The sequence below is a fragment of the Plecotus auritus genome (genome assembly GCF_963455305.1).
Source record: "Plecotus auritus genome assembly, chromosome: X".
Lineage (NCBI taxonomy): Eukaryota > Metazoa > Chordata > Mammalia > Chiroptera > Vespertilionidae > Plecotus > Plecotus auritus.
The window spans coordinates 2704528-2948320 of NC_137784.1; the positions used below are offsets into that span (position 1 = coordinate 2704528).

The window sequence follows — 243793 nt, forward strand, 5'->3', positions numbered from 1 at the left end:
AGGACTTCCACGGTCCTTCTGTTCTTTTCTTTTTCTCCCTCGTGGATGCCGTGTTCTTTGGATGTGGGTGTAGACCAAGTGAATGGCCTTTGGGGCTTCTTCCATGTGAATAGGAGTTCACTTTTTTTTAATGTTTTTTTAAAAATATATATTTTATTGCTTTTTTTACAGAGAGGAAGGGAGAGGGATAGAGAGTTAGAAACATCGATGAGACAGAAACATCGATCAGCTGCCTCCTGCACACCTCCCATTGGGGATGTGCCCGCAACCAAGGCACATGTCCTTGACCGGAATCGAACCTGGGACCCTTCAGTCTACAGGCCGACGCGCTATCCACTGAGCCAAACCAGCCAGGGCTCAACTTATTTTTAAATGGTGTGGGTGGGGGGGAGGGGGAGAGACAATAAGTATATAACAATTATTATCTATATATATGAAGGCCAAGTGACTGGAACAACTGGAATGACTGGTCGCTATGACATGCACTGCGGCTGGCCAACAGGCCCATTCGGGGGCGGGGCCAGCTGGTCAACCTCCCGTGGCCCCTTCCCTGGCCGGCCCGGTCCCGATTGGCCCCCTCCCACCCCGATCGGGGCAGGCTGCCCGAACCCCACCTGTGCATGAATTCATGCACCGGGCCTCTAGTATAATGTAATCTATCCTAATAAAAGGGTAATATGCTAATTAGACCGAGAGACCTTCTGGACGTCCTTCCGGACAAAGCCATGGTGGTGGGGCCGAGGCAGAGGCAGTTAGGGGCGATCAGGCCAGGAGGGGAGGGCAGTTGGGGGTGATCAGGTCGGTGGGGGGGGGGGCGCAGTTGGGGGCGAGCAGGTCAGCAGGCAGAGTGGTTAGGGGTGATCAGGCAGGCAGACAGGTGAGCGGTTAGGAGTCAGTGGTCCCGGATTGCGAGAGGGATGTCCAACAGCCGGTTTAGGCCTGATCCCCAGGAATCGGGCCTAAACCGAGGGGTCCCAGATTGGAGAGGGTGCAGGCTGGGCTGAGGGACACCCCGCCCCCCCATGCACGAATTTCATGCACCGGGCCACTAGTATATAATAATTATTATGTATAAGCATATATAATATATAACATATGCTTATGATTGTTTTTATGGTTCTATTGTTAATATATTATTGTTTTAATATCAACATACTTAATGTACTGTTATTACATCAGTTATATATAATTAAATAGACGTATCACTTTGTACTCTTCTCATAACTTTTCCAAAGTGTTGCAAACCAAGGTCAAAACTTAAAATGCATCGTCACGTCATCTCAAAGTGACGGAAAACTTTAGCGACCGCGCATTTCTCCAGCGGGCTTCCTGACGAAGCGACGCTGGGCGTGTGTGTGCGGGCAGAGGCGGTGGACGCTGACCGAGTGGCCGTCGATGAGAAGGAACGATGGAGGGGCAAGCGCTTTGGAGGGGCGTCCCCACAAGCAGCTGAGCCCGCCTCGTGCAGGCTTCGTGACGCTGCGTCCAAGCGTCCTGTGAGTGAGTGGGTCAAGCACCGCTTGGGAGCCCCCTGGTCCAGGGCCAGGCAATTTTGGGGGCCCCCCCAGTCTGGCGCCAGGCAGTCCTGGGAATCCCCGGTCAGTCCTGGGACCCCCCAGTATGAGGCCAAGCCGTCTAGAGGGTCAGGCAGTCCTGAGGGCCAGGCAATCCCGGGGGCCCCCAATCTGGGGCCAGTCAGTCGGCCATCTGGAGGTCCCAGGTCACCTTCCCCTGGCTGAGTGATGCCCCCAGTTCTCAGGATATAACACAGGAACTACGCTCACCCAGCCAGGGGTGCCATAAGCCTCCAGCCACGCCCCTCCCTGCTTTGCACCCCATAAACCCTCTTCCAACATCAAAGCAAAGCCCTTCCCACCATGAAGAGAGGAAATGAGTCTCCCCTCCCTCCTCTGCAGGGAGATGGGGCTCCCTCCCTCCTTCCTCTGCAGGGAGATGGGCCTCCCTCCCTCCTTCCTCTGCAGGGAGATGGGCCTCCCTCCCTCCTTCCTCTGCAGGGAGATGGGCCTCCCTCCCTCCTCTGCAGGGAGATGGGCCTCCCTCCCTCCTTCCTCTGCAGGGAGATGGGCCTCCCTCCCTCCTTCCTCTGCAGGGAGATGGGCCTCCCTCCCTCCTTCCTCTGCAGGGAGATGGGCCTCCCTCCCTCCTTCCTCTGCAGGGAGATGGCCCTCCTTCCTTCCTCTGCAGGGAGATGGGCCTCCCTCCCTCCTTCCTCTGCAGGGAGATGGGCCTCCCTCCCTCCTTCCTCTGCAGGGAGAAGGGCCTCCCTCCCTCCTTCCTCTGCAGGGAGATGGCCCTCCCTCCCTCCTTCCTCTGCAGGGAGATGGGCCTCCCTCCCTCCTTCCTCTGCAGGGAGATGGCCCTCCCTCCCTCCTTCCTCTGCAGGGAGATGGCCCTCCCTCCCTCCTTCCTCTGCAGGGAGATGGGCCTCCCTCCCTCCTTCCTCTGCAGGGAGATGGGCCTCCCTCCCTCCCTCCTCTGCAGGGAGATGGCCCTCCCTCCCTCCTTCCTCTGCAGGGAGATGGGCCTCCCTCCCTCCTTCCTCTGCAGGGAGATGGGCCTCCCTCCCTCCTTCCTCTGCAGGGAGATGGGCCTCCCTCCCTCCTTCCTCTGCAGGGAGATGGGCCTCCCTCCCTCCTTCCTCTGCAGAGAGATGGGCCTCCCTCCCTCCTTCCTCTGCAGGGAGATGGGCCTCCCTCCCTCCTTCCTCTGCAGGGAGATGGGCCTCCCTCCCTCCTTCCTCTGCAGGGAGATGGGCCTCCCTCCTTCCTCTGCAGAGAGATGGGCCTCCCTCCCTCCTTCCTCTGCAGGGAGATGGGCCTCCCTCCCTCCTTCCTCTGCAGGGAGATGGGCCTCCCTCCCTCCTTCCTCTGCAGGGAGATGGGCCTCCCTCCTTCCTCTGCAGGGAGAAGGGCCTCCCTCCCTCCTTCCTCTGCAGGGAGATGGCCCTCCCTCCTTCGTCTACATTTACAAACCAGTGGGTAGCACGCCCTGGGGAATGATTAGCTGAGGTGGTGTCTGCAGGCTCTGCCTCCCCTCACACATGAACGCTGGTTCCCAGCCCCGGGGGTGGGGGTGGGGGGTGGGAGGGAGTGGAGGGTGTCGCTGGCCCTGGCCGGGGAGGAGAGCAGTCAGAGGGGCGGTGCCCGCCCTCCAGGAGGAGGCTTAGAGCCTAACAGGAACATCTGCCTACAGACACGTAAGGACCGGCCAGTGTGGCTCAGTGGTTGAGCATTGACCTGTGAACCAGGAGGTCACGGTTCTATTCCCGGTCAAGCACATGCCTGGGTTGCGGGCCTGATCCCCCGTAGGAGCTCCCTCTCCCTCTCCCTCTCCCTCTCCCTCTCCCTCTCCCTCTCCCTCTCCCTCTCCCTTCCCTTCTGAAATCCATAAAAGTATATTAAAAGGAGGAAGAGGAGGAGGAGAAAGAGGAGGAGGATGAGGAGGAGGGAGAGGAGGAGGAGGAGGCGGAGGGAACAGGTGGGCACGCGCTGCCGACTCCTTGTCTCCGGAAATTAAAGGCATGAGTGTGGTTCCGCGGGCGCCGAGGCGGATCCCAGCCCGTGGGCGTGGGGACACGGATCCGACAGGCCCCAGGGAGGCCCTGAGCGCTGGGCAGGCCGGAGCTGGGAGCCGAGGCCTTGTGCTGCCCGCCAGCCCCGCGGGCCCACAGAGCGGCTGGGAACACATTCGTGCACCCCGACCGACCCCATTGGGCCGGGCCTGTGGGGCCGCTCTGCTTGAGGGCACGGGGCACCTCTCCACGGCTCCCCAGAAACTGAGCGGGGCAGGGGGTGGCGGGGACGTGTGCGCGATGGATGGGACCCTGCTCAGGGGCGACACTGAGCTGCGGGTGGGCAGGGCCATCCCAGGATCGGCCACTGGCCGCTGGGGCTGGGTGGGGACCAGGAATTCCTTTTTTCTTTTTTAATGTATTTTATTGATTTTTTACAGAGAGGAAGGGAGAGGGATAGAGAGTTAGAAACATCGATGAGAGAGAAACATCGATCAGCTGCCTCCTGCACGCCCCCTACTGGGGATGTGCCCGCAACCCAGGTACCTGCCCTTGACCGGAATCGAACCTGGGACCCTTCCGTCTTCAGGCCGACGCTCTACCCACTGAGCCACACCGGCCAGGGCTGACTCAGCAAGATCGCCTCTGAGCGCAGGGGTGTTCAAGGCCCCGGGAACAGCTGCAGGAGCGGGTCCGAGACAGCGGGAACTGCCCCCCCCCCCCCGGGTGCTCCTTAAATGGGAAAGGGAGCCGCTCCCGTGTACAGGAGGCCACGCGTGTTCGCAGACTCCACGCGTGACCCACGGGCGAGGCCGTCCGTGAAGGGCGAGCTTCTCCGTGCGTCTCTTCCAGGCGGCGCTGTTTCTTAAGGAGCAAACCCAGCGGCCCCTCCGGGCCCAGAGCACTGCCCAGGCCCCTCGCCTGCATCCCCACCACAAGTCCTGGGGCGGTTACAAGGGAAGGGGGGTCCCAGAGCCCCTGAGTCCCCCACGGAGGGGCTTCATGAACGCTTTGCTACCTCTCTTGTGGGCTCTGTGCCCTCCAAGCCCCCCATTCCCGCAGGGCTCAGCCCCACGCCCCCAGGGCTCAGCACCCCTCCCCAGGGCTAAGCCCCCAACCCAGGGCTCAGCACCCCTCCCCAGGGCTCAGCCCCCCTCCCCAGGGCTCAGCCCCCCTCCCCAGGGCTCAGCACCCCTCCCCAGGGCTCAGCCCCCCCTCCCCAGGGCTCAGCCCCCCTCCCCAGGGCTCAGCCCCCCCTCCCCAGGGCTCAGCACTCCTCTCCAGGGCTCAGCACCCCTCCCCAGGGCTCAGCCCCACGCCCCCAGGGCTCAGCACCCCTCCTCAGGGCTCAGCACCCCTCCCCAGGGCTCAGCCCCACGCCCCCAGGGCTCAGCCCCCCTCCCCAGGGCTCAGCCCCCCTCCCCAGGGCTCAGCACTCCTCCCCAGGCTCAGCCCCCCTCCCCAGGGCTCAGCCCCCCCCTCCCCAGGGCTCAGCACTCCTCCTCAGGGCTCAGCACCCCTCCCCAGGGCTCAGCCCCCCTCCCCAGGGCTCAGCCCCCCTCCCCAGGGCTCAGCCCCCCCTCCCCAGGGTTCAGCATCCCTCCCCAGGGTTCAGCATCCCCTCCCCAGGGCTCAGCCCCCCTCCCCAGGGCTCAGCACCCCTCCCCAGGGCTCAGCACCCCTCCCCAGGGCTCAGCCCCCCTCCCCAGGGCTCAGCCCCCCTCCCCAGGGTTCAGCATCCCTCCCCAGGGTTCAGCATCCCTCCCCAGGGCTCAGCCCCCCTCCCCAGGGCTCAGCCCCCCTCCCCAGGGCTCAGCCCCCCTCCCCAGGGCTCAGCCCCCCCTCCCCAGGGCTCAGCACTCCTCCCCAGGGCTCAGCACCCCTCCCCAGGGCTCAGCCCCCCTCCCCAGGGCTCAGCCCCCCCTCCCCAGGGTTCAGCCCTCCCTCCCCAGGGTTCAGCATCCCCTCCCCAGGGCTCAGCCCCCCTCCCCAGGGCTCAGCCCCCCCTCCCCAGGGCTCAGCCCCCCTCCCCAGGGCTCAGCCCCCCTCCCCAGGGCTCAGCCCCCCTCCCCAGGGCTCAGCCCCCACCCCAGGGCTCAGCCCCCCTCCCCAGGGCTCAGCCCCCCCTCCCCAGGGTTCAGCATCCCTCCCCAGGGCTCAGCATCCCCTCCCCAGGGCTCAGCCCCCCTCCCCAGGGCTCAGCCCCCCTCCCCAGGGCTCAGCCCCCCTCCCCAGGGCTCAGCCCCCCTCCCCAGGGTTCAGCATCCCTCCCCAGGGTTCAGCATCCCCTCCCCAGGGCTCAGCCCCCCTCCCCAGGGCTCAGCCCCCCTCCCCAGGGCTCAGCCCCCCCTCCCCAGGGCTCAGCACTCCTCTCCAGGGCTCAGCACCCCTCCCCAGGGCTCAGCACCCCTCCCCAGGGCTCAGCCCCCCCTCCCCAGGGTTCAGCATCCCTCCCCAGGGTTCAGCATCCCCTCCCCAGGGCTCAGCCCCCCTCCCCAGGGCTCAGCCCCCCTCCCCAGGGCTCAGCCCCCCCTCCCCAGGGCTCAGCCCCCCTCCCCAGGGCTCAGCCCCCCTCCCCAGGGCTCAGCCCCCCTCCCCAGGGCTCAGCCCCCCCTCCCCAGGGTTCAGCATCCCTCCCCAGGGTTCAGCATCCCCTCCCCAGGGCTCAGCATCCCCTCCCCAGGGCTCAGCCCCCCTCCCCAGGGCTCAGCCCCCCTCCCCAGGGCTCAGCCCCCCTCCCCAGGGCTCAGCCCCCCTCCCCAGGGCTCAGCCCCCCTCCCCAGGGTTCAGCATCCCTCCCCAGGGCTCAGCCCCCCTCCCCAGGGCTCAGCCCCCCCTCCCCAGGGTTCAGCCCTCCCTCCCCAGGGTTCAGCATCCCCTCCCCAGGGCTCAGCCCCCCTCCCCAGGGCTCAGCCCCCCCTCCCCAGGGCTCAGCCCCCCTCCCCAGGGCTCAGCCCCCCTCCCCAGGGCTCAGCCCCCACCCCAGGGCTCAGCCCCCCTCCCCAGGGCTCAGCCCCCCCTCCCCAGGGTTCAGCATCCCTCCCCAGGGCTCAGCATCCCCTCCCCAGGGCTCAGCCCCCCTCCCCAGGGCTCAGCCCCCCTCCCCAGGGCTCAGCCCCCCTCCCCAGGGCTCAGCCCCCCTCCCCAGGGCTCAGCCCCCCTCCCCAGGGTTCAGCATCCCTCCCCAGGGTTCAGCATCCCCTCCCCAGGGCTCAGCCCCCCTCCCCAGGGCTCAGCCCCCCTCCCCAGGGCTCAGCCCCCCCTCCCCAGGGCTCAGCACTCCTCTCCAGGGCTCAGCACCCCTCCCCAGGGCTCAGCACCCCTCCCCAGGGCTCAGCCCCCCCTCCCCAGGGTTCAGCATCCCTCCCCAGGGTTCAGCATCCCCTCCCCAGGGCTCAGCCCCCCTCCCCAGGGCTCAGCCCCCCTCCCCAGGGCTCAGCCCCCCCTCCCCAGGGCTCAGCACCCCCTCCCCAGGGCTCAGCCCCCCTCCCCAGGGCTCAGCCCCCCTCCCCAGGGCTCAGCCCCCCCCTCCCCAGGGCTCAGCACCACCCCCCCAGGGCTCAGCACCCCTCCCCAGGGCTCAGCCCCCCCTCCCCAGGGTTCAGCATCCCTCCCCAGGGTTCAGCATCCCCTCCCCAGGGCTCAGCCCCCCTCCCCAGGGCTCAGCCCCCCTCCCCAGGGCTCAGCCCCCCCTCCCCAGGGCTCAGCACCACCCCCCCAGGGCTCAGCCCCCCACCCACCCTGGCGGGGCCTCTGACTGCGATTTCACGCTGTGATGAAAGGCAGGCTGTTGTTCCCTGGGGACCTGAAAGCCGGCTTTTGTCAGCAGGTGGAGGGCTGGGGCGGCATCTGTCTGTCTCCCGCCCAGGTCTCCTCACTGGAGGGAGGAGGGGAGGGGACACAGAGGGGGCCTGTTCCAGCCAGGGCCCTCCCAGGCGCGTCCCTCCCTGCCCTCCCCGCCCTCCAGGGCTGCCCCCGCCCTGTGCCCACCCATCAGTTCCCCAGAGCCCAGCTGCCCCTTCCTGCTGGCTTTGCCTCACTTGTTGCTCAGCCAACAACATAGAAAAAAGAACAGGTTTAATCAGCAGGTGCCGGACCGACCGGACCGACCGGGAATCCAACTGGCGACCTATGACCCTCAAATCAACGGAGCCACCCAGCTGCGGAGTCAGCGTCAGTTTGTTTTTTAATATTTTTTTATTGATTTCAGAGAGGAAGGGGGGGAGAGGGATAGAGAGCTAGAAACATCGATGAGAGAGAAACATCGATCAGCTGCCTCCTGCACACCTCCTACTGGGGATGTGCCCGCAACCAAGGTACATGCCCTTGACCGGAATCGAACCCGGGACCTTCAGTCCGCAGGCCGACGCTCTATCCACTGAGCCACACCGGCCAGGGCCAGCTCATCATTCTTACCAGATTCCCGTGGGCAAGGCCATGGGGCTCGCCTTTGGCAAACCAGCCCTCTTCCCTACAACGCCATCCCCCCTCCGCCGTCACTTTGCCCCCTCCCCCCCCCCCCCCCCCCCGCTCTCCTCGCCCGCGACCACATTGCCATTTGCTTCTTGTGATTCTTGTGCGCACCCCCACCCCCCACCCCCCGTCACACAGCTCCGTGACCGTGTCCACTTATCCTCCGGGCCTCACCCGAATCCGGCACAGTCCTGGGCACAGAGTAGGCGCTCAAACAAACGTGCAGGGCGTGAGGGAAGGAGGGGCCGTGGCCGCGGCTCTGGATCCAGGGAAGTTACCGGGAGCACCAGGCCGGGGAAATCCCTTGGCCTTGGCCATGAAGGGAAGGAACTGGGTGGCCGTGGGCCTCGGCTTCAGCCTCAGACCCTGCCCGGCTGCACTGGCCCGCACAGCCCCAGGGCCGGAGCTGACCTGACCCCTTGGCCTGCAGCAGGAGGTCAGGTATCAGCCAATGCTATTTAAATCCAGGGAGCACGCCGTCCATCCGGTCCAAAGCCTCCCCCACGCCGAGGAGCCGTGCCTGCGCTAGGAGATAGGCCGCCAGGGAATCACGGTGCTCGCCAAAGGCCGGCCCCCACCCCACCCGTTCACAGACAGGTGCACCGGCACCAGAAAATCGTTCTGATCTCCCGAAACCTCGCCACGCTGGGGACGGAATCCGTGTCCTTCTCCAGCAAGCGAACGGGACTGAGGTTCCTTGCTTCCTGCTTTATCGGCACTGATCCACCCCCGGCCTGGACACCAGAACCCTGCCCAGGGCAACACCCCCCCCACTCACACACGCCCCCTAGGCAGCCGCTGGAAAGTGACCAGGACACCAAGGGGGGAACTGGGCCCTCTGGGGGGGGGGAACTGGGCCTTCTAGGGGGGGGGACTGGGCCCTCTGCGGGGGGACTGGGCCCTCTGGGGGGGACTGGGCCCTCTGGGGGGGAACTGGGCCCTCTGGGGGGGAACTGGGCCTTCTGGGGGGGAACTGGGCCCTCTGGGGGGGACTGGGCCCTCTGGGGGGGAACTGGGCCCTCTGGGGGGGACTGGGCCCTCTGGGGGGGAACTGGGCCCTCTGGGGGGGAACTGGGCCTTCTGGGGGGGAACTGGGCCCTCTGGGGGGGACTGGGCCCTCTGGGGGGGAACTGGGCCCTCTGGGGGGGGAACTGGGCCCTCTGGGGGGGGGGACTGGGCCCTCTGGGGGGGGAAACTGGGCCCTCTGGGGGTGGTACTGGGCCCTCTGGGGGGGAACTGGGCCCTCTGGGGGGGGGGACTGGGCCCTCTGGGAGGGAACTGGGCCCTCTGGGGGGGAACTGGGCCCTCTGGGGGGGGAACTGGGCCCTCTGGGGTGGGACTGGGCCCTCGGGGGGGGGACTGGGCCCTCGGGGGGGGGACTGGGCCCTCTGGGGGGGGGACTGGGCCCTCTGAGGGGGAACTGGGCCCTCTGGGGGTGGTACTGGGCCCTCTGAGGGGGAACTGGGCCCTCTGGGGGTGGTACTGGGCCCTCTGGGGGGGACTGGACCCTCTGGCTTCCAGACCAGGGCTGGGCAGCTCTGTCCTGCACAGAAGGCCAGAAGGTGCAGGTGGCCTGTCCGTGGGGAGCCCTCCCCCACAGCCTCAGGGTGAGGCAGGAGTCACACTCTCACACTCTCACACTCTCACACACTCCATACACTCCATACACTCACACTCTCACACACACTCATACACTCACTCTCACACACACACACTCACTCATACACTCACACACACGCACACACACACACACACTCACACTCATACACTGACACACACTCACACACACTCATACACTCACACACACACACTCACACACACTCCATACACTCACACTCACACACACACTCACACACTCCATACACTCACACTCACACACACTCATACACACACACACTCACACTCACACACTCACACACACACTCACACTCACACACTCACACTCTCACACACACACACTCATACACTCACACACACACACTCACACTCACTCACACACACTCACACACTCCATACACTCACACTCACACACACACTCACACTCACACACACACACTCCATACACTCACACTCACACACACACTCACACTCACACACTCATACACTCACACACACACTCATACACTCACACTCACACACACACTCACACTCACACTCATACACTCACACACACACTCACACACACTCACACACACTCCATACACTCACACTCACACTCACACACTCACACTCACACACACACACTCACACACTCCATACACTCACACTCACACACACACACACACTCACACTCTCACACACACTCACACACACACTCACACTCACACACTCCATACACTCACACTCACACACACACACACACTCACACACACACACACACTCCCCAGCCCTGTTCCTGCCCGGACATGAGGAGAACTGACGTGTGAGCCAGCTCGCCCGCCGCTGAGCCCACGAGCTCCCTTTTGTACCCGCCGTGTCCGTGCTCACACTCGCAACAGGGAGCCCGCTGGCCGCTTTCCTGGGCGCCCTGCTGCTCAGCCCCTCTGTGGGGACACCCCTCCCTGTGCCGCCCGTGGGTGCTTGCTCAGGCCGAGCCGGACATGGGAAGTCGCCCACACCACCAGCTCCCTTGGGAGGCACCAGGTCAGCGTGGCCATCTCTGTGCAGGGGTCCCCTTGTTCCCCCAGGGGGGGAGGGGGGGGATTCGCGGGCAGGGCTGGCAGCTGCTGGGGGTGGAGCCAGGAGGGGCCCAGGGCTTGTCTCCTGGCCCCGACGGTGCACCACCGAGGGCAGCCTCCCCCTCAGCCCGACCCACCAGGTGAGGCCCCCCGGGTCTGCACCCGAACCCCCCACCTCCTGCCTGTGAGAGAGGGGGTGGTCCCTGAGAGGCGGAGCCACGGGGCAGAGGGCAGGGCTCACAGGCTCCTTCTGGGGGAAGAAGACAGGAAGGCGTTAAAGGACTTGTTGCTGTTCATCCTCCCCCCAGGGTATTTCCCATTGATTTGGGGACAGGAAGAGAGACAGAGACACATCGTCGTGAGAGACACACATCGATGGTGGCCTCCTGCACGCGCCCCGACCAGGGCCCGGGCGGGGAGGAGCCTGCAACCCAGGTCCGTGCCCTTGACCGGAATCGAACCCGGGGCCCTTCGGTCCCCAGGCCGACGCTCTATCCACTGAGCCACACCGGCCAGAGGAAAGGCCATTTTCTTTAAGGAAAACAAAGGCAGGTGGGAGAAGGGGAGGAATGGAAACCTGACCGAGTGGCACATCGTTAAACAGACGCACTATCCCTGCGTGTGCAACCTCCCACACTCACCCTCGGGCGTGACGCTCAACGGCAGCCACAGACGGACACCCCCTCTTCACCCTCCCACACTCACTCTCGGGCAGGAAGCAGACAGACACCCCCTCTTCACCCTCCACACTCACCCTCGGGCATGAAGCAGACAGACACCCCCTCTTCACCCTCCCACACTCACCCTCGGGCAGGAAGCAGACAGACACCCCCTCTTCACCCTCCCACACTCACCCTCGGGCATGAAGCAGACAGACACCCCCTCTTCACCCTCCCACACTCACCCTCGGGCAGGAAGCAGACAGACACCCCCTCTTCACCCTCCCACACTCACCCTCGGGCATGAAGCAGACAGACACCCCCTCTTCACCCTCCCACACTCACCCTCGGGCATGAAGCAGACAGACACCCCCTCTTCACCCTCCCACACTCACCCTCGGGCGTGACGCTCAACGGCAGCCACAGACAGACACCCCCTCTTCACCCTCCCACACTCACCCTCGGGCAGGAAGCAGACAGACACCCCCTCTTCACCCTCCCACACTCACCCTCGGGCATGAAGCAGACAGACACCCCCTCTTCACCCTCCCACACTCACCCTCGGGCAGGAAGCAGACAGACACCCCCTCTTCACCCTCCCACACTCACCCTCGGGCATGAAGCAGACAGACACCCACTCTTGACACTGAGACCGATGGTGTGCTACTGTACTTGCCATTAGCAGCGGGGTGATGGTGATGCAACGTGACTGTGAGGGGAGCCCGTATTCTAACGTTGACACCGGGCACCTTTCAGCATGAGCTTGGTAATCGCTCCTCAGTGCACCTGCAGGGCCCCTCCCACTTACCGGGTGTTGCTGATTCTTTTGTTTTTTGATATATTTTATTGATCTCAGAGAGGAAGGGAGAGGGACAGAGACAGAAACATCCATGAGGAGAGAGGATCATGGATCGGCTGCCTCCCGCACGCCCCCTGCTGGGGACGGAGCCCACTACCCGGGCGTGTGCCCTGACCAGGAATCGAACCCTGACCTCCTGTGTCCACGCTCGACCCCTGAGCCACACCGGCCGGGCACACGGGGTCTTCTGATCCTGTCCGTGTTTCCAGCGACGGGGCGGCCGGCCTCTGGGTGAGGGACGGGTCCGAGGCGGCCCTGCCCCGCGGTGGAGGGCCGAGGTTTCCAGCTCATGGACGAGGGAGGCCGCACACGGACGGGGCTGCCTCCCCCCAAAGGGCCTGGGAAGGCTGCTCGGTGCCCCCGCGGCGCCGGAGAGAGGCCGGGCCCGCGAACCCCGGACGCAGGACACTGTGCTCACTGAGGCGGATAAACGTGTGAAAGGCGCGTTTAGTTCCCAGGATGCGGCCCCGTGACATCTCTGTGGGGAGGGACCCCCCTCAGAGGTGAGGGTTACCCCGGGTGCAGGCTTTCTTCGCTCACACGGTGTGGGACAATGTGCTGCCGTGGGATGCAAAACGCCAGCACCCATGCGGGCCCCCCCCCCCCACGGCCAGGAGATGGTGCACCACCGTCCCCCGTCTCCCCCCCTCCTCCCCCCCCTCCTCCCCCCCCCACCCCCCCGCAGCGCGGGGCCTGGATCCCCCGGCGTCCTGGCCCCATCTTTTGTGCATTTCCTTTCTCCTGGGAAACAGCTCAGGCCGAGGCAGCCACCCAAGTTCAATCAACGTCCCAGCGGGAGACGCAGCGGCGCCAAGGCCCAGCTCAGCTCTGTGCAGGCCTTGGGGGGCCACACGGGCAGCCCCGGCCGCAGCCCCTCCCCCGGACCATGCCGTGCAGGCCTGCGAGGGGCTGACCGGCCTTGTCTGCAGGTGCCGCCTCCCGGCCCGGCTCAGCTGCCGGCCACACGCTCCCCGCGGGGGACCCGACCCGGACCCGGGCCTGCTGTGGCCTGCGTGAAACCCGTGCTGGTCCATGAGGCCACGGGGGCCCCCGCATTCCCGACACCAGCCGAGAACTCGTGCACACCCCGCCGGTGCCCGGCGTCCTGCAAACGTGAGGCTGAGCCCCGGGGAGGGGAGGTCTGGGGGTCACGGAAATCACCCCGTCACTGCCCCCGAGGCGCTGGCCTGGGCGGTGAGGGCCGGGGAGCCGGGCTCCCACACCTGGCTTTGTCTGGATGCCCCGCACCTGAGGCCAATCTGGATGCCCCGCACCTGAGGCCAATCTGGATGCCCCGCACCTGAGGCCAATGGGAAGGGCCTTCGCAGAAATCAGGGTCAACGTTTACTGCCAGTAACGATGATGATGATGAGACAGAGAGAGACAGAGAGAGAGACAGAGAGAGAGAGACAGAGAGACAGAGAGACAGAGGACAGAGAGAGACACACAGAGAGAGACAGAGAGACAGACACAGAGAGACAGAGAGACAGACACAGAGAGACAGAGAGAGACAGAGACAGAGGACAGAGAGAGACAGACAGACAGAGACAGAGAGAGACAGAGAGACAGAGGACAGAGAGAGACAGAGAGAGAGACGGAGAGAGACAGAGTCAGAGAGACAGACTCAGAGAGAGACAGAGAGAGACAGAGGACAGAGAGAGACAGACACAGAGAGACAAAGAGACAGAGAGAGACAGAGACAGAGAGACAGAGAGAGCGAAGGTGGTGGTCTTTACACGCTGGACCCCATCAGCGTTCCCTCGTGCACACGTGGGAAATGAACTCGCCCGCCCGCAGCCCCGCTCTGAACTCTGAAAAGCGCCTGTGGAGAGCAGCCCCCATTGTCTGCCATGAAAGCCCGGCCTCGATCGGCTCTCTGGGGCTGAAGGGCTGCGAAGACCGGCCGACCCGGCTCCCCGCGCTGCACACGGACAAAAGCCATTCGCCCTGTGCCCGGACCGTCTCATCCCCAAATCCGCACCACAGCCCCGTCCAAATAGCATTTCCTGCCTCTGGGCCCAGTCACAGCCTAAGTGACGGGTCCCCCAGGCGCCCTGCAGTGAGGGGTGAGGTGAGGGTCCCCCAAGCCCCCTGCAGTGATGGTGATGTGAGGGTCCCCCAGGCCCCCTGCAGTGAGGGGTGATGTGAGGGTGCCCCAGGCCCCTGCAGTGATGGTGATGTGAGGGTCCCCCAGGCCCCCTGCAGTGATGGGTGATGTGAGGGTCCCCCAGCCCCCTGCAGTGATGGGTGATGTGAGGGTCCCCCAGGCTCCCTGCAGTGATGGGTGATGTGAGGGTCCCCCAGGCCCCCTGCAGTGAGGGGTGATGTGAGGGTCCCCCAGGCTCCCTGCAGTGATGGTGATGTGAGGGTCCCCCAGGCGCCCTGCAGTGATGGGTGATGTGAGGGTCCCCCAGGCCCCTGCAGTGAGGGGTGATGTGAGGGTCCCCCAGGCGCCCTGCAGTGAGGGGTGATGTGAGGGTCCCCCAGGCCCCTGCAGTGAGGGGTGAGGTGAGGGTCCCCCAGGCCCCCTGCAGTGAGGGGTGATGTGAGGGTCCCCCAGGCTCCCTGCAGTGATGGTGATGTGAGGGTGCCCCAGGCCCCCTGCAGTGAGGGGTGATGTGAGGGTGCCCCAGGCTCCCTGCAGTGATGGTGATGTGAGGGTCCCCCAGGCCCCCTGCAGTGAGGGGTGATGTGAGGGTCCCCCAGGCCCCCTGCAGTGAGGGGTGATGTGAGGGTGCCCCAGGCCCCTGCAGTGAGGGGTGAGGTGAGGGTGCCCCAGGCCCCCTGCAGTGATGGTGATGTGAGGGTCCCCCAGGCCCCCTGCAGTGAGGGGTGATGTGAGGGTCCCCCAGGCTCCCTGCAGTGATGGTGATGTGAGGGTGCCCCAGGCTCCCTGCAGTGATGGTGATGTGAGGGTGCCCCAGGCCCCCTGCAGTGATGGTGATGTGAGGGTCCCCCAGGCCCCCTGCAGTGAGGGGTGATGTGAGGGTGCCCCAGGCCCCTGCAGTGAGGGGTGAGGTGAGGGTGCCCCAGGCCCCCTGCAGTGAGGGGTGATGTGAGGGTCCCCCAGGCTCCCTGCAGTGATGGTGATGTGAGGGTCCCCCAGGCCCCCTGCAGTGATGGTGATGTGAGGGTCCCCCAGGCCCCTGCAGTGATGGGTGATGTGAGGGTGCCCCAGGCCCCTGCAGTGAGGGGTGATGTGAGGGTGCCCCAGGCCCCTTGTAGTGATGGTGATGTGAGGGTCCCCCAGGCTCCCTGCAGTGAGGGGTGATGTGAGGGTCCCCCAGGCCCCCTGCAGTGAGGGGTGATGTGAGGGTCCCCCAGGCCCCCTGCAGTGAGGGGTGATGTGAGGGTCCCCCAGGCTCCCTGCAGTGAGGGGTGATGCCCGTGGGGGGTTGCTTTCTGGTCCAAGTGGGTTCCGAAATCCAGGGAATTGATTAACTGCCCCATTCGATGGGTTTCCCACGAGAGGTTCTCTCCCCGGCCCCCCAACCTAAACAGCTCCGGACAATCACTGCCAGTGAGGGCTCTGCCTATGAGGTCATTGGTGACGTGCAAACGGAACCAATGTGGTGGACAGAGCCTGGCCGGCGAGGCTCAGGGGTTGAGCACCAAGCTATGAACCAGGAGGTCAGGGTTCGATTACCGGTCAAGTGCACGTGCCCGGGTTGCGGGCTCGATTCCCAATAGGGGGCTTGCAGGAGGCAGCCGATCAGTGAATCTCTCTCATCATTGATGTGTGTGTCTCTCTCTCTCCCTCTGCCTTCCTCACTGAAATCAACGAAAACATTTTTAAAAATAAGGTGGGCAAGAGGTGCTAATAAACATCAACTCTCCTTGCAGTTGGTCATAGAGTCTGTGAGAACTGTATAAATATGAGTCAGCATTCTGTGCCTTAAAACATGGAACACACCTGTGATTCTGATCGGCGGTTTCCTGGAATCGCAGAGAGGACGCGCACCCACCACGGTGCATTTCTGGGGGTGCATTTCCCGGGGTGCGTTTCCGGGGGTACATTTCTGGGGTGCATTTCCGGGGGTGCATTTTGGGGGGTGCATTTCTGGGGGTGCATTTTCGGGGGTGCATTTTTGGGGGTGCATTTCTGGGGGTGCATTTTTGGGTGCATTTTGGGGGGTGCATTTCTGGGGGTGCATTTCCCGGGGTGCGTTTCCGGGGGTGCATTTCTGGGGGTGCTTTTTGGGGGGTGCATTTTGGGCGGTGCATTTTTGGGGGTGCATTTCCGGGGTGCCCGGTTTTCACGCTCCCTCCTTTCCCGAGACGTGGTGTCGCTGGGCCCTGTCTGTGGATTCCCAGCACTGCACATGCGTCAGCGAGTATCTCACAGCAAACAAAGACCCTGAGCAGCCACACTGGGTGTCTCTCCGAGGCCTGACCCTCCTCCCTGAATGTCCAGAGGTCCCAGGAGGCCGCCCAGATGTCCACACCAGCAAAACCCGTCCTCCCCGCCGCTCCATCAGGCTCCGAGCCGCCTGGGGCATGGTGAGGCGTTTGGCGCTATGGCCGCGTAGAACCAACTCCCGCTGAGAAAGCAACAGGCCAGGCACCAGCCCGGCCTAGACCCCTGCTTTTCCACACGTCCCCCCCAACCAAAGGGGAAGCAACGTCAAGGGAGTGAGTTACGAACCCCGAGAGGAGAAGGAGGAAAGGCGTGCTCCCTGCAGGCCGAGGCCGTCACCCCGACAACCACCGTCAGTGCCAGGTCTGCAGGGAACAGCACCTTAAAGACTAATCCCCGCCCGGCCGGGGTGGCCCAGGGGCTGAGCGTCAACCTGTGAACCAGGAGGTCAGGGTTCGATTCCCGGTCAGGACACATGCCCGGGGTGTGGGGCATGCAGGAAGCAGCTGATCAGTGATTCTCTCTCATCATGGATGTTTCTCTCTCTCTGTCTCTGAAATCAATCCTATCTAATAAAGAGGGAATATGCTAATTGACCCTCACGCCGTCGCAAAGATGGCAGCGCCCACAGCCAATAAGGAGGGAATATGCTAATTGACCCTCACGTCGTTGCAAAGATGGTGGCGCCCACAGCCAATAAGGAGGGAATATGCTAACTAACTGCCCCGCCCTCAGAGATGGTGGCATCCACAGCCAATAAGGAGGGAATATGCTAACTGACTGCCCCGCCCTCAGAGATGGTGGCGCCCACAGTCACAAGATGGCGGCACCCAGTCCCCCCAGCCCCCCAGCTGCCCAGGGACGGCCTGAAATGCAGGCAAGCCTCAGATGGCGGCTGCCCAGCTGCCCAGGGCCGCCCGAGGCTCAGGTAACCAGGGCCGGCCAAGGCTTGCGCTGCCGGCAGTGGCAGCAGCAGAGGTGTGATGGGGTGTCACCTTCCCCTGATCCCCGGGTCGCCTCCCACCCCTGAAGGCTCCCGGATGCGAGAGGGGGTGGGCCGGGCTGAGGGACCCCCTCCGGTGCATGAATTTTCATGCACCGGGCCTCTAGTAAAAGTATATCTTTTAAAAAGCATGGAATAAAGAGAGAAATAAGGCCGTCGATACAAATGTTGACACATGGATCTTGATTTCAGTGGTGGCTACACTAATTGAAACTGCACGTGTGATAAACCCCGTAGACGCATGTGTGTGCGTGTGTGTGTGTACACACTGCACCCGTGTCAATTTTCTGCTTTCACCAGGTTCTACAAAAGCATCAAGTGTAACCGCTGGTGGGCTCCGGCGAAGAGGGCCTGCGATTTCTCTCTGCCACCGCCGCAAGTTCCCGGGACCCCGTAATTATTGCAAAATTAGCCGCTTTTTACAGGAACGTACCTTGGAACACTGCTTGTGGTTCTGGCACCAGTCCAGGGAGCCGTTGTTCTGCAAAGACAGAAAGACATGTGGACAAGTTACAGGAGCGTCTGACTCATCCATCGGCCGCCTCCTGCACGCCTCCTACGGGAATCAAACTGTGACCTCCTGGCTCGTAAGTCGACGCTGAACCACTGAGCCACGCCGGCCTGGCTGCATTATTATTATTTTTAATATTTTCATTGATTTCAGAGAGGAAGGGAGAGGGAGAGAGAGAGAGAGAAACATCCATGATGAGAGAGACTCATCCATCAGCTGCCGGCTGCACGCCCCCCACTGGGGATCGAGGCTGCAACCTGGGCATGTGCCCTGACCAAGAATCGAACTGTGACCTCCTGGTTCATAGGTTGATGCTCAACCACTGAGCCACGCCGGCCTGGCTGCATTATTATTTTTATATTTTTCATTGATTTCAGAGAGGAAGGGGGGCAGAGAGAGAGAGAGAGAGAGAGAGAGAGAGGGAGAGACATCCATGATGAGAGAGAATCACCAACATCCATTGGCTGCCTCCTGCACGCCCCCCACTGGGGACGGAGCCCGCAACCTGGGCATGTGCCCTGACCAGGAATCGAACATGACTTCTTGGTTCGTAGGTCAACGCTCAACCCCTGAGCCACGCCGGCCGGCTCGTCTGTCTTTTGAACTTATTCAAGGAGCTTTTCCATGCAGAAATTTTCTACACACGCGCACACACACACACACACACACACACACTCGCACACACACCCCGAATGTGTCTGCTTCCTCTTCGTGCTGGGGGCTTCCTGTTTTCTCAAATCAGCCCCTCCCCCGTCAGCTCCTGCAGCCAGCCATGCCTGCTCCTCCATCACTCAGCGGCCTCCTGCTATTTGCCGCCACAAAGGACTTCTAAGGGGCCTGCCTGCCGCCCTCAGGGATGTGGGTGAGCCCGGATGAACGGGCCACCGTGGGGAGGCCAGGTGCGCTCCTGGGGCTGGGCCAGGTGGGAATGAAATACACCAGGACCCAATGCATTGCAACCTCCCGCCCCGGGGAGGGGGAGGGGAAGGGGAAGGGGAAGGGGGGGGGCGGCGTTCCTAGGCGCAAAACCATCCCTTCACCAGGTAAGCCGCCCGACAACAGACAAAAAGCACAGCATTTGTGGTAAAGGCTGGCTCTGGCCCAAAGCCAGCGCAGCCCCATCAAGGGGCCGAGCGCATCAGGCGGGGGAGCCGCTGGCTTAGGAGGATCATCCCGGGCCCCCGGGGCGATCAGACAGCCGGGCTGGTCTCTCATCGGTGTCACCAGATCAAACGTGGGTGCTGCCCACCGCCTTCAAAGAGCTGACCCGGCGCCGCCATCGCCTGCCCCCACGCCTTAGCACAGCACGTTCCCAGTTTCCCCGTTCCCGGCCTTTTGATTTTTCTCCCCTGAAAGCAAAAATAATTCTTCAAAAAGCTCGAGTGAGGAACACCGTTCAGCCCTGGCTGGTGTGGCTCATGGGTAGAGCGTCGGCCTGTGGCCTGAAGGGTCCCGGGTTCGATTCCCGGTCAAGGGCACAGGCCCGGGTTGTGGGCTCGATCCCCAGTAGGGGGCGTGCAGGAGGCAGCCGATCCATGATTCTCTCTCATCATGGATGTTTCTCTCTCTCCCTCTCCCTTCCTCTCTGAAATCAATAAAAAATATTTTAAAAATTCATTATACACTGAGTGGCCAGATTATTATGATCTCTGAACGCATAATAATCTGGCCACTCAGTGTACGTGTATATATATATATATATTAGAGGCCCGGTGCATGAATTCGTGCATGGGTGGGGTCCAGCCAGCCTGGCCAGGGGGAGGGGACATGGGCGGTTGGCCCGCCTGCCTGCTGGTCGAACTCCTGGTCGAGGGAACAATTTGCATATTAGCCTTTTATTATTATATAGGATAGACACGGAGTGGCCAGATGAGTATGCGTTCAGAGATCATAATAATCTGGCCACTCAGTGCATATTAAAAAAAAATAATAGTGGCCCTAACTGGTTTAGCTCAGTGGGTAGAATGTCAGCCTGTGGACTGAAGGGTCCCGAGTTCGATTCCCGGTCAGGGCACATGCCCGGGTTGTGGGCTCGATCCCCAGTAGGGGGCGTGCAGGAGGCAGCCGATCCATGATTCTCTCTCATCGTGGATGTTTCTCTCTCTCCCTCTCCCTTCCTCTCTGAAATCAATAAAAATATTTTAAAAATTCATTATATATTAAAAAAATAATAGTGTGGCCCTAACTGGTTTAGCTCAGTGAGTAGAGCGTTAGCCTGCAGATTGAAGGGTCCGGGGTTCAATTCTGGTCAGGGCACATGCCTGGGTTGTGGGCTCGATCCCCAGTAGGGGGCGTGCAGGAGGCAGCCGATCCATGATTCTCTCTCGCTGTGGATGTTTCTCTCTCTCTCCCTCTCCCTTCCTCTCTGAAATCAATAAAAAATATTTTTAAAAATGTGCATGACCAGGAGACAATGGCAGTCAATCACGCTCGCTCCGCAAAATGCCGTGAACGCCTGGAAGCCTTCGAGACAGGAGAAATGGGTTTTGCTGAAAGACACCTCCCCGCCCCCCAGTAGGTGTGGAGCGTTAAGTGTGATGGCTAACCTTTCCCACAGGACTCAGGTTACACTGGGGAGGAAGCACGGGCCGTAGGGCGGCTGCGATGAGCCGAACCGCCGAGGCCTGGTTCCGGGACCTAATAAACGAAGACGCGTCCAGGAGCAAGTGCAGCCGCTCGTGGACGCTCTGGGCAGGCTCACCCCTCACCGGAAACTCTCCACCCCCCTTGTGAGGTGGGTGTGGATGCTCACAATGCCGGGGACCTCTCCCCGTCGCCCCATCTGCTCGTGTAAGGAAAGCAATGCTGAGGAGCGAAGTGACGGCCCGTCCAACGTGGCTCAGGGGTTCAGCGTCGACCTAGGAACCAGGAGGTCACGGTTCGATTCCCAGTCAGGGCACACGCCCGGGTTGCAGGCTCGATCCCCAGTGTAAGGCGTGCAGGAGGCGGCCGGTCCATGATTCTCTCTCCTCATTGATGTTTCTTTTTTCTCTCTTTTTTTTTAAATTTAAATTCTTTATGGTTTCCAGGGGTCCTCAAACTATGGCCCGCGGGCCACATGCGGCCCGCCGAGGACATTTATCCGGCCCGCCGGGTGCCGCTGCCTGTCCTGCTTAGCAGCCGACGCGTCCCGGGCCCGCAGTGCGCATAGGAATTTGTCCATAGTTTTTTTTTTAAACTACAGTCCGGCCCTCCAACGGTCTAAGGGACAGTGAACTGGCCCCCTGTTTAAAAAGTTTGAGGACCCCTGGAAACTATTACGTATGTCTATTTCCCCCATTGACCTCTCCCCGGCCACTCCCACCCCCCAGCACATGCCCTCACCCCCCTATCGTCCATGTCCATGGGTCATGCTCATATGCATGCACACAGATCCTTTGGATGATCTCTTACCCCCTCCTCTAAAGCCCCTCTCCCCCTTCCCTCTGAGGATGGACAGTCTGTTCGATGTTTCTCTGTCTCCAGCTCTATTTTTGTTCATCAGTTTATGTTGTTCATTAGAATCCACAAATGATCATGTGATATTTATCTTTCTCCGACTGGCTGATTTCGCTCAGCATCATGCTCTCCAGGACCCTCCACGCTGTTGCAAATGTAAGAGTCCTTCCTTTTTCACAGCTGCGTAGTATTCCATTGTGTAGATGCACCACAGTTTTCTGATCCACTCATCTGCTGATGGGCACAGGGGCTGTGTCCAAATCTTAGCGATGGTGAATGGTGCTGCTCTGAACATAGGGGTGCATATATCCTTTCTGATGGGTGTATCTGATTTCTTGGGATATATTCCTAGAAGTGGGATCACTGGGTCCAAGGGGAGTTCCATTTTTAGTTTTTTGAGGGAACGCCATACTGTTCTCCACAGTGGCTGCACCAGTCTGCATTCCCACCAGCAGTGCACGAGGGTTCCTTTTCTCCGCATCCTCGCCAGCACTTGTCATTTGTTGATTTGTTGATCTTTTTTCTCTTTTTTTTAATATATTTTATTTATTCTTTTTTACAGAGAGGAAGGGAGAGGGATAGAGTTAGAAACATCGATGAGAAAGAAACATCGATCAGCTGCCTCCTGCACACCCCCTACTGTGGATGTGCCCGCAACCAAGGTACATGCCCTTGACCGGAATCGAACCCGGGACCCTCCAGTCCACAGGCCGATGCTCTATCCACTGAGCCAAACCGGTCAGGGCTTTTTTCTCTTTTTTAATATGTTTTTATTGATTTCAGGGAGGAAGGGAGAGGGAGAGAGAGAAACATCCATGATGAGAGAATCATGGATCGGCTGCCTCCCGCAAGCCCCCTACTGGGGATCGAGCCCGAAACCCAGGCATGTGCCCTGACCGGGAATCGAACCGTGACCTCCTGGTTCCTAGGTCGATGCTCAATCACTGAGCCACGCCGGCCGGGCCCAGCAGGCCCTTTCCCCAGGGGCCGAGGTGGTTTGGGATGCATTGCAACGTGCCTTGAGGTTGATACATTTTCCCTGAAAATAAGAACCGTTTCTCCCGGGGACATCCACCAAAGAACACGTTATCTCCGTGTTCCCTCCTGCGTCTGGGCCATGTTCTCCTCCTGGCTTTTAAAAGCAGCTTTAGCCCTGGCCCGTGTGGCTCCGAGGATAGCGCGTCAGCCCGCAGACTGAAGGGTCCCGGGTTCGATTCCCGTCAAGGGCATGTACCTTGGTTGCGGGCACATCCCCAGGAGGGGGCGTGCAGGAGGCAGCTGATGGATGTTTCTCTCTCATCGATGTTTCTGACTCTCTATCCCTCCCCCTTCCTCTCTGTAAAAAATTGATGAAATATATTTAAAAAATAAAACAAAAGCAGCTTTAGCCCTAGCCGGTGTGGCTCCGTGGATAGAGCGTCGGCCTGCGGACTGAAGGGTCCCGGGTTCGATTACGGTCAAGGGCACATGCCCGGGTTGCAGGCTCAATCCCCAGTAGGGGGGCGTGCAGGAGGCAGCCGATCCATGATTCCCTCTCATCGTGGATGTTTCTGTCTCTCTCTCCCTCTCCCTTCCTCTCTGACATCAATAAAAATATAATTTTAAAAAATAAAATAGATACATAAAAGCAGTTTTAGTAGGAAGCTGTGCACCCAACCAACAAGTGGAGTGTTTTGTGTAAAAAAAACCAGGTCAGCACCATTGCAGTCCCACGAGGAACCAAAACGGTGATGGAAGCAGAGAAAAATGCATGAGCGACGCGGAAAACCACGTGGAGACGTAACGGACACGGGTCTTAATGGCCCCCCTGGGCTGTCATCGCCGGGAAAGATACAATGTAGCAAATTCGCATCCCGCCACTGTTTACTGTAACCCTGAGTGAGGAGGGGTGTTTAGGAGTCGCCTCAGATGTTTCCTTTCCCTCATTGTTGCCGTTGGTACTTGCTCTCCGCGGATGGGTGTTTTATAAACGAACAAAATGGAGAAGGAACCGGGAGAAATGTTAGCAGAAAACGAAGGTAGACCGCCAGCCGGTGCGGCAGCGTTCAGGAGGTCGCTTAGGTCACTGTCCGGCCTGGGAAGGCTGACGACGGAGAGCTGTTCTTATGCGTAAGCCATCAGCATGAGCAATTAAAAACGGTTTCTTTAATCCTCACTCGAGGACATTTTTTCCATTGATCTTTTTTTTTTTAATATGTTTTTATTTATTTCCGAGAGGAAGGGAGAAGGAGAGATAGAAACATCCATGATGAGAGGGAATCGTGGACCGCCTGCCTCCTGCACGCCCCCGACTGGGGATCGAGCCCGCGTCCCGGGCATGTGCCCTTGACAGGGAATCGAACCGTGACATCCTGGTTCCTAGGTCGATGCTCAATCCCTGGCCGGGTGTGAGCTCTTGGGATTCTGACTTCCTCCCAGTGACTCACAGGACCGCCCGGGACCCGGAGCCCTGAGACCCTCCTGCAAAGGACCAACAGCCGCCTCTACGCCAACTGCTTTTGGGGCCGGATACCTCTGTCGCCCCGCATGTGACGGCGTAAGGTATCCCAGCAGGGCCAGGCCCGTTCTCCCCGATCAGAACGCGATCCCAAATCTCTCGGGGGATGTTTGTAAACCGTGGCATTCTGACTCGATGACACCATGTAATTACCGTTCAGAGAAGAGCGCTGAGGGCCATGTAATCCACCTCCCTGCCGAAAACAAGACGCGCATAACACACTAATAACATGTCATTGTCTTCTAACACAAGGGGCTTCCCCAGGAAAGGGGGGTAGAGTGTCCCCGGGGCATGGTACCCGGCCGTGCTGGCTTCTCTCCACCCCTGAGTTCCTAGCAAACCTCTCAAATCCAGTGAGGAACAAAGGGGCCCCACTGGTGTGGCTCCGTGGTGGAGCATCGACCTAGGAACCAGGAGGTCAGGGTTCGATTCCCATCAAGGGCACATGCCCGGGTTGCGGGCTCCATCCCCAGTGGGGGCGTGCAGGAGGCACCAGATCCAGGATTCTCTCTCCTCATCGATATTTCTCTCTCTCCCCCTCTCTCTTCCTCTCTGAAATCAATAAAAATAAATAAATCTATATATATAAAAGCCTAATATGCAAATTGTCCCCTTGAGTGGGAGTTTGACCGACTGGAAGCTTGACTGATTGCTATGACGTGCACTGACCACCAGGGGGCAGCGTGGAACGAAGGAAGGCCCTGGCCAGCGGCCGGCAGCCGGCATCCAGCAGCCGCTAGGGACCCTGCCTGTGCACAAATTTCGTGCACTGGGCCTCTAGTAAACAAATAAATAGCAAAGGGGACTTTCTGCCTGCCGACACTTTATGCTTATTCCCTAACTCCTCTAATAATTCTCTCCAAAATAACAGCCATTCCTTAGAGAAAGGTCGACACCAAACGAGAAACACACACAGTCCACCTGTTGGGAGGGTCAGAAGGAAGGTCAGATATTACTCGATTTCATAATATGCAACAGCAGGACACTGAGCCCCCGGGTGACATTCCTGCCCTGACCAGGAATCGAACCCTGACCTCCTGGTTCATAGGTCGGCGCTCAACCACTGAGCCACGCTGGTCAGGCTCAGAGTATATTTTAAAAATATATTTTTATTGATTTCAGAGAGGAAGAGAGAGAAACATCAATGATGAGAGATAATCACGGATTGGCTGCCTCCTGCACGCCCCACCCTGGGGATGGAGCCCCCAACCCGGGCATGTGCCCGACCGGGAATTGATCCCTGACCTCCTGGTTCATAGGTCGTGGTTCAACCCCTGAGTCACGCTGGTCAGACACTACTGAAGGTTTTAGTAACGCCTTTCTGGGACACACTCCATAAACGCTTTGCTGACATTAGAGCGAAATCTACCACCTTGTTAGATCCATCGAGGCTGCAGAGTCAAGGTTTAGACGAGTTGCGTTTCATTTCCATTCGGGGGGGGGGGGTGGGGAGGATCTAAGCAGGTGAAAGAATGACTAGAAATACCCGATTTTCCCATTTTTGTGGATCCGACTGAGCGAGGATTTCCGTCACGCTGCTTCCCGGCGACGCGTGCTTTCTCCTGGCGCTGATTTATGCGATGTCCGTTGGAGAGTGCGGAACGATCAATCACACCCACGGAGGGCCTGGGAGTGCGTTCTGCCGGGCCGCGGCGGGGTCCGGCCCGTTCATCATGGCTCTGCGTTACTTTCATATGGACTTCAAGAGGGAGCGTGTTTTAATGAGCCGTCGCTGGAGGACACGTGATGAATGGAAGGTGACGGGGGAGAGAGAGCAGTCCCCCCGGCCGGGGACAGACTGCGCCGCACAAAGACTTCAGCTCCAAGGACAACGTGTTCCCTGCAGAGCCGTGAGCAGACGGCGGCGTGCGGGAGGCCAGGTGTGGGACACAGCCAAATAGGCCATTAGGATCTGGCGGTTTGGCCTCCTTCCTTACCTGCACGCGATCCAGGGCTTCAAGCTTCGACCAGACATCCTGCTTCCTCAGAGACGTCCTAAGAGGTGAGGATTTCAGGACTGTCCACCAAGTAAATAAAAGCCAAACACAAACCAAACCCCAGCCAACATTTAGAGGAAAAGAGGCAGCATGAAGAATTCTACCTTCGTCCGCTCAGGGAGAAAAACCCAGTGTTTCTGTAAGATGACGACAGCACAGATGCCCCCCTGACGTGCCTTCAGAGTCGGCTGCAGGCAGAGAGGCGGGCCCGGCCGGCGGGGCTCAGCGGCTGAGCGTCGACCTCTGAACCAGGAGGTCACGGTTTGATTCCTGGTCAGGGCACATGCCTGGGTTGTGGGCTTGATCCCCAGTAGGGGGCGTGCAAGAGGCAGCCGGTCCATGATTCTCTCTCCTCATGGATGTTTCTCTCTCTCTCCCTATCCCTTCTTTTCTGATTGGTGGGTATACTGGAGTTTATTCTTTCAAAGAAGAAATCTGACTATGTAATAAGAGTCATAGGTAAGTAGATAGATAGATAGATAGATAGATAGATAGATAGATAGATAGATATGGTGTTTAGATGGGTGTATATATATCTAAATACTAGAGGCCCGGTGCACAGATTTGTGCATGGGTGGGGTACCTCAGCCTGGCCGGCGATCGGGGCTGATAGGGGCCAAGGGAGGTTGGCCGGGGAGAGGGCCCACGGGAGGTTGGCTGTGGGGGCGCACTGACCACCAGGGGGCAGCTCCTGCATTGAGCGTCTGCCCCCTGGTGGCCACTGCACATCATAGCGACCGGTCGACCGGTCATTCAGTCGCTTAGGCTTTTATATATCTACTAGAGGCCCGGTGCACGAAACTCGTGCACGGGAGGGGGTTGTCCCTCAGCCCAGCTTGCACCCTCTCCAATCTGGGACCCCTTGAGGGATGTCCGACCGCCCGGTTAGGCCTGATCCTGGGCCTAAACGGGCAGTCAGACATCCCTCTCACAATCCAGGACTGCTGGCTCCCAACCGCTCTCCTGCCTCTGTCTGATTGCCCCTAACTGCTTCTGCCTGCCAGTCTGGTCACCCCTAACTGCCCTCCCCTGCAGGCCTGGCCCCCGCAACTGCCCTCCCCTGCAGTCCTGTTCCCCCCTTAACTGCCCTCCCTTGCTGGCCTGGTCTCCCCCAACTGCCCTCCTCTGCCAGCCTGGTCACCCCGAACTGCCCAATACTGCCCTCCCCTGCCAGCCATCTTGTGGCAGCCATCTTGTGTCTTGGAGTGACAGTCAATTTGCATATTACTCTTTTATTAGCTAGGACTAGTGGCTCAGTGCACGAAATTCGTGCACGGGGGTGGGGGGTGTACCTCAGCCCGGCCTGCACCCTCTCCAATCTGGGATCCCTCTCACAATCTGGGACTTCTGGCTCCTAACCGCTCACCTGCCTGCCGGCCTGCTCACCCCCAACTGCCCCCCCTCTGGCCTTCTCACCATCAACTGCCCCCCTTGCTGGCCTGATCGCCCCCAAGTGCCCCCCCTGCTAACCTGCTCACATCCAACTGCCCCCCCCCGCCGGCCTGCTCACCCCCAACTTCCCCCCCCTGCCGGTCTGATCACCCCCAACTGCTCCCCCGCCTGATCGCCCCCAAGTGCCCCCAACTGCCAGCTTGCTCACCTCCAACTCCCCCCGCACCAGCCTGATCACCCCCAACTGCCCCACCCCCACCAGCCTGATCACCACTAACTGCCTCTGCCTCGGCCCCGCCACCATGGCTTTGTCTGGAAGGACGTCCGGAAGGTCTCCCGGTCTAATTAGCATATTACCCTTTTATTAGTATAGATATCTACATGGTGCTCAGATGGAGGTATACGTATCTAAATACCAACACTGAACTCGAGACAGCTCGGTCGAGAGAGAGATGTAAAGTAGAACGAGAGAGAAGCAGGCCAGGGTTCCCGACAGGGGCTATTTGGCCCCATGGCACACACTACCCTGTCTGAGGGGAAATGTGTTTCATTCCTGGGGGTGGCAGGGATGCTCTTGGCATCCAGAGGGTGGAGACCAGAGATGCTGCTACGCACCCCACAGGGCACAGGACGGCCCCCAGCAAAGAATCTGGCCCCAAATGTCAGCAGAGCCAAGATTGAGTAACCCAACCCACACACACAGGCATAACACATACAGGGGCATTTACAGGGAATAAAAGTTTAGTGCTCACTGCCTATGAGAGAACCCACCCCCACTACCCCCCAAAATTGTGGAGTAATACACCGTACTGAGGTACGTAAGTCTTGCCCTAATGAAAATGGGTTAAGTATATCACACAAGCCTGATCAGTGTGGCTCCATTGAGCGTCAACCTATGAACCAGGAGGTCACAGTTTGATTCCCAGTCAGGGCACATGCCCGGGTTGCAGGCTCGATCACCAGTCGGGGGCGTGCGGGAGGCAGCCGATCCATGAATCTCTGGAGATGTTTCCATCTCTCCCTCTCCCTTCCTCTCTGAAATGAATAAAAACATATATACATCTACACTAATAAAAGAGAAATATGCAAATTGACCGTACATCCGTGGCACCCCTCAACCAATCAGGAGTGAGTATGCAAATTAACCCAACAAATATGGCCGGTTAATTTGCATACGCAGGCACAGAGCGGCCGGGCAGGGCAGGATGCCTACTATGAGGGGGCAGGTGGGGGGTGGAGGGAGCTACAGGAGCAGCGCTCCGGCTGGGAGTGAGGACTTGCAGGCTCCCGGGCGGCCGGGAGCGAAGCCAGGGGAAGGAAGGCCTATTCTTGCACGAATCTAGTATATGTATATTACACAAGCTCACGCCTCCTGAACAACAGGAAGACGAACCTGCAGACAGATGTGTGTTCCCGTGCAGTCCCCCCTCTAACCACGCTTGTCCGTGGTCCAGGTGGTGCTTGGCCGTGAAACCATTCTGCCCGGCGCTCTCCCTCCTTCCCTGCAGCTGCGCGGACATCGTCTCCTGATTCCGGATACAGAAACGCGGAAGCCACCGCGGAGGAGACGTTCCCTACTTTCTCTCGGATTCCGGCCCGGTGGGAGAAGGACTTCCCCGACGTGTGGGCCCTTTCTGGAGTCATCAGCCCGTGAGGTTGGCCTTCGAAATGACACAGTCAAGAGTGAAAAGAGGGGAGAGGAAGGGAGGGCTGGGGAGGGGGGAGGGGGAAGGGAGACAGGGGCGAGACACGGGGACAGAGGATGCATTTGTATTCGCGGATGTGTGGGCCCGTCCTCCCAGCATCTGCTGAGGTCTACCCATGCCTCAGGAGTGAGAAAGGACCTTTGGGGTCGACAGTTGAGATCTTAGAGGCCAAGTTCTCATTCTAAAGGGCCGAAACAGCCCAAAACGCGGGGGAGAGAATGGGAAGCAAACAATGACGGTTTTAATGGGGGCATCGCGGCCCTTCCTGGCTGCTGGAGAAACTGAAAGGAATTGTGGTTGCCACCACGTTGTCAGGGCAACCGCCTCTGACTTCCTTCCCCCCCTTTCTGATGGCAACCAGTCCTCGCCTCGGCATAAACTTGGCCTTCTCCTCTCAGTTCAGCTCCGGAAGGCAGCCCCTCACGGATGGCCGGACACAGTCTGGGACTCTGTCTCCATGGGAGCCGTCCGTCCGTGGGGCAGGACGCCGGAGCAGGAGTGGGTCGACCAGATGTCCATACGGCTGGTGGTCGTCGGCTCCTCGCTGCATGGCAGGACCTCCGTGCACGGTGCACAGAACGCTGGTCGTGGGGGACACGGCCGTCCAGGGGCAGGTGAGACACGAGGAAGCTGGACAGAGACGAGTAGGTGCCAGGAGAGAAGGCGTGGGCCTCCGAGGAGCTGGGCAGGTGTTGTTGGTGGAGGTTTCTCAGGAGACGTGTCCACGTTTCCAAGTGTGGAGATGATGCTGTGATGATGACGATGGGGACGGTCGTCTTATTATCATTCCGCCCCCCACTCTGCAGGGAGATGGCCAGGTGGGTGGCCTGGTGCCCTACACACCCCAACGGGGCAGGGAGCCCACCGCCCACACGCTGTGCATGAGGGAACCGAGACAAGGAGAACCTCGACCGTCTGGGAAGCAAGCTCCCGGCCCTGAGACGTGGGGCTCCGGGCAGGCGGACGGGAATCTGTCTGGGGCACAGGGGCACGTGTCAGTGGGAGGCGGATCTGAGAAACGATACCCAGTTTTTTAGGTTTGCACGTCTTTCCGGGCCGGAGTATGACCCACCATATAAAAAGCGTGCGACAGCCCAGCCGGTGTGGCTCAGTGGTTGAGCATCCACTTATGAACCAGGAGGTCATGGTTTGATTCCCGGTCCGGGGGACATGCCCCGGTTGCAGGGGCTCAAACCCTAAGGGTCACGGGTTTGATTCCTAGTCAAGCAGGGTTGACTAGGCTCGATCCCAAGCCCTGGTTGGGGGGGGGTGGAAGGAGGAAGAGGAGAAGAACAAGAAGGAGGGGGAAAAGGAGGAGGAGGAGGAGGAAGAAGATGAGAAGAAGGAGGAGGAGGAAGGGGAAGGAAGAGGAGGAGAAGGAGGAGGAAGAAGAGGGAAGAAGGAGAAGGAAAAGAAAGGAGAAGGATGAAGAGGAAGAAGAAGGAGCAGGAAGAGCAGATGGAAGAAGAGGAAGAGGAGGAGAAGGAGGAGAATAAGGAGAAGGAAGAGGAGATGAAGGAGGAAGGAGTAGGGGGCATGCAGGAGGCCGACGGAAGAGTCTCTCACATCATAGATGTTTCTATCTCCCTCCCCATCTCCCTTCCTCTCTGAAATCAATACAAATACATTTTTTTTAAAGTGTTGGTGGAGGTTTCTGTGCTAGAGGCTCGCAGAGGCAGGAGGGAGTTGAGAACTGTGCTTAAGTCCAGGAAGGGCGGTCTCTCTCAATTATAACACACTAGAGGCCCGTTGCACGAAGATTCGTGCAAGAATAGGCCTTCCTGCCCTGGCCGGCTTGGCTTGGTGGATGGAACAATGGCCTGTGGACTGAGGGGTCCCAGGTTCGATTCCGGCCAAGGGCACATGCCTGGGTTGCGGGCTCGATCTCCGGTGGGGGTCGTGCAGGAGGCAGCCGATCAGTGATTCTCTGCCATCATTGATGTTTCTCTCTCTCCCTCATTCTCCCTTCCACTCTGAAATCAATAAAGAAAAATAAAAATAAATAAATAAATAAAAAGAATAGGCCTTCCTCCCCCTGGCTTCACTCCGGCCGCCTGGGAGCCTGCAGGTCCTCGCTCCCGGCAGAGCACCGCTCCTGTAGCTCCCTCCGCCCCCCGTCCTTCCCCTCATAGCAGGCATCCTGCCCTGCCCGGCCGCTCCGCACCTGCATATGCAAATTAACCTACCATCTTTGTTGGGTTAATTTGCATACTCACTCCTGATTGGCTGGTGGGCATCGCAGAGGTACAGTCAACTTGCATATTTCTCTTTTTATTAGTGTAGATTAGCCATGGGATTTAAAATGGTAGCAGGGATTGATCGCTGGGTACGACAGGGAGGAGAAACTTGCATTTTTTTTTAATTTTCCTATTGCAGCCCTGACCGGTTTGGCTCAGTGGATAGAGCGTCAGCCTGCGGACTCAAGGGTCCCAGGTTCTATTCCAGTCAAGGGCATGTACCTTGATTGCAGGCACATCCCCAGTAGGGAGTGTGCAGGAGGCAGCTGATCGATGTTTCTAACTCTCTATCCCTCTCCCTTCCTCTCTGTAAAAAATCAATAGAATATATTTTAAAAATAAAAATAAATAACATTTTCCTATTGCAGTTTATGGTCAACATTGTTCTGTGTTGACTTCAGGTGTGCAGCCAAGTTGATAGAAAATCATGTACTTTGCACAGTGGGGCCCCCACTGCCCCAAGCCCCTCACCTGGCCCCCACGTCCCCTCACCGTGTGCACGCCAATTCGGAAAGGGCACGTCCCTAAAGTAAAGGTTGCGATCCCCAGATGTTGTGTGACTTTTATATTTTATTTTATTTTTTTTAATATATTTTATTGATATTTTACAGAGAGGAAGGGAGAGGGATAGAGAGTTAGAAACATCGATGAGAGAGAAACATCTATCAGCTGCCTCCTGCACACCTCCTACTGGGGATGTGCCCGCAACCAAGGTACGTGCCCTTGACCGGAATCGAACCTGGGACCCCTCAGTCCGCAGGCTGACGCTCTATCCACTGAGCCAAACCGGTTTCGGCTTATTTTATTTTTTAACTAGAGGCCCAATGCATGAAGATTCGTGCAAGAATGGGCCTTCCTTCCCCTGGCTGCCGGCACCGCCTTCGCTCTGGCCGGAGCCGCCTTTTCGCTCTGGCCTGGAACCGGCTTTCTGCCTTCCCACACTGCCCAGAGGCCCGGAGTGGCTGGGGCAGTGCGGAACACCTGCATCATCACCATGGCTGCTCGGTGCCTGGTCATGCAAATTAACCCACCATCTTTGTTGGGTTGATTTGCATACTCACTCCTGATTGGCTGGTGGGTGTCGCGAAGGTATGGTCAATTTGCATCTTACTCTTTTATTAGTGTAGATGTGTTTTTATTGATTTCAGAGAGAGGAAGGGAAAGGGAGAGGGAGAGAGAGATAGAAACATCCACGATGAGAGAGAATCATGGATCGGCTGCCTCCTGCACGCCCCCTACTGGGGATTGAGCCTGCAACCCAGGCGTGTGCCCTGACTGGGAACTGAACCCTGACCTCCTGGTTCATGGGTTGACGCTCAACCACGGAGCCACACTGGCCAGCTGTGTGCCTTTTTTAGTGGTGACAGTGTATGCGCCTTAGCTTTCCAAGAAAAAAAGGTGATAGGAAAAATTACTTTTTCTCTAGGCCACTGTAACGGAATATTATTTCCTCAAGTTGGCAGCGTGGTAATAACTTGGAGGGCAAACGAAGGCTATTAAATGACCAAAGCTACAACAGGAAACAAAAGGATAAGCAGAATGTGAATTAAGAGCGGTCATTAGCTTTTCTTTCCATCTCGGCGGGGTATCGTTTCTCAGATCCGCCGGAGGGTAGATGTTAGCCCTTGAGGGATTAAGGATCCCCAATTCCTCTCTCCGAGTACAGCCTTGAGAACTGTCTAAACCAGCCATGGGCAAACTACGGCCGGATCCGACTGTTCTATCCGGTTCTCTTGCTCTCCCCTCCACTCCTTTACTTTGAATTTATATTAGTTCACACAAACACTCCATCCATGCTTTTGTTCCGGCCCTCTGGTCCAGTTTAAGAACCCATTGTGGCCCTCGAGTCAAAAAGTTTGCCCACCCCTGGTCTAAACTCTCCTTTTCTCAGAATCACCCAACTTTTCCATCTTTCAGAGACGCCAGAGGAATCATGAAATGTAAACACACATTCACACACATGCGCACGGGCACGCACACACACACACATACACTCCCAAACCCAAACACAAAGGAAGGAAACTGCCTGGGTTCTTGTTCCAGCATTACAAAGGGTTCAGCGATCTGGAGAAAGGCTGTGCGTAGATTAAATAAGTCCAAAGACGAAAGATAGTTTTGAAAGGCATTGGGGGTCAGAGGAGCTTCAGCTAAAGGAGCTGAAAGTTCCTCCTTGTCTCGGGACCCTTGGTTTTTATTAACACCATTTGTCCTAAGGCAAGGTGGAGATAATCCACTTCAAAGGGTAGGGTTTACAGAGTCATTGTCAGATTGGGGAATAGCCTACGGCTGTTCAGGTGTTTGGCCAACAGGAGGCAATAACATGTACATTGAGATGCCCTGAGCTGTCTGGCAGCAAACAATCATCCTATTCGGGTTTGGGGGAAGTGCCTTTTCAGCCATTCCAACAGGTGATTACATATGTGACTCAGCCCTTGTTGAGCCCCCAAGTTTCATCAGCCTTTTGACGAAACTCTTGTAATTATGACATGTTGGAACTGGCTTCCAGCAGAAACGTACAAGCATGGGGAGTTCTTGGGACGCTGCTGTCCCACGCACACACGCCACTGTCAGCGGCCACGGGAGCCAAGGAGGAGGTCAAGGTTCAAGGACTGTCGTTCCCAGGGGACACCCTGGTCCCCTCTGGCGTCCAGGAGGCCAGCCTTCCCGGTTATTCCTGCAAGGGCCACAGTAAGGCTCGCCCACTCTGTGAGGCACGCGGAAAGGTTGGGAGCCTGCACCCCATCAGTTCGTGAAGGACAGAAAGTGCTCACCAGGAACTCACGCCACTGAGTTAAGGGAACATACACATTTAAAGGAAGAGTCATCCTAGCAGGTGTCGGTCTGTGGGTAGAGTGTCTGCCTATGGACCAAAGGGTCGCCGGTTTGATTCCTAGTCAAGGGCATGTACCTGGGTTGCAGGCTCGATCCCAAGTCCTGGTTGGGGTGTGTGTGGGAGGAGGAGGAGAAGAACAAGGAGAGGGAGGAGGAGGAGGAAGAAGAAGAGGTAGAGGAGAAGAAGAAGAAGGAGAATGAGGAGGAAGAAGAGGAAAGAAGAAGGAGGAGGAAAAGAAAGGAGGAGGAGGATGAAGAGGAAGAGGAAGAAGAAGGAGCAGGAAGAGCAGATGGAAGAAGAGGAGGAGGAAGAGGAGGAGGAGAACAAGGAGAAGGAAGAGGAGATGAAGGAGGAGGAAGAAGAAGGAGGAGGAGATGAAAGAGAGGGAGGAGGAGGAGAAAATGAAAGAGGAGGAGGAGGAGGAGGAAGGAGGAGCAGGAGGAGGAGGAAGAAGGCGGAGGGATAGGGGGAGGACGAGGAGGAGGAAGAAGAAGGAGGAGGAGGAAGAAGGAAGAGGAGGAGGGGGGAGGAGGCGATGAGGGAGAAGAAGAAGAATGAGGTGGAGGAAGAAGAAGGAGGACGAGGTGGAGGAGGAAGAAGGAGGAGAAGGAGTAGGAGGGAGAGGAAGAAGAAGGAGGAGGACGAGGAGGAGGAAGGAGGAGGACGAGGCGAGGGAGTTGATGATTTTGTGTGGCCCGAGAACGCTGTAATAAATATCAAATGGCCCTTGGCGGGGGGGAAAAGGCCCCGCCCTGCTTTGGGACGGTGTAAAGTTTGTGTGCACGCCGGGGATTTTGTTTGAAGGGTCGGTGAGGGAAGCCGCGCTGAGGGTGGGAGCCGGGGGTGTGAGTCCTGCTGGTCTCTGCATGTGCCCAAGCGAGCCGGCTCTGCAGCAGCAGCTGTCTGACCGCAAGCACACACGCGTGAACCCCATCAGGTGCCTCTGAAGGCGGGAGGCCGGTGCGTTTCCCCACCGTGGCCGGAAGGGCCTCTGCGTGTGATGTAACGGGTGCAGCTGGGGAGGGAGGGGAAGGCAGGAGAGGAGGCGGGGAGCTGAGAGGGGTGTGCCTCAGCCACAGCCCTGCCTCAGCCGGTCCCAAGCAATGGTCAGGGGCGTGGAGGCCCTTCTTCCCCCCGCCCTGAGCTGACCAGCGAGCTGGCCTCCCTCTGCCCTCAGCAGCAAACCCTGCCCCTGACCGGCCCTCACCCAGGGCGCGACGCATCCCATTCCTGCAAGATGCACCGGGGCCAAAGCTCCGTCCGTCCGAGGGAGAGGCAGCATCTGCGAGCCATTAGCAGCCATGTGGGAGCCGGGCCGCGGGCCAGGGCCAGAGGTCACCACACCCAGCTGCAGGGGTGTGCCTGCATCCGTCTCCACTATCTCAGCCCATCCACAGGGAACCCCGCTTCTTCCTAAGACCACGGTGCAGAGAACGGAAATGCCAAGAATCCTCGTCGCGTCACTTCACTCCGATGACGCGGCGGCCGCACACGGGCCGGGCTGGGGAGACCGATGGAGATATTTGACGGACACAAAGAGGAAGCCAGGTCCCGCTTAGCAAGAGCCACATGCTGACAGAGAACACGCTTTCAAACTGCAGGGTCCCGGGGACACGCACCAGGCACGCACCCTGAGGATGCTGGGGGACTGTGAGCTCGGAGACGCACCCCAAGTCTGGGCCAGGCAATCACAGCACGAGGCAGAGCAAGGGGGCATTTGCCACTTCCCTGGCCCCATTTTCCTCGCTCAGAAGTCTTTGATCCCGGCTGGTGTGGCTCAGCGGTTGAGTGTTGACCTAGGAACCAGGAGGTGAGGGTTCGATTCCCGGTCAGGGCACATGCCCGGGTTGCGGGCTCGATCCCCAGTAGGGGGCCTGCAGGAAGCAGCCGATCCATGATTCTCTCTCATCATTGATGTTTCTCTCTCCCTCTCCCTCTCCCTTGCTCTCTGAAATCAATACAAATATATATTTTTTTATTTACTAGTGGCCTGGTGCACAAAATTCGTGCACGGGCTGCGGGGTGTCCCTCAGCCCAGCCTGCACCCTCTCCAATCTGGGACTCCACAGGGATCGGGCCTAAACCGGTAGTTGGACATCCCTTTCGCAATCCGGGACTGATGGCTCCTAACTGCTCACCTGCCTGCCGGCCTGATTGCCCCTAACCACTCTGCCTGCCGGCCTGCTCACCCCCAACTGCCCGCCCCCCCCCGCCCCGCTGGCCTTCTTGCCCCCAACTGCCCTCCCTGCTGGCCTGCTCACCCCCAACTGCCTCCCACTGCTGGCCTGCTTGCCCACAACTGCCCCCCCTGCTCACCTGCTCTCCACCAACTGCCACCCCCCACCACCTGATCACCCCAACTGCCCTCCCCTCCTGGCCTGATCACCCCTAACCACCTCTGCCTCAGCCCTGCCACCATGGCTTTGTCCGGAAGGTCTCCCAGTCTAATTAGCATATGACCCTTTTATTAGTATAGATTTTTTGTTAATACTCACTTGAGGATATTTTTTCCATGGATTTTTAGGGAAAGTGGGAGAGAGAGGGAGCGACAGAGAGAAACATTGACGTGACAGAAACACATCGACGGGCTGCCTCCTGCACGGGCCCCGACGAGGCCTGGGCCAGGGAGGAGCCTGCCACCGAGGTCCGTGTCCTTGACCGGAATCGAACCCGGGACCCTTCGGTCTGCAGGCTGATGCTCTACCCACTGAGCCACACCAGCCAGGGCTAAGGGTATATATCTTTTAAAGACTTGGATAACAGGGACATGCTTCACCCATCGTCATTCCAAGCCCCGCCCACAAAACCATGTAAGAGTCAGATTTCGGGAAAGCAACGCCAATTGCAAGAGGGGACACCCCCATTTCTAAGTCAATCCCCGCCATGCCCATGAACACGTCACTACCGGTAAGTTTCTCTCCCCAACCCTCCCGTCGGCGCACACGCACGGACACACACATGCACACGCACACGCACAGACAGATACACACGCACGGACACGCACACGCACACGCACGGACACGCACACGGGGAGCTTAGGCAGTGAACTCTAGTGCGTCCATTCCAGAGGAATATTAACCACCGGCGCGCTCATGACGAAGCTTTAAGGCGTGAGCACGTGCACCAATAGCGTTAACGTTTTCATTCCGGCCTCCAAACACGCACACGTTTTAAAATATATAAACTGTACAAATCCGCGCAGTATTTCTCCCCTAACGGGATGGTGCAAAATGGAGATGAACAAGGCCATCGTGTTTTCCAATGTGTTTATAAAGCGTTCTACAGTAAGACTGACTTTTTAAGATCTGTACTAATAAAAGGGTGATATGCTAATTAGACTGGGAGACCTTCGGGACATCCTTCCCTTCCGGACAAAGCCATGGTGGCGGGGCCGAGGCAGAGGCGGTTAGGGGCGATCAGGCCAGGAGGGCAGGACAGTTGGGGGTGATCAGGCCAGCGGGGGGACCAGTTGGGGCAAGCAGGCTGGTGGGGGGGGCAAGTTGGGGGCGAGCAGGCCGTTAGGGGGGGCCAGTTGGGGGCGAGCAGGACGGCAGTGGGGGGCAGTTGAGGGTGAGCAGGCTGGCAGGGGGGGACAGTTGGGGGCAAGAAGGCCGGTAGGCTGAGTGGTTAGGAGCGATCAGGCAGGCAGGCAGGTGAGTGATTAGGAGCCAGTGGTCCCGGATTGCGAGAGGGATGTCCAACTGCCAGTAGTCCGACATCCCCTGAGGGGTACCAGATTGGAGAAGGTGCAGGCGGGCTGAGGGACACCCCCCAGCCTGTGCACAAATTTCATGCACCAGGCCTCTAGTATACATATGTGTGTGTGTGTGTGTGTGTGTGTGTGTGTGTGTGTGTTTATTGATTTCTGAGAGGAAGGAAGAAGGAGAGTGAGAGAGAAAAACACCAATGATGAGAATCATTGATCGGCTGCCTCCTGTACCCGCCCTAATGGGGATCAAGCCTGCAATCCGGGCATGTGCCCTGACCAGGAATCGAACCCTGACCTCCTGGTTCATAGGTCGATGCTCAACCACTGAGCAACGCCGGCCGGGCACAATAAGATTGACTTTAAATCATGTTCAAGGAGAAGCACTGTGTTAAAAACACAAAAACTGGCCATGAGTGGCCTCGTGTGTAGTTTGGGTCAAATTTTGGGAGTTTTTACGAACACGAACAGGAACACGTCCGGGGATGCCGAGGCCCCAGGCGCGAATGCAAAGTGCACACCCTCCGCACGCCCCTCCCCGGGGCTCCCCAAACACCTGGCCGCCCGCAGACACCTTCACAGGCGAGGCCGCACCCTGGCTGAGAGCACTCCCCACAAACCACTCCTGCAGACTGAGCCTGGCTCGGCTGGGCCTCCCCCCCCCTCAAAGGGCCTCCACATCTTAATTGTTTGTTTGCTTTTCCCTGGAGGACCGGCTGCTGCTCCTCCGAGTACAAGGAGCTAATCACCCGCTTAGCTCCCTTTTGCCAAAACAAACAGCTCCCAGTTACCGCGGGGAGCTGCCTCCCTCTCTACCCAGAGACCCGGAAGCCCAGGGACACCACACCCAACAACTTTCTAGGGCCCTGGGGCAACCCAGGCTGCCAGCACCTGCCCGTAGCCCCGCAGGGTCCCACCTGCCTCTCCCACTGCTCTCCGTCCCGGAAGAGAAACGGCGCAATCTCCCTTCCATGAGCGGCCAGATTATTAAGAACACCCCGTCAGTACTTCGTTGGGCCACCTTTTGCCTTCAATACGGCGGCGATTCTTCTTGGCGTGGACTCCACGAGATGCTGAAAGGTGATGCGAGGGATCTGACACCATGCCTGAGGAATAGCACTGTCCGGTTCCGTGAGATTTGATGGTGGTGGAACCAGCTGCCTGATGGCTCTTTTAACTTCGTCCCACACATGCTCCATTGGATTGAGATCTGGTGATTGTGGGGGCCACCTAAGCAAGGTAAAGTCTCCCTCATGTTCTTGAAACCACTCCTGCACAATACGAGCACCGTGGCATGGCGCCTTGTCTTGTTGGAAGAAGCCATCTCCATTGGGATACGCCATCAACATGATAGGATGAACTTGATCAGCAACGATACGTAGGTATGTTGTGCTATTCAGACGTTGTTCCACACGAATTAAAGGGCCCACATCATGCCAGGAAAACATGCCCCAAACCGTAACACTGCCCCACCAGCTTGAAGGGTGGTCCTCATGCATGTGGGGCACATGCTTTCATGCTGTTTCCGCGAAATTCTCACTCTGCCAACTGCATGATGTAACGGGAAAGTGATTCATCGGACCACGTGACTTTTTTCCAATGCTCGACTGTCCAATCCTCGTGTTCCTGTGCGAATTGGAGACGTTGTACCTTGGTAACTGCAGACACCAAAGGGGTTCGAACAGGCCTTCGGCTTCCATATCCCATACCAGGGGTCCTGAAACTTTTTAAACAGGGGGCCAGTTCACTGTCCCTCAGACGGTTGGAGGGCCGGACTATAGTTTTAAAAAAATATATGAACAAATTCCTATGCGCACTGCGGGCCCGGGACGCGTCGGCTGCTAAGCAGGACAGGCAGCGGCACCCGGCGGGCCGGATCAATGTCCTCGGCGGGCCGCATGTGGCCCGCGGGCCGTAGTTTGAGGGTGCCTGTCCCATACGATGCAGGGTGCGGCTACTTTGCCTACAAACGTCAGGTGGTCCTAATAACCTGGCCACTCAGTGTATGCCCCCCTTTTCCCCCCATTGAGGCTCCCAATGGCTTCCCCTCTGAGTCTGGTATGTGAGGTCTGGTGGATGCTGGAGCCTCGGATCTCAGGATGCCCACCTGCCTTCCCAGGCAGGGTTCCCGGCTCCCCGCTCCCTGGCACCCCGGCACCCCAGTCCTCGCCCAACCTCTCCCTGCTCACGCCTCGCCCAAATCTCTGTCACCTTCTGCCCGCAGAAGGGACCTGGGCGCGGGTGCACGGAGGGCCCGGGCGGAGAATGCCGCCCTGAAGGTTCCCAGAATGTAGCGGTGGCTGTCCTCACCCCCACACCCCCCGCTGCTAGCACCCTGCTGTGCTTGGCGGGTGGCCAGTCGGCGTGCAAGGGTCCACGGGAACTGGCCTATCGCCCATCCTCATGCCCGCAGCCAGCTGCACCCAGGGAGGGACTGCCGGGCCCCTGGGCGCCTGATGCTCTGGGTGGCGAAGCAGGGGGGCAGGCCCTGGTGTGAGAAATAGGGGGGGCAGGCCCTGGTGCGAGAAATAGGGGGGGCAGGCCCTGGTGCACGTCCTGAGGCTCCGTCTAGAACAGAATCCATGCTTGGCCAGCAGCGGGCGGGTGAGGGCGCGGGGCAAGAGTCGTGCCTGAGCCTGGCCCTGGTGGCTCAGTGGTTGAGCGTCGACCTAGGAACCAGGAGGTCACAGTTCGATTCCCAGTCAAGGGCACATGCCCGGGTTGCGGGCTCCATCCCCAGTAGGGGGCGTGCAGGAGGCAGCCGGTCCATGATCCTCTCTCCTCATGGATGTTTCTCTCTTCCTCTCCCTTCCTCTCTGCAATCTATAAAACTGGTTTTTTTATATATTTTATTGATTTTTTACAGAGAGGAATAGAGAGTTAGAAACATCGATAAGAGAGAAACATGGATCAGCTGCCTCCTGCACGCCCCTACTGGGGATGAGCCTGCAACCAAGGTACATGCCCCTGACTGGAATCGAACCCGGGACCCTTCAGTCTGCAGGCCGACGCTCTATCCACTGAGCCACACCGGCTGGGGCGGAGCTGTCTCTTTAAAAGGGAAGCAGGAAAGCTTGAGGAGGTGTGAGCGGCGCGTGCGGTGCCTCCCCACATCTGAGCCTGAGCGAAGCCTTCTCCCCGCGGCGTGGGTCAGTGGGCCGGGTCACAGGTGCGGGGACCTCCCAGCGCGCCTTTGCGGGGACGGAGCCCCTCCCTCCGCCCCCCGCCCCCCGCCGGGCTGCGCGGCCAATTAAAAGGGGATCAGGATTCCCCGGCGAGGGGCGCGCTGTCAGCAGTTTTTCTTCCGCAGGAAGCCCGGCCAGCACCCCACAAGGGGAGCCTTTCACGCGCCGCCCTGGTTTCCCCGGCGGCTCCGGCGCTGAGACTGGAGAACAAACGCGCTGCAGCCAATGGCGGCTCCGCACAAAGGGACGGGGAGAAAGAAAGGGAGGCTGTTGCTGCTGCCCGGGAGCGGGCGGCCCTGTTTTGTGGCGTTTTCTGTTGTTGAAACAGCGGCGTGGCGTCCTCTCGGGAGGGTGACCCTCCGGGCGGCCGGGGTAGAGGGCCGCCTCCTCCAGGAAGTCCGCCCGGAATGCCACCATGCCACCGAGGTAGAGGGGCCCTGGGTCTTCCCTCCCCGACATCCAGGGGGCCCGCAGGGATGCCCAGGTCTCGGAAACCGCTACATGTTGCGTCTTTGAAAAGAAACGGAACGGCGCACACACGCAAACTTGGCGAGCTGGCTGGATGGATCTCCTAAAAATCCTCCCATCGCCTCCCCTCCCGGCTTCATTCCCAGGCCCCTTGGGAGCCCCCTTGCCCCATCCAGTGGATTTCCTTCTTCCTTTTTTATTTTATTGTTGATTTTTAGAGCGAGTGGGAGGGAGGGGGAAAGACAGAGAGAGAAACACTGATGTGAGAGAGACACATTAATCCATTGCCTCCCGCAGGCGCCCCGACCAGGGCTGGGGATCGAGCTGCAACCCGGAGCAAGGGCCCTTGACCGGAATCGAACCCGGACCCTCCAGTCCGCAGGCCCGCGCTGAGCCACACTGGCCTGGGCCAGCCTGTTTCTTTAAGGGCAGAGGCTCATCTGAAACCCCCAGGGACGGTCCCCCCACCCCCGCCACCCCCCGTCTCCTTCTGGCCTCCGCAGGGTTCCCTGGGGCGAGAAGCTGGACCCGCAACAGGTGGGAAGGGAAGGGTGGGCGAGGCCAGGAGAGAACGCGGCAGATGGAAGCAACGGGCGCTGCAGAGAAGGGTTTCCCAGAGCGCACGCTCGGGGGGCCCTGGGGAAGGCAAGCTGCGCGATGCGCCCCCGCCCAGCCCCTAGCGGCCGCCGTGCGCCCCCGCACCCTGCACCCGGGTCCCCACTGAGGTCCCGCCGCTGTGCCAAGCGCGCTTTCCCCTGAACCTGCACCCCACACACTCACACACGCGCCCCACCCTCGGGGGTGGGCTGACAATGATGGACCCCCGGATCTCCTGGGAGCATCCAAACACGGCCCCTCTCTGGCCCCGCGTCCCCTCCATCTCTCCCCTATTCATTGGCAAGACCTCGAAGCGTTGGGGCTCCGACCTGGGGCGCGCGCCTCACCACGCCCGGCCCCACGCGCACTCCGGACACCCGACTCGGCCCGGGTGCCAGCCCTGAGCCTCGAAGGCTGGGCCGCCAGCTCGGGCCCGCCGAGTGCGACGGCTTCAAGCTTGGGCCCGCCGGCACCTGCGGGGCCGGGCACGTCGCGCGGGTCCCGGGCGCGCCTCCCGCCTCGCTCGCTGTGCCCACGGCGCCGAGGCCCCCCGGAGCACCCGGCCCCGCCTCGCACCAGCGCCGGGTCCGCGCGCCGCAGTCCCGGGAACCTACCGACCCTACACACCCACCATCGGAATCTAAGAGGCTGCGCTCCCTCCACCAAGACAGCGCCCGCGGTTGGCCGCCGGGGCAGGGAGCGGGGGAGGCAGGCTGCAGCCCGGCTTCTCTCTGCCGCGGCGGGAGGCGGCTGGAAAGAGGGTCCGAGCCCCCGGGCTGCAAGTCCAAGCGGAGGGACCGCGGACCTGCCGGCCGCGCTGGCGAGAAGTTGGGCGCCGAGGCCGAGGCGCGCGCCCCCGTGCGCCCCCGCGCGCCCGCAGCGGCGGAGGCCCGGCGCGACTCCGTACCTGGAAGAGCTGGAAGAAGGCGGAGAGGCGTGTGAGCTGCAGGCTGAGGCACCGGGAGGCGCAGCGGGCGCGCGGAACGCTGCCGGCCGACAACGACTCGTCCAGCCGCCGCGCCGCCGCCCCCGGGCCGGCCGCCAGGCTGCGCCCGCAGGCCGCCAGCCAGAGGTAGAGGGTCAGCGCCGCGCCGGGAGCCCGGGGCACCATGGCTGCGGTGGGGCGCGGGCCGAGGCTCCCAGCTCCGCCGGGGACTGGCTCCGCACCGCCCAGGACCGCGCGGCGCTGCGACTCGGCTGCAAAGTTCAATCATTCAACTCCAGCCCCGGCGCTCCCCGCCGGCCAGGTCCCGCCCCGCGCGGCCTCGGGGGCGGGGAGAAGGTGACAGACGCCGCGCCATTGGCTGGGAGGAGAGTGAGTGACAGGGGGGCCGGGGGTGGGCGGGTCTAAGGGCTGCTAGCCTCGGCGCGCCAAGGGAGGGCGAGGGAGGGTGACGGGTCCCCACCGCGCACTCGTCTCCGGGGGGCTCGGCCTCCCACGCAGGCTCCCCAACCCGCCGCACTCGCTCCTTCCTGCCGCGCCATCCAGGTCACCGTCAGGTGTGGACACGCCCGGGTCTGGGCAGGAGCGGCGCCTTGGGAAGAGGGTTTATGGGGCCCCCCTGCGTCCATCCTTGGCGCGTCTGACTTCCCTTTCCAGGGAGTGGGCACCGGCTGGGCCAGCGCGGGAAAGGGTCCAGGTGCGCACGTTTGAGGTTTTCTTCCTTCCTTCCTCCCTCCCCACCCTTTCTTCTCCCCTCCCTTCATTCCTCCCTCCTGCGTCCTTCTCCCCCCCCCCACCCCCGCTTGCTCCCCCCTTCCTCCCTCCCTTCCTGCCTTCGTCCTCCCTTCCTCCCTTGCGATTACCTGGAAAAGGGCCTGCGTACATAGCCCGTGGCCTGTGCTAAGCGGGCCCACACCTGCTTCCCCACGTGTGGTTTCTGGAAGCGCTGCACGCCCACGGGAGCGAGTCCTTCACACCAGGATCCTGTCCTCCACCCCCTCTTGCCCAGGCACCTGCCCCGCGCCCCTCCATTCTGCCTTTTAGCAGCGAACCGGCCGCCGTCATGGGCTGGGATCTTCTCCAAAGCTTGTGCACCACGCATGTTCCCCCTGCCAGACAGGGCCACGCCGTCTCCCCTCCACCGAGCTCCCTGGCAGGCCAGGCGCAGGCCCACGGGGAGGAGGAGGGGACCCTGCGGGCCGGACCTGGGCCTGGGGTGTTTAGGCAGCACAATGGAGCCAAGACAGATGCCCCCCCCCATGTTCCATGTGGAACAACTGACCCGAGTCTCCCCATTCCCAACCAGAGGGCTTCCAGGTTCCAAGCCCAGGGCCTCCGTGGGCACCTGGCGGGCACCCAGCCTCCTGGGGGACACACCTCCCAGGGCCTCTGTGAGCACCTGAGCACCTGGCAGACACCCAGCCTCCTGGGGGACACACCTCCCAGGGCCTCCGTGGGCACCCGGCAGACACCCAGCCTCCTGGGGACACACATCCCAGGGCCTCTGTGGGCACCCGGCAGACACCCAGCCTCCTGGGGACACACCTCCCAGGGCCTCTGTGGGCACCCGGCGGGCACCCAGCCTCCTGGGGACACACCTCCCAGGGCCTCCGTGGGCACCCGGCAGACACCCAGCCTCCTGGGGGACACACCTCCCAGGGCCTCCGTGGGCCAGCCAGGGCCCCGGGCACCCAGCCTCACGGGGGACACACCTCCCAGGGCCTCTGTGGGCCAGCCAGGGCCCTGGGCACCCAGCCTGCTCATGGACACGGCACCGAGCTTGGGCCTCTTTGCGCAGTCCGTGGGGTTTGTTTGCAATTTGCAATGTGCATCCCTTTCCTGTTTGCCGCCTGGCACTGTGGCTCGGAGGCCCTCCTGCTAAATGACATGCCGCCGCGGCAGCTACTGCATTACCCCGAGAGTCTGCTGCCAGCACGTCAGCTTCCTGTCCGCCTTCAAGTGTCCAGGCAGCGAGTGTGTGACCCGCGCAGCTGCACGAGCGCGTCTTGGAAGTGGCCGCGTGTAGGTCGCTGTTCCTCAGCCACCGTCTCGACATTAACTTCTACGAAGGTCCGAGTGATGTGACCGCTCAGTCAGCAGGACAAGGTCCCTCCCGCTGCAGCCAGGAACATGAGGATGTTGGTGTGAGCTCACCTGAGCTCAAGTTTGTTTAAAAAGGTGCTCAGGTCTGGCCGGCGTGGGCAGGGGTTGAGCGTTGATTCCCATCAGGGCGTGGGCAAGGGTTGAGCGTTGATTCCCATCAGGGCACATGCCCGGGTTGTGGGCTCCATCCCCAGTAGGGGGCGTGCAGGAGGCAGCCGATCCATGATTCTCTCTCATCATGGATGTTTCTATCGCTCTCCCTCCCTCTCCCTTCCTCTCTGAAATCCATAAAAATGTAACTTTTAAGGAAAAAAAAAAACGATGCTCAGAATTGCAAACAGCAGTCTTTCAGAAGTACCTTCAGCGTACTTAATGTTCTATATAATAAAAGGCTACTATGCAAATTGACCAAACAGCCAAACGATCAGTTGCTATGGCGCGCACTGACCACAGGGGGAAGACGCTCAACACGGGGGGAATGCCGCTCAGCCAGAAGTCAGGCTCACGGCTGGCCAGCACAGCGGCCGCAGCATACAGGATGTCCGACTGCGGGACAATCGGACACCCCTGAGGGCTCCCGGGCTGCGAGAGGGCGCAGGCCAGGCTGAGGGACCCCCACCCCAAATGCACAAATTTCATGCACCGGGGCTCCAGCTGACTAAGAGCAAAGAACCCGGCCGTGGTGACCCCACGTGGGAAGGGTGCAAAGCCCTATGTTCATGCAGGGGGCCTGCGGCCTGAACATAGGGACGGGCTCCTGTCATCACTCTCCCTGGGGAATTCACAGAAACAGTCGCCAAGGCCGCGGTGGGTCCTCCAGGGTGTGTGTTTGAATAGGCAAGGTAAGCAGACACCCGCCCGGTGCCGCGGGGGGAGAGGGTGCGTGCCTGCCGCTTCGCACGGTGCCTTTGATTTATAGCGCTGCCTGTAGCATCATGCAGTGTATGTTCTGGAGAGCGGAGTCTTAAAGACGTTTAAAAACAGCCCTTCTGTGTTCAAAGGGATCCCTGTATTTTTTTTTTTAAAGCAATGTGTGTGCTACTTACACGGGCCCCGCAGCATATTCCCTCCCATGCATGAGTACGTTTTATAATCGACCGCAAACACACACACACACACACACACAGCCTCTGTGCCGCACAGAACAGTGGGAGGGAGCACGGAGGGCCGCCTCAGTCCGCAGGTGTTCAAAGGGATGCCTGTGGTTGTATCGCCCTCTTCTGATAGAATTACCACTGCCATCACTAGGATTACGCCGGCCCTTTTCAAGGGTTTGTTTGTTTTTCAGAATATATATATATTTTAATATATTTTATTGATTTTTTACAGAGAGGAAGGGAGAGGGATAGAGAGCTAGAAACATCGATGAGAGAGAAACATCCATCAGCTGCCTCCTGCACACCTCCCACTGGGGATGTGCCTGCCACCAAGGTACATGCCCTTGACTGGAATCGAACCCGGGACCCTTCAGTCCGCAGGCCGACGCTCTATCCACTGAGCCACATCGGTCAGGGCTTCAGAATATATTTTATTGATTTCAGAGAGGAAGGGAGAAGGAGGTGGAAACATCCATGAGGAGAGAGAATCATGGATCGGCTGCCTCCTGCACGCCCCACACTGGGAATCAAGCCCGCAACCCGGGCATGTGTCCTGACCGGGAATCAAACCCTGACCTCCTGGTTCCTAGGTCGACGCTCAGCCACTGGGCCACGCCGGCCGGGCCTGAAGTGATTTACTTTCATTGCCATTCCAGGTAACTTTAAAAGCACATGCCGGTAGGCTGAGAATAACAGTGGGATGTAGTCTTCTGTTCTGCTCCGACATGCTGGCTGTCTTAGGCAGTGTGTCCGCGACGGGGCAGGGGACGCTGTAACTTCGGACAGGAAGGCGAGTCCCTGAGGCCCGAGCACACGGGAGGACAGTGTGTGTGTGGGAGAGGGAAGGGGGAATGCACAGGCCTCCCCATGTGCCTTAGGGAGACAGCTTGAGCGTCGACCTAGGAACCAGGAGGTCATGGTTCGATTCCAGGTCAGGGCACGTGCCCGGGTTGTGGGCTTGAACCCCAGTAGGGGGGTGCAGGAGGTGGCCGATCCGTGATTCTCTCTCATTGTGGATGTTTCTACCTCTCCCTCCCTCTCCCTTCCTCTCTGAAGTGAATAAAAGATGTATTTTTTTAAAAAGAAACCACAGATGGAAAAGCGTGGTGCATCTTGGTGATGTTACAGAAGCACACGAAACGATGCTCTCGTGCATCGCTTGCTTCTTCGTTCGTTTGTTTATCTGTTCGCTTTAGCAGAGAGTACGAACCCCTGGGAAGCTCGCTGAAGGCACACTCCCGGAACCCTTGCTTCCCGAGATCCGGGGTCGCACGTCTGGGGCAGGACGCTGGAATCTCCACTTTTAGGTAACGCCGCACGGGGTTCTAGAGCAAATGAGCCGGGGACGAGGCTGAGAGAAAACTGATGTAGTAAACACACATCCCACTACACGGGGCAGAAGCCTTGATTTCAACGGCACCTGGGGCCTCACTGTGTCGAAAGCCCCTTTTCTAGGTGTGGGTGTTGATATGGATTGGATTCTCCAACCTGTTTTTCTGTGTGTGTGCATGTGCATGTGTGTTTGAGAGAGAGAGAGAGAAACACTGATGTGAGAAACATTGATCAGCCACCTCCCACACGTGCCCAACTGGGGATCGAACCCACAACCTCCCAGTGCACAGGACGATGCTCCCAGCACCTGAGCCACCTGGCCAGGGCCCAAGCTACTACATACACTAATAAAAGAGAAATATGCAAATTGACCGTGCCTCTGTGACGCCCATCAGCCAATCTGGAGTGAGTATGCAAATTAACCCAACAAAGATGGTGGGTTAATTTGCATACACAGGCACGGAGCCGCTGGGCAGGGTGGGATGCCTGCTATGAGGGTAAGGGCGGGGGCGGAGGGAACTACAGGAGCAGCACTCTGGCCGAAGCGGAGAAGACTGAAGGCTCCGGCCAGAGTGAAGGCCTGGGTCCCGGGTGCCAGAGGAAAACGGGTGCCAGCAGCCAGGGGAAGGAATGCCTATGCACGAATCTTTGTGCAGCGGGCCTCTAGTCTATATATATAAACGCCTAAGCGACCGAACAACCTGTCAACAGGTCGCTATGACGCACACTGACCACCAGGGGGCAGACGCTCAATGCAGGAGCTGCCCCCTCGTGGTCAGTGTGTTCCCACAGCCAACCTCCCATGGACGGCCAACCTCCTGTGGCCCCTCCCCGCAGCCGGCCCCGATCAGGACTGGGCGAGACAGCCCTAATGGGCACCGGTCACCCGCCAGGCCGAGGGACCCCACACGTGCACAAATTCGTGCATGGGGCCTCTAGTTTCTCAATCGTCACATTGACGTAGTTTACCAACACATACACCGAGACGCTCTTAGACGCATCTTACCGGACTGGCGACTTGTCCTTTTAAAGGCCTCCGGCTACACTGGTAAGGATCTAACAGGAAGGAAGGAAGGAAGCCAGAGCTTTCTACGGCAGGCCCCTCTCGGAAAAGCAAATGGAGGACTCGCTCTACAACTGGAGGACTATTCCTCTTACCTTCGGCATTCGTGCATCTCTAACCGGGGCGGTCCCACATCCCGGGGCAACAATGACCTTCCAGAGAAGACCCTCTGAGGAAGCAAAGAGGGCCCCTGGGGGCAGCCAGCCCCTCCCAGCGCCCTCGCTAACCGTGCTTCCTCCTGCACGCTGCAGGCCTCCCGCGGCTTTGCGTCCATGACCAGGAAATACTGGAGAGCTGTTGAGAGAGAAAGAGAAACGGTGAAATGGGAATGAGGCATGCAGTTAGCTGAACGGGTGGATATCAGATTTGCATCTTTTTTTAAAAAATATATATTTTTTATTGATTTTTTTACAGAGAGGAAGGGAGAGGGATAGAGAGTCAGAAACATCGATGAGAGAGAAACATCGATCAGCTGCCTCCTGCACACCTCCCACCAGGGATGTGCCCACAACCAAGGTACGTGCCCCCGACCGGAATCGAACCTGGGACCTTTCAGTCCGCAGGCCGATGCTCTATCCACTGAGCCAAACCGGTTTCGGCTGATTTGCATCTTTTTTGTGTGTGTTTTTTTTTAATGTATTTTTATTGATTTCCAAGAAAAAGGAAGAGGGAGAGAGAGAGAGAAACATCCATGATGAGAGAGAATCATGGATTGGCTGCCTCTTGCACGCCCCGTACTGGGGATCAAGTTCACAACCCGGGCCTGTGCCCTGACTAGGAATCAAACCGTGACCTCCTGGTTTCTAGGGCGACGCTCAACCCTGGAGCCACGCCAGCCGGGCCAGAGTTGCATGGTTTGTAATATGATTACCATTTCACAAGTGAAAATTGAGCTTTATGCATAGGAGCACTGAATAGACACATTTTTTTTTTTTTAAGAAAAAAAAAACACCCACATCCGTTTTCAATCATCTGCTGCCTTTTATTCTCTTGCAACGTAGATATTCTGCTTGGGGCTGACGTCGGCACACAGCACCCTTCACTCTCTAGCGCGATTATAAAAACGCAGGTGCAGTGTCTGCAGCTCTAAAAGTGTTATTTTTACGAGTCACTTTGATGTGTGTGAGATTTTACAAAGGCGTGTTGAATATATGTTCGCTATGACGTTTGTGCACCGAAGGATATTTTCAGGAAATTTTAAAATTTATTTTTTTTTTCCAAAATATGCACAGAATTGTCAAGCGACACCATTTCAAGCTATTTCTTTTCAAGGTCGTGTCCCCCAGCCCCTTCCCCTCCGCACCCCCAAGGTCACCTTCAGTCCATGCATTTGTGTTCCATGTGTGCCGAGAGCCTGTTCTACATTAGTCACCGCCAAGGTTTCGCTCTGTCACTGCAGTCGTTACTAGAATCAGAATGATCGCTGCCCTGCCCAATCTGGTTCAGAGGATAGAGCGTCGGCCTGCGGACTGAAGGGACCCGGGTTCGATTCCGGCCAAGGGCACGTACCACGGTTGCAGGATCCTCCCTGGCCCGGGCCCTAGTCGGGACACGTGCAGGAGGCAACCCATCGATGTGTGTCTCTCACATCGATGTTTCCTTCTGTCTCTCCCTCTCTCTTCCACTCTCTCTAAAAATCAATGGAAAAATATCCTCGGGTGAGGATTAAAAACAATCCTATATAATAAAAGCCTAGGTGGCGTCGCGTGCGACATCATCACAAGATGGCTGCCACAAGATGGCCGCCACAAGATGGCTGGCAGAGGAGGGCAGTTGTGGGCGATCAAGCCAGCAGGGGAGGGCAGTTGGGGGTGACCAGGACTGCAGGGGAGGGCAGTTAGGGGCAAGGGAGGGCAGTTAGGGGTGATCAGGCCAGCAGGGGAGCAGTTAAGGGGCGATCAGGCTGGCAGGCAGAAGTGGTTAGGAGCCAGCAGTCCTGGATTGTGAGAGGGTGCGGGCCAGGCTGAGGGACACCCCCCACCCCCGTGCACGAATTTTGTGCACCGGGCCTCCAGTAAAATAATAAAGCCCATTGTTGCAAAGGATGTTCGATGCCACTAAAAGGGGGCACTTAGTCGCAGGGACGAGGCGACAGACTTTGCCTGAATTCCAGTGCTAGCCGGACCTCCAGCATCAGGAGCCAGGGTCCTCACGTCCGATTGCCCGTGTGAGCTGTCGGTTTTGAAAAACATACAAGTAACCATCAAAAAATCTTACTTAGTAGCCAAACGGCAAGAGACTATTTAAACTACACTGAGTGGCCAGATGATGATGATCTCTGCACGCATCATCATCTGGCCACTCAGTGTAAATCCTATAGAATAAAAGGCTAATATGCAAATGGTCCCCTCCACCAGGAGTTCGACCAGCAGGCAGGCCGGCCAACCGCCTATGTCCCCTCCCCCTGGCCAGGCTGGCCGGACCCCACCCATGCATGAATTCATGCACCGGGCCTCTAATATATATATATATATATATATATATATATATATATATATATATATACACACACACACACACTGAGTGGCCAGGTTATTATGCGTTCAGAGATCATCATCATCTGGTCACTCCGTGCACGTAATAAGTCGCTTGTGTGTTTCTGGTTCTTGAACATGGCCCAAATAGGATGGGTTTGTCACCAAGCACATGTTTGGAGAAGCATAAGCAAATTGAATTTTAATTGTATCCTTTTAACCAAATCGTACACGATAGAACGTTAAAAACCTTATTTTTCACCCGGCCAGTGTTGCTCAGTGGTTCAGCATCGACCTAGGAACCCGGAGGTCATGGTTCGATTCCCAGTCGAGGGCACTTGCCCGGGTTTCGGGCTCAACCCCAAGTAGGGGGCGTGCAGGAGGCAGCCGATCTGTGATTCTCTCTCATCATGGATGTCTCTCTCTCTCTCTCTCTCCCTCTCCCTTCCTCTCTGAAATCTATAACAAACATTTTTTGACTTAAGAAAACAAACACCTTACTTTTCACTTGTGAGTGGCCTGCTTTTCCTGTGAGACGAATGAGTTTTTTGGGAGAATGTATATTTACTTTTGTGTAAAATGAAACTAGCCAAGGTGTTTTGAAAGGAAGCGGGATGAAAGAACCGTGGTTTTATTCTGATTTTCATTCCTAAACATAAAAAGCTGCAGGTGCCCCTCAGAAATATTAGAACTCTGCTCTGTTAAAAGGTGGGGTTGTCTTTGATGTTTTCCAGCCCGGTGTTTGCACGGAGCCCCATAAATACCCCAGACTTGGAGCGAAGCCTCGAAATGAAAAAAAAAAAGGGCAGCGTTTGATGGGAGACAGCGCCACACGCTGGCCATCCGGGTGAAGTGCAAAAAAGACTGAATTCTCCCTCTGTGATCACCTGTTTTGGGGGCTCAGTGGTCAACCTGAGTGAGATGACCGTGCAGGAGTCTCCGTTCCCACCGACGGGGTTAAACTCTGTGAAGTTAAGTCCCGGACGCCTTCCCTGGGTGACTCTGAACGACACAGGAGAGGCGAGCCTGCAGGTGCGTTTCCATCTACATTGCCCTTTGCACGTAGAGAATGGTTCCAACAGTGCTGACGGCAGAGCTGCGGCCTCGGCCCAGCGACTGATTCCAGCACCCGCTGTTCACCTGGTGCCGTGCCGGGGTACTTGCTCCGGCATTAAGCAGGGTTCAGCAATCTGGAGAAAGGCTGTTGTGTAACTTAAGTAAGCGTCCAGAGACGAAAGATGATTTTGAAAGGCATATTGGGGGAGGCAGAGGAGCCTGGCTGAAGAAACCAAGTTCTCCTTGTCTCAGGACCCCTTGCTTTTTATTAACACAATTTGTCCTAAGGCAAGGTGGAGATAATACGCTTCAAGGGGTAGGGTTTACAGCAGGGGTCCTCAAACTTTTTAAACAGGGGGCCAGTTCACTGTCCCTCAGGCCGTTGGAGGGCCAGACTATAGTTTAAAAAAAAACTATGAACAAATTCCTATGCGCACTGCGGGCCCGGGACGCGTCGGCTGCTGAGCAGGACAGGCAGCGGCATCCGGCGGGCCGGATAAATGTCCTCAGCGGGCCGCATGTGGCCCGCGGGCTGTAGTTTGAGGACACCTGGCTTACAGAGTCATTGTCAGATTGGGGAATAGCCTACGTCTATTCAGGTGTTTGGCCAACAGGAGGCAATAACATGTAGATTGAGATGCCCTGAGCTGTCTGGCAGCAAACAATCAATTTCATGCATCCTTTTCAGGTTTGGGGACATGCCTTTAGCCATTCCAGCAGGCGATAACATATGTGACTCGGCCCTTGTTGAGTCCCAAGTTCCATCAACCTTTTGATGAAACTCTTGCAGTTATGACGTGCTGGAAATGGAAGCCCCCATCACAGTCTGATGACCACACCAATCTGGAACAGAATGTGCCCTGAGTTCCTCCATCACTCTTCCACACTGGGAGATCATGTTTAGGTAACGGCTCCTGGGTCCCGTCTTCCTGCGGAGTTGATCTCATTAAGTCAGGAAATGAACGTGGTGGTGTCTTCCGGTCTTGGGGAAAAGGTGACCTTCTGCGAGTCTGGGAAGGGCAGCTTGTAGGGGGGGAAAGGGAGTCCCTGATGACTCTTAGCTTGTGTGGCCTGTGCTAGCCGGTTATGCCTGGTGACTCTTTTTTTTTTTTAATGTATTTTATTGACTTTTTACAGAGAGGAGGGGAGAGGGAGAGAGAGTTAGAAACATCGATGAGAGAGAAGCATCGATCAGCTGCCTCCTGCACACCTCCTACTGGGGATGTGCCTGCAACCGAGGTATATGCCCTTGACCGGGATCGAACCTGGAACCCTTGAGTCCGCAGACCAATGCTCTATCCACTGAGCCAACCGGTCAGGGCGATGCCTGGTGACTCTTGTGTCCAAACCCAATGCTCTGTCCGGTGAACTGGCGGGTCGCACAACCTCCTGGACATCCAGCAAGTGTTCCGAGGGCGTCTCTGTCCCCTTTCTGTGCTGCTGTTGTTGACACGATTGCCTTTGATGGTCTCAGATGCCGGAAGCTAATTCCAGCATGTCAGAAATGCAGGAGTTTCATCAAAAGGTTGATGGAACTTGGGGACTCAGCAAGGGCTGAATCACATATGTTATTGCCTGTTGGAAATGGCTGAGGGCATTTTCCCAAACCTGAAAAGGATGCATACATGATTGCTTGCTGCCAGACAGCTGAGGGCATCTTAGTCTACATGTTATTGCCTCCTGCTGGCCAAACACCTGAACAGCCGGAGGCAGTTCCCCCAATCTGACAACGGATTCTGTAAACCAAAACTTACCCTTTGATATGTACACTGAGTTGCCAGATTATTATGATCTCTGAACACATAATAATCTGGCCACTCAGTGTGTATATATATTAGAGGCCCGGTGCATGAATTCGTGCATGGGTGGGGTCCAGCCAGCCTGGCCAGGGGGAGGGGACATGGGCGGTTGGCCGGCCTGCCTGCTGGTCGAACTCCTGGTCGAGGGGACCATTTGCATATGAGCCTTTTATTCTATAGGATAGACACTGAGTGGCCAGATTATTATGATCTCTGAACGCATAATAATCTGGCCACTCAGTGTATATCTACCTTGCCTTAGGACAATTTGTGTGAATAAAGAGCAAGGGGTCCGGAGATTCGGGAGAACTTGGTTTCTTTAGCTAAGTTTTCTCTGGCTCCCCAAAATGCCTTCCAAAATTATGGTTCGTCTCTGAACTCTTGATTAATCTGCACACAGCGCCTTCTCCAGATTCCTGAAGCCTAGATGCTGGATTAAGACCCCGGCTTTACTCAGAGACAGCAAATGCCACCTTTGGGGTTTTTATGGCTTTTGCTAAAAAGGGACAAGACTTTTATCTCCCACGTCCTCGGTGCCACCACAGCCCTCAGTAACAACCAACTCCTAACAAGAAATAAACAACGGCTTCTCTTTGAGTTACCTGGACGCTTTGGTCTAAGTCGATCCTGATACTGAAGGCGCTGCAAACGATTTTTGTAATATCTGACGGGACAGTTACAAACAGCGGCAACGGTAGTATCCTTGATCCTTGCTTAGCCGTCATCTCCAGCTCAGACAGCCACCGGCTTAGACAGATCCGTTTAGTGCCATCAGTAAAACGACCTCTAGAATGGAGCCTTTTTATGAAAATAAGTGGGAAAACAGCCTTTGTTTAACTTGTGTGTGTTTGGCTCCCAGGAGGCATGTGACTTGGAGGCGGGGTTTAATTTTAACTGGGTGCCTAGACATCCAGGAAGTCTGACTGGGAAATGGGCGGATGACCTGGCTGCCATTGGCATGGTTTTATAGACGGCGCTTAGTTCATTATTCCCGAAGCCTAACACCGGCACCCATACCTATTAATCAACAAAATTATCCCATATAATAAAAGCCTAAGGTGCTAAGTGTCCAGTCATTCATCGGCCGTTCAACCAATCAAAGCGTAATATGATAATGATATGCTAAGGCCACTCAACCGCTCGCTATGACGTGCACTGACCACCAGGGGGCAGTCGACCGGTTGGTTAGCTTGCTGCTGGGGTCCGGCCGATCGGGACTGAGTGAGATGGGCCGGACACGTCCTGGAGCCCTCCCGCGGTCCCTCCCCGGCTGGCCAACCTCCCTCATCCCTCCCCGGCCCCGATCGTGCACTGGTGGGGTCCCTCGGCCTGGCCTGAGACCTCTTGCAATCCAGGACCCCTCGGAGGATGTCAGAGAGCCGGTTTCAGCCCAATGGCGGAACGACCGGTCACTATGACTCACACTGACCTCCAGGGGGCAGATGCTCAATGCAGGAGCTGCCCCCTGGTGGTCAGTGTGCTCCCACTAGGGGGAGCGCCGCTCAGCCAGAAGCCAGGATCACAGCTGGCGAGCGGCTGTGCTAAGGATGTCTGACTGATGGCTTAGACCCACTCCCCCAGGGAGCGAGCCTAAGCCATCCGTCAGAGAATTCCTGAGGGCCCCCAGACTGCGAAAGGGCACAGGCCAGGCTGAGGGACCCCCCCACCCCCACTGAGTGCCCCTCATGACCTCGTCATGCCCCAAAGGGCCTCCCCCAAATTCATATGCTGAAATGTCACCCCCGAGCTTGGCCGGCATGGCCCAGTGGCTGAGCGTCAACCTATGAACCAGGAGGTCAGGGTTCGATTCCTGGTCAAGGAAACATGCCCGGGTTGTGGGCTCCATCCCCAGTAGGGGGCGTGCAGGAGGCAGCCGATCCATGATTCTCTCTCATCATGGATGTTTCTATTTCTCTCTCTCTCCCTCCCTTCCTCTCCGAAATCAATAAAAGTATATTTAAAAAAACAAGCAAAAAAAAAAAACACACAAAACATTCCCACTAAAGAGGTTTTTCTGGATTTTAAGAGAATTATGCAGGTAATGAGGTCACACTGGACGTGTTTTAGAGAATGATGTCAGAGTTTTGTGCGTACACATCTATATTTACAATATGGTGGGAATCTCATCTTTTCTGTCTCATGAGAATGATGATATGCCCTAACCAGTTTGGCTCAGTGGACAGAGCGTCGGCCTGCGGACTGAAAGGTCCCAGGTTCCATTCCGGTCAAGGGCATGTACCTTGGTTGCGGGCACATCCCCAGTAGGGGGTGTGCAGGAGGTACTGATCGATGTTTCTCTCTCATCGATGTTTCTAACTCTCTCTCCCTCTCCCTTCCTCTCTGTAAAAAATCAATAAAATATATATTTAAAAAAATAAAATAAAATAAAATGATGATGTAAAGTCCCTAAAACCCCAGGGGACTCCTCACAGACGGGCGGAGAACTCCCCTCCCCTCCAGTCCTCGCCCTTTTCTGCTCCTGTGACTGTGCTGATAGCCCCAAACCATGTGAACGGCCACCTTTCAGATGCAGATACGCGGGTGATTCTGTGGGAGCCTTTACGTGCTATTTCCTGAGTACAGGGGTAACTCAATCATGTTCCGATGCAACGAGATTGAGGCAGAAAAATTCTGTGCTGCCGGACTTGAATGGTGCCCCATCCTATCTAATAAAGAGGGAATATGCAAATTGACCATCACACCATCACAAATATGGCGGCGCCCAGTCCCCTCAGCCCCGCCAGAGTCCCCCAATCCTTTCAGCCCAGCCAGGTGGGGCAGCAGGCACACGGTAAACCCGAACCCACCCTGAGACCCCCAGCCACCCAGGGCCACCCGAGGCTCAGGTAACCGGGGCCGGCCGAGGCTTGCGCTGCTGGCAGTGACAGCAGCGGAGATGTGATGGGGGCATCGCCTTCCCCTGATCGCCAGGTCGCCTCCCACCCCTGAGGGCTCCGAACTGTGAGAGGGGGCGGGCCGGGCTGAGGGACCCCCCTCCAGTGCATGAATTTTCATGCATCGGGCCTCTGGTCCTCTGCACAGAGAGAAATGATCACGCAGATGCGCTGGAGATGTTTCCTGTAAATATTCATCGTGTGGATTTAAAATACGCTTATAACCCCCCGCCCCCCCCCCCCCGGGGAGGAAAAGGAGACACTCGTGTGAGACTCAGCGATGTCCCTGCTTTGCGACACCCAAGGCTGGAACTCCGAGGATGGGTCCCCTCTCTCTCCAGGGCAGTCGAGTCACTTTTAGAAATCACCACAAGGGGGCAGTGTTCCCAGCCTCTGAAGCAGGTAGGGCTGCAGCTTCTATATCATTACAGAGGGAGGCGGACTTTATTATTATTTTTTTTAAATATATTTTATTGATTTTTTACAGAGAGGAAGGAAGAAGGATAGATAGTCAGAAACATCGATGAGAGAGAAACATCGATCAGCTGCCTCTTGCACACCTCCTAGTGGGGATGTGCCCGCAACCAAGTTACATGCCCTTGACTGGAATCGAACTCGGGACCTTTCAGTCCGCAGGCCGACGCTCTATCCACTGAGCCAAACCGGCTAGGGCGGACTTTATTATTTTTTAAAATATGTTTTTATTGATTTCACAGAGGAAAGCAGAGGAAGAGAGAGAGAAACGTCCATGATGAGAGAGAATCATGGACCGGCTGCCTCCTGCACACCCTCTATTGGGGATGGAGCCCACAACCCAGGCATCTGCCCTGACCGGGAATCGAACCTGGGACCCTTCCGTCTGCAGGCCGACGCTCTATCCACTGAGCCACACCAGCCAGGGCGGGAGCGGGGAGTTTAAAGTCAGCATTTGCAATAGGCACCGATGTTGACATTGCAGGTTCTCTCCACACGTCAGCCAGCCGTGACTCGCTGTCCCCAGTCGGTCCATTTAAAAGCGGCTCACAATGATTTTTTTCTTATTGACCAAAGCAGCATCTGCGTAAAGGTAGACAGCCTACAGCAATAGTTGCGGAGGGGGACGGGAAGATACGGGGGAAATGAGGTAAAATTGCCACACTGCCTTACAATATCGGCACATTGCGGGGAATCCGAAGTGTTTCTTCGTCCCCTTTAAATAACAAACAGTGTGACTTGACCTGAGCCTCCTATACTTACAGACATGAACAGTACGCCGGTGACCGTTTACAGTCATCTATACATGTCATAAAAATTACACGTGCATTTGCCTGGCCCAGTGGTCGGCAAACCGCGGCTCGCGAGCCACCTGCGGCTCTTTGGCCCCTAGAGCGCGGCTCTTCCACAAAACACCGCGTGCGGGCGCGCACGTGCAGTGCGATTGAAACTTCGTGGCCCATGCGCAGAAGTCGGTTTTTGGCCGGGGCGAGTCTATTTTGAAGAAGTGGCGTTGGAACACTCAAGGGGCCAAAGAGCCGCAGGTGGCTTGCGAGCCGCGGTTTGCCGACCACTGGCCTAGCCAGTGTGGCTCAGTGGTTGAGCATCGACCCATGAACCAGGAGGTCAGGGTTCGATTCCCCATCAGGGCACATGCCTGGGGTTGCAGGCTCCATCCCCAGTAGGGGGCGTGCAGGAGGCAGCCGATCCATGATTCTCTCTCCTCATTGATGTTTCTCTCTCTCTCCCTCTCCCTTCCTCTCTGACATCAATAAAAATACATGTTTATTTTTTTATTTTTTTAGAAATGAGAGCTTCTCTTCTTTTAATTTTTTAAAACTTTTTTTAATATTTTATTGGGTTTTGCAGAGAGGAAAGGAGAGAGGCATAGAGAGTTAGAAACATCGATGAGAGAGAAACATCCATCAGCTGCCTCCTGCACACCTCCTGCTGGGGATGTGCCCACAACCAAGTACATGCCCTTGACGGGAATTGAACCTGGGACCCTTCAGTCGATAGGCCGACGCTCTGTCCACTGAGCCACACTGGCTAGGGCTAAAAATGTATTTTTAAAAAGAATATCTCTATTCTCTCTGCACTGTTGTAGGCCCTGAGATGGGTCTGTGTCTTCTCTCATCCTCATGATTGTTCTGTGCCTATAAGAGTTCATTTGCACGCTCACTTTATTCACACTCGCACCTGGAGGATACGTTGTTTTTGCACGTTCAAAGCTGCCGCCCTCGCCTTTCCTCCCAGAGCTCCTGGCGGCCCAAATCGCGCCCCCCAGGTGAGCTGTCACGGACGCCCTGGGGTGCTATTTCCAAAGATGCTGTCTCTCTAAGGAATTACGTTTGTCGCAGACTCTGTATCAGCATAAACATCAGCATAAAATCTGCTCCTTCTACAGAGTCCCCATCATTCCTTCTCCCGTTATCCATCTGCCGATGGCTCCACACATCGATTGAAAAATAGTGGGGTTTTGTTTTCTTGTGACTCTTCACCAGGGGGGGGGGGTATTTTCCCATCGATTTTGGGAGAGAGTGGAAGGGAGGGGGGAGAGAAACATCGATGTGAGAGAGACACATCGATTAGGTGCCTCCTGCTCTCACCCCAACCGGGGACTGAGGACCGAGCCTGCAATTGAGGTACGTGACCGGAATCGAACCCAGGACCCTTCGGTCTGCAAGCCGACACTCCCAGGCGTCCTCAAACTACGGCCCGCGGGCCACATGCGGCCCGCCGAGGACATGGATCCGGCCCGCCGGGTGCCGCTGCCTGTCCTGCTTAGCAGCCGACGCGTCCTGGGCCCGCAGTGCGCATAGGAATTTGTTCACAGTTTTTTTTTTTAAACTATAGTCCAGCCCTCCCACGGTCTGAGGGTCAGTGAACTGGCCCCCTGTTTAAAAAGTTTGAGGACCCCTGCTCCACTGAGCCCAACCAGCTAGAGGGAAACATGTTGTCTTCATGCGTGCCCTGTCCGTCTCGATTAAAGCATGTGAACCATCATGCTATGCACACGTCAATACTCTGTCAGGCTAGCAAATGGCCTTTCTCGGCCCACTCGTCAGTGTCAGATCGCCAGGGGAGGAAGCCGACCAGAGGGAGAATGAAATGGCTTTTACCCGGTGACTGATGATGGGCCGCAGCTCCGTGCCTTTTTCTCCCGCAGGAGAGGAGAGGATTTAATTAGGCTGCTGTTGTAAATGCCCTGATTGGAATACCTGAGCTCGGGGGCGCCCAGGGCTGCGGGGAGAGAAAGGGGAGAGAAATTAGCACTGACTCTTTGACTGTGGAACGCATGGGAGTTCCCAGGGCAAGAAAATTAATTACCCAGGCTCGGCGCTGAAGGTCGCCAGACTTTTTTATGATGGATGATGTCATTATTAGACGTCCCCGCAGACACCCACTGGCATTTCTGCTTCTCCGCCCCAGCGCTCGCTCTCCACTGGGCGGAACATACTCGCCGGTTTAATCGCTCAGGAAAGGTGGGGAGCATTGCCGTCCTCGTGGTTTTCTCTGTGACTTCCAGGCGGAAGATTTCTGAAGCGACGGAATGCGATGAAGTAAATCCCTCAGGACAGCCTCATGGTTCATTTGGGGCCAAGACCAAAATAGACAGGAAGAATGAGAGCCAGGCAGGCTGAGGCTCAGGGTGGGGGTGTGGGGGGGGGGGCGGGGGGGGACTGCCTTTTGCAGAATGGGGGCTGGGAGGAATTTGCCTTGAGCATCCTCTCACCTCTGGCTTCCCCTTCTCTCCTCCAGGCTACTTTCGGGGTGCGGGGGTGAGTTCCCGAGCCTCGCTGCCCACCCCCAGGGCCCCACCATGCCTTTCCTCAAGCTGCCCCCCTCGGTAATCAGCGGCCCCATTCTTTGCAGCGTGAACCGACTGTGTAACTCCAGAAGGAGGCGGGGGTCCTCCCTCCCATGGCCATCGATATGCGTGATAACTGAGGAAGCGTGTGTGCTTAATGAAATGAGTGCTGTATTCATCCATCAGGGCTGCGGGGGAGGTACGTTGTCGATGTGATTAAGGTGCCTAATCAGTCGGCGTTAAGTGAGGGAGATGCTCCTGGGTGGTCGGAGTCAGATCCTCGGAAGGGAGGCGGGTGCCTGGGCGCTAGAAGTGGGAAAGGTAGGTCTCGTCTCCCTGACAGGTCCGAAAACCTATGAAGGGGGAGGGTGGGGTGGGGGTGGGGGGTAAGAGATCAACCAGAGGACTTGTATGCGTGCATATTGGCATAACCAATGGACACAGACACTGGGGCAGTGGGGGCTTGTCCTGGGGGTGGGAGTGGCCAGGGAGGAGTCCATTCGGGGGGGGGGGGGGGGAAGAGACATATGTAATACTTTAAACCAGTGACCTACCGCGGTTTGCCGCTCTGTTGACTAATGAGTTTGCCGACCACTGACCTAGACTCTCAATTCCAATAATTACAGGCTGTTGTTGTTCTTTGTGATTAAGCCCCTTGTCCCAGTGGTCGGCAAACTCATTAGTCAACAGAGCGGCAAACCGCGGCTCACGAGCCGCATGTGGCTCGCGAGCCACAGTTTGCCGACCACTGCTTTAAACAATTAAAAAGAAAGAAAACCGCCCTGGCTGGTTTGGCTCAGTGGATAGAGCGTCGGCCTGCGAACTGAAGGGTCCCAGGTTCGATTCCAGTCAAGGGCATGTACCTTAATTGTGGGCACATCCCCAGTGGGAGGTGTGCAAGAGGCAGCTGATCGATGTTTCTCTCTCATCGATGTTTCTAGCTCTCTCTCCCTCTTCCTTCCTCTTTGTAAAAAATCAATAAAATATATTTTTAAAAAAAAAGAAAAGAAAAGAAAGAAAACCTATGAAGGTTGCCCAGTGCTTACCAATAAAGGAGGGGCTGGGGGTTGAGGGGTGAGGAGTGGTTAACCGGGGAATTTATATGCACTCTAGAGGCCCGGTGCACGAATTCGTACACAGATGGGGTCCCTTGGCCTGGCTGACGATCGGGGCCGATCAGGGGGGACCAGCCGGCCAGGGGGAGGGACAGTGGGAGGTTGGCTGGCCACAGAACGCTGGCTGTGGGAGCGCACTGACCACCAGGGGGCAGCTCCTGTGTTGAGCGTCTGCCCCCCGGTGGTCAGTGTGTGTCATAGCAACCGGTCGACTGTAAAAATCAATAAAAAAATATTTTTAAAAAATCAACAACACCCAGCTGGCATGGCTCAGTTCTTCATACTGAAGGGTCCTGGGTTTGATTCCAATCAGGGGCACATGACTGGGTTGTGGGTTCGATCCCCAGTAGGGGGCGAGCAGGAGGCAGCTGGTCAGTGATTGTCTCTCATCATTGATGTTTCTATCTTTCTCTCCCTCTCCCTTCCTCTCTGAAATCAATAAAAATACACTGAGTGGGTGGCCTGATGATGATGATCTCTGAACGCATAATCATCTGGCCACTCAGTGTATGTCCTATAGAATAAAAAGCTAATATGCAAATTGTCCCTTCAACCAGGAGTTCGACCAGCAGGCAGGCCGGCCAACCGCCCATGTCCCCTCCCCCTGGCCAGGCTGGCTGGACCCCACCCATGCACGAGTTCATGCACCGGGCCTCTAATATATATATATATATATATATATATATATATATATATATATATATATATATACACACACACACACACACACACACACTGAGTGGCCAGGTTATTATGTGTTCAGAGATCATAATAATCTGGCCACTCAGTGTATATTAAAAACAATATTAAAAAAAAAAGAATTACTAAGATTAAAAAACAAATTAATCGATCAATCAGCAACACGCTGCCTGCTTTGGCGTGGGGCACCCCGAGGAAAAGGTCCGTGTGAATTAGCGTCAGCGACAGGGAGTCTTTCACTAATTCACACGGACCTTTTCCTCGGGGTGACCAGGCCAGCAGAGGGGGGCAGTTGGGCATGACCAGGCCAGTGGGGGGGAGCATTTAGGAGCGACCAGGCCGGCAGGGAGAGGGCAGTTGGGGGTGACCTTGCCAGCAACAGGGAGCAGTAAAAGGTGCAACCAGGCCCACGGTGGGGGGTGGGGCAGTTAGGGGTGATCAGGCCGGGGGGTGGGGAGGCAGTTAAGGGTGACTAGGCAGGCAGGCAGGTGAGCGATTAGGAGCCAGCGATCCAGGATTGTGAGAGGGATGTCCGACTGCTGGTTGAGGCCCAATCCCCAGGGTCCCCAAGGGGTCCCAGATTGAAGAGGGTGCAGGCTGGGCTGAGGGGACGCTCTCATGCATGAATTTCGTGCACTGGGCCTCTAGTCTATAATAAAAGTGTAATATGCTAATTAGACCGGACATCCTTCCAGACATCCTTCCGGACGACCCTCCAAACAAAGCCGGGGCTGTGAGGGAAGCCTGGGTCCCCGGTGGCTGCCAGTGGCCGGAGGGAAGCCCGGGTCCCGGGTGCCAGAGGGAAGCCGGTGCCGGCAGCCGGGAGAAGGAAGGCCTTCGCTTACACGAATTTCGTGCATCGGGCCTCTAGTCATTTAAAAGGCCCGAATGTTCTGTAAAGGAGGCTTTGTATTCATCTGTCCAAGACAGAAATCCAAAGTTGGAGTCCCCAGCCCGGGGTGACTCAGGGGTGGAGGGGGTGGATTGTCAACACCCCAGGAACCAGGAGGCCACTGGTTTGATGCCCAGGGTTGAGGGCTCCACCCCCAGCAGGGGGCGTGCAGGAGGCAGCCGATCCAACACCCCAGCAGAGAAGTTGAAATGAGAGGTGGCCGTCTGTTTGCAAACCAGCACTTCCTTTTCCGAAGGCAGGCCTGAAACCAGCAGGGCAACGCTTCCCTGTTTGTTAGGTGCCAAATCTCTTCATCACGTTTTTGAAGTCAGCAACGTTCCAGGAAAAAGAGAAATCGTCCAAGACACGGTAATTAATTCTTGAAGGTAACCATGCCAATAGGCGCACTTTTCACAGCGGAAATTAATTATTCTCAAGACAACTGTGTTTTGCCTTGTAAATTAGGACGTCGCTCCCCTAATTAGCTGAAATTGCCTGCGGGAGATTACCGCCCCTGAGCTACGGAATCTCCTCCGGCAGGAATGCCGGGTGCCGGAGGAGGGAGGACTCTAAAAGAGAGAGGGAATCTTGGCTCTCAGCTTGCTCCCATTCCGTGGGCTGTGGAATCGGTTCGGCCGGCGTGGCTCAGTGGTTGGGCATCGACCTATGAACCAGGAGGTCACCGGGTTGATTCCCAGTCAGGGTACATGCCCGGGGTTGCGGGAGGCAGCCGATCAATGATTCTCTCTCATCATTGATATTTCTCTCTCTCAGACTCTCTCTCTCTCCCTTTCCCTTCCTTTTCTCTAAAATCAAGAAAACATATTTTTAAAAATGTCCTCACCTATGAAGAGGAGGAGGAGGCCAGGGATGCAGTGAGTAGGAAAAAAAGGAAGAAAGGAGACAGCGGGGAGGGGAGGGGAGGGGAGGGGAGGAGGGGAGGGGAGGAGAGGGGAGGGGAGGGGAGGGGAGGAGGGGAGGGGAGGGGAGGAGAGGGGAGGGGAGGGGAGGGGAGGGGAGGGGAGGAGAGGGGAGGGGAGGGGAGGAGGGCTGGAGAGGGGAACAGGTGAGTAAAGAAGTAGGATTGTTTAAAAAATAAATTAAATTAAACAAAAACTAAGAAAGAAGAAGTAGGATTGGCTCACCAGGGTGGCTCAATGGTTGGGCATCGGCCTATGAACCAGGAGGTCCTGGTTGGATTGTGGACTCAATCCACGTTTCTCTCTCATCGTGGATGTTTCTCTCTCTCTCTCTCCCCCTCTCCCTTCCTCTCTGAAATCAGTAAAAATCTATCCTATATAATAAAAGCCTAATATGCTAAGTGTCCGGTTGTCTGGTCGGCCATTCAACCAATCAAAGGGTAATATGCTAATGATATGCTAAGGCCGCTCAGCCTCTTGCTAGACATGCACTGACCACCAGGGGGCAGACGCTCCGACCGGTAGGTTAGCTTGCTGCTGGGGTCCGGCCGATCAGGACTGAGTGAGATGGGCGGGACACGCCCTGGAGCCCTCAGCAGTCCCTTCCCAGCTGGCCAACCCTGCCTCCCTCCCTGGTCCCGATCCTACACTGGTGGGGTCCCTCGGCCTGGCCTGCGCCCTCTCACCATCCGAGCTGAGGCCCCCTCCCCCTGAGTGCATGAATTTCATGTACCAGGCCTCTAGTTTTATTTTATTTATTTTTAATATATTTTATTGGTTTTTTACAGAGAGGAAGGGAGAGGGAGAGAGAGTTAGAAACATCGATGGGAGAGAAACATCCATCAGCTGCCTCCTGCACGCGCCCTACTGGGGATGTGCCCGCAATCAAGCTACATGCCCTTGACCGGGATCGAACCTGGGACCCTTCAGTCCGCAGGCCGATGCTCTATCCACTGAGCCACACCGGTTAAGGCCTAGGCCTCTAGTTTTAAAATAAAATAACGCACAGTAAGGGGAGGCTGGACGGAGTGTGGGGAGCGGGGGAGCAGAGAGAAGCATGCTGTTGGCTCCTGGAGAGAGAAGGACAGGACAGCAGATGAGAGTAGCCGGCGACCCACCCCTCGTGGTCTACAGGCCACGGGCCGCCATGTACTGGATGAGCACACGCGTGCACACACACACACACACACACACGGCATCCCTGGAACACTCAGACACAACTCCTGGGCAGGTTACCCAGACACTTGCAGACGCCCCTGGGAAGTCAGCCCCCTAGCTTATGCCTGGAGCCCACGGGTTCCTAACACCCAGGCACCCGGACACCCGCACACCCGCCGGCAGGGCTGCGAACCTGGGCAGGCAGCGGGCGCCCTCCGCTCAGCCAGCGCCTCTCCGGGAGGCGGGCATCGTCCTCGCTGGTCTCCTTTGCACATCTGACGTCCTCCGGCTCCTTTCCGCCGACGCATCTGTGTGTGTGCAGAGGGCTCAGGGCCCGGAGCATGAGGAGGGGGCCCCGCTGCCCACCGGCCTCCTCCTCCTCCCCCGGACGGACGGGGCAGCCAAGCCGGCCTCCCGGAGCGTCCAAACCTCCCTCGGAGCTATTTGAGCCCCGGGCATGTTCCTGACCCCATGCCAAGGGGACGGGAGGCGCTGGTGCAGGGTGTTTCTTTCTGCAGAAGGTGCAGGCTCAGGTGCAGGCTCAGGCGGACAGACTATCTTTGTGTCAAAGGCGCAGAACCGGGGCGGGGGGGGGGGGGGGGGGGCGGGGAGCCCTGGCGGGAAGCTGCCGCCTGCAGCAAAGGCAGCAGCGGACAGAGGAGATGAGAGCGACGCTGGCAGGAACCCCGTCTGCTCCTAAGGGTTTTCAGGGCGCGAGCAGTGACCCCTGACCCCTGACCCAGCAGGGACATACAGCCCTCCCCGGGCGGCGGGCACTGTTCCTCTCCTCTGGCTAACTTCACCTCGCACCTCCGACCCCTCCAACACACGACAATCGTTTCCTTTCCTTTTCTTTTTATTTTATATATTTTCTATGGATTTCAGAGAGGAAGGGAGAGGGAGAGAGAAACATCCATGAGGAGAGAGGATCATGGACCGGCTGCCTCCTGCACGCCCCACACTGGGGATGGAGCCCACAACCCGGGCCTGTGCCCTGACCGGGAATCGAACCCTGACCTCCTGGTTCCTAGGTCGACGCTCAACCACGGAGCCACGCCGGCCGGGCCGTTTTCTTCCTATGGAATGTGCTAGGTGTTCCTTCTAAAAATAAGTTTATGCATCTGATTCCATAAACACTTCCTTCCTGCCGCTTGCTATTTTTATAGACTGTTGTTTTAACCGACGTTACAGTCAAGGTTTAGATAGCCCTGGCTGGTGTGGCTCAGTGGATAGAGCGTCAGCCTGCGGACGGAAGTGTCCCGAGTTCGATTCCCGGTCAAGGGCACATGCCCGGGTTGCGGGCTCGATCCCCAGTGTGGGCCGCGCAGGAGGCGGCCGATCCATGATTCTCTCTCATCATGGATGCTTCTATCTCTCTCTCCCTCTCCCTTCCTCTCTGAAATCAATAAGGATATATTTTTTTAAAAGAATTAGATATAACCTCTTCCAAAATTCTCTTGAGATTGTGTGTGTGTGTGTGTGTGTGTGTACAGTCTTCATGACATGAAAACTAATTGCCCATTAGCTCTGTTCGAATACTTAATCCAATTTAAGTATCACGTGAAGTGAATCAAACCTGTTTGCTGAATGCTGGTCAAGAGCTCTAAATGCATTTTTTTAAAATATATTTTATTGATTTTTTACAGAGAGGAAGGGAGAGGGAGAGAGAGTTAGAAACATCGATGAGAGAGAAACATCCATCAGCTGCCTCCTGCACACCCCCCACTGGGGATGTGCCCACAACCAAGGTACATGCCCTTGACCGGAATCAAACCGGGGACCCTTCAGTCCGCAGGCCGACGCTCCATCCACTGAGCCAAACCGGTTTCGGCTAGAAATGCATTTTTTACCTCCAATCAAAGGCTATGCACATAAAACCTCAGCAAAGCCCTGGCCAGTGTTGCTCGGTGGTTAACAGCTCTGCCCGCTCACCGAGGGGTCTCAGGGTTATATTCCCGGTCAAGGGCACCTACCTGGGTTGAAGGTCACTCCCAGCCCCCGGTTGGGGTACATGCGGGAGGCAACCAGTCGATGTGTCCCTCTCACATCGACATTTCTCTCTCTCTCTCCCTTCTTCCTCCCTCCCTCCCACTCTCTCTGAAAAGCAATAGAAAACAGATATCCTCAGGTGAGAATTAACAGCAACAACAACAAAAAAACTCATCAAATCCAAGACTCACTGAAACCAGAGGTATTTCTAAAAACCAGACTGTAAAGCCCTGACCGGTTTGGCTCAGTGGATAGAGCATCGGCCTGCAGACTCAAGGGTCCCGGGTTTGATTCCGGTCAAGGGCATGTACCTTGGTTGTGGGCACATCCCCAGTAGGGGGTGTGCAGGAGGCAGCTGATCGATGTTTCTCTCTCATCGATGTTTCTAACTCTCTCTCCCTCTCCCTTCCTCTCTGTAAAAATTCAATAAAATATATTTTAAAAATAAAAATAAAAACCGGACTGTACGTACAATCTCACTTGATATGGAATTGAACCATCCTATCCTATATAATAAAAACCTAATATGCAAATCGATGAATGGCAGAACGAACAGTGGAACAACCGGTTGCTTTGACACACACTGACCACCAGGGGGCAGATGCTCAACGCAGGAGCTGCCCACAGCCTGCAGGCCCCAGGCCAGCCAAGGCCGGTGCCAGCGGGGGGGCCCCCCCAATTACCTCACCAGTCACCATGTAGAGGGAGGCGGTGGGGGGTGGAGCCGGCGAGTGGGCGGGGCTGGGCCAGCCAAAGTGGGTGTCAGTGGGATCCTCCCCCCCCCCAATCATCCTGCTGGTCACCCCACAGATCGGCCCTGATCGGTGGCCAGGCCTAGGGACCCTACCTGTGCATGAATTTCGTGCACCGGGCCTCTAGTACATGATAAAATGTTCAGGCGAGCAAGTGTTTTGAAAATATTTGAAATTGCTTTTCTCCAGGACAAGGGAGGCGGATGCAGTGAAAGGGGTGGTGTTGTGATTGGCCAGTGATTAGCGATCGGAAAGGGGGTGGTGTCACAGGCCTATTGCCTGGGCAGCCCCACCAGGCGGCTGCCGTATCCGGTATGGCTCTCCTCAGGGAACACCCACTGCCTCCCTGCAGGTCCCGGGGAAGGGGCTCAACAAAGGGGAGACGGACGCATGCCCGGGGCAGCTGGGGTGACAGAGGGAAGGTGCTGGGGTGACAGAGGGAAGGTACTGGCCTGTCAGTCAAACCTGGGGACAGAGAGGGCTGGGCAGAATGGGCGGGGCCACTGCACACGTGGGAACATTGGGGAACCCATCACCCCTAAGCAGAGGAACTCTCCCTGGCTGTGCTTGACTCTGGGTTCCTGGGGCTTTCCGGCTCCTGCTTCCTTGCAATTGTCCGTGTCTCCTCCGTGGCCACGTGGCCCTGTGGACCCACACGCAGTGGACTGGCGGGCTGCCGCGGGGACACGCTGAGGTGGCCGGATGCAGGCCTGCACATCCGTGTCTCCTCCGTGGCCACGTGGCCCTGTGGACCCACACGCAGTGGACTGACGGGCTGCGGCGGGGACAAGCTGAGGCGGCCGGATGCAGGCCTGCACATCCGTGTCTCCTCCGTGGCCACGTGGCCCTGTGGACCCACACGCAGTGGACTGGCGGGCTGCCGCGAGGACAAGCTGAGGCGGCCGGTTGTAGGGCCTCCCGGTCCCGATCTGGCACGGAGACTCGGCGGCACTGGCTCTGGTCCCAGCCCTATGGGAACCACAGCTACACTTCTTCTCCGGGGACGGAGGGGGGCGCCTGGGAATCGGGGTGCAATTCCACGGGACTTCCTCACGCGCCTCAGCAAATGCTTTTTCTTAGGCATGCCAAGCCCACGAGCAGCGGGTGGGGCCGGCCCCCCGTTCCCGCAGTAACAGAAGAAGCCGGTGTGGAGGAGGAAGGGGAGGACTCAGGGTCTCTTCCTGGGAGCACCGGAGCCGAGGCTGCACCCTGGAGCCGGCAGAGCACACCGCGCTGGTGAGCTGCACCCAAACACGTCTTTCCACAGGAACGTGAGGAAACCTGGCGGGTTCTGCCCTGCGACACTTTTTGTTGTTGCAAATCCCATTTCCCCCCAGTTTTCAGAGAGACTGGGAGGGAGGGAAGGGAGAGGGGGGAGGGAGCGACAGAGACAGAGACAGAGACAGAGACAGAGACAGAGACAGAGACAGAGATTGGCTACCTCCCGCACACCCCCACCAGGGCTGGGGAGTGAACCTGCAACCCAGGTAGGTGCCCTTGACCGGGAATCAAACCCACAGCGCTTTGGGGCGTGGACCGCGTCCTCACCACCGAACACGGGCCAGGGCTGTCCCGGATGCTTTCGAAAGCAGCGCGCTGAGGCCCACAGCACAGACTTGGCGGTGGACGTGAGGAACTGCCTGCGGACCCTGTTTCACCGGCTCTGAACCTTATAAAGTGGGAGCGGGACCGTGGGGAGTCCCGGGGGCTGCACAGGCGCAGCTGTGCCACAGGGATGTGAGCCAGGCCCCCAGGACCTGCTGAACGAGGATGCTTCAGTGCAAAGGCCAGAGGGAGGGTAAGCGGACGGGAAACAGGGATCTGAGGGGGCACCTTTCTGGCCGCCCCCCCACTGCCTCCAGGGCCCACACCGGGAAGGAGGAACAGGGAAGCAGCTCCTTGCAGAGGCCGGCCCCGACACCCCATTAACCCCGCCCGCCCGGGACCTGGGCACCCCGGGCCGCCAGCCAGGTGGCCTTTCTCTGGGGAGGGCGTCGCGAATGAGCGAATGACGGAGGGAACCCGCTCCCCACCTGAACGTCCAGTCCCGGGGGGCGGGGGGGGGAAGAGGCCGGGAGTGGCACGGCCTCCAGAGGCTCAGCGCTGCCGCTGTTTTTAAAACCCGAACCTTCAAAGAACCCAGACCCTCGGCCACAGGCTGCGCCAGCTGCTGGGTGAGCTCCACGCCTGGAACCGGCCCCAGCGCTGCCCCCGAAGGGTCTCTCCCGTTTGGCACATCTGGTTTCCATCTGAAAGAATTGGGGCGGGGGGGGGGAGGGGCAGAGGGCGAGGAGGTGGGGGAGCTGGTGGGGACCCTGGGAGCTGAGCCTCACTGCGCAGTGGGGTGCCTCCTGGGATTGGGGGAGCAATCAGTAGGAGGGGGCTGGCTTGGCGCTCCCTGCAGGACGGCCGCTGGCCAAGGGGGGAGAACTCTGTCCCGGCCCCCACGTATCCGCATCCGGGTCCGATTCCCAGGGAGACCCCGTTCTGACACAGTCTGATGAGCCCATGTGCATAGCCCCGGGTGCTGGGAGGTCACGGGATGGAGCCAAGGTCACCAGAAAACTGGGCTCCCTTTTCACTACCTGGATCCCGTCCCCCCCCCCCTTTCCCCCCCGCCCCCCGCAGGAAGGTTTCCAAAGCAAAGGGGTTCCAGGAAAGCTGAAAAGAATGAAGTCCCCGCAAAGGGACTGATTCTTAGAGAGAGTGGAAGGGAGGGGGATAGACAGAGAAACACTCATGTGAGAGAGACGCGTGGACCCGTGGCCTCCCTCCCACACGCACCCCGACCGGGCGGGGATCTGCAACCCAGGTGCGTGCCCTCCGAGCGAGCGGGAATCAAACGGACACCCCTTGGTCCGAGGGCCGGCGCTCTAACCACTGCGCCACACCAGCCAGGGCTAGGCTGTCTTGTTTTTTTGCTTTGTTGTGTGTGTGGGTTTTTTTTAAATATATATTTTTATTGATTTCAGAGAGGAAGGGAGAGGGAGAGAGATATAGAAACATCCATGATGAGAGAGAATCATTGGCTGCCTCCTGCAGGCCCCGCACTGGGGATGGAGGCCATAACCAGGGCATGTGCCCTTGAACCGGAATCGAACCCGGGACCCTTCAGTCCGCAGGCCGGCGCTCTATCCACGGAGCCACACGGGCCAGGGCTAGGCTGTCATCGTAAGCCGACTTCAAGCCAACCTCCTGCATGGAACAGGATGGACAGTATGCTGTGGGCAACTCCTGGGACGTGGGTCAGCAACTGCTACTTGGTAAGCCCGGGGTTTCATAAATCTTAGGGCATGTCTGTCTCCCGGTCACGGTCTCCAAGTGGCCGGCCACTCCTCTCTCACTCCTGCCAGTTTCCGTAACGCCACGCGTCAGCCGGCAATCACTCACTGTAACCCATCAATAATCCTTCCAAAGCTTCAGGGTTTTGAGGGATCTTTTTCCCATTGATTTTGAGAGAGTGGAAGGGAGGGGGAGAGACACAGAGAGAGGGACACATCGATGGGTTGCCTCCCGCATGCACGCACCCTGACCAAGGCCCGGGATTGAGCCTGCAACCGAGGTACGTGCCCTGGACCGGAATCAAACCCGCAACCCTTCAGTCCGAGGGCCGCCGCTCTAATCACTGAATGAAAGCGAGCCCTCGCTGGTTTGGCTCGGGGGATAGAGCGTCGGCCTGCGGACTGAGGGGTCCCGGGTTCGATTCCAGTCAAGGGCACATGCCTAGGTTGTGGGCTCGATCCCCAGTGGGGGCATGCAGGAGGCAGCCAATCAATGATTCTCTCTTATCATTGATGTTTCTCTCTCTCTCTCCTTCTCCCTTCCTCTCTGAAATCAATAAAAACATATATTTTTTTAAAAAAAGAAAGCGAATAGGATGAGGCAGTTTAACTTCTTGTAAGTGAGCAGTAGAGCTGGTGGGTTCCCATAATCTAGACGGGGGCAGCCACTGTGGGAAACGGTATGGCGTTTCCTCAAAACGTTAAATATGGAGCTGCCATTTGACCCAGGGATCCCCCTTCTGGGAATATATCCTAAGGAACCCGAAACACCCATCCGAAAGAATGCATGCACCCCTCTGTTCCTAGCAGCATTATTTACAACTAGCGGCCCCGGTGCACGAATTCGTGAACCAGTGGGGTCCCTTGCCCTGGCCTGTGGGATCGGGCCAGAACCGGCTCTCCAACATCCCCCGAGGGGTCCTGGAATGTGAGAGGGAACAGGCCAGGCTGAGGGACCCCACCAGTGCACAATTGGGGCCGGGGATGGACACAGGAGGTTGGCCAGCTAAGGAGGGACCACGGGAGGGCTCCAGGGCAGGTCTGGCCAGTCTCGTTCAGTCCCAATTGGCCAGACCCCAGCAGCAAGCTCACCAACCAGTCAGAGTGTCTGCCCCCTGGTGGTCAGTGCATGTCATAGCGACTTGTCAACCGGTCAACTGTCTGCCCCCTGGTGGTCAGTGCATGTCATAGCAACTGGTCAACCAGTCGACTATCTCCCCATGATTGCGATGATGTCATATATGTAAAGCTCTGGAATGTTTCAGATCCCGGTCACCTGTGGTAAGGGCGGTTGCGCACCATTATTGGAGAACCATCCCTGAGGATGGATTAAGCATCCCTGCCCGTCCTGGTGTCGCTCTGTTGTCGGACCATCGGCCCATGAACCAAAGGGTCGTAGGTTCGATTCCTGGTCAAGAGCACTCTACCTGGTTTGCAGGTTCGATCCCAGGCCCCAACTGGGGCGTGTGCAGGAGGTAACCAATTGACGTGTCTCTGTCTCATCTCTCTCCCTTTCTCTGCCTCTCGCTCGCTCTCTCTCTTTCTCCTTTCCTCCCTCCCTTCCACTGTCTCTAAAAGAATCAATGGAAGAAATATCCTTGGGTGAGGATTAGCAAAACAAAACAATACGAAAATCCCTGCCCAGTTCAACTCAGGCGAGGCCCAGTGACTCGCTTCCCCATGACGGTGAGAAACAGGAGGTTTCGGGACATGCTTGACATTGTGGCTGTCATTTTTATCTATATAGACTAGAGGCCGGTGCACGAAATTCATGCACTAATGGGGGGTGGTCCCTCAGCCCGGCCCGTGCCCTCTCGCAGTTCAGGAGCCCTCGGGGGATGTCCCACTGATGGGAAGGCGGGAAAGGCTCCCACCACCGCCGCTGCGCTCACCAGCCCGGCTTCTGGCTGAGCGGCACTCCCCAGTGGGAGTGCACTGACCACCAGGGGGAAGCTCCTGCCTTGAGCATCTGCCCCCTGGTGGTCAGTGCACATCATAGCAACTGGTCGTTCGGTTGTTCGGCCGTTTGGCCGAAACCGGCTCTCCGACATCTCCATAGGGGTCCCGGATTGCGAGAGGGCGCAGGCCAGACTCAGGGACCGCACCGGTGCACAATCAGGGCCCAGGAGGGACACGGGAGGTTGGCCAGCCGGGCAGGGACCGCGGGAGGGCTCCAGGGCGTGTCTGGCCCATCTCGCTCAGTCCCGATCAGCTGGACCAGTGGTCGGCAAACTCATTAGTCAACAGAGCCAAATATCAACAGTACAACGATTGAAATTTCTTTTGAGAGCCAAATTTTTTAAACTTAAACTTCTTCTAACACCACTTCTTCAACATAGACTCATCCAGGCTGTGGTATTTTGTGGAAGAGCCACACTCAAGGGGCCAAAGAGCCGCATGTGGCTCGCGAGCCGCAGTTTGCCGACCACGGGGCTGGACCCCAGCAGCAAGCTAACCTGCCGGTCAGAGCATCTGCCCCCTGGTGGTCAGTGCATGACATAGTGAGCAGTTGAGCTGCCTTAGCATATCATTAGCATATTATGCTTTGATTGGTGGAATGGCCGACCAGACGTCCGGACACTTGGCATATTAGGCTTTTATTATATAGATTTTTTTTATTGATTTCAAAGAGGAAGCAAGAGGGAGAGAGAGACAGAAACATCAATAATGAGAGAGAATCATGGATCAGCTGCCTCCTGCACGCCCCCTACTGGGGATCGGGCCTGCAACTCGGGCCTGTGCCCTTGACCAGAATTGAACCCGGGACCCTTCAGTCGGCAGGCTGATGCTCTATCCACTGAGCCATACCAGCTAGGGCTGTGGTTGTCATTTTTCCCCCACGTCCATCCACCTCAGTCCTCAGGTGACTGTATTGGTAGAGGCCCCGCGACATACACAGTGACATGTGGCGAGAGCAAGAAGCAAGTTGAGTTGCAAGGCCCGGGGGCTGGGCTGTTCGTTACTGCACCAGGACACAGCCTGTCCTCACTAACACACCACGAGTCCGGGCAAAGTTGCTGCAGCCTTTGCCTTTTTTTTAATATATTTTATTGATTTTTTACAGAGAGTCAGAAACATCGATGAGAGAGAAACATCGACCAGCTGCCTCCTGCACACCTCCTACTGGGGATATGCCCGCAACCAAGGTACATGCCCTTGACCGGAATCGAACCCAGGACCCTTCAGTCCACAGGCCGATGCTCTATCCACTGAGCCACACCGGTCAGGGCAAAGTTGCCACACCTTTGGAAGAAGAGCTGGGTCGCATGGACTGTCTCGCAAAACATATTGTAACGACTTGACCTACAGTTGTACCTCTTGCGAGTTTTACGCCGTGTAATAATGCTTCTTGATGTTTTTTTATATATATTTTATTGATTGATTTTTTTACAAAGAGGAAGGGAGAAGGAGAGGGAGAGGGAGAGAGAGTCAGAAACATCGATGAGAGAGAAACATCGATCAGCTGCCTCCTGCACGCCCCCTATTGGGGATGTGCCCACAACCCAGGTACATGCCCTTGACCGGAATCGAACCCGGGACCCTTCAGTCCACAGGCCGACTCTCTATCCACGGAGCCACACTGGTCAGGGCTCTTCTTGATATTTTACTAGCTTAGCAAATTTTTGGAGCCAGACGAACAAGCTCGCGTGGGGGAGGCGTGGGGGGACCCGCAGCTTTGGCATTCCCGGCTCGCACTGCGCCCTAAATCACACTGCTATCGTCACCATAGGCGCAGACCAGCTGTGTGTCTGTGATCCACCCCCACCTGTGGTCCCGCCACCACCCCGCCTCAGCGCAGACGAGGAGGTCACGGAAACCACGCTCACGGCTCCAGTCATCTCGCCCAGAGCCGCGGGATCCCACTGCTAAGCCCGAGGTGACCCTGAAGGTTTGCCCCGTGGAAACGAACTGAAGTCATTTCCGTAAATTCAGGCTCAGCTTGGAAGCGAGCCCATGGGGTGGGGTGGGGGTGGGGGGGTAAGGGCCCTTGGGTTTCACTGGGGACCTCAAGCATAAACAGTCCCGCACTAGCCGGTGTGGCTCAGTGGATAGAGCGTCGGCCTGTGAACCGAAGGGTCCCAGGTTCGATTCCCGGTCAGGGCCCATGCCTGGGTTGTGGGCTCGATCCTCAGTGTGGGGTGTGCAGGAGGCAACCGATCCATGACTCTCATCATCGATGTGGCTATCTCTCTCTCCCTCTCCCTTCCTCCCTGAAATCAATTAAAAAAAAAAAAAAAGCATTACAAATAAATATAAAATAAAATAAATTGATGGCCCGAGCCGGTTTGGCTCAATGGACAGAGCGTTGGCCTGAGGACTGAAGGGTCCCGGGTTCGAGTCCCACCCAAGACCACACACCTCACTTGCAGGCTCGAGGCACCCCGGGGTTCGTGCGGGAGGCAACCAATCGAAGTGTCTCCCTCACATGAACATTTCTCTGTCTCTGTCTCTCCCCCTCCCTCCCACTCTCTCTAAATATCAATGGAACAATCAAAAAAATAAAAGGATACATCCACCAACTAGAAAGCAAATTTGATGACATCCCTTCCGTGACCTTGTGCATGAAGGAAATGCTGGGGAGCCCTGGCTGGTGTGGCTCAGTGGGTAGGGCGTCAGCCTGGGGACCGAAGGGTCCCGGGTTCGATCCCGGTCAAGGGCACATGCCCGGGTTGCGGGCTCGGTCCCAGAGAGGGCGTGCAGGAGGCAGGGGATCCATGACTCTCTCTCATCGTGGATGTTTCGCTCTCTCTCCCCCTCTTCCTTCCTCTCTGAAATCAATAAAAAAGAAGAAGAAAAGAAACGCAGGGGGAAATGGCTTAACCTGCGATCCGAGGGCTACAGGGAGAGCAGCCGGGAGCCTGCCGTTGCAGCGATCCGGGTGAGAACTGAGGAACCCAGTAGGGACGGGGCCCGTGGGTCACGGAGGGAAGGGTCTCCCACACACAGGGTCACCCTGCTCCACGCGGTGGGGAGGGAGGGAGGGGCCACAGTTGGGGTGGGGGAGGCCCAGGTGCAGGTGTCGCCTGGGGAGGAAGGGCAGCTGGGGTGCGCCTGCGGGCAAGAGGCCTCCCTGCCAAGGGGAGGCACGAACGACCTTGTGAACGACCTTGTGCCGAGTGACCTTCAGGGGACAAGGTCGCCTGGCGGGAGGGGGAGGGAGGGCCGTGATGGTGAGTTTTCCTCCGTGCCCTGAAATTTCCAGAGACGGGGCCCCTCCTAGGGCCTCGGAGAATGTCCCTCCTTCCCTTTCTTCTTCTGCCGCGACCTGTGACCCCGGAATCCAAAGTGCCTTCCAGATAAACACACGTTAATGAATGACCGAGAAGGAGCCACCAGCGCCCTGGCTGGTGTGGTTCAGTGGTTAGAGCGTGGCCCAAGCACCGAAGGGTTGAGGGACTGGGGGTGAGAGAGAGAATGGCTTGCTCTCTCGAGGGCCCGGCAGGGGGGCTGAAGAGCAGGGTCCGTAGGGACGTGAACGCACTCGATGGTGCGACTTCGCTTCGGTGGCCAGCAGCCTTGGATGGGGACCAGGGCGGCAGATGGCGGCTGATTCAAGACCGGGCTTCCGGCCCAGCTGGCGTGGCTCAGGGGTTGAACATTGACAGAGCAAGCCATTCTGCCAGCCCCCCTGCAGCTCCCTGCCACCCCCGACCCCCTAGGAACCAGGAGGTCAGGGTTCGATTCCCGGTCAGGGCACATGCCTGGGTTGCAGGCTCGATCCCTAGTAGGGGGCGTGCAGGAGGCAGCCGATCAATGACTCTCTCTCATCATGGATGTTTCTCTCTCTCTCTCAAATCAATAAAAGTATTTTTATTTTTAATTTTTTTTTAATATATTTTATTGATATTTTTACAGAGAGGAAGGAAGAGGGATAGAGAGCTAGAAACATCGATGAGAGAGAAACATCGATCAGCTGCCTCCTGCACACCTCCTACTGGGGATGTGCCCACAACCAAGGTACGTGCCCTTGACCAGAATCGAACCCGGGACCCTTCAGTCCGCAGGCTGACGCTCTATCCACTGAGCCAAACCGGTTTCGGCAATAAAAGCATTTTTAAAGACACTGGGCTTTGGCAAAGAGAAAAAGCCCTAGCCGGCGTGGCCTAGTGGTTGAGCATTGACCCATGAACCAGGAGGTCAAGGTTCCATTCCTGGTCAGGGCACAGGCCTGGGTTGTGGGCTCGATTCCCGATTCCCGGGACGGGCGGGGTGGGGGGGGGGGTGCAGGAGGCAGCCGATCCATGGTTCTCTCTCATCACTGATGTTTCTCTCTCTCCCTCTCCCTTCCTCTCTGAAATCATTTTTTTTAAATTTTTTAAAGAGCAAAGTCAAACAAAATCAACAAAATACACAAAGAGGCCCAAGAATTTAGACGGCAGCAAAAGAACTGAACGAGTGAGTGAGCGCCCCGTTCTCGCAGGCCCGGTCCTCCAGGGGTCAGCTGCGGGAGTGTGGGCCAAGCCTGGCGGCCAGCACACGCCATTTCCAGACCGGCCGGCCCCGGGCTCCCGTGGACATGTGTGCTCCTTAAGGGATGAAGGAAAGATCATGCGTCCCAGGAGCATCCAGGACAGCGGGGAAGTCCCCCGGGGAGAGGACAGGCGGCTTACCGTGAACAGCCAGCCAGGGCACCAAGGTCATTGCCAGCACGAACGCCGCCTTGGCCTGGCCGGGGTGGCTCAGTGGATACAGCGTTGGCCTGCGGACTGAAGGGTCCCGGGTTCGAGTCCGGTCAAGGGCACATGCCCGGGTTACGGGCTCCATCCCCAGTAGGGGGCGTGCAGGAGGCAGCCCACCAGTGATTCTCATCATGGATGCTCTCCCCCTCCCTTCTTCTCTGAAATCAATAAAAATATATTTAAAAATAAATAAATAAAAAGCAGAAATAGAAAAAAAGAGACCATTTATTAAAAAAAATTTTTTTTTAAAAAAAGAATGTCTCCTTCATGCCCGACCAATGTGGCTCAGTGGTTGAGCGTCGACCCAGGAACTAAGAGGTCGCTGGTTCGATTCCCGGTGGGGGCACGTGTCCCGGTTGTGGGCTCGGCTCGATGCCCGGTGGGGAGAGGCGGGGGAGCGGGGCATGCGAATGGCAGCCCATCAATGTTTCTTCTCTCTTGGAAATTCAGTGAAAACGTGTTTTAAAAAGAATGTCCCCTTCGGCCTGGGCCCCACCGAGTCCTCCGTGCTTCTGTTGGGACTCTGAGCCTGGACCCCCAGACCCATCCGTGCAAAGGTGAAAGCATCCGGAGTCCACGTGGCTCGTTTGGCTGGAGCATCGTCCCGTGCACCAAAAGGTTGGGGTTCGATCCCCAGTAGGGGAGTGTAGGGGAGGTAGCGGATCGATGTTTCTCTGTAAAATATCAATAAAAGCATATCCTCAGGTGAGGGTTGAACTACATAAATAAGCCCAGCCGGTGTGGCTCAGTGGTTGGGCATCGACCTATGAACCAGGAGGTGACAGTTCGATTCCCGGTCAGGGCTCGATCCCCAGTGTGGGGCGTGCAGGAGGCAGCCAGTCCATGATTCCCTCTCATCATGGATGTTTTTCTCTCCCTCTCCCTCTCCCTTCCTCCCTGAACTCAATAAAAAATATATATGTATTTAGCCAAAACCGGTTTGGCTCAGTGGATAGAGCGCCGGCCTGCGGACTGAAGGGTCCCAGGTTCGATCCCGGTCAGGGGCACATGCCGAGTTGAGTTGGGGACTCCATCCCCAGTGGGGGGTGTGCAGGAGGCAGCCGACCCATGATTCTCGCTCATCATGGATGTTTCTATCTCTCTCTCCCTTCCTCTCTGAAATCAATACAAAATACATTTTTTTAAAAAATGATGTCATTGGGGGACAGGTGAGGACCAGGGAGGCAGCCGCCCCGCTGGGCCCACACCTGCTTCTGGTCCTCCAGCCTCCAGAACTAAGAGTAAGTGCATTTCCGTTGTTCCAGCCATCCCGCTGGGCAGCCTGAGAAACTACTACAGACCCAACCACCACCACCCCCCCCACCCTCCCCACCTCCCCCCCCACCCCCCCCACCCCACCCCCACCCCCCCCACCCCCCCCCCCCGCAGTCAGAGGCAGGGCCTGGCAGGAAAGCTCGGATTTCTGGGTGCCTTCGCTTACTTGCCAATTCTAAAAGTCGGGCAGTTAAAAAGCAGGAGACTTTAGCCCTTTTTTTAAACTATATATTTTTTTCATAGATTTCAGGGAGGAAGGGCCAGAGAGAGAGAAACACCCATGGTAAGAGGCGGTAACCGTCCTTAAGTTGTGCGCACAGAACGGCATGCAAAGGCTGTAGCTACCGCCCAAGAGAGAGAAAACAGTGGGAAATAGTCCCCAGAGCTCACCCGCCTGAGCAGAAACAGCTGGTGGATTGGGGTGGGTTCTGTGGGTGTGTTTTGTTGGGGGGCCGGGGAGGGGGGTTTCCCGTTGTTTTGCAGCCTTTGCTTTGGGGCTGAAGGGAACCTGGTTCACAGGCTATTTGGGAAAATCCCTTCCAGAAAAGGGGCGCAGGGGAGGGCTTGCAGACTTGTGGGGAGCAGGCGGCGTGGAGGGGAGCTCTGTGCCCAGCCAGGCTGCTGGGGCTCAGGACACCCGGCCCCCGGCTCAAACCACCCCGCTCGACCCGCGCACCGCGGACTAGTGTGTGTGTGTGTGTGTGTGTGTGTGTGTGTGTTTAATGTGTTTTTTGAAGCACTGCTTCCTGTTACGCCGGAGGGAAGGCTGGGCCGTTTCATTGTGGAGCAAGTTTCTCTCTAAGCGAACCCCACGGCAGGCGGGTGTGGCAGACCCCGCCCTCCCTGAAGCCCGCACCGCCCCCCCCAAGCCGGCCGGGGGCTCCCCAGGTCCGATTTGCATTTTGCATTCAACGTGTTTGCACGCGGCCGCGGGCAGAAAAGGAACCTGTACGTGCACGCGGTCCGGCCTAAAAAAACTGGCAAGTGCATCGGGGAGTCTCCGCAATGGGGGTGGGCGGAGCCCAAACACACGTTCCCCGCCCTCGTGCATAACCTCCCTCCCCCCTCCTCCGCCCATCCCCCTTCTCCGCCCTTCCCCCTCCTCCTCGACTTTCCATCCCCCTCCCTCCTTTCAGCTCCCATCCCCCTTCTCCCTCCGCTTTCCACCCCTCCCACTCGCGCCCTTCCCCTTTCTACCCTCCCCGTCCCCTCCCCCTCCGCGCCTTCCCGCCGCAGCCACAAGCTCCCTCCCCCCGCTCCCCTCCCCCTTCTCCCCGCTCCCCTCCCCTCCCCCCAGTCCGGCTCGGAGGACCCCTCCAGGCGGGGGCGGCGGGGGCGTGACCTGGGGAGGTCACGTGTCCCTTGGCAGCGGGGTGGGGGGACCCCCCCAGGCGGGGCGGCTGCCGAACCTGTTCTTTGTTTCGAGGTCAACGCCAGCGCCCCGGGGACGAGCTACCGAAGACCTTGGAAGAGCCGCGCACGGCCAGCGCGTGCCCCTCCCCCACGCGCTGCCCCAAACACGGTGCGTGGTCCCCATCCTCCGGGGATCCTGGGCCCTGGGTTCAGAGGACGCGGGAAACAGGCAAAGGTTGGCCCAGGGGCTGTGCTTCGGGGAGCCCGCAGGAGGCCTGGGGATGGGGGGGGTGGGGACCAGTGTAAAGGGGGTGTTGCTGGGGGGAGGGGAGGCCTGGGGAGCTCTGAGAGGGGGTGGGGGAGGGGGGCATCCAGGGAAGCGAAAGCAGGTCCCCACTTTGAGGGTTCTCCATCCTGGCGGACCCAGGAGGGTGGCTCTGAATGTCTGACTCCCTGCCTAGTAGGTGAACCCTAAGACCAGGCGTCTGCTTGCTACAGCTTCTGCGCCCATAAACGAGACTGTAACCCGACAGGCTAATGGGGCTGGGCTTCCTGTCACTCCTGGAGCCAATTCAGCAGAGGCGGGGCTGAGTATTATTGGGATAAACTTCCACTCCTGCTGGCAGCTGGGAGAGCAGCAGGTCACCCACAAAAATCTGCTCTGCACCCCCCCATAGCCAGCTGCTTATATGCGGTAGAAGGACACAGATGCCATGGGGAAGTAGGTAAAAGGGTATGCCAAATGGGCAGTTCACAGGAATGCAAAGGCTGGGGGTCTGCAAAGGCTGGGGGTCTGCAAAGGGCTGGGGGTCTGCAAAGGCTGGGGGTATGCAAAGGGCTGGGGGTCTCGAAAGGGCTGGGGGTCTCCAAAGAACTGGGGGTCTGCAAAAGGCTGGGGGTCTGCAAAGGCTGGGGGTCTCGAAAGGGCTGGGGGTCTCCAAAGAGCTGGGGGTCTGCAAAAGGCTGGGGGTCTCAAAGGGCTGGGGGTCTGCAAAGGGCTGGGGTCTGCAAAGAGCTGAGGGTCTGCAAAGGGCTGGGGGTCTCAAAGGGCTGGGGTCTGCAAAGGGCTGGGGGTCTCAAAGGGCTGGGGTCTGCAAAGGGCTGGGGGTCTCCAAAGAGCTGGGGGTCTGCAAAGGCTGGGGGTCTCCAAAGAGCTGGGGGTCTGCAAAGGCTGGGGATCTGCAAAAGGCTGGGGGTCTGCAAAAGGCTGGGGGTCTCAAAGGGCTGGGGTCTGCAAAGGGCTGGGGGTCTGCAAGGGCTGGGGGTCTGCAAAGGGCTGAGGGTCTGCAAAGGCTGGGGGTCTGCAAGGGCTGAGGGTCTGCAAAGGGCTGAGGGTCTGCAAAGGGCTGGGGTCTGCAAGGGCTGGGGCTCTGGCTTCTGCAACAAGGTTGTCAATCTTTCCGCCATAACCGGCAGCTCCCGGATGGGAGGATGGGCCGCATTTCCAGGTGAGCGCCCAGGTCCCACATACATCTCCCAGTCAGGTGAGCAGGTGCCTCCTTGACTCAGAACAACGCCATCCCGGCTCGCAGGGCAGGACTCGTGCTTCTTCCAGTTCTAGCTGGTCCCGGCTCTCCTGTTTCTGCCCCTCTCGGCACCTCGACCGCCCCGCCAGTGAAACCGCGAAGGCCCCCCCCATGGAGTGGATGAGATCTTTGCTCTGCCGCTGGCCTGAGCGTGGCCACTCCTCCCAAGAGAAGCGCAGGGTCGGAGTTCGCTCCAGGAAAGTCCGGGTTCCCAGGGAACCCTGCAGACGCCCGCGTGCGTGACATGCCTGTCCTCCCCTCTGGGCGGAAGATGTTTCCATCCAACACGGGGTGTTGAGGGCAGAGCGGGGTGAGGCCTGAGGTTGGGCCCCGGGCTCGCTCCACAAATAGCGCAGCCTTCTGAGGTCCTAACCTCGTCTTCCAACTATGTTTCCGGGTCAGTCCGTAGTTTTCAAAGGCACGCTTCTAACGAGGGCTTAAAACCCCACTGGTGGAATTTTATTTATTTTTTACTTTTTTTAAAATATATTTTATTGATTTTTTTTTTTTTTTTACGGAGAGGAAGGGAGAGGGATAGAGAGTTAGAAACATCAATGAGAGAGAAACATCGATCCGCTGCCTCCTGCACGCCCCCTACTGGGGATGTGCATGCAACCAAGGTACATGCCCTTGACCAGAATCGAACCCGGGACCCTTCAGTCCGCAGGCCGACGCTCTAGCCACTGAGCCAAACCAGCCAGGGCCACTGGTGGAATTTTATATGCCAGGAATGATGAGCCATGCCCCTACCGGACAGCATTCCTCTCCGTTAGCCCTTGAGAGACATTAGAGTGCGCTCCCTGGTGGAGTCACACAAGGAACTGTTTCACCGCCAGCCCGGGTGCAAGAAACGAATCCGGCTCCTTCCACCATGAATAAGTGTGTTTCTGGGGGTGTTTTCTTGCTTTGGAGGTTTGGGACTCTTGTTGGAAACGTTCAGTGTTTTTGTTTGTTTGTTTGTTTGTTTGTTTTATTTTTAAATATATTTGTACTAGAGGCCCGTTGCACGGAGATTCATGCAATAGGCCTTCCTTCCCCTGGCTGCCAGCACCAGTTTTCCTCTGGCTCCCGGGACCCAGGCCACAGCGGAGCCTTCAGTCTTCAGTCTTCGCTCTGTGCCTGTGTATGCAAATAAATCCACCATTTTGTTGGGCTAATTTGCATACTCACTCCTGATTGGCTGGTGAGCGTTGCGGAGGTACAGTCTATTTACATCTTTCTCTTTTATTGGTGTAGATTGATTTCAGAGAGGGAGAGAGAGAGATAGAAACATCAGTGATGAGGGAGAATCATCCATTGGCTGCCTCCTGCACCCCCACTACTGGGGATCGAGCCGGTAACCCCGGCAGGTGTCCTGATCGAAGTCAAATCGTGACTAGAGGAAGTCCTCCTTTCTCAGGGCTCCTGTGAGACAGGTGGTGGGTGGGGCTGGAGAGCTGAGGCCCCTGGGAGCAGCCCCATCAGATGACTGCGTGGGGGTTGGGCACCTGCCCCAGGACCTTTGCATAGTCTGTGGTCTCCACTGCGCATGCACCACTGCTGCCTTCCTGCCCAAACGCATTGCCCCTCCCCCGCAGGTGTCCCCTGGGGTTCTCACCGATCAGCCACCTGAGCTCAGTTCCTCTCTCAGGCTCCGCTTTAGGGAAGGAAACCTAAATGCAGGCGACTGCGTACGTTGTATGGAGCCCAGGTTTTGGCGCAGCCATTCGTATTTTAAAACCACAGCCGTGCGGCCCAGCCGGTGTGGCTCAGTGACTGAGCATCGACCTATGGACCACGGGGTCACGGTTGGGTTCTCTCTCATCATGGATGTTTCTCTCTCTCACTCCCTCTCCCTTCCTCTCTGAAACCAATAAAAATATATTAAACAGCCAAAACCGGTTTGGCTCAGTGGATGGAGTGTCGGCCTGCGGACTGAAGAGTCCCGGGTTCGATTCCGGTCAAGGGCATGTACCTTGGTTGCAGGCATATCCCCAGTAGGAGGTGTGCAGGAGGCAGCTGATGGATGTTTCTCTCTCATCGATGTTTCTAGCTTTCTATCCCTCTCCCTTCCTCTCTGTAAAAAATCAATAAAATATATTTAAAAAATGTATATATATATATTAGACAGAACAATACAAAAAAACAAAAACAGACAGTTGTCACCCATGGTCTGGAGGGTGTGGCTTTGACCAGCACAGAGAAACCTGGTTGGGTCTCATTAAAGTCTCATTAGTTTTCCCCCTATCTGCTTCATAAATGTCACATGAGAACGGCAAATCAATTGCTCTACAAGACGGAAATCTGGCCCTCCAGGAAATAATATCCTTGAGGGGGAAATAGCCCCAGAGAACAAAGGTGTGGGGGGCGCCTCCCGGTCTCAGCAGCGTGACTAACTGGGCCGAGTTCTCAGCAGAAAAGATTCAGTGTGGATCCGGGTGGGGGCAGGGAGAGGCGACCCTGGCTTCTCAGCCCCTGTCCCCTGCGTCCGCATCCTGGTCCCCAGTCCCCCCGCGTATCCATGACAACTTCCGCCTTGGAGAGGATAAATGCTTTTTGGAAAAACCCCTCCCTGCGATCCTTTGTCATAACTGTCACTGGAGGAATCGTGGTGCTCAGATCGTTACCTGAGTGCAAGCGAAATCCGAATGGCTGAGTTACGGGCTGTTCGCACCCAAAGTTCCTGTAGGTGCACCGGTGGAAATGAGTCTTTTAGGGTCCCTCACAGTCTCAGGTGAATTTCTTTAAATGGAATTTGCTTATATTATAATGGATGGGGAAGGCAGTATTCCATATCCTATACACTGAGTAGCCAGATTATTATGATCTGTGAACGCATAATAATCTGGCCACTCAGTGTGTGTGTGTGTGTGTGTGTGTGTGTGTGTGTATATATATATATATATATATATATTTTTTTTTTTTAGAGGCCCGGTGCATGAATTCGTGCATAGGTGGGGTCCGGCCAGCCTGGCCAGGGGAGGGGACATGGGCGATTGGCTGGCCTGCCTGCTGGTTGAACTCCTGGTCAAGGGGACCATTTGCATATTAGCCTTTTATTCTATAGGATAGACACTGAGTGGTCAGATTATTATGCGTTCAGAGATCATCATAATCTGTCCACTCAGTGTATAATAAAAAGGTAGTATGCAAATTGTCCCCTCCACCAGGAGTTCGACCAGGGGGCGGGGCCGGCCAGGGGAAGGGAGGGAGGCCCGGGCCAGCGGCCATTAGGGACCCTACCAGTGCATGAAATTCATGCGCTGGGCCCCTAGTACTAGATAAATGACAAAAGCAAACCAACTAGACTTACAGAGAGACTTCAAAAACCTGCTTGTCGCTCTAACCGGTGTGGCTCAGTGGATAGAGCGTCGGCCTGCGGACTGGAGGGTCCCAGGTTCGATTCTGGTCAAGGGCATGTACCTTGGTTGCGAGCACATCCCCAGTGGGGGGCATGCAGGAGGCAGCTGATCGATATTTCTAACTCTCTATCCCTCTCCCTTCCTCTCTGTAAAAAAAAAATCAATAAAATATATATATATTTTTTAAAAACCTGCTTGTCTTCATCCTTTTCTGCCGAGTCCCAGGTACATAATCCCGTTTTTTGGCTCTTTTTCTAAATATATTTTTATAGATTTCAGAGAGGAAGGGAGAGGGAGAGAGAGATAGGAACATCCATTATGAGAGAGAATCATGGCCCTAGCTGGTTTGGCTCGGTGGATAGAGCGTTGGCCTGTGGACTGAAGGGTCGCAGGTTCGATTCCAGTCAGGGGCACATGCCTGGGTTGCAGGCTCGATCCCCAGCAGGGGGCGTGCAGGAAGCAGCTGATCAAAGAGGCTCTCTCATCATTGATGTTTCTGTTTGTCTCTCCCTCTCTCTTCCTCTCTGAAATCAATAAAAATATATATATTAAAAAAAAAGAGAGAGAGAGAATCACGGATCGGCTGCCTCCTGCACGTCCCCTACTGGGGATGGAGCCCGCAACTGGGGCATATGCCCTGACCTCCTGGTTCATAGGTCGACGCTCAACCACTGAGCCACACCAGGCGTGGAGTCTGTGCTTTCTGATGCTAGTGGCCTGGGCGGCCAGGATCTGTCACGGGCGTGAGCGGGGCACAGTCCTCGCCCCTCCCCCACCCCCCGTGGTGGCCATGCACACATGGGAGTCCCCTCCCGCCAGCACACCTGGACGGCTCTCCTGGCGCTCGGCTTTGCTTCGTCTTAGGAAATGATCGCAGATTCTAGAGCATCGGCCTGCAGACTGAAGGGTCCCGGGTTTGATTCTGCTCAAGGGCACATGCCTGGGTTGCGGGCTCCATCCCCAGTGGGGTCGTGCAGGAGGCCCCCGATCCACGATTCTCTCTCATCATTGATGTTGCGTGCTTGCTCTCTCTCTCTCTCTCTCTCTCTCTCTCTCTCTCTCTCTCTCCCCCCTCCCTTCCTCTCTGAGATCACTAAAAAGTATATGTTTTTAAAATAGCACGTGTGCATAAGGGGCGGCCCATTCTCAGTCCCCCTTCCCCGGCTCCTAATTAATATTCCAGTGCGTTCCATCGGTGGCTCATGCAAAGCAGAGGCTTGAAGACAAGCCTGTGTGGTTCCTGTGGCCTTTGCATCCATTCGACAATTGCTCTTCAGTCCCCACGGTCACAGCCGCCAAAGCTGATTCCAAGCTGTGTCCCCGATCCCTCTGCCGGAGGTGGTGGTGGTGGGGGGAGGTCGCCACCGTGTTCCGATTCTCGTTTCTTGTTTCGTTTATTTCCTTGGGCACCATCCCTTCTGCGGCGAGCACCTCCCGGGTTAGGATGTAATTGTGCAAGAGAAGATGAGCTTGCAAACGAGGGAGAGAGAGAGAGAAGGGGTGGGGGGAGGAGAGAGAGAGAGAGAGAGAGAGTGAAAGAGAGAGAGAGAGAGAGAGAGAGAGAGAGAGAGAGGAGCTATAAATAGAAGATCTTAATTTTAGTTATTTTTTTAAAAAATGGTTCTAAAAGAAGCTGGCTTTTTTCTTGTGTTCACATCTCTGCAGAAGACTTCTTCCCCTCCTTGGCTCCCCCTCCCCGCCCCCGGCTCCCCCCACCCCGCCCCCGGCTCCCCCCACCCCGCCCCAGCAGTGAAAACAGGGCTAATACTGTCTGTTGTGAAATCCAAGCTGTGGGGACGCTTTCTCTGAAAATGGAGCTGGGGGGGGGGGGAGGGGGGATGGGCGGGGTGGGGGAGGGGGGTGCAATGATGCAATTGGGGCGAGAAAGAGCCGCCGTGGAGAATGAAACAGCAGAGAGGAAGAGGCCCCGTGTGGCCTCCTTATCTGCAGGTGTGTCTCTTGGGATCCCAGCGGATTCCTGGTGAGCTAGGCACGCACGGTGTTACTTCTAACACGCGTGATCCCAGGCCTGCCTCACTGTCTCCTCCTGGCTCTGTCTCCCACCTCCTCTGTCTCCCATCCTCCTCTGTCTCCCATCCTCCTCTGTCTCCCATCCTCCTCTGTCTCCCACCTCCTCTGTCTCCCACCTCCTCTGTCTCCCATCCTCCTCTGTCTCCCACCTCCTCTGTCTCCCATCCTCCTCTGTCTCCCATCCTCCTCCTGGCTCTGTCTCCCACCTCCTCTGTCTCCCACCTCCTCTGTCTCCCATCCTCCTCTGTCTCCCACCTCCTCTGTCTCCCACCTCCTCTGTCTCCCACCTCCTCTGTCTCCCATCCTCCTCTGTCTCCCATCCTCCTCTGTCTCCCATCCTCCTCTGTCTCCCACCTCCTCTGTCTCCCATCCTCCTCTGTCTCCCACCTCCTCTGTCTCCCATCCTCCTCTGTCTCCCATCCTCCTCTGTCTCCCACCTCCTCTGTCTCCCATCCTCCTCTGTCTCCCATCCTCCTCTGTCTCCCACCTCCTCTGTCTCCCATCCTCCTCTGTCTCCCATCCTCCTCTGTCTCCCATCCTCCTCCGGGACCTCCATAGCTGGGCAGAGGTCACAGGAGGGCAAGGGGGCACCTGCTGGCCTGGTTCCTCACAGAGGGGACGGGGCCAAAGGGACTCTCCAAGGGCGCCACCAATCCACGGGGCGGCAGTGGATTTGCAAGAGCAGGGATGGCTGTTGAAACTCGCTTCCTCACGTTGTACCAGGAAAATCAGACTCTAACGACCCACGTGCTGGTGAAGGGTTATTCCCTACAAGGAAGCTCGCCTGAATAGGAATCTCTGTGTACTGTTTTTAAAACTATTTTTATTGATTTTTCCTTTTTTTACAGAGAGGAAGGGCGAGGGATAGAGAGTTAGAAATATCAATGAGAGAGAAACATCAATCAGCTGCCTCCTGCACACCCCCCACTGGAGATGTGCCCACAACCAAGGTGCATGCCCTTGAGCAGAATCGAACCCAGGACCCTTCAGTCCACAGGCCGACACTCTATCCACTGAGCCACACTGGTTAGGGCTGTGTACTTTTTTTTTTTTTTAATATGTTTTATTGATTTTTACAGAGAGGAAGGGAGAGGGATAGAGAGTTAGAAACATCGATGAGAGAGAAACATTGATCAGCTGCCTTCTGCACACCCCCCACTGGGTATGTGCCCGCAATCAAGGTACATGCCCTTGACTGGAATCGAACCCGGGACCCTTCAGTCTGCAGGCCGACGCTCTATCCACTGAGCCAAACCGGTTTCGGCAGGGCTGTGTACTTTTAAAAAATATATATTTTTATTGATTTCAGAGAGGAAGGGAGAGGGAGAGAGAAACATCCATGATGAGAGAGAATGGTGGATGGGCTGCCTTATGCACGCCCCCCACTGGGGATCGGGCCCACAACCCAGGCAGGTGCCCTGACCGGGAATCGAACCAGTGATCTCCTGGTTCCTGGGTCGACGCTCAACCACGGAGCCACGCCGGCCAGGCAGTAAGTGTCTCCTAAGAGCCTGCGATTGGGGCTCCAATGAAGCGAGATCAAGGGACGGATGTGTGTTAGGTCTGAGTCAGCATCGTCCCCACCCTGCACGTTTCAGCCCCACAATAACGGGGGAAATGCCCTGGCTGGTGTGGCTCAGTGGATAGAGCGTCGGCCTGTGGATGGAAGGGTCCCAGGTTTGATTCCGGTCAAGGTCACATGCCCACATTGCAGGCTCGATCCCCAGGAGGAGGCGTGCAGGAGGCAGCCGATGGATAATTCTCTATCGTTGATGTTTCTCTCTTCCTCTCCCTTCCTCTCTGAAATCCATAAAAATACATTAAAAAATAGTAACGGGGAAAGTCCTGGTGCTCCCGTGTGCTCTCCATGTTCCACGCCGGTAGGAGGCGGCTCCTCTCCGTGTCTGGAGCAGTTTCCATCCCCGTGGGAACTCTGTTTTCATCTGAGCTTGGCAGGGAGGTCACACAGGTCACTGTGTCTGCCAATGTGCTGTTGTGGCTCTTTTTTTTTTCCCCTTAATATATTTTTATGGATTTCAGAGAGGAAGGGAGAGGGAGAGAGAGAGAAACATCCATGATGAGAGGGAATCATGGATCGGCCGCCTCCTGCACGCCCCCTACTGGGGATGGAGCCCGCAACCCAGGCAAGTGCCCTTGACCGGAATCGAACCCTGGACCCTTCAGTCCGCAGGCCGACGCTCCATCCACTGAGCCACACCAGCCAGGGCGCGTTGTGGCTTCTTAATAAAGTGGTGCCAAATTCAGAGGGCACGGGGCCCTCTTGGTGTGGCTCGGTTTTTCCAAGACTTGGAGTTCTCACGCGCTAATAAACCCCGTGCGCTGCTTCTGGGGGGAAGGGACGCGCTATGCCTTTCGGAGCTGCTGTTTCACTAGAAAATGCTCCGCAGGAGGCACAGAAATCAGCCCCGCAGGCCCATGGCAATTGGGTTTGTCCCCCTGTTGATCCGGCCCTGCGGACACCGAGGAGAGGAGAGAAGTGCCCCGAGGGGGAAACACACCTCCCAACTGCCTGCTTCTACCTCTGGCTACAGGTTCTTTTTAAAAATATATATATTTTTTTATTGGATTTGGAGAGAGAGAGGAAGGGAGAGGGGGAGAGAGAAACATCCATCTGTTGCCTCTCGCATGCCCCCGACCGGGGATCAAGCCCAAAACCCCAGGCATGTGCCCTGAGCAGGGATGGAATGGGCGACCTTGTGGGTCCATGGGATGATGCTCCAATCAGCTGGGCCGCACGGGCCAGGGTTGCAGGGCTCGATCCCAGGGGGGCGTGCAGGAGGCAGCCGACGGATGATTCTCTGTCATCATTGATGTTCCCATCTCTCCCTCTCCCTTCCTCTCTCTCTAAAAAAAAAAAAAAAGTATATATATAGAGGCCTGGTGCATGGATTTGTGCCCTGGTGGGGTCCTTCGGCCTGGCCTGCACCCTCTCACAATCTGGGACCCCTCGGGGGATGTTGGAGAGCTGGTTTTGGCCCGATCCCTGCAGGCCAGGTCGAAGGACCCCACCAGTGCATGAATCCGTGCACCGGGCCTCTAGTCTGCATATAAGATCTTTGGTTAATCTCTTCCAGCCCTCCCCCTCCCCCATTCCCCCTGAGATTCATCAGTCTGTTCCATGTTTCCATGCCTGTGCATTGAGCGTCTGCCCCCTGGTGGTCAGTGCATGTCATAGCTGCCGGTCGAACAGCTGACTGGTCTCTTAGGCTCATATATATATATATATATATATATATATATATATATATATATGTATATATATATATTAGAGGCCCGGTGCACGGAATTTGTGCACGGGGGGGGGGGGTCCCCTCAGCCCGGCCTGCATCTTCTCCAATCTGGGACCCCTTGGGGGATGTCCAACTGCCGGTTGGGATCGGGCTGAAACCGGAAGTTGGACATCCCTTTCACAATCCCAGACCGCTAGCTCCTAACTGCTCACCTGCCTGCCTGCCTGATCGCCCCTAACTGTCCCCATGCCAGCCTGATCACCCCCAACCGCCTCTGCCTGCCAGCCTGGTCGCCCCCAACTGCCCCCTCTGCTGGCCTTGTCGCCCCCAACTGCCCCCTTCTGCTGGCCTGGTCTCCCCTCACTGATCCCCCTGCTGGCCTGGTCACCCCATGCAGTCCACTGTTCAGTCGTTCGGTCGTCCCTCGCTAACCCCCGTGCCGGCCTGGTCACCCCACGCAGCCTGCTGTTTGGTTGATACTGTGAGGGCGTCCTGACCAATTTGCATATTACCCTTTTATTAATATTATATATATATATATATGTACACACACACACACACATATACTTGAATTTTTTTTTGAAGAAGTGTTAGCATATTTCCATGAGCTTGTGGGCCAAGACAGGAACAAGGGGGAATGTTCTAGAAATGTTCCATGCCCCTGGCCGGTGTGACCCAGTGGAAAGAGCGTCAGCCTGTGGACTGAAGGGTCCTGGGTCCGAGTCCGGTCAGGGGCACGTACCTCGGTTGCGGGCTCGATCCCCAGCCCTGGTTGGGAGCTGTGCGCAGGCAACCGATCCATGTGTCCCTCTCACATCGATGTTTCTCTCTCTCTCTCTCTGTCTCTATTTCCATTTCTCTAAAAATCAATGGAGAAATATCCTCGGGTGAGGATTAGCAACAAAAGGTGTCCGCTCAGGTCATTCAGACCCTGGTCCATTGGACTCCCGCCCTGCCCCCCTCCCCCCTCCCCCTTCCTTCCCCCCTCCCCCCTCCCCCCCCCCACACCTGCCTCTCTGCTGTCAGGGCTACTTTTGTTACAGTGTCTGGCCCAGAGATGTAGCCTTTCAGGACTTCCTATCAGATTACTCCTTCTTGTCCACCACCCTCTGTCCTCATAGAAGGAGAAAGACAAGGTGTCTCTCTCCCCCTAAGGACGCGGACGGATTCCTGGGGACAGTAAAGCCAGCCGCTTCCTGGAGCTTTTCAGACACCACAAACGCAGTCTGGCACCGCTTACCCCCATTCTGTTCGCTACGAGGTTGGTAGCTGCCGCCTCCATCAAAGAAAACAAGTCTCATGCTCTCACTCCCTGGAGCGCGCCCAAGCCTTCTCCTTCCCCCTCCCTAGCCCCTCAAAAAAAAAATAAAATAATAATAAAGATTAAAAAACAAAGAAAGCAAGCCCTAGCCAGTGTGGCTCAGTGGACAGAGCGTCGGCCTGCGGACCGGAAGGGTTTATGGGCTCGGCAGGCGATCCATGGTTCTCTCTCATCATGGATGGTTCTGTCTCTCTCTCCCTCTCCCTTCCTCTCTGAAATCAATAAAAAATATATTTTAAATATAAAAATAAAAAATGAAATGTTAGTTTAAAAAAATAAAATAGTTCTCCCTAACCGGTGTGGCTTAGTGGCTAGAGCGTCGGCCTGCGGACTGAAGGGTCCCAGGTTTGATTCCGGTCAAGGGCATGTACCTTGGTTGCGGGCACATCCCCAGGTGGGGGCGTGCAGGAGGCAGCTGATCGATGTTTCTCTCTCATCGATGTTTCTAACTCTCTATGCTTCTCCCTTTCTTTCTGTAAAAAATTAATAAAATATATATTTTTAAAAAATAAAATAGTTCTTTGGCCCCAGAAGCTCAAACAACGGGCATCTGGTTTCTCTCTGGATGGCAGGAGGACAGTGTCGGGGGCAGAGGGGGTCAGAACCTCCTGGGGCCAATGTGTCTATTTTCATCTGTTGGTGGGTTTCGGGGCACCGTGCCTCTTTCGCTGGCTCTGAAATTCAGCGGCAGCCGGATCCCCAAGTGGACGAGCCTTTTGTGTTTGTACAGCTCCATGGGGAAGTAATTGTTGGTTATTTTTAAAACATTAGATACTTTTTAATAAAAAAAGCTTTATATATTTTATTTTACTTTTTAAATATAATTTTATTGACTTCAGAGAGGAAGGGAGAGGGAGCAAGAGAGAGAAGCATCCATGATGAGAGAGAATCGTGGATCGGCTGCCTTCTGTACGCCCCCTACTGGGGATCGAGCCTGCGACCCAGCATGTGCCGTGACCAGGAATCGAACCAGGACCTCAGCCACTGAGCCACGTTGGCCGGATAAGAAAAAGCTTTATATATTTTAGTAACTTGAAGGACACTTTCCCCCACTATTTTTTAAAATACATGTTTATTGATTTCAAAGAGGAAGGGAGAGCGAGAGAGAGGTAGAAACTTCAATGATGAGAGAGAATCATGGATCGGCTGCCTCCTGCATGCCCCCCACTGGGGGTCAAGCCCACAACCCAGGCATGTGCCCTTGACCAGAATCGAACCTGGGACCCTTCAGTCCGCAGGCCGACGCTCTATCCACTGAGCCACACCAGCTAGGGCTCCCCCGCTATTTGTGTGTGTGTGTGTGTGTGTGTGTGATGAAATTCACATCCCATAAAATTAGCCACTTTAACACGTGCAACTCAGTGGCATTGAGCATGCTCACTGCGTTGCCCCACCTTCCTCTCCGTCTGGGTCGGAAACATTGTCATCATTCCTGAGGGGAATCAGGACCGCTTGACACAGTCAGGCCGCATTCCGTCCCCACCTCGCCCCAGGCAACCACCACTCGGCTTTCCATCGCTAACGATTCACTATTCTGGACATTCCCTGTGAATGGAATCATGTGACCCGTGATCTTCTGTCTCTGGCTTCTTTCACTCAGTGCTTTTCCCCCCAAGGTTCATTCTCAATGTAGCAGGGGTCCATAATTCATTCCATTTCTATCTATATTTATAAAAGCCTAAGCCACCATTCGACCGTGCGACCACTCCACTGTTCGACTGGTAACTATGACATGCACTGACCACCAGGGGGCAGACACTCAACGCACAGGCATGGAAACATGGGACAGACTGATGAATCTCAGAGGGAAGCGGGGTGGGGGATGGCAGGAAGAGATTAACCAAAGATCTTATATGCGTACTAGAGGCCCGGTGCATGGGTTCATGCACTGGTGGGGTCCCTCGGCCTGGCCTGCACCCTCTCTCAATCCAGGACCCCTCAGGGGATGTCGGAGAGCTGGTTTCGGCCGATTCCCACAGGCCAGGCTGAGGGACCCCATCGGTGCATGAATGCATGCACCGGGCCTCTAGTATATATATAAAAGCCTAAGCGACCGTTACCAAGAGTCTCCACGCACTGACCACCAGGGGGCAGACGTTCAATGCAGGAACTGCCCCCTGGTGGTCAGTGTGCTCCCACAGCCAACCTCCCACAGCCAGCCAACCTCCCAGGGCCCATCCCACGGTCCCTCCCTCCAGCCGGCTGGCCCCAATAAGCCCCGATTGCCGGCCAGGCTGAGGGGCCCCTCCCGTGCACTCCCGTCCTATATAATAAAGAGCTAATATACTAATTAGACCGGATGGCGGAATGACCCGCTGGAACGACTTTCCGGAACGACCAGTGGGCGGGGCCTCGAGGCATCCGGGCTGCGAGGGCCAAGCCCCTTGCATGGATTTTGTCCATCAGGCCTCAAGCGTTAAAATAAAACCGGTTCTAAGTGAAGAATCATGATTTTAAGCACACGTTGGGCAGCTCAGCTCTTTATGGAGCACCTACTGTGTGCACGGCCTTGTACTGTCCTTACTCACAAAGGGGACCTGGCTTGCCCTGTCCACCCGGTCCTCTGGGGCAGAGACGGGGACCCGGGCACAGCCAGTAGAAGGCCCATGCTCAGAGACTGCTTGTGCCCAGCTGGTGTGGCTCAGTGGTTGAGTGTTGACCTATGAACCAGGAGGGCACATGCCCAGGTTGTGAGCTCATTGCCCAGTAGAGGGCATGCAGGAGGCAACCAATTTATGTATTTCTCTCGTTGATGTTGCTCTCTCTCTCTCCCTCTCTGGTTTTCTCTGAAATCAATATCTTACCTAATAATAGACAAACATGTAAATTGACCGTACCTCCGCGACACCCACAGCCAATCAGAGTGAGTATGCAAATTAACCCAACAAAGATGGCGGTTAATTTGCATATGCAGGGTCTGAGCGGCCGGGAGGGGCGGGACGCCTGCTATGAGGGGGAGGGGAGACGGCGGAGGGAGTTACAGGAGCGGTGCTCCGGACAGAAGCGAGGACTTGCCGGCTCCCGGGTGGGCCGGGAGCAGGGACTTGCGGGCTCCCGGGCAGCTAGGAGTGAAGCCAGGGGAAGGAAGGCTTATTCTTGCATGAATATCATGCAGCGGGCCTCTAGTGTGTGTGTGTGTGTGTGTGTGTGTGTGTGTGTGTGTGTGTGTATAAAGGATTTCTTGTAAGAAATTGGGCGATGCATTGTGGGAGGCTGGCGAGGCAAGCTTGAGATTTGTAGGGTGTGCACGTAGGAAAGGCAGGCTGGGGTCCTCCCAGGAACAGACTGAAACCTGGGAAACTCCTTCTTTTTCAGGGACACCTCAGCCCTGCTCTGAAGGCCTTTCACCTGATGGCACGAGGCCCACCAGGTTCCCGGCTAACCTCTCTTACTGAAGGTCAACTGACTATGGACCTTAATCACATCGTCTACAAAATACCTCCTCAGCGACTCCTAGGTTCGTGTTGGCAGTGGGTTGAATTGTGCCACTCCCCCCAAAAAACTAATCCCTGGTATCTATGTAAGTGACATTATTATTATTTTTCTTTTATATGGAAAGGGCAGAAAGAGTTGACTTTTTTTTCTTTAATCCTCACCCAAGAATATTTGCCCATTATCTTTATAGAGAGTGGAAGGGAGGGGAAGAGAGAGAGAGCGAGAGAGGAACATTGATGTGAGAGAGACACATTGGTTGGTTGCTTCCTGCACGGGATCGAGCCTGCAACCTAGGTACATGCCCTTGACCATCATTGAACCCGGGACCCTTCAGACACTCTCTCCACCGAGGCAAACTAGCTAGGACTGGAAGCGACTTTGTTTGGAAATAGGGTCTTTGGAGATGGAATGGCGTTAAGATGAGGTCCCCCTGGATTAGGGGGGGCCCAAGTCCTGTGACAGGTGTCCTTATAAGAGAAAGGAGAGCCCTGGCCGGTGTGGCTCAGTGGATAGAGCGTCGGCCTGCGGACTGAAGGGCCCCGGGTCCGATTCCCGGTCAAGGGCACATGCATGGGTTGTGGGATCGGTCCCCAGAGTGGGGCGTTCAGGATGCAGCTGATCGGTGATTCTCTCTCCTCATGGATGTTTCTATCTCTCTCTCCATCTCCCTTCCTCTCTGAAATCAATAAAGAAATATGTTTTTTTTTTTAAAAAAAGAGAGAGAAAGGAGAGGGAGATTTGGAGACACATACACACACACACACACACACACACACACACACAGAGGGAAGTCACGTGAAGATGGACGGTGGGCAGACAGGGGCTTGTTTATCCATGCTTCTGTTGATGTCACCTGGCTGGTCCCGGGTTTTGACAGCCACGAATAAAGCGACGTGCACACAGATTGTTGTGTGTGAAGCCTGTAGTTTCATTTCTCTGGGGTGTGTATGTGGGAGGGGATCGCTGGGGTGTGTTTGCATATGACGTCGCGTATCTGATCCTATCAGGTGGCTGTTCATTTCATAAAAACAACACCAACGAGGCGTTGTGACCGAGGCACGCCGGGCCAATGCAGACATCCCTCCTTGAGCACTTTTCGCAGACCTGCCAGCTGCCTGTGCAGGCGAAGAGTTCTTGCAACAGCTGTTTATACAAAGTATGCCCTCTCCCAGGCTCCAACTGGTGCACAAAATGCAGAAGTGAGAACAAAGGGAGGAGGAAAGAGCACCCAGCTCACAATGCAACATAGTTACCACAGGGAGAGGGGGAGGGCCGACCTTTTGCAAACTGTATCCTCCTGTTACTTTGTAACTATGCAAACTATATCCTCCTGCTACTTTGTAACCGTGCACACTGTATCCTCCTGCTACTGTGTAATGATGCACACTGAATCCTCCTGTTACTGTGTAACTGTGCACACTGTATCCTCCTGTTACTGTGTAACGATGCACACTGAATCCTCCTGTTACTTTGTAACTGTAACAGCCCCGTATTATTTGGGGGAAATCGTAACTGTTGCCGGTCACATGCACTTTGAGGAAAGGCAGGCGGCATTTCCCACGTGTTTGGGGACCTTGCTGGGTGGGCGGGCTCTGAAATTATTCCCTGAGTGAGAAGAATTATCTCCTGCCGCAGAGTTTGGGATCAGAGGAGCTGGATTTGAGTTGCCTGCACCCCTTTTATTTTATTTTTTAAATATTTTTTATTTTTTTGCCGAAACCGGTTTGGCTCAGTGGATAGAGCGTCGGCCTGTGGACTGAAGGGTCCCGGGTTCGATTCTGGTCAAGGGCATGTACCTTGGTTGCGGGCACATCCCCAGTGGGAGGTGTGCAGGAGGCAGCTGATCGATGTTTCTCTCTCATCGATGTTTCTAGCTCTCTATCCCTCTCCCTTCCTCTCTGTAAAATATCAATAAAATATATTTAAAAAAATATTTTTTATTTTTAATATATCTTCTTTAAAAAATATATTTTATTGATATTTTACAGAGAGGAAGGGAGGATAGAGAGTTAGAAACATTGATGAGAGAGAAACATTGATCAGCTGCCTCTTGCACACCCCCTACTGGGGATGTGCCCGAAACCAAGGTAGATGCTCTTGACCAGAATCGAACTTGGGACCCTTCAGTCCGCAGGCCGACGCTCTATCCACTGAGCCACACTGGTTAGGGCTTTAAATGTATTTTTATTGCTTTCAGAGAGGAAGGGAGAGGGAGAGAGAGAGAAACATCAATGATGAGAGAGAATCATGGATCAGCTGCCTCTTGCACGCCCCCTATTGGGGATCAAGCCCGCTACTTGGAATCGAACCCGGGACTCTTCAGTTTGCAGGCTGACACTCTATCCACTGAGCCACACCAGCGAGGGCTTAGAATTCTTGAAACATTTGACTATTTAACATTGCCTGGACCTGGTGTGATCCTCTGTATTATTTTGTACTAGAGGCCCGGTGCATGAAATTCGTGCCAGGGGTTCGAACCTCGCAGCCCCGGCTTCATCCAGAAGGTTGTCCGCTCTTCGGCCGTCTGGTCTAATTAGCATATTATGCTTTTATTATTATAGCTATTGTTATGCATCATTTTATGCACTTAAGAACAATATTCACTAAATTGGCAAAGAAGGTCTGCAGCAAAGCAATGGCTACAAAATTCTTCTCTCAAATTTTTAACCTTTTTGTTTTTTAAATATGTTTTTATTGATTTCAGGGAGGAAGGGAGAGGGTGAGATAGAAACATCCACAAGGAGAGAGAATCATGGATCGGCTGCCTCCTGCACGCCCCACACTGGGGATGGAGCCCACAACCCAGGCACGTGCCCTGACGGGGAATCGAACTGGGACCTCCTGGTTCCTAGGTGGATGCTCAACTACTGAGCCACGCCGGCCGAGCCTCCTCGGAATTTTGGAGATAAAAGTCTCCTTGCCCTCCAGAGATGCTGGGAGGATCAAGTTCAATCACGGGCATGAACAGCCCCCTCACCAAAGGCAAGGTGTGGGCAGTGCTGAGATGATGTGAGCGGCACGTCACGTTCCAAGTGGAAAATGTGGCAGAGACTCCCATGCCTGCTCGAGCTGCCAGAACACGGCACACAGACCGGTCGGTTTAAACCACAAATGTGTTTGCTCACCACCGGAGGGAGGCTGCGCATTGGAGCCCAAGGTGTGGGCGGGCCGTTTTCTCCCAAGTCCTCGGCTTCAAGCCTTCGCTTGCATGCAGCCTTCTCCTTCCCGTGTCCTCACACGGCGTCCCTCTGTGTCAGTCTGTGTCCTAATTGCTTCCTGTGGAGTTTTACAGGCCAATTTGGTATACACTGAGTGGCCAGATGATGATGATCTCTGAACGCATAATAATCTGACCACTCAGTGTGTGTGTGTGTGTGTGTGTGTGTGTGTGTGTGTGTGTGTGTGTATGTATACTAGAGGCCCGGTGCATGAATTCGTGCATGGGTGGGGTCCGGCCAGCCTGGCCAGGGGGAGGGGACATGGGCGGTTGGCCGGTCTGCCTGCTGGTTGAACTCCTGGTCGAGGGGACAATTTGCATATTAGCCTTTTATTATATAGGATATACACTGAGTGGCCAGATGATGATGATCTCTGAACGCATAATAATCTGGCCACTCAGTGTGTGTGTATATATTAGAGGCCCGGTGCATGAATTCGTGCATGGGTGGGGTCCGGCCAGCCTGGCCAGGGGGAGGGGACATGGGCGGTTGGCCGGCCTGCCTGCTGGTCGAACTCCTGGTCGAAGGGACAATTTGCATATTAGCCTTTTATTCTACAGAATATACAATGAGTGGCCAGATTATTATGCGTTCATAGATCATCATAATCTGGGCACTCAGTGTATAGTACAGACAGGTCCCTCCCCACCCCCCCCCCACACACATTTTCCATCAATGGTTAGCATTTTTGGCCTGACCAGAGCGACTCAGTGGTTGAGGTTTGACCTATGAACCAGGAGGTCACGGTTCGATTCCCAGTCAGGGCACATGCACGTGTTGCGGCTCCATCCCCAGTGTGGGGTGTGCAGGAGGCAGCCGATCCATGGTTCTCTCATCATTTTTTTAAAAATATATTTTATTGATTTTTTTACAGAGAGGAAGGGAGAGGGATAGAGAGCTAGAAACATCGATCAGCTGCCTCCTGCACACTCCCCACTGGGTATGTGCCCGCAACCAAGGTACATACCCCTGACCAGAATCGAACCCGGGACCCTTGAGTCCGCAGGCCGACGCTCTATCCACTGAGCCAAACCGGCTAGGGTGGTTCTCTCATCATTGATGATTCTATCGCCCTCCCTTTCCCTTCCTCTCTGAAATCAATAAAATACATTACAAAATAATAGTTAACATCTTAGCTAAGTGCGATACATTTGTTACAATTAATAAACTAAGACCCCCATGTGTCAAGATTGCGGGTTCGATCCCCAGGGCATTTACAGTAGTCAACCAATCTACACTAATAATAGAGAAAGATGCAAATTGACCGTACCTTCCCGACGCCCACCACCCAATCAGGAGCGAGTGTGCAAATTAACCCAACAAAGATGGTGGGTTAATTTGCATACACAGGCGCTGAGCAGCGGGGGCAGGATACTTGCATTGTCACCATGGCGATGACGCAGGCTTCCACACCACCCCAGCCGCTCTGGGCCACTGGGCAGCATGGGAAAGCAGAGAGCTGGCCAGAGCGAAGGCGGTGCCCGCACCCAGGGGAAGGAAGGCCCATTCTTGCATGAATCTTCGTGCATCGGTCCTCCAGTGAATGTATAAATAAGCAGAACAACACATCAGTGTTTCTCTCTCACTCTCTCTCTCTCAAATCAATAAAAAAATAAACCGTTACTGGGTAGCCTTTCCGCCTGGCTTCTCTCACTCAGTCGTGTGCGCTTAAGGGTCCTCAGGTCCGTCCACGGCTCCATCTCATTTCTTCTTAGTGAGCAGCAGTCGGCTGTCCGATGGACCGCACTGTGTTCATCCCCCGCCCTCCTGGGGACCCGCTGGTGGCTTCGCCGTGCTGTGTTCATCCCCCCGCCCTCCTGGGGACCCGCTGGTGGCTTCGCCGTGCTGTGTTCATCCCCCCGCCCTCCTGGGGACCCGCTGGTGGCTTCGCCGTGCTGTGTTCATCCCCCCGCCCTCCTGGGGACCCGCTGGTGGCTTCGCCGTGCTGTGTTCATCCCCCCGCCCTCCTGGGGACCCGCTGGTGGCTTCGCCGTGCTGTGTTCATCCCCCCGCCCTCCTGGGGACCCGCTGGTGGCTTCGCCGTGCTGTGTTCATCCCCCCGCCCTCCTGGGGACCCGCTGGTGGCTTCGCCGTGCTGTGTTCATCCCCCCGCCCTCCTGGGGACCCGCTGGTGGCTTCGCCGTGCTGTGTTCATCCCCCCGCCCTCCTGGGGACCCGCTGGTGGCTTCGCCGTGCTGTGTTCATCCCCCGCCCTCCTGGGGACCCGCTGGTGGCTTCGCCGTGCTGTGTTCATCCCCCGCCCTCCTGGGGACCCGCTGGTGGCTTCGCCGTGCTGTGTTCATCCCCCGCCCTCCTGGGGACCCGCTGGTGGCTTCGCCGTGCTGTGTTCATCCCCCGCCCTCCTGGGGACCCGCTGGTGGCTTCGGCGTGCTGGCCACACGGATAAAGCGGCGAGAAACGTTCCTGTGCAGGTTTTTGCGTGAACATACATTTTCGGGTCCAGACCCAGGAACACGGCTGCCGGCTTGTACGACAACCCTGTCCAGTTTTGCAGGACAAGGCCCAGCTGTCTTCCGAAGTGGCCAGCCCGTCTTAGCACTTGGCGTTGTCATAAAAAAAAAAAGAAAAGGATCTTTTTGGCCATGTGAATAGACGGGTAGGGGTATTTCCTAGCGGTATATGAGGGTCAGCATGTTTTCAGATGCTTATCCATTTGCGTATCTCTTTAGTCTTTTTTTTTCTCTTCAGATCTTTTGCCCATTTGGAAACGTCATTATTTTTCTTGCTGTTGAGTTTTAAGACTGCTTTGTATATTTTGGATACAATCCTTTGTCAGATATGGATTTTGCAAATATTTTTTCTCCCAGTCTTTGGCTTGTCTTTTTTTTTTTTTTTTTAATACTAGTATGTTTTTATTTATTTCAGAGAAGAAGGGAGAGGGAGAGAAAGATAGAAACGTCAAGGATGAGAGAGAATCATGGATCGGCTGCCTCCTGCACACGCCCTACTGGGGATTGAGCCCGCACCTGGGCATGTGCTCTTGACCGGAATCGAACCCGGGACCCTTCAGTCCGCAGGCCAACGCTCTATCCACCAAACCACACCAGCGAGGGCTTTTGTTTGTCTTTTCATTCTCTTAACAGTGTCTTTTGCAGAGCAGACGTTTTTAATTTTAATGAAGTTCAAAGTATCAAAAAATTTTTTTTTCCATGCGTCATGCTTTTGGTGATGCATGTATAACGTCACTGCTAAACGCAAGGTCATCCATGTTTCCTCCTCGGTTATCTTCTAGAAGTCTTGTATACTTTCTCTTTTCAAATTTTTTAAAAAAGATCAAAACATTTTTTTAGTTACTGACTAGAGGCCTGGTACACGGATTTGTGCACCAGTGGGGTCCCTCAGCCTGGCCTGCGCCCTCTCGCAATCTGGGACCCCTGGGGGGATGTCCGATAGCAGGTTTCGGCCTGCTCCCCACAGGCCTGATCCAGACAGGAGGAAACCCGATCCTGTGCATTGAGCATCTGTCCCCTGATGTTCAGTGCGCATCATAGCCACCGGTCAGTCGACTGGTCGTTCAGTTGCTTAGGTTTTTATCCTATCTAATAAAAGAGTAATATGCAAATTAACCATCACTCTGCTACACCCACCAGCCACGCCCACCGGCCATGCCCACCACCCAATCAGGAGCGAATATGCAAATAAACCCAACCAAGATGGCTACAGCCACAGAGAGCAGGAGGGAGGCTTGGGTTTCCCCGGCAATGGAGGAAGCCAAGCTTTCCACCTGCCCTTGCCGGCCTAGGCCTCCACTCAAGGCTACAAAGTTTCAATGATAGAAGATACATAAACCCAAACAGAAATGGCGGCAGCCACAGAGCTGGAAAGAGCAGGAGGCTAGGGTTGCCCCCGGTGATGGAGGAAGCCAAGCTTTCCGCACACCCTGGCTGGCCCAGGCCTCGCTTAAGGCTACAAAGTTTCAATTATAGAAGATACATAAATCCCCTAAAAAATGGCTGCTGCCACGGAGCAAGCAGAAGGCTTGGCTCCACTCCAGGCTACAAAGTTTCAATTGTAGAAGATAAATAAACCCCAGATCCCAGGGCCTCCACTTGGGTCGCCAGGGGACGTGTCCGGCCTGCAAACCACCACAGGCCCCTCGCCCAGGCCACCCCACGCCCCAAGGGAACCCCCACCCTGATCCGGGACACCCTTCAGGGCAAACCACCTGGCCCCCACCCATGCACCAGGCCTCTATCCTATCTAATGAAAGAGTAATATGCAGATTGACCATCACTCCCAGATGGCTGCCCCCATGTGGTCAAAGATCCTGCCTCCATGTGGACACAAGATGGACACCACAAGATGGCCAGCAGGGGCGGGCAGTTGGGAGGGACCAGGCCTGCAAGGGAGGGCAGTTAGGGGTGACCAAGCCGGCAGAGGAGGGAAGTTAGGGGCAACCAGGCCTGCAGGGAAAAGCAGTTGGGAGGGACCCAGGCCTGCAGGGGAGAGCAGTTAGGGGTGACCAAGCCGGCAGAGGAGGGAAGTTAGGGGCAACCAGGCCTGCAGGGAAAAGCAATTGGGAGGGACCCAGGCCTGCAGGGGAGGGCAGTTAGGGGTGACCAGGCCTATAGGGGAGGGCAGTTAGGGGAAAACAGCCTGGCAGGGGAACAGTTAGGCATTAATCAGGCTGGCAGGGAAGTGGTTAGGGGGTGATCAGGCTGGCAGGCAGAATCGGTTAGGGGCAATCAGGAAGGCAGGCAGGTGAGCAGTTGGGAGCCAGCAGTCCTGGATTGTGAGAGGGATGTCCGACTGCCAGTTTAGGCCCGATCCCAGTGGAGGGGTCCCAGATTGGAGAGGGTGCAGGCTGGGCTGAGGGTCAACCCCCCGCCCCGTGCACGAATTTCGTGCACCGGGCCTCTAGTATATATAGATTTGAGAGAGAGAGAGAGAGATAAAGAGGAGGAGGAGGGGGAGGGGGAGGGGGGAAGGGTAGGGGGGAGGAGGAGGGAAGTGGGGAAAACAGTGATTTGTTGGTCCACGTATTTATGCATTTGTTGGTTGCAACCTTGGTTTGTGGGGACCACGCTCCAACGCACTGAGCTTCCTGGCCAGGGCTGCTTTTGTTAATTGCATTTTGTTAATTTTTGTGCAAAGTGTACGTGTGATCTGTGGCTAGGTTTTTAAAAATGTAATGCTGACAGCATTGCCTGCAAGCAGGCTCTGATATTCCGGCTCAGGCAGCGATCAGAAATAACTGTTGCAAAGAGAGAAACAGTGTAGCTAGTGCTTGTGGAGATCAATGCTGGTCACGGGCTTGCATTAGTCTTCACTTGTATCTGCATGCGGGCCCCTTCCTCCTCCTCCTCCTTCCCCTCTTCCTCTTTCCTCCCACCTCAGAGGCCTGCGCGCTTGAAAAGATACAATGAAACAGGCTCCTCTTCCGCCTACGACCCCCCACCTCGCTTTTCAGGAAGAGGAATAGCAGCGATGTTCTGACACATGTGGGGGGGTGGGGTACCTGCCCCGCCTAAGGTCTCGCTAAGTTCCGTGGGGGCCCAGGGTCCCCTGAGTCTGCGATAAAAGCACACCTGTTGGGGAGCACACGCCACTCGGTTGGAAAGTCTGTAAGGAGGACACAGGGAAGTGTGTGGGAGGCCGCCTGCCCTGGTTATCGGCGACCTGGGGGCGAAGTAGGGGAGCATCGAAGGCGGCGCCCCTAATTATTCCTTGACCTTTCCAAGCAGGCCTGTGCAGCGCAGACCCCAGGGTGTTGACTGGAATCCGTATCCCTAATCCCTGGATGCCCTTGCCTAGAGGGGAATGTAAACACAGGTGTCCCCCCGAATATTATCACCCCACTGACTGCATCTAAAGGTAAAAATTCCAATGCAGGTCACGGAGCAGGCCATGGAGGCTGCTCCAGCTGCTAAAGCCGGGGCCCCCTTAGCCCTCTCTTCCACAGTCCAACTGGGTCTGAGTAATCTGTTCGTCCCTGGTTCAGGGGCTGCGGGTCAGCCCCTGCAAACACCCCTAATCGGCAAGTGGGATGACTGGGGACCTTACGGAAGAGCAGCTGTATACATTGGCGTGAGGATTTCCCTCACTTTCCCAGGCTTTATGTATTGATTTTTAAAAATATATTTTCTATTGATTTCAGAGAGGAAGAAGGAGGGAAAGAGAGATAGAAACATCAACAATGAGAGAGAATCATGGATCGGCTGCCGCCTGCACGCCCCCTACTGGGGATTGAGGAGGAAACCAGGCATGTGCCCTGACGGAAGTCGAACCCAGGACCCTTCAGTCCGCAGGCTGACGTTCTATCCACTGGGCCAAACCGGATATGGCGGGCCAGTTTTATTTTGTGTGTGTGTGTGTTTGTTTTTGTTTTTAGTTTTTTTTTGCTGCGCGGCTACTCGAGAGTGTGCGGTAGCCGAGGGCCGGCCCTGATGCTCTGCGCTTAAAGCTGTACCGCTGTCAACTTGTTATTTACTTTCCAAACCTGAATGACTGAGCAGGGCGAAAGGAGGCGAATCAATCAGCCGCAATGTGACCCTCCAGGCGGAAAAAACGCCGCGCCGCCTTCCGCCGGCGGTGGGGGCAGGGAAGCACGTGTAAAGCGGGGCCGGGTTGCATCATGAGCTCGCTCGCTCGGGGTTGCTGTTGCACCCTGGGTTTTTCGGGTGCCTGTAACAGCTCGGCATCAGCCCGCCCGGGCCCAGGGAGCCCGGGAGCACCTCAGGGCAGGCTCGCGGGGAGGCCCCGCCACGTCCTTTTGGGGGGCCTTGCGAGGCCACCGGTAGATAATAAGGCCCAATGTGTTCTGCTGATTCACAAGTACGGAGACTGTGTAAGTGGGGGTTCTCATTGATGTGCTACATCCCTGACGGGGTGCAGCCTGGCCTGGCAGGGTCATTCGCAGGCCCGCCTTTCGGATGGAGGACCAGCCCCTTAACAACTCGCCTCGGGCCCCCTCCCCCTCCCCCTCCCCCCCCTCCCCGGCCCGCAGAACAACAAACGGCCCAGTGTCCCAGCAAAGAGCAAGTGAGGTGACCGGCTGCAATGCTGAGTGCCCTGGGCTCGGAGCGCGGAGCTCCGCAGACACCAAAAGGGGGGGGGGGCAGCTTGTTAAGAATATTCGGCAAAGCAGACCCCAAGGGCGGAGGGAGTGGGCGCGGGTCTCGTGGAATTAGGGCCGCGAGGGGTGCGTAGTTGTCAGGGACCGGAGGGGAGGAAGGGGCACCCGGGGCCTTGGGTGTCCAGGGCTGGGCCCGGTGAGCCCTGGCAACATCAAACACTTTGGAAAAATGCCCGCCGTCTGCAGCCTGTGGGTGGGGGTGGGAGACAGGGAGGGGGGTTCCCTCCCCCATCCCCGGAGCCCCCACACCCCATCTGCTGGCCTCCACCCCTGTGTGTCTGAGTCTCTTTCTCCCCCAAGCACTTCTGGCTCTCCCCACGAGGTGTTTTGTAAGGTCGAGGCCCCCACTTTTGGGGGAGGGGAGAGTATTGGGGTGTCCTCCAAGCCGCCGATTTTGAGGGCGGTGCCCCTTGGGCAGGTTGCAGGGGTTCTGTGAGGGCAGCCAGGCGGCCTCTCCTTTGAGGTGGGGGAGGGGAACACTCCAGGACTGGCCCGGGTTCCCCTCTCCTGTGGACACCTTGGGGTGGGGGTTGGCCCGGGCCTCCCCTCCCCTCCCCCCCCTCCCCCGCCGGCAGCGGGGTAAAGGCTGCATTTGGGACAGGGTTGGGGTAGGCCAGTGTTCCCTTCAACCTCCCTGGAGGCCACGGGGAGGGACAAGGTTCAGAGCAAGTAGGGAGATGTCAGGTCCCCTCACCCCGCCTAGAAGGTGGGGGACCAGGGGGAGCTTGGGGTGAGGGACTGTGCAGGGGCGCAGGGTCCCTACAGCGGAGAAGGGGCTGGATGGGGGCGCGAGTCCTCCCCAGAGGCCTTGGGGAGGGGCTGCGCTGGGCGCGGGCTCCGCGTCCCGTCCTCGAGGGGGAAGGGCAGGCCTGGGGTCCCTATCCCCCGCGGGGGAGGGGCTGCTTTGGGACGCGGGGGCCCCTCCTGGGCGTGGGGCCTGGGGGAGGGGCGGGCCGGGCGGCGGAGGCGGCCCCTCTGGCAGTCCTCCCGGCCGGGGTCGGCGCTCTGGCGGCGGCCGCTCCCCCCGGAGGTCACTGCCCGTGCCGGTCCCTCCCGCGGTCCCGCCCTCCGCCGCCGCCGCCGCCGCCGCCGCCGCCGCCGCCGCCGCCGCCGCCGCCGCTGCCGCTCCCGCCCCGGCCCCCCCACCTCTCCGCGCTCGGGAGCGTGGAGCTGCCCGCGCCCCCGCCCCGCCGCCGCCGCCGCCGCCGCAGCGCCCTCGCCGCCATTCGCCACCGAAACTTTCCAGCGCCCGCGCCTCTCGGACTCGGCGGCGGGCGGGAGCGGGGGCGGCCCGGGGGGGCGCGCGGCTGCTGCGGGCGCCGGGCCCTGCTCGGCCGCGGCTCGGCCCGGCGGCTCGGCCCGCGGAGGGAGGCTGGGCGCGGCGGCGCCTACAAGTTGCCCAGCCCGCGGCGAGGTGAGTGCGCGGGCCCGGCTGGCGGGAGGGCGCGGGGCGGGGGGCGCAAACTTCTGGGGCGCGTGGGGTCTGGCCGGCGGCTCGGGGCGCCCGCGCGCTCCGCCCGGGCTCGGGAGGGCAGGTCCCCAACTGTCCCCGGGCTCGGGCCGGGGTGCGGCGCGCTCCCTGCAGGCTGAACAATACCCCGATGGGGCCGCTCCCCAAAGTGCCGGCGCGTGGTGCGCGCGCGGAGCCTGGGGGGGCTCCTTTGTTTGGGGAGGGGGAGGCGGCCGGCAAGTTTGGGGAGACGCTGGACCTGCCCTGCGGCGCCTTTTGTCCGCCGCCCCCGGGGCTGGGGGGCGAGTCTGCGGCGCCGCGGGCTCCCCGTGGGGGAGGGGCGCCCCATTCATCCTCGGGCGCGGGCCGGCCCGCTCGGGACCGGGTGGCCGGCGGAGTGAGTGCCCTGCCCGGCGAAGCCCCGCGTCCCGGGAAACTGTCACGGAAGTCGGGAGCCCCCGGGCCGAGCGAGGGGACGGGGCTGAGGGTGACATGGGGGGGGGGCGCCCCTGTTCTGGCGCGGCCTGGGAGGCTGCAGACCTGTTGCTCACGGGCTGGGGGAGGGGTGACCCCAGATCCGGAACCCGGGCCCTGCTCCCCAGGGGACTGTCCCCACGGGCGGGGGCACAGAGTTCCAACGGGGGCAGTGCGTCTTCGGGTCGGTGGCCGCGGGGTACGTGACAACTTGGGGTCGCTGGAGGCCCGCCCGCGCCGGGATGGGGCCTGGGCTTCACGTGCGTCGCCGGCCTGTGCGCACTCAGGCGCGGCCCGGCTCGCTCCCTGCACGGCCGCGCGGCCTCCCCCCGCGTGCATGGGGAATCCCGCCCAGTGAGAGTCGGGGTGCGTCTCTCCCCGGTGGACGTGGTGGAGCGAACCCCCAAAGACACAAAAAGCCAGCCCCCGTCGCCTCCCCAGCTGTCTCCGCTTTGCGTGGTCACGTGGGGCTCGACCCGACTTGTGGCTGGTTTTCTCCCGCGACGCGCCGCCCAGTCCCGGCGGTGAGGGAGGCGCAGGGGGCGGGGCCGCGGGCCTGGAGCGGGAGGGGGCGCGGGCTGAGGTCCCCAGCCCTGGGGCTTCGGGGTCCGGACGGCCGGCAGTGCTGATGTTAAAAAGTTTACAGTTAGTTTTTCCTGGATTGGGAGGGGCGGGGGGGGGGGAAGAGAGAGAGGGTGTTGAGTGTGGACCCGTGAAGTCCTGGAGACGGTGCGTTTCTTGAGAGGATGCGCACGTGCGCGCCGGGCGGCGGGTTTGGGGGGTTTCGGCGGGTTTGGGGGGTTTCGGCGGGTTTGGTGGGAGACCCGGCGGGAGGAGTCGTTCCGGGATAAAAGTTGAAGCTCGTCCTTGACCTTCTTACTAACACGGCCCTTCGGGGAGTGGGTCCCAGATCTTAAGTGAACACGCGCGTGGGGAGGAGGGCAGCGGGTTGGTGTCTGATTGGGAGGGGTGCCCTTTGCCTTCTCGGTGGGCGCAGTGATCCCCGCTCTGTCAGTAGTTTTTCAGGAAGAAATAACAGCCCGGCCCGCCTGGCTCAGTGGTTGAGCATCAACCTATGAGCCTGGAGGTTATGGTTCGATTCCCGGTCAGGGCACATGCCCGGGTGGGGGGGCTTGATCCCTGGTCCTGGGGGGCGTGCAGGAGGCAGCCCATCCATGATTCTGTCTCCGCATGGATGTTTCTCTCCCTCTCCCTTGCTTTCTGAAATCAATAAAATATATATATATATATATATATATATATTATTTTAAAAAGTAGGCTACATCCAATAAGTTAAAATTTCACCAAAGACATTTTAAAAATAGTTCCAACCAGGAAGCGAGACTCCAGTCATTTTGTAAACATTTCTTTTTTTTTTAGGTTGGAAAGATAAACTTTTTTTCCATAACTATTCTCAGTGGGAAGGAAGCCGCTGGAGAGTGGATGTGCGTGTCCCCTCGGGGCCTGCCCTCCTTGGCTGTCCCCTCCTCTCCACCCTCTCCATGGGGCTGAGGGAGACCCACCGAGACCTCAATAAAAGCTGGCTGTGGGGAGGGACTAACCAAGTCATCATGGTTGCAAGAGACAGGAGGACCCAGTCTGAGAAAGAGGTTCAGATCCCCAGGGGACGAAGTGGGGAACAAGGAATCCACTCTTCGGCAGCTTCCTTTTTTAAAAAAAGTATTTTTTTTTTTATTGATGTCAGAGAGGAAGGGAGCGGGAGACAGAGAAACATCCATGATGAGAGAGAATCATGGATCGGCTGTCCCTTGCACGCCCCACACTGGGGATCGAGCCCACAACGCGGACTTGTGCCCTGACCGGGAATCCTCGAACCCGGGACCTCCTGGTTCATAGGTCGACGCTCAACCACTGAGCCGCACCACCCGGCTCTGGCAGCCTATGGGGGTGTTCTCGGAGCAGCTCTGACCCGCCGTCCATGCTCATCCCCGCCGTCAAATATTTACGGGGAACCTGCTTGATGGAAGAGTGCGGACGGAGCTGGAAGCTATGAGAACACTGAGTGGGAGCAAGTTCAGGGTTGAGACGGGACAGACCATTTGGGTCACGTTTCCTTGGTGTTGGTTTGCTCAGATGGAGGTGGGCGGCGTTCGTAGAAGAGGAAGTTGGAGGAGCCGGGTGTGTGTCGGGGCTGTGTTTTCAACGCTGAGCTCTGGAATTTTCCGGATCACCACGGGTTCTCCACTGGGGGCCGTTGGGAATGCCTGAGGGAGCCACCCCTGAGTGTACAGTCAACGCGCCAGGCCCCGTTTTGGGCAAGGTCGGGGGGTGGGTCCCGAGGAAAACAAATGGAGGACTGGCGTTCTTGAGGCACCGATGTGTTTTTGGGGTGCGGGCAGCGTTGGGGTGCTCCCTGAAGGTGGGGCACAGGAATGGACCTGGGAGACCCACAAGGGCGCAGGCCACGCAGGCCGCTGTTGCCGAAACGCAGCCCAGGTTTTTCAGGGTCCGAGACGCGGTGCGCGGTGAACGCCTGTCTCTCGCCCCCCCCCCCACCCCCCCCCCCCCCCCGCCTCTGGTTGCTGATGTCACGGAAGCGTCCTAGGGCTTCTGGTCAGTTCTTGGCACCTTCGGTATTTATTAGGGAGCAGAGCCCCCAAGCAAAAGCCGTCTCCTGTTTCGGGGACCCTCCTTGTCCCCGGCGCCAGGGCGGTTAACCTGGATTTGGGGGTCACCCCGCTGCAGCTCAGAGGCTCAGAAGGGAGCCCGCGATTGAGTGAAGTTGTGGTTTACAGGACTCAACGCCGTGTCAGTCTCTGTCCCTTCCTATGCCAGGTGACTCAGCACCTGTTTGGGACAGCTGGCCGCCGGCCGACACGCGTTCTCCTGTCCATGCCCCTTCTGAGCACCAGCAGGAGACGGGTGCTGGTCCTGCTTCGAACCAGGGCTCTCCTGGGCCAGCCCGTGGCCCCATGTTCTGGCGGCCCCCAGGGGAGTGCCCGTGTGCCCTGCGCCGGGCCTCCTGGCTCCTGGTGGGTGGGGGCCATGGTGGCCTGGTTTGCAGCCAGCATGCCAGGCGCTGAGTGCGTCTTTGGGCAAATCAGTTTTGTCATTGAGAAAGCAAGAGAGACAAGGCAGTGGGTTTCTCAGGCTGGTGGTGAAGGAGACAGGGTTATTCTGGTGCCTGCAGCCCAGCACAATTAGCTTACCATTGTCCTCTACTCTGCAGTCAGGGATTCGGTGTGGAAACGTGTCTTTACTATTTAGGGTGGTCTGTCTCCAGCCATTACTTTCTTTTCTGTTTTCCCCTCTGTGAAGTAAAATTTCAGGATTGGCACCCATGTACACACACACACACACACACACACACACACATGCACACATTCTCTCTGTTTTCCCAGTTAGCATGTAACAGGTTATGGATTTCAGCACACGCATAGATTGGTGTAGCCGGAGATTCAGTAACAGCCCAGACCTGTGCATGTGCTGCCTCTGTGGTTCCTGGATTGTCATCCTTCCCCCGCCCGCACCCGGCACCCGGGACCCGGCACCCGGGACCCTGCCATCAGCTCTGCTGTCCTGTCCTTGGTCATATTCAGACTCAGACAGGAAGTCCCAGTGGCGAGTCCTCCACGCCTCCAGCCCCCCTCCCTTGACACAGCACTTTCACCCGTGGGCACCCGTGGGCACACGTGGGCCACGGTGCTCTCCTCGGCGCGATTGTGTGCTGTGGGTGTTACGGAAAGCAAGGAGAAGCTCACCGGGTCACTTGTACTGTCAATATTTGTAAGAAGCCGGAGGGGAAATATCGGCTGTCTCGTTGGGCCTGCCAGAGGTTTGCGGTCTCCTCGGCCAGGGCCGCTGTCTCGCTGCCAGGGGGTGTGTTTTGATGCCCTGACAGAGAACGTTCCGGAACCTTGAAGACATTTACCGTGCACAGACGCCGGCAGGTTAACGCCGTGTCTGGGCGGTGGTTTGACCGGCGCGTAGGCTGAGAAATCGAGCTGTGTTTGCATTCGTTGGTGCGGACGGAAAGCGAATTCCCAAGTCCGGGGTTCTGGATTGTTCCCTGCATTTCCCGTTGGGCCGTGATTTCCGCTTCTTGTGACCTAACGAGAGACGGCATGTTTTCCGCAAGGAAGGGTCCGTGGCCTGGCCGATAGGCTGCCGTGTTTCACCTGCGCGTGTCCTCACGGCGGGACCGGGCCAGGCGCCCACCTCGGCTTCTCCCACCTCTCACGGGAGAAGGGAAAAGGGCTGCTACTTAAATGTCGGTTGAAGGGCATGGTGGGGCCTGGCCGGCTCCGTGGTTGAGCGTCGACCTAGGAACCAGGAGGTCATGGTTCGATTCCCGGTCAGGGCACAGGCCCGGGTTGCGGGCTCGATCCCCAGCGTGGGGCGTGCAGGAGGCAGCCGATCCATGGTTCTCTCTCCTCATGGATGTTTCTCTCCCTCTCCCTTCCTCCCTGAAATCAATAAAACACACTTTTAAAAAGAGTATGGAGGGTTTTAAAAAAAACCTCATCTGAGGATATTCTCCCATGGATTTTTAGAGACAGTGGAAGGGAGGGAGGGAGGAAGGAGGAAAGAGCTAGCGAGAGAGAAAGAGAGAGAGAGAGAGAGAGATAGAGACAGACAGACACATGGATTGGTTGCTTCCTGTACACACCCTGACTGGGTGGGGTATCGAACCTGCAACCCAGGTCCGTGTTCCTGATGGGGAATCCAACTGGTGACCCTTTGTGTGCGGGGACCCACTCTCTCACCACTGACTCCCTGGCCAGGGCGATGATGGTGGTTTTGTGTTATCTAAAAGTATGGATAGTCCTAGCCAGTGTGGCTCAGTGGATAGAGCGTCGGCCTGCGGGTTGTCAGGTCCCAGATTCGATTTTGGTCAGGGCACATGCCCAGGTTGCGGGCTTGATCCCCAGTCGGGGGCGTGCAGGAGGCAGCCGGTCCATGATTCCCTCTCCTCATGGATGTTTCTCTCTCTCCCCCCCTCTCCCTTCCTCTCTGAAATCAATAAAAAATATATTTAAAAAATTAAACAAAAGTATAGGTAAAGTGAGCTTTTTATGTTCCATGTCTGACTTTCATGTTATCGGTGGTTGAAATAAGCAACGTCTAACTTACCTTTCACTGAGAAACAAGCCAGCCAGCCAGTGGCGGTTTCAGAAGCCACGTGGCTGACGGTGCCTGTGAGCAGTTCCTAGGAGAGTCGGCGTTTGCCGGCTGGTATTTCCCAGACTCGTGGGAGAGTCTGTGCCGGTCTCCGCCGTGTCCAGGCCTCGGGAGCGTGAACTCCAAAAAGCCGGGCCCCAAGGAGCGAGGTGCACGCAGCCCAGAGGGTGACGAGAAGGAGAAGTCGGGGTCTCGTTGCGCACAGCCTGGCGACCCGGTGAGAACGGGGGGGGGGGTGGGAGGGGGCTGCGGGGAGTGGAGCTGCCTGGGAAATGCCGGGGGGCCTCTGGGGACCCGGCCTCAGACTAGGGTGGGGACCCCTTTCCTGCCGAGGGCCATTTGGATACCGATGACACCCTTCCCGGGCCCTACAGAACCCCCGCCTTAAAGATGAGCCGGCTCGGTGTGGTCAAACAGGTGTTTATTTTAAAACACATGTTTATTGGTTTCAGAGAGGAAGGGAGAGAGAGAGAGAAACATCCATAATAATAAAAGCATAATATGCTCATTAGACCAGACAGCTGAATGACCTTCCAGACGTCATTCCGGATGTCCTTCCTGACCAAGCCGTGGTGGTGGGGGCCGAGGCAAAGGTGGTTAGGGGTGATCAGGCAGGCAGGCAAAGGCTGTTAGGGATGATTAGGCAGGCAGGCGAGCAGTTAGGGGCAATCAGGCAGGCAGGCAGAGTGGTTAGGGAGATCAGGCAGACAGGTGAGCGGTTAGGAGCCAGTGGTCCTGGATTATGAGAGGGTGCAGGTCCGGCTGAGGGGACCCCCCTCCCCGCCCCCTGTGCACAAATTTCGTGCACTGGGCCTCTAGTCCATAATGAGAGAGAATCACAGATTGGCTGCCTCCTGCACGTCCCCCCACTGGGGATGGAGCCCACAACCCGAGCATGTGCCCTTCACTGGGATCAAACCGTGACCTCCTGGTTCATAGGTCGGTGCTCAACCACTGAGTCACACCAGCCGGGCATTTTGGGCAAACATTTGATGAACTCACCCCTGGCAGACCACATGCTTTTGGGGGCCTCATACGGTGTGTGTTTGGGGGGGGGGGGGGCTGCAGGACAGAAATGCCTGGTCTCGGGTTTTAATTCCCAGAGGGGTCTCCAGGCAGGTTTCCGGGCCTGTCAGGTGCATGGCGGGTTTGTTGGGGTGCAGGAAGAAAGAATTAAAACGCCCACTTCGTTTTTATCTGATGCTTATAAGCTGTTTGTGATCTATGAAACGTTCATGTCACATTAGTTGAGTGCCGTGTGGAGCTAATAAATGGATGGCATGAATTGGGGATGCCGAGAAGGACTGGCAATGAGGGATGGCATGAATTGGGGATGCCGAGAAGGACTGGCAATGAGGGATGGCATGAGTTGGGGATGCCAAGAAGGACTGGCAATGAGGGATGGCATGAATTGGGGATGCCGAGAAGGACTGGCAATGAGGAGTCAGCTTAGGGATCACTGATGAGGTGCCCACGGGGGCAGGCAGGGCGATGTTCAAGTCCCCGAGTGTAAGTGGGACTCGTATTTATTCCCTGTCGCCTGCAAAATACTATTTTTATGGACTTCAGAGAGGAAGGGAGAGAGAGAAACATCCGTGAGGAGAGAGAATCATGGACCGGCTGCCCCCTGCACGCCCCCCACTGGGGATGGAGCCCGCAATCCCGGGCCTGTGCCCTGACCGGGAATCGAACCCTGACCTCCTGGTTCACAGGTCGACGCTCAACCGCTGGGCCACGCCGGCCGGGAATGCTGTGCTGTCTAAGCCCCCAGGACCGCCGTGTGCTCGGGATCTGCTGATTCGGTTGGTCCACCCGCTGCGTTCAGGGTGCACACCCTCGGCCCCGGACGCGGGCTCCTGGCGGGAGAAGTGGGCCCTCGGTGGCAAGGCCGCCCCGTGACCTCGTGCGGGAACCGGGTGTGGTGAGCGTCTCCGGTGCCTCTAGCTGCTGTGTTGTGTCGTCCGGCATCCTCCTTGCGAGAGACACATTTCCTCGGTCCCTGGTTACTCGTTTTTCTTTTCTTTTTTTTCTTTTGCATTTCACACGGGTGTCTTTGCAAATAGAACGCTCGTTTGAGGGACGCCGTCTTCCTGGTGTCACGGTAAATAAATAGAACGGCGGTAACGCGGCCCGCGCGCGGGCTGTGGGCGTGAGAACCAGGCTCTCCTCCAAGAGACAGGGCTCCTGGCCCAGGGCCTTGGCTGAGGTTTGGTTTTTATGGCACTGAGTGGCAGCGGCGGCCGCTCCAGCGTTTCCTCGCCTGCCTGCCTGCCTTCCTTCCTTTCTTCCTTCCTTCTCCCTCCCTCCCTCCCTCCCTCCCTCCCTCCCTCCCTCCCTCCCTCCCTTCCTCATCTGAGGAGTGAGGAGATTTTCCCCAGTGTTTTTAGAGAGAGTGAAGGGTTGAGGGAGAGGGAGAGAGAGACAGAGAAACATGGATGCAACAGACACATCTATTGGTTGCTGCCCACACACGCCCGCACTGGGTGGGGATCAGACCTCCAGCCCAGGTATGTGCCCTTGACGGGGAGTCGAACCTGCGACCCTCCGGTGTGCACACCGACGCTGTCACCGCGGAGCCACACGGGCCAGCCTTTCGGGTCTGTCCGTCCGTCCGTCCAACTGGAGACGATGTGCAACGTGTTGGCCTTGCTCTTCGTGGTCGTTTTTGGCGTGCGCTCCGGTTTCTGCCTGTGGGACGCTGGGATTCGCAGGGTCACCGCGTACCTAGAGGGAAGGTGACGGACGGCCGGGCAGCTGCTGGGGAGCCTTGTAAGTGAAAGGGAGGTGACGGTTGGCCGTTTCTAAGGGGCAGGGACTCCTAGTGTCTCACCTGGCTGGTCGGGGTCTGCCTCGGCGTTCACTGCCCTTTAGAGGATCTGTCTCCTGCTTGCTAGAAAGTGTTCCCTTGATGGTACGACTAGTGGCCCGGTGCACGAAATTCATGCACGGGATGGGGGGGGGTGTCCCTCAGCCAGGCCTGCTCCCTCTCCAACCTGGGACCCCTCAGGGGATGTCCGACTGACGGACATCCCTCTCGCAATCCGGAACTGCTGGTTCCTAACCGCCCGCCTGCCTGCTTGATTGCCCCAACCACTCTGCCTGCCGGCCTGCTCGCCCCCAACTGCCCCCCCCCCCCCGGCCTGATTGCCCCTAACTGCCTCATCCTTGGCTCTGCCACCATGGCTTTGTCTGGAAGGACGTCCGGAAGGTCTCCTGGTCTAATTAGCATATTACCCTTTTATTAGGATAGATTCAGGAGGCACCTCCTGTGAGGAGAGAGCAGAAACAGGAAGTCGAATTTTTATTGTTGTTGTTCATCGTCACCCAAGGATATTTTTCCATTGATTTTTAGAAAGTGGGAGGGAGGGGGAGAGACGGCGAGAAACATCGATGTGAGAGAGACACGTCGATGGGTTGCCGCCCACACGCAGGGCCAGGGAGCGAGCCTGCAACTGAGGTCTGTGCCCTTGGCGGGAATCGAACCCGGGACCCTTCGGTCCGCAGGCCGGTGCTCTGTCCACTGAGCCAAGCCAGGTGGGGCAGGAAGTGGAACTTTTTATCACCGTATCCTGCGCTTCTGTCTGTTCTCCGGAGACGAGCACACGGGAGCACAACACACTGAGTTACCCTGAGGGTCTTTGCGAATGTGCTTTCCTGAAATTACTTCTTATTTGTCCTTTACTGATTTTTAAAGAGAGAGGAAGGGAGAGAGAGAGAGAGAGAGAGAGGGAGAGAGAGACATCAATGGTGAGAGTGAAACTTCATCAGTTGTCTGCCTCCTGCACGCACCCCACTGGGGATCCAGCCCGAAACCCAGGCATGTGCCCTGACTGGGACTCGAACCCTGACCTCCTGGGTCATAGGTCGACTCTCAGCCACCGAGCCACGCCGGCCGGGCGGGAGTGTCGTTATTTGTCCTTGCCTGGCCCCTGTTAGGTAAAGTGAGGCGACACCTGTGAGTGACACCGAGGGCAGGTGGCCCAGACGCCAGTGAATTGCTCTAGCGCCAGGTGGTGGTGGTGGGGGGTGCCTGTGGGGAGGGCCCTGGTCATTATCACTGGACTAGAGGCCTGGTGCACGAATTTGTGCACGGGTGGGGTCCCTCGGCCTGGCCGGCGATCGGGGCCGGTGGGGGCCATCGCGCCCAGTCCCGATTGGGGCGGCCGGTGTGGGGGAGGGACCGCGGGGGGTTGGCTGTGGGGGCGCACTGACCACCAGGGGCAGCTCCTGCGTTGAGCATCTGCCCCCCGGTGGTCGGGGCGCGTCACAGCGACCGGTCGACCAGTTAGGCTTTTATATATGTAGGTGGTTTGCCGGCCAGATTGCCCGTGTGATGTTTCACGGAGGCGTGTCAGAGCGGCCCCCACCCAGGAACTGTTTCCCACTTGCATACAGCAGGCGCTCAGTAAGTGCAGGCTTGCAGGTGTCACCTCTGAGACGGGCGGAGGTGGATGGAGCAGGCATGTTGGGGAACTGGACCCTGGTCAAAGCCGTGTGCACCCTGAGCTTCGAGAGCAGAAAAACAGCGGGCTTTTACCATCGTTGACATACCATCTACACGGAGTGGCCAGATGAGGATGATCTCTGAACGCGTAGTCATCTGGCCACTCAGTGTACATCCTATAGAATAAAAGGCTGATATGCAAATTGTCTCCTCGACCAGGAGTTCGACCAGCAGGCAGGCCGGCCAACCGCCCATGTCCCCTCCCCCTGGCCAGGCTGGACCCCACCCATGCACAAATTCATGCACCCAGCCTGTAATATATATATATATATATATATATATATATATATATATATACACACACACACACACACACACACATACACACACACACTCACTCTCTCTCTCTTTCTCTCTCTCTCTGAGTGGCCAGATTATTATGCGTTCAGAGATCATCATAATCTGGCCACTCCGTGTACATAGTTTAGGTCTATTTTTATTGATTTCAGAGAGGAAGGGAGAGGAAGAGAGAGAGAAACATCCATGATGAGAGAGAATCTTGGACCGGCTGCCTCCTGCACGCCTCCTACTGGGGTTCGAGCCCAAAACCTGGGCGTGTGCCCTTGACGGGAATCGAACCCGGGACCCGTCAGTCCCTTCCACGGGGCCACACCAGCGAGGGTTATCTGCGTCTTTTATGTCGGGGAAGGCAGCTGCCCCTCGTTAGGACGGTCGGGTCGTTAAAATGAGCTCTCTTCGTTTCTTCCCGCGGAGATGAGAAACGGATTGTCCTTCAGGCATCGCATGGGGAGCGTTCTAATGGGGAATCTGAAGCCGGCAAACTGCTCCCACCTGTGGACTCACCCTAAACATAGAGGAAGATCAGCTCGTGGAAATATTTCCTCTTCATCCCCGTCCGGCTAGCTCGTACCCCCCCAACCGGCAGGTCATTCCTAGCCGCGTTCTTAATGTTGTTGCCGTCCTGGCGTGTTTTCGGAAAAGGGAGTTGGGACGGGACTGGATGTTTTCATTATTCCCCGAACCGTGTGTAAATGGAAAATGGGACCCGCCGGCGTGGCTCAGTGGTTGAGCGTTGACCTATGAGCCAGGAGGTCCCGGTCGGGGCACAGGCCCGGGTTGCGGGCTCGATCCCCAGTGTGGGGCGTGCAGAGGCAGACGATCCATGATTCTCTCTCGTCATGGATGTTTCTCTCTCTCTCCCCCTCTGAAATCAATAAAGATATAGCTATAATAATAAAGACGTGATATGCTAATTAGACCAGACGACCGTCTGGACGAATCCGGGGCTTCCAGGGAAGCCCGGGTCCCGGGTGCCAGCGGGTGCTGGCAGCGGCGGATGGGGGGTGGGGAGGGAGGAAGGCCTTCTCGTGCACGAATTTCGTGCATCGATCGGGCCTCTGGTTTTAAAAATAAATGGAAAATGCCGCTCAGCAAAAGCTGTCTTGTGAGTTTTCATTCTCTCAGTTGTTATGTGTTCTCACACACACACACAGTGTCACACGCCTGGCATCGCAGACGGGCGAGCTCGGGGCCCCGTGTTTCCGCGTGGCGTCTGCTTTAAGGGGAGTGGGGGCGCGGTCCACGGCTCGCTCTCTGAGAGTAAATGCTCAGCCCTCTCCACTTTCCCGGCTTCGTTAGCTTTCCCACCGACGGGGCTGTATTCGGACGACAGATGTGTGTTTCTGCGTGGGTTTCCGGTGGCCCAGATGTTCGTCCGAGTGGAATTTTTCTCCCTCGCACCGCTGGGTCGGGCGGCCGCTCGTGCGTGGCGGCCTAGGCGCCTGGATTGAGGGGGGCACGGTGGAGACTGGGCCGGCGTCTCTGAGCGGGGTCCCTGGGGTTCCGTGGTGCGCAACATGCGTGTTTGCTGTGATGCCGTTCAGTGGGACAGAACTGAAAGTCTGGCTGAAGGTCAAGTGGGTTTTCTTTCCTTTTTTTTTTTTAAAAAAAATGTATTTTTGATTTCAGAGAGAAAGGGAGAGGGAGAGAGAGAGAGAGAAACATCCATGATGAGGTAGAATCATGGACCGGCTGCCTCCTGCACGCCCCCTACTGGGGATGGAGCCCACAACTCCGGCATGTGCCCTGACCGGGAATCGAACCGTGACCTCCTGGTTCATAGGTCGACACTCAGCCGCCGAGCCCCGCCAGCCGGGCGAGGTGCCTGCATTTTTTAAAATCCGCCGTGACAGAATCACTGAGCCACACCGGTCAGGGCCGTCCTCAATTTTTCCGAGGGGACAGGGTTACGGAGAGAGAATTCATAGACTGTGCCACTCGCCCGCGTACAGGGTGTCATCGCGAACTGGCCTTCCTGGCATTCTCAGCGGGTTGTGCAATGCCCAGCACGCTCTCATTCTAGGACATGGGCGTCACCTCCAAGAAACGCCGCACCCAGGAAGCCGCCCTCCCTGCCCTCCCTGCCCCCGCTGCCCCGGCCGCTGGCAGCCACCCGTCTGCTTTCTCCGGATTCCTCTTTCCTGGACGTGGCCTGTAAATGGAGTCAGGCCATGAGCGCCTGGTCTGTGTGTCTGGCTTCTTTCTTGTATTATTATTATTATTATTATTATTATTATTATTATTATTAATTATTTTATATATATTCTTACTGATTTCAGAGAGGAAGGGAGAGAGAGAGAGAGAGAGACATCAGTGATGAGAATCACGGATCAGCCGCCTCCTGCACGCCCCCTCCTGGGATGGAGCCTGCAACCCGGGCACGTGCCCTTGACCAGAATCGAACCCGGGACCCTGAAGTCCCCAGGCCGATGCTCTACCCACTGAGCCACACCAGCCAGGGCTCTCTTATTATTTTGGGGGCTCTTCCACGCTGTGGCGTGTCTCGCTGCGCTTCTGTGGGGATTGTGGGTAACCCGGGCAGGTTTGGGGTCAGGGGTGCGGGATGGAGGTGGGAGAATGTTCTGGGCTGGGATGCCAGACCCAGCTGCCCTCCTCCAGTGACATTTAAAATGGAAGGTGGTTCCCCCGTGGAGCGTGGCGTGCAAAGTCCATTTTCGTTCGGCTTTCCACTCTGGCCCGAGGGGTCGTGTCTGTCTTTCGTTTTTCTTTAAAAAAAATTTTTTTTTTTATTTTTTATTGATTTCAGAGAGGAAGGGAGAGGGAGAGAGAAACATCCATGATGAGAGAATCATGGGCCGGCTGCCTCCCGCACGCCCCACGCTGGGGATCGAGTCCGCAACCCGGGCCTGTGCCCTGACCGGGAATCGAACCCTGACCTCCTGGTTCCCAGGTCGGCGCTCAACCACGGAGCCAGCCGGCCGGGCGGTTTCTAAGATTGTGTGTGTGTGTGTGTGTGTGTGTGTGTGTGTTTGCTTTTTATCGTCTGCTTGGCTTTGCATTCATTTCCCAGTTTCATTCATTGTCTCCTGGCACGGAGGCTAATGATGGAGCCTTTGCTGGGGTTGTGGGATGTGCCTGGGGATCTGAGTGTTGTTTTCTGCAGGTGGGGCTGGCCAGCGCTTTCCGTTCAGCGTGCTTTTTCTTTCTCCTCCCTCGCAAGGTCGCGTGGTCTTAAGGCCAGGGTCACGCGTGCGTTTCCCTGCTGCTGCGCACGGGCGTGTGCGTGGCGAATCGTGGTGGGCGGCTAAGGGTGTCCACCGCCCTGCGCCTCCCTCTCTGTGGTAAAGGGCTGAGCCACGACCAGCAGGGCCGGGGTGGACCTGGGGGGCGGGGGGTGAAGGATTAAAGAAGACAGACGAGAATACAGTTGGGGCCAGGTGGGTCACGGCGCCTGGATGAGGGCGCGGTGCCCCTGCCTGTAGGTGCCCCTGCCTGTAAGCGACGTTTTATTTCGCAGGCGGATCCCCCGAAGCAAGAACTCTGTCAAGCCTTGTTTTGGCAGCTCTCGCCCCCCCCCCCCCCCACATCCCTCATCCCTCAGCTGCCGAGGACGTCTGGTTAAGCCGGACGATGAGGTCAGGCTTACAACCCCAGCCTTGAGCCTGTCCGAACGCTGTAGCCGCTCTCCAGGAAGGAAGGGCCGCTGACCAGGCCTCCGCGGACCGGCCCGTGTACCTGGGGGTGGGTCCTGCTGCTGTCTCCGGGTGGGTGTCGGGTGCTGGGTGGCAGAACGCAGGCTTGGATCTCAGCGGCGAGGGCGCTGGCCCCGAGGCTGCCCGCGCTGTGTGGTGCTGGGGGTGGGGACGCTGGGGCTCCGGGAAGAAATGCCGGGCCGGTTGCTTGCTGGCAGGGCCCCCAGCGAGCAGCGCCGTGAGCTCAGGGTCTGCCCACCTGTTTAAATCTTTATTGTTGAAAATACTTCATATGCCCCCCATTTCCCCCCATTATCCCTTTTTAACCCCCTCCCCCCCGGCCTCCGCCACCCTGTTGTCTGTGTCCACGGGTGATGTGTATACACATACAAGGTCCTTGGTTGATTCCCGCCCTTCCTCCCTCCCCCCCCCCCCCCCCCGCCTTCGCTCTGAGGTTCCGCAGTCTGTTCGATGCTTCTGTGTCTCTGGTCCTATTTTGTTCATCGGTTTATGTTGTAACCAGGTTCCACCTATGAGTGAGGTCACGGGATACGTGTCTTTCTCTGACCGGCTCGTTTCGCCCAGGCTCACATGCTCCAGGTCCCGCCAGGCGGTCTCACAGGGTTAGAGACCCTCCTTTTTCACAGCTGCGTAGTATTCCCTGGTTTTCCCCGTTGATTTCTAGAGAGGGGGGAAGGGAAGGGGAGACACACACACACACAGAGAGAGAGAGACACATGGATGTGAGAGAGACACATCGATTGGTTGCCTCCTGCACACCCGGGCCCTCGGATGGGGCCTGCCATTCAGGAACGTGTCCTTGACCAGACTCGAACCCGGGGCCCTTGGGTGCGCGGGGCGATGTTCTTAACCGCCGAGCAATAGCTGCCGCGGGCAGACTTCCCTTTATAAAGGGAGTGCATTTCTGATTTCTTGGGATGTGTTCCTGGAAGTGGGATTAGGGACATGCACTGGGGGTGGGGTGGGGGTGGGGCGGCCCGAGAGAGGTCCGGAGGGGAAGGAGACAGGTGTAATACTTTCAACAATACGGACTTGAATTGGAGAACAGAGAAGAGAGAGAGAGTGCGGAGGCATCGGTCCGGAGCCCCTGGGGTCGGTGAGGACCGGGTCAGCCAACTACGCGCTGCCTCTAGGTCAGTGGTCGGCAAACTGCGGCTCGCGAGCCACATACAGCTCGTGAGCCCGCGGTCTGCCGCTCTGTTGACTAACGAGTTCGCCGACCGCTGGCCTAGACTCTCGATTCCAGTAATTATAGGCTGCTGCTGTTCCTTGTGATTAAGCCCCTATCGGCTGCCAGCCACTCATGGAAGTCACTTGGTTATTTTTTAAAAAATGCTTTTTCCGCTTTGGGAATGGTTGATTGACGTGGTCCAGCCCTTTTTTCTTTTTTTTGTCTAGAATGAATTTTGCATGAAAGTGTAGAAATTGGCCCGGCGGACATGGCTCCGTGGTTGAGCATTGACCTATGAACCAGGAGGTCACGGTTCAGTTCTGGTCCGGGGCACAGGCCCGGGTTGCGGGCTGGATCCCCAGTGGGGGGCGTGCAGGAGGCAGCCGATCCATGATTCTCTCTCCTCATGGATGTTTCTCTCTCTCTCTCTCTCTCTCCCCCCGCCCTCTGAAATCAATAAAAAATATTTAGAAAACGTAGGCATTGAGCAGTTAGAAAGCCAGGGTCCATCTGGGGGAGGAAGGCCACCACGGAGTCAGCCGGAGGCCCCTCGGGGAGAGACGGGGAGAGACGGCCCTTCTCGGCCTGTTGGCTGCCCGTATCCAAGGGCCTTGCGGTGGATCCCGCCCCACAGACCTCCTGTCACCATCTCACCCAGCGGGACAAGGTGGCGGAGGCCGGGGGCAGGGCGTGTGTGTGTGAAGGCGAGGAAAGCGTGGGCCGATGAGGCCGCTGGCAGGGCCGGCGACGGGAGAGGCGGGCTGGCGAGGACAGACAGGGACAGCTTGGCCGGGGCTGGGACCCGTGACTCAGGCAGTGATGGGGAGAGCGGTTCCGGGGTCATTCGCCTCCAGGCTGCCCCGGGCCTGCCCCTCAAAGGAATGCTCTTGGGAACGCGTTCGGCTCAGCTCCTGGCTTCGCTGCTGGGGTGTGTTTTAAATATCTTGTTCTTGATGTCAGAGAGGAAGGGAGGGAGAGGGAGAGAAACATCAACGATGAGAGAATCATGGACCGGCTGCCTCCTGCACGCCCCCCACTGGGGATGGAGCCCCCAACCCGGGCAGATGCCCTGACCGGAATCGAACCCTGACCTCCTGGTTCCTGGGTCGACGCTCAATGACTGAGCCGCGCCGGCCGGTTGCTCTAACCTCCTGCAGGGCCGCTGCCCCCACGGTGCACCCGTGAGTCACGTTTAATGGGACATGAGGCTCTGGGAGACACGGGTTCTCCTGTGTGGTGGTTGGGTTATTGGAGGCAGTGTCGTCAGTCAGTGCCTGACCTCATTCGTGATTCCCTGGGTTCAATAAAAACAGGCCAGGTCGCCGGCTGGTGTGGCTCAGCGGCTGAGCTCGACCCGGGAACCAGGAGGTCACCGGTTCGATTCCCGGTCGGGGCACGTGCCCGGGTTGCAGGCTCCATCGCTGGTGGGGGCCGTGCAGGAGGCAGGCAAGCTGCGACTTCCTCTCTCATCGATGTCTGTCTCTCTCCCTCTCCCTTCCTCTCTCTCAAGACCAATAAAAGCATGTTTTAAAGAAATTGGCCATGTGGTTGTAGGTAACGTTTTGGGAGGGGTCCCGTACGCAGACCGACCGATGTTTTCCTGGGAAGAGGCGATGAATGGGAGCAGCATTCCTGGGTTTTAGTCCCGATGGCGTCCTTCACCGCCCACGTGACACGGGAGGGTAAAAGGATGTCCTGTTTCTCCTGACAACACGGGGTGGGGGGAGGGCTCGCCAAGTGCTCCGAGCTGCGGTTCGAGGCACCCACCCCTCGCTGGCACCACTGCAGTCACAATCCTGGTGGTCGACGGCGCGTGGTGCCGCCCGGGGCGCAGGCCGTCTGGGGGCCCTCGCGTCACCTCACGGGGAATTCTCTGTGGGATTCACCTGCCTGTGCCCTCAGTAACCTCCTAGCACAGCGGTCGGCAAACTGCGGCTCGCGAGCCACATGCGGCTCTTGGGCCCTTGAGTGTTTAGCAAAGGCCAGCTTAGGAGGACCCTAATTAAGGTAATAACAATGTACCTAGCTAAAAAATTCGGCTCTCAAAGGAACTTCAGTCGTCGTACTGTTGGTATTTGGCTTCTGCTGACTCACGAGTTTGCCCACCACTGTGACCTAGCAAACGCCGCGCTTCAGGGTTGACTCATCACGGTGCCTGAGCACCTTTTCTTTTTTTACGTGTATTTTTATTGTCGTCAGAGAGGAAGGGGGAGAGAAACATCCATGATGAGAGAACCACGGATCAGCTGCCTCCTGCACGCCCCCCACTGGGGATTGAGCCCCAGACCCGGGCCTGTGCCCTTGACCGGAATGGAACCTGGGACCATTCAGTCCACAGGCCGACGCTCTATCCACTGAGCCACACCAGCCAGGGTGGAGCACTTTTTTTTTTTTGATATATTTTATTGACATCAGAGAGTGAGAAACATCGACGATGAGAAGCCATGACCGGCCGTTGGCTGGGCTGCCTCCTGCACGCCCCACGCTGGGGATGGAGCCCTCAGCCCGGCATGTGCCCTGACCGGGAATCGAACCCAGGACCCTTCAGGCTGCAGGCCGGTGCTCTAACCACTGAGCCACGCCGGCTAGGGCTTGAGCCCTTATTCGATGCTGATGCCAGGCCAGCTTCTCTCTGATCCTGTTGCTCAGGGAGGCGGAGCGGGCGCAGGCTCGTGGGCACCCAGGCCCGGGGGACGTTGGGTGGTAACGAGGGGCCCCGGAGGCTCTCGTCCAGGTTCAGATCGGAGGGCCCTCGCCGCGCCCTCTCTTGTGAACGCTGTTTCCTCGGTTCCATTGTCGGAAGCTTCGCTCCAGTATTTGCAGAACATGAGGCGTTAGTGCCGTGAAAGGCCCCTTTTTAAAAAGAAATACGTGCCGAAACCGGTTTGGCTCAGTGGATAGAGCGTCGGCCTGCGGACTGAAGGGTCCCGGGTTCGATTCCGGTCAAGGGCATGTAACTTGGTTGCGGGCACATCCCCAGTAGGAGGTGTGCAGGAGGCAACTGATCGATGTTTCTCTCTCATCGATGTTTCTGACTATCTATCCCTCTTCCTTCCTCTCTATAAAAAAATCAATAAAATATTAAAAAAATAAATAAAAAATAAAAAGAAATACGTGTTCACTGATTGCAGAGAGGAAGGGAGAGGGAGAGACACATCCATATGTGATGAGAGAGAATCGTGGACCGGCTGCCCCCTGCAGGCCCCCCCGCTGGGGATGGACCCCACCCGGCCTGTGTGCTGCCCGGGAATCGAACCCTGACCTCCTGGTTCATAGGTCAACGCTCAACCACCGAACCCCTCAGGCGGGCGGAAGGCCTTTTTGTCTTGCCCGTGACAGGAAGCGGTTTTCCCGTTCATTGCCTGCGTTTGTCCCAGTTGCTCTTTACGGGGTGTCCACGCCTGTCGGGGTCCCCGGCCTCGTTTCTCAGAGCACCAGGAGGTGCCCCCGGCAGAGACTGCTGGGTGCTGACCCTTCCACTTAATACAACGTTCTAGTGCAAACGAGTTACTTGGTTCCTTATAGGCCGGACATCAAGGCGCACAAATAGGCCGAGAGGTGCTGTGTGCCATCACGCGGCGACCCGCAAAGGTGGCGTCTTCTGTAACCTGGGCAGCGGCCGGAAGTGGCCCTGCAGGGAACCTGCCTGTCCCTACGTCCACCGTGTCTGCGTGCTTGCGCTTTACATCGTTCTACGTGTCTGCGTGCTCTGCTCTTACGTTCCCGGTGTCTGCGTGCTCTCGTCTTAGGTTCCTCGTGTCTGCGAGTGTTCGCCTTAACGTTCCGTGTTTCTGCGTGCACTCGCTTTAGGTTCCCCGAGTCTGCGTGCTCTCGCCTTAACGTTCCCGGTGTCTGCGTGCTCTCGCCTTAACGTTCCCGGTGTCTATGTGCTCCTGCCTTACGTTCCCCGTGTCTGCAAGTGTTCGCCTTAAAGTTCCCCGGTGTCCGCGTGCATTCGCTTTAGATTCCCCGTGTCTGCGAGCACTGGCCTTAACGTTCCGTGTTTCTGCGTGCACTCGCTTTAGGTTCCCCGAGTCTGCGTGCTCTCGCCTTAACGTTCCCGGTGTCTGCGTGCTCTCGCCTTAACGTTCCCGGTGTCTATGTGCTCCTGCCTTACGTTCCCCGTGTCTGCAAGTGTTCGCCTTAAAGTTCCCCGGTGTCCGCGTGCATTCGCTTTAGATTCCCCGTGTCTGCGAGCACTGGCCTTAACGTTCCGTGTTTCTGCGTGCACTCGCTTTAGGTTCCCCGAGTCTGCGTGCTCTCGCCTTAACGTTCCCCGGTGTCTGCGTGTTCTCGCCTTAACGTTCCCTAGTGTCTGCGTGTTCTCGCCTTAACGTTCCCCAGTGTCTGCGTGTTCTCGCCTTAACGTTCCCCAGTGTCTGCGTGCACTCGCTTTAGGTTCCCCGAGTCTGCGTGCTCTCGCCTTAACGTTCCCGGTGTCTGCGTGCACTCGCTTTAGGTTCCCCGGTGTCTGCGTGCTCTCGCCTTACGTTCCCCGTGTCTGCGTGCACTCGCTTTAGGTTCCCCGGTGTCTGCGTGCTCTCGCCTTACGTTCCCCGTGTCTGCAAGTGTTCGCCTTAACGTTCCCCGTGTCTGCGTGCTCTCGCCCTAACTTCCCCGAGTCTGCGTGTTCTCGCCTAAAGTTCCCCAGAGTCTGCGTGTTCTTGCCTTAACGTTCCCGTGTCTGCGTGTTCTTGCCTTAACGTTCCCGTGTCTGCGTGCACTCGCTTTAGGTTCCCCGAGTCTGCGTGCTCTCGCCTTAAAGTTCCCCGGTGTCTGCGTGCTCTCGCCTTAACGTTCCCGGTGTCTGCGTGCTCTCGCCTTAACGTTCCCGGTGTCTGCGTGCTCTCGCCTTAACGTTCCCCGTGTCTGCGTGCACTCGCTTTAGGTTCCCCGAGTCTGCGTGCTCTCGCCTTAACGTTCCCGGTGTCTGCGTGTTCTCGCCTTAACGTTCCCCAGTGTCTGCGTGTTCTTGCCTTAACGTTCCCGTGTCTGCGTGCACTCGCTTTAGGTTCCCCGAGTCTGCGTGCTCTCGCCTTAACGTTCCCGGTGTCTGCGTGTTCTCGCCTTAACGTTCCCCAGTGTCTGCGTGTTCTTGCCTTAACGTTCCCGTGTCTGCGTGCACTCGCTTTAGGTTCCCCGAGTCTGCGTGCTCTCGCCTTAACGTTCCCCGGTGTCTGCGTGCTCTCGCCTTAACGTTCCCCGGTGTCTGCGTGCTCTCGCCTTAACGTTCCCCGTGTCTGCGTGTTCTCGCCTTAAAGTTCCCCGGTGTCTGCGTGCTCTCGCCTTAAAGTTCCCCGGTGTCTGCGTGCTCTCGCCTTAACGTTCCCGGTGTCTGCGTGCTCTCGCCTTAACGTTCCCCAGTGTCTGCGTGCACTCGCTTTAACGTTCCCCGGTGTCTGCGTGCTCTCGCCTTAACGTTCCGTGTTTCTGCGTGCACTCGCTTTAGGTTCCCCATGTCTGCGTGCTCCCGCCTTACGTCCCCGTGTCTGCAAGTGTTCGCCTTAACGTTCCCGGTGTCTGCGTGCACTCGCCTTAACGTTCCCCGTGTCTGCGTGCACTCGCTTTAGGTTCCCCGAGTCTGCGTGCTCTAGCCTTAACGTTCCCCGGTGTCTGCGTGCAGTCGCTTTAGGTTCCCCGAGTCTGCGTGTTCTCGCCTTAATGTTCCCGGTGTCTGCGTGCTCTCGCCTTAACGTTCCCCGTGTCTGCGTGCACTCGCTTTAGGTTCCCCGAGTCTGCGTGTTCTCGCCTTAAAGTTCCCCGGTGTCTGCGTGCTCTCGCCTTAACGTTCCCGGTGTCTGCGTGCTCTTGCCTTAACGTTCCCGGTGTCTGCGTGCTCTCGCCTTAACGTTCCCCGTGTCTGCGTGCACTCGCTTTAGGTTCCCCGAGTCTGCGTGCTCTCGCCTTAACGTTCCCGGTGTCTGCGTGTTCTCGCCTTAACGTTCCCCAGTGTCTGCGTGTTCTTGCCTTAACGTTCCCGTGTCTGCGTGCACTCTTAGGTTCCCCGAGTCTGCGTGCTCTCGCCTTAACGTTCCCGGTGTCTGCGTGTTCTCGCCTTAACGTTCCCCAGTGTCTGCGTGTTCTTGCCTTAACGTTCCCGTGTCTGCGTGCACTCGCTTTAGGTTCCCCGAGTCTGCGTGTTCTCGCCTTAACGTTCCCTGGTGTCTGCGTGCACTCGCTTTAGGTTCCCCGAGTCTGCGTGTTCTCGCCTTAATGTTCCCGGTGTCTGCGTGTTCTCGCCTTAACGTTCCCCGTGTCTGCGTGCACTCGCTTTAGGTTCCCCGAGTCTGCGTGTTCTCGCCTTAATGTTCCCGGTGTCTGCGTGCTCTCGCCTTAACGTTCCCCGTGTCTGCGTGCAGTCGCTTTAGGTTCCCCGAGTCTGCGTGTTCTCGCCTTAATGTTCCCGGTGTCTGCGTGCTCTCGCCTTAACGTTCCCCGTGTCTGCGTGCACTCGCTTTAGGTTCCCCGAGTCTGCGTGTTCTCGCCTTAACGTTCCCCGTGTCTGCGTGCACTCGCTTTAGGTTCCCCGAGTCTGCGTGCTCTTGCCTTAATGTTCCCCGTGTCTGCGTGCACTCGCTTTAGGTTCCCCGAGTCTGCGTGTTCTCGCCTTAACGTTCCCCGGTGTCTGCGTGTTCTCGCCTTAACGTTCCCCATGTCTGCGTGTTCTCGCCTTAACGTTCCCCGTGTCTGCGTGCACTCGCCTTAACGTTCCCCGTGTCTGCGTGCACTCGCTTTAGGTTCCCGGTGTCTGCGTGCTCTCGCCTTATAGTTCCCCGGTGTCTGCGTGCTCTCGCCTTAACGTTCCCGGTGTCTGCGTGCTCTCGCCTTAACGTTCCCCAGTGTCTGCGTGCACTCGCTTTAACGTTCCCCGGTGTCTGCGTGCTCTCGCCTTAACGTTCCGTGTTTCTGCGTGCACTCGCTTTAGGTTCCCCATGTCTGCGTGCTCCCGCCTTACGTCCCCGTGTCTGCAAGTGTTCGCCTTAACGTTCCCCGGTGTCTGTGTGCACTCGCCTTAACGTTCCCCGTGTCTGCGTGCACTCGCTTTAGGTTCCCCGAGTCTGCGTGCACTCGCTTTAGGTTCCCCGAGTCTGCGTGCTCTAGCCTTAACGTTCCCCGGTGTCTGCGTGCAGTCGCTTTAGGTTCCCCGAGTCTGCGTGTTCTCGCCTTAACGTTCCCCGTGTCTGCGTGCACTCGCTTTAGGTTCCCCGAGTCTGCGTGCTCTCGCCTTAACGTTCCCCATGTCTGCGTGTTCTCGCCTTAACGTTCCCCGGTGTCTGCGTGTTCTCGCCTTAACGTTCCCCGGTGTCTGCGTGTTCTCGCCTTAAAGTTCCCCGAGTCTGCGTGTTCTCGCGTTAACGTTCCCTGTGTCTGCGTGCTCTCGCCTTAACGTTCCCGCCTTAACGTTTCCCGTGTTCGCGTAATCTCGCCTTAACGTTCCCTCTGTCCATGTGATCTTGCCTTAACGTGCCCGTGTCCGCGTGCACTCGCCTCACGTCCACCCATGCTCGCGTGCACTCGTTCGTGGTTGATTTGAAAGGTAAGCGGGAGTCATACCTCCCCTTTCACGTGCACACGGGCGGTGATTTGAGCAGAGGGTGGGATGAGAGGGTTACCCACAGGCACCCGCAGGGTCACCTTGACCTTGACCTTGACCTGGTCCTGGCTGCAGTGTGTGTGGCAGGTTTGGGGGGTTATCAGCTGGATGCGCAGCTGCCTGTGCGGGGTAGGGAGTCGCTCCTTTTGTTTCCGATGCCGAAATAAGACAAACCGTTTACCTCTGAGCTCCGTGCAGACTGATGAGAGAATATGGGGCGGGGTGGGGGGGGGCGTGGGGGGAACCCACTTCCCACAAGCTGCAATCTCAGACCGTGGGCGCATTATTGTATGGGTCACCTATTCCTCTTTTTGTTTACTTTTATTTTTTTAAATATATTTTTGTTGATTTCAGAGAGGAAGGGGGAGAGAGAGAGAGACATCAATGAGAGAGAACCCTTGATCGGCTGCCTCCTGCACGCCCCCCACTGGGGGTGAAGCCCACAACCCCGGCATGTGCCCTTGACCGGGAATGAAACGGTGACCTCCTGGTTCCTGGGGCGCTGCTCAGCCGCTGAGCCACGCCGGCGGGCGCCTACCCTCCTTTTGTAAGTGGACGAAACAGCGCCTTCCCCCCTTTGGGGCTAGGCCCCCGGGCCCGTTGGGGTGGTCACCCCCTCAGACCTCACGTGGAACTTGTTGCTTCGCATGGGCGGGGCGGTTTGCCACGTGTCTTGCTCGGGCGGTGGAGATGTGAGCTCACCCTACAGCGGACACAGCCGCCCGTCCCTCGGAGAGTGGCAGGTGGCATCGCTGTGCCCGCTGTCCGCCCGGGACGGTGAGCGGTGGTGGCGAGCAGCGCGTCCGTGGCTCAGCGTGGGGAGGGCTGGCTGAGCCTCGTCCCGGACACGTGCCCGCGTGCCTGCCGGGTGGGGACACGCAGTCCGGTAGCTGTCGGCCTGAGGACCGCACGGCCCCTGGAGCGAAGCCGTGGCGACTCTGAGACGCCTTGGAGTACGCGGAGCCAGGCACGGTTCCCGGCCTGCGCGGTGAGGTGCGATAGGACTGCAGGGTCTGCCTCAGCGCTGCTCGGGCCGGGCACCTGTCGGTCACCCACGAAGGCCCGCGGAGGAAATGGAGACGGTGTGGCCCAGTGGGTAGACGGCGCGTCAGCCTGCGGACTACAGGGCTCCGGGTCCAGCTCTGCTCAAGGGCACGTACCTTGGTTGCAGGCTCCTTCCCCAGCCTGGTCGGGCGCGTGCAGGAGGCAGCCAATCGATGTCTCTCTCTCTCCCCCTCTCCCCGCCTCCACTCTCTCCAAAACTCAATGGAAAAGTAGCTTCAGGTGAGGATTAATTAAAACAAACAAAAAGAGGGTTTGCTAGGGCTAGGGCTGCTCAGACAGACGAGGTTCGGGGGTGCCTGGACTGCCCTTTGGGGATGGGGCAGGGCAGTGACTGATGGGGTACAGGCCTTCCCGTGGGGCGTGATGGTGTTATTCGAAGGCTGATGGTGCCGGTGACGGGGGCACAACCGAATGTTCTGAAAGCAGTTGCAGGCGCCCAGCAGGCGTGGCTCAGTGCTTGAGCGTCGACCTAGGAACCAGGAGGTTACGGTTCGATTCCCGGTCAAGGGCACATGCCCGGGTTGCGGGCTCGATCCCCAGTAGGGGGCGTGCAGGAGGCAGCTGATCCATGATTCTCTCTCATCATGGATGTTTCTATCTCTCTCTTCCTCCCTGAAATCAATAAAAGTATATTTTAAAAAACAGAAAAAAGAAAAAGCACACTTCTGGTGAAAAAGTGGTTTCTTTTATTTATTATTATTATTATTATTATTATTATTTTTTAAATATATCTTATTGACTTTTTACAGAGAGGAAGGGAGAGGGATAGAGAGTCAGAAACATCGATGAGAGAGAAACATCGATCAGCTGCCTCCTGCACATCCCCCACTGGGGATGTGCCCGCAACCAAGGTACATGCCCTTGACCGGAATCGAACCCGGGACCCTTCAGTCCGCAGGCCGACGCTCTATCCACTGAGCCAAACCGGTCTCGGCAATTTATTATTATTATGTTTAAAATATATTTTTATTGCTATCAGAGAAGGAGAACGTGAGAGAAACATCGATGATGAGACAGAAGCATGGATCAGCTGCCTCCTGCACGCCCCCTTCCTGGGGATCGAGCCCACAACCGAGGTGCATGCCCTTGACCGGAATCGAACCCGGGACCCTTCGGTCTGCAGGCCGACGCTCCATCCACTGAGCCACCCCGGCCAGGGCGGAAGCGGTTTCCTTTAGAGCTCAGGACATGCAGGTGGTCGTGGACTCGTTCCTAACGGGCAGCGTTGCCCTGAGCTGCTCAGTCAGCTGTGAGCCGGACGGAAAGTGCACGGCGGGCTTCGTTTCCTGGAGAAAAAAGAAGAAAAAAGGAAAGAAAGGAAAGGAAGTTATCTGAACAGCTCTTTGCTACTTTGTTGCTGCGCGTGGTGACTGTCGCCGGGCGTGGTACCAGCTCGGAGTGGCCAGCCGAGCGCACTTGGACATAGTGGCAAGGAGCTGGGTGCAGAGAGCGGGGCACCCGGGTGTGGGGGGGCGTCGGGAGGGGGCGGGAAGACCCCGCCCGCCCCAGAGGAACCCGCCTGCTCTGTGCTTGGGGGTTCTGTCTGCAAGGAGGGGGCTGCTTCTTCTTAAATGTGTTTTCACTGAGTTCAGAGAGGAAGGGAGGGGGCGGGAGGGAGGGAGAAACATCCACGGTGACAGAGACTCATGCATCGGCTGCCTCCTGCGCCCCACACTGCGGACCGGGCCGAGCCAGGGGGCCCCCGGAGGCCACCCGCTGCCCCTGTGCCACCGGAGCTGAGCTCGGTTCGCGTTTGCAAACGGCGGGAAAAGCGGGCGCTCTGGGGACACCGGAAAGGACGTGAGGGCCCGGGCCCGTGCAGGGAGCGGTGTTGGGGCGGTCACCCCCCTCACATGTGTGTGGGGCCTGTGCTCGCGTTCTCGGTGCGGAGGCCGGGGCGCAGGGCCCCGTGGCCCCCGGAGCCGGGAGCTTTCCTCCCCGGTGCGGACACAGCCAGAGTGAGTCCCTGCCACCCCTCCCCCCCAGGTCTGACCTGTACCTCCCCCCCTCGAACCCTGACCCCGTCCCCCTCCCACCTTGTGGCCGATGCTCGGTGGTCCACGCTCAGCCACTCCTTTGCCATGAACGTCGTGAAGGTAAAATGCCGCTGTACCTGGGACGGGTGATGCATGAAACCTCATTGGTTATTTCTTCTCTCTTTTTTAACATATATATTTTTTTAATATATTTTATTGATTTTTTACAGAGAGGAAGGGAGAGGGATAGAGAGCTAGAAACATCGATGAGAGAGAAACATCCATCAGCTGCCTCTTGCACACCTCCCACTGGGGATGTGCCCGCAACCCAGGTACATGCCCTTGACCGGAATCGAACCCGGGACCTTCCAGTCCACAGGCTGACGCTCTATCCACTGAGCAACCCGGTCAGGGCAATTTCTTCTCTCTTTTTTAAAAAATATATTTTTACTGATTTCAGAGAGGAAGGGGAGGGAGAGAGAGATGGAAACGTCGATGATGATGCGAGAGAAGCATCGGGCCCCCTGCACGCCCGCCTCTGGGGGTGGAGCCCCCACCCCGGGCCTGTGAACGGAATGGTGACCTCCTGGTTCCTGGGTCCACGCTCGGCCACGGAGCCCCGCCCGGGGGCTTGCCCGCGTGCTGCCAGCGTTGTCCTGGGGGGACCTTTCCGAGGAGGAAACCAATGAAGACTCGGACCGGATCCCATCGGTCTCGGGAGGCTGCTGCAATGTTGAGATTTCCCCTTTAGACACGTTCCGCTCTGATGCACGTAGCGAGGAGGCAGGGGACGCGCCTGTGATTGATTGATGGCAAGGGGGGCAGTTGGGGGTGATTGATTGATTGATTTCAAAAAGGAAGGGAGAGGGAGAGAAAGAGAAACATCGGTGATGAGAGAGAATCATGGATCAGCCGCCTCCTGCACGCCCCCTACTGGGCATCGAGCCCGCAACCCGGGCATGTGCCCTTGACCGAATGGAACCCGGGACCCTGCGGTCCGCAGGCCGACGCTCTACCCACTGAGCCACACTGGCCAGGGCAGGAGTGTTATTGAAACGCGCTGCAGGCAGCCTCGGGCCTGGCCCTGGGCAGGTGCTGGGGGCCACCAGGCGATGTATCTCTTTCACGTAGATGTTTCTCTGCCTGTGTCTCTCCCCTTCCCATCCACGCTCCTTAAAAATCAGTGGGCTCGGCCGGCGTGGCTCAGAGGTTGAGCGTGGACCTAGGAACCAGGAGGTCACGGTTTGATTCCTGGTCAGGGCACATGCCCGGGTTGTGGGCTCAATCCCCAGTGTGAGGCGTGCAGGAGGCAGCCGATCCATGATTCTCTCTCATCATGGATGTTTCTCTCTCTCTCTCTCCCTTCCTCTCTGAAATCCATAAAAAACTTTTTAAAATAAAAATAATTTAAAAAATCATTGGAGCCCTAACTGGTGTGGCTCAGTGGATAGAGCGTCGGCCTGCGGACGGAAGGGTCCCGGGTTCGATTCCGGTCAAGGGCATGTACCTTGGTTGCAGGCACATCCCCAGTAGGAGGTGTGCAGGAGGCAGCTGATGGATGTTTCTAACTCTCTCTTCCTCTCCCTTCCACTCTGTAAAAAATCAATAAGATATATTTTTTAAAATCATTGGAAAATATCCTCAGGTGCGTATTAAGATCAACAACAACAAAAAAGGAAGCCACGGCAGGCGCCCCTCCTCTGGTTGGAGACGCGGGGAGGGAGGGTCGGAATGAGCTAGGCCAGGGGTGGGCAAACTTTTTGACTCGAGGGCCACAATGGGTTCTTAAACTGGACCGGAGGGCCGGAACAAAAGCATGGATGGAGTGTTTGTGTGAACTAATATAAATTCAAAGTAAAGGAGCGGAGGGGAGAGCAAGAGAACCGGATAGAACAGCCGGATCCGGCCCGCGGGCCGTAGTTTGCCCACGGCTGAGCTAGAGAGACTTCCTTTGGTTTTGTTTTGTTCATCCTCACCCGAGGCTGTTTTTCGTGTTGATTTTCAGGGCGAGGAGGAGAGAGAGGGGAAGACTGAGAGAAACATCCATGTGAGAGACACTCCAGTGGGCTGCCTCCTGCACGCCCCCGACCAGGGCCAGGGCCAGGGCCGGGGAGGAGAGGGCAACCGTGGTACGTGCCCTGGACCGGGGTCGAACCCGGGACCCTTGGGTCCGCAGGCCGACGCGCTATCCACTGAGCCACGGGGGCCGGGGCGAGCTCGACTTGGGACGGCACGGTGACCGCCCGGCCGCTTTCCCTGCTGACCCAGTTCCAGAGCTGCCAGCTAGTGATGGAGGGGAGCCCGCTGGCCGCCCGCAGGACCTAAAAATAGCTCATTGAGGAGACAGCCAGGGGACGGCCGTGGCCTGGGGCCTGTCTCGCGGGGCCTTCGGCTTCGGGAGGGGGGGCTGGCCTGGACGTGGGCGGTTCCGGCCCTTCCTCCTCTGCTGCATCCGTCCCCGTGTCCGATCTGCTTCTCTAAGGGTTCTCTCCCCACGCCTTGCCCCCCGTGACCGCAGAGTGGGATGTGCCTGCAGGCCGCCCCCACGAGGCAGATCCCAGCTTTATGGCAAGAACCGGGGCGGCAGCTGTAACCCGGGAGGTTGCGGTTCGATTCCCGGTCGGGGCACATGCCCGGGTGGCAGGCTCGATCCCCAGTGCAGGGCGTGCAGGAGGCAGCCGGTCCGTGGTTTTCTCTCATCATGGATGTTTCTTTCTTTCCTTTTTTTTTTTTATTTTAATATATTTTATTGCTTTTTTACAGAGAGGAAGGGAGAGGGATGGAGAGTTAGAAACATCGATGAGAGAGACACATCCATTAGCTGCCTCCTGCACACCTCCCACTGGGCACGTGCCCACAACCAAGGTACGTGCCCTTGACCGGATTCGAACCTGGGACCTTCAGTCCGCAGGCCGACGCTCTATCCACTGAGCCACACCGATTTCGGCTCATCATGGATGTTTTTGTCTCTCTCTCCCTTCCTGTCTCTGAAACCAATTTAAAAAGAACTTATCTATACTAATAATTTATACTAATAAAAGGATGATATGCTAATTAGACCGGGAGACCTTCCAGATGTCCTTCCAGACAAAGCCATGGTGGCGGGACCAAGGCAAAGGCGGTTAGGGGAGGGCAGTGGGGGGCAAGCAGGCCAGCAGTGGGGGGCAGTTGGGGGCAATCAGGCTGGTGGGGGGAGCAGTTGAGGGCAAGCAGGCTGGTGGGGGGGCATTGGGGGGCGATTAGGCTGGCAAGGGGGCAGTTGGGGGTGAGCAGGCTGGCAGGGGGGCAGTTGGGGGCGATCAGGCTGGCTGGGGAGGCAGTTGAGGCCGAGCAGGCCGGCATGGGGGGTAGAGGGGGTGAGAAGGCCGGTGGAGGGGGCAGTTGGGGGTGAGCAGGCCGGCAGGCAGAGTGGTTAGGGGCGATCAGGCAGGCAGGCAGGTGAGCGGTTAGGAGCCAGCGGTCTGGATTGTGAGAGGGATGTCCCAGATTGGGAGAGGGTGCAGGCCAGGCTGAGGGACACCCCCCCCCATGCATGAATTTCATGCACTGGGCCTCTAGTTAATAAAATAAAAATAAAAATAAACTTGGCACTGCCCGTCGCTCTTGGTCACTGCCCGTCCTCTCTGACGCTGTGCCGTGCGGCTGACGTGTGCGTCTCTAGATAAACGCCCGTGAGGCGTGAGGTCGGGCGCCAGCTGTGGCTCTGAGTATTTGGAATCTTATCCTTACTAAGCGCCCAATCAGGCATTGGCTGGTATTTTTTTTATTGATTTGGACCCGCCTTTCTTAGGTGTTGGGACACGTTTCTCCGTCATAAAGTGGGAATGTCACCGTCCCGTCTGAAACAGCAAATGGTATGGGGGGGCCTCTGGGCCAGCCGCTCCCTCATCTCGAGCCCGCCCCGTGGGGCATCCCCTGGCCTGCCGTTGCTCCAGGAGGCGGCGTTCTCGCCGGGAGGGACATCACGCTGCGGATGAGACTTCACCCGCCTGGTTAATGTGTGGGGGCTGCTGCCTCCCTCCAGGGTTCAGGCCTCACGGGCGAGCTCGCTGATGCCCGCGGGTTCTCTCGTTCTGAAGGGTTGATGGGGGATCCGGCTCTGTCTGACGTATCCGTGTCCTGCATGGAGCTGGTTCTTGTGTGTGTTTTGTTTTTTGATTTTTTAAATTAAGAACTGGTGGGGGGACAGTTGGGGGCGATCAGGCCGGCGGAGGGGGTGATCAGGCCGGCAGGGGAGGGCAGTTGGGGTCGATCAGGCCGGCGGGGGGAGGCAGTTGGGGCGATCAGGAGGCAGCCGACCCATGGTTGTTTCATCTCATCATGAAATATTTTTTAATATTTTCTTTATGTTTTCATTGATTTCTGAGAGAGGAAGGGAGAGGGAGAGAGAGAAACATCAATGATGAGAATCACTGGTCGGCTGCCCCCTGCAGGCCCCCTTCTGGGCAATCAACATTTTTTTTTTTAAGTCAGAGAACTCGCTGTGTGTTCCCTGTCGCTGAACGATGTTCTTGGGGAAATCTCCGATTTAGTGACGGGTCCCGGGGCGTGTTCCTGCCAGCTGGCCGGCATCCGGCACTTTCTCTGCGTCCCGCTCTTACTGTCGTGTAAAACGTACAAGCCTGCCTTTCCTGTCGGCGAGACCCCGCGATGGGGGGTGAACTTTCTCCCAGGCCCACCCCTGCTTCTCCCTCCTCATTGGAAGCCCGGGCAGAGTGTCCGCCCCGCAGCGGGGATCCGTGCCACATGGCGAGCAGGAACCTGACCTCAGGCCACGGTGGTCGAGCCCGTCCGTTCCTGCGTTTTCCATGCCCTCGGGGCGCGGGGCTGGTTGGGATGTCAGAGCCGCGGGCGTGGGCGGCCAGGGCTCCGGCTGGCAGCTGGGCCGTCTCAGGCGCCAGGCAGAGGTTCCGGTGTGGCTCCTGGCGACGCGGGTGCCTGGGCAGAATGGATGCCCAGGTGCAGCGGGCTCAGGGTGGGGGTTGTCCGGGAGCTGCGGAAGGAGGAGGGGAGGCAGGAAGCAGGAGGCTTAAGCGTCTCCCCGGGTGAGGGAGCGTTCGGCCCGCGTTCGGCCCTCTAGGTTTATACGTGTCATTTTTATTACAGTCCGTGCTGTTTATTTAGTTAAACTTTTTAACGTTCGAAGAGGACTGGGGGGTATGGGTAAGAAGCAAGAGCCTCTCTCTCCCTCTGATTTTTTTAAAAATATTTTTTCACTGATTTCAGAGAGGAAGGGAGAGAGAGAGAAACATCCATGACGAGAGAGAACCATGCATCGGCTGCCTCCCACACGGGGCATCGAGTCCACAACCCGGGCATGTGCCCTTGACCGGAATGGAACTGTGACCTCCTGGTTCATAGGTCGACGCTCAGCCCCTGAGCCACGCTGGCCGGCAACAAGAGGGACTTGATGGATGTGGCTTTGGGGTCTTGAGATGGGGAGGTGATCTGGTTGGGCCCACGGTCCCCACAGAGGGCCTCAGAGTGGTGGAGAGAGGCAGGGGGCAGACTCAGAGAGGAGAGGAGTCCCCGAGACAGAGGTCGGAGCTGTGGGCCCAGGGGCCGAGCCGCTGCACAAGGTGAGGAATCGGGGTGTCCCCTGCACCCCAGGGCGGCCCGGCCCTGTGGCCCACTGTGCACATGTGGCCTCTGGGACATAAGAGAATACACTGAGTGGCCAGATGATGATGATCTCTGAACACATAATAATCTGGTCACTCAGAGTGTGTGTGTATATATATATATATATATTAGAGGCCCGGTGCATGAGTTCGTGCATGGGTGGGGTCCGGCCAGCCTGGCCAGGGGGAGGGGACATGGGTGGTTGGCCGGCCTGCCTGCTGGTCGAGCTCCTGGTTGAAGGGACAATTTGCATATTAGCCTTTTATTCTATAGGATAGACACGGAGTGGCCAGATGATTATGCATTCAGAGATCATCCTCATCTGGCCACTCCGTGTAAGTCTGCGTTGCTTAATGCAATGAGTTGGGGTGTCTGTGTGTGTGTGAATGTGAATCCTCACCCGAGATTTTTAGAGAGAGTGGAAGGGAGGGAGAGAGAGAGAGAAACATCGATGTGAGAGAGACACATCGACTGGCCGCCTCCTGTACAAGCCCGAGCAGGGCCAGGGGTCGAACCTGCAACTGCCCCTGACCGGAATCGCACCGGGACCCTTCAGTCCGCAGGCCGGCGCTCTCTCCACTGAGCCACACCAGCCGGGGCCGCCACTGGGTTCTCCGTGGTTTGTTGTAGCGGCAGATGTGTGACCTCCAGGACCGGAAGAGAGGAACCGTGCGTGGCTTCGTGCAGCTACCTTCGTGGTGGCTCGTTACAGCGGCAGCACGCAGCCCCTACCGCGGGGAAGCCAGCCTCGGTGTTGGTATTCCGGGACGAGGGGGTGGCCCCACGTGGCAGAAGGTCAGGGAGGTCAGGGTCCAGTGCCTCTGCCTCCTTCTGCGGCCTCCTCCTTTTCAGTGAGAAAGGCGGGGATGTTCATTGCTGTCCTCGACGCTCACCCTGCCAGTGCGGCCAACAGGGGCCAGAGGCGTCCTGATCTTTGGGAGAAACCGGGAAAATCAGAACCCTACAGAACTGTGATTTTATAGCGATGGCTCAGTCCGAAGTAGAAGAGTTTATTCGTGCCCTGGCCGTTCTGGCTCCGTGGATAGAGCATCGACCTGCGGGCTGAAGGGTCCCGGGTTCGATTCCGATTCCAGTCAAGGGCACGTGCCCTGGTTGCGGGCTCGATCGCCAGTAGGGGGGCGTGCAGGAGGCAGCCGGTGCATGATTCTCTCTCATCATGGATGTTTCTCTCTCTCTCTCCCTCTCCCCTCCTGAAATCAGTAAAAAAAATATATATATATATATACTAGGAGCCCAGTGCATGAAATTCGTGCACGGGTAGGGTCCGTAGGCCTGGCCGGTGATCAGGGCCGATCTGTGGGGTGACTGGTGGGACGATCGGGAGGCCCCGCTGGCACTCGCCTTGTCTGGCCTGGGGCCTGCGGGCTCGGGGCCGCTCCCTGCGTTGAGCGTCTTCCCCCTGGTGGTCTGTGCACGTCACAGCGACCGGCCGTTCCACCGTCCAGTCGATTTGCATATTAGGCTTTTATCATATAGGATTTTTAAAAAGAGCCTGTTCGCTCATTTGAGCTGAAATCCAAGTGCATGAATTTTGTCTCCTTTCGAGTGCTCTTGGGACGCAGCTGTACAGCAGGGTCATCAGCAGCTGCCCATTTAGAACCACCGTCCCCCGTCACCCCCGCAGCCTTGGTCACGTGTGACAACAGCGGACGAACGGATTTCCTGGTTCACTCACACTGGGCTCGGAACCTGCGTGGCCCCGGCCTGCGGCGGGTGGTGGTCTGGCTTCCTCCCGAGGGAGCCACGTCTTACGTATTTCAGTTCACCTCGCAAACCGGCGAAACGTCGTATGATGGGCAGATAGGACTTGACTCAGTAACGTCGGTTTTTCGGGTGGCGTTTGCGTCAGAAAGGCCATTCTGGAGGCCTCGCCCCAGCTTCCGCGGTGCAGTGACGCTTTGGACGTGTAGAGGGAGTGCGTTCATTTACAATCCCCTGTGTCTTACCCTGGCTGGTGTGGCTCAGTGGATAGAGCGTCGGCCCGCAGACTGAAGAGTCCCAGGTTTGATTCCCGTTCGGGGCACATGCCTGGGTAGTGGGCTCGATCCCCAGTGTGGGGTGTGCAGGAGGCGGTCGGTCCATGATTCTCTCTCATCGTGGATGTTTCTCCCTATCCCTCTCCCCTCCTCTCTGAAATCAATAAAAATATATTTTAAAAAGTAACCTAATAAAAGGGTAATATGCTAATTAGACCGGGAGACCTTCCGGATGTCCTTCCAGACAAAGCCATGGTGGCAGGGCCGAGGCAGAGGCGGTTAGGGGCGAGTAGACCAGGAGGGGAGGGCAGTTGGGGGTCATCAGGCCGGCGGGGGGGAAGTTGGGGGCAAGCAGGCCGGCAGTGGGGGGCAGTTGGGGGCAATCAGGCCGGCAGGGGGGGCAGTTGGGGGTGAGCAGGCCGGCAGGCAGAGTGGTTAGGGGCGATCAGGCAGGCAGGCAGGTGAGTGGTTAGGAGCCAACAGTCCTAGATTGCGCGAGGGATGTCCAACTGCCAGTAGTCGGACATCCCCTGAGGGGTCCCAGATTGGAGAGGGTGCAGGCTGGGCTGAGGGACACCCCGCCCCGGTGCATGAATTTTGTGCTCCGGGCCTCTAGTAATAAAAAAAAAATCCCTGTGCCTTAGACCGAATGGGGAAGCTTGTTTTTACACATGGGAAGCTGTGGCAGGCGTTTGGTGACGCCATGACAGTGTAACCGCATGTCTTGTTTAACCTTCATGCGCACACACCTACCTGGTAGGTGACCTTTGCTTCGAGGGCCTGGGAGCGTTTTTGGAAAAACAGCCGTATTGAGGCACAGTTCACACGCCACGGAGTTCACGTGCTGTAAATGCACGGTTCCGTGGTTTTTGTAAGTCCATCTCGAGTTGTGAAGACATGACCGCCATGCACTTTAGGACCCTTGTCGCCCCGGAGAGAAATCTCTGCCCATCAGCAGGCCTGCCCCACCTCCCCCCAGCCGTGGGCAACCACAAATCTGCTTCGTGTGGCTGTGGACTTGCCACGGCGAATGTTTCAAACAAATGGGGTCAGACAGGGCGTCTTCTGTGTGTGACCTCTTTTATCCTATATAATGAAGAGCTAATATGCAAATGGTCATCACGCCCTCACGCCGCAATGCCGAACGGCTCAGACACTCAACGCTGGGGAGAGAGGCATGGGGACCATCCAGGCTGCGGCCCGGGAGAGTGACAAGCTGCACCCCACCCCCGCCCTGCGGTCCCGGGTGCCAGTGCCTGCAGCCGGCCAGAGGGAGGGAAGCCCAGGTCCTGGGTGCCTGCGACCAGCCGGAGGAGGGAATCTGGGTCCCAGATGTGTGGCGAGGCAGAGGCGGTTACGGGCGATCAGGCAGGCAGGCAGAGGGCTTAGCGGTGATCAGGGAGGCAGAGGGCTTAGCAGTGATCAGGCAGGCAGAGGGCTTAGGGGCGATCAGGGATGCAGAGGGCTTAGCGGTGATCAGGGAGGCAGGCAGAGGGGTTAGGGGCGATCAGGGAGGCAGGCAGGAAGGCGAGCGGTTAGGAGCCAGCGGTTTAGGATTGTGAGAGGCAGTCGGACATCCTCTGAGGGGTCCCGGGTTGGAGAGGGTACAGGCTGGGCTGAAGGACCCTCCACCCCTGTGCACAAATTTCATGCACCGGGCCTCTAGTTTGGTATAAACGCTCTCAAAGTTTATCCCAGTGTGGGGCGTGCAGGAGGCAGCCGAGCCACGTGTCTCTCTCACACCGATGTTTCTCTCCGTCTCTCCCCCTCCCTTCCACGCTCTCTGAAAATCAGTGGGAAAATATGCTCGGGTGAGGATTAAAGAAAGGGAATATTGTGCGACTGCCAACTTACTAAAACTTTCTGTGGGTTTGGTTCCCCCCGTTCATTTTAGCGCTGGCGGGTCATACCATTCTAAGCCCGGTTGGCTCCCGCGAGCCCCTCATCTCGTGCCAGATTTCCCCGGGACAGATCACGTCGTGGCCGGATCGGTGTTGGGCGTTGCCTGGGGTGCGTGGGGGAGCGAATCGTGTTTGTCGCGTGTGGCAGCTGGCTCTGCTGGCGTGGCGTGTGGGTGAACGGCCCACAAGCCGTGTCTGCGCCGCGCACTCATACTCACCCGTGCGCATTCATAGGTGTTGGCTCTGCCCCTCCCGCCAGCGTGGGATACGTGTTAGTCGCCCCGGGACACGTTAGGGGGGATCGGGTGCGTGTGGATGTCTTGTCGGCGGGCACGCCCCCTTATTGAAGTAGCTCGCACTTTTGCCCTGAATGACAAAAACCCACGAGCGTGATAAAGCGGCACCTTCTGCAGGGACGCGTGGCCAGGAAGGAGGCATCTCCGAGCAGACGCAGAAACGTGTCTTCCCATCCATCCTCCGGTAAAAATCGAGCGGTGTTGGCCGCACGTCCTTTTCTCTGAACCTACCGTGCGAGCGTGTTTATTTTTCTTCGGAGTTGACAGAAAAAATAGTGGCTTCCCCGTGGTTGGGCTCCTGCTGTTGATTTGTTTTATTTTTATTTATTTATTTGGATATTTTTATTGATTTCAGAGAGGAAGGGAGAGAGCTAGACAGAGAGAAACATCCATGATGAGAGGGAATCATTGATCGGCTGCCTCCTGCACATCCCCTACTCGGAGGGGGGATGGAGCCCACAACCTGGGCACTTGCCCTGGGCCGGAATCGAACCTGGGACCCTTCAGTCCGCAGGCCGACACTCTGTCCACTGAGCCACACCGGCCAGGGCTGCTGATTCGTTTCAGATGCTCACCTGCCAGGTGCCTGCTGTGCCCCGGGCTCGGAGCATGAAAGAAAGCGGTTCCTGGTGATTCGATGAGCCCGCGATCCGGGGATCAGGGGGTGCCCGGGACTCGCCGTCCTCCCGCCTCTCTCCCACTTTCCCTGAAAACCAACGGGAACATGCTGTCGGGGGCGGGTTAACCAACCAACAGACAGAACGGAATAAAATGGAAGAAGTGAAGTGCTGCGATCGGACCTGAGTTCGTAAACGTGTTGAAGGCTGCGTGTGATTGCCGTGTTCTGGATGCAGACACGCTCCGACGACGGTGGTCCCCCCCCCCCCCGCCCACGGGCATTCTCCCAGCTCCTCGACCCCGACCCGGGCGTGTGCCCGCTGACGGAGCCGGCGGGAACCTGCTGTCCTGTCGGCGTGGACGATGCCGCCTCACTCCGTGTTTTTCGTTGGCAGGTAACTGAAGACCCGCGCAGCCTGCACGCACACCGGGACCGGGACGGGGACGGGGACGGGACCCGCCGCCGCCTTGGGCTCTGGTGAGTGACGCTGTGAAGGGATTGCTTGTCGGTGATGATGCCCCGTCCGCCTCTTCGTGTGTCCCGGGTTGGAGTTAAACGGGGCCGCACGGGCGGCGTGTGGAAGCGGCGTGGCTCGGGTTGGTGGAGGGAGGTGGTGGCTGACGTCCGCGAGGCCGAAGCTTCAGGAGAGAACGGAAACGCTGCCTGGCCGGTGTGGCCCAGCGGCTGAGCATTGACCTACGAACCGGGAAGTCACGGTTGGACTCCCAGCCAGGGCACATGCCCAGGTTGTGGGCTCCATCTCCAGTAGGGGGCGTGCAGGAGGCAGCCGGTCCATGATTCTCTCTCATTGATGTTCCTCTCTCTCTCTCTCCCTCTCTCCCTCCCTTCCTCTCTGTGAGATCAATAAAAATATCCTATATAACAAAAGCCTAATATGCTAGGTGTCTGGTCGTCCTGACATCCAGTCGGCCATTCAACCAATCAAAGCATAATATGCTAATGATATGCTAAGGCCGGTCAACCGCTCGCTATGACGTGCACTGACCACCAGGGGGCAGACGCTCCGACCGGTAGGTTAGCTTGCTGCTGGGGTCTGGCCAATGGGACGAACACACCCTGGAGCCCTCCCACGGTCCCTCCCTGGCTGGCCAACCTCCTGCGCCCCTCCCCGGCCCCGATCGTGCACCAGTGGGGTCCCTGGGCCTGGCCTTCGCCCTCTTGCAATCAGGGCTGAGGGGACCCCCCCCCCCCCCCCGCCCAGTGCACTAACTTCGTGCACCGGGCCTCTAGTATTAAAACAATACAGAAAGCCGTGCAGAGGTGCCCAGAATGGCTCCCTGTGGCAGCCCCCTTCCCACTGCGCTCTCTCGCAGCGAGATCTGTCCCGGCCACCGTCCCCTCCTTCGCTGGTGGCCACAGCTCCCTGTAACGGGCCCAGGTCACAGCGCCCGCGTGTCCTTTAGTCCGCTTTCCTCTTTCCCCTCCTGGGCTTGGCTCTGCGTGTGTCAGCGTGTGAGCCCCTTTGCAACATGCATGATGAAGTCTTGTCTTTATGGGAAAGGCCTCTCCATTATTCTTTCTTTTTAATATGTATTTTTATTGATGTCAGCGAGGAAGGGAGAGGGTCGGAGAGAGAGAAGCATCGATGACGAGAGAGAATCACGGATCGGCCGCCTCCTGCACGCCCCCTCCTGGGAATGGAGCCTGCAACCCGGGCATGTGCCCTGACTGGGAATCCAACCTCGACCTCCTGGTTCCTAGGTCGATGCCCAACCCCTGAGCCATGCCGGCTGGCCTGGCGTGGAATTCTTAGCACCAACCAGCAAACCACTTCCCATCCCCCATCCCCCAAACCAAAGTGCTGCTGTTGGGGGTGGCTGTGAAGCTGAGGGGTGTGGGAAGTCGTCAGGGTCCTTATTAGGAACACGTGCACACACACACACACACATACATACACTCACACACACACATACATACACACACACACACACACACACACACACACACACACAGGTTGAGTTGAGACTCGGGGGCACTGCCCACAGCAGAAAGGACCCCAGGGTGGAGGCTGAACTGGAGCTCCGTGGGGCGCCGGGTGGGAAGGGATGCTGCAGGGACAGGCCTGTCACCTGTGCTCCCTCCAAGGGGTCGCCTGCGGCTGGGTGCAGGGGCGGCTCTGGCAGGTACCACTCCCCACCCTAGCCCTGGACTAATGGAGCAGCACGGGCCGTTCTGTTAGGGAGACCAAGTCTTTGCAGCCTCTCTCATGGGGGTGGGGCAGGGGGCGCTCACACGGCTTGCAACACGGACACCGTTGATGAACATGAAAAAGCCGGGTGCTTCTGAGCCCCGTGTGTGTCCTGTTGGCAGGCGCCGCAGGTGTAAGCAGGACAGAGGTGCTTGCGACTTAATAAGCCGGTGCTCCAAGGGGGTCAAGGTCAACCGAAACCGGGCCCCCAGTGAGCTCCCTGGCAGCCCTGGGCCCCAAGGGGGTCGCAGGTCAAGGTCAATGTGAAATGCCTCCAGCGAAGACGGGCAGGCATTATGTCACAGGTTCAGGCCATTTGTTGTTTGTTTTCCCCTGCACATTTGGGAATGTGTGAATCGCCCTGTGTGAAACCACAGAGAAGGCGGGGGCAGCGGGGAGTGGGGTCTGATACAGCCCTTGCCAGCAGGGAGCTGAAGCATCTTGTTGTACCAGCATCCATCTCCATGGCAACATGATGCAGGAGGCCCTAACAGGTTCAGCATTTGCAGCATCTCCTCTGGCACAGTTTTGGGGGGCGGGGTGGGGTGGGAACCTGGGGTAGCAGACACAGGGCTCCTTACTCTTTTGTTGTTGTGCATCCTCACCCGAGGATATCTTTCCATCCGTTTTTATTTTATTCAATATATTTTTATTGATGTCAGAGAGGAAGGGAGAGGGAGAGAGAAACATCCATGATGCAAGAGAATCACGGATCGGATGCCTCCTGCACGCCCCCTACTGGGGATCGAGTCTGCAACCCGGGTGTGTGCCCTTGACCGGGAATCGAACCGTGACCTCCTGCTTCATAGGCCAATGTCAGCCACTGAACCACACCGGGTGGGGGGGTGGGGCGCAACACTGTTGGGGACTTAGGCGGCTTCCTGTTCGTGCCTTAGGCTGGATCGCCGGACGTCTAGGCTGATGACCAATTGCTTTCCCGAAAGGTTGTGTATTGCCGAATTGTCCCGTATTGCCGGGGTTGGGGCACAGTCCCCTCACACAGCCTCCCTGGTTGGGGTCCGCTGAGCTGAGATAGGGGGGCATCCCTTTTTCCCTTGGAATGTTTCATTTTATGTGTCAGTCACTCACATTTCTTCTTCTGTGAAATGGACATAATCCGAGCTCCAAGGGCGTGTCTCGGGGTCTGATCGGACCTGCACTTTGTGGGGTTCACTTACGTGGCAGGTGTTTTCAGGGCGGTGACCTTGCCCTGGCCGGTTGCTCAGTGCTGAGAGCGGCAGCTGCTGGCTGAAGGGTCCAATTCCTGTCAAGGGCACGTACCTCGGTTGCAGGCGAGATCCCTGGCCCTGGACGGGCTGCCTGCACGATCGGTGTGTCTCTGTCACGTCGATGTTTCTCTCTCTCCCTCTTCCTCTCTCTCTGGAAATCCGTAGAAAAATATCCCTGGGTGAGGGTTAAAAAAAGAAACAGTGAAGGACTGATGTCGGAGTTTCCCTAACCCGGCGGTTCTGGCTGGCACCTCGTTCTCCTGCCGCTAGCCTCACTCGGCGTCTGCAGGGTAGGGCTGCATATGAAACAAGAAGGGGGGGCGGGGGGCAGAGACAGGGAGGCCAGTGGGCCCAGTGAGGGCGAACATTACGCTTAGGGGCGCCCATGCTCCCCGCTTCCCGCCTCTCCTTAAAGGGGCCCTGGGTGTGGAGAGTTGTGGCCCCTTGGGAGGGAGACTGGATGTGTGTGAATGGCAGGAGGGTGTGTTCATTTGCTGCCTCTCATATTCTCTACTTGGCTTATCCACAGACAGTGTTTTTGCCTGGCTGGTGTGGCTCCTTAGCTGAACATCCTCCTGTGGGGAACACACATTCCTGTGGGGGAAAAGCACCTTCCTGTGGGGGAACTCATCTTCCCGTGGAGGTAATACACCTTCCTGGGGGGAAAACACACCTTCCTATGCATGAATCCTTCTTACCCTGGGGATACACTTTTTCTTTGGGGAAAACACACCTTCCTGTGGTGGAAAGGCACCTTTCTATGGGGGAAATGCACCTTCCTCTGGGAGAAACACAACTTCCTGTAAGGGAACCCTTCTTCCTATCAGCGAAATGCCACTTCCTGTGGGGAACCCACCCTCCTATGGGGAATCCTTCTTCCTGTGTGGGAAACTCACCTTACTGTGGGGGAACCCTTCTTCCTGTCAGGGAAATGCAACTTCCTGTGGGGAGCCCATCTTCCTGTGGGGGAAACAACTTCCTGTGTGGGAGCCCTTCTTCCTGTGGGGGAAATTCAACTTCCTCTAGGGGAGCCCTTATTCCTGTAGGGAAACACATGTTCCTGTGGGGAACCCTTCCTGTGGGGGAAGCCTACTTCCTGTGGGGGAAACGCACCTTCCTGTGGGGGAACCCTTCTTCCTGTTGGGGAAATGCAACTTCCTGTGGGTGATCCCTTCTTCCTATAAGCGAAATGCAACTTCCTGTGGGGAACCCACCTTCCTGTGGGGTAACACTTTTTCCTGTCAGAGAAATGCAACTTCCTGTGGGGAATCCTTCTTCCTGTGGGGGAAACTCACCTTCCTGTAGGGGAAGCCTTCTTCCTGTCAGGGAAATGCAACTTCCTGTGGGGAACCCATCTTCCTGTGTGGGAAACGCAACATCCTGTGGGGGAACCCTTCTTCCTGTCAGGGAAATGCAACTGCCTGTGGGGAACCCTTCTAACTGTGGGGGAAATGCAACTTCCTGCGGGGGAGCCCTTCTTCCTGTAGGGGAAACACACCATCCTAATTAGGGTCCTAATTAGGAACACGAGCGCGCACACACACACACACATACATACACACAGTCACACACACACACACACACACAGGTTGAGTTGAGACTCGGGGGCACTGCCCAGAGCAGAAAGGACCCCAGGGTGGAGGCTGAACTGGAGCTCCGTGGGGCGCCGGGTGGGAAAGGACGCTGCAGGGACAGGCCTGTCACCTGTGCTCCCTCCAAGGGGTCGCCTGCGGCTGGGTGCAGGGGCGGCTCTGGCAGGTACTACCCCCCACCCCTGCCCTGGACTAATGGAGCAGCACGGGCCGTTCTGTTAGGGAGACCAAGTCTTTGCAGCCTCTCTCATGGGGGTGGGGCAGGGGGAGCTCACACAGATTGCAACATGGACACCGTTGATGAACATGAAAAAGCCAGGTGCTTCTGAGCCCCGTGTGTATCCTGTTGGCAGGCGCCGCAGGTGTAAGCAGGACAGAGGTGCCTGCAACTTAATAAGCCGGTGCTCCAAGGGGGTCAAGGTCAACCGAAACCGGGCCCCCAGTAAGCTCCCTGGCAGCCCAGGGCCCCAGGGGGGTCGCAGGTCAAGGTCAATGTGAAATGCCTCCAGCGAAGACATTATGTCACAGGTTCAGGCCATTTGTTGTTTGTTTTCCCCTGCACATTTGGGAATGTGTGAATCGCCCTGTGTGAAACCACAGAGAAGGCGGGGGGCGGGGGGGGGGGCAGTGGGGTCTGATACAGCCCTTGCCAGCAGGGAGCTGAAGCATCTTGTTGTACCAGCATCCACCTCCACGGCAACATGATGCAGGAGGCCCTAACAGGTTCAGCATTTGCAGCATCTCCTCCAGCACAGTTTTGGGGGGCGGGGTGGGGTGGGGAACCTGGGGTAGCAGTCACAGGGCTCCTTACTCTTTTGTTGTTGTGCATCCTCACCCGAGGATGTCTTTCCATTCGTTTTTATTTTATTCAATATATTTTTATTGATGTCAGAGAGGAAGGGAGAGGGAGAGAGAAACATCCATGATGCAAGAGAATCATGGCCTGGATGCCTCCTGCACCCCCTCCCCACACTGGGGATCGAGCCTGTAACCCAGGTACGTGCCCTTGACTAAGATCGAACCCGGGACAGTTCAGGCCGTGGGCTGGCGCTCTATCCACTGAGCCACACTGGCCAGGGCTCGACGTTGCCCCGGTGAGGACTGGGGCGCCCCATTTCTTGCTGCATTGCTCACTGATCCGACTGGAAATTGGAACCGGGATAATGAGCTGGGGCCTCCACGCGCCGGACGTGAGTCCAGCAGGGAATTGAGAGCAGCCCTTGTTCCTGCGAGGCCAGGCAGGACCGTGGGAAGTGACCGCGAGGCGCGGGAGAGCTCGGCACTGGGGCTTCGGGTCCAGCGGGGTCGGGTCCCACCCCAGGTCCCACTCCTGGGTCGGATTTCTCCGTTTCCTCCCTTCCCCGGGGAGACAGAATTGTGGGCACAGGGAAGACAGGGCGCCGTTGGGCAAGATGCTGATGACCTACAGCTGCGTCCTCCCACACGCGCTTTTTCTTTTTTTAAATATTTTTTTATTTATTTCTAAAATAAATTTTCATTGATTTCAGAGAGGAAGGGAGAGGGAGGGAGAGATAGTAACATCCATGAGGAGAGAGAATCATGGACCCGCTGCCTCCTGCACGCCCCCTGCTGGGGATGGAGCCCACCACCCAGGCATGTGACCTTGACTGGAATCAAACCCAGGACCCTTCAGTCTGCAGGCCGATGCTGTATCCACTGAGCCACACCGGCCAGGATTGGTTGATGCAATTTAAATGGTAGAGGGAGAGCAGATAACAAGGGGACCATCAGACATCCCACAGAACGCCTCCAGGGGATGCAAAGCCCCGCCCCTTCAGCAAAGCCCCACCCCTTCAGCAAAGCCCCGCCCCTTCAAAAAGCTCTGCCTCAGCAAAGCCACGCCCCCTCAGCAAAGCCCCGCCCCTTCAGCAAAGCTCTGCCCCTTCAAAAAGCTCTCCCTCAGCAAAGCCCCGCCCCTTCAGCAAAGCCCCGCCCCTTCAGCAAAGCCTTGGCCCTGAGCAAATGCCCCGCCCCTTCCACAAAGTCCCTCTCACAAAGCCACGCCCTGTCTACAAAGTCACGCCCCCTTTCCCCAAACCCCGCCCCTTCTGCAAAGTCACGCCCCTTCCGCTGGAGCTGGAGGCTTGTGCAGCTGCGCACAGGCCTGTTGGGGGTCAGGCAGGTGCAGGTGACCTAGCGTGTCACGATGCACAGGGTTTTCTGGAGTTTGGGGCGCCCTGGCGAGGAGTGACCTCCCGGCCCCGCCTGGGAGATGGGTTCCGGGTGCAGCGGGCAAGGGGTCGCCAGCAGGGGCCGGGCCAGCCTTCTCCCTCACTCAGGAGCCGAGCCCCGGCACTTGGTCACCTGGAGAACAGCTTCCGTTTCATTTCGGCGACCTCACCTTTTAAATATCCCACTGGAGGGTACGAGTTCATTAGTTTAGAGAGAGAGAGAGTCGCTTGCCTTCCGGACGCTTCCCGACCGGGGATCGAACCCCCAACCTAGGTTGGGCCCTGACCAGGGATCGAACCCCCAACCTTTGGGTGTGCGTTTGATGCTCCAGCTAACGGAGCCGCCCGGCCAGGGCTAACCTACTCTGAATGGGGATGTAAAACTAGGTTTTCCATGAGATGAGTGTCTTATTGTTATTTTTTAGTTTCATAAGGTTATTTTAGCCAAACTGACCACATCCTCCGGGAGCAAGATCTCACAGTTCTGCGGCTTCTCTACGGACAGGTGTGTGTCTGAATGGCTCATCCCCTGAGACATCTTTTTGTAAAATATATTTTATTGATTTTTTTACAGAGAGGAAGGGAGGGTGAGAGAGAGTTAGAAACATCCATGAGAGAGAAACATCCATCAGCTGCCTCCTGCTCGCCCCCTACTGGGGATGTGCCCGCAACCAAGGTACATGCCCTTGACCGGAATCGAACCCGGGACCCTTCAGTCCACAGGCCGACGCGCTACCCACTTAGCCACACCGGTCAGGGCACCGATGGCATTTTAGAGAAGCAGCGTCGCGTGTGGAGCTGTGCGTGTCACACGTGGGACTACCCCCACCACCCCCTCCCCCGTGGCAGTAATGATCCTTACGGGATCTTAGAGCGTTATTCCCATAGCACAAGCGTGTCACACGAGGTGTGCGGGCCGCCGGCCGCGAGTTGGACGTGATTGCTTGTAGGTCAAAGGGACCACCAAGAAATTACCAGCTTCCAGGTCTGATCACATATTCATTTCGTCTTCTTTTTTTCTAATGTGGTCACAACCAGGCCGGCGTGGCCCCGTGGTTCAGGGTCAACCTAAGAACCAGGAGGTCAGGGTTCGATTCCCCGTCAGGGCACATGCCCGGGTTGTGGGCTCGATCCCCGGGGGGTGGAGGGGGGGCGTGCAGGAGGCAGCCAGTCCATGATTCTCTCCCATCATGGATGTTTCTATCTCTCTCTCCCTGTCCCTCTCTGAAATCAATAAAAAAATATTTTTTAAAAAGAGATATTGCACACGTGTGTGGGAAATCAAAGACACAAGTTCGTTTTCTTTCTTTTCCTTATTCTTTCCAGCAAGGGCTCAGGCTGTGAATAGTTCTCAGGTCTAGAACCGGCTAGACCAGTGGTCGGCAGACTCATCAGTCCACAGAGCCACATATCCACAGTACGATGATGGAAATTTCTTTGGAGAGCCAAATGTTTTAAACTTAAACTTCTAACGCCACTTTTTCAACATAGACTCGCCCAGGCCGTGGTATTTCGTTGAAGAGCCACACTCAAGGGCCCAGAGAGCCGCATGTGGCTCGCGAGCCGCGGTTTGCCGACCACTGGTCTAGAGTGGCCCGTGTCGCTGTGGAAGCTCGGGTCCGTGAGCGGAAGGCTTCCTGATCGTCACGTGTAAATCAGGCCCCATCTTGGGATCCTTGCGTGTCTGTGTGGGTCAATTGTTTGATGCCCAGCTGCCGCGCTTCCTGGCTTCCTCACGCGTTGGCAGCCACGCACGGTATCCTGGCAAGGCCTTGCTCTCGACTCTGAGAACTCCGGGCCCGGAAGCTGGCCCAGGAGATCGAGGCAGCAGCGGGGACCGGTCCGGGATGCGGAGCCCACCTGCTCCGAGTGCGGGCTTTGACCTGGGACGTCCGTCCGTGTGCGTGCAGGTGGTCGCTGGTTGATGAGATGGAGTCGGGAAGTGATTTTCTGCACACACGGGGGTGCCCAGGGTCGGGTAGAGCTGACTAAAATGCCTGTGTCTCGGCATTTCTCATATACAACCTCATTGCGTTCCAGTCCTTGGATATTCACTGAGTGGCCAGATGATGATGATCTCTGAACCCATAATAATCTGGCTACTCAGTATATATATATTAGAGGCCTGGTGCATGAATTCGTGCATGGGTGGGGTCCGGCCAGCCTGGCCACGGGGAGAGGACGTGGGCGGTTGGCCGGCCTGCCTGCTGGTCGAACTCCTGGTCGTGGGGACCATTTGCATATTAGTCTTTTATTCTATAGGATAGACACAGAGTGGCCAGATGATTATGCATTCAGAGATCATCGTCATCTGGCCACTCCTTGTATGCGATATGTCACCATGGACTGGGTCTTCCCTGTTTTATAAACGTCAGGGAAGTCTGGGTGGGTTTTATTCCCACGTTTTCTTATACTTGGTTTTGGCTGAGGCCGATGAGAATAATCTGGGAGTTCTAAAAGTCAACCACGTTGTGGTTTTTTTTTTAATTTTTTGTTGTCAATCCTCACCTGAGGATATTTTTCCATTGGTTTTTTTTTTTTAGGGAGAGAGGAAGGGAGAGAGAGAGAGAAACATCCATGATTACAGAGAATCACGGATCGGCTGCCTCCTGCACGCCCCCTACTGGGGATCGAGTCCGCAACCCGGGTATGTGCCCTTGACCGGGAATCGAACCGTGACCTCCTGGTTCATAGGCCAATGTCAGCCACTGAGCCACACCGGGTCGGGGCAGGGGGGGTGCGCAGCGGGCCAGAACACTGTTGGGGACTTAGACGGCTTCCTGTTCGTGCCTTAGGCTGGATCGCTGGACGTCAAGGCTGATGACCAACTGCTTTCCCGAAAGGTTGTGCGAATTGTCCCGTATTGCCGGGGTTGGGGGACAGTCCCCTCACACAGCCTCCCTGGTTGGGGTCCGCTGAGCTGAGATAGGGGGGCATCCTTTTTTCCCGTGGAATGTTTCATTTTATGTGTCAGTCACTCACATTTCTTCTTCTGTGAAATGGACATAATCCGAGCTCCAAGGGCGTGTCTCGGGGTCTGATCGGACCTGCACTTTGTGGGGTTCACTTACGTGGCAGGTGTTTTCAGGGCGGTGACCTTGGCCCTGGCCGGTTGCTCAGTGCAGAGAGCGGCAGCTGCTGGCTGAAGGGTCCAATTCCGGTCAAGGGCACGTAACTCGGTTGCAGGCGAGATCCCTGGCCCTGGACGGGCTGCCTGCACGATCGGTGTGTCTCTGTCACGTCGATGTTTCTCTCTCTCCCTCTTCCTCTCTCTCTGGAAATCCGTAGAAAAATATCCCTGGGTGAGGGTTAAAAAAACAAACAGTGAAGGACTGATGTCGGAGTTTCCCTAACCCTGCGTTTCTGGCTGGCACCTCGTTCTCCTGCCGCTAGCCTCACTCGGCGTCTGCAGGGTAGGGCTGCATATGAAACAAGAAGGGGGGGCGGGGGGCAGAGACAGGGAGGCCAGTGGGCCCAGTGAGGGCGAAGATTATACTTAGGGGCGCCCGTGCTCCCCGCTTCCCGCCTCTCCTTAAAGGGGCCCTGGGTGTGGAGAGTTGTGGCCCCTTGGGAGGGAGACTGGATGTGTGTGAATGGCAGGAGGGTGTGTGCATTTGCTGCCTCTCCTATTCTCTACTTGGCTTATCCACAGACAGTGTTTTTGCCCGGCTGGTGTGGCTCCTTAGCTGAGCATCTTCCTGTGGGGAACACACATTCCTGTGGGGGAAAAGCACCTTCCTGTGGGGGAAATCATCTTCCTGTGGAGGTAATACACCTTCCTGTGGGGAAAACACACCTTCCTATGCATGAATCCTTCTTACCCTGGGGATACACTTTTTCTTTGGGTAAAACATACCTTCCTGTGGTGGAAAGGCACCTTTCTATGGGGGAAATGCACCTTCCTCTGGGAGAAACACAACTTCCTGTGGGGGAACCCTTATTCCTGTTGGGGAAATGCAACTTCCTGTGGGTGAACCCTTCTTCCTATCAGCAAAATGCAACTTCCTGTGGGGAACCCACCTTCCTATGGGGAATCCTTCTTCCTGTGGGGGAAACTCACCTTACTGTGGGGGAACCCTTATTCTGTCAGGGAAATGCAACTTCCTGTGGGGAACCCATCTTCCTGTGGGGGAAACACAACTTCCTGTGGGGGAAATGCAACTTCCTGTGGGGGAACCCTTCTTGCTGTAGGGGAAACACACCTTCCTGTGGGCAACGCTTCTTCCTGTGGGGGAAATGCAGCTTCCTGAGAGGGAGCCCTTCTTGCTGTAGGGGAAACACACCCTCCTGTTGTCAACGCTTCTTCCTGTGGGAGAAACACATCTTCCTGTAGGGGAACACTTTTTCCTGTGGGGGAAACTCACCTTCCTGTGGTGTAACCCTTCTTCCTGTCAGGGAAATGCAACTTCCTGTGGGAAACGCATCTTCCTGTGGGGGAAACATACCTTTCTGTGGGGGAACCCTTCTTCCTGTGGGGGAAATGCTACTTCCTATAGGGAACCTATCTTCCTGTTGGGAAAACACACTTTCCTGTAGGGGAACCCTTCTTCCTGTGGGGGAAATTCAACTTCCTGTGGTGGAGCTCTTCTTCCTGTGGCGGAAACACACCTTCCTGTAGGCAACCCTTCTTCCTCTGGGGAACCCTACTTCCTGTGGGGAAACACATCTTCCTGTGAGGGAACACTTTTTCCTGTGGGGGAAACTCACCTTCCTGTGGGGGAGCCCTTCTTCCTTTAGGGGAAACACACCTTCCTGTGGGGAACCCTTCTTCCTGTGGTGGAACCATACTGTTTCTGGGGGAAACGCACTTTCCTGTGGAGGAACCCATCTTCCTGTGGGGGAAACACCTTCCTGTGGCGAAACCCTTATTCCTGCTGGGGACTCACACTGTCCTCTGGTGTAACCCTTCTTCCTGTGTGGGACAGGCACTTTCCTGTGATGTAACCTTTCTTCCTCTGGAGGAAACACACATTACGGTCGGGTAACCACTCTACCTGTGCGAGAAACACACATTTCTGTGGGGAACCCCTTTCCTATGGGGGACACACACTTTCTAGTGGTGTAACCCTTTTCCTGTGGGAGAACCCTTCTTCCTGTGGGGGAACCCTACTTCCTGTGGGGGAAACCCACCTTCTTTTGGGGGAATCCTTCTTCCTGTTGGGAAATGCAACTTCCTGTTGGTGAACTCGTCTTCCTATCAGTGAAATGCATCTTCCTGTCAGGGAAATGCAACTTCCTGTTGGGAACCTATCTTCCTGTGGGGGAACCCTTCTTCCTGTGGGGGAAATGCAACTTCCTGTGGGGGAGCCCTTCTTCCTATGGGGGAAATGCAACTTCCTGTGGGGAACCCTTCTTCCTGTGGGGGAACCCTACTTCCTGTGGGGGAAACGCACTTTCCTGTGGGGGAACCTTTCTTCCTGTGGGGGAAATACACGATCCTGTGGGTAAACACATCTTCCTCTGGGGGAAACACACCTTCCTGTGGGGGACACTCACTTTCCTGTGGTGTAACACTTCTCCTCTGGGGAAAACACACCTTCCTAATTAGGGTCCTTATTAGGAACACGTGCACACACACACACACATACATACACACACACTCATACACACACATACACACACACACACTCACACACACACACACAGGTTGAGTTGAGACTCGGCACTGCCCACAGCAGAAAGGACCCCAGGGTGGAGGCTGAACTGGAGCTCCGTGGGGCGCTGTGTGGGAAGGGATGATGCAGGGACAGGCCTGTCACCTGTGCTCCCCTCCAAGGGGTCGCCTGTGGCTGGGTGCAGGGGTGACTCTGGCAGGTACTTCCCCCCACCCCCCACCCCCGCCCTGGCCTGATGGAGCAGCACGGGCCGTTCTGTTAGGGAGACCAAGTCTTTGCAGCCTCTCTCATGGGGGTGGGGCAGGGGGCGCTCACACGGCTTGCAACACGGACACCGTTGATGAACATGAAAAAGCCAGGTGCTTCTGAGCCCCGTGTGTATCCTGTTGGCAGGCGCCGCAGATGTAAACAGGACAGAGGTGCCTGCGACTTAATAAGCCGGTGCTCCAAGGGGGTCAAGGTCAACCGAAACCGGGCCCCCAGAGAGCTCCCCGGGAGCCCAGGGCCCCAGGAGGGTCGCAGGTCAAGGTCAATGTGAAATGCCTCCAGCGAAGACGGGCAGGCATCATGTCACAGGTTCAGGCCATTTGTTGTTTGTTTTCCCCTGCACATTTGGGAATGTGTGAATCGCCCTGTGTGAAACCACAGAGAAGGCGGGGGGGGGCGGGGGCCGTGGGGAGGGGGGTCTGATACAGCCCTTGCCAGCAGGGAGCTGAAGCATCTTGTTGTACCAGCATCCATCTCCACGGCAACATGATGCAGGAGGCCCTAGCAGGTTCGGCATTTGCAGCATCTCCTCCGGCACAGTTTTGGGGGGCGGGGTGGGGTGGGGAACCTGGGGTAGCAGACACAGGGCTCCTTACCCTTTTGTTGTTGTGCATCCTCACCCGAGGATATCTTTCCATCCGTTTTTATTTTATTCAATATATTTTTATTGATGTCAGAGAGGAAGGGAGAGGGAGAGAGAAACATCCATGATGCAAGAGAATCATGGCCTGGATACCTCCTGCACCCCCTCCCCCACTGGGGATCGAGCCTGTAACCCAGGTACGTGCTCTTGACTAAGATCTAACCCGGGACAGTTCAGGCCGTGGGCTGGCGCTCTATCCACTGAGCCACACCGGCCAGGGCTCAACGTTGCCCCGGTGAGGACTGGCCGCCCCATTTCTTGCTGCAGTGCTCACTTATCCGACTGGAAATTGGAACCGGGATAATGAGCTGGGGCCTCCACGCGCCGGACGTAAGTCCAGCAGGGAATTGAGAGCAGCCCTTGTTCCTGCGAGGCCAGGCAGGACCGTGGGAAGTGACCGCGAGGCGCAGGAGAGCTCGGCCCTGGGGCTCCGGGTCCAGCGGGGTCGGGTCCCACCCCAGGCCCCGCTCCTGGGGACGGATTTCTCCGTTTCCTCCCTTCCCCGGGGAGACAGAATTGTGGGCACAGGGAAGACAGGGCGCCGTTGGGCAAGATGCTGATGACCTACAGCTGCGTCCTCCCACACGCGCTTTTTCTTTTTTTAAATATTTTTTTATTTATTTCTAAAATAAATTTTCATTGATTTCAGAGAGGAAGGGAGAGGGAGGGAGAGATAGTAACATCCATGAGGAGAGAGAATCATGGACCGGCTGCCTCCTGCACGCCCCCTGCTGGGGATGGAGCCCACCACCCGGGCATGTGACCTTGACCGGGAATCGAACCCGGGACCCTTCAGTCTGCAGGCGGATGCTGTATCCACTGAGCCACACCGGCCAGGATTGGTTGATGCAATTTAAATGGTAGGGGGAGAGCAGAGAACAAGGGGACCATCAGACATCCCACGGAACACCTCCAGGGGATGCAAAGCCCCGCCCATTCAGCAAAGCCCCACCCCTTCAGCAAAGCTCCGCCCCTTCAAAAAGCTCTGCCTCAGCAAAGCCACGCCCCCTCAGCAAAGCCCCGCCCCTTCAGCAAAGCTCTGCCCCTTCAAAAAGCTCTCCCTCAGCAAAGCCCCGCCCCTTCAGCAAAGCCCCGCCCCTTCAGCAAAGCCTTGGCCCTGAGCAAATGCCCCGCCCCTTCCACAAAGTCCCTCTCACAAAGCCACGCCCTGTCTACAAAGTCACGCCCCCTTTCCCCAAACCCCGCCCCTTCTGCAAAGTCACGCCCCTTCCGCTGGAGCTGGAGGCTTGTGCAGCTGCGCACAGGCCTGTTGGGGGTCAGGCAGGTGCAGGTGACCTAGCGTGTCACGATGCACAGGGTTTTCTGGAGTTTGGGGCGCCCTGGCGAGGAGTGACCTCCCGGCCCCGCCTGGGAGATGGGTTCCGGGTGCAGCGGGCAAGGGGTCGCCAGCAGGGGCCGGGCCAGCCTTCTCCCTCACTCAGGAGCCGAGCCCCGGCACTTGGTCACCTGGAGAACAGCTTCCGTTTCATTTCGGCGACCTCACCTTTTAAATATCCCACTGGAGGGTACGAGTTCATTAGTTTAGAGAGAGAGAGAGTCGCTTGCCTCCCGGACGCTCCCCGACCGGGTATCGGACCCCCAACCTAGGTTGGGCCCTGACCGGGGATCGAACCCCCAACCTTTGGGTGTGCGTTTAATGCTCCAGCTAACGGAGCCGCCCGGCCAGGGCTAACCTACTCTGAATGGGGATGTAAAACTAGGTTTTCCATGAGATGAGTGTCTTATTGTTATTTTTTAGTTTCATAAGGTTATTTTAGCCAAACTGACCACATCCTCCGGGAGCAAGATCTCACAGTTCTGCGGATTCTCTACGGACAGGTGTGTGTCTGAATGGCTCATCCCCTGAGACATCTTTTTGTAAAATATATTTTATTGATTTTTTACAGAGAGGAAGGGAGGGTGAGAGAGAGTTAGAAACATCCATGAGAGAGAAACATCCATCAGCTGCCTCCTGCTCGCCCCCTACTGGGGATGTGCCCGCAACCAAGGTACATGCCCTTGACTGGAATCGAACCCGGGACCCTTCAGTCCACAGGCCGACGCGCTACCCACTTAGCCACACCGGCCAGGGCTCCGATGGCATTTTAGAGAAGCAGCGTCGCGTGTGGAGCTTCACACGTGGGACTACCCACACCACCACCACCCCCCCCCCGCCCTCCAGTGGCAGTAGTGATCCTTACGGGATCTTAGGGCGTTATTCCCACAGCACAAGCATGTCACACGAGGTGTGCGGGCCACCGGCCGCGAGTTGGACGTGGTTGCTGTAGCAGGTCAAAGGGACCACCAAGGAATTACCAGCTTCCAGGTCTGATCACATATTCATTTCTTCTTCTTTTTTCTAATGTGGTCACAGCCAGGCTGGTGTGGCCCCGTGGTTCAGGGTCAACCTATGAACCAGGAGGTCAGGGTTCGATTCCCCGTCAGGGCACATGCCCGGGTTGTGGGCTCGATCCCCGGGGGGCGGGGGGGGGGGCGTGCAGGAGGCAGCCAGCCAGTCCATGATTCTCTCCCATCATGGATGTTTCTATCTCTCTCTCCCTGTCCCTCTCTGAAATCAATAAAAATATTTTTTAAAAAGAGATATTGCACTCGTGTGTGGGAAGTCAAAGACACAAGTTCCTTTTCCTTCTTTTCCTTATTCTTTCCAGCAAGGGCTCCCGGCTGTGAATAGTTCTCAGGTCTAGAACCGGCTAGACCAGTGGTCGGCAAACTCATCAGTCCACAGAGCCACATATCCACAGTACGATGATGGAAATTTCTTTGGAGAGCCAAATGTTTTAAACTTAAACTTCTTGTAACGCCACTTCTTCAACATAGACTCGCCCAGGCCATGGTATTTTGTGGAAGAGCCACACTCAAGGGCCCAGAGAGCCGCATGTGGCTCGCGAGCCGCGGTTTGCCGACCACTGGTCTAGAGTGGCCCGTGTCGCTGTGGAAGCTCGGGTCCGTGAGCGGAAGGCTTCCTGTCGTCACGTGTAAATCAGGCCCCGTCTCGGGATCCTTGCGTGTCTGTGTGGATCAAGTGTTTGATGCCCAGCTGCCGCGCTTCCTGGCTTCCTCACGCCTTGGCAGCCACGCGCGGTATCCTGGCAAGGCCTTGCTCTCGACTCTGAGAACTCCGGGCCCGGAAGCTGGGACCGGTCCGGGATGGGGAGCCCACCTGCTCCGAGTGCGGGCTTTGACCTGGGACGTCCGTCCGTGTGCGTGCAGGTGGTCGCTGGTTGATGAGATGGAGTCGGGAAGTGATTTTCTGCACACACGGGGGTGCCCAGGGTCGGGTAGAGCTGACTAAAATGCCTCTGTCTCGGCATTTCTCATATACAACCTCATTGCATTCCAGTCCTCGGATATTCACTGAGTGGCCAGATGATGATGATCTCTGAACCCATAATAATCTGGCTACTCAGTATATATATATTAGAGGCCTGGTGCATGAATTCGTGCATGGGTGGGGTCCGGCCAGCCTGGCCAGGGGAAGAGGACGTGGGCAGTTGGCCGGCCTGCCTGCTGGTCGAACTCCTGGTCGTGGGGACCATTTGCATATTAGTCTTTTATTCTATAGGATAGACACGGAGTGGCCAGATGATTATGCGTTCAGAGATCATTGTCATCTGGCCACTCCGTGTATGCGATATGTCACCATGGACTGGGTCTTCCCTCTTTTATAAACGTCAGGGAAGTCTGGGTGGGTTTTAGTCCCACGTTTTCTTATACTTGGTCCTGGCTGAGGCCGATGAGAATAATCTGGGAGTTCTAAAAGTCAACCTCGTTGTGTTTTTTTGTGTTTGTTTTTTTTTATTTTTTGTTGTCAATCCTCACCTGAGGATATTTTTCCATTGATTTTTTTTTTTAGGGAGAGAGGAAGGGAGAGGGAGAGAGAAACATCTATAATGACAGAGAATCACGGATCACATGCCTCCTGCACGCCCCCTACTGAGGATTGAGTCCGCAACCCGGGTATGTGCCCTTGACCGGGAATCGAACCGTGACCTCCTGGTTCATAGGCCAATGTCAGCCACTGAGCCACACCGGGTGGGGGGGTGGGGCGCAACACTGTTGGGGACTTAGGCGGCTTCCTGTTCGTGCCTTAGGCTGGATCGCCAGACGTCAAGGCTGATGACCAATTGCTTTCCCGAAAGGTTGTGTATTGCCGAATTGTCCCTTATTGCCGGGGTTGGGGGACAGTCCCCTCACACAGCCTCCCTGGTTGGGGTCCGCTGAGCTGAGATAGGGGGGCATCCTTTTTTCCCGTGGAATGTTTCATTTTATGTGTCAGTCACTCACATTTCTTCTTCTGTGAAATGGACATAATCCGAGCTCCAAGGGCGTGTCTCGGGGTCTGATCGGACCTGCACTTTGTGGGGTTCACTTACGTGGCAGGTGTTTTCAGGGCGGTGACCTTGGCCCTGGCCGGTTGCTCAGTGCAGAGAGCGGCAGCTGCTGGCTGAAGGGTCCAATTCCGGTCAAGGGCACGTACCTCGGTTGCAGGCGAGATCCCTGGCCCTGGACGGGCTGCCTGCACGATCGGTGTGTGTCTGTCACGTCGATGTTTGTCTCTCTCCCTCTTCCTCTCTCTCTGGAAATCCGTAGAAAAATATCCCTGGGTGAGGGTTAAAAAAAGAAACAGTGAAGGACTGATGTCGGAGTTTCCCTAACCCTGCGTTTCTGGCTGGCACCTCGTTCTCCTGCCGCTAGCCTCACTCGGCGTCTGCAGGTTAGGGCTGCATTTGAAACAAGAAGGGGGGGCGGGTTGCAGAGACAGGGAGGCCAGTGGGCCCAGTGAGGGCGAAGATTACACTTAGGGGCGCCCCTGCTCCCCGCTTCCCGCCTCTCCTTAAAGGGGCCCTGGGTGTGGAGAGTTGTGGCCCCTTGGGAGGGAGACTGGATGTGTGTGAATGGCAGGAGGGTGTGTGCATTTGCTGCCTCTCCTATTCTCTACTTGGCTTATCCACAGACAGTGTTTTTGCCTGGCTGGTGTGGCTCCTTAGCTGAACATCCTCCTGTGGGGAACACACATTCCTGTGGGGGAAAAGCACCTTCCTGTGGGGGAACTCATCTTCCCGTGGAGGTAATACACCTTCCTGGGGGGAAAACACACCTTCCTATGCATGAATCCTTCTTACCCTGGGGATACACTTTTTCTTTGGGGAAAACACACCTTCCTGTGGTGGAAAGGCACCTTTCTATGGGGGAAATGCACCTTCTTGTGGGGGAAAGGCAGCTTCCTGTGGGGGAAATGCGTGTTCCTGTAGGGGGACTCACCTTCCTGTGGGGGAAATGCACCTTCCTCTGGGAGAAACACAACTTCCTGTAAGGGAACCCTTCTTCCTATCAGCGAAATGCCACTTCCTGTGGGGAACCCACCCTCCTATGGGGAATCCTTCTTCCTGTGTGGGAAACTCACCTTACTGTGGGGGAACCCTTCTTCCTGTCAGGGAAATGCAACTTCCTGTGGGGAGCCCATCTTCCTGTGGGGGAAACAACTTCCTGTGTGGGAGCCCTTCTTCCTGTGGGGGAAATTCAACTTCCTCTAGGGGAGCCCTTATTCCTGTAGGGAAACACATGTTCCTGTGGGGAACCCTTCCTGTGGGGGAAGCCTACTTCCTGTGGGGGAAACGCACCTTCCTGTGGGGGAACCCTTCTTCCTGTTGGGGAAATGCAACTTCCTGTGGGTGATCCCTTCTTCCTATAAGCGAAATGCAACTTCCTGTGGGGAACCCACCTTCCTGTGGGGTAACACTTTTTCCTGTCAGAGAAATGCAACTTCCTGTGGGGAATCCTTCTTCCTGTGGGGGAAACTCACCTTCCTGTAGGGGAAGCCTTCTTCCTGTCAGGGAAATGCAACTTCCTGTGGGGAACCCATCTTCCTGTGTGGGAAACGCAACATCCTGTGGGGGAACCCTTCTTCCTGTCAGGGAAATGCAACTGCCTGTGGGGAACCCTTCTAACTGTGGGGGAAATGCAACTTCCTGCGGGGGAGCCCTTCTTCCTGTAGGGGAAACACACCTTCCTAATTAGGGTCCTAATTAGGAACACGAGCGCGCACACACACACACACATACATACACACAGTCACACACACACACACACACACAGGTTGAGTTGAGACTCGGGGGCACTGCCCAGAGCAGAAAGGACCCCAGGGTGGAGGCTGAACTGGAGCTCCGTGGGGCGCCGGGTGGGAAAGGACGCTGCAGGGACAGGCCTGTCACCTGTGCTCCCTCCAAGGGGTCGCCTGCGGCTGGGTGCAGGGGCGGCTCTGGCAGGTACTACCCCCCACCCCTGCCCTGGACTAATGGAGCAGCACGGGCCGTTCTGTTAGGGAGACCAAGTCTTTGCAGCCTCTCTCATGGGGGTGGGGCAGGGGGAGCTCACACAGATTGCAACATGGACACCGTTGATGAACATGAAAAAGCCAGGTGCTTCTGAGCCCCGTGTGTATCCTGTTGGCAGGCGCCGCAGGTGTAAGCAGGACAGAGGTGCCTGCAACTTAATAAGCCGGTGCTCCAAGGGGGTCAAGGTCAACCGAAACCGGGCCCCCAGTAAGCTCCCTGGCAGCCCAGGGCCCCAGGGGGGTCGCAGGTCAAGGTCAATGTGAAATGCCTCCAGCGAAGACATTATGTCACAGGTTCAGGCCATTTGTTGTTTGTTTTCCCCTGCACATTTGGGAATGTGTGAATCGCCCTGTGTGAAACCACAGAGAAGGCGGGGGGCGGGGGGGGGGGCAGTGGGGTCTGATACAGCCCTTGCCAGCAGGGAGCTGAAGCATCTTGTTGTACCAGCATCCACCTCCACGGCAACATGATGCAGGAGGCCCTAACAGGTTCAGCATTTGCAGCATCTCCTCCAGCACAGTTTTGGGGGGCGGGGTGGGGTGGGGAACCTGGGGTAGCAGTCACAGGGCTCCTTACTCTTTTGTTGTTGTGCATCCTCACCCGAGGATGTCTTTCCATTCGTTTTTATTTTATTCAATATATTTTTATTGATGTCAGAGAGGAAGGGAGAGGGAGAGAGAAACATCCATGATGCAAGAGAATCATGGCCTGGATGCCTCCTGCACCCCCTCCCCACACTGGGGATCGAGCCTGTAACCCAGGTACGTGCCCTTGACTAAGATCGAACCCGGGACAGTTCAGGCCGTGGGCTGGCGCTCTATCCACTGAGCCACACTGGCCAGGGCTCGACGTTGCCCCGGTGAGGACTGGGGCGCCCCATTTCTTGCTGCAGTGCTCACTGATCCGACTGGAAATTGGAACCGGGATAATGAGCTGGGGCCTCCACGCGCCGGACGTGAGTCCAGCAGGGAATTGAGAGCAGCCCTTGTTCCTGCGAGGCCAGGCAGGACCGTGGGAAGTGACCGCGAGGCGCAGGAGAGCTCGGCACTGGGGCTTCGGGTCCAGCGGGGTCGGGTCCCACCCCAGGTCCCACTCCTGGGTCGGATTTCTCCGTTTCCTCCCTTCCCCGGGGAGACAGAATTGTGGGCACAGGGAAGACAGGGCGCCGTTGGGCAAGATGCTGATGACCTACAGCTGCGTCCTCCCACACGCGCTTTTTCTTTTTTTAAATATTTTTTTATTTATTTCTAAAATAAATTTTCATTGATTTCAGAGAGGAAGGGAGAGGGAGGGAGAGATAGTAACATCCATGAGGAGAGAGAATCATGGACCGGCTGCCTCCTGCACGCCCCCTGCTGGGGATGGAGCCCACCACCCGGGCATGTGACCTTGACCGGGAATCGAACCCGGGACCCTTCAGTCTGCAGGCGGATGCTGTATCCACTGAGCCACACCGGCCAGGATTGGTTGATGTAATTTAAATGGTAGGGGGAGAGCAGAGAACAAGGGGACCATCAGATATCCCAGGGAACACCTCCAGGGGACACAAAGCCCCGCCCCTTCAACAAAGCTCTGCCCCTTAAGCAAAAGCCCCGCCCCTTCAGCAAGGCCACGCCCCTTCCGCAAAGTCCCTCTCACAAAGCCACGCCCCGTCTACAAAGTCATGTCACCTGCCCCAAACCCCACCCCTTCAGCAAAGTCACGCCCTGATTGCAAAAGCCGCGCCCCCTTACCCGAAGCCACGCCCCTTCCGCTGGAGCTGGAGGCTTGTGCAGCTGTGCGCCAGACTGCTGGGGGTCAGGCAGGTGCAGGTGACCTAGCGCGTTGCGATGCACAGGGTTTTCTGGAGTTTGGGGCGCCCTGGCGAGGAGTGACCTCCCGGGACCCGCCTGGGAGATGGGTTCCGGGTGCAGCGGGCAAGGGGTCGCCAGCAGGGGCCGGGCCAGCCTTCTCCCTCACTCAGGAGCCGAGCCCCGGCACTTGGTCACCTGGAGAACAGCTTCCGTTTCATTTCGGCGACCTCACCTTTTAAATATCCCACTGGAGGGTACGAGTTCATTAGTTTAGAGAGAGAGAGAGTCGGTTGCCTTCCGGACGTTTCCCGACCGGGGATCGAACCCCCAACCTAGGTTGGGTCCTGACCAGGGATCGAACCCCCAACCTTTGGGTGTGCGTTTGATGCTCCAGCTAACGGAGCCGCCCGGCCAGGGCTAACCTACTCTGAATGGGGATGTAAAACTAGGTTTTCCATGAGATGAGTGTCTTATTGTTATTTTTTAGTTTCATAAGGTTATTTTAGCCAAACTGACCACATCCTCCGGGAGCAAGATCTCACAGTTCTGCGGCTTCTCTACGGACAGGTGTGTGTCTGAATGGCTCATCCCCTGAGACATCTTTTTGTAAAATATATTTTATTGATTTTTTTAGAGAGGAAGGGAGGGTGAGAGAGAGTTAGAAACATCCATGAGAGAGAAACATCCATCAGCTGCCTCCTGCACGCCCCCTACTGGGGATGTGCCTGCAACCAACGTACATGCCCTTGACCGGAATCGAACCCGGGACCCTTCAGTCCACAGGCCGATGCGCTACCCACTGAGCAACACAGGCCAGGGCACCGATGGCATTTTTAGAGAAGCAGCGTCGCGTGTGGAGCTGTGCGTGTCAAACGTGGGACTCCCCCCCCCCACCCGTGACAGTAGTGATCCTTACGGGATCTTAGGGCATTATTCCCACAGCACAAGCGTGTCACAGGAGGTGTGCGGGCCGCCGGCCGCGAGTTGGACGTGATTGCTGTAGCAGGTCAAAGGGACCACCAAGGAGTTACCAGCTTCCAGGTCTGATCACATATTCATTTCGTCTTCTTTTTTCTAATGTGGTCACAGCCAGGCTGGCGTGGCTCCGTGGTTCAGGGTCAACCTATGAACCAGGAGGTCAGGGTTCGATTCCCCGTCAGGGCACATGCCCGGGTTGTGGGCTCGATCCACGGCGGGGGGGCGGGAAGGGGGGCGTGCAGGAGGCAGCCAGCTGGTCCATGATTCTCTCCCATCATGGATGTTTCTATCTCTCTCTCCCTGTCCCTCTCTGAAATGAATAACAATATTTTTTAAAAAGAGATATTGCACACGTGTGTGGGAAGTCAAAGACACAAGTTCGTTTTCCTTCTTTTCCTTATTCTTTCCAGCAAGGGCTCCAGGCTGTGAATAGTTCTCAGGTCTAGAACCGGCTAGACCAGTGGTCGGCAAACTCATCAGTCCACAGAGCCACATATCCACAGTACGATGATGGAAATTTCTTTGGAGAGCCAAATGTTTTAAACTTAAACTTCTTCTAACGCCACTTCTTCAACATAGACTCGCCCAGGCCGTGGTATTTTGTGGAAGAGCCACACTCAAGGGCCCAGAGACCGCATGTGGCTCGCGAGCCGCAGTTTGCCGACCACTGGTCTAGAGTGACCCGTGTCGCTGTGGGAGCTCGGGTCCGTGAGCGGAAGGCTTCCTGGTTGTCACGTGTAAATCAGGCCCCGTCTCGGGATCCTGGCGTGTCTGTGTGGGTCAAGTGTTTGATGCCCAGCTGCCGCGCTTCCTGGCTTCCTCACGCGTTGGCAGCCACGCACGGTATCCTGGCAAGGCCTTGCTCTCGACTCTGAGAACTCCGGGCCCGGAAGCTGGCCCAGGAGATCGAGGCAGCAGCGGGGACCGGTCCGGGATGCGGAGCCCACCTGCTCCGAGTGCGGGCTTTGACCTGAGACGTCCGTGCGTGTGCGTGCAGGTGGTCGCTGGTTGATGAGATGGAGTCGGGAAGTGATTTTCTGCACACACGGGGGTGCCCAGGGTCGGGTAGAGCTGACTAAAATGCCTGTTTCTCGGCATTTCTCATATACAACCTCATTGCGTTCCAGTCCTCGGATATACACTGAGTGGCCAGATGATGATGATCTCTGAACGCACAATAATCTGTCCACTCAGTATATATATATATATATATATATATGTATGTATGTATGTATATTTTAGAGGCCTGGTGCATGAATTCATGCATGGGTGGGGTCCGGCCAGCATGGCCAGGGGGAGGGGATGTGGGCGGTTGGCTGGCCTGCCTGCTGGTCGAACTCCTGGTCAAGGGGACCATGTGCATATTAGCCTTTTATTCTATAGGATCGACACGGAGTGGCCAGATGATTATGCCATCAGAGATCATCGTCATCTGGCCACTCCGTGTATGCGATATGTCACCATGGACTGGGTCTTCCCTCTTTTATAAACGTCAGGGAAGTCTGGGTGGGTTTTAGTCTCACGTTTTCTTATACTTGGTCCTGGCTGAGGCCGATGAGAATAATCTGGGAGTTCTAAAAGTCAACCTCGTTGTGTTTTTTTTTTTTTTTTTAATTTTTTGTTGTCAATCGTCACATGAGGATATTTTTCCACTGATTTTTTTTTTTTAGGGAGAGAGAGAGAGAAACATCCATGATGACACAGAATCACGGATCGGATGCTTCCTGCACGCCCCCTACTGGGGATCGAGTCCGCAACCCGGGTATGTGCCCTTGACCGGGAATCGAACCGTGACCTCCTGGTTCATAGGCCAATGTCAGCCACTGAGCCACACCGGGTGGGGGGGGGGGGGTCGCAACACTGTTGGGGACTTAGGCGGCTTCCTGTTCGTGCCTTAGGCTGGATCGCCGGACGTCAAGGCTGATGACCAATCGCTTTCCCGAAAGGTTGTGCGAATTGTCCCGTATTGCCAGGGTTGGGGGACAGTCCCCTCACACAGCCTCCCTGGTTGGGGTCCACTGAGCTGAGATAGGGGGGCATCCCTTTTTCCCGGGGAATGTTTCATTTTATGTGTCAGTCACTCACTTTTCTTCTTCTGTGAAATGGACATAATCCGAGCTCCAAGGGCGTGTCTCGGGGTCTGATCGGAACCTGCACTTTGTGGGGTTCACTTACGTGGCAGGTGTTTTCAGGGCGGTGACCTTGGCCCTTACCGGATGCTCAGTGGAGAGAGCGGCAGCTGCTGGCTGAAGGGTCCAATTCCGGTCAAGGGCACGTACCTCGGATGCAGGCGAGATCCCTGGCCCTGGACGGGCTGCCTGCACGATTGGTGTGTCTCTGTCACGTCGATTTTTCTCTCTCTCCCTCTCTTCCTCTCTCTCTGGAAATCCGTAGAAAAATATCCCTGGGTGAGGGTTAAAAAACAAACAGTGAAGGACTGATGTCGGAGTTTCCCTAACCCGGCATTTCTGGCTGGCACCTCGTCCTCCTGCCGCTAGCCTCACTCGGCGTCTGCAGGTTAGGGCTGCATTTGAAACAAGAAGGGGGGCGGGGGGCAGAGACAGGGAGGCCAGTGGGCCCAGTGAGGGCGAACATTACGCTTAGGGGCGCCCGTGCTCCCCGCTTCCCGCCTCTCCTTAAGGGGCCCTGGGTGTGGAGAGTTGAGGCCCCTTGGGAGTGAGACTTGATGTGTGTGATGGCAGGACGGTGTGTTCATTTGCTGCCTCTCCTATTCTCTACTTGGCTTATCCACAGACATTGTTTTTGCCCGGCTGGTGTGGCTCCTTAGCTGAGCATCCTCCTGTGGGGAACACACATTCCTGTGGGGGAAACGCACCTTCCTGTGGGGGAACTCATCTTCCCGTGGGGGAAATACACCTTCCTCTGGGGAAAACACACCTTCCTATGCATGAATCCTTCTTACCCTGGGAATACACTTTTCTTTGGGGAAAACACACCTTCCTGTGGTGGAAAGGCACCTTTCTATGGGGGAAATGCACCTTCTTGTGGGGGAAAGGCAGCTTCCTGTGGGGGAAATGCGTGTTCCTGTAGGGGGACTCACCTTCCTGTGGGGGAAATGCACCTTCCTCTGGGAGAAACACAACTTCCTGTGGTTGAACCCTTCTTCCTTTTGGGGAAATGCAACTTCCTGTGGGTGAACACTTCTTCCTATCAGCGAAATGCAACTTCCTGTGGGGAACCCACCTTCCTATGGGGAATCCTTCCTTCTGTGGGGGAAACTCACCTTACTGTGGGGGAACCCTTCTTCCTGTCAGGGAAATGCAACTTCCTGTGGGGAACCCATCTTCTTGTGGCGGAAACACAACTTCCTGTGGGGGAGCCCTTATTCCTGTAGGGGAAACACACGTTCCTGTGGGGAACCCTTCCTGTGGGGGAAGCCTACTTCCTGTGGGGGAAACGCACCTTCCTGTAGGGGAACCCTTCTTCCTGTGGGGGAAATGCACCTTCCTGTGGGGGAACCCTTCTTCCTTTGGGGGAAAGCCACCTTCCTGTGGGAGAACCCTTCTTCCTGTTGGGGAAATGCAACTTCCTGTGGGTGATCCCTTCTTCCTATCAGCGAAATGCAACTTCCTGTGGGGAAGTCACCTTCCTGTGGGGGATCCCTTTTTCCTGTCAAGGAAATGCAACTTCCTGTAGGGAATCCTTCTTCCTGTGGGGGAAACTCACCTTCCTGTAGGGGAACACTTTTTCTGTCAAAGAAATGCAACTTCCTGTGCAACCCATCTTCCTGTGGGGGAAACACAACTTCCTGTGGGGAACCCATCTCCCTGTGGGGGAAACACAACATCCTGTGAGGGAACCCTTCTTCCTGTTGGGGAAATGCAACTTCCTGTAGGAATCCATTTTCCGGTTGGGAAAACACACCTTCCTGTAGGGGAACCATTCTTCCTGTGGGGGAGCCCTTCTTGCTGTAGGGGAAATGCAACTTCCTGTGGGGGAGCCCTTCTTCCTGTAGTTGAAACACACCTTCCTGTAGGGAACCCTTCTTCCTGTGGGGGAACCCTACTTTTTATGGGGGAAACGCACTTTCCTGTGGAGGAACCCATCTTCCTGTGGGAGAAACACATCTTCCTGTGGGGGAAACTCACCTTCCTGTGGTGGAACCCTTCTTCCTGTCAGGGAAATGCAACTTCCTGTGGGGGAAACACACCTTCCTGTGGGGGAACCCTTCTTCCTTCGGGGAAATGAAACTTCCTATAGGAACCTATCTTCCTGTTGGGAAAACACACGTTCCTGTAGGGGAACCCTTCTTTCTGTGGGGGAAAGTCAACTTCCTGTGGGGGAGCCCTTCTTCCTGTAGGGGAAACACACCTTCCTGTAGGCAACCCTTCTTCCTCTGGGGAACCCTACTTCCTGTGGGGAAACACATCTTCCTGTGAGGGAACACTTTTTCCTGTGGGGGAAACTCACCTTCCTGTGGTGGAACCCTTCTTCCTGTCAGGGAAATTCAACTTCCTATGGGGGAGCCCTTCTTCCTGTAGGGGAAACACACCTTCCTGTGGGGTACCCTTCTTCCTGTGGGGAACCCTACTTTTTATGGGGGAAACGCACTTTCCTGTGGAGGAACCCATCTTCCTGTGGGAGAAACACATCTTCCTGTGGGGGAAACTCACCTTCCTGTGGTGGAACCCTTCTTCCTGTCAGGGAAATGCAACTTCCTGTGGGGGAGCCCTTCTTTCTGTAGGGGAAACACACCTTCCTGTGGGGGAACCCTTCTTCCTTCGGGGAAATGAAACTTCTTATAGGGAACCTATCTTACTGTTGGGAAAACACACGTTCCTGTAGGGGAACCCTTCTTCCTGTGGGGGAAAGTCAACTTCCTGTGGGGGAGCCCTTCTTCCTGTAGGGGAAACACACCTTCCTGTAGGCAACCCTTCTTCCTCTGGGGAACCCTACTTCCTGTGGGGAAACACATCTTCCTGTGAGGGAACACTTTTTCCTGTGGGGGAAACTCACCTTCCTATGGTGGAACCCTTCTTCCTGTCAGGGAAATGCAACTTCCTGTGGGGGAGCCCTTCTTCCTGTAGGGGAAACACACCTTCCTGTGGGGAACCCTTCTTCCTGTGGGGGAACCCTACTGTTTCTGGGGGAAACGCACTTTCCTGTGGAGGAATCCATCTTCCTGTGGGGGAAACACCTTCCTGTGGGGAAACCCTTATTCCTGCTGGGGACTCACACTGTCCTCTGGTGTAACCCTTCTTCCTGTGTGGGACAGGCACTTTCCTGTGGTGTAACCTTTCTTCCTCTGGAGGAAACACACATTACGGTGGGGTAACCCCTCTACCTGTGCGGGAAACACACATTTCTGTGGGGAACCCCTTTCCTATGGGGGACACACACTTTCTAGTGGTGTCACCCTTTTCCTGTGGGAGAACCCTTCTTCCTGTGGGGGAACCCTACTTCCTGTGGGGGAAACCCACCTTCTTTTGGGGGAATCCTTCTTCCTGTTGGGAAATGCAACTTCCTGTTGGTGAACTCGTCTTCCTATCAGGGAAATGCAACTTCCTGTCAGGGAAATGCAACTTTCTGATGGGAACCCATCTTCCTGTGGGGGAAACACAACATCCTGTGGGGGAACCCTTCTTCCTGTCAGGGAAATGCAACTTCCTGTGGGGGAACCCTTTTTCCTGTGGGGGAAATGCAACTTCCTGTGGGGGAGCCCTTCTTCCTGTAGGGGAAACACACGTTCCTGTGGGGGAACCCTTCTTCCTGTCAGGGAAATGCAACTTCCTGTGGGGGAGCCCTTTTTCCTGTGGGGGAAATGCAACTTCCTGTGGGGGAGCTCTTCTTCCTGTAGGGGAAACACACGTTCCTGTGGGGAACCCTTCTTCCTGTGGGGGAACCCTACTTTCTGTGGGGGATACGCACTTTCCTGTGGGGAACCTTTCTTCCTGTGGAGGAAATACACGATCCTGTGGGTAAACACATCTTCCTGTGGGGGAAACACACCTTCCTGTAGTGAAACCCTTCTTCCTATGGGGGACACTCACTTTCCTGTGGTGTAACGCTTCTCCTCTGGGGAAAACACACCTTCCTAATTAGGGTCCTTATTAGGAACACGTGCACACACACACACACTCACACACACACACACAGGTTGAGTTGAGACTCGGGGGCACTGCCCACAGCAGAAAGGACACCAGGGTGGAGGGTGAACTGGAGCTCCGTGGGGCGCCGGTGGGAAAGGATGCTGCAGGGACAGGCCTGTCACCTTTGCTCCCTCCAAGGGGTCGCCTGCGACTGGGTGCAGGGGCGGCTTTGGCAGGTACCACCCCCCACCCCCGCCCTGGCCTGATGGAGCAGCACGGGCCTTTCTGTTAGGGAGACCAAGTCTTTGCAGCCTCTCTCATGGGGGTGGGGCAGGGGGCGCTCACACGGGTTGCAACACGGACACCGTTAATGAACATGAAAAAGCCGGGTGCTTCTGAGCCCCGTGTGTGTCCTGTTGGCAGGCGCCACAGGTGTAAGCAGGACAGAGGTGCCTGCGACTTAATAAGCCGGTGCTCCAAGGGAGTGAAGGTCAACTGAAACTGGGCCCCCAGTGAGCTCCCTGGCAGCCCAGGGCCCCAGGGGGGTCGCAGGTCAAGGTCAATGTGAAATGCCTCTAGCAAAGACGGGCAGGCATTATGTCACAGGTTCAGGCCATTTGTTGTTTGTTTTCCCCTGCACATTTGGGAATGTGTGAATCGCCCTGTGTGAAACCACAGAGAAGGCGGGGTGGGGGGGGTGGGGGGGTGGGGGGGGTGGGGTCTGATACAGCCCTTGCCAGCAGGGAGCTGAAGCATCTTGTTGTACCAGCATCCATCTCCACGGCAACATGATGCAGGAGGCCCTAAGAGGTTCAGCATTTGCAGCATCTCCTCTGGCACAGTTTTGGGGGGCGGGGTGGGGTGGGGAACCTGGGGTAGCAGACACAGGGCTCCTCTTGTCCAACACAGTTTGGGGTGGGCGGGGTGGGGTGGGGAACCTGGGGTAGCAGACACAGGGCTCCTTACTCTTTTGTTGTTGTGCATCCTCACCCGAGGATATCTTTCCATTCGTTTTTATTTCATTCAATATATTTTTATTGATGTCAGAGAGGAAGGGAGAGGGAGAGAGAAACATCCATGATGCAAGAGAATCATGGCCTGGATACCTCCTGCACCCCCTCCCCCACTGGGGATCGAGCCTGTAACGCAGGTACGTGCCCTTGACTAAGATCGAACCCGGGACAGTTCAGGCCGTGGGCTGGCGCTCTATCCACTGAGCCACACCGGCCAGGACTCGACATTGCCCCGGGAGGACTGGCCGCCCCATTTCTTGCTGCAGTGTTCACTGATCCGACTGGAAATTGGAACCGGGATAATGAGCTGGGGCCTCCACGCGCCGGACGTGAGTCCTGCAGGGAACTGAGAGCAGCCCTTGTTCCTGCGAAGCCGGGCAGGACCGTGGGAAGTGACCGCGAGGCGCGGGAGAGCTCGGCCCTGGGGCTTCGGGTCCAGCGGGGTCGGGTCCCACCCCAGGTCCCACTCCTGGGGACGGATTTCTCCGTTTCCTCCCTTCCCCAGGGAGACAGAATTGTGGGCACAGGGAAGACAGGGTGCCGTTGGGCAAGATGCTGATGACCTACAGCTGCGTCCTCCCACACGCGCTTTTTCTTTTTTTAAATATTTTTTTATTTATTTCTAAAATAAATTTTCATTGATTTCAGAGAGGAAGGGAGAGGGAGGGAGAGATAGTAACATCCATGAGGAGAGAGAATCATGGACCCGCTGCCTCCTGCACGCCCCCTGCTGGGGATGGAGCCCACCACCCAGGCATGTGACCTTGACTGGAATCAAACCCAGGACCCTTCAGTCTTCAGGCAGATGCTGTATTTACTGAGCCACACCGGCCAGGATTGGTTGATGCAATTTAAATGGTAGAGGGAGAGCAGAGAACAAGGGGACCATCAGACATCCCACAGAATGCCTCCAGGGGATGCAAATCCCTGCCCCTCAGCAAAAGCCCCGCCCCTTCAGCAAAGCTCAGCCCCTTCAGCAAAAGCCACGCCCTGTCTACAAAGTCACGCCCCCTTCCCAAACCCCGCCCCTTCTGCAAAGCCACGCCCTGACTGCGAAAGCCGCGCCCCCTTTCCCAAAGCCACGCACCTTCCCCTTGAGCTGGAGGCTTGTGCAGCTGAGCGCTGGCCTGCAGTGGGGATCAGGCATGTGCAGGTGACCCAGCGCGTCAAGATGCACAGGGTTTTCTGGAGTTTGAGGCGCCCTGGCGAGGAGTGACCTCCCGCCCCGCCTGGGAGATGGGTTCCTGGTGCAGCGGGCAAGGGGTCGCCAGCAGGGGCCGGGCCAGCCTTCTCCCTCACTCAGGAGCCGAGCCCCGGCACGTGGTCACCTGGAGAACAGCTTCCGTTTCATTTCGGCGACCTCACCTTTTAAATATCCCACTGGAGGGTACGTGTTCATTAGTTTAGAGAGAGAGAGAGTCGGTTGCCTCCCGGACGCTCCCCGACCGGGGATCGAACCCCCAACCAAGGTTGGGCCCTGACCGGGGATCGAACCCCCAACCTTTGGGTGTGCGGATGATGCTCCAGCTAACGGAGCCGCCCGGCCAGGGCTAACCTACTCTGAATGGGGATGTAAAACTAGGTTTTCCATGAGATGAGTGTCTTATTGTTATTTTTTAGTTTCATAAGGTTATTTGAGCCAAACTGACCACATCCTCCGGGAGCAAGATCTCAGAGTTCTGCGGCTTCTCTACGGACAGGTGTGTGTCTGAATGGCTCATCCCCTGAGACATCTTTTTGTAAAATACATTTTATTGATTTTTTTAGAGAGGAAGGGAGGGTGAGAGAGAGTTAGAAACATCGATGAGAGAGAAACATCCATCAGCTGCCTCCTGCACGCCCCCTACTGGGGATGTGCCCACAACCAAGGTACATGCCCTTGACCGGAATCGAACCCGGGACCCTTCAGTCCACAGGCCGACGCGCTACCCACTGAGCAACACCGGCCAGGGCAACGATGGCATTTTAGAGAAGCAGCGTCGCGTGTGGAGCTGTGCGTGTCACACGTGGGGCTACCCCCACCACCCCCTCCCCTGTGGCAGTAATGATCCTTACGGGATCTTAGGGCATTATTCCCATAGCACAAGCATATCACACGAGGTGTGCGGGCCGCCGGCCGCGAGTTGGACGTGATTGCTGTAGCAGGTCAAAGGGACCACCAAGGAATTACCAGCTTCCAGGTCTGATCACATATTCATTTCTTCTTCTTTTTTCTAATGTGGTCACAGCCTGGCTGGCGTGGCCCCGTGGTTCAGGGTCAACCTATGAACCAGGAGGTCAGGGTTCGATTCCCCGTCAGGGCACATGCCCGGGTTGTGGGCTCGATCCCCGGGGGGCGGGGGGGGGGGGCGTGCAGGAGGCAGCCAGCCGGTCCATGATTCTCTCCCATCATGGATGTTACTATCTCTCTCTCCCTGTCCCTCTCTGAAATCAATAAAAATATTTTTTAAAAAGAGATATTGCACACGTGTGTGGGAAGTCAAAGACACAAGTTCGTTTTCCTTCTTTTCCTTATTCTTTCCAGCCAGGGCTCCAGGCTGTGAATAATTCTCAGGTCCAGAACCGGCTAGACCAGTGGTCGGCAAACTCATCAGTCCACAGAGCCACATATCCACAGTACAATGATTGAAATTTCTTTGGAGAGCCAAATGTTTTAAACTTAAACTTCTTGTAACGCCACTTCTTCAACATAGACTCGCCCAGGCCGTGGTATTTTGTGGAAGAGCCACACTCAAGGGCCCAGAGAGCCGCATGTGGCTCGCGAGCCGCGGTTTGCTGACCACTGGACTAGAGTGGCCCCTGTCGCTGTGGAAGCTCGGGTCCGTGAGCGGAAGGCTTCCTGGTCGTCATGTGTAAATCAGGCCCCGTCTCGGGATCCTGGCGTGTCTGTGTGGATCAAGTGTTTGATGCCCAGCTGCCGCGCTTCCTGGCTTCCTCACGCCTTGGCAGCCACGCGCGGTATCCTGGCAAGGCCTTGCTCTCGACTCTGAGAACTCCGGGTCGGAAGCTGGGCCAGGAGATCGAGGCAGCAGCGGGGACCGGTCCGGGATGCGGAGCCCACCTGCTCCGAGTGCGGGCTTTGACCTGGGACGTCCGTCCGTGTGCGTGCAGGTGGTCGCTGGTTGATGAGATGGAGTCGGGAAGTGATTTTCTGCACACATGGGGGTTCCCAGGGTCGGGTAGAGCTGACTAAAATGCCTCTGTCTCGGCATTTCTCATATACAACCTCATTGCATTCCAGTCCTCGGATATTCACTGAGTGGCCAGATGATGATGATCTCTGAACCCATAATAATGTGGCCACTCAGTGTGTGTGTGTATATGTATATATGTGTGTGTGTGTGTGTATATATATATATATTTTAGAGGCCCAGTGCATGAATTCGTGCATTGGTGGGGTCCGGCCAGCCTGGCCAGGGGGAGGGGACATGGGCGGTTGGCCGGCCTGCCTGCTGGTCGAACTCCTGGTCGAGGGGACCATGTGCATATTAGCCTTTTATTCTATAGGACACACACTGAGTGGCCAGATGATTATGCCATCAGAGATCATCATCATCTGGCCACTCGGTGTATGCGATATGTCACCATGGACTGAGTCTTCCCCCTATTATAAACGTCAGGGAAGTCTGGGTGGGTTTTAGTCTCACGTTTTCTTATACTTGGTCCTGGCTGAGGACGATGAGAATAAGCAGTTTCCTTAACCCGGCGGTTCTGGCTGGCATCTCCTTCTCCTGCCGCTAGCCTCACTCGGCGTCTGCAGGTTAGGGCTGCATATGAAACAAGAAGCGGGGGCGGGGGGCAGAGACAGGGAGGCCAGTGGGCCCAGTGAGGGCGAAGATTACACTTAGGGGCGCCCGAGCTCCCCGCTTCCCGCCTCTCCTTAAGGGGCCCTGTGTGTGGAGAGTTGTGGCCCCTTGGGAGGGAGACTTGATGTGTGTGAATGGCAGGAGGGTGTGTGCGTTTGCTGACTCTCCTATTCTCTACTTGGCTTATCCACAGACAGTGTTTTTGCCCGGCTGGTGTGGCTCCTTAGCTGAGCATCTTCCTGTGGGGGAAACGTACCTTCCTGTGGGGGAACTCATCTTCCCGTGGGAGAAATACACCTTCTTGTGTGGAAAACACACCGTCCTATGCATGAATCCTTCTTACCCTGGGAATACACTTTTTCCTTGGGGAAAACACACCTTCCTGTGGTGGAAAGGCACCTTTCTTTGGGGGAAATGCACCTTCTTGTGGGGGAAAGGCAGCTTCCTGTGGGGAATCCTTCTTACTGTGGGGGAAACTCACCTTACTGTGGGGGAACCCTTCTTCCTGTCAGGGAAATGCAACTTCCTGTGGGGAACCCATCTTCCTGTGGCGGAAACACAACTTCCTGTGGGGGAGCCCTTATTCCTGTATGGGAAACACACGTTCCTGTGGGGAACCCTTCCTGTGGGGGAAGCCTACTTCCTGTGGGGGAAACGCACCTTCCTGTGGGGGAACCCTTCTTCCTGTGGGGGAAATGCACCTTCCTGTGGGGGACGTTACTTCTTTGTAGGGGAACCCTTCTTCCTGTGGGGGAAATTCAACTTCCTGTGGGGGAACACTTCTTCCTGTAGGGGAAACACACCTTCCCGTAGGCAACTCTTCTTCCTCTGGGGAACCTTACTTCCTGTGGGGAAACACATCTTCCTGTGAGGGAACACTTTTTCCTGTGGGGGAAACTCACCTTCCTATGGTGGAACCCTTCTTCCTGTCAGGGAAATGCAACTTCCTGTGGGGGAGCCTTTCTTCCTGTAGGGGAAACACACCTTCCTGTGGGGAACCCTTCTTCCTGTGGGGGAACCCTACTGTTTCTGGGGGAAACGCACTTTCCTGTGGAGGAACCCTTCTTCCTGTGGGGGAAACACCTTCCTGTGGGGAAACCCTTATTCCTGCTGGGGACTCACACTGTCTTCTGGTGTAACCCTTCTTCCTGTGTGGGACAGGCACTTTCCTGTGGTGTAACCTTTCTTCCTCTGGAGGAAACACACATTACGGTGGGGTAACCACTCTACCTGTGCGGGAAACACACATTTCTGTGGGGAACCCCTTTCCTATGGGGGACACACACTTTCTAGTGGTGTCACCCTTTTCCTGTGGGAGAACCCTTCTTCCTGTGGGGGAACCCTACTTCCTGTGGGGGAAACCCACCTTCTTTTGGGGGAATCCTTCTTCCTGTTGGGAAATGCAACTTCCTGTTGGTGAACTCGTCTTCCTATCAGGGAAATGCAACTTCCTGTTGGTGAACTTGTCTTCCTATCAGTGAAATGCAACTTCCTGTCAGGGAAATGCAACTTCCTGTTGGGAACCCATCTTCCTGTGGGGGAAACACAACATCCTGTGGGGGAACCCTTCTTCCTGTGGGGGAAATGCAACTTCCTGTGGGGGAGCCCTTTTTCCTGTGGGGGAAATGCAACTTCCTGTGGGGGAGCTCTTCTTCCTGTAGGGGAAACACACGTTCCTGTGGGGAACCCGTCTTCCTGTGGGGGAACCCTACTTTCTGTGGGGGATACGCACTTTCCTGTGGGGAACCTTTCTTCCTGTGGGGGAAATACACGATCCTGTGGGTAAACACATCTTCCTGTGGGGGAAACACACCTTCCTGTGGTGAAACCCTTCTGCCTGTGGAGGACACTCACTTTCCTGTGGTGTAACACTTCTCCTCTGGGGAAAACACACCTTCCTAATTAGGGTCCTAATTAGGAACACATGCACACACACACACACACACACACACATACATACACACTCACACACACACATACATACACAGGTTGAGTTGAGACTCGGGGGCACTGCCCACAGCAGAAAGGACCCCAGCGTGGAGGCTGAACTGGAGCTCCGTGGGGCGCCGGGTGGGAAAGGACGCTGCAGGGACAGGCCTGTCACCTGTGCTCCCTCCAAGGGGTAGCCTGCGGCTGGGTGCAGGGGCGTCTCTGGCAGGTACTACCCCCATCCCCCCCGCCCCCCGCCGCTGACCTGGCCTGATGGAGCAGCACGGGCCGTTCTGTTAGGGAGACCAAGTCTTTGCAGCCTCTCTCATGGGGGTGGGGCAGGGGGCGCTCACACGGCTTGCAACACGGACACCGTTGATGAACATGAAAAAGCCGGGTACTTCTGAGCCCCGTGTGTGTCCTGTTGGCAGGCGCCGCAGGTGTAAGCAGACAGAGGTGCCTGCGACTCAATAAGCCGGTGCTCCAAGGGGGTCAAGGTCAACCGAAACCGGGCCCCCAGTGAGCTCCTTGGCAGCCCTGGGCCCCAAGGGGGTCGCAGGTCAAGGTCAATGTGAAATGCCTCCAGCGAAGACGGGCAGGCATTATGTCACAGGTTCAGGCCATTTGTTGTTTGTTTTCCCCTGCACATTTGGGAATGTGTGAATCGCCCTGTGTGAAACCACAGAGAAGGCGGGGTGGGGGGGGGGTGGCAGTGGGGTCTGATACAGCCCTTGCCAGCAGGGAGCTGAAGCATCTTGTTGTACCAGCGTCCATCTCCACGGCAACATGATGCAGGAGGCCCTAACACGTTCGGCATTTGCAGCATCTCCTCTGGCACAGTTTTGGGGGCGGGTGTGGTGGGGAACCTGGGGTAGCAGACACAGGGCTCCTTACTCTTTTGTTGTTGTGCATCCTCACCCGAGGATATCTTTCCATCCTTTTTTATTTTATTCAATATATTTTTATTGATGTCAGAGAGGAAGGGAGAGGGAGAGAGAAACATCCATGATGCAAGAGAATCACGGATCGGATGCCTCCTGCACGCCCCCTACTGGGGATCGAGTCTGCAACCCGGGTATGTGCCCTTGACCGGGAATCGAACCGTGACCTCCTGCTTCATAGGCCAATGTCAGCCACTGAACCACACCGGGTGGGGGGGTGGGGCACAACACTGTTGGGGACTTAGACGGTTTCCTGTTCGTGCCTTAGGCTGGATCGCCGGACGTCAAGGCTGATGACCAATTGCTTTCCCGAAAGGTTGTGTATTGCCGAATTGTCCCGTATTGCCGGGGTTGGGGGACAGTCCCCTCACACAGCCTCCCTGGTTGGGGTCCGCTGAGCTGAGATAGGGGGGCATCCTTTTTTCCCGTGGAATGTTTCATTTTATGTGTCAGTCACTCACATTTCTTCTTCTGTGAAATGGACATAATCCGAGCTCCAAGGGCGTGTCTCGGGGTCTGATCGGACCTGCACTTTGTGGGGTTCACTTACGTGGCAGGTGTTTTCAGGGCGGTGACCTTAGCCCTGGCCGGTTGCTCAGTGCAGAGAGCGGCAGCTGCTGGCTGAAGGGTCCAATTCCGGTCAAGGGCACGTACCTCGGTTGCAGGCGAGATCCCTGGCCCTGGACGGGCTGCCTGCACGATCGGTGTGTGTCTGTCACGTCCATGTTTGTCTCTCTCCCTCTTCCTCTCTCTCTGGAAATCCGTAGAAAAATATCCCTGGGTGAGGGTTAAAAAAAGAAACAGTGAAGGACTGATGTCGGAGTTTCCCTAACCCCGCGTTTCTGGCTGGCACCTCGTTCTCCTGCCGCTAGCCTCACTCGGCGTCTGCAGGGTAGGGCTGCATATGAAACAAGAAGGGGGGGCGGGGGGCAGAGACAGGGAGGCCAGTGGGCCCAGTGAGGGCGAAGATTACACTTAGGGGCGCCCCTGCTCCCCGCTTCCCGCCTCTCCTTAAAGGGGCCCTGGGTGTGGAGAGTTGTGGCCCCTTGGGAGGGAGACTGGATGTGTGTGAATGCAGGAGGGTGTGTGCATTTGCTGCCTCTCCTATTCTCTACTTGGCTTATCCACAGACAGTGTTTTTGCCCGGCTGGTGTGGCTCCTTAGCTGAGCATCTTCCTGTGGGGAACACACATTCCTGTGGGGGAAAAGCACCTTCCTGTGGGGGAACTCATCTTCCCGAGGGGGAAATACACCTTCCTGGGGGGAAAACACACCTTCCTATGCATGAATCCTTCTTACCCTGGGAATACACTTTTTCTTTGGGGAAAACACACCTTCCTGTGGTGGAAAGGCACCTTTCTATGGGGGAAATGCACCTTCTTGTGGGGGAAAGGCAGCTTCCTGTGGGGGAAATGCGTGTTCCTGTAGGGGGACTCACCTTCCTGTGGGGGAAATGCACCTTCCTCTGGGAGAAACACAACTTCCTGTAAGGGAACCCTTCTTCCTATCAGCGAAATGCCACTTCCTGTGGGGAACCCACCCTCCTATGGGGAATCCTTCTTCCTGTGTGGGAAACTCACCTTACTGTGGGGGAACCCTTCTTCCTGTCATGGAAATGCAACTTCCTGTGGGGAGCCCATCTTCCTGTGGGGGAAACAACTTCCTGTGTGGGAGCCCTTCTTCCTGTGGGGGAAATTCAACTTCCTCTAGGGGAGCCCTTATTCCTGTAGGGAAACACATGTTCCTGTGGGGAACCCTTCCTGTGGGGGAAGCCTACTTCCTGTGGGGGAAACGCACCTTCCTGTGGGGGAACCCTTCTTCCTGTTGGGGAAATGCAACTTCCTGTGGGTGATCCCTTCTTCCTATAAGCGAAATGCAACTTCCTGTGGGGAACCCACCTTCCTGTGGGGTAACACTTTTTCCTGTCAGAGAAATGCAACTTCCTGTGGGGAATCCTTCTTCCTGTGGGGGAAACTCACCTTCCTGTAGGGGAAGCCTTCTTCCTGTCAGGGAAATGCAACTTCCTGTGGGGAACCCATCTTCCTGTGGGGGAAACGCAACATCCTGTGGGGGAACCCTTCTTCCTGTCAGGGAAATGCAACTGCCTGTGGGGAACCCACCCTCCTGTAAGGGAAACTCACCTTCCTGTGGGGAAACCCTTCTTCCTGTCAGGGAAACGCAACTTCCTGTGGGGAACCCTTCTTCCTGTGGGGGAAATGCAACTTCCTGCGAGGCAGCACTTCTTCCTGTAGGGGAAACACACCTTCCTGTGGAGTAACCCTTGTTCCTGTGTGCGAAACTCACTTTGCTGTTGGGGAACCCTTCTTCCTGTTGGATAAATGCAATTTCCTGTGGGGAACCCATCTTCCAGTAGGGGAAACTCACCTTCCTTGGGGGAACCATTTTTCCTGTCGGGGAAATGCAACTTCCTGTACAAAATCCATCTTCCTGTAGGGAAAACACACCTTCCTATAGAGGAACACTTCTTCCTGTGTGGGAAATGCAACTTCCTGTGGGCAACCCTTCTTCCTGTAGGGGAAACACACGTTCCTGTGGGAAACACTTCTTCCTGTGGGGGAAACACAACTTCCTGTGGGAACCCACCGACCTGTGGGGAAAACTCACCTTCCTATGGGGGAACCCTTCTTCCTGTCGGGGAAATGCAACTTCCTGTGGGGAACCCACCTTCCTGTGGGGGAAACTCACCTTCCTGTGGGGGAACCCTTCTTCCTGTCAGGGAAATGCAACTTCCTGTGGGGAACCCTTCTTTCTGTAGGGGAAACACTGTGGGGAACCCTTGCTGTGGAGGAACCCTACTTCCTGTGGGGGAAACGCACCTTCATGTGGGGGAACACTTCTTCATGTGGAGGAAATGCAACTTCCTGTGGCGGACATTACTTCCTGTAGGGGAACCCTTCTTCCTGTGGGGGAAAGCCACCTTCCTATGGGGGAAGCCTTCTTCCTATTAGGGAAATGCAGCTTCCTGTGGGTGAACCCTTCTTCCTATCAGCGAAGTGCAACTTCCTGTGGGGAAACCACCTTCCTGTGGGGGAACACTTTTTCCTGTCAGGGAAATGCAACTTCCTGTGGGGAACCCTTCTAACTGTGGGGGAAATGCAACTTCCTGCGGGGGAGCCCTTCTTCCTGTAGGGGAAACACACCTTCCTAATTAGGGTCCTAATTAGGAACATGAGCGCACACACACACACACACATACATACACACACTCACACACACACACACACACAGGTTGAGTTGAGACTCGGGGGCACTGCCCACAGCAGAAAGGACCCCAGGGTGGAGGCTGAACTGGAGCTCCGTGGGGCGCCGGGTGGGAAAGGACGCTGCAGGGACAGGCCTGTCACCTGTGCTCCCTCCAAGGGGTCGCCTGAGGCTGGGTGCAGGGGCGGCTCTGGCAGGTACTACCCCCCACCCTAGCCCTGGACTAATGGAGCAGCACGGGCCGTTCTGTTAGGGAGACCAAGTCTTTGCAGCCTCTCTCATGGGGGTGGGGCAGGGGGAGCTCACACAGATTGCAACATGGACACCGTTGATGAACATGAAAAAGCCGGGTACTTCTGAGCCCCGTGTGTATCCTGTTGGCAGGCGCCGCAGGTGTAAGCAGACAGAGGTGCCTGCGACTCAATAAGCCGGTGCTCCAAGGGGGTCAAGGTCAACCGAAACCGGGCCCCCAGTAAGCTCCCTGGCAGCCCAGGGCCCCAGGGGGGTCGCAGGTCAAGGTCAATGTGAAATGCCTCCAGCGAAGACATTATGTCACAGGTTCAGGCCATTTGTTGTTTGTTTTCCCCTGCACATTTGGGAATGTGTGAATCGCCCTGTGTGAAACCACAGAGAAGGCGGGGGGCGGGGGGGGGGGCAGTGGGGTCTGATACAGCCCTTGCCAGCAGGGAGCTGAAGCATCTTGTTGTACCAGCATCCATCTCCACGGCAACATGATGCAGGAGGCCCTAACAGGTTCGGCATTTGCAGCATCTCCTCCGGCACAGTTTGGGGGGTGGGGTGGGGTGGGGAACCTGGGGTAGCAGACACAGGGCTCCTCTCATCCGGCACAGTTTAGGGGGGCAGGGTGGGGTGGGGAACCTGGGGTAGCAGACACAGGGCTCCTCTCGTCCGGCACAGATTTGGGGTGGGCGGGGTGGGGTGGGGAACCTGTGGTAGCAGACACAGGGCTCCTCTCGTTGGCACAGTTTTGGGGGGCGGGGTGGGGTGGGGAACCTGGGGTAGCAGACACAGGGCTCCTTACTCTTTTGTTGTTTTGCATCCTCACCCGAGGATATCTTTCCATTCGTTTTTATTTCATTCAATATATTTTTATTGATGTCAGAGAGGAAGGGAGAGGGAGAGAGAAACATCCATGATGCAAGAGAATCGTGTCCTGGATGCCTCCTGCACCCCCTCCCCCCACTGGGGATCGAGCCTGTAACGCAGGTACGTGCCCTTGACTAAGATCGAACCCGGGACAGTTCAGGCCGTGGGCTGGCGCTCTATCCACTGAGCCACACCGGCCAGGGCTCGACGTTGCCCCTGTGAGGACTGGCCGTCCCATTTCTTGCTGCAGTGCTCACTGATCCGACTGGAAATTGGAACCGGGATAATGAGCTGGGGCCTCCACGCGCCGGACGTGAGTCCAGCAGGGAATTGAGAGCAGCCCTTGTTCCTGCGAGGCCGGGCAGGACCGTGGGAAGTGACCGCGAGGCATGGGAGAGCTCGGCCCTGGGGCTCCGGATCCAGCAGGGACGGGTCCCACCCCAGGCCCCGCTCCTGGGGACCTCCCTTCCCCGGGGAGACAGAGTTGCGGGCACAGGAAAGACAGGGCGCAGTTGGGCAACATGCTGATGACCTACAGCTGCGTCCTCCCTCACGCGCTTTTTCTTTTTTTAAATATTTTTTTATTTATTTCTAAAATAAATTTTCATTGATTTCAGAGAGGAAGGGAGAGGGAGGGAGAGATAGTAACATCCATGAGGAGAGAGAATCATGGACCGGCTGCCTCCTGCACGCCCCCTGCTGGGGATGGAGCCCACCACCCGGGCATGTGACCTTGACCGGGAATCGAACCCGGGACCCTTCAGTCTGCAGGCGGATGCTGTATCCACTGAGCCACACCGGCCAGGATTGGTTGATGTAATTTAAATGGTAGGGGGAGAGCAGAGAACAAGGGGACCATCAGACATCCCACGGAACACCTCCAGGGGACACAAAGCCCCGCCCCTTCAACAAAGCTCTGCCCCTTAAGCAAAAGCCCCGCCCCTTCCGCAAGGCCACGCCCCTTCCGCAAAGTCCCTCTCACAAAGCCACGCCCCGTCTAAAAATTCATGTCACCTGCCCCAAACCCCACCCCTTCAGCAAAGTCACGCCCTGATTGCAAAAGCCGCGCCCCCTTACCCGAAGCCACGCCCCTTCCGCTGGAGCTGGAGGCTTGTGCAGCTGCGCGCCAGACTGCTGGGGGTCAGGCAGGTGCAGGTGACCTAGCGCGTTGCGATGCACAGGGTTTTCTGGAGTTTGGGGCGCCCTGGCGAGGAGTGACCTCCCGGGACCCGCCTGGGAGATGGGTTCCGGGTGCAGCGGGCAAGGGGTCGCCAGCAGGGGCCGGGCCAGCCTTCTCCCTCACTCAGGAGCCGAGCCCCGGCACTTGGTCACCTGGAGAACAGCTTCCGTTTCATTTCGGCGACCTCACCTTTTAAATATCCCACTGGAGGGTACGAGTTCATTAGTTTAGAGAGAGAGAGAGTCGGTTGCCTTCCGGACGCTTCCCGACCGGGGATCGAACCCCCAACCTAGGTTGGGCCCTGACCAGGGATCGAACCCCCAACCTTTGGGTGTGCGTTTGATGCTCCAGCTAACGGAGCCGCCCGGCCAGGGCTAACCTACTCTGAATGGGGATGTAAAACTAGGTTTTCCATGAGATGAGTGTCTTATTGTTATTTTTTAGTTTCATAAGGTTATTTTAGCCAAACTGACCACATCCTCCGGGAGCAAGATCTCACAGTTCTGCGGCTTCTCTACGGACAGGTGTGTGTCTGAATGGCTCATCCCCTGAGACATCTTTTTGTAAAATATATTTTATTGATTTTTTTAGAGAGGAAGGGAGGGTGAGAGAGAGTTAGAAACATCCATGAGAGAGAAACATCCATCAGCTGCCTCCTGCACGCCCCCTACTGGGGATGTGCCTGCAACCAACGTACATGCCCTTGACCGGAATCGAACCCGGGACCCTTCAGTCCACAGGCCGACGCGCTACCCACTGAGCAACACCGGCCAGGGCACCGATGGCATTTTTAGAGAAGCAGCGTCGCGTGTGGAGCTGTGCGTGTCAAACGTGGGACTCCCCCCCCCCACCCTCCCCCCCCCCGTGACAGTAGTGATCCTTACGGGATCTTAGGGCATTATTCCCACAGCACAAGCGTGTCACAGGAGGTGTGCGGGCCGCCGGCCGCGAGTTGGACGTGATTGCTGTAGCAGGTCAAAGGGACCACCAAGGAGTTACCAGCTTCCAGGTCTGATCACATATTCATTTCGTCTTCTTTTTTCTAATGTGGTCACAGCCAGGCTGGCGTGGCTATGTGGTTCAGGGTCAACCTATGAACCAGGAGGTCAGGGTTCGATTCCCCGTCAGGGCACATGCCCGGGTTGTGGGCTCGATCCACGGCGGGGGGGCGGGAAGGGGGGCGTGCAGGAGGCAGCCAGCTGGTCCATGATTCTCTCCCATCATGGATGTTTCTATCTCTCTCTCCCTGACCCTCTCTGAAATCAATAAAAATATTTTTTAAAAAGAGATATTGCACACGTGTGTTGGAAATCAAAGACACAAGTTCGTTTTCTTTCTTTTCCTTATTCTTTCCAGCAAGGGCTCAGGCTGTGAATAGTTCTCAGGTCTAGAACCGGCTAGACCAGTGGTCGGCAAACTCATCAGTCCACAGAGCCACATATCCACAGTACAACGATGGAAATTTCTTTGGAGAGCCAAATGTTTTAAACTTAAACTTCTAACGCCACTTCTTCAACATAGACTCGCCCAGGCCGTGGTATTTTGTGGAAGAGCCACACTCAAGGGCCCAGAGAGCCGCATGTGGCTCGCGAGCCGCGGTTTGCCGACCACTGGTCTAGGGTGGCCCGTGTCGCTGTGGAAGCTCTGGTCCGTGAGCGGAAGGCTTCCTGGTCGTCACGTGTAAATCAGGCCCCGTCTCGGGATCCTTGCGTGTCTGTGTGGGTCAAGTGTTTGATGCCCAGCTGCCGCGCTTCCTGGCTTCCTCACGCGTTGGCAGCCACGCACGGTATCCTGGCGAGGCCTTGCTCTCGACTCTGAGAACTCCGGGCCCGGAAGCTGGGCCAGGAGATCGAGGCAGCAGCGGGGACCAGTCCGGGATGCGGAGCTCACCTGCTCCGAGTGCGGGCTTTGACCTGAGACGTCCGTGCGTGTGCGTGCAGGTGGTCGCTGGTTGATGAGATGGAGTCGGGAAGTGATTTTCTGCACACACGGGGGTGCCCAGGGTCGGGTAGAGCTGACTAAAATGCCTGTTTCTCGGCATTTCTCATATACAACCTCATTGCGTTCCAGTCCTCGGATATACACTGAGTGGCCAGATGATGATGATCTCTGAACGCACAATAATCTGTCCACTCAGTATATATATATATATATATATATATATATATATATATATATATATGTATGTATGTATGTATATTTTAGAGGCCTGGTGCATGAATTCATGCATGGGTGGGGTCCGGCCAGCATGGCCAGGGGGAGAGGACGTGGGCGGTTGGCTGGCCTGCCTGCTGGTCGAACTCCTGGTCGAGGGGACCATGTGCATATTAGCCTTTTATTCTATAGGATAGACACGGAGTGGCCAGATGATTATGTGTTCAGAGATCATCATCATCTGGCCACTCGTATATGCGATATGTCACCATGGACTGAGTCTTCCCTCTTTTATAAACGTCAGGGAAGTCTGGGTGGGTTTTAGTCCCACGTTTTCTTATACTTGGTCCTGGCTGAGGCCGATGAGAATAATCTGGGAGTTCTAAAGGTCAACCTCGTTGTGTTTTTTTTTTTTTTTTTGAATTTTTGGTTGTCAATCCTCACCTGAGGATATTTTTCCATTGATTTTTTTTTTTTAGGGAGAGAGAGAGCGAAACATCCATGATGACACAGAATCACGGATCGGATGCTTCCTGCACGCCCCCTACTGGGGATCGAGTCCGCAATCCGGGTGTGCCCTTGACCGGGAATCGAACCGTGACCTCCTGGTTCATAGGCCAATGTCAGCCACTGAGCCACACCGGGTCGGGGCAAGGGTGTGGGGGGGCGGGCCGCAACAGTGTTGGGGACTTAGGCGGCTTCCTGTTTGTGCCTTAGGCTGGATCGCCGGACATCAAGGCTGATGACCAATCGCTTTCCCGAAAGGTTGTGCAAATTGTCCCGTATTGCCAGGGTTGGGGGACAGTCCCCTCACACAGCCTCCCTGGTTGGGATCGGCTGAGCTGAGATAGGGGGGCATCCCTTTTTCCCGTGGAATGTTTCATTTTATGTGTCAGTCACTCACATTTCTTCTTCTGTGAAATGGACATAATCCGAGCTCCAAGGGCGTGTCTCGGGTTCTGATCAGAACCTGCACTTTGTGGGGTTCACTTACGTGGCAGGTGTTTTCAGGGCGGTGACCTTGGCCCTGGCCGGTTGCTCAGTGCAGAGAGCGTCAGCTGCTGGCTGAAGGGTCCAATTCCGGTCAAGGGCACGTACCTCGGTTGCAGGCGAGATCCCTGGCCCTGGACGGGCTGCCTGCACGATCGGTGTGTCTCTGTCACGTCGATGTTTCTCTCTCTCCCTCTTCCTCTCTCTCTGGAAATCCGTAGAAAAATATCCCTGGGTGAGGGTTAAAAAAAGAAACAGTGAAGGACTGATGTCGGAGTTTCCCTAACCCTGCGTTTCTGGCTGGCACCTCGTTCTCCTGCCGCTAGCCTCACTCGGCGTCTGCATGTTAGGGCTGCATTTGAAACAAGAAGGGGGGCGGGGGGCAGAGACAGGGCGGCCAGTGGGCCCAGTGAGGGCGAAGATTACACTTAGGGGCGCCCCTGCTCCCCGCTTCCCGCCTCTCCTTAAAGGGGCCCTGGGTGTGGAGAGTTGTGGCCCCTTGGGAGGGAGACTGGATGTGTGTGAATGGCAGGAGGGTGTGTGCATTTGCTGCCTCTCCTATTCTCTACTTGGCTTATCCACAGACAGTGTTTTTGCCCGGCTGGTGTGGCTCCTTAGCTGAGCATCTTCCTGTGGGGAACACACATTCCTGTGGGGGAAAAGCACCTTCCTGTGGGGGAACTCATCTTCCCGTGGAGGTAATACACCTTCCTGGGGGGAAAACACACCTTTTTATGCATGAATCCTTCTTACCCTGGAGATACACTTTTATTTGGGAAAAACACACCTTCCTGTGGTGGAAAGGCACCTTTCTATGGGGGAAATGCACCTTCTTGTGGGGGAAAGGCAGCTTCCTGTGGGGGAAATGCGTGTTCCTGTAGGGGGACTCACCTTCCTGTGGGGGAAATGCACCTTCCTCTGGGAGAAACACAACTTCCTGTGGTTGAACCCTTCGTCCTTTTGGGGAAATGCAACTTCCTGTGGGTGAACCCTTCTTCCTATCAGCGAAATGCAACTTCCTGTGGGGAACCCACCTTCCTATGGGGAATCCTTCTTCCTGTGGGGGAAACTCACCTTACTGTGGGGGAACCCTTCTTCCTGTCAGGGAAATGCAACTTCCTGTGGGGAACCCATCTTCCTGTGGGGGAAACACAACTTCCTGTGGGGGAGCCCTTCTTCCTGTGGAGTAAATGGAACTTCCTGTGGTGGAGCCCTTATTCCTGTAGGGGAAACACACGTTCCTGTGGGGAACCCTTTCTGTGGGGGAAGCCTACTTCCTGTGTGGGAAATGCACCTTCCTGTGGGGGAACCCTTCTTCCTGTGGGGGAAATGCAACTTCCTGTGGGGGAGCCCTTCTTGCTGTAGGGGAAATGCAACTTCCTGTGGGGGAGCCCTTCTTCCTGTAGGGGATACACACCGTCCTGTGGGGAACCCTTCTTCCTGTGGGGGAACCCTACTTTTTATGGGGGAAACGCACTTTCCTGTGGAGGAACCCATCTTCCTGTGGGAGAAACACATCTTCCTGTGGGGGAACACTTTTTCCTGTGGGGGAAACTCACCTTCCTGTGGTAGAACCCTTCTTCCTGTCAGGGAAATGCAACTTCCTGTGGGAAACACATCTTCTTGTGGGTGAACCCTTATTCCTTAGGGGAAATGAAACTTCCTATAGGGAACCTATCTTCCTGTTGGGAAAACACACCTTCCTGTAGGGGAACCCTTCTTCCTGTGGGGGAAAGTCAACTTCCTTTGGGGGAGCCCTTCTTCCTGTACGGGAAACACACCTTCCTGTAGGCAACCCTTCTTCCTCTGGGGAACCCTACTTCCTGTGGGGAAACACATCTTCCTGTGAGGGAACACTTTTTCCTGTGGGGGAAACTCACCTTCCTGTGGTGGAACCCTTCTTCCTGTCAGGGAAATGCAACTTCCTGTGGGGGAGCCCTTCTTCCTGTAGGGGAAACACACCATCCTGTGGGGAACCCTTCTTCCTGTGGTGGAACCCTACTGTTTCTGGGGGAAACGCACTTTCCTGTGGAGGAACCCATCTTCCTGTGGGGGAAACACCTTCCTGTGGGGAAACCCTTATTCCTGCTGGGGACTCACACTGTCCTCTGGTGTAACCCTTCTTCCTGTGTGGGACAGGCACTTTCCTGTGGTGTAACCTTTCTTCCTCTGGAGGAAACACACATTACGGTGGGGTAACCACTCTACCTGTGCGGGAAACACACATTTCTGTGGGGAACCCCTTTCCTATGGGGGACACACACTTTCTAGTGGTGTAACCCTTTTCCTGTGGGAGAACCCTTCTTCCTGTGGGGGAACCCTACTTCCTGTGGGGGAAACCCACCTTCTTTTGGGGGAATCCTTCTTCCTGTTGGGAAATGCAACTTCCTGTTGGTGAACTCGTCTTCCTATCAGTGAAATGCAACTTCCTGTCAGGGAAATGCAACTTCCTGTTGGGAACCCATCTTCCTGTGGGGGAAACACAACATCCTGTGGGGGAACCCTTCTTCCTGTCAGGGAAATGCAACTTCCTGTGGGGGAGCCCTTTTTCCTGTGGGGGAAATGCAACTTCCTGTGGGGGAAACGCACTTTCCTGTGTGGGAACCTTTCTTCCTGTGGGGGAAATACACGATCCTGTGGGTAAACACATCTTCCTGTGGGGGAAACACACCTTCCTGTGGTGAAACCCTTCTTCCTGTGGGGGACACTCACTTTCCTGTGGTGTAACACTTCTCCTCTGGGGAAAACACACCTTCCTAATTAGGGTCCTAATTAGGAACACGTGCACTCACACATTCACACACACACACACACACACACACACACACACATACAGGTTGAGTTGAGACTCGGGGGCACTGCCCACAGCAGAAAGGACCCCAGGGTGGAGGCTGAACTGGAGCTCCGTGGGGCGCCGGGTGGGAAAGGATGCTGCAGGGACAGGCCTGTCACCTTTGCTCCCTCCAAGGGGTCGCCTGCGGCTGGGTGCAGGGGCAGCTCTGGCAGGTACTACCCCCCACCCCCCACCCCCGCCCTGGCCTGATGGAGCAGCACGGGTCGTTCTGTTAGGGAGACCAAGTCTTTGCAGCCTCTCTCATGGCGGTAGGGCAGGGGGCGCTCACACGGGTTGCAACACGGACACCGTTAATGAACATGAAAAAGCCGGGTGCTTCTGAGCCCCGTGTGTATCCTGTTGGCAGGCGCCGCAGGTGTAAGCAGGACAGAGGTGCCTGCGACTTAATAAGCCGGTGCTCCAAGGGGGTCAAGGTCAACCGAAACCGGGCCCCCAGTGAGCTCCCTGGCAGCCCAGGGCCCCAGGGGGGTCGCAGGTCAAGGTCAATGTGAAATGCCTCTAGCGAAGACGGGCAGGCATTATGTCACAGGTTCAGGCCATTTGTTGTTTGTTTTCCCCTGCACATTTGGGAATGTGTGAATCGCCCTGTGTGAAACCACAGAGAAGGGGAGAGGGTTGGGGAGTGGGGTCTGATACAGCCCTTGCCAGCAGGGAGCTGAAGCATCTTGTTGTACCAGCATCCACCTCCAGGGCAACATGATGCAGGAGGCCCTAACAGGTTCAGCATTTGCAGCATCTCCTCTGGCACAGTTTTGGGGGGCGGGGTGGGGTGGGAACCTGGGGTAGCAGACACAGGGCTCCTCTCGTCCGGCACAGTTTGGGGGGGCGGGGTGGGGTGGGAACCTGGGGTAGCAGCACAGGGCTCCTTACTCTTTTGTTATTGTGCATCCTCACCCGAGGATATCTTTCCATTCGTTTTTATTTCATTCAATATATTTTTATTGATGTCAGAGAGGAAGGGAGAGGGAGAGAGAAACATCCATGATGCAAGAGAATCATGGCCTGGATACCTCCTGCACCCCCTCCCCCACTGGGGATCGAGCATGTAACCCAGGTACGTGCCCTTGACTAAGATCGAACCCGGGACAGTTCAGGCCGTGGGCTGGCGCTCTATCCACTGAGCCACACCGGCCAGGGCTCAACGTTGCCCCGGTGAGGACTGGCCGCCCCATTTCTTGCTGCAGTGCTCACTGATCCGACTGGAAATTGGAACCAGGATAATGAGCTGGGGCCTCCACGTGCCGGACGTGAGTCCAGCAGGGAATTGAGAGCAGCCCTTGTTCCTGCGAGGCCGGGCAGGACCGTGGGAAGTGACCGCGAGGCGCGGGAGAGCTCGGCCCTGGGGCTCCGGGTCCAGCGGGGACGGGTCCCACCCCAGGCCCCGCTCCTGGGGACGGATTTCTCCGTTTCCTCCCTTCCCCGGGGAGACAGAGTTGTGGGCACAGGGAAGACAGGGCGCCGTTCGGCAAGATGCTGATGACCTACAGCTGCGTCCTCCCACACGCGCTTTTTCTTTTTTTTAATATTTTTTTATTTTTTTTTTTAAATAAATTTTCATTGATTTCAGAGAGGAAGGGAGAGGGAGGGAGAGATAGTAGCATCCATGAGGAGAGAGTATCATGGACCGGCTGCCTCCTGCACGCCCCCTGCTGGGGATTGAGCCCACCACCCGGGCATGTGACCTTGACTGGAATCGAACCCAGGACCCTTCAGTCTGCAGGCGGATGCTGTATCCACTGAGCCACACCGGCCAGGATTGGCTGATGCAATTTAAATGGTAGGGGGAGAGCAGAGAACAAGGGGACCATCAGACATCCCACAGAATGCCTCCAGGGAACGCAAAGCCCCGCCCCTCAGCAAAAGCTCCGCCCCTTCAGCAAAGCTCTGCCCCTTCAGCAAAGCCCCGCCCCTTCAGCAAAGCCCTGCCCCTGAGCAAAAGCCCCGCCCCTTCAGCAAAACCACGCCCCTCCCCAAAGTTCCTCTCACAAAGCCACGCCCCGTCTACAAAGTCACGCCCCCTTCCCCAAACCCCGCCCCTTCTGCAAAGTCACGCCCTGACTGCAAAAGCTGAGCCCCCTTTCCCGAAGCCACACCCCTTCCGCTGGAGCTGGAGGCTTGTGCAGCTGCGCACCGGCCTCCTGGGGGTCAGGCAGGTGCAGGTGACTCAGCACTTCACGATGCACAGGGTTTTCTGGAGTTTGGGGCGCCCTGGCGAGGAGTGACCTCCCGCACACCTTCCTGTGGGGTAACCCTTCTTCCTGTGGGGGAAATGCACCTTCCTGTGGGGGACCTTACTTCCTGTAGGGGAACCCTTCTTCCTGTGGGGGAAACACAACTTCCTGTGGAGTAACCCTTGTTCCTGTGTGCGAAACTCACTTTCCTGTTGGGGAACCCTTCTTCCTGTTGGATAAATGCAAATTCCTGTGGGGAACCCATCTTCCTGTAGGGGAAACTCACCTTCCTGTGGGGAAACCCTTCTTCCTGTCAGGGAAACGCAACTTCCTGTTGGGAACCCTTCTTCCTGTGGGGGAAATGCAACTTCCTGCGGGGAACCCATCTTCCTGTGGGGGAAACGCAACTTCCTGTGGAGTAACCCTTGTTCCTGTGTGCGAAACTCACTTTCCTGTTGGGGAACCCTTCTTCCTGTTGGATAAATGCAAATTCCTGTGGGGAACCCATCTTCCTGTAGGGGAAACTCACCTTCCTATAGAGGAACACTTCTTCCTGTGGGGGAAATGCAACTTCCTGTGGGAACCCACCGACCTGTGGGGAAAACTCACCTTTCTGTGGCGGAAACTCACCTTCCTGTGGGGGAACCCTTCTTCCTGTCAGGGAAACGCAACTTCCTGTGGGGAACCCTTTTTTCTGTAGGGGAAACATACTGTGGGGAACCCTTGCTGTGGAGGAACCCTACTTCCTGTGGGGGAAACGCACCTTCCTGTGGGGGAACACTTCTTCCTGTGGAGGAAATGCACCTTCCTGTGGCGGACATTACTTCCTTTAGGGGAACCCTTCTTCCTGTGGGGGAAAGCCACCTTCCTATGGGGGAAGCCTTCTTCCTGTTAGGGAAATGCAGCTTCCTGTGGGTGAACCTTTCTTCCTATCAGCGAAATGCAACTTCCTGTGGGGAACCCATCTTCCTGTGGGGAAACTCACCTTCCTGTGGGGGAACCATTCTTCCTGTCGGGGAAATGCAACTTCCTGTAGAAAATCCATCTTCCTGTGGGGAAAACACACCTTCCTGTAGGGGAACACTTCTTCCTGTGGGGGAAATGCAACTTCCTGTGGGCAACCCTTCTTCCTGTAGGGAAAACACACGTTCCTGTGGGGAACCCTTCTCCTTTAGGGGAAACACAACTTCCTGTGGGGAACCCACCTTTCTGTGGGGAAAACTCACCTTCCTGTGGGGGAACCCTTCTTCCGGTCAGGAAATGCAACTTCCTGTGGGGGAACCCTTCTTCCTGTCAGGGATATGCAACTTCCTGTGGGGAACCCATCTTCCTGTAGGGGAAACTCACCTTCCTGTGGGGAAACCCTTCTTCCTGTGGGGGAAATGCAACTTCCTGCGGGGAACCCATCTTCCTGTGGGGGAAACACAACTTCCTGTGGAGTAACCCTTGTTCCTGTGTGCGAAACTCACTTTCCTGTTGGGGAACCCTTCTTCCTGTTGGATAAATGCAAATTCCTGTGGGGAACCCATCTTCCTGTAGGGGAAACTCACCTTCCTATAGAGGAACACTTCTTCCTGTGGGGGAAATGCAACTTCCTGTGGGAACCCACCGACCTGTGGGGAAAACTCACCTTTCTGTGGCGGAAACTCACCTTCCTGTGGGGGAACCCTTCTTCCTGTCAGGGAAACGCAACTTCCTGTGGGGAACCCTTTTTTCTGTAGGGGAAACATACTGTGGGGAACCCTTGCTGTGGAGGAACCCTACTTCCTGTGGGGGAAACGCACCTTCCTGTGGGGGAACACTTCTTCCTGTGGAGGAAATGCACCTTCCTGTGGCGGACATTACTTCCTTTAGGGGAACCCTTCTTCCTGTGGGGGAAAGCCACCTTCCTATGGGGGAAGCCTTCTTCCTGTTAGGGAAATGCAGCTTCCTGTGGGTGAACCTTTCTTCCTATCAGCGAAATGCAACTTCCTGTGGGGAACCCATCTTCCTGTCGGGGAAATGCAACTTCCTGTAGAAAATCCATCTTCCTGTGGGGGAAATGCAACTTTCTGTGGGCAACCCTTCTTCCTGTGGTGGAAACATGCCTTCCTGTGGGGAATTCCTCTGTCTGTGGGGGACACACACTGTCTAGATGTGTAACCCTTTTCCTGTGGGGGAACCCTTCCTCCTGTGGGAGAAACATACCTTCCTCTAGGGGAACTCTTTTTCCTGTCGGGGAAATACACCTTTCTGTGGGGAATTTATCTTCCTGTGGGGAAACAATCCTTCCTGTGGGGGAACCCTTCTTTTTGTGGGGGAAATGAAACTTCCTGTGGGGAACCCATTTTCCTATGGGGGAAACTCACCTTCCTGTTGGGGAACCCTACTTCCTATTGGGAAATTCTACTTACTCTAGAAAATCCATTTTCCTGTGGGGGAAACACACCTTCCTGTAGGGGAACCCTTCTTCCTGTGGGGGAAATGCAACTTCCTGTGGGCAACCCTTCTTCCTGTAGGGGAAACACACCTTCCTGTCGGTGAAACGCACTTTCCAGTGGAGAACCCATCTTCCTGTGGGAGAAACCCTTATTCCTGTGGGGGACACGCAGTTTCCTGTGGTGTAACCCTTCTTTCTCTGTGGAAACACACCTTACTGTGGGGTAACTCTTGTTCCTGTTGGGGAAATGCACCCTTTTTGGGGGCCCCTACTTCCTGTGGGTTAACCCTAGTTTCTGTCTGCAAAATGCAACTTCCATTGAGGAACCCACCTTCCTTTGGGGGAAATTCACCTTCCTGTGGGGGAACCCTTTTTCCTGTCGGGGAAATGCAGCTTCCTATAGGGAACATATCTTCCTGTGCGAAGCTCACCTTCCTGTGGGGGAACCCTTCTTCCTGTTGAATAAATGCAACTTCCTCTGGGTAACCCATCTTCCTGTGGGGGAAACTCACCTTCCTGTGGGGGAACCCTTCTTTCTCTCGGGAAATGCAACTTCCTGTAGGAAACCCATCTCCTGTGGTTAAAACACACCTTCCTGTAAGGGAACCCTTCTTCCTGTGGGGGAACCCTACTTTTTCTGGGCGAAACGCACTTTCCTGTGGAGGAACCCATCTTCCTGTGGTGGAAACACCTTCCTGTGGGTAAACCCTTATTCCTGCTGGGACTCGCACTTTCCTCTGGTGTAACCATTCTTCCTGTGTGGGATAGGCAGTTTCCTGTGATGTAACCTTTCTTCCTCTGGAGGAAACGCACATTACGGTGGGGTAACCCCTCTACCTGTGGGGGACACACACTTTCTAGTGGTGTAACCCTTTTCCTGTGGGGGAAATGCAACTTCCTGTAGAAACCCATTTTCTGATTGGGAAAACACACCTTTTTGTATGGGAACCCTTCTTCCTGTGGGGGTCATGCAACTTCCTGTGGGGGAGCCCTTCTTCCTGTAGGGGAAACACACCTTCCTTTGGGCAACCGTTCTCCTTGTGGGGACACACACTTTCTAGTGGTGTAACCCTTTTCCTGTGGGGAACCCTTCCTCCTGTGGGAAACTCACCTTCCTGTGAGGGAACCCTTCTTCCTGTTGGGAAAACACACCTTCCTTTAGGGGAACCCTTTTTCCTGTGGGGAGCCCTTCTTCCTGAAGGGGAAACAACCCCCTGTGAGCAACCCTTCTTCCTGTGGGGAACCCTACTTCTTCTGGGGGAAACGCACTTTCCTGTGGAGGAACCCATCTTCCTGTGGGGGAAACACCTTGATGTGAGGAAACCCTTCTTCCTGTTGGGGACACGCACTTTCCTCTGTGTAACCCTTCTTCCTGTGTGGGACAGGCACTTTCCTGTGGTGTAACCTTTCTTCCTCTGGAGGAAACACACCTTACAGTGGGGTAACCCCTCTTTCTGTGTGGGAAACACACAGTCATGTGGGGGAATCATTCTTTCTGTGGGGGACACTCAACATCCTTTGGGGGAACCCTTCTTACTGTCAGGGAAATGCAACTTCCTATGGGAAACGCATCATCCTGTGGGGGAAACAAACCTTCCTGTGGGGGAACCCTTCTTCCTTCTTGGAAATGCAACTTCCTATAGGTAACCAATCTTACTATTTGGAAAACCCACCTTCTTGTAGGGGAAACCTTCTTCCTGTGTGGGAAATGCATCTTCCTATGGGGGAGCCCTTCTTCCTGTAGGGGAAACACACCTTCCTGTGGGCAATCCTTCTTCCTGTGGCGAACCCATCTTCCTGTAGGGGAAACACATCTTGCTGCGCGGGAATACTTTTTCCTGTGGGGGAAACTCAACTTCCTGTGGTGGAACCCTTCCTGTCAGGGAAATGCAACTTCCTACGGGAAACGCATCTTCCTGTGGGGGAAACAAACCTTCCTGTGGGGAACCCATCTTCCTGTGAAGGAAACACATCTTGCTGCGGGGGAACACTTTTTTCTGTGGGGGAAACTCTCACAATCCTGTGGTGGAACCCTTCTTCCTGTCAGGGAAATGCAACTTCCTATAGGAAACGCAACTTCCTGTGGGGAACCCACCTTCCTGTGGGGGAAGCCTTCTTCCTGTCAGGGAAATGCAACTTCCTATGGGGAACCCATCTTCCTGTTTGGGAAACTCACCTTCCCTTGGGGGAACCCTTCTTCCAGTCGGGGAAATGCAACTTCCTATAGGGAACCTATCTTCCTGTTGGGAAAATACACCTTCCTTTAGGGGAACCCTTTTTCCTGTGGGGATCCCTTCTTCCTATAGGGGAAACAACCCCCTGTGAGCAACCCTTCTTCCTGTGGGAGAACCCTACTTCTTCTGGGGGAAACGCACTTTTCTGTGGAGGAACCCATCTTCCTGTGGGGGAAACACCTTCCTCTGGGGAAACCCTTATTCCTATTGGGGACACACACTTTCCTCTGTGTAACCCTTCTTCCTGTTGTGGACACGCACTTTCCTCTGTGTAACCCTTCTTCCTGTGTGGGACAGGCACTTTCCTGTGGTGTAACCTTTCTTCCTCTGGAGGAAACACACCTACGGTGGGGTAACCCCTCTACTGTGCGGGAAACACACAGTCATGTGGGGGAATCATTCTTCCTGTAGGGGACACTCAACATCCTTTGGGGGAACCCTTCTTACTGTCAGGGAAATGCAACTTCCTATGGGAAACGCATCTTCCTGTGGGGGAACCCTTCTTCCTTCTTGGAAATGCAACTTCCTATAGGTAACCAATCTTACTATTGGGAAAACCCACCTTCCTGTAGGGGAAAACTTCTTCCTGTGTGGGAAATACAACTTCCTGTGGGGGAGCCCTTCTTCCTGTAGGGGAAACACACCTTCCTGTGAGGGAATACTTTTTCCTGTGGGGGAAACTCACCTTCCTGTGGTGGAACCCTTCCTGTCAGGGAAATGCAACTTCCTATGGGAAATGCATCTTCCTGTGGGGGAAACAAACCTTCCTGTGGGGGAACACTTCTTCCTTCTTGGAAATGCAACTTCCTATAGGTAACCAATCTTCCTATTGGGAAAACCCACCTTCCTGTAGGGGAAACCTTCCTGTGTGGGAAATTCAACTTCCTGTGGGGGAAGCCTTCTTCCTGTCAGGGAAATGCAACTTCCTGTGGGTATCCCATCTTCCTGTGGGGGAGCCCTTCTTCCTGTAGGGGAAACACACGTTCCTGTGAAGAACCCTTCCTGTGGGGTAAACGCACCTTCCTGTAGGGGGACCCTCTTCCTGTGGGGGAAAACCACCTTCCTGTGGGGGAACCCTTCTTCCTGTTGGGGAAATGCAACTTTCTGTTGGTGAACCCTTCTTCCTATCAGCGAAATGCAACTTCCTGTGGGGGAAGCCTTCTTCCTGTCAGGGAAATGCAACTTCCTGTGGGGAACCCACCTTCCTGTGGGGGAAACTCACCCTCCTGTGGGGGAACCCTTCTTCCTGTCAGGGAAACACAACTTCCTGTGGGGGAGGCCTTCTTCCTGTAGGGGAAACACACGTTCCTGTGGGGAACCCTTCTTCCTGTTGGGGAAATGCAACTTTCTGTTGGTGAACCCTTCTTCCTATCAGCGAAATGCAACTTCCTGTGGGGAACCCACCTTCCTGTGGGGGAAGCCTTCTTCCTGTCAGGGAAATGCAACTTCCTGTGGGGAACCCACCTTCCTGTGGGGGAAACTCACCTTCCTGTGGGGGAACCCTTCTTCCTGTCAGGGAAACGCAACTTCCTGTGGGGGAGGCCTTCTTCCTGTAGGGGAAACACACGTTCCTGTGGGGAACGCTTCTTCCTGTGGGGGAAAATGCAACTTCCTGCAGGGAACCCATGTTCCTGTGGGGGAAACACACCTTCCTGTGGAGTAACCCTTGTTCCTGTGTGCGAAACTCACTTTCCTGTTGGGGAACCCTTCTTCCTGTTGGATAAATGCAACTTCCTGTGGGGAACCCATCTTCCTGTAGGGGAAATCACCTTCCTGTGCGGGAACCATTCTTCCTGTTGGGGAAATGCAACTTCCTGTAGCAAATCCATCTTCCTGTGGTGAAAACACACTTTCCTGTGGGCAACCCTTCTTCCTGTGGGGGAACCCTACTTCCTGTGGGGTAAACGCACTTTCCTGTGGAGTAACCCATCTTCCTGTGGTGGAAACACCTTCCTGTGGGGAAACCCTTATTCCTGTGGTCTACACACACTTTCCAGTGGTGTAACCCTTCTTTCTCTGTGGAAACACACTTTACTGTGGGGTAACCCTTGTTCCTGTGGGGGAAATGCACCCTCCTTGTGGGACCCTACTTCCTGTGGGTGAACCCTTGTTCCTGTCTGCACAGTGCAACTTCCTGTGGGGAAAACTCACCTCCCTGTGGGGGAACCCTTCTTCCTGATGGGGAAATGCAACTTCCTGTGGGAAACGCATCTTCCTGTGGGGGAAACACACCTTTCTGTGGGGGAACCCTTCTTCCTGTGGGGAAATGCAACGTCCTGTGAGGGAGCCCATCTTCCTGTAGGTGAAACACACCTTCCTGTGGGGAACCATTCTTCCTGTGGGGGAACCCTACTTCTGGCGGAAACACACTTTCCTGTGGGGGAACTCATCTTCCTGTGGGGGAGCCCTTCTTCCTGTAGGGGAAACACACCTTCCTGTGAGCAACCCTTCTTCCTGTTGGGGAACCCTACTTCTTCTGGGGTAAACGCACTTTCCTGTGGGGGAACCCATCTTCCTGTGGAGAAACACCTTCCTGTGGGCAAAGCCTTATTTCTTTGGGGGACATGCACTTTCCTCTGGTGTAACCCGTCTCCTGTTTGGGACAGGCACTTTCCTGTGGTGTAACCTTTCTTCCTCTGGAGGAAACACACCTATGGTGGGGTAACCCCTCTTTCTGTGCGGGAAACACACACTCTGTGGGGGAATCATTCTTCCTGTGGGGGACACTCAACATCCTGTGGGGAACCCTTCTTTTTGTGGGGGAAATGCAACTTCCTGTGGGGGTGCCCTTCTTCCTGTAGGGGAAATACACCTTCCTGTGGGCTACTCTTCTTCCTGTGGGGAACCCATCTTCCTGTGAAGGAAACACATCTTGCTGCGGGGGAACACTTTTTTCTGTGGGGGAAACTCTCACAATCCTGTGGTGGAACCCTTCTTCCTGTCAGGGAAATGCAACTTCCTATGGGAAACGCATCTTCCTGTGGGGGAAACAAACCTTCCTGTGGGGGAACCCTTCCTCCTGTCGGGGAAATACACCTTCCTGTGGGGAACCCATCTTTCTGTGGGGGACACACACCTTCCTGTGGAGTAACCCTTCTTCCTGTGTGCGAAACTCACCTTCCTGTGGGGGAACCCTTCTTCCTGTTGGATAAATGCAACTTCCTGTGGGTAACCCATCTTCCTGTGGGGGAAACTCACCTTCCTGTGGGGGAAACACCTTCCTGTGGGGAAACCCTTATTCCTGCTGGGGACTTGCACTTTCCTCTGGTGTAACCCTTCTTCCTGTGTGGGACAGGCACTTTCCTGTGGTGTAACCTTTCTTCCTCTGGAAGAAACACACCTTACGGTGGGGTAACCCCTCTACCTGTGCAGGAAACACCCATTCCTGTGGGGAACCCCTCTTCCCGTGGGGGACACACACTTTCTAGTGGTGTAACCCTTTTCCTGTGACGGAACCCTTCCTCCTGTGGGGAATCCATCTTCCTGTGGGGTAATGCAACTTCCTGTGGGGGAGCCCTTCTTCCTTAGGGGAAACACCTTCCTTTGGGCAACCGTTCTCCCTGTGGGGACACACACTTTCTAGTGGTATAACCCTTTTACTGTGGGGGAACCCTTCCTCCTGTGGGAGAAACACACCTTGCTGTGGGGGAACCCTTCTTCCTATCGGGGAAATGCAACTTCCTGTAGGAAAATCATCTTCCTGTGGGGGAAATTCAATTTCCTGTGTGCAACCCTTCTTCCTGTGTTGGAAACACACTTTCCTGTGGGCAACCCTTCTTCCTGTGGGGGAACCCTACTTCCTGTGAGGGAAATGCACTTTCCTGTGGGGTAACCCATCTTCCTGTGGGGGAAACATCTTCCTGTGGGGAAACCCTTATTCCTGTGGGGGACACGCTCTTTCCTGTGGTTGTAACCCTTCTTTTTCTGTGGAAACACACCTTACTGTGGGGTAACCCTTGTTCCTGTGGGGGAAATGCACCCTCCTTGGGGGACCCTACTTCCTGTGGGTGAACCCTTGTTCCTGTCAGCAAAATGCAACTTCCGGTGGGGAATCCATCTTCCTGTGGGGGAAACTCACCTTCCTGTGGGGGAACCCTTTTTCCTGTCGGGGAAATGCAACTTCCTATAGGGAACCTATCTTCCTGTTGGGAAAACACACCTTCCTTTAGGGGAACTCTTCTTCCTGTGGGGAACCCATCTTCCTGTGGGGGAAACACATTTTCCTGTCGGGGTACACTTTTTCCTTTGGGGGAAACTCAACTTCCTGTGGTCAACCCTTCTTCCTGTCAGGGAAATGCAACTTCCTGTGGGAAACCCATCTTCCTGTGGGAGAACCCTTCTTCCTGTTGGGGAAATACAACTTCCTGTAGTAAACCATCTTCCTGTGGGGGAAACTCATCTTCCTGTGGTCAACCCTTCTTCCTGTCAGGGAAATGCAACTTCCTGTGGGAAACCCATCTTCCTGTGGGGAACCCTTCTTGCTGTCAGGGAAATGCAACTTCCTGTGGGGAACCCACCTTCCTCTGGGGGAAACTCACCTTCCTGTGGGGGAAACCTTCTTCATATGGGAACCCATTTCCTGTGGGGGTAACACATTTTCCTATGGGGGAACCCTTCTTCCTGTCGGGAAAATGCAGCTCGTGTGGGGAACCCACCTTCCTGTGGAGGAACCATTTTCCTGTCCGAGAAATGCAACTTCCTGTGGGAAACCCATCTTCCTGTGGGGGAAACATAACTTCCTGTGGGGGAAATGCAACTTCCTGTGGGGGAACTCTTTCGCCTGTGGGAGAAACACACCTTCCTGTGGGGGAACCCTTCTCCCTGTCGGGGAAATGCAACTTCCTGTGGGGAACCCATTTTCCTATGGGGGAAACTCACCTTCCTGTTGGGGAACGCTTCTTCCTGTTGGGGAAATTCTACTTCCTTTAGAAAATCCATTTCCTGTGGGGAAAACACACCTTCCTGTAGGGGAACCCTTCTTCCTGTGGGGGAAATGCAACTTCCTGTGGGGAACCCATCTTCCTTTGGGGGAAACACACCTTCCTGTGGGGGAACCCTTCTTTCTGTGTGGGAAATGAAACTTCCTGTGGGGAACCCATTTTCCTATGGGGGAAACTCCTTTCTTTGGGGAATGCTTCTTCCTGTTGTGGAAATTCTATTTCCTTTAGAAAATCCATTTCCTGTGGGGAAAACACACCTTCCTGTAGGGGAACCCTTTTTCCTGTGGGGAAATGCAACTTCTTGTGGGCAACCCTTCTTCCTGTGGTGGAAACACACCTTCCTGTGGGCAACCCCTCTTCCTGTGGGGGAACCCTACTTCCTGTGGGGGAAACGCACTTTCCTGTGGAGAACCCATCTTCCTGTGGGGGAAACCCTTATTCTTGTGGGGAAACCCTTATTTCTCTGGGGAACACGCAGTTTCCTGTGGTGTAACCCTTCTTTCTCTGTGGAAACACACCTTACTGTGGGGTAACCCTTGTTTCTGTTGGGGAAATGCACCCTCCTTGTGGGACCCTACTTCCTGTGGGTTAACCCTTGTTCTTGTCTGCAAAATGCAACTTCCAATTAGGAACCCACCTTCCTTTGGGGGAAATTCACCTTCCTGTGGGGGAACCCTTTTTCCTGTCGGGGAAATGCAACTTCCTATAGGGAACCTATCTTCCTGTTGGAAAAACACACCTTCCTGTAGGGGAACCCTTCTTCCTGTGGGGGAAATGCAACATCCTGTGGGGGGACCCCTTCTTCCTGTAGGGAAACACACCTTCCTGTGGGCAACCCTTTTCCTGTGGGGGAACCCTACTCCTTCTGGGGGAAACGCAATTTCCGGTGGGGGAAACCCACCTTCCTGTGGGGGAAACACACCTTCCTGTGGGGGAACCCTTGTTCCTGTTGGAAAAATGCAACTTCGTGTGCGGATCCGATCTTCCTGTGGGGAAAATACACCTTCCTGTGGGGAACCCTTCTTCCTGTGGGAGAAACACACCTTCAGGTGGGGAACCCTTCTTCCTGTGGGGGAACCCTACTTCCTGTGGGGGAAACACCTTCCTGTGGGGGAACCCTTCTTCCTGTTGGGGAAATGCAACCTCCCATGGGTAAACCCTTCTTCCTTTCAGCGAAATGCAACTTCCTGTGGGGAAAAACTCACCTTCCTATGGGGGAACCCTTCTTGCTGTCAGGGAAATGCAACTTCCTGTGGGGAACCCATCTTCCTGAGGGGGAAACACAACTTCCTGTGGGGGAGCCCTTCTTCCTGTGGGGCAAATGCAACTTCCTGTGTGGGAGCACTTCTTCCTGTAGGGGAAAAAGATGTTCCTGTGGGGAACTCTTCTTCCTGTGGGGGAACCCTACTTCCTGTGGGGGAAACCTTCTTCCTGTTGGAGAAATGCAATTTCCTGTGGGTGAACCCTTCTTCCTATCAATGAAATGCAGCTTCCTGTGGGGAATCCACCTTCCTGTAGGGAACCCATCTTCCTGGGGGAAACACATCTTCCTGTGGGGGAACCCTTCCTCCTGTGGGAGAAACTCACCTTCCTGTGGGGGAACTCTACTTCTTCTGGGGGAAACACACTTTCCTGTGGGGGAACTCATCTTTCTGTGGGGAAAATGCAACTTCCTGTGGGGGAGCCCTTCTTCCTGTAGGGGAAACACACCTTCCTGTAGGTAACCATTCTTCCTGTGGGGGAACCCTACTTTTTCTGGGGGAAACGCACTTTCCTGTGGAGGAACCCATCTTCCTGTGGGGGAAACACCTTCCTGTGGGGAAACCCTTATTCCTGCTGGGGACTCGCACTTTCCTCTGGTATAACCCTTCTTCCTGTGTGGGACAGGCACTTTCCTGTGGTGTAACCTTTCTTCCTCTGGAGGAAACACACCTTACGGTGGGGTAACCCCTCTACCTGTGCGGGAAACACACATTCCCGTGGGGAACCCCTCTTCCTGTGGGGACACACACTTTCTAGTGGTGTGAGCCTTTTCCTGTGGGGGAACCCTTCCTCCCGTTGGAGAAACACTCCTTCCTGTAGGGGAACCCTTCTTCCTGTGGGGGAAATGCAACTTCCTGTGGGCAACCCTTCTTCCTGTGGTGGAAACACACCTTCCTGTGAGCAACCCTTCTTCCTGTGGGGGAACCCTACTTCCTGTGGAGGAAACGCACTTTCCTGTGGGGGAACCCATCTTCCTGTGGGGGAAACACCTTCCTGTGGGGAAACCCTTATTCCTGTGGGGGACATGCACTTTCCTCTGGTGTAACCCTTCTTCCTGTGTGGGACCCTCACTTTCCTGTGGTGTAACCTTTCTTCCTCTGGAGGAAACACACCTTACGGTGGGGTAACCCTTCTTTCTGTGCAGGAAACACACATTCCTGTGGGAAACCCCTCTTCCTTTTGGGGACACACACTTTCTAGTGGTGTAACCCTTTTCCTGTGGGGGAACCCTTCTTCCTGTGTGGGAAATGCAACTTCCTGTGGGGGAGCCCTTCTTCCTGTAGGGGAAACATACCTTCCTGTGGGCAACCCTTCTTCCTGTGGGGAACCCTACTTCCTGTGGGGGAAACACACCTTCCTGTGGGGGAACCATTTTTCCTGTGGGGTAAATTCACCTTCCTGTGGTGGAACCCTTCTTCCTATCAGGGAAGTGAAACTTTCTAAAGGGAACCTATCTTCCTGTTGGGAAAACACACATCCCTGTAGGGGAACCCTTCTTCCTGTGGGGGAAATGCAACTTCCTATAGGGGAAACACACCTTCCTGTGGGCAATCCTTCTTCCTGTAGGGAACCTATCCTCCTGGGGGGAAACACATCTTCTTGTGGGGGAATACTTTTTCCTGTGGGAGAAACTCACCTTCCTGTGGGGGAACCCTACTTCTTCAGGGGGAAACTCACTTTCCTGTGGGGAAATCCATCTTCCTGTGGGGGAAATGCAACTTCCTGTGGGGGAACCCTTCTTTCTGTTGGGGACACGCACTTTCCTGTGGTGTAACCCTTCTTCCTGGGGGGAAGAGGGGTAAATACAACTTCTTGTGGGGGACCCTACCTCCTGTGGGGGACTCGCACTTCTTTGTGGTGTTACCCTTCTTCCTGTGGGGGAAACACACCTTCCTGTGCGGGAACCCTTCTTCCTGTGGGGGAACCCTTCTTCCTTGCACGAAACACACCTTCCTCTGGGGGAAACACATGATCCTGTGGGGGAACGCACGTTCCTGTGGGAGAAACGCACCTTCCTGTGGGGGAACTCTTCTCCTTGTTGGGGAACTCTTCTTAATGTGGGGGAAATGATCTTCCTCTGTGGGAAATGCCATTTCTGTGGGGTAAACGCATCTTCCTGTGGGGGAATGCTTCTTCCTGTGGGGGAAATGAACTTTCCTGTGGGTATTGCATCTTCTTGTGGGAGAACACTTCTTCCTATGAGGGAAACGTAACTTCCTATGGGGAAACCCACCTTCCTTTCGGGAAAGAGCACTTTCCTGTGGGGGAACCCTTCTTCCTGTGGGGGAAACACACTTTCCTATTGTATACCCTTCTTCCTGTGGGGGAAACACACCTTCCTGTGGGGTACCCTTCTTCCTGTTGGGGGAATGCACCTTCCTGTGGGGGAACCCTTCTTCGTGTGGTGGAAACTCACCTTCCTGTGGGGGAACCCTTCTTTCCATGGGGGAAACCCACCTTACTGTGGGGGAAACACACCTTCCTTTGGGGGAACCCTTCTTCCTGTGGGGGAAATGCACCTTCCTGTAGTGGCACCCTTCTTACTATGGGGAAAATAAATCTTCCTGTGGGGGAAATGCTCTTTCCTGTGGTGGAAACACACCTTCCTGTTGGGGAACTCTTCTCTCTGTGGAGGAAATGCATCTTCCTGTGGGGGAAACACACCTTCTTGTGGGGGTATCCTTCGTTTTGTGCGGGAAACACACCTTCCTGTGTTGGAAACCCTTCTTTCTGTGGGGAAAACACACCTTCCTGTGGGTGAAGCCTTCTTTCTGTGGGGGAAATGCAACTTTTTGTGGGGGAAACCCACCTTCCTGTGAGGGCAACACACCATCCTATGAGGGAACACATATTCCTGTGTAGGAAATGCACCTTCCTGTGCGGGAATCCTTCTTTCTGTGGGGGAAACACTCCTTCCTGTGAGGAAACCCACCTTCCTGTGTAGGAACGCACCTTTCTGTGTGGGAAATGCACTTTTCTGCGGAGAACCCTTCTACTTGTGGGGGAAGTCTTCTGGGGGAAATCATCTTCCGGTAGAGAAAATGCACAATTCTGTGGGGGAAATGCACCTTGCTGTGCAGTAATCCTTCTCTCTGTGGGGGAAACATGCCTTCCTATAAGGGAACACATCTTGTGGTTGGAGGGGGGTAAGCATCTTCCTGTGGGTGAATGCATCTTCCTGTGGGAGAACCCTTTTTCCTATGGGGAAAAGCATCTTCCTGTGGGGGAACCCTTCTTCCTATGGGGGAAATGCATCTTCCTGTGGGAAATATGCACCTTCCTGTGGCGAAACCCACCTTCCTGTGGCGAAACCCACCTTCCTGTGGGGGAAATGCACCTTCCTACGGGAGAAACTCACCATCCTCTGAGAGAACACATCTTTCTGTGGGGGAAACGCACATTCCTATGGGGAAAACACACTGTCCTATGAGAGCACACATCTTGTGGAGAAACGCACCTTTCTGTGGGGAAAAGGCACTGTCCTGAGGGGGGGAATTCTTCTTCCTATGGGGAAACGTGTCTTCCTGTGGTGGATATGCACCTTCCTGTTGGAGAACCCTTGTTCCTTTGGGGGAAATGTACCTTTCTGTGGGCAACGCACCTTCCTGTGGGGGAATCGCACCTTCCTGTATGGGAACACACCTTCCTGTGGGGGAAACGCACCTTCCTTTATGGGAACACACCTTCCTGTGGGGGAAACGCACCTTCCTATGGGGGAAACGCACCGTCCTATGTGGGAACACATCTTCCTGTGTGGGAAACACAGCTTGCTGTGGAAGTAAGGCACCTTCCTGTGGGAAAACCCTTTTTCCTGTGGGCTGAGACAACAAGCCCCAGGGTCTATCTTGAATTAGGAAAATCGATTCATGATTCGATCAAGAATTTTCAAGCAGAGCGATTTCCTGTTTTTAGGAAGGGATAATTTTTAATTTGGGCAGTTTGTAGTTGCTTATCTGTTTGAAATTGGTCAAGAGAAAGTGTGGGTTTGTGATTAAAGAATTTGCATGTGAACCAGTGAATACAGAATTGTGTAGCCTAGAAGGTCCTCATATGCCTGCATCCTGCAGATATGATGCAAGGGTTTCAGGCGCTGCAGGTTTCTTAGTAACCATGGCAACCTGGGCTTTCTGCTCAGGTGGCCACCAGCCACATGGAGCTGTGGAGGACCCAAAATACGACCATTGTCACTGAGGGGCACTCCCTGAAATTTTATTTCCTTGCCATTGATTAAATGTAAATGTCCGTCCATGACAGAGACAAACATCAGTGTGAGAGAAACACATCGATTGGGTGCCTTCTGCACAGGCCTTGACCAGGGCCCGGGCTGGGGAGGAGCCGGCAACCGGTTTGGCTCAGTGGATAGAGCAGAGGCCTGGGGCTGCATTGATTTTGAGAGAGTGTGGGAGGGAGGGAGAGAGAGACACAGAGAGGAACATCGATGGGAGAGAAACACATTGATTGGCTGCCTCCCGCACGCGCCCTGACCAACTGGAGCTGGGGATGGAGCCTGCAAAGGAGGTACATGCCCTTGACAGGAATGGAACCTGCGAGCCTTTAGTCCCCCGGCTGATGCTCTATCCAGCTAGGGTCAGGCACACATTTGTGGAAGATGCGATGATGAGATAGGACACTGTACCTCTCAGCACCCACTTCCTCGATCCGCCGTGATCGAGGAAAAGAGAAAGGGGGTGAGGGCCCAGTTCTAATTCCCGTTGGAGACAGGCTCAGCTGGAACCGCCCCACTTGTTGGCACTCCCACGGTGTTACAAGGAGCGTTTATTTTTACGTCGTTGGCACACTTGCGTTCCCTTCATTGAAGTTCTGTCGTCTTCAGATTGCAAGCTCCCAGCGTCTACAACAGTTCTCATTGGGCCTATGTGATACTTTCAACAATAAACGTTTTAAAAACTAAAAACTAAAATAAATATGTAAATAGGACAAAATAGACTATAATCTTGGTTAAAGTGCCAAAAAAAAAAAAAAGTCAATGGGGAAAAATAGTCTCAGGTGAGGATTAACAAGCAAACAAAAGAATATGTTGTGTTTGTTGAAGTGATTTGCGTTTTACACAAATATTTAGCAGTCCGTCAACTTTTGGCCAGCGCTGTTTATCGATAGTGATTCCATTTGTGTACTAACGATGGGGAAGCCAGTAATGACAGGTTGGAAGGTCGGATTTCTCACTTTAATTTATTGTTTCTAGCCATGAACTAATTAATTTTGCTGTGTTGCATAACCAGGAGAATTATTAACCCAAGTCCCATTTCCCACTGTTTTTGGCGTTTATAGAACATAGATGATGTTAATTGCACTTAATGAGTTGAACAACATATATGAAAGATAATCCTCAACTCCAAGACTCTAATGTGTGAGTTGCCATCTGTTTTTGGACCAAAGAAGAATATTTTGATTCTAAAGCTTTCTTTGTGTGTGTGTGTGTGAGCAGCTTGGAATAAGAACTGTTTATATATTATTCACTTACTGAATTATTATGGGTTTAATGCCTTCCTTTTCAAGCAGTTTGGGGTTTATTGTGTGACATCTGCTCATATTTGGACACTTTAGGGTAGTTAGCAATTTCACCATAAGGCTGTTTCCCCCCTGGTAAATGTACAGTCCAGCCCTGAACAGTCATTTGCTTTCTGCTGCAGGTTTCCGTAAGGAGTCTTGTCCCGTTCTGGCTCATAATGAAAGGATTTCAGTTTTATAAGCAAAGTCCGTGGTCCCTTGTGCCTGCTTTTCTCTGTGCCCTTTGATTCCTGGTCTAAAAGTTGTAAACAAATGTTTAAATACCATTGGTGTCTTTTTCAGGGGTAGCTTTTTTTAAAAATCACCCTGATTGTTTCTTTTATCTAATATATCCTCTTTTTTTTTTTTTTTTTTTTTTGAGGATGTTTATTAAGATTTTTAAAAGTTGATTTTTAGGGAGGGAGAGAGAGAAATAGCCATGAGAGAGAAACATTGATCAGCTGCCTCCTGCACGCCCCCTACAGGGGGTCGAGCCACAACCTGGGCCTGTGCCCTGACTGGGATTGAAGCTGGGAGCCTCCAGTCCCCAGGCCGACACCCTATCCACTGGGCCAAGCCGGCGAGGGGCCAACCACAGGCATTCTAACAGGGGTGGGCAAACTTTCTGACTCGAGGGCCACCGTGGGTTCTTAAACTGGACCGGAGGGCCGCAACAAAAGCATGGATGGAGTGTTTGTGTGAACTAATATAAATGCAAAGTAAAGGAGCCGAGGGGAGAGCAAGAGAACCGGATAGAACAGCCGGATCCGGCCCGCGGGCCGTAGTTTGCCCACGGCTGTGAAGGCAAGGAGCGCTGAAGACACGCTGGTTGGCTGCCTGCTGTGCTCATTGGCTGGGAAGTGTGATAGGCAGGGTTCCCTTGAGGCGGAAGCCCTGGGGACTGGAGACGTGTGGCACAGGAGTGGAACGTGAAGGAGTGCTAGTGCCTTCCGTTTGCTATGTGCTAGGGAAGCCTTAGCGGGGAGCAACGATCCCAAATGTGGGCCTCACCAGTGTGGCTCAGGGGTTGAGCATGGACCTAGGAACCAGGGGGTCATGGTTTGAGCCCCAGCCAAGGGCACAGGCCCGGGTTGCGGGCTCCATCCCCAGTGTGGGGCGTGCAGGAGGCAGCCGATCCACGATTCTCTCTCCTCGTGGATGTTTTTATCTGTCTTTCCCTGGGATGCGCCTTCCGTGTTTCTCCAAGCATGTAGTGTGTGTGAGGTGGGTATGTACCCCAGGCGTGCCTGTCAGCCCTGCTGCTACCGCCGCCCGAGCCCTGTCCGAAGTCTCTCTAAAGCGGCTTTCTCCCTGGAGGGTGTGTGCTTCGCATTCCCGCTGGCACGTGGCTCAGTGCGTAGAGGTATTTCAGAGCGGCATTCAGTTATCATTAAATGATGGCCTTGTCTGAGCGAAAAGTAATTGGACCTACTTTAAGAATTTTAGCATTCAGACTTTCCACAAGTAGCATAATAATTTGACAGGCCATTTAAAATATATGTTTTTATTGGTTCCAGAGAGAGGGAGGGGGAGGGAGGGAGGGAGGGAGGGAGGGAGGGAGAAACATCCATGATGAGAGAGAATCATGGACCGGCTGCCTCCTGCACGCCCCCCACTGGGGGTCCAGCCCGCAACCCGGGCCTGTGCCCTGACCGGGAATCGAACCCTGACCTCCTGGTTCCTAGGCGGATGCTCAACCCCTGAGCCACACCGCCAGGGCGGACTGGCCATTTGCCTTTCTCCTTCTCCCTTGGCTAGTGCAGCTCCCTAGCCTGTGCTCACGTGGAACCCGGAGATGAGGGGCTGCGTTTGGGTGGGGATGACAAAGAAACCACCGGCATCGATTTGAAGGCGAAAACAGAGGAGTGGGGAGCGAGGTCAGAGGCGAGTACGGCCCACAGATTGGTGAGGTGTTCGGTGTTCACAAAGCTCTCCATGTCTCCCCAGGCAGACGTTGCGGTTTCTCTGCTCGGATGCTGGGGGGCCCACCAGTGCGAAGGGGTGCACATGAAGTCACCGTGAAGGTAAGCGCCCCGCCTGCCTCTGGGTCTGTCTTTTTACCCGAAATCTGCTTGTGAAACGGAACTGCATTTTGTCAAAAGGGAATGCCTCCTGTTTGCAGTGATTTGGGGGGCGGGGCGGGGGAGGGGAGGGGAGGGCGGGAGCGGGGGAGAAAGATGCAGGTCTTTCTCCTCGCTGAGTCTTCCCGGGAGAGGATGGCAGCTGCTAAAATCAATCTCTTCTCAACGCTGTGCATTAAAATTAAGCTGGGCCCGGCTGGTATAGCTCAGGGGATTGAACATGGACCCATGGACCAGGGGGTCACGGTTCGATCCGGGCACCATCCCCCAGTAGGGGGCGTGCAGGAGGCAACCGATGGAAGCTGCTGTCTCTCTCGCGGGGGCAGGCAGTGAGGACGTGTGAATAGGGTGTGTGTACAGTCTGGGCAGGACCCAGCGCCCCGTGGAGGCGCCCCGTGGTTTGGGATGTAACTCCGGGACCGGCCATGTCTTCTGTCTGGTCCGCATCCTCCGTGGACGTGGGCCTGGATGTCGGGTGAAGGCCCAGCCAGCCATGAATGAACCCAGAAGGGCAGCTGGCACAGGAGGGCCCCTCTCTGAAGGTTGCCCCCCAGGGCTGTCTCTCGTTCCTTGGAGAGCAGCGATGTTTTCCACCCCTAGGCCCGCTCCTGTCTGCGGTCCCTGCGCCCCATTTCCTGCTTGGGAGCGCTGCCTCGCGCACATGCTGCTTATTTCCAAAGACGGTGCCAGGTTTTAATTAGGTTTTAATGAATGGGAGAGCGGGCCAAGTCCACAGGAGGAAATCTGCAAAATAGGGAAGAGCACATACTCACATACGTGCGTGTGACCCACTCCAAAGAGGCTTGCTCTGCAGAGTACAGTGTGTGTGTGTGTGTGTGTGTGTGTGTGTGTGTGTGTGTGTACACAAAACAAAATTTAGCACCATGCACGTTCCATTTTGTAAACCAATATTTTAAACATATATATATATGGATATTTTAGAGAGGAAGGGAGAGGGAGATAGAAACATCAATGATGAGAGGGAATCATCGATCGGCTGCCTCCTGCCCGCCCCCTACTGGGGATCGAGCCCACAACCCGGGCATGTGCCCTGGACCGGAATCGAACCTGGGACCCTTCCGTCCGCAGGCCGACGCTCTACCCGCTGAGCCACACCGGCTAGGGCTCTCTTCAGTGTCTTGATGGGCTTTAAACCCAAAGGATTGTTTATGTTGGAATACTTGTGCTTAGAGGGGCAACCCCAGCGAAGCCACCAGCTGGCATGAGCGTTTCAATGCCTTTGCCAGCAACACGATGGGGACGTGGTGGCTTTGGGTCACCGGGGAAGGCGGCTGCTCGAGCCCGGCGGCGGAGCCCTCCCGTCAGCCTAACGGGCGGCGTCTCCGTCACAACTGGGTCAGGCGAGAAAACAAACGCCCGCCGCTCACTGGGCCTGTGGTTCCCAGTCTGTTTTGTGTTTCACGTCCGTCCGAGGCCGCGGGGGACCTGCCGCTGCTGCAAACGCTCTCTTTTGCTTCAGAAAGAAAAGAGGCCGCACAGCACCCCCTGGCGCTGCAAACAGACGGTGTTCCGGAGCCCAGCCAGGGGTTGGGCCGAGGGGGGAGCCCAGGTGTCCCCAGGAGGAAATGCTTACCCACACACGGCCTCGGGCGGGGGGGGGGGGGGGGGTGCTTTCCTTCTTTTATTCTTCTTTTTTAGGAAAATATATTTTGATTGATTTTATTTATTTATTTATTTATTTAAAAATATATTTTATTGATATTTCACAGAGAGGAAGGGAGAGGGATAGAGAGCTAGAAACATCGATGCGAGAGAAACATCGATCAGCTGCCTCCTGCACACCTCCCACTGGGGATGTGCCCGCAACCAAGGTACATGCCCTTGACCGGAATCGAACCCGGGACCCTTCCGTCCGCAGGCCGACGCTCTATCCACTGAGCCAAACCGGTTTCGGCTTGATTGATTTTAGAGGAAGAAGAAGGAGAGGGAGAGATAGAAACATTGAGAGAGAAGCATTGATGGGCTGCCTCCTGCACGCCCCCTACTGGAGATCGAGCCCACAACCCGGGCATGTGCCCGTGACCGGGAATCGAACCCTGACCTCGGTGCACGGGATGATGCTCAGTCACTGAGCCACACCAGCCAGGCTTTTTTTGATGGGCTTTGTGAGGGCCGCTTGGGGGGTGCAGTCACGGATGAGGACGCTGAGGCCGCCAGCTCTGGTGGGTTTTGGGGGGAGGGGGGTGTCCGCTGATCCCCTAGGAGGTCCTTGCAGGTTGCTCTCTGGCGGTGGTGCCCAGTTGGCTGAATGAAGTCCTAACCGACTCTTCTGGGACCTGCTGTGCGGGGGCCCCTGGCCTGGGGATATGACGCATTTAGCCCTCACGACTGCTCCCCCACAGAGGGCTGCTACTGCCCTTCATGTGGAGATGACAGACCCGAGTCACGGAGCTTGCCCTGCGATCTAGAGCTAGGAGGAGGTGGAGACTTGGTGAGAGGCCCGCCTGTCGGCTCTGAGCAGGGGGCTCCGGGTCCGCCCTCTTCTACCCCAGCTCTGCAGCCAGCACGGGCGTGTCGGCGCCACGCCATGCGTCCACTGAGACCGTTCTTTGTGTTTTTTAATGTTTTTTCTATTATTCTTTTTTTAATCCTCACCCGAGGATATTTTCCCATGGATTTTCAGAGAGAATGGAAGAGAGAGGGAAAGACAGAGAGAAACATCGATGTGAGAGGGACACGTCGATTGGTTGCCTCCTGCACGAGTCCCGACCAGGGCCTGGGCTGGGGAGGAGCCTGCAACGCAGGTACATGCCCTTGACGGGAATCGAACCTGGGACCCTTTGGTCCATAGGCGGACGCTCTATCCACTGAGCCACACCGGCTAGGGCTGAGACCGTTCTTACAGAGAAGACGCAGGCCACCTTCCCCACATGCACAACAGACGGTGCCCACGTGCCCTTCAAGTCTCGGCACCGACGGCAGAGCCGCCCCGGGCCCATGAGTGTTTGGCACATTGCTGGAGACCAGAACCACTCTTTCACTCCAGCCCTGTGTGTGTGTGTGTGTGTGTGTGTGTGTGTGAGAGAGAGAGAGAGAGAAAGAGAGAGAGAGAGAGAGAGAGTATATGGCTTGTCCCCATGGCTGGCTCGGCCGGTCAAAGGTGTGGTTTGTACCTGACCCTATCCCAGCCTTATAAAATACAGCAATGTTTCTTGTTATTGGATATGTTTCACCGGGATGTATGCTTTTTCTTTCTTTTTTCTTAATCCTCATCTGAGGATATTTTTTCCATTGATTTTTAGAGGAAAGGGGGCGGGGGAGAGAGAGAGAGAGAGAAGGAAAGAAACACCAATGTGGGAGACACATCGATTGGTTGCCTCCTGCATTCACTCCGACGAGGGCCGGGCATCAAACCTGCCACCTGGTATGTGCTCTTGACCAGGAATCGAACCCATGACCATTGGGTGCCCCGGCTAATGCTCTACCATTGAGTAGCGCCGGCCAGGGGGGATATATGCTTTTTATATCAATAGCTGTGAAGTTTGTATGTAACACATGATCACGCAACATAACAAGAAGCAGACACGAGTTAGCTTCGTGGCTATAACGTCATGGGAGTTGTTTTCTTCCACTCTCCTCAGAAAGTACAGAGAAAAGCCTGGCGTGGCTCGGTGGTTGAGCATCTACCTGGGAACCAGGAGGTCACGGATCGACTCCCTTCTGGTCAGGGCACATGCCTGGGGTTGTGGGCTCGATCCCCAGTGTGGGGCGTGCAGGAGGCAGCCGATCCATGATTCTCCCTCATCATGGATGTTTCTCTCCCCCCATCTCCCTTCCTCTCTAAAAACAATAAAAATAAAATGTGTTAAGTGCAGAAGAAAAAAGAACTACAGGCGTGTTTGAAAACTCTCCATTTTCTCCTCACCTGTCTCACAGGGTGGCTCTCGCTTCCACAGGCCTCGTGGCTGCGAGGTGAGGCTAAGATGAGCATAACCAGCGACGAGGTGAACTTCCTGGTGTATCGCTACCTCCAGGAGTCAGGTAAGGTCACTCCGCTTCTGTGGGGGAAACCACCTTTCTGTGGGGGAACTCATATTCCCATGGGGGAACGCCCCTTTCTGTAAGGGGACACATCTTCCTGTGGGGGAAACGCAACTTCCTTTGGGGGCAACACACCTTCCTGTGGGGGAACCTATCTTCCTTTGGGGAAACCTAATCTTCCTATGGGGGGAACACACCTTCCTGTGGGGGAACCTATCTTCCTTTGGGGAAACCTAATCTTCCTATGCGGGGGGAACACACCTTCCTGTGGGGGAACACACCTTCCTGTGGGGGAACACATCTTGTTGTGGGGGAACACATCTTCCTGTGGGGGAAACATACCTTCTTGTGAGGGAACCCTTCTTCCTGTGGTGGAAATGCACCTTTCTGTGGAGAAAAACATCTTCCTATGGGGAAAATCTTCTTCCTGTGGAGGAAACACACTTTTCTATGGAGGAAACACACCTATCTGTGGGGGAAACACACCCTGCCGTGGGCAAAAGTCACCTTCCTGTGGGGGAACGCACCTTCCTGAGGGGAAAATGCACCTTCTTTGAGGAAACACATCTTCCTGTGGGGGAATGCATTTTACTGTGGGGAAATGCACCTACCTGTGGGGAAAACGCACCTTCCTATACGGGAACCCTTTTTCTTGAGGGGGAAATACACCTTCATGTGGGCGAGCACATCTTCCTTTAGGGAATCGCACCTTCCTGTGTGGGAACCTATTTTCCTATGGGGGAACCTAATCTTGCTGTGGGGTGACTTTCCTGTGAGGGAACACGTCTTCCTGTGGGGAAACACATCTTCCTGTGGGGGAACCTTACCTTCCTGTGGGGGGAACACACATGCCAATGGGGGCAATGCACCTTCCTGTGAGGCAACACATCTTCCTGCTGGGGAATTCATTTTCCTGTGGGGGAAAGTCACCTTTTTGTGAGGGAACACGTGTACCTTTTGGGCAAACGCACCTTTCTGTCAGAGGAATGTACCTTCCTGTCAGGGAAAACAGCTTCCTGAAAGGAACATATCTTCCCCTGGGGAACCTACCTTCCTGTGGGGGAATCTGATCTTCCTGTGAGGGAAACATACCTTCCTGTGGGAGGAACACACCTTCCTGTGAAAAACACATCTTCCTGTGGGAGAACACATCTTCCTGTGGGGGAACTCATCTTCCTGAGGGAAATGCACCTTCCTGTGTGGGAACCCTTTTTCTTGTGGGGGAAACACACCTTCCTGTGAAGAAACACATCTTTCGGTGGGGGATACTCAACTTCCTGGGGAGGAAATTCATCTTCCTTTTAGGGAAAGGTACCTTCTTTTGTGGAAACCTAACCTTCCTGTGGGGAAAACACACCCTCCTGTGAGAGAAAACATCTTCTTGTGGGGAAAACACACATTCCTGTGAAGAAACACATCTTCCAGTGGGGGAAACTCAACTTCCTGTGGGGGAAATTTATCTTCCTGTGTGGGAATCCTTTCTGTCAGGGAAAGGCACCTTTCTCTGGGGAAACGCACCTTCCTGTAGGGGAATGCAGCTTCCTGTGGGGGAAACGCACCTTCCTGTGAGAGAACACATCTATCCGTGCGGGAAAGGCACCTTCCTGTGGGGGAACCTTATCTTCCTGTGGGACGAACACTCATGCCAGTGGGGGCAACACACCTTCCTGTGAGGCAACATATCTTCCTGCTGGGGAATTCATTTTCCTGTGGCGGAAAGGCACCTTTTTGTGAGGGAACACATGTACCTTTTGGGGAAACGCACCTTTCTGTGGGAGGAACACACTTTCCTGTGAGAGAAAACAGCTTCCTGTAGGTAAGCACATCTTCCTCTGGGGGAACACATCTTCCTATAGGGGAAACGCACCTTCCTGTGGGAGAACGCATCTTCCTGTGGGGAAATGCACCTTCCTGTGTAGGAACGCACCTTCCAATGAGGAAACACATGTACCTTTTGGGAAATGCACCTTTCTGTAGGGGAGCCCATCTTCCTGTGGGGCAGGGGCAGTGGGGGGGACGCAGGGGAACACACTTTCCTGTGAGGGAACCTATCGTTCTGTGGTGGAACACATCCTCCTATAGGTGAACACTTCTTTCTGTGGAGAAACAATTCTCCCATTGGGGGAAACACTTCTTCCTTTGGGGGAAATGCACCTTCCTGTGTGAGAACCTTCCTGTGGGGGAACCTATTCTTCCTGTGGGGGGAACACACCTTCCTTTAATGGGGAACACACCTTCCTGTATGGGAACACATCTTCCTATGGGGGAAACGCACCTTCCGGTAGAGGAGCACACCTTGTAGGGGAACTCTTCTTCTTGTGGTGGAAATACACCTTCCAGTGGGGGAAAACACCTTCCTGTGGGGCAAACACACCTTCCGGTAGGGGAGCGCATCTTTCTGAGGGGGGAAATGCAGCTTCCTGTGAGGGAACCCATCATTCTGTGGGGGAACACATCTTCCTGTAGTGGAATACATCTTCCTGTAGGTGAACACATCTTTCTGTGGGGAAACCATTCTCCCATTGGGAGAAACACACCTTCCTGTGGGGGGAACACTTCTTCCTTTGGAGGAAATGCACCTTCCTGTGTGGGAACCTAATCTTCCTGTGAGGGAAACACACCTTCCTGTGGGGGAATCCTTCATCCTGTGGGGGGAATGCGCCTTCTTGTGGGAGAAGTGCACCTTCGTGTGGCAGAACCCTTCTTCCTGTGGTGGAAATGCACCTTCCTGTGGGGAAAAACACCTTCCTGTGGGGGAAACACAACTTTCTGTGAGGGAACTCTTTCCTATGGGGGAAATGCAACTTCCTTTGGGGAAAACATTCTTCCTGTGGGGTAAACGCACCTTTCTCTGGGAAAACACATCTTCCTTTGCGGGAAACACACCTTGTTTTGGGGGAACCCATCTTCTTTTGGGGAAATGCATCTTTCTTTGGGGGAAATGCACCTTCCTGTGCGGGAACCCTTCTTCCTGTGAAGTAAACGCACCTTCCTGTGGAGAAGTGCATAATCCTGTGGGGGAAAGGCACCTTCCTGTGGGGAAATGCACCTTCCTATGGGGGAATCACACTTTCTTGTCGGGTGAACCCACCTTCCTGTGGGGAAACCATTCTTCCTTTGGTGGAAACATACCTTCCTACCCAGCTGGCATGGCTCAGTGGTTGAGCATCAACCTATGAACTATGAGGTCATGGTTCGATTCCTGGTCAAGACACATGCCCAGGTTGCAAGTTTGGTCCCCAGTGCAGGGGCATGCAGGAGGCAGCCCATCAGTGATTTTCTCTCATTAATGTTTCTATCTCTCCCTCTCCCTTCCTTTCTGAAATCAATAAAAATATTTTTAAAGAAAGAGGGAGGGGGGAGGGAGGGAAGGAAGGAAGGGGAGAGAGAGAGAGAGAGAGAGAGAGAGAGAGAGAGAGAGAGAGAGAAAGGAAGAAAGGAAGGAAGGAAGGAAGAAAGAAAACGCACCTTCCTGTAGGGAAACACATCTTCCTTCGGGGGAAACGCAACTTCCTGTGAGGGAACACTCTTTCCTGTGGGGGAAATGCACCTTCCTGTGGGGAAAACATTCTTCCTGTGGGGTAAATGCACCTTTCTCTGGGAAAACACATCTTCCTTTGCAGGAAACGCACCTTGTTTTGGGGGAACCCATCTTCCTTTGGGGAAATGCACCTTCCTTTGGAGGAAACGCACCTTCCTGTGGGGAAATGCATATTCCTGTGGGGAAATGCACCTTCCTGTGGGAGAATCTCACTTTCCTGTGGGGTGAACCCACCTTCCTGTGAGGGAACCCTTCTCCCTATAGGGGAACTTTTCTTCTTGTGGTGGAAATGCATTTTCCTATGGGGAAAAACACCTTACTGTGGGGAAACCCTTGTTCCTGTGGGGGATATGCACCTTCTTGTGGGGAAACACCTTTCTGTGGGAGAAATGCACCCTCCTCTGAGGAAAGGGCACCTTCCTGTGGGGGAACCCTTCACCCCGGGAGTTGGGAGACACATCTTTTATTGGGGGAAATGCACCTTCCTTTTGTGGGAACCCTTCGTCCTGTGGGGGGAAACGCACCTTCCTTTGGGGGAAATGCACCTTCCTGTGAAGACACCCTTTTTCCTATGGGGAAAATGCACCCTCCTCTGGGGGAATACATCTTCCTTTGGGGGAAATGCACCTTGTTTCGGGGGAACACACCTTCCTGTGGGGGAAATGCACTTTCCTGTGCGGGAACCCTTCTTCCTGTGGAGTAAACACACCGTCCTGTGGGGGAACGCATCTTCCTGTGGGGAAATGCACCTTCCTGTACAGGAACCCTTCTTCCTGTGGGTGAACACATCTTCCTCTGGAGGAAACGCGCCTTCCTGTGTGGGAACTTACCTTCCTGTGGGGGGATTGTACCTTCCTGTGCGGGAACGCATTTTCCTGTGGGAAACACTTCTTCCTTCGGGGAAACACACCTTCCTGTGGAGGAATCCCACTTTTCTGTGGGGTGAACCCTTCTTCCTTGGGGAAAACGAACCCTATTGTGTGGGAAAGGCACCTTCCTGTGGGGAACCCTTCATCTTGGGGGAAAATGCCCCTTCCTGTGGGGGAAGTGCACCTTCCTATGAGGGAACACATCTTCCTGTGGGGGAAACAAACCTTCCGGTGGGAGAATGCATCTTACTGTGGGCAAATGCACCTAGCTATGGGAAATGCACCTTCTTGAATGGGAACCCCTCTCCCTGTGGGGGAACTCATCTTCCTGTGTCAGAACCTAATCTTCCTGTGGGGGAACACAGGTTTTTGTGGGGGAACGCAACTTCCTGTGGGGGAAACACACTTTCCTGTGGGGGAACACATCTTCCTATGGGGGAAACTCACCTTCCTGTGCAGGAACCCTTCCTGTGGGAGAAATGCACCTTCCTGTTGGGAAAAACACCTTCCTCTGGGGAAACCATTCTTCCTGTGGGGGAAACATACCTTTCTGTGGGGGAAACATACCTTTCTGTGGGGAAAACATACCTTTCTGTGGGGGAAACACACCTTGCTGTGGGGGAACGCACCTTCCTGTATGGGAACCTATCTTCCTGTGGGGGAAATGCACCTATCTGCTAGGGAACCCTTCTTTAGGTGGGGGAAAGGCACCTTCTTGTGATTGAACACACCTTCCTGTGGGAGAATCCTTCATCCTCTGGGAGAAACACACCTTCCTGTGAGGGAACACATCTTCCTGTGGGGGAAATTCACCTTCCTGTGGGGGAACGCAGCTTCCTGTAGAGAGAACGCACCTTCCTGTTGGGGAAGCACACCTTCCTGTGTGGAATTGCACCTTTCTATAGGGGAAATGCACCTTCCTGGGTGTAAACGCACGTTTTTGTGGGAGAAATGCACCTTCCTGTGGGGGAACGCACCTTCCTGTATGGGAACCTATCTTCCTGTGGGGGAAATTCACCTTCCTGTGGGGGAAATGCACCTTCCTGTGGGGAACACATCTTCCTGTGGGGGAAACGTACCTTCCAATGGGGGAACCACCGGCCCCGTCGAGTGTGATCAATCAGGGATGGGGGTGCAGGCCCCTACAGGACCCAGAGTATTCCTAGGGGCAGGAGAAGGGTTTTGTTCCTGAGGTGACATGGAGGATGATATTCCTTCTTCCCTGGGCGTTTCTGTTCAGATCAGATCTTCTTGGAGAAGATACTAGCCCAGTCGAGGTTGCGTTGAACTGGCTGCGCGATGGGGTGCTCTCAGCCTCGGCCATCAGCAGAGCAGTTACGGGCAGCAGGGTAGATAGGAAGGAACCCCTTGGATTAAGCACCTCTGATTTATTGAGTTTCCTCCACCACCCCCAGAAAATGGGGTGCCCTACGCAATTTTCTGACACTCAGGAATAGCTCTTGTTTCTCCCAGTGCTTTTGAGTATGAGTGAGAATTTCCTTTCCGTAAGCAGTGTGCAGGCCCAGTGCGGAGCGGGCCTTGTGCATAGTAGCCGCGGTCCTCGGGGGGCAGCAGGGGGCACTGAGGGTGCCATGGGGCCCGGCCCCTGGCACAGCGTTGTCCACACGAGAGCGGGATTCCTCACACGAGCCCGTGCACACCGCTGAACTTTGCTTCCCCATTACACAGCATCAGGCTGCCCCCAACAGGGCTGCCTAACCCCGCTCACAGAATTGCTTGTGGGTGTGTCCGTTTGTTTTTAATTTGTCATTTTTATGGTTTTTTCTTCTTTATCAGCTGCATCCCCCACCCTCCCTACTGGGGATGTGCCCACAACCAAGGTACGTGCCCTTGACTGGAATCGAACCTGGGACCCTTGAGTCCGCAGGCCGGCGCTCTACCCACTGAGCCACACCGGTTAGGCTCTTTTTTGTTTTTTTAATCCTCACCCGAGGATATTTTTCCATTGATTTTCAGAGAGATTGGAAGGGAGAGGGAAAGACAGAGAGAAACATCAATGTGAGAAAAACACATCGATGGGTTGCCTCCTGTACACACCCCGACCAGGGCCTGGGCCAGGGAGGAGCCTGCAGTCAAGGTACCTGCCTTTGACCGGAATCGAACCCGGGAAACCTTTGGTCCGCAGGCCGATGCTCTATCCGCTGAGCCAAACCGGCTAGGGCATTTTTTAAATTCTTGGTTTTTGTTTCTTTTTACATCAACTTTATTACTTCTTTTTCTTAGTTTCTAAAGGAAACACTCCTCTAGCTTTGAAAACTTTACAGCAGGGGTGGGGAACGTCCGGCCCTCGGGCCGTATGAGGCCCACGAAATCATTGGGTCTGGCCCTCCAAGGCATTCGGGGTGAGCTCATTCAATGTCTGACCAACCGGAGCAGGCTCATGTTGAAGGTGATCATTTTGTAGGGCCCCCGAATGATGTTACAAATCTCCCCATGGCCCTTGGCAGCAAAAGGTTCCCCATCGCTGATCTAAAGGCTTTGTTTGAGGTCATTCGTGAAGGTCAGGGTTTCTCAGCCTCGTACTGTGGACATCTGGGCGGGATCGCTCTTCCTCCCGGGGGCGACCTCCTGGTACTTGGGGTGTGTAGCTCACATTTATTGAGCACCTACTGTTTGCCAGGCATGATTCCAATTACGTCTCAGATGAAAAGATTAACCCCCAGGAAGGAGGCGGAGCTGCTCCCTCTTTTACAAGGAGAAACCCAGGGTGTGGACAGGGTGCTGAGTTCCCCAAGTCACACTGCCAGCAAGGCAGAAAGCTAGGATTCAGATCGGCCATCTGGTTCCAGAACCTTCCTCTTTCCAACGTGGTGAACTCGCTGGTTTGTTTTCTGACAGGAAGCCCTGTGTTCCTGGAGTACACCCTGCTTGGCTTGGACATCGTGTCCTTTTCTGTTGCTAAATTCAGCCTCCGTGCTGAATCTGGGGAATTAACGTGCATCTCACCGAGGCCAGCTGGGCTGGGATGCTCCTTTTTTAAAATATATTTTATTGATTTCAGAGAGAGGGAGGGAGAGGGAGAGAAACATCCATGATGGAGGGAGTCATGTATCCGCTGCCTCCCGCACGCCCCCCAACTGGGGATCGAGCCTGCAACCCGGGCATGTGCCCTGACTGGAACTTGAACCGTGACCTCCTGGTTCCGTAGGTCAGCGCTCAACCAGTGAGTCACGCCAGCCGGTCTGGGATATTCCTTTCTAAATGTCCTCATCAGGCCCTAGCTGGTTTGGCTCAGTGGATAGAGCGTTGGCCTGCGGACTGAAGGGTCCCGGGTTCGATTCCGGTCAAGGGCATGTACCTTGGTTGCGGGCACATCCCCAGTGGGAGGTGTGCAGGAGGCAGCTGATCGATGTTTCTCTCCCATCGATGTTTCTCACTCTCTATCCCTCTCCCTTCCTCTCTGTAAAAAAATCAATAAAATATATAAAAAAATAAAATAAAATAAATGTCCTCATCAGGTTTGGGGCTCAGTGGGGGTGTGCAGCGGGCAGCTGATCTATGGTTCTCTCTCATCATTGACGTTTCTCTCTCTCTCCCTTCTTCTCTGAAATCAATTAAAAAAATAAAAATAGCCCTGACCGGTGTTGCTCAGTGGATAGAGCGTCGGCTGGCAGACTCAAGGGTTCCGGGATCGATTCCGGTCAAGGGCATGTACCTTGGTTGCGGGCACATCCCCAGTAGGAGGTGTGCAGGAGGCAGCTGAGGGATGTTTCTCTCCCATCGATGTTTCTAACTCTCTATCCCTCTCCCTTCCTCTCTGTAAAAAATCAATAAAATATATTAAAAAAAATAAATAAGTAAATAAAAATAAAGCTGAGATGGCTCTACCCCCAAAGCTGTTTTCCATCCTGGGCAAATGTGGGTCTCCCTGGGCCTGTGTCTCCCCTTGCCCCCGCCCGCTTCTCCCAAAACCAGAAGCCGGGGGGCCCTGCATTGATTAGGTGATTGAGGCCCGGTGCCCCTTCGTGCCCGTGGCCGTGCCTCCGCCTGCCTCCAGGCTCACGCCCCGCCTTCCCTGTCTGGCTGCAGGCTTCTCCCACTCGGCGTTCACCTTCGGTATCGAGAGCCACATCAGCCAGTCGAACATCAACGGGACGCTGGTGCCGCCCGCCGCCCTCATCTCCATCTTGCAGAAGGGGCTGCAGTACGTGGAGGCCGAGATCAGCATCAACGAGGTATGTGCACCCCTCCCCGGCGGGGCGGCCCGCCAGCCCCTCTCTCTGGTCCTGGGAGGGCTGGCAACAGGCCCCATCCTGCACGCAGCCCGGAGGTCCTCGACGGGATGGGAGAGTGGGTGGCTTCACTGCAGGCTGCAGGGACGGCGGGCCTGGGCACACACAGGGAGTGAGCTGTCCAGGCCCCGTGCACCCAAGTGTTTTCCACACGCACACGTGGCTGGCCGGCTGCTGAGCGTCATGCAGCATGGTCTCCACACGCACACATGGCTGGCCGGCTGCTAAGCATCATGGTCTCCACACGCACACATGGATGGCCGGCTACTGAGGGTCTTGGTTTCCATACGCACACACGGATGGCCGGCTGCTGAGCGTCATGGTTTCCACATGCACACGCAGCTGGCCAGCTGCTGACCGAGCACCGCGGTGTCACGTGCGCTCCCCCCTCTGAAAACACAGCTGACCTCCCTCCACGTCCCACCTCGGGGCAGGCGTGCACCGTGCCGAGCACAGAAGGGGCGTCCTTCCCCGCGCTCTCTGAGCCCGCTGCTTCCCCGGGGACCTCAAGACTTGTTCTGTAGAATCGGTCCTGCGAGTGACCCTGACGTGCAGTCAGAGGATCGGGGAAGGACAGGGGTGACTGTCCTACTCAAGAGCATTTCAGGTGCCGGACTGGTGGCAGTGCTCACCAGAGAGCTGGTGGGAGAAGGTGACCGTAATGACAAAGTAAAATGGTGTCCATTTGCTCGTATCCCCCCTCTTTTTAGGTTGGGCTCACTGGGTAGTTGGGCCAATTTTACATGCAGGGGCAGTTTTATTTTATTTTTTTCAGAGAGGAAGGGAGAGGGAGAGAGATAAAAACATCAGTGATGAGAGAGAATCATGGATCGGCTGCCTCCTGCATGCCACAACACTGGGGATGGAGCCTGCACCCCGGGCATGTGCCCTTGACCGGGAATCGAACCCGGGACCCTTCAGTCCACAGGCTGACGCTCTGTCCACTGGCCCAAACCAGCTGGGGGGACGTTTCTTTTTTTTATCCTCACCTGAAGATGTGTTTATTGATGTTAGAGGAAGGAAGAGAGAGAAACAGCAATGTGAGAGAAACATCCATCGGTTGCCTCCCGCACGTGTCCCAACTGGGGGTCAAACCCACGACCTTTTGGGGTACGGGACGATGCTGAGCCACCGACTGGGCATGGAGGCATCTCCCGGGGCCGCCGATAGGCAGTGCCCCCAGTCAATAGGCGGATGTTCTCAGAGGGAGGCCCTCCCGGTGCACGAGGCCCTGATTTGGGCCGAGCTTTCTGCAGACACGCTCTCCCACACGGCAGGCGGTTACCCGCAGGGACTTCCCACACCTGTCCTCGCAGCTTTCTCAGCCTGGGGGCGCTGGGCGTTCCTGGGAGGGGGCATCCTGTGACCGGCAGGGCGTTGAGCAGCTCCCGGGTCTCCACCGCCACGTCAGCAGCATTTTCTGTCCCACCTTGACAACAGGAAAGGTGTCCAGGCGTAGCCCAAGGCCCCTGAGCGAGCACCCCTCCGTCATTGAGAATCATTGGATCTGGGAGAGCATCTTTTATATGAGATCCAGTAGTGCCCCAGATACAGTAGTAGAGCATCTTTTACATGAAATACGGCAGTGCCCCAGCTATAGTAGAGCACCTTTTACATGAAATATGATAGTGCCTCAGATACAGTAGAGCACCTTTTACATGAAATATGATAGTGCCTCAGATACAGTAGAGCACCTTTTACATGAAATATGATAGTGCCTCAGATACAGTAGAGCACCTTTTACATGAAATATGATAGTGCCTCAGATACAGTAGAGCACCTTTTACATGAAATATGATAGTGCCTCAGATACAGTAGAGCACCTTTTACATGAAATATGATAGTGCCTCAGATACAGTAGAGCACCTTTTACATGAAATACGGCAGTGCTTCAGCTACAAAGAGCACCTTTTACATTAAATATGGCAGTGCCCCAGCTACAGTAGAGCACCTTTTATATGAAATACAGCAGTGCCTCAGCTACAGTAGAGCACCTTTTACATGAAATACGGCAGTGCCCCAGTTCAGTGTGGTATTTACCAAACATTGGGTCCCCCACTGAGGACAGCATTACGCCCTGTCCTACACCCAGGCTCAGCCCCCACACACACTGCCCACCGCCTGCCCCTCCTCGCCTCTGCCCGCACCTGTCTGCCTGCGGTGCCAATAGCCCAGTGCCAGGAGCTTCGGGGCTGATGGCCGTCCCCTGGCTTCCCCCAGGATGGCACGGTGTTCGATGGCCGCCCCATAGAGTCCCTGTCCCTGATCGATGCCGTGATGCCCGATGTGGTGCAGACGAGGCAGCAGGCCTTCCGGGAGAAGCTCGCACAGCAGCAGGCCAGTGCGGCAGCCGCAGCGGCAGCGGCAGCAGCAGCAGCAGCAGCAGCAGCCACGGTGGCCACGACAGCCACGACAGCCACGGTGACCCCAGCAGCTGTTTCCCAGCCCAACGCCCCAAAGAATGGGGAAGCCACAGTGAACGGGGAGGAGAATGGAGCACATGCCATAAGTAAGTGCGGGCATGTAGTATGCAGATGCGGGTGCATGTGTATCTGTGCACACATGTGCCTGTGTTCGGTTGTGTGCAACTGTGTATGTGTGCGTGTGGATGTATGTGCGTACACCTGTGTATGTCCTAGGCCTGCGGTCGGCAAACTGCGGCTTGCGAGCCACATGCGGCTCTTTGGCCCCTGGAGTGTGGCTCTTCCACAAAATACCCTGGCCTGGGCGAGTCTATTTTGAAGAAGTGGCATTAGAAGAAGTTTAAGTTTAAAAAATTTGGCTCTCCAAAGAAATTTCAGCCGTTGTATTGTTGCTATTTGGCTCTGATGACTAATGAGTTTGCCGACCACTGTCCTAGGCAGATGTGAGTGTTCTTCCCTGGGTGAAATTTGCTTCCCTCGGATCAGCTGTGCAGCCGCCCCGGCCCTGAGGGTCGAGGTGACGATGGTGTTTACACCTCACCCCGTGGCCTCCTCACATCCAGCCTCCTGGCCACAGCGCAGCCCCGTGGCAGGTTACCGTGAGCAGGTGCAGGCCACCGAATTCTTCACGTCCGTCCTACGTTGCTCAGCCACGCGGCTTCCGTTCGCTCCCACAGATAACCACTCGAAGCCCATGGAAATAGACGGGGACGTTGAGATCCCACCCAACAAAGCCACGGTGCTTCGGGGCCACGAGTCTGAGGTCTTCATCTGCGCCTGGAACCCCGTCAGCGACCTCCTGGCCTCGGGGTAAGGGCGTCAGCCTGGGGTGCCCTGGGCGGGGAGCCCAGCTGCTCTGCGCGCAGTACAGTCCCGCCTCCGGAGCGCGTTCCCTCTCACCTACCTGGGCACCTGCCCAGGGGTGCAGACCGAAGCCTGGGGCACCCCTGCCTTGGGTTGGGCTTAGGGCAGGCCGTGCCCCTGGGTCTCTCGCGGTGCCCGGCCCGAGCCGCTTGGCCTGGAGCCGTGGCCTGCCTCTGCCCGTCGGCTGCGGGCCCTGACACGGTTGCATGGTGGGAAAAGGGAGAAACCCAAGGCACGCTGGTAGCTGACTGCGGGGCGCTTCCTTCTGCAGGTCCGGAGACTCAACGGCGCGGATCTGGAACCTGAACGAGAGAAGCAACGGGGCGTCCACCCAGCTCGTGCTGCGGCACTGCATCCGCGAGGGCGGCCACGACGTGCCCAGCAACAAGGACGTGACCTCGCTGGACTGGAACGTAAGCCCCGGCCGCCTCCCACGTGCTGGGCCGCCTGGTGCCACGTGGGGTGCGGGGGTGCTGGGGACGCGGGGCTCCCTTCCTGAGTGCTAGCCAGGTCATGTCGGGCTCCTTCCCAGCATTAGCCTGCGTCTCCGAGCAGCCAAGGAAACATGACTTCTACCTTCATATTTCTTTTTTTTTAATGTTTTTATTGATCTCAGAGAGGAAGAAAGAGGGAGAGATAGAAACATCGATGATGAGAGAGAGTCATCAACCAGCTGCCTCCTGCACGCCCCACCACTGGGGATCAAGCCTGCAACCCGGGTACATTCCCTGACCGGGAATCCTGGTTCACAGGTCGACGCTCAACCCCTGAGCCACACCGGCCGGGCTGGGGACCAGTTATCAATGTGAGAATGTTCTAGCCCTGGGGTGAGAGGTTCTCTTCCCTGTGTCAGAACTGCTCTGCTAAGCTGTTTCTGTTGGCCTGTTTCTTTCCGGCCCGCAGAGCGATGGGACGCTGCTGGCTACAGGCTCCTACGATGGCTTTGCGAGAATCTGGACGGAAGACGGTGAGTGCTGCCACCCTCGGGTTGGGGTCGGAGAAGAGCGGCTTTGGTGTGGAAGCGCCACGTGAACGGCCATGGCCTTGAAGTCAGCGTGTTTGTTGTTTGTTTACTTACTCAACAGGTAACCTGGCCAGCACCTTAGGCCAACACAAAGGCCCCATCTTTGCCTTGAAATGGAACAAAAAGGGGAATTACATTTTGAGCGCTGGTGTGGACAAAGTGAGTATTCGCTAAAATACGTCTTTGACCTGTAGACGCTTATTGGTGTTGAACCTCTGGATAACATCGTGGTTTCTTTGAAATCTGAGGCTTTCTGCTTCCTCTTAAGAAATGCGTGGTGCTTGGCGGTGACCTTGCCGGCCATTTCTAGCCCGTTACTTTTTTATATATATATACAGCATACACCGAGTGGCCAGATTATGATGATCTCTGAACACATAATCATCTGGCCACTCAGTGTATTTCCTATATAATAAAAGGCTAATATGCAAATTGTCCCCTCAACCAGGAGTTCGACCAGCAGGCAGGCCGGCCAACCGCCCATGTCCCCTCCCCCTGACCAGGCTGGCCGAACCCCACCCATGCACGAATTCATGCACTGGGCCTCTAATGCACACACACACACACACACACACACACACACACACACTCACACACACTGAGTGGCCAGATTATTATGCATTCAGAGATCATCATAATCTGGCCACTTGGTGTATATATGTTTTTAAAATATGTTTTTACTGACTTCAGAGAGGAATGGAGAAGGAGAGACAGAAACATCAATGATGAGAGAGAATCATTGATCCACTGCCTCCTGCACGCCCCCTACTGGGGATCCATCCCGCAACCCGGGCATGTGCTCTGAATGTAAATCGAACCGTGACCTCCTGGTTCCTTGGTCAATGCTCAACCACTGAGCCACGCCAGCCAGGCGCCCGTCATGTCTTAATATGTCGCACACTCCACAGACCGTGGTGCAAAGCTCCCCTGTTCACTTGAGGTGCACACAGCTCAGCGACAGCCTTAGGGCCGAAAGTCCTGGCCATCTGGCCCTTGGCAAAAAGAGCTTTGCTGAACTCCACTCTCCAATGTGACCCTCTAGGCCATTGAATTGTGTCTTCTTTATCTCTCTCTTTTAAGCCAGTAAACCCTTTGTTCCAACTTCGCAGTCTCATTTCCTTTTACCTTTCGTTTAAAAACAAACATATTTTTATTGATTTCAGAGAAGAAGGGAGAAGGAGAGAGAGATAGAAACATCAATGATGAGAACCATGGATCAGCTGCCTTCTGCACACCCCTCCTGGGGATCGAGCCTGCAACCCAGGCATGTGCCCTGACTGGAATTGAACCAGGACCCTTCAGTCCGCAGGCCGCTCTGTCCACTGAGCCAAACCGGCTAGGGCTCTTTTCTTTTTTTCCTCTATTTTTATTGATTTCAGAGACAAAGAGAGGAACAGAAAGATAAAAGCATCAACGATGAGAGTCATCATTCAGCTGCCTCCTGCACACCCACACTGGGGACTGAGCCCACAACCCAGGCACGTGCCCTTGACCGGAAATCGAACCGTTATCTCCTGGTTCCTAGGTCAACTTTCAAGCACTGAGCCATGCCAGCCGGGCGACAGCCTCATTCCCAATATGAGAAGCTGAGGCGTTGTGGTTGGCACACTAGCTAGAGGCTCTCGTGGAGCGGCCGCCGGACTTTCAATGAGGGGCTCTACGTCAGGTGCTCCCCACACACCACTGCGTCTTGTACGTGGCTGATGCGGTTACTACAGTAACTTGTAGGGGTAATCAGCAACCTGAAGGAGCACTTTCCCGCCTCTGTTGGCCTATTGGGTGCTCTCGGATGGGAGGTGGGCATACAGAACATGGACCCCAGGCCACAGAGAGCCTTGCGGACTTGCCTAGGGACACGCTGGCCAGGGACACACTGGCCCAGGGACACGCTGGCCAGGAACACGCTGACCAGAGACACGCTGGCCCAGGGACACACTGACCAGGGACACGCTGGCTCAGGGACACACTGGCTCAGGGACACACTGACCAGGTACACACTGACCATGAACACGCTGGCTCAGGGACACGCTGGCTCAGGGACACGCTGACCCAGGGACACGCTGACCAGGGACACGCTGACCATGGACATGCTGACCCAGGGACATGCTGACCAGGGACACGCTGACCAGGGACACACTGGTGTGGAGAGGACGTGGGTTGGAGGCAGCCCCTGGGTCCGGCCCGCAGTTACTGCCCTTTCACAGAAGAGTAGCCAGTGCTTTGCGTCCCCACCTCCTTACTGCCTCAGGAGCTACTGTTCTCATATTCACGTCTGATTTTCCACCCGATGGTCAGTGGTCACTACCAGGACCTGAGCTATTTGGTCACTGGAAGTGCACGTTTGCAGTTCTGTCGGCCTTTGGCAACGCACTGTCTGCCTTCACCAGCCAGCCACGGCCGAGATAATAATAGCGTTCAGATAGTAATGCCCGGGAGGAAGTGTAATTTATGGGGAATCTGGTGCTGACCTTCAGTGGAAGCAACCCCAGGGGGCTAAAGTATATTTCAGATTCTTTCTTTTTTTTAATGAATACATTTGAATTGATTTCTGAGAGCAAGGGAGAGGGAGAGATAGAAACATCTATGATGAGAGAGAATCATTGATCGGCTGCCTCCTGCACGCCCCACACTGGGGAATGAACCCGCAACCGTGCAACCCGGGCATGTGCCCTGACCAGGAATAGAACCCCAACCTCCTGGTTCATAGGTCAGCGCTCAACCCCTGAGCCACGCCAGCCGAGCTAGTTCAGATTCTTAACAGCTCCTGCGTAATGAATGTTTTCTTTTGTCTGGGGTATATCTAATGTAGACATCAACCAAATGACTTGATTACTGATGTAGTGTGTGAAATTGCATCAGAATTGTGAGTTTATATATTCTCGGCAGCACCTGGTTTTGGGGAGTCAGAAAAGTGTTAGACCCACCCAACGAAATGAGCAAAAGATGTTCATTGGTCTAGAGCTGACCCAAAACGTCGAGAATCCTTAATCCGGTTTCAGAGGTACTCACTGCCCCGAGTATTTCCTCTGAAAATGCCTGCCATCAACACAACTTACAACCAGTTCTTCTTCAACCAGGAGCTCTCTTGTTGGCCACAGGGAGGTTCCGGTTAAGTGAGCTGATGAAGACGAAATCCCAGTGGTTTCCCTGAGCTGCCTCCCGGGCTTCCCTGTCTTCCCAACACCAAGGAGATTCCTCAGGATTCCTGCTTGTTTTCCAGGGAAACCGTCTCTCTCCCTTCTTTTTTTTTTTTTTTTTTTTTTTTTTTTTAATATATTTTATTGATTTTTTACAGAGAGGAAGGGAGAGGGATAGAGAGCTAGAAACATCGATGAGAGAGAAACATCGATCAGCTGCCTCCTGCACACCTCCTACTGGGGTTGTGCCCGCCACCAAGGTACATGCCCTTGACCGGAATCGAACCCGGGACCTTTCAGTCCGCAGGCTGACGCTCTATCCACTGAGCCAAACCGGTTTCGGCTCTCTCCCTTCTTTATAGACCGCTGCGCGGGTGCCTCGTGCCAGTGCGGCTCAGTTGCTCTGCTCTTTATCCCCAATTCGGGGCGTGACCGATGCCCTGGGCAGTTTTCAGAAATGCCCGTTTCTTCCTTAGCTCTTCATTTGGAAAAGTGCCGGAAAGATACGTAGATACGCTTTATTACAGCCTTGGGCAAACTACGGCCCGCAGGCCAGATCCGGCTGTTCTATCCGGTTCTCTTGCTCTCCCCTCCGCTCCTTTACTTTGCATTTATATTAGTTCACACAAACACTCCATCCATGCTTTTGTTGCGGCCCTCCGGTCCAGTTTAAGAACCCATTGTGGCCCTTGAGTCAAAAAGTTTGCCCACCCCTGCTTTTTTATGAGTTTTTTCACCTTGTAATGGGAGAGGGGAACCCCCACCATATTGGTACTTTGCCAGTGATCAGTTACAGCGGCTGTGTCTTGTGGAGTCGCCACCAGCCCACCTGGCTCTGGAGATGGTTACATCTGAAACACCGGCTTCCACAGACGTAGGCACAAAGGCTGCCCAGGAGCTCATGAACAGCTATACACTGGCCACAGGTTGAAACAGTATTTTGGCCAGACTGGGGTAAAATAAAATGTGTAGTGAAAAAGCAGTTTCATGGCCACAGCAACCTCGGTTCATATCCGAGTCACAGCACCAAAAAACGTAAAGAAAAGGTAGTTTTCACAGTTCCCTCTTTTTCTTTTTTTATCGAGTGCTTATTTACTCGGAAACAGAGCTCCCCGCGTGGCTTGCGTCCTGTGTTAATTGGGCAGCACTGGAGTGGAGGGAGGAGGGGCCCCTGCCTCGTCTTCCGAGAGAAGACGGCGAGAAGAACACTCACTAACGTTTCCTTTTCGTTTGCGGAGTACAGACAACAATAATTTGGGATGCCCACACGGGAGAAGCCAAACAGCAGTTTCCGTTTCACTCTGGTGAGTTCTTTTGGTTTGGTTTTGTAATCCTATACCATAAAAAGCTAATATGCAAATTGACCAAAACGGCGGAACGACCAGACTATGACGCGCACTGACCACCAGGGGGCAGATGCTCAATGCAAGAGCTGCCCCCTGGTGCTCAGTGTGCTCCCATAGGGGGAGCGCCGCTCAGCCAGAAGCCCTGAGCGGGGCTCACGGCTGGCGAGCAGGCCTAAGCCATCAGTCGGACATCCCCTAAGGGCTCCTGGACTGGGAGAGGGCGCAGGCCAGGCTGAGGGACTCCCCCCAGTGTATGAATGTCATGCACCAGGCCTCTAGTTTGGAAATAATAGTGCAGCGTTCCCATGATATGTCTTGTGAGGTATTCCTGACTACTACAAGGAGTGTGTCCATGGGATCCAGCTGTAATCACAGTGCTCTGAGGCGTCCACGGTACAGATTCCCCAACATCAAAGCGTGAAAAACACCCCAGGGAACCAATCCCAGGACCAGTGTGGCCTCCTTTCCCCTGCCAGCCCAGGGGAGCCGTGTTGGGGATCCCTGAGACCGTGCCCACATGGGGAGTCCCAGGACCAGTGTGGCCTCCTTTCCCCTGCCAGCCCAGGGGAGCCATGTTGGGGATCCCTGAGACCGTGCCCACATGGGGATTCCCAGGACCAGTGTGGCCTCCTTTCTCCTGCCAGCCCAGGGGAGCCGTGTTGGGGATCCCTGAGACCGTGCCCACATGGGGAGGCCCAGCTCAGGTTTGTCACGGCGGAAGGACATAGAGCACAGTCAGCCGAGAGGGGAAAGATCACAGGGTGAAATCCAGCGTTGGCAGTGGTCTTCTCTCCGGGGGTCGCCAAGGACAGGCTGAATTCCCGGAGGTGAGTGTGACAGGCCACCTGGAGCTCAGTGGAGACTCATGTCCAGGATCTTCTTGGAGGCTGGTACTGCAGGCAGCCTCTCCCTGGCTTGGACCCAGGTTCCAGACTCCTGGAAGGAACTGGCGTAAACTACTAGTTTGCAATTTAAGTGCAGAAGCTGCTCTTATCAGTTAGGGAATGGTGGGAACCTTCGGAAATCCAGATCCCCAGACGTGGGCCAAGACAGCAGGGTCTCCCTGAGGTGGGGCGTCTTTCCCACGGGTGTGCAGCCGCTGCTGTGGGCCTAGTCACGTCCCTCTGTGTGTTGTGGCCACAGCAGGCCACGTGGGGCAGCCCGGGCTCTAGAGACTCCAGTGTTCCACTCCCTTTCCCGCCTGCAGCCCCCGCCCTTGATGTGGACTGGCAGAACAACACGACCTTCGCCTCCTGTAGTACCGACATGTGCATTCACGTCTGCAGACTCAGCTGTGACCGCCCCGTCAAAACCTTTCAGGGACACACGGTAAGTGGGAGGACGGTGCTTAAGTTCATGGGCATGTGCCAGGACGGGGGAGCCTCGGATTAAAAGACTCTGTGACAGCCCTAGCCGGTTTGGCTCAGTGGATAAAGCTTCGGACTAAAGGGTCCCAGGTTCGATTCTGGTCAGTGCCAGACATTGGGCGACATTAAACGCTGATGGTCTTGATCCAGCATCTAGAGGGCTTCTGGAATCTGGAGAAGGGCTATGCATAGATTGAATACGAGTCCAGAGATGAAAGATAATTTTGAAAGGCATTGGGGATCAGAGGAGCCTGGCTAAAGAAACTAAGTTCTCCTTGTCTCAGGACCCTTTGCTTTTTATTAACACAAATTGTCCTAAGGCAAGGTGAAGATATACACTTCAAAGGGTAGGGTTTCCTCTACAGAGTCCATTGTCAGAATGGGGAATGGCCTACGGCTGTTCAGGTGTTTGGCCAGTAGGAGGCAATAACATGTAGATTAAGATTCCCTGAGCTGTCTGGCAGCAAACAATCAATTTAGTGCATCCTTTTCAGGTTTGGGGAAATGCCTTTAACCATTCCAGCAGGCGATAACATATGTGACTCAGCCCTTGTTGAGTCCCCAAGTTCCATCAACCTTTAGATGAAACTCTTGCAATTATGACATGCTGGAATTGGCTTCCGGCAGGTCAGGGCGCATGCCCAGGTTGCGGGCTCCATCCCCAATAGGGGTCCTGTAGGAGGCAGCCAATCGATGATTCTCTCTCATCATTGATGTTTCTATCTCTCTCTCCCTCTCCCTTCCTCTCTGAAATCAATAAAAATCTATTTAAAAAAAAAGCTGCTGTGACGGCCTACTTATCCCTTGGATTTTTAAATGATAGGAATATTTTTTGCAGCATGATTTCCTATATCCTATTAAAATGCTACTGATGTTCCTTTAAGCAGATTTGTGACCTGCTTTTTGAATGTTTCTATTAACACATTTAATTTTTTTATTATTTATTCTTTTGTTAATCCTCACCTGAGGATACTTTTTTATTGATTTTTTTAGAGAGAGTGGAAAGGAGAGGGAGAGACAGAGAAACATCTGTGTGAGAGAGACACATTGACCGGTTGCCTCCTGCACCGCACCCTGACCAGAGCCAGGGATTGAGCCTGCAACCGAGGTGTGTGCCCTTTACTGGAATCAAACCTGGGACCCTTCAGTCCATAGGCTGACACTACCCACTGAGCTAAACCAGCCAGGGCTTTTTTTTTCCCTCTTTCTCTCTCCTACTCAAATCTGTGATACCATTATGGCTCTCATCTAACTGTTCCTGGGGGTGGGGTGATTAATAAAAGAGAAAAGAAAGGTGCTGTTAACTGCAGACCAGGTCTTTTGCAGCCCTTTGCTGCTTGAGCTGTTGTAGTATCTCAGGTGGTTGAGTTGACCCAGGTATGGACAGGCAGTGGAGAAAACACAGACCCTGAGATGAGCCAGGTGTTGGGTTTTGGAGAAAGGACTTAAAGAAGCTATTAAACAGATGAGTGAGGACATAAAGGAAAGGATACTCGTCATGAGTGAACAGATGGGGAATGTTAGCAGAGAAAGGAAAACTATATTTTATTTATTTTTTAAAATATATTTTATTGATTTTTTTACAGAGAGGAAGGGAGAGGGATAGAGAGTTAGAAACATCGATCAGCTGCCTCCTGCACGCCCCCTATTGGGGATGTGCCCGCAACCAAGGCACATGCCCTTGACCGGAATCAAACCTGGGACCATTTAGTCCGCAGGCCGACGCTCTATCCACTGAGCCAAACCGGTTAGGGCGGAAAACTATATTTAAAAAAAAAAACAACGGTCAAATGGAAATCTGACAGCTGAGAGGTTTAATGTCTAAAATGAAAATGTATTTTTTTCTTTCTTTTTTTTTTATTGAAATGAAAATCTTAATGGATGGGTTTAACAGCCGATTGAGATTGCAGAAATAAGGCTAATGAACCTGAAGAGAGATCATAGAAATAGCCAGTATCCTGAATTTGGTGGAAAACGCCGACATTGGTTTTTAGACAGTGGAAGGGAGGGAGGGAGTGGGAGAGAGGGAGAAACATTGGTGTGAGAGAGACCCATCTATTGGTTACCTCCTGCATGCAGCCCGAATGGGACCAGGGACAAACCTGCAAGTACATGCCCTTGACTGGGAATTGAACCCGCCACCCTTCGGTGCATAGGCCAACACTCTAGCCACTGAGCCACACCGGCCAGGGTGAACATGATTGTCAATGTCAGTTTCAAAACAGTGGTCGGTGGTCATACTGGTTTTCTGTGCTGTGCTTATTAAATGTAAATCATGGGCTCCCAAGGTGTGAGTTTTTTCTTAGAGAAACGTGGATGCGGGTGACTGGTTTTGCGTGGCGTGTGGCTGTGCGTTTACCTAAATGAGAAAGGCAGAGTAAGCAGCAGGAAAATCTAATTCCTGTGGTGGAAACTATGGATAGTCTGCAGGGATGATGGGGCGCCCCTGCCCCCTGCTGGACGGTTGTGGTACCTACTCACGGGCCTTCATTTCTTTGTAAAATCCTTTGCTCTCTTTCAGAATGAGGTCAATGCCATCAAGTGGGATCCTTCTGGAATGTTGCTGGCGTCCTGCTCCGACGACATGACGTTAAAGGTAATGTGGAAGGAGGGGCTGCTGGATCCCAGGCAGCCCCCGTGCGCAGTGCGGGTCTCACCCTCACGGCTGCTCTGGGTGATGATTTTGTAACGAACACTCCTCCCGCTGCTGGAAGTTTGCCCCTTGGCTACTTGATGCCGCTGGCGCCCCCGGGATTCTGCCCACCCCTCTGCCTGGGCAGCGACCCGCCGGCGGGCGAGCTACCCCAGGCCCCAAACGTGAGAAGCGCGCACAGCGTGACGGTGTGGAGCCATTCCTGGCCAGAGAAAGAACTCAGCCTGCTCACACGCTTCCCAATGTACACTCTAGATCTGGAGCATGAAACAGGACACGTGTGTCCATGACCTGCAAGCTCACAGCAAAGAGATCTACACCATAAAGTGGAGTCCCACCGGGCCCGCCACCAGCAACCCGAACGCCAACATCATGCTCGCAAGGTAAGAGGGGCCGGTCTACAGCCCAGGCCCACACGGCTCCCAGAGCCGCCTTGCTCACCGGCTGGACCAGCTATGGTATCGAAGGGCACAGAAACATCGGTCTGTAAAGGAGATGGCCAGGAACGTGGCCAGGAAATGTTACTTGTATCAAAGGGCACAGAAATCTCGCGAAGCTGTGCTGTGAATGAGTTCGCGCTCTTCCAAACTGTACCCGAGTAGCTCCCCGGATAGGATAGGGCCCGCGAGACACAGCCACGAAGGGACGCCCGCGTAAGGCTGCGATCCCTGCGCCCGCCGGGCTGGTGGGTTCTGTGTCCAGGCGTCCGGCACGTGGCTTTGTGAAGGTTTTCATCAGGACGGAGAGAGCAAGCAGAGCTGAGCTCAGCGTGCCCGACGCCTGCGTGACTTCGTCCAGGTGGCACAGGCTCTGAGCTGCAGCAAAGGGCTGCCCTGCCCTAGTAGGGCTGACCGAGCCATTTCTATAGTGAACCCCCAGGGCAGCAGCATGGTCCCCAGAACTGGGGAGAGGGGTACGTGGCCGCGGCGGGCAGCCCAGACCCATGCCACTTTAGGCTGCGGTGCACAGAACTGCCTCGGCCCAGTGCTCGCGGGACGCCATTCGGCCCCGTGTTTAGTAAGAACGTCTAGAAAAACAAGCTGGAGAGATTCTGAGGCTGGAGATGCTGGGATGCTTTGGGGTGTGGGATCCATGGTGCACACAGCAAAATGCAGGAACCAATGAATGTGAAATCAACCCGTTTCCCCAGTAGCAGCATGCAAAAAAGCAAAGGACAGGAATCTATCTTCTATATAATAGAGGAATATGCAAATTAGCCAGGATGCCAAAACGTCACGACCAGACAGCAGGGACCTGAGGCTGCATGGCGCCTGGCCGGGGTGAGGGACCTCAGGTCGCGCCCCCCACCCAGCAGGGCTTGATGGGGGACCTCAGGCCACACCCCCCGCCCCAACTCTGGGCCAGGAGACCTCTGGGCATGCCCGCCGCCCAACACGGCTTGACGGGGGACTGAGACTGCACCCCCCGCCCAGCAGGGCTTGACAGGGGACCTGAGGCTGCGCCCCTCACCCAGACCGGCTTGACGGGGGTGGGGCCGGCCGGGTCTGGGTCTCCTGCATTTTTGAAGCGCGTGCGGGTGGTGGGCGTGCCCCAGACTCTGACAGGAGGGAGATTTTCATATACATTTTAGTATTTTTCTTTCATCTCTGACACTTCTATTATAGAGAAAGGGCGAATAGCAATGTTAAAATATTTCCTCTAATTCCCTTTTAATGTGCACGAATTTCGTACAACGGGCCACTAGTTGTGTTATAACAATGGCTTTGCTGTCAATGCATCAGAGTCACATTTTCGCCACGATGAAGCATCCCTGTTATTGTCTCTGGAAACGTAAAAGCGACAGAAGGAAAACGTGATGCATGCACGCCTTGGGGAGGTGGGAGAAAGTCCCGAGTGTCTGTGGTGACGTTTCCGCCCTTCCTCCTAGCGCTTCGTTCGACTCCACGGTCCGGCTGTGGGACGTGGAGCGCGGCGTGTGCATCCACACACTCACCAAACACCAGGAACCTGTCTACAGCGTCGCGTTCAGCCCCGACGGCAAGCACCTGGCCAGCGGCTCCTTCGACAAGTGCGTGCACATCTGGAACACTCAGGTAATCCCGGGGACCTTTCCCAGCGGCCCGCCCAAGGCCAAGTTTCGGTGACTCAGGCTCGGTGGCCGCTGGGGAGTTTGTGCTGGGGAATGAGTCACCTGCCTCATCCTTTTCTGGAAGATGGGAAGACCGTAACCCAGTCCTCTTGTCTCCAGAGGTGCTGCTTCCGGCCACGAAGGTTGGGGCAACAGGTGTCATTACATTCGAGCTTTCCAGGGGGTCAGCCAAGGGGTGGGGCCAGCTCTGACATGGTGTAGCAAATCGGAGGGTGCGAAGGAATATGTGTTTGCTTTGTGGTGCCATTTTGAGTTTCCTAATGAAAATAGGGTATGTTTCGGTAGGAAAGGGAATGTCAAAAGGAGCCAGCCTTTGAGTAAAGGGCGGCAGCGTGGGTATCCCTGGGTGAGAGGTTCTGAATATAAAGAGTGGAGGTGGGCGGCGCTCAGCGGACTGAAGGGTCCCGGGTTCGATTTCGGTCAAGGAGTTGCCTGGGTTGTGGGCTGGATCCCCAGTAGGGGGCGTGCAGGAGGCAGCCCATCCATGATTCTCTCTCATCACTGATGTTTCTATCTCTCCCTCTCCCTTCCTCTCTGCAATCAATAAAAATAAATTTAAAGAAGAGTGGACGTGGGTGAGAGGTAGAGTAGAGACTGTTAAGTTGCGCAGTCAGCCCTCGGTTCTCCTGCTGATGGAGGAGAAATGGTCGGAGCCGTTGCAAAGGGCCAGCGATCCAGTTTGTGTGACCTCGGGGTGGATTGCTGGCCTCCCTTTGCCCCTTGTAATCCAGCCTGCCTTGGGGTTCCCTATGGCTGCTTTGACATTGCCGTACATTTGCATTGAGCCCATGCCCCCTTGTGGCAAGGGTTGGTAGTACATGAGGCAAGTGAACTGCCATGGGCAGGGCGTCCACTGAGCCCGCAGGCTTCCCAGTGTCTGCCTCACCCGAGCCCCACGCTCTGGGAGAGGGAGAGGTGAGGGGGGACCCTCCGCTCGCAGCCCAGGCAGGCCACGCAGAAAACACACGCTCCAGGAACACCGCGCCTCTCCACAGAAACAGGGATGGGTGGATCTGAAAAGTGACAGCATAGAAAAGGGACATTAGGGCCTGGTCAGCATGCAGTGGTTGAGTATCAACCTATGAGCCAGGAGGTCACGGTTGGACTCAAGATCGGGGCACATGCCTGGGTTGCGGGCTCCATGCCCAGCAGGGGGCGTGCAGGAGGCAGCTGATCCATGATTCTCTCTCATCTGGATGTCTCTATCCCTCTTCTTCTCCCTTCCTCTCTGAAATCAATAAAAATATATCTAAAGAAGAAAAACGACATTAGGGACCGCCCAGGCCGAAACCTCATCACATTATGTGGCTCCTTTTGTCTGGATCGCAAACCTCTTGGATGCCCAGGGAGAGGGTGCCCTCAGATACAACCACGGGGATGCGCGCTGGCCTTGCTCCCTCCCAGTCCCACCCGCTTAGCTCCTGACGCCTGCTTTGCTTTGCAGAGTGGAAGCCTGGTCCACAGCTACCGAGGCACTGGTGGCATCTTCGAGGTCTGCTGGAACGCCCGAGGGGACAAAGTGGGCGCCAGTGCTTCCGACGGCTCTGTAAGCAGCGCCCGCGGTGTGCTGGGGGTGGGGGGTGTGGGGTGCAAAGGGGAAACGCCCGGCAACCGATACCCAGGGCCGAGGCTGAGCACCTTGCTCCTGTCTCCGACCCTGGATGGTGCCCCAGCCTGGACCCTCTGCTGACAAAAGCACGGCCTGCGTCCCACGGATCTCCTGGGTCCCGAGCCCTACCGTGATCCCCTGAGGCAGGGGCGGCGGGAGGGCTGCGGAGGGCCGGGGTAGCCCGCTCGTGTTCCCAAGGCCATGAGCTCAGGCTTGACTGGTCGCGGCCCGTACCCCTGCCCATGGCCACTGCCTCTGTGTTAGTTCCCAGGATGGTCAGAGGCTCAGTGACTAGGCTGTGGGTACAGTTTCTCTGAATGTTCAGAACTGTGTGCCAATAAAACTTTATGTATAAAACAGTTGGGCGGGCCTGATTTGATCCATGGGCTCTACAATATAATTTGCCCGCCCGGCTCTGCTCCCTTCCATACAAGTAACATTTCCTGGCCATGCCCCTTGCCGGAACCTTCACAAAGTCACTTTTATGTTCCCTTTGATACAGTAACTGTTCCAGCCAGTCACGGGCTCTCTGTTTCCCCACAGGTGTGTGTGTTAGATCTGCGGAAGTGACCACAGTGTCCCGGGAAAGAGAAGAGAAGTCATGGACCAGCGGTGGGCACGGGGGCCTTGGCACCCGTGAGACCCGATCCTGCAGCTGCGAGACTGCGGGGGCGTGGCACGTGGGCTTGACTTTGGAGCCGGCCCCGCCCCGGCCACGCCCCGGGGCCTGTATTCCGTAGTCCTCACCGGAGCGTTTCACACACACACAGTTGTATCCGAGGGGGGCAGCCTGATGCCACCAGCCGGGTGGTGCGTGCAGATGGCTCCGATGGCTGCCAGGCGGGGGGGAAAGCTGTGCCAAAAAAGGGGAGAAAGAAAACTGCTGTGATCACTCGAAAGGGGGTAGGAAACTCTCCCCCCCTCAACCCCGCTCCCCCCGCGGGCTGCGTGGTTCCCTGAGTTTGGGGACACCACGGCGGGCTTGCAGAGGGATTCCAGGGCCAGCCTGTGGGGGGCTGATCGTCCGTGTCCCACAACCTTCGCTCTCCGGCGGCGTTGCTGGGCCTTCTTCCCTTCCCTGTCCTTGCCCGTCCCCCCACCTTTGTCCTCCCTTCCATGTCTGGGTTTGCTGTAGATGCGGCCTTGGGGACACTTGGCAAAATCTTTGCCGACAGCTTTCTCGCTCCTCCCCTCTTCTGCCCCGCCCCCTCCTGCCCCCTCCCGCCCGCCATCCCGCGTCACAGCTGTTTCCTATGCATCCTAGGTCTCCCGGGCACTTGCCCCGCAAAATAAGTGCTTTATGTAGGCAGGCAGGGCGGGGGGGCTTTTTACAGGAGAGAAAAAAAGACTTATAAGAGAGAGAGCCCGGAGTATTTTTGGAAAAAAAGAAAAGATATTTTTATGTTAAAACGATTTTAAAATCCTACCATGGCCATCAGACAGAGAGCTTTGTGCGGTTTCCTATTTTAAACTATTCCGGGGAGCGGTTCCGTGGCCTGGGGCTGCGTGGCGGGTGGGAGGGCACGAGTGGGGGACCGATCCGAGGACGTTGCCCGGGATCCCTGGAGTGTGCCCGTGTGGCCGCAGGAGGGGGATGAAGGAGGGTGCGCAGTGACCTCAGGAGCGAGTCCCCAACCAAAAGGCATGGAAGCCACTGACACACAAGGCGCTGCTCCGAGTCGCCTGTGGGTGGCACCTGGTTCCCGGGACGGGGCGCTGGGAGGGGGGCTGGCACGGCTGACCCCACGGCGCTGGGTCCGCTGGTCAGAGGTGACGGGGAGGGAGGCCCCGAAGGTGAAGCACAGGCGGAACGTCACCGTCACCGTCACCGCCCCGTCTCCATCCCTCCTTTCTCCGCCGGATGAGCAGCGTCTCCCTCCCTCATCGGGGGGCGTCTCCTTACCGCTTCTCAAAGCTGAGCCCGGCTTCGTGCTCCCGGGGTTGGCGTCCTTGCAGCGGGAGCCTCTGCACCGGCCGAGCTGGTTCCCGGGGAGCGGTGGGCAGGGCCACACGTTGCTGCGGGCGCAGCGGGGACGGGGCGGCGGCCGTGCGCGGAGCTCGGCCTCGC

The 243793-nt window shown here is 56.2% G+C and overlaps 2 protein-coding genes across 6 annotated transcripts in view; one reads left to right on the plus strand and one right to left on the minus strand.

Moving 5' to 3' along the window:
* The window catches only part of ANOS1 (anosmin 1), an 87951-nt gene extending 44572 nt beyond the window's left edge, over positions 1-43379 (minus strand). The window contains exons 1-2 of the mRNA XM_080652529.1: positions 43036-43379; positions 17995-18042 (exon numbers count right to left, since the gene is read on the minus strand). Coding sequence (XP_080508655.1) covers positions 17995-18042; positions 43036-43239 — 252 coding nt within the window. The 5' untranslated portion in view covers positions 43240-43379. The remainder of the gene's footprint in view (positions 1-17994; positions 18043-43035) is intronic.
* Positions 43380-105513: 62134 nt separating this feature from the next.
* On the plus strand, positions 105514-243168 carry TBL1X (transducin beta like 1 X-linked). 5 transcript variants are annotated; one of them, XM_080653579.1, is made up of 17 exons: positions 105514-105718; positions 144186-144268; positions 212394-212470; positions 216425-216529; positions 224990-225135; positions 227413-227701; positions 228293-228425; positions 228751-228892; positions 229383-229446; positions 229565-229662; positions 233884-233944; positions 235194-235315; positions 237875-237949; positions 238262-238389; positions 239895-240060; positions 241561-241662; positions 242269-243168. In XM_080653579.1, exons 4-17 carry the CDS (start codon positions 216472-216474, stop codon positions 242293-242295), a joined length of 1611 nt encoding a protein of 536 aa, XP_080509705.1. In that variant the 5' UTR covers positions 105514-105718; positions 144186-144268; positions 212394-212470; positions 216425-216471; the 3' UTR covers positions 242296-243168. The 5 variants fall into 5 exon arrangements, with proteins under 5 accessions (XP_080509705.1, XP_080509707.1, XP_080509704.1 ...); XM_080653578.1 differs by lacking the exon at positions 105514-105718 and adding an exon at positions 107284-107420 and having other exon boundaries at positions 216445-216529; XM_080653581.1 differs by lacking the exon at positions 144186-144268 and having other exon boundaries at positions 105683-105718.
* The last annotated feature ends 625 nt before the right edge of the window (positions 243169-243793 follow it).

What these genes read in the sequence shown, in the direction of transcription:
- TBL1X (XM_080653578.1), top strand. Translation starts at nt 212,420, where the DNA reads ATGCTGGGGGGCCCACCAGTGCGAAGGGGTGCACATGAAGTCACCGTG. An exon ending in TGAGCGCTGGTGTGGACAAA is followed by an intron (nt 229,663 to 233,883) that starts GTGAGTATTCGC and finishes TGCGGAGTACAG; the next exon opens with ACAACAATAATTTGGGATGC. An exon ending in CCGACGACATGACGTTAAAG is followed by an intron (nt 237,950 to 238,261) that starts GTAATGTGGAAG and finishes TGTACACTCTAG; the next exon opens with ATCTGGAGCATGAAACAGGA.